Below are 233,965 nucleotides of genomic sequence, written 5' to 3' on the forward strand. Positions count from 1 at the left end.
TCAACTGCAAAACATACAGAATGCTGCACGGGTACTGACCAAGACCAGACGGAGAGAACACATTACACCGATTTTAAGGTCTCTGCACTGGCTACCTGCGAGTTTTATAATTAATTTTAAGATTCTTCTATTGGTTTTAAAATCAATCCACGATTGTGCACCCCAATACATGTCAGACATGCTTTTAAGTTATGTACCCAGTAAGGTCCTCTGGCACTTCCATTTGAACTATCCCAGAACCTGAGGAGGGATGAAACTGTGGACATATTTTAAAGAGATCTTAAAATACATATTTTTAGCTTTTCTTTTCCTTAGGTTCTGCTTAGTTGATCAGTTTATGTCGTTCTTGAGTTTTTTATCTTATGTTTGTTGTGTAGTATATATTTCAGATTATATCATTTCATTGTTTATTCTTTTTTACTGTAAAGCACATTGTGTTGCATTCCATGTCTGAAATGGACTGTATAAATCAAGCTTGATTTGATTTGAAGGAGGGAGGGGGAGGGATGAGAGGAGAAGTGATATATGCCCCTTCTGGCAATCCAATAATAACACTGAAGAATGGCCCAGCAGATGGAAGGAGGGAGAGAGGGATGGAAAGAGGGAGAGAGGGAGGGTAGGGTAGGATGGATAGAGACCAGACTGGGTGTAGAGAACTGTGGCCAGAAGGGGGCATCATTACAAAACATTGTCATAGTGAAGTGTATCTTTTCAATCTTTTCATTACCTTTATTCACAGTTTAAACAGGCTATTCCAGAAGGGGGGGGGATAATGTGTATGATATTAGGCAGTTATAAGATATATTTACTGTAATAATGCAGTCATTTTAGAGAACCTTTATTTTTGCTTTATTTGGAAGAGTGAGTGTAGTCGCACATGCACACACGCCCCCGAGCTTGCATGCACACACACCCCCGAGCTTGCATGCACACAATGGGGTTAATGAGTAGTTATGATTGTGATCCCAGCCAGAACTTTGCATCAGGTAACATCTAGCAGCCCAGCCAGGAGACACACAAACATAATAGATATATACCGTAACCAAGTCACTTCCAGGCCCCATATACTCATATACTAACTGTTCTCTCTCTCTCTCTTTCTCTCTCTCTCTCTAATTTAAAGGGCTTTATTGGCATGGGAAACATGTTTACATTGCCAAACAAAGAAAGAAAAACATTCAAAAATTAACAGTAAACATTACACTCACAAAAGTTTCAAAAGAAACTGTGGCGACAGGTCACAAAATCTTGCTACTGTGATGGCATCACTGTGGTACTTCACCCAATAGATTTCTCTCTCTCGCTCTCTCATAACATTATATGACACCAGTCAGACACAGACATCTCTCTCCTCTGTCTAACTCTTCTATTTCTCCATCAACAAAGAGAGAGGGATAGAGGTTGCCAGACATGAGGTGGCCAGACATGAGAGGTGGCCAGACATAGATAGAAAAAAAGAGGAAGAGAGGAGGGGCAGACCTTAGACAATCTCATTAAATTGAGTAAAGAAGGAATGATTCAAAAGGGAGAGAAGGAGAGAGGGAGAGTGAAAGTGGCAGAGAGCCCAGCCCAGCTTAGTTTGGTCTGATAAAGACAGATATAGGTGGCCAAATTAAGGAAGGATGAGTAGAGCGAGGGAAAAGAATGGATCAGGAAGAGGAGAGAGGAGGGGTTGGGCCCAGACAAGCTCATTAAGTAGAGGGCCGTATTGTGACACAAGATGCATGAGTCTGGCAGCATCCCTCCACTCTCTGTCTGGAGGAAGATGTATGGCCGCGTGTGTCAGTGTGTGCGTGGAGTCGTGTGAGTGTGAGTGGAGAAAAATAAACAATTAAATACAAGGGTCAACTCAGATAGTCAGTTAAATATATTCTGGCAAAAATTACAGACAGTAGCTTATTAGTCAAATATAACTTTATTGAGAGTGTGTGGGGAGAGGCCAGGACCCGGTTTCCTAATAGTGGTGGAACTTCGGCTGCTGAGTGTCTTAATGATGCAGCATTCCTACAATGGCCGAAGATGTAACAAGATTTTCCCAAAACACCACGCAGAGAGAAAGTTTCCTAAACGCGTAGTTAGACTATGTGTCGATACCATCGCTTCTCTTGGATCAGCTTTCTCCATTCAAGTCTTACCTTACCGTACAGTGCCTTCAGAAAGGATTCACACCCCTTGACTTCTTCCACATTTTGATGTGTTACAGCCTGAATTTAAAATGGATTAAATTGAGATGTTTTTGTCTCTGACATACACACAATACCCCATAATGTCAAAGTGGAATTCTGTTTTTCTAAATTTTTACAAATGAATTAAGACAACCCCTTTGTTATGGAAATCAGAGTCTACAGTCCATTACGGATTAAGAAGGAAGGCCTAACCGTGATCTGCCCAACGATGCCTCTCTACCAGACAAACTCAATGCCTTTTATGCATACTTTGACAATAACAACATCAAGCCGGATGTGAAGGCCGTCACCGACCAAGTGGACTTGGTGACTCGCTCTCCAAGGCTGACGTGAGAAGGGTCTTTAATTAGGTCAACACCTTCAAGGCCGCGGGCCCCGACGGTATTCCAGGGCGTGTTCTCAGAGCATGCGCAGAACAGCTGGCAGGCATGTTCACGGTAATGTTCAACCTCTCCTGGTCCCTGTCTATAATCCACATGTCTTAAGATGACCACAATCATTCCTGTTCCTAAGAACTCTAAGACTTCATGCCACAATGATTACTGCCCTGTAGCACTCACTTCTGTAATCATGAAGTGCTGTGAAAGGCTGGTTATGGCACACAATAACTCCATCATCCCAGCCAACCTAGACCCACTCCAATTTACATACCGTCCCAACAGATCCATAGACGATGCAATCACAATTACTCTCCACACTGCCCTCACCAACCTAGATCACAGGAATACCGATGTGAGAATGCTGTTCCTTGACTAAAGCTCAGCATTCAACACCATAGTGCCCTCCAAGTTCATCACCAAGGTTAGGACTGAACACCTCCCTCTGCAACTGGATCCTGGACTTCCTGACAAGCCAACCTCAGGTGGTGAGGGTAGCCAGCATTACCTCCACCATGCTGACCCTTAACACAGGGGCCGCACAGAGGTGTGTGAATAGTACCCTCCTGTACTCCTTTGTTCACCCAACACCATTATCAAGTTTGCTGATGATACGACGGTGGTAGGCCTGATCACCGGCGATGATGAGTCAGCCTACAGGGAGGTGATCAGTGACCTGGCAGTGTGTTGCTAGAGCAACAACCTCTTCCTCAACATCAGCAAGAAGAAGGAGCTGATTGTGGACAACAGGAAACAAGGGCGGGGCGTGCACACCCCCTTCCACATTGACGGAGCGGCATTGAAGTACGTAGACAGCTTCAATTTCCTCGGTGTACAAATCATTAAAGACTTCAAATGGTCCAAACACACATGCACAGTCGTGAAGAAGGCGTGACAGTGCCTCTTCCGCCTCAGGAGGATTGAAAAGGTGTGGCATGGGCCCTCAAATCCTTAAAAGGTTCTACAATGGTACAATTGAGAGCATATTGACTGGCTGCATCACTGCTCGGTATGGCATTAGCGCTGCCCAATCGCATGGTGCTACAGAGTGTTGTGCGACAGCCCAGTACATCACTGGGGCCAAGCTCCCTGCCATCTAGGACCTATATATCAGGCGGTGTGAAAAGAAGGCCTGGAAATTCATCAAACACCCCAACCCCTCAAGCCATAGACTATTTTCTCTGCTGCCGCAAGGCAAGGGTTACTGGTGCATCAAGTCTGACACCAACAGGCTATTAAACAACTTCTATTCCCTAGCATTACAACTGATAAATAGCTAAGAAAATACACAGACCGAGTTTCCCTTGCGTCTTTATTTACCTTTTATTTCAATATTTGCACTGTCTCTATGCACACTCACAGGGCCCTACACACTCACAAACACTGTCACTACCAACACACACACAAACACTCATGACATAATTTGCTCGCTCACACATAATATGATCATACATTTATACTGACTCTACACACCCGCACACTCAAATACTTGCAAGCTGCTGCTACTCTTTCTATCTTATATCCTGTTTCCTTGTCCCTTTACCCCTATACATACAGCACCAGTCAAAAGTTTGAACATACCTAGTCATTCCAGGGTTTCTTTATATTTACTATTTTCTACACTGTAGAATAATAGTGAAGACATCAAAACTATGAAATAACACATGTGGAATCATGTAGTAACCAAAAAAGTGTTAAACAAATCCAAATATATTTTATTTTTGAGATTCTTCAAAGTAGGCACCCTTTGCCTTGAGGACAGCTTTGCACACTCTTGGCATTTTGTAGGGTTACTGCATGATTCCATATGTGTTATTTCATAGTTTTGTTATCTTCACTATTATTCTACAATGTAAAAAATTGTAAAAATAAATAAAAAATATTGAATGGGTAGGTGTGTCCAAACTTTTGACTGGTACTGTATCTTCCTCCATCTCTCCTGTTTCCCTGCATATGTAAATATGGTATTGGAACTGACTTTTTAAATATTTCCTGTATATATAGTATGCTTAATTACTTACTGTAAGTAAAAAGCCTAAGTAAGTCCACTTAAGTTGCATGGACTCACTCTGTTTGCAATAATAGTGATTACCTTGTTTTTTTGATTGACTACCTCATTTCTGTACCCCACTCATACAATTAATTATCTGTGAGGTCCCTCAGTCGAGAAGTGAATTTCAAACACAGATTCAACCACAAAGACAAGGGAGGTTTTCCAATACCTTGCAAAGAAGGGCACCTATTGGTAGATGTATAAACAAATATATATTGAATATCCCATGGTGAAGTTATTAATTACACTTTGGATGGTGTATCAATACACCCAGTCACTACAGATACAGGTTTCCTTCCTAACTCAGTAGCCGGAGAGGAAAGAAACCGCTCAGGGATTTCACCATGAGGCCAATGGTGACTTTAAAACAGTTACAGAGTTTAATGGCTTTGAAAGAAAAAAACTGAGGATGGATCAACAACATTATAGTTACTCCCCAATATTATCCAAATTATCCAAAAAATATTCAAAATCATGTATCCTGTTTAAAACAAGGCATTAAAGTAACACTGCAAAAAAAATGTGACAAAGAAATTAACTTTTTGTCCTGAATACAAAGTGTTATGTTTGGGGCAAATCCAAAACAACACATCACTGAGTACCACTCTCCATATTTTAAAGCATGTTGTTGGCTTATCAAATCAAATCAAATGTATTTCTATAGCCCTTCGTACATTAGCTGATATCTCAAAGTGCTGTACAGAAACCCAGCCTAAAACCTCAAACGGCAAGCAATGCAGGTGTTGAAGCACGTTGGCTAGGAAAAACTCCCTAGAAAGGCCAAAACCTAGGAAGAAACCTAGAGAGGAACCAGGCTATGAGAGGTGGCCAGTCCTCTTCTGGCTGTGCCGGGTGGAGATTATAACAGAACATGGCCAAGATGTTAAAATGTTCATAAATGACCAGCATGGTCAAATAATAGGTCTGGGACAGGTAGCACGTCCGGTGAACAGGTCAGGATTCCATAGCCGCAGGCAGAACAGTTAAAACTGGAGCAGCAGCACGGCCAGGTGGACTGGGGACAGCAAGGAGTCATCATGCCAGGTAGTCCTGAGGCTCAGGTCCTCCGAGAGAGAGAAAAAAAGAGAGAAAGAGAGAGCATACTTAAATTCACACAGGACACCGGATAAGACAGGAGAAGTACTCCAGATATAACAAACTGACCCTAGCCCCCCAACACATAAACTACTGCAGCATAAATACTGGAGGCTGAGACAGAAGGGGTCAGGAGACACTGTGGCTCCATCCGATGATACCCCCAGAAAGGGCCAAACAGGAAGGATATAACCCCACCCACTTTGCCAAAACACAGCCCCCACACCACTAGAGGGATATCTTCAACCACCAACTTACCATCGTGAGACAAGGCCGAGTATAGCCCACAAAGATCTCCGCCTCGGCACAACCCAAGGGGGGGGCGCCAACCCAGACAGGGTATGCTTGTGGGTATGCTTGTCATCGTTAAGGACTGGGGAATTTTTCAAGATAAAAAAATAAACGGAATGGAGCTAAGCACAGGCAAAATCCTAGAGAAAAAACGGGTTCTGTTTGCTTTCCACCCGACACTGGGCGATTAATTCACCTTTCAGCAGGACAATAACCTAAAACATAAGGCAAAATATACACTTGAGTTGCTTACCAAGAAGACAGTGAATGTTCCTGAGTGGCCGAGTTACAGTTTGACTTAAATCTGCTTAAAAATCAATGGAAAGATCTGAAAATGTTTGTCTAGCATAAAGTAGACAAAAACACACAATAGATAAAAATAAGAAAAACATGAGAAAGTAAGTAAGCATACTATATACAGGATAGTGGTAGATATGTATAGGGGTAAGATGACTAAGCTTCAGGACATCAGATAAACAGAGTAGCAGCAGTGTATATGATAATAGTATGGGTGTGTTTCTTCAGTATAAATGGCAGCAACAAGCTCTCACAGTCTCATGTCAGAATTAGACATTCATCCATGTTTCTCGAATATCAAATTTAAGGTTAAGTTTAGGCATTAACTCCGAAATCTTAAGGTTAGGCATTAACTCCAAATGGTAAGGTAAGGGTTAAGGTTTTGAACATACAACCTTTGGCACAAGAGGCCATCCACACCATTCCTGTCCACAACCCCCTAGAAAAACCCAAACCTACTTGAAGAAAACAGCGCTCACTGTTGCCCCTAGTGGCCGGTTTCCACGTAATCTCCCAACGTCCTCAGACATGGATGGACGTTGAATTCTGACTTGTATCACGGTTGACCTGGCGGATAAATGTGTGTGCATGTTATGTGTGTGAGCAAAGTATTTGTTTGTGAGCAAATTAAGTGTGTGTGTGTGTGTGTGTGTGTGTGTGTGTGTGTGTGTGTGTGTGTGTGTGTGTGTGTGTGTGTGTGTGTGTGTGTGTGTGTGTGTGTGTGTGTGTGTGTGTGTGTGTGTGTTGGCGCGTCAGTGTGCGTGAGTGTTTAGAGTCCTGTGATTCTACATAGTGCAAAAATTAAAAATTAAATACAAGGGTCAACTCTGTCCGTGAAATATATTCAAGCAAAAATTACACACCAAAGCCTATCGGCAAAATAGAACTCAATTTATTGAACATGAAATTGATTTCAATATGATTGAGATATATAGGCCCATGTAGTTAACCTCGGTTTTCATTTGAAGCATATTTTCATCCTTCATTTGTTTGTAACAATTATAAAGACTTTAGCAACTTTATGTACTTGTATTCAACTTCGTTCTGAAGTTAGGTGGTCGCAGTCAGACAGATAAACATCTTGATTCCATGTTTAATAAAGTGAAACAGAAAAAATGCATCACTTAGCTGTTCTAAATAACAAGCAACTTTAGTAATTGTGTTTTTTGGAAACAGCTCAGAATGGCTTCGGGAAGATGTATACCACGAGGATTAAGCGGCTGACTGCCAGACACCTGATAGATTCTACTTTCATTCACTCCCATCACACAGTAGAAGTCTCATTCAAATTTCTATAGATGGTTGACATCTAGTGGAACCCCTAGGCAGTGCAACATCATTAATATCTCAAGGGGATTTCATTGTGAACTGTGGTGAATACATACAAAGCTCAGATTTCTCACTTCCTGTTTTGATTTCTCCTCAGGATTTTGCCTGCCAAATGAGTTCTGTTATACTCACAGACATCATTCAAACAGTTTTAGAAACTTTAGAGTGTTTTCTATCTAATACCAATAATATATGCATATATTAGCAACTTAGACTGAGAAGCAGGCCGTTTACTTTGGGCAACTTATTCATCCAAGCTACTCAATACTGCCCCCCAGCCATAAGAAGTTAAGAGGTGGGGATCATACAAGAGTAATAAAGGCTCAGTGCACAAATTTTGAGGGATTTTTTTTCTGATTTATCATGGGGTGCTGCAGCACCCTCAACACCCCAACTTCCCGTGGCACTGCAGCTCTGGGAATTAGCAATGTTCCTACTAAGGTTCTAAGGATGAACTTAACCTTAAGATGCATTTGGGAAACTGGGCCCAGGGCCGCCAGTTCACTGATGGATGGGAGGAGAGAGGGAAGAGAGGTGATTAGATAGCTGTGCTTATACCCCAAAACTTGTCCCTTCATCAGAGAGAGAGAGAGAGAGAGAGAGAGAGAGAGAGAGAGAGAGAGAGAGAGAGAGAGAGAGAGAGAGAGAGAGAGAGAGAGAAAAAAAAAATAAAGAAAGAAAGAAAGAAAGAGAAAGAAAGGAGAAAGCTTCAATAACGAGAAGCACAAAGAGAAAGAAGAATGAGGATGAGCAGAAGAGAATAATAAAACAGAGAGGGAGGGAGGGAGGGAGGGAGGGAGGGAGGGAGGGAGGGAGGGAGGGAGGGAGGGAGGGAGGGAGGGAGGGAGGGAGGGAGGGAGGGAGGGAGAAAAAGAAGTTTGTTGAGATTCTGGCAGCGACACTGGGACTATCATTTCAATACATCAGGACAATGAATGAGGCTTTCAGCGAGCTGTAATAAGAATTTGATAAATCATGAGACCAGAATTAACCAGACGTCACAACAATGAGACTCCTCTGATGGATGGAGGGAGGGCCACGGCACAGATTACTCATAGAGGGAGAGAGGAGAGTGGGAAGGAGAAGGGGAGGAGAGGAGGATGCATTGGGTCCAAGGTCAAAACAGGGTCTGAGAGAGAGGAAAGGAGATGTGCCAGGCAAAGAGAGGGGAGAAGAAAGGGAGATAGGGATGGGAAAAGAGAGAGAAAAGAGGTAACAGACTGCAACTGAGAAGATATAGGAGGACAGAGATAAGAAAGGTGGGGCAGTGAGAAATAAAGAGAGGAAGAGAGAGGGGGGTGAGGGAGTGGACACTATGGGAGGCAGACATTATATCTGCCATATCTCTGTAGTAGTACATCAGTTATAACAGAACAGTTTATCTCTCCCTCCCCTCTCCCTCCCTAACTCCCTCACACTCTGCCTCCCTCCACCTCTCTCCCGCTTTCCTTCCTTCCTTCCCTCCCTCTCTCCAGCCCTCCTCTCTCATAGTCTGGATCATATTTATTTATTTAACCTTTAATTAACTAGGCAAGCCAGTTAAGAACAAATTCTTATTTACAATGACGGCCTACCTGGCTGAGGGATGTTTATTTAATGAGCGCAGTCTGGAGGGGGTAATTTAATCTGCCCTAACACCATTAACCATGAGGCTTATCAGCTCTGCTCTGCATGGGGACACACGTCAGCACACTGCACCCCTTCGTTCTCTACACCACTCCAGTCCTCCAGTACCCCCAACAAAACACATTTTATTGTAGCCCTGGATAAGCACACCTGATTCAACTAATCATCAAGCTCTCGATCAGTTAAATCAGGTGTTTTTGTTCGGGGCTACAGCAAAAATGTGGCCGCTAACACAGGTCTGGGATCAGATTCCCCATGTAACTGCAGCCTAACCCTGAGTGTGAGGTTTTACAAAAAAGTGACTAGAGAACAGTCCTAAAGGGGTAACTGTTTATATGTTGTTGTTGCTAAGTTGACATGGAGGACAGTCTTGTGATAAAGGGTTAGGAGGACTAGAGTAAGTTATGGTTAGTATTAGTTCAAGTACAAGTTATAGTTTACTTGCCATATTCCAGTTCAAGTTTATTGGCCATACCCAAGTTACATTTTGCCATATATAGTAACTACATTGGAAATAGAGTTCTCCCATTAAAACAGCCTTACATTAGAGAGGTCTGATGATGGCTACACAGCCATGTAAATGAGCAGAGAGTTCTCATCAGTCATCCTGCCAGTCTCTCAGTCCCATTAGAATTATGACCATAATTGGCCCATGTATCCTCAGGCTACTGACTCCTCTCCTCTCTGATGGAACTACTTACAGCCCTACTCAGCCCAGCCACTCAACACTACACTACTTGTGTGTGTGTGTGTGTGTGTGTGTGTGTGTGTGTGTGTGTGTGTGTGTGTGTGTGTGTGTGTGTGTGAGAGAGAGCTGGGTTGGACTGGTGTGTGTGATGTTATATGATCTGATTTGTTGTGATCACCAAAGGACTGTGTACTGGAGATCAGAAGGATCCCACTCCCTTTGTGATCAAGTGAATCCCAGACATGCCACACTTTCATACTATTAGTAAATTAGCCAAGCTGAACAGAACGAGACAATGCATGGCTTCATGACCTTCTATAGTAATACTGTACCCTGGACACAACGTCTGAGTGGGAGAAACAAGCAAATAGAGAAGAGAAGAAATGTCTCTCATATGAAGCTCACTGGGATACTAATGGTCCTTATGAGAGTACAACATCACAACAATATAAATGGTTTTAATATTATAATTTTGAACATATATGTTGTGCCATTCTTCTTAGTACATGTACTCACCCTTCACCCCCTCCGTATCTCCTCTTCTCACCTCACCCCTTCACCTCACTATATCTCTTGCACTCTCTGTATCTCTGTAGGGGCCTACTTGTAACAGACAAAGGGTTGAGTTAACCTATTGAGAGCCACAGTCACATTTTGGACTTCTAACTCCTTTTAAACAGTGTTTTTGATCGGTTGTACCGTTGGATTAGTCTATTTCCTCTGCGTCTGCTGATACTAACCAATAGTCTGTGATTAATGAGGGCTGAGTTAGAGCACTGTTTGTGAGACAAGGGCAGGTCCCGAAGGGGTCCGGGGATGGTTCTTCTCACTAAAACGTCTGAAGAGTCCAAATGGGTTGAGCTAAAAACTACTATGACCCATCTATGAAAACCTGAGACTCTCACGAACACACACATGTACTGCTCCATGACTCTCAGAAGCCACACAAGAGTTGTTCGAAGGTAAGGGATTCCTCTACATAGAAGATCGTAGGAAATCCCAGGACATTGTGTCTATAATACTGTAATAAGCTCACATACTTTCACTGACGAGTAAGATATTAATTTCTCATAGGGCAAACCATTTCTGTAGTCTTATAAATACATTTTTATCAGGTTTTTGCTTAGAAGCCCTTAATGCAACTGTTTGTCAATTCGTTTTGTGTTCTACTTGTAACCCTGGTTGTCCTGAAAAATAAAATGGTCAAATACATCAATGTGATGCACAATATGAGGGCAGAACAAGCATATTAATAAAATGAGTGAATTTCAACTTGTTTTGCTGTGGGAAGCCTGGTTACAATGGAGGAAAACAGGTCGGATAAATGGTGCTGTAATGGGACAGAGAGAGGAACACAGGGTCAGAGAGGATAATACAAACTAGGGACGAGTGGGGTCACCACTGAACCCAGCATCCCGTCAGTAACCACCAACATTCCAGAGAGAGAGACACTGAGAGAGAGAAAAAAAGATAGGGGGGAGAAGGGTGGAGAGAGAGAGAAAGAGGGCAGTGAGGGAGGGAGGGAGGGAGGGAGGGAGGGAGGGAGGGAGGGAGGGAGGGAGGGAGGGAGGGAGGGAGGGAGGGAGGGAGGGAGGGAGAGTAGGTGGTATTGGCAGGTGAGTGATGTGTGATTGGGTTGGTTGGTTTAATGATTGACAGCCAGGCCTTAGAGGTCAGTAGTTAAGTGATCCTTTGAGTCTCAGAGGTACTGATTGACATCTGCTAATTACTTCATTGTCTCAGTGTTCTTTAATTAGACTGTGGGTGAATCTCAAGTCTCAATACTCCTCTCTCTGAAGTCTGCACTTGCTCGCTCCCCATCTTGGATTGGACTAAGCTGACGGACCTAGAGGGAGTGTCCAAAGGAAGTGTAAAAAATGTTGCACGTAGTACCTGAACATGTATTAAATAATATAAATATGTACAGTATCTCCATCTCGACCACCTGCAGGTTTTCCCTATATGGTTTGAGTGTGAGCACCCTTTGGATTCTATTGTGTTTTTTACCCTTAGCCGTGTACTATATAGCTTAGGCGCAGACTGACACTCATTTTCTCTGTAATTGAGAAGAACAAGGCTAAGAGAGAGCTGTCGTCTCAGTGTGTCTGTAGGCTGGCGTTGACAGACACAGAGACACACACGCACACACACAGTCACAGAGCGCTGGCTCCTCAACATTCCATCATTAAGGGACACATACACACTAGTGCGCACACAAACACACACTGCGCACCGGCTAAAATAATTTTGTGACCCTGAGATTTGAATCATATTCTACTTGACATGTGGCCTTCGCTCCAATTCTTTTACCAATGTAATTCTCTCCCTCCCTCCCTCCCTCTCCCTCTTTCCAGCCCGCTCCTTCATCCTCATCCAACTTTCAAGCTCGCTTTCATGCTGTCAAACAGGATGTTTCTCTTCTCTCGCTTAGTGTCACACACTTGTGGAGGTTGTCTCCCGGGGGTCTGAGAGGGAGGACAAATAGGGCCGGGAGCCATCGATGTTCTGACACCCACACACCTCTGATACACTAATGTCCTCCTCCTACTCCGTACATCACTAATTTGGCATGTGGTTCACTAAGGAGCATTAACTGAATCAATTAGTTCATGTAAAAGTGGATCTTATTCTGAGACTGTGTGGTTATGATAATATCCTGAGAAGGAGTGTGTAATTGAAGTGAGCTGTCTGTTCATCGGGGAATGGAGCCATGGCCAAACATTGGACAGTTACGTTTCTATAAAGCAAAACATAATTTCTCTCTTCTGTTGGCACTAGTCCAGTTTGTAGAACACTGGTGTGAAATTGTTAGCCAATGTCACCACCTGGTGGACAAAGACTAAGCTCAACACTTTGGCAGAAAAAAAAGCAACATCTAAGACACAAGTGTGCACACTCTTTAATCAGTAAAATAAGTCAGTAAAGGATGGGAGGGAGCGAAGCTAAGAAATAGAAAAAGTGGATTTTCAGAGAAGAAAGACTGTCGATTCTCAAAGTCAATAAATGTATTAATCTACACTACAAACAAACAAAAAGACAACAAACCATTATGTTATTCAGTAACTACGGGCACAAATGTACATTTTCTACTCGACAGTGAATTAGATCACTACACACCAGAAAGTTCTTATTCATTATACACCACTTATAAATGCACACACACATGCAAAGGGTATTCAATCAGATGTCATTCATTTACAATCCTTCAGACACACACATAAGCCTCACACACGTTTGTCATTTGATTAACTCAATGACTTGATATTACATTCAGATGCTACTTCTCTGCAGAGTAGCTAATGTTATCAAGCGCCTGCGATTTGATACATATAAGTCATGTAATAGTGTGAATTAACACAAATCCATGTTAGCTGCAATGGAAGGGACATAGGGTAACTTTGGGAGAAGAGTGTGCAAACAGAGTGTGCAAACAGTGATATAAAAAATACAATTCTTGGCCATCAGCAGCACTCTTTCACATCTCTTCTTTCCTTCTCTCAAAATGTCCCCCCCCCAATTCTCTCTCTAAAAACTGGTCCCCCTTCATCTCCCTCTATCTAAAAACAATGCTCTAGACTTTCATAATTCCCAGAACTATTAACTAACAGATCCTCCAGTGATTTCTCATGGGACAGTTGCCTGTGGAACTTTTTATTTGGGAAGGGAGGTCTCTGATGATGACTTGCAACCCCCCCTCTCTGTCCCCCCTCCCGCTCCGGTGCGTCTCTGCGTTCCATCACAGTATTCCGTCTGTCCTCCGTGCTGGTGACCATACTGGAAGCGGATGCGGAGCTCTCCGACGCGACAGCGAGGCAGGATGTCTGGGATCCACTCGATCACAAAGGGAGTGGGATCCTTCTGATCCGCTGTACACAGTCCTGTGGTGATCACAACAAATCAGATCATATGACATCACACATAGCAGTCCAGCCCAGCTCTCTCTCTCTCTCTCTCTCTCACACACACACACACTGACCGACTTGGAGAAAGGTGCGTAGCTCCAGGGGTCGTATGGCCTGGGATCTGTCCGTCCGGCTGTAGCCCTCAGTGGGGTGAGGATGAAGAGGCTCAGGGCAGCGGAACGGAGAGTAGGAACCATCACTGTTCTTCACAAAACTCTGGCTCAACTCCAGGGGCAGCTAGACAGACAGAGGAAGACAGAGAGTGGGAGAAGGATGCATGGTGAGATAGAAAGTCACAGAGTGACTAAGACCAAAACATACCAACACCCTGTGTTAAATACATGACACGAGCAGTCTGAAGACCGTGTGAGTGGATGAGATGAAGGAGGGAGATGGGGAGGAGTGAAGAAGACGGAGCTGACCTCTGGGGTGTCGAAGATGCGTTTCACCTGCATCAGGTTGGTGATGTGCCAGGTGTACTTGGGGAAGGAGCCATGGTGCAGATCATCATTCCTCACAAACGCTGACCAAAGAAAACAAAAAGATAAGACAACAAAACATGTTTCCCTCGTAACTCAGCCTAAAACTGGTGGTTACTTTAGTGTCATGTTTGGTGTTGGGTTAAGGTTTACCTGTAGTTGCATTAGGGTTAGTCTCGTGAGGCCATCTTTCCAAATCTCATCTTGATGACTCAAATATTGGTCTGGAGAACTTCAGTATTGGATTTTGCATTTGAATGGGAGTGCAGGCTGTTAAAGCTCGCATTTGATTGTCTCAGAGTAGAAATTCAAATTAGTTGTTTTTTCCTAGTTTTGATTGTGCCTCTTTTCCTACCGGTTAGACAACATTTTAGTAGCCTATTCTGCCTTCTTTTTTGTATCGTATGCTAGTTAGCCTGTTGCAAGTCAGAAAATGTTTTAGAAACATAACCTCTGTTTGGAGCTCCACCCAATCAAAATGTTTGATTGATTTGATAGGTGGCAATGTGTCACTAGCATTCATCTAGAATCCACCGTATTTTTGGCATCTTTCGGCTGACAAGTTCCTTCCCCAGGAGTTGGGAACAATGTAAACGCAGCCTGGGTGTCCGAGGCTGTTAGGGTTAGAGTAGGCTCATTTGAAGCGTTATACAGTGAGCTCCAGAAGTACTGGGACAGTGACAATTTGTTGTTGTTGTTTTGGTTCTGTACTCCAGCATTTTAAATGATACAATGACTATGAGGTTAAGCGCAGACTGTCAGCTTTAATTTGAAGGTATTTTCATCCATATGGTAGGAAACAGTTTAGAAATTATGACACTTTTGGTACATACTGCCCCCATTTCAGGGGACCAAAAGTATTGGTACCCTCAAATTAAAGCTGACAGTCTGAACATTAACCTCATGGTCATTGTGTCATTTAAAATCCAAAGTGCTGAAGTACAGAACCAAAACAACAACAAACAAGGATCACTGTCCCAGTACTTTTGTAGCTCACTATAGTTGAATTCGGGATGGCGTTGGGTTGTGGTTAGGGTTAAGGGTTACCTGAGGTAGCATTAGGCAGCCGTCTCTTCTTGGAGCCCAGGGACAGACGATACTGCAGGGCGTTGAAGAACACATGGGGGATGTGGAACACCAGAGGCTCCGGCTGACCTGGAGACAACAACATCTTTATCATCATCGTCAATTAGACAAACACAGAGGCACGGAGGGCTGTGTGTGTGTGTGTGTGTGTGTGTGTGTGTGTGTGTTACCATCAAACTGGTAGTGCATGGTCAGGTGGATCCTCTCTGTAACGCTGGCTAGCCACTGCTGGAAGCCCAGGGTCACCAGGCTCTCATCCACAGGCTGACTGCTCCCTGACACACACACAAGTCATAATTAATTAAAAGAGATAGAATAATATAATATGACCTTTTAATGCTCAAGAATCTGTGGTTTATTGGATACCGTTAAGGGGCAGAAAGGCAGTGAGAAAGGCCGTGAGAGACAGAAAGGGAGGACAGATGGACAGGACAGAGGCAGTGGTTGAGACACAGAGCGACAGAGAGAAAGGAGGCAGGCAGGCTGCACCTGCGTTCTTGAGCCCAATAGAAACAGGAGCACAATGACCAGGAGGTTTCCTCTGACAAGGCCTCCTCTACCCATCCTACCCCTACCCACCCTACAGGACATACAGCTGAATGGAGGGAGGAGAGAGAAGGAAGGAGGGACTTACAGGGGAAAATGAAGAAGAAAGGAGTGACAGAGGAAAAAGAGGATAGATGATCACAGAGCAGGACAGATCGAGAGAAAAAAATTGTGCTCAGGCAGATTTCAAAGAACATAAAAAAGATCCTATTTTCATGATGAGGCACTCGCACTTCTATAGGATGAACAGTGTGATTGACAGGGCAGCTCACCAATGAGGTGCTCTTCCAGGCGGAGTCTCTTGGTTTTGTGAGCGGTGATTGGTTCAGGCAGCTGAGGTGGGCTGGAGCCACAGAGGACTGTGCAGTCAGCATTCTGTTGTACACCTGTAGTACAGATGACAACAGAGTCTCCTACAGGTACTGCAGTGAACACATACATACACCATGAAATATTACACAAAGACCACACACATCAATCCCTCTCCTAGGGACCTACCATTGGAGCTGTAGTTGAGGAAACCTGTGAACTCTGAGGCCAGTTTCTCGTCGCTGCTGAAGGCGCAAACACAGGCATAGAAGTGGAGACAGAGGTATGGAGCTGCAAGGCCAGCATCAGCACCAGGCCGAGAGGTGGAGTCAGGTAAGACACCAGAGGAGACGCCACCTGAGGACCCTCTCACCTCCCCATCCCCATTCTGGGAGGTTTCCACGGCCACTCTTCCCCCTGCCGTACCTCCTCTGACACCCCCTTGACAGGAACACTGAAACACAGCCCCCTCTCTGACCTTCCCCTTCCCCTTCCCCCCAACAGCAGACCCCCCCGCGCCTACAGTTAGGTGCAGCAGCCCCAGAGGATGACTTGGTCCACTGTGACATTTCACCACCAGAGTATCTTTGTTCACCCGCTGAACCAGGGGTCCCGGGGACTCAGTAGCTAACCTCCAGAGCTCTTCCCTGGCCTCGGCTGAGGCCTGAAGCCCCTCCAGGATAGAGCTCTTCAGGGGGAGAGGGGTGGCCTGCGCCTGGCACTCCATGGCCTGCTTCACGTGGACACAGGGAGTGACGGAGTTAGACAAGCCATGCTTGGAGGGGGGGTTGGTCAGAACAGCTGCCTGCTGTGACTGGCTCTGGCCTGACCTTTGACCGTTGGCATGGCGGCAGGTGGGCAGGAAGCAGCGGCCCATGTTGACCCGGGTCAGCAGAGTCGCCCCTTCACTCGTGGCAATGGCCGTATCCGTGGGGACAAGCTCTATGAACCCCCGCTGTGTTGCAGCCGCTCCCACCCCTCTCACTCGCTGACAGACAGAGAACACCTGCACACCTCCACCTGAGGATTCACCACATCTTCCTTCATCTCCCTCTTCATCTTCCCCTCCTCCGTCAATCACCACCCGCACCACCTCCATCGCCCCTCTCTTGGCCCCTCTGCCTCCCCCCACAGCCCCCCCATCTCTGAAGACAATTCCACAAGCCTTGTTCTTGCAGCTGAGCCCACGGGTGCCGTTGAAAACGCCACACTGGGGACACTTCCTGATCCCTCGTAGGGTGGGCTTGCCCAGATTGGACAGAAAGGAGGGGTTGGTGCTGGTAGCAGTCTTCTTGCTACTCTCTCTCTGCTTTGAGCAAAGGTTGTGGGGTGTAGGGGCAACCACCGATGCAGGAGGTGAGGTTACTGCCACACCAGACTCCATTTGGGCAGCCGGTCTCCACTGGCAGTTGGCCTGAAGTCTGGAAGACAGAGTAGGTCTGAAAAGAGAACCGATACAGCCTGATCTAATTTCAGCAAGTAGATATTACTGTAATCAATGTGATCAAAAAATAACTTAGGCCATAATGCAATCTTTTGTTCCAGTCAAGCCTTTGTAGGTCTTTTTCGCGTTTCCTTATGTAATCAGAAATAAGTGGGGGTTTTTTAATACAAAATAACAAATAATTTATCATAAAAAAACGGTTACTTTTCAACACATGTAACTTTGATAAGAAAGGAATAGAAAAGCAAATTTATGTAGGATGACATTGTTCCTGAAGTGAACAATAACGGTGCGTAAAATGCGTCCATAATTATACCAGACGCATCGCAATCTACTGCTCCACGCCTGTGTTTGAACCATGATTGGTTACAGCTGAACGCATACCTGTGTTTTTTTCACTACCTATAATCCTGGTGCTGTATGGTCGTTCCAGTTTTCATACACAAACCTCCTCTTCTCCTCGACCGTCGCCATTCCTCCTTACATCCGTGTCTCCGCATTGCGCCTGTAACGAGCATCCTGATTGGGTAGGGTGTTGGACAATGACTTATACATAAAGTAGATGTTTAACTCACCGCACGTCCATCTTGGTACTCCCCCACGGTTGTAAAATAGTAATGGCGTATTTTTGATAGCACTAACTCCACAGATAGCAAAGATCTATTACTAGCTCATTGTTCTAACTCCACAAAGGTTCACTGGACAAAGCCTATGCGGATATGAATGGTGTTTTTGGATATATGCTGAAAATAAATGTGGTGGTAAAAACAGGTTTAAGCCATACTCTCATGGAACTAGTATTACTATAGAACGTCGGTTATGTAATAATAACCCCAACATGTCCGTTTTTTCAGTGGACGATTAGGAGGGGATTAGTTTTACCAAACTGCTCTGTAATTTTGGGGTGTTTTCTCATTCTCAATTGACCATTATGACGGAAACTCAGAGGCTCTTCTAGGCGTGAAGATATTTTAAATGTCTAGGGATAATCTAATATTGGTTTAATGGCCTTCAATTCGGAGAAAGTCAAAAATAAAAATGCGTATCAATAATAACCATAAACGGTAACCTATGCAGACCTGACGTATTTAGCAATGTATCAATTTATTGGCACAATATCGTCCACGTCATATTTTAAAAGAGAAGTATGGCACTAGAAAGGTTTAAATGTGACAAAACAGATCATTCATATGTAGGCTAGTGCATAGCGCTTTGTTTTAAGCATAAATATGCTCCCCATGTTCATACCCAAACTGGGTGCAGCACCAGTTAAACTCTGTAATAATCCCTAAAAACACAGGGATGACGATTCGCCGGGATAAATATTATCAGAAGAATTTGGAGTTTGCCGAAAAACAGTAGGTTTTTGCAGCTGGGGAAATAACCTTCCTGACAAATAAAAATGACTGACATGGCAGTTCGGACAAAACTAAATTAGGGATGTGGTGATTCGTGCTCGTGGACATAATTACATTACCTGAGCTCCCCAGTAAAATGTATTCTGTCCGAATATGGCTTTATAAAATCTTAAACATTTTGTTCTAGGATTATCTTCATCAGATAAATGAAGAGCATCCTTTTTGTTAATTTTGAAGCATTTATGTAATTTAAAAAGGCACATAAGGCTTCATAATACAAAAAGGTCGGGTTAATTTATTGACATCTCATAGAACAAAAGGTATATAATCTCAAACTAGTGATAACCTCAGACCTTATTTTCGACATTTATCCCCAAACCCCTATTCTTTCCCCATTCATTTTTCGCTGAAGGAACCAGAGGTAACTAATTTCCGGGTTTTAGGACTACAAACTGGCGAGCTCTATAGAAATGCATTTAATGACTACATTGTTTTTTGCCACGTTTATTCTATTACAGACACCTTCATTCAAATGCTTTTAAATTGTGAGCTATACATAAAAATATAAAAGTCCTTAAAGTATATATGTTTTTGGTCAATGTTAGTTTTGTTGTTGTTCAGGGGCAGAATGACAAGGCAGTTAACCCACTGTTCCCAGTCATTGTAAATACAAATTTGTTCTCAAATGACTTGCCTAGTTAAATAAAGGTCATATTACAAAATGCATTCCTATGGAGGACTGCTCCTACTGGGGAGTGAAAATATGGCTGACCAGTGGCTTCAAAGCCACTCAAATGGTCACTACATAGCATCAGCAATACAATGTTTGTTGCCACGTTCACGTGCTATTCAGATCTAGATAGCAAGTCGGAAATGTCCCAAGTTATCTGGTTGGCGTGTTCAACCAGTTAGTAAATCGGATATTTCCGACTAGCAAGTGAAGGCAGCGTATATACATTACTGGTGTTGGTCACATGGCCGAGATGAAAGGCCTTTTCAGAGAAGAGAATCAAGTGACATGTAGTTTCTATGTTGTTCATACCTGTAGATCAGAAATTCAAACACAGTGTATGTAATGTATGTAGGCCTGCCCTGCTCTTGTAATTCCAGTTTCTGTTACTTACAAAACGTGTTATCTGATGACAAAAATCAATGGATCTGAATACTACAAGTAGGAAAGCTCATTGTAAACAAAAAAAACATTTCGTTGTAAGACTGGACCACCTCTCACAATACTCTCAACTCAAGCCTGTAAAAACACAGTAACAAAAAGTGTGATGGAGATAGAAATATGATCCGTTTCCGCAAGCAATGTTTATAAGCATCAGCATTTTAATGGGACAAAGCAAGAACACGTTATAGCATCAGCAACATAACCCCACCCCCAAAACATAAGGTCTATCCTTAGGCACTGCCTACTCTATGATAAATTGGTTGGTTAAAATTAAATTAACTCAAAGTAAGGCAACACAATGGGTCTCATCCAACTGTATTATTTAAACAAGTCCATGGGGGGGGGGGGGGGGGGGGGGGCACAGTGCAAAATTATGATCCATTCAAGTTTCATTTTTTACGTTTGGTAACTATTTACTACTTTGTCATAAAAAAACACCAAAAAGTTCAATATTTAGGTTGTATACACAGAATAACTTTCATTCTACATTACTTTTCAGTATAGATCATTTTTGCACTGCCGTTCGCTCTCCTCAGGCCCCTGGAAGAATCAAATGTTGCACTGTCCCTACATTGTAATGGACCAGCAATTAGCAGTGATGCTAATATGCCCCAGTCTAGTTTAAATCCCCAGCCCTGGCCGTCAAAAAGCAAGCAAGCTTCCATAATTAACATGAGGTTTCTTCCTCTTTATACAGCGTCAGAACAGTTGAACAGACTTTGTTTGGTTATTTACATACAAAACATTATACGTACGTACGCCCTCCTAAAACAAAAGTTTCAACAGGAAAAAAGTGGAATGCAAAACAATTCAAAATACCTAGAATTTGTGTAACATCAAATTTTGTGAAAAGGTAACTAAGTAATAGTATTGTGCAATATTTGTCTGCCTTTAAAAGAAAGAAGAACAGTGGCAGTAATCCCTGCAATTGTTTCTTAGTTGAGATATTGAGATTTTTAAAAAAATACAACAGTTGACATCCATTTGATTCGTTTTTTATAAACATAAAAAACAAAAAGGTTCTTACATTTCACATGATTCCATGGAGTCATTGATTTAAACATTTCTTTAAAATGACAGTCCCCCCCAAAGAAAAAAAAAAAAGGCAAAGCTCGTTTCTTAACGATATCAGCAGTGGAAATCGTTCAAAACAAACCAACGAGAAAAAGCAAGTCCAAAATATGTCTTTATCATTTAATAGTACTTTAATTAAAAATGGCATAGTCCTTTGATTCATGAGTCAGTTGTAGGGTGTGTGTACGCATGTATACAGTACCAGTCAAAAGTTCAGACACCTACTCATTCCAGTTGTTTTTTTTGTTTTACTATTTTCTGCATTATAGACTAGTGAAGATATCAAAACTATGAAATAACACATATGGAATCATGTAGTAAGCAACAACAAAAAAAAGTGTTAAAGAAAACATATATTTTACATTCTTCAAATTAGCTACCCTTTGCTTTGATGACAGCTTTGCACCCTCTTGGCATTCTCTCAACCAGCTTCATGAGGTAGTCACGTGGAATTTCTTTCCTTCTAAATGCCTTTCAGCCAATCAGTTGTGATGTGACTAGGTAGGGGTGGTATACAGAAGATAACCCTATTTGGTAAAAGACAAAGTCCATATTATGGCTAGAAAAACTCAAATAAGCAAAGAGAAATGTCAGTCCATCATTACGTTAAGACATGGTCAGTCAATGCGGAAAATTTCAAGAAGTTTGAAAGTTTCTTCAAGTGCAGTCGCAAAAACCATCCAGCGCAATGATGAAACTGACTCTCTTGAGGACCGTCAGAGGAATGGTTGACCCAGAATTACCTCTGCTACTGAGGATAAGTTTATTAGTTACCAGCCCCAGAAATTGCATCCCAAATAAATGCTACACAGTGTTCAAGTAACAGACATCAACTGTTCAGAGGAAACTGTGTGAATCAGGCCTTCATGGTCCAATTGCTGCAAGGAAACCACTACTAAAGGACACCAATAAGAAGAGACTTGTTTGGGCCAAGAAACACGACCAATGGACATGAGATCGGTGGAAATCTTTCCTTTGGTCTGATGAGTCCAAATTAGATTTTTGGTTCCAACAGCAGTGTCTTTGTGAGATGCAGAGTAGGTTAACGGATGATCTCTGCATGTGTGGTTCCCCTGTGAAGTATGGAGGACGAGGTGTGATGGTGCTTTGCCGGTGACACTGTCTGATTTATTTAGAATTCAAGGCACACTTGACCAGCATGGCTATCACAGCATTCTGCAGCGATACGCCATCCCTTCTGGTTTGCGCTTATTGGGACTAAGTTGTTTTCAACAGGAAAACCTCAACACCTCCAGGCTGTGTAAGGGCTATTTGACCAGGAAGGAGAGTGATGAGTGCTGCATGAGATGACCTGGATTCTACAATCACCCGACCTCAACCCAATTGAGATAGTTTGGGATGAGTTGGACCGCAGAGTGAAGGAAAAGCAGCCAAGTGCTCAGCATGTTGGAACTCCTTCAAGAATGTTGGAAAAGCATTCCTCATGAAGCTGGTTGAGAGAATGCCAAGAATGTGCAAAGCTGTCAAGGTAAATGGTGTCTAATTTGAACAATCTCAAATATAAAAATGTATTTTGATTTGTTTAACACTTTTTTGGTTACTACATGATTCCATGTGTGTTTTTTCATAGTTTTGATGTCTTTACTATTATTCTACAATCTAGAAAATAGTACAAATAAAGAAAAACACTGGAATAAACTTTTTACTGGTACTGTATACACACACACACACACGTGTGTATCTTATATACCAGGACTGGGCAACTGGGCAACTCTATCGCCAATGACACACAAGCGTTTCCTCCTCTTCTCCACCATAAAACTTACATGTAAAAACCAGGTTGGGTGGGGGGGACGGACAGGGGAACCCCCCCCCCTCCCCGTCATAGAGTTCTTAATCATGTTGTAAAAGACAGGGCACATGTTGGCCCCCCACCCCCTGTATAGGATCCCTGTTGTGGAGGGTAGGAGGCCGACTCTGGGCCGCCAGGCCAACGCTGATCAGTGGGTGTGGTAGCCAGCGGTGCCCATGCCGGACTGGTTGGCCAGCACAGTCCCATTGACTCCCTGTCCAGGCTCCACCACACCACCATTACTGACGGCTCCCACGCCTGTCCACCCTGCACCCGCCTGTAAATGGCTACACAGAGACAACATGGAGGTTAGAGGATAGGTGAAGGATGGGGAGAGAAAGGTGTAAACCCAAAATCGGTGATGGTTAAAGGGCAGGAGGGTAAAGGTCATGAGAGGGATGAAGAGAGAGAGCAACGACATGAACAAGAAGTTCAGATTCATCTTCAAGGGCCACAAATGTTAAACAAGTCTCCTCCCAACATCTGGGCTGAAATGTTATACAAGTCTCCTGACATCTGGGCTGCATTTCCTTCAAACACCTTGTTCCCTTCCCTCTAGGAGTCCACAAGTACTCACTTGAATCCCTGCTGGTTCCAGGCCTGTCCATAGACTCCGTAGGTGGGCACCTGCCACCCGTTTGGGACGTATTGGCCAATCTGCTGGGCGTTACCGTACCATTGGGCATACTGGCCGTAGGGCTGCGCTGCAAAACCTATTTTGTTCTGCTGTGGAGACAACACTTAGGGTTCAAACTATGTAATTGATGAACTATTAGATCAAAATGGGTCTACTATGTTTTTCTGTTTACTTAGATAGCCCACTTTGCTCTGTGCTTATGGGCAACTGCTACATCAAGCCCCTAAAGCTGAGTATGTAGATATGTTATTACACGTGTATATCGTAGATATGTTATGACACGTGTACATCATATCCATGTGTATATCATATCCATGTTATTACACATGTATTATATCTAAGAGAGTGTAAAGGATGTTGTATGAGAAAGGAAGTGCTGTTACCTGTGGTCTTACCTGAGGCATCTGTACCTGCTGCATGGGGCTGACCATGTCTGTGGTTTCTTTCCCCCAGTAACACTTCACCACGTGACCATCTATGGACGTCCCGTTCACTGACACTATGGCGTGGGCCGCTCCCTCGTGGGAGTTGAACCTATACCAGGGAGAGACGCAGGTGAGAGTAAAAATCTCCCGAACAACTTCAAGGTCACCATCAGGGCTCTTCCCATCGAACTAGAGATGCAGACACCTGGTCAGCAGTGAAAAGTTCCACGTTTTCACCTAGAGATGACCAGGTTTTGCTGTGATTCTGGGTTACTCTGTGGGAATACGGGATTCTGTAACAGTGTATTCTGTAGACAATGTGCATGGACTTACCTCACAAATGAGTAGCCTTTGTCTGGGAAAACTCGGATCTCCATGATCTGACCGAAGGGGGTGAAGGTCTGCCTCATCAGTTGCTCTGGAAACAAGGTACATCAGTAAGGATGGGGTCACCAATGACATCACATATTCCATCTAAATAACCTGCAAGTTATGTTGTGACTTCCTTAGTACAGATTGTCTTAAGGTTCTGACCTGTGAGGCCTGTTGTGACACCTCCACAGTAGACGGTACAGTTGCTGGGACTGGACTGGTTCACAACCTCTTCAAACGACAGGTGTTTGGTGTTTGCTGCTCCACAGGGGAGAAGGTTGATTTAAAACATGAATGAAAAAATCTGCCATTTTTTTCATACATTTTTCCCCAAATCGGATGCCAGCAGGTGTGCGCGCGAGTCCTTCTTTAGACTGTTGTGTCTAACTCACTCTCGTAGGTGGCTTTGGGCGCAGGGGGCTTCCTGGTGGCCCAGTTAGTCCTGATCTGCCGTCCTCCCAACCACTGACCTCCCATCTGTTGGATGGCATTCTCTGCATCCTACACATAAAGGCATACCATTTATTATGCATAGTGATAGTAATAATGGTGTAACATAGAATCTAAATCTTGTCTTCACCCATGTAAACTCAATAGCTCAAAGTGGCTAAACATTGCTGGGTGACGTCTGAGGGGGGACACAAAAAAGGAATGGAGTCTCACACTGCTCCGATGCTAATGATTTCTTGCAAGCCACAAACCCCAGATGCAGCACAGTAAATGGAGGTTGGGAGGGGGCGGGCACTCACCCATTTGTTGAAGAAGGACACAAAGCCATAGCCTTTAGATTTGCCAGTAGCCATGTCTTTCACCACCCGAGCATCACTGTGGACAGAGACTACTGTTAGCAAGACAACAGGAAGTTATGGCCTCTGCCAACTGATCCATCTGTGTTTCTAGGAAGCTTTTCCCTGCCACCAACTAACTGGGTTTCTGTCCAGGGAGGTTTCGGCCCCACGTTGCTGTAAAGCACTGGATGATAAGTATGATACTATGAAGTGCTGTGATTAGTATTTCATTAGCTGCTTGTTGAGAGACATACTCCAAAAAGACCTGTAGAGAACATATTTTACAGATGAATGCTGCGAATACAGCTTGTTCTCGTGTTCAATCAATAACATTCACGATTGAAGGAACAGATCTTTGTCGTGTTTTTGAATAAGCATAACAGAGACAACTGGGGTAGGGAGAAACAGAGAACAACTGGGGTAGGGAGAAACAGAGAACAACTGGGGTAGGGAGAAACAGAGAACAACTGGGGTAGGGAGAAACAGAGAACAACTGGGGTAGGGAGAAACAGAGAACACTCACGATATCCTCCCAAAGGGGGCGAAAGCAGCCTTGATGTCATCCGTGGTGATTTCAGGACTGAGGTCTCCAACGAAAACATGGAAGTGATCTGAACGCAAACAGAACCATGTGTATAAAACATTTTTGAAGATGACAAAAAGTCAGCTCATTTTAGGCAGCCATGCTAACGATTCTTGGAATAATCTTGGATAACACAAGTGTGCTCTAAATGCCCCATACACAAAGTCTAGCCACATTTGAATAATTATTAAGTTTCCATGCTTTATATAGGCACTACTCCTTTAACACAGTTAGGTACAGTACATGTCAAAGTATAAATAGAGATAGTACTCACTGCTTGTGTCTTTCTTCTGGCTGCTAGGGGTTGTGGCCCAGTTCACCTTGACCTCCTAAAGAAGAGAAAGAGATGGAAAGAGAAAAAGATAGAGGGGGATGGAAAGAGGGGTGAAAAGCAAGCCTTACTTGTACAGCACGCGTCTGTCAGCCTATTAGAGGGCTTGTTGTAGTCACACCAGTGATAGAGGGAAAGCCTGGTCACACTCAGACTACGTCACAATTCAGTCTCACCGTCTAATCAATCAAATTTGGAACAAAACGTCTAGGAAGTTAAAAAAAGGTCCAAATAACAAGGGACTTACAAACAAGTGAATTTTACGAACTTGTATTACTCCTCAAATGGTCCTTCAATACCTGTTGAGGATAAAATATTTTCAACTGAATGTGTCTTTAAAGATATAAATAGTATTATTTGGATTCTTTATGCAAAGGATTTTTGCAAAAGAACACATTGTACAGAAAAATAAGGGTAGAAGTATAGGAGTGTTATTTGAAACCGGTCAATGGGGGACACTACTTAGAAAGATTACACAACCCAACCAGGTTTAAAGTCATTGGACATGCTGCCAATATTAATTGCCTATGCCAAGTTGTCTTCTGAGCATGAAACTGTACATGGGTGACGTCCAGAAGCTGTTTCTACCAGTAGGATTAAATAGTATGTAGAGTAGTAAGCCTATTAGCTACAACCAATCTGAGGTGGCCAGGGTGCCCAATCAGTAGCTAGCAAAAAATAAATAAATCCATAACATCTTATCAACAGGAGTTTCATAGAGTTTGAATTCAAGTGCAATCCGTCATCCACGCTCCTTCATTCAGTATCTCCCCCAGGTCAAATGAACCAGACGTTTCATTTACATTGCGAGATCTGCTGGCTTCAAACCCAAATGAATGGGAAAGAATGTAATATGACTGAATTCGATGGTGCCAATGTCAAACTTCCCCATTAATTAGAGATTGAGGCCTGCAGATTGATCCTAATTTATTTTAAAAATGGCATCTACACAACATTTGTGTGGAATATGTAGTCTTATCTGGGCTATCATTAGACATGTGAGGAATGGAGACAGATTTCGGGGTGAAGAACAAAGTAGCCTACCGTTGTAAGGAATGCTGCAAGACCATTCAAATGTAGCCTACCTATATTTAAAAAATTATAATAAATTCTGGTGTTGCAGTATTATTGCTCAATGAGGAAACATTCCATGCATGTCATACTCCCTGATGTTTAATGTCAACTGTTGAGATTGAACTGATAACATGATTCAGTGTGATACCCAGTCAATGAGACTCAGTCCCAAATCAACCCCACCCCTAACCATTCCTCATAGGGCCGCCATATTGCTTGCGCCAATCTGACCTTTCCAGACCTACATCAAGTAGGCCAACCCTCTCCTCCTTCCCCTCCCCAAGCCGACCCAACCAGACTCACCCTGTAGATACGATAGCTTACCTTACCCATTATTTTACGACCATTCATGGCTGCGAGTGACGAGGCAGCGTGCCTGTGTTCGTAGAACTCCACAAAGCAGTATGGGTCATTACCTGCCGTCTGGGGGGGAACAGGGGACAGGAACATGGACTTTACCTTTGACACCAGACCTGCCCACCGTTTCATCCTACCCTTGTGAAATGTCAGTCTAGTTGAGTCTCCCTCCTTAAATAAGAATTTGTTACTAACTGACTTGCCTAATTAAATAAAAACAATTCAAATGTAAAGCATTTTATACTCCAGTTAGCCTATACAAATCAAATCCATTATCATTCATCATCATTTACAGATTGGCCAAACAATCTTCCCTCTATTTAGCTTGACAGACTCAATGTAAATCAAACCCAGAAGAAAAACTCGCAACAGTACAATGTGTTCTTAAACTGGCAGCTGACTATTACTGGTCAAAGCTATTCTGTCTAATTTGGCTAGTGAGTCCTGGGTCACTTTCAGTGAGTGCCAGATAAAGCAGTAGTGTGTAGGACAGACATCCTCTGTCATGTAGAACAGTGAATTGTGTGGTCATATTTGTTTTTCTTTAGGCTTTATACATTAAATTCCTATCTGCAATGTGTTGCAGACCACTGAATAGGCCCCTAGTCATGGTCGGCGCTCAGTAGGGACAAAACTAGAGAAAATGTTTTTGAAGCAGTGGTACCCCTCTCAACGAGTGCAAATACAGATGGGACGTTAGACCGAAAATGATCGACAGACCATACCAATCACTTATCGCAGGCATTTTGCTGATATTGTTCATTAAGATAAGTAGCATTTACAAGATAAATGTGAAGTTTGAAATGAAATAAATGATCTAATATGGGTGATTGTTAATGGGACAATTGGTGCCTAGAACCATCAAACTAGTAGTAGTAGTTTAAATGATAATTTACAAAAACTGCAGTGCACATTAATATTATAAACTTATCCTATTCATTGCCATCACCACAATTCAGGCAATTTATTGCAATATGGATTTGGTCCATAACACCCAGCTCCAAGTCTAATCATAATGCTCTTTGTTTTTCCATTTCAAAACATTCTCTCCCATTTGTTCTGACTAAACATGGTGCAGTGGTAATTCTGAGTTGAAGCTGATTGGAGAAGGTTAATTCCTAGCCAATAGGAAGGACTCACGTCTACTATCATTTTACAGCTCTTGCAGGGGCCGATCTGTCCAAACAGCTGCATGATGAGGGCTTCAGTCACATCCCGGGACAGGTTCCCAACATACCTGCAGCACAGTGACAAAACATCAGCATGGACACCCTGGGTTCAACTCAGCAAACACAAGATACTCCGAATGCTCCACTTACCTGATAGACAAGGAAGTGTGGTTGTGAAGATCTGGATTTAAAATGGATAGTTCACCACCATCGACAAAGTACAGCGGTATAAACCGTCTGGAATTGTTTCTTATTTTGGGGTGAACTATCCCTTTAACTCAGTGTATTCTACCTCACAGCTAACAATTAAGATATTGGGATTTCAAATCTTAAAATGGATACCAGCCCATGCAAGGCACCATATAGCAACAATGGCCACATGAAGACAACTGAGGTGAAACTGAAACCATAACATAAGGCAGTGCCATACAAAACCAGTCAAGTAACGTTAGTCGGCTTTGTTTGGAAAGTAGACACCTGGCTTTTACAGCTACTGAACATAATATTTGCAACATTCTCAAGACAGATTATGTTAGTGTCGCAGTTTGTGTCTAACGCGAGAAAAACTAACACAAATGTATAGAGTAAGTAACATTCAGTTAGAATTTCCTAAATTAGGCGCCTAGGCCCCAGAATCTGGGCATCCGAGAGGACTAGGCCGCGCTTTCACATTGCATTCAACAATTTCTATATGTGCATTATCATGCATGGCCAGTGTCGTAGTTGCAACTAACACATTCAGGTTAGCTAGCTGGCATACCCAATCTGAATCTCAGATTTGTAGCGGTATGGTAGGTAGCCAACAGCAACACATTGATGTCCGACTATTATTGATCATTGATGTATGCCGAGCAGTGTAGGTATAGCTAGATAGCCAACGTTAGCAGTTAGGTTGTGCTTTCTTGAATACTGTATGGACACCGGTGTAGAAATGTAACGTTTATAAGGCTGACGACAACAGCATTGTTCAGCATGATACTGAAGCTAATTTAGAGGCCCGGCATGCTGTCGACAAGAGTTAGTAAGCAAGATAGCTAGTTATCCTGCTAATCATGCGAACGTTAGTCTTCCTCAAATGACATTACCAAAATATGCTAAATGTATATTTAACACCAATAGGCGAACAAGAACATCACAATATCTCTAAATGTTGAGATCTAAAAAGGCGGCTTTAGAGACAATTATGCAAGTTGCAACAATGTTCTCTCTTCTACAGCATAGGTGGCTACAGTGCCTTTGTCTTAAAAATGGACACGTCTGACATGTTAGTTAACTAGCCTATTAGCCAGTGCATTTCCATCATAAACCCAGTGGGCTGGCTCAGTCCTAGCTAGCTAATAAACAGGGGGGTAGAGAAATGACTGACATGATTATTATGAACCACATCATATGAAAATGCAATTGACACATAAGACCGATGCACTGATACTTGAAATAAATAGTCGTTCGGCTAGCTAATAGCGTGCCGCTATTCATACATACAGGGTCTTGGGTGTTTCGTCGTCCATCATATTTTCCGACCGAGGTTGAGATCGAACCCTGAGAGAAAAATCCACGTGTGTCGTATTCTATGATGACCTTGGATTCTTGCTCCTTTACCCTATTTTGCTGATGTCCACTGAGCAATATCCAAAAATGTTTTAATGCGCAGTAAATTGCTCCGCCGCCCCTGCTAACTTCAATTATGAACAATAGAAAAGCGACATAAAATGGCGGAGAAAGAGAGCGGATATACGGCATCGCTAAGGTATAGCATCGCATGCGCACTGTGGCTTTGGTGAAAGTACTGGCAGGATGGCGCGATGACCAAAATAAGACTTGTAATGCAACGATTGATTAACAGTAACATATGATTTGTGCTATGGATGGCATGTTGGATATTTATTTTGTATGAGAAAATTGTGATAGAATGTAACAAAATACGTGCGCCGCCCGGGAATCGAACCCGGGTCGCAAGAATGGGAATCTTGCATGATACCACTACACCAGCGGCGCGTTAAAATAGTTAGGATAATTTGGGTATTTTACCCTTACCGTGATAACATCATTTCGGCTGCAATTTTACATTTATTAAAATGTGTTCCTCTTGTCAATGATTTTGAACGAGGCTGTGTTAGAACAAAGACGGTTCAGGTGTCCTCACTGAAGTTATATGCACCAACAGTGGTGTAAACTACTTCAGTAATGTGACTTGCCTAGTTAAATAAAGGTTAAATAAATACATTACTTGTATTTTTTGAGGGTATCTGTACTTTACTATTTATAATGACAACTTTTACCCCTCTACAATCCTAAATAGAATAATGTACTTTTTACTCCATACATTTTCCCTGACACCCAAAAGTACTTGTTACACGTAGAATGCTTAGCAGGACAGGAACATTCACATATGTATGAAGAGAATATCCCTGGTCATCTCTTCTACAGCTGATCTGGCGGACTCACCTAACACAAACGTAAATGTCTGAGTGTTGGAGTGTGCCCCGACTATCCGTTAATAAAATAAAAACAAGAGAATCGTGCGGGCCGATTTGCTTAATATAAGGAATGTAAAAAATATTTAAAATTTTGATGCTTAGTATATTTTTGCAATTACATTTCAAACTAAATAATTTCAGACTTTTACTCTAGTGGTATTTCACATTAGTCGTTTTCTATTAAGGTATCTTTACTTTACTCAAGTATGACAACTGGGTACTTTTCCCCACCACTATGCACCATGTCATCAAGTCCTGCATAATCAAATTAGACAGCAGACAATTTACATATTTATTTCAACACATGTATAAAAACAAATAAGACCATTTCAAATAACCACACATTGGATTGGAAATATAGTGGGTAGCCACACTGACCCAGGGGTCTGAATTTCAGTGCTCTGTACACATCTGGGTAAGGTGGAAGAAATGTTGATTAATACAAATTGCACTCAGGTCAAAAGTAGTGTTCTATATGAGGATAGGCCAGAGTGTTCTTTTATTTCATAAACAATCTAGTAGTCCCTCATCTAGGGCAGATGTGCTTGTTAGTAATAAGATTCTCCATTCTCTTGATCTTGCGTTTGTTCGTGGGCATTTGTTTGTCGTAAATGCCGTGTCGTATCAGGTGTTCCTTGCTGTGGTGGACCAGGGCCCCATGCTGCAGCTGGAAAGAGCACAGTGCCTGCAGAGGCTTCAACAGAACCTGGAAGGGACATGAAGAGGAAATGTACAGTCACGTACAGGCAGATTGCTGCAAAGGGCCATCCGCCATCATGGTGTGGGTCTGTAGCAGCCTTATACTCAGGAGCAGTGTTTGGTTCTTTACTCACAAAAAGTAATATATTATTCATTACGCGTTACTTCTTTAAACAATAACTAATTACTTCACTTATTACTCCTTGGGAAAAGTAATTTGTTACACTACTTATTTTTTTACTTTTTGCGTTACACACCAAAATGTTGCACGTCCTCACTAAATGTAAACAACGTTGCGTTAAGTAGGCCGATACACCAAAACAAGTACTTTAATAATGACAGATTCTACCATGGATAAGGGCAGCATTTCGTCTTACTACATACCCAGATAAAAGCTTGTTCAGCTCTCCCTAATTCTACACCCTGTCCTGCTGAATGATTAAATTCAAGCCTTGGTTGTTTGAATGAGGTAGGCCTACAGACATCTTCAACAGCAGTCAGGTATCGGGGGTCTTTCGATACGAGTTTTGTGTTGCCTTTGCAGAGTACTTCCATGTTGAGAAAGTCTATGTTTAAGACACTTCTGTCATTTTTCATCTCTCTCATTAAAGCAGTTAGTAGTAGTGCGTGCATAAACAGGAACTTAGTGAGACTGAGAACAAAAACAAATTTGTTTAAAAAAAATATATATATATTGCACCATTAGAGAGGGAATAATAATCACAAATATTTACTTGGATCAATAACTAAATAGGAAGGGAATGATGACAAAATTAACAATCAATTTATTTGATCAGAAACTATAAAGTTATTACTCAAATTGGAGCAGTAACTCCATTACATTACTGGTTACTATAAAAAATTATATTATTACTGTAACACGTTGCTTTATAATACATTACCCACAACACTGCTCAAGAGGGTAAGGTAAGGAGGGTAGAAGTCGTGAGACGTTATAGAAAGTACAGATAGAAATGGATGTTGACTATTATGCCAACTGAAAACCATATATATTGAGGCCCATTTATTGTAGCTGGGGATGTTAACAAAGCACATTTGAGAACAAGGCTACCTAAATTCTATCAGCATATTGACTGTAGCACCCGCGCTGGTAAAACACTGGATCACTGCTACTCTAACTTCAGCAATGCATAAAAGCCCCTCCCCCGCCTTCCCTTTGGCAAATCCAACCACGACTCCATTTTGCGCCTCCCATCCTATAGGAAGAAACTCAAACAGGATGTACCCATGCTAAGGACTATTCAATGCTGGTCTGGCCAATCAGAATCCATGCTTCAAGATTGTTTTGATCACGCGGACTGGAACATGTTCCCGGGTAGCCTCAGAGAATAATATTGACGTATATGCCGATTCAATGAGTGAGTTTATAAGGAAGTGCATAGGAGATGTTGTACCTACAGTGACTTAAAACCTACCCTAAGCAACAACCGTGGATAGATGGTGGCATTCCTGCAAAACTGAAAACGCGAACCTCCGCATTTAACCATGGAAAGGTGACTGGGAATATGGCTGAATACAAACAGAGTAGTAATTCCTTCCACAAGGCAATTGAACAAGTGAAATGTCAGTATAGAGACAAAGTGGAGTCGCAATTCAACGGCTCAGACACGAGACGCACAGTTGAAGTCGGAAGTTTACATACACTTACGTTGGAATCATTAAAACTCGTTTTTCAACCACACCACAAATTTCTTGTTAACAAACTATAGTTCAGGCAAGTCGGTTAGGACATCTACTTTGTGCATGACACAAGTCATTTGTTCAACAATTGCTTACAGACAGATTATTTCACTGTATCACAAATCCAGTGGGTCAGAAGTTTACATACACTAAGTTGACTGCCTTTAAACAGCTTGGAAAATTCCATAAAATGATGTCATGGCTTTAGATGCTTCTAATAGGCTAATTGACATCATTTGAGTCAATTGGAGGTGTACCTGTGGATGGATTACCTTCAAACTCAGTACCTCTTTGCTTGACATCATGGGAAAATCAAAAGAAATCAGCTAAGATCTCAGAAAAAAAATTGTATACCTCCACAAGTCTGGTTAATTCTTGGGAGCAATTTCCAAACGCCTGAAGGTACCACGTTCATCTGTACAAACAATACTATGCAAGTATAAACACCATGGGACCACACAGCCGTCATACTGCTCAGGAAGGAGACGCGTTCTGTCTCCTAGAGATGAACATACTTTGGTGCGAAAATTGAAAATCAATCCCAGAACAACAGCAAAGGACCTTGTGAAAATGCTGGAGGAAACAGGTACAAGAGTATCTATATCCACAGTAAAACGAGTCCTATATCGACATAACCTGAAAGGCTGCTCAGCAAGGAAGAAGCCACTGCTCCAAAACCACCATAAAAAAAGCCAGACTATGGCTTGCAACCGCACATGGGGACAAAGATTATACTTTCTGGAGAAATGTCCTCTGGTCTGATGAAACAAAAATAGAACTGTTTGGCCATAATGACCATCATTATGTTTGGAGGAAAAAGGGGGAAGATTGCAAGCCAAGAACACCATCCCAACCATGAAGCACGGGGGTGGCAGCATCATGTTGTGTGGGTGCTTTGCTGCAGGAGGGACTGGTGCACTTCACAAAATAGATGGCTTCATGAGAATGGAAAATTATGTGGATATATTGAAGCAACATCTCAAGACATCAGTCAGGAAGTTAAAGCTTGGTCGCAAATGGGTCTTCCAAATGGACAATGACCCCAAGCATACTTCCAAAGTTGTGGCAAAATGGCTTAAGGACAACAAAGTCAAGGTATTAGAGTGGCCATCACAAAGCCCTGACCTCAATCCCATAGACAATTTGTCAGGCCTACCAACCTGACTCAGTTACACCAGCTCTGTCAGGAGGAATTCACCCAACTTATTGTGGGAAGCTTGTGGAAGGCTACCCAAAATGTTTGACCCAGTTAAACAATTTAAAGGCAATGCTACCAAATACTAATTTAGTGTATGTAAACTTCTGATCCACTGGGAATGTGATGAAAGAAATAATAGCGGAAATAAATCATTCTTTCTACTATTATTCTGACATTTAACATTATTAAAATAAAGTGGTGATCCTAACTGACCTATAGAGGGAATTTTTACTAGGATTAAATGTCAGGAATTGTGAAAAACTTCGATGTGTGTATTAGGTAGTTGTTGTGGAATTGTTAGATTACATGTTAGATATTGCTGCACTGTCGGAACTAGAACGCTACACTCGCAATAACATCTGCTAACCATGCATATTTGACCAATAAAATTAGATTTGTAGAACAAGTATGATTGTCTGTCTGTATATATATATATATATATATATATATATATATATATATATATATATATATATATATATATATATATATATATATATATATGATTGTCATGTCACGTACAGTATAGGTCTATATGCTACCCACCTCCTGTATTGCTTCGTTCCTCTCTAGGATGGACAGGGTGACAGCAGCACACTCCAGGGTGGACAGGCAGATGTTAGATGGCTGAGAACGGATCACATACTGGCTAGTCTGCTCACTCCTGCTCAGCTGTACCTGAAATACACAACGCAGCAGACTCCATTTCAACAATAAAAATAACCAGACCATACACTTGAAAGCCCTTGATTTGGCTTGTAGTTTGCACTTTTGGGACTATTGCATTGGCTTTATTGTACTTAATCAATACACCCCTGGTGTAAAGAAACCTGGTTCCCTTATACTCAATCTACAGTGACTTGCGAAAGTATTCACCCCATTTATTATAGCTGCGAGTATCTTGGGGTGTTCCTATAAGCGTGGCACATCTAGTCACTGGGATTTTTGCCCATTCTTCAAGACAAAACTGCTCCAGCTCCTTCAAGCTGGATGGGTTCCCCTGGTGTACAGCAATCTTTAAGTCATACCACAGATTCTCAATTGGATATAGGTCTGGGCTTTGACTAGGCCATTCCAAGACATTTATAGGTTTCCCCTTAAACCACTTGTGTGGTGTTTTAGCAGTATGCTTAGGGTCATTGTCCTGCTGGAAGGTGAACCTCCGTCCTAGTCTCAAATCTCTGGGAGACTGAAACAGGTTTCCCTCAAGAATTTCCCTGTATTTAGCGCCATCATTCCTTTCATTCTGACCAGTTTCCCAGTCCCTGCCGATGAAAAACATCCCCACAGCATGATGCTGCCACCACCATGCTTCACTGGGGATTTTGTTCTCGGGGTGATGAGAGGTGTTGGGTTTGCGCAAGACATAGTGTTTTTCTTGATGACCAAAAATCTCAATTTTAGACTCATCTGACCAGAGTACCGTCTTCCATATATTTGGGGAGTCTCCCAGATGCCTTTTGGCATACACCAAACGTGTTTGCTTATTTTTTTTATTTAAGCAATGGCTTTTTTCTGGCCACTTCCGTAAAGACCAGATCTGTGGAGTGTACGGCTTAAAGTGGTCCTATGGACAGATACTCCAATCTCCACTGTGGAGCTTTGCAGCTCCTTCAGTGTTATCTTTGGTCTCTTTGTTGCCTCTGAATAATACCCTCCTTGCCTGGTCCGTCAGTTTTGGTGTTAGGCCCTCTCTTGGCAGGTTTGTTGTGGTGCCATATTCTTTCCATTTTTTAATAATGGATTTAAATGGTGCTCCGCAGGATGTTAAAAGTTTCAGATATTTTTTTGATAATCCAACCCTGATCTGTACTTCTCCACAAGTTTATCCCTGACCTGTTTGGAGAGCTCCTTGGTCTTTATGGTGCCGCTTGCTTGGTGGTGCCCTTTGCTTAGTGGTGTTGCGGACTCTGGGGCCTTTCAGAACAGGTGTATATATACTGAGATCATGTAACAGATCATGTGACACTTAGATTGCACACAGGTGTACATTTAACTAATTATGTGACTGCTGTAGGTAATTGATTGCACCATATCTTATTTTGGGGCTTCATAGCAAAGGGGAAGAATACATACAGTGGGGCAAAAAAGTATTTAGTCAGCCACCAATTGTGCAAGTTCTCCAACTTAAAAAGATGAGTGAGGCCTGTAATTTTCATCATAGGTACACTTCAACTATGACAGACAAAATGGGGGGGGGGGAATCCTGAAAATCACATTGTAGGATTTTTAATTTATTTATTTGCAAATTATGGTGGAAAATAAGTATTTGGTCAATAACAAAAGTTTCTCAATACTTTGTTATATACCCTTTGTTGGCAATGACAGAGGTCAAACGTTTTCTGTAAGTCTTCACAAGGTTTTCACACACTGTTGCTGGTATTTTGGCCCATTCCTCCATGCAGATCTCCTCTAGAGCAGTGATGTTTTGGGGCTGATGCTAGGCAACACAGACTTTCAACTCCCTCCAAAGATTTTCTATGGGGTTGAGATCTGGAGACTGACTAGGCCACTCCAAGACCTTGAAATGCTTCTTACGAAGCCACTCCTTCGTTGCCCGGGCGGTGTGTTTGGGATCATTGTCATGCTGAAAGACTCAGCCACGTTTCATCTTCAATGCCCTTGCTGATGGAAGGAGGTTTTCACTCAAAATCTCACGATACATGGCCCCATTCATTCTTTCCTTTACCAGTCGTCCTTGTCCCTTTGCAGAAAAACAGCCCCAAAGCATGATGTTTCCACCCCCATGCTTCACAGTAGGTATGGTGTTCTTTGGACGCAACTCAGAATTCTTTGTCCTCCAAACACGACGAGTTGAGTTTTTACCAAAAAGTTATATTTTGGTTTCATCTGACCATATGACATTCTCCCAATCTTCTTCTGGATCATCCAAATGCTCTCTAGCAAACTTCAGACGGGCCTGGACATGTACTGACTTAAGCAGGGGGACACGTCTGGCACTGCAGGATTTGAGTCCCTGGCGGCGTAGTGTGTTACTGATGGTAGGCTTTGTTACTTTGGTCCCAGCTCTCTGCAGGTCATTCACTAGGTCCCCCCGTGTGGTTCTGGGATTTTTGCTCACCGTTCTTGTGATCATTTTGACCCCACGGGGTGAGATCTTGCGTGGAGCCCCAGATCGAGGGAGATTATCAGTGGTCTTGTATGTCTTCCATTTCCTAATAATTTCTCCCACAGTTGATTTCTTCAAACCAAGCTGCTTACCTATTGCAGATTCAGTCTTCCCAGCCTGGTGCAGGTCTACAATTTTGTTTCTGGTGTCCTTTGACAGCTCTTTGGTCTTGGCCATAGTGGAGTTTGGAGTGTGACTGTTTGAGGTTGTGGACAGGTGGCTTTTATACTGATAACAAGTTCAAACAGGTGCCATTAATACAGGTAACGAGTGGAGGACAGAGGAGCCTCTTAAAGAAGAAGTTACAGGTCTGTGAGAGCCAGAAATCTTGCTTGTTTGTAGGTGACCAAATACTTATTTTCCGCCATAATTTGCAAATAAACTCATTAAAAATCCTACAATGTGATTTTCTGGATTTTCTTTTCTCATTTTGTCTGTCATAGTTGAAGTGTACCTATGATGAAAATTACAGGCCTCATCTTTTTAAGCTGGAGAACTTGCACAATTGGTGGCTGACTAAATACTTTTTTGCCCCACTGTATGCACGCACCACTTTTCTGTTTTTAAATTTTTTAAACAAGTTCTTTTTTTCATTTCACTTCACCAATTTGGACTATTTTGTGTATGTCCATTACATGAAATCCAAATAAAATTCATTTAATTGACAGGTTGTAATTTAACAAAATAGAAAAAGTGCTCCAAGGGGGATGAATCCTTTTGCAAGGCACTGTATTGTGCCCTGTTGAAGTATAGCTGTTCCACCTGTTTGGGCTGGTGGAGCAGGGTGTTTCTGAGGAACATATCTTTTGCCTGGCTCCAGGTGCCATCGATGATGATGACATTGGGTCCCACTGCCTTCACAAATTGCTCTCCCATCCTGTCCTGGTCTTGTTTCTGGACTAGCTCCTCCAGGTTCTGAGCATCTGGTCCCGGGTACAGTATCAGGGTTCTGCTGTCTCGACACACTGCAGCCAGCTCTGGGTTCCTGTAAGGCAGAGAGAGATGCAACATGTTTAGAGACAATGATGTACGTGTCACGTTCGTCGTATGGAGGAGACCAAGGCACAGTGTGATATGAATACATCTTCTTTAAGACGAAGAACACTTAAACAAACAATACAAAATAACAAAACGAATGTGAAGCTATACTATAAATGTGCATATACAGGCAACTAGACATAGACATAGATAATAACCCACGAAATATCCAAAGAAGATGACTGCCTAAATATGGTTCCCAATCAGAGACAACGATAAACACCTGCCTCTAATTGAGAACCAATCTAGGCAACCATAGACATATATAAACACCTAGATGATAAACAACCCCATAAACCTACAAAACCCCTAGACAGTACAAAAACACATACATCACCCATATCACACCCTGACCTAACCAAAACAATAAAGAAAACAAAGAATACTCAGGTCAGGGCGTGACAGTACGTGTAATGTTCAGTATCGGACCAACATAAAGATAAATGTTTACCTCTCTTCATTGAATCTCCTTCCCACCAAGACCTTGCATTTTCCTGGGGGCAAACACGCAGCAAGGAGAGGGACGGTACGAAGCGCTCGACTCTCCTGAAAACACAGAGAAAATAATTTCCATTGTTATTTTTACTGACACAGTACCCAATCACACGCACTGGATCGGAGGAGCATAGGGTCAGCTGCAGAGCAGTAACCCTGAAGCAGTTTGGGGCATTACTCAAGGGCTAAACTCAGGGTTGTGAGTGAGTCGTTAGGATAGGATTTTAATCACTTTATTAATGGACCCCTTGTGATTTGAACAAAACCTTCCATACATTTTTACATCCCTGTTAGTGAGCATTTCTCCTTTGCTAAAACAATCCATCGACCAGACAGGTGTGACATATCAAGAAGCTGATTAAGCAGTATGATCATTACACATGTGCACCTTGTGCTGGGGACATCAAATGGCCACTCTTAAATTGTGCCGTTTTTGTCACAACACAATGCTACAAATGTCTCAAGTTGAAGGAGCATGCAATTGGCATGCTGACTGCAAGAATGTCCACCAGAGATGTTGCCAGAGAATTAAATACTTATTTATCTACCATAAGTCGCCTCTAACATCATTTTAGAGAATTTGGCAGTACGTCGAACCGGTCCCACAACCGCCGACCACATGCAAGTCAGTGAAGAGCCGACTCCGGGATGCTGGCCTTCTAGGCAGAGTTCCTCTGTCCAGTGTCTGTGTTATTTTGCCCATCTTAACCTTTCTTTTCATTGGCCAGTCTGAGATATGGCTTTTTCTTTGCTACTCTGCCTAGAAAGCCAGCATAGAAGGCCAGTCTCCTCTTTGCGGTTGACGTTGAGTCTGGTGTTTTGCGGATACTCTTTAATGAAGCCGCCAGCTGAGGACTGTCTGTTTCTCAAACTAGACACTCTAATGTACTTGTCCCCTTGCTCAGTTGTGCACCGGGGCCTCCCACTCCTCTTTCTACTCTGGTTAGAGCCAGTTTGCGTTGTTCTGTGAAGGGAGTAGTACACAGTGTTGAAAGCGATCTTCAGTTTCTTGGCAATTTCTCACATGGAATAGCCTTCATTTCTCAGAACAAGAATTGACTGATGAGTTTCAGAAGAAAGTGCTTTGTTTCTGGCCATTGAGCCTGTAATTGAATCCACAAATGCTGATGCTCCAGATACTCAACTAGTCTAAAGAAGGCCAGTTTTATTGCTTCTTTAATCAGAACAAAAGTTTTTAGCTGTGTTAACATAATTGCAAAAGGGTTTTCTAATGATCAATTAGCCTTTTAAAATTATAAACTTGGATTAGCTAACAACGTGCCATTGGAACACAGGAGTGATGGTTGCTGAGTATGGGCCTCTGTACGCCTATGCAGATATTCCATTTTTTTTTAAACTCTGCCGTTTCCAGCTACAATAGTCATTTACAACATTAACAATATCTACACTGTACTTCTGATCAGTTTTATGTTATTTTAATGGGCAATTTTTTGGGCTTTTCTTTAAAAAACAAGGAAATTTCTAAGTGACACCAAACTTTTGAACTGTTTTGTATGTTGTAGCTCAGACCCTATTTGACATAATCTGAGGTGTTTATGTTGTGTTTGTGTTGTGCCTGCCATCAGTTGAGACACAGCATACTCTTGAATACAGGGTGGTTTCGTTCAAATCAAAAGGGGCGCAGTCAGAAAGTGATTGAAATTATATGGATCGACCCCCCCACCCCCCCCCACACACACACACACACACACACACACACACACACACACACACACACACACACACACACACACACACACACACACACACACACACACACACACACACACACACACACACACACACACACACACACACACACACACCTCTGCAGGATGCTGTACGATGTACAGACACGTGGAGACCTCCAGTGGGTGGACTGGCAGGAACGGGCAGAGACACACCTTCTGGGGACGGCTGTTTGGAGAGAAGAGGAGAGGGTGAAGATGTCTCCCAAACAGTCTTATATAACTACCTTGCTCATCGCATACCTTTATATGTGACTGCCAGGGAAAGGTGAAAGGTATAATTATGGTGGATGACTACTGAGAATTTGCTTTAACATGGCCACAAATCAGTGTGCAGATAAAGGACTCAGTACTGGGGTGGTATTCATTACGCTGATTCTGTTCCAAAATGTTTCGTCCCAAGGAAAACGTTTTGCAACAAAAACTTGAGTTTTGTATTGGACAAGTTCAGGTAGGTCCCTCCCCGTTTGCTTCCTGTTGAGTCTGGCAAATGGTATCCGTTGCAATACATAATCAGGGTTGGGGAGTAACGGATTACATGTAAGGGATTACAAAAAATGGTAACTGTAATCCCTTACCAGAAGAAAATACTGTAATCAGATTACCAATACTTTTGAAAAACTAGATGATTACTTTGAGGATTAGTTTTAAATTCCGAAAGGATGTTTGCGCAAAAAAATCTGTTTTCTAAATGACATTCAAATCAGCATTGAAAAAAGGCGCAAGTTTAAATTTGTTCCATCTGAGCGAGTCTGACCACAAGTCAGACCACTATGACGACACACCAAATGTGTTTGATGGATTGCGGGGAAAGAGCATTAATAGGCTTTTGTAGGCTACAGTCCAAGCTATGTCTTCCAATGGTGTGACTGCAGTCGGCATCCAAAGATTATCCAACTTGAATAAACGCTTGGAGGTAAGGATGACAGTAGTGGTGTAGTCTACGGCCATACAGATATCACTTATTGATATCTACAGAGCGCGTTGATGTGATTCACACTGCTGCTCTCTCATTTAGCTATTTGCGCCTTACGGATGGATTGTGGTTGTTGTAGGTGGCTGTTCACAAACCTAAATATGTATTTGAACCCAATAATGGTTGAATTCAATAAGTTTAAACTGTCTATCAATCATTGTTTTTTAAACCAGTGGACAGCGAATTAAAAATGCGCTCTTGAAACAGCTGCATAATGCGGATCCAAGTCTATGGAATAAAAGTGGGGCTTTTATTGATCAATCTAATTTATGCTGATAAAATAAATCCATAGGCCTAATGGACACATGCTCAAACTTGAACGCTTTTGATAGACTTAAAAGGGACAAGCTGTAGTTGCTACATCCATTTTGGGATTCATAAATATTAAATATACAGTACCAGTCCAAAGTTTGGATACACCTACTCATTGAAAAAAATTAAGAAAAACCATTCAATGAGCCCAATCATTCCTCCATGTCAACAAAATCATAAACAACAGAGTAGGACTGGCTAATATGTCCTTAGTTTTGGGGTCATACTCAGGTAAAATAATTTGGCTAATCTATACTTCCATATTTCCAAGTCCTATTCTTGAAGATCAATGGGTATAACATTTATTGGAATGACTGGAATTCTGATAGACTTCGGTTTTTAATGTAAAGCTATAATTTAATCATATTATTATATGTAGTAGAAAGCAATAGGTTAGAAGAAGCCTTCATAACCAACCCATAAAGTAAAATGTTATGACCAGCTATGTAAACTTTGACATAGATTTATCCTGCAATAGATGTCGTTCAATTGATTAACATACATTTGTGTCTTCTTCTAATGCCTCTTAAGGGGAAAGTAATCTAAAAGTAAATGAATATTATCAGATTAAGTTACTGCGTTTGGGGTAATCTAAAAGTTACGTTACTGATTACAACTTTGGACAGGTAACTTGTAACTAACGGATTACATTTAGAAAGTAACCTACCCAACCCTGGGCATAATGATTGAAGCACTGTAGTATTTGAGAAGTAGTCTACCCCTAGCCTCGCGAGGGAATCCTTCCACATATCGTCTCGTTGGAAGCAGCAGAATAGTTCATGGAGAGAATGAATATCCTCATGTAGCTAGCTTGTCTCTTAGGCGGGTTGCCTCCAAGGCTCCAACAGGGTACCACAGGTCTAATCATTAATCCAAACTGTTGCGTTTGGCATGAATTCGTGTAATCAATACAGCCCAGCTGTAGCTACAGAATTGTAACTGGATATGTGATGGTCCATTACAGTAACTAGCTAATCTTAAATATTTGACTGATAAAGCTTTCATTCACATACTATCAATTAATGGTGGTGGCAAAGATACTGGTAACTTCTATATTTTGTGGCGGTGCTCCCACTGAACTTACCAACATCGTAAACATGTGGGTCGTCTCTCGCAGACATCTACAGGCAGAGATCGCAGATCCCCAAAGCCGTCCATGTCTTCGTCATCTTGCGAAGAAGAGCTGCCACAATTGGCATATTCAACTGGAGCAAGAGGGTGGTTTAGGGAAAGATTTGAGAGACTTTGGCATGTTGTGTCCATTACAAATGTATGGAACATGAAAAAAAATGAAGGGAAACTCGTATCAGCTTCTCGTCATAACACCAGAAGTACTTCCGGGTTACGGAATTTCGGACATTTTCTAAATAAAAGTCCACCACGTAATAGTAGGAATGTGTCATTAACCTGTATTTATTCATATGTATTTAAAAATAATTGTCTAAAAATTAACAATGATTCATATTTGTTCATAAATTCATATTCGTTCACATTTGCATTAAATGTGGGTTTTTAAACAGGTTCCAAGGTTAATTAAATGCCCCCAATGCAAATCACTGTATATCAGTGGAGGCTGGTGGGAGGAGCTATAGGAAGACGGGCTCATTGCAATGACTGTATTGGAACCAATGGAATGAAGTCAACGCGTTGTTTCCATCTGTTTGTTTGTTTGGTACCATTCCATTGATTCCATTCCAGCCATTACAATGACCCGGTCGTCCTAAAGCTCTTCCCACCAGCCTCTTCTGTTTTACATGTATTACATACTGGCTTATACAGATTTTTTTATTTATTTGACCCGATGTAAAAGTGGGGTGGGGAGTACTCAGTAGGGTCTGTAGAATCTATATATAGTTGGGCCCTCTTTAATAGGGGGGCACACGGGGAGTCAGGCAATAGACCTGAGCCATGTAGCAGCGTAGTACTGGTCAGGCACCGTGTTATGCGGCCAAGCTGTTGCCAGTACGCGCTCATAGCCCGGAGCGCTATAGGCCAGCCCCCCTCAAGTACCTTTAAATAAATTGAGAGAAAAAGTGCCAGGCGAGAGTGGGCATCCAGCCAGTATTGTGCCGGCTCAGGTACGCCGTTTCCGGGGCGCTGGGAGGCTGCGCCCTATGCCTGCGCTCCGCCCGTGCCGAGCGAATGTGGGTATTGAGCCTAAGGGAGAGGTGTGAGTGGTATGCACCAGATCTCCAGTGCTCACCCACAGCCCGGTTCAACCTGTGCCTGCACTCTGGAGGGTCCGGGCTGAAGTGGTCATCCATCCTGGAGGAGTGGTGCCAAGGCTGTGCACCAGAGCTCCAGTGCTCCCCCACAGCCCGGTCCATCCGGTGCCTCCTCCATGCACCAGGCCTCCTGTAGGTCTCCCCAGCCTGGTGGGTCCTGTGGCAGCCCTACGCACCAGGCTGTCTCTCCATCTCCTCCCTCAAGGTTCTCCCGTCTGTCTGGCGCTTCCAGAGTCTCCCTCCTGTCCGGAGCTACCCGTCAGTCAGGAGCTGCCAGAGCAGCCCGTCACTCCGGAGCTGCCAGAGTCCCCCATCAGTCAGCAGCTTCCAGTCGCCCGTCAGTCAGGAGCTGCCAGAGTCCCCCGTCAGTCAGCAGCTTCCAGTCGCCCGTCAGTCAGGAGCTGCCAGAGTCGCCCGTCAGTCAGCAGCTTCCAGTCGCCCGTCAGTCAGGAGCTGCCAGAGTCGCCCGTCAGTCAGCAGCTTCCAGTCGCCCGTCAGTCAGGAGCTGCCAGAGTCGCCCGTCAGTCAGGAGCTGCCAGAGTAGCCCGTCAGCTGAGTCGCCCGTCAGCTGACAGAGTCGCCCGTCAGTCAGGAGCTGCCAGAGTCGCCCTTCACTCCGGAGCTGCCAGAGTCGCCCTTCACTCCGGAGCTGCCAGAGTCGCCCTTCACTCCGGAGCTGCCAGAGTCGCCCTTCACTCCGGAGCTGCCAGAGTCTCCCTCCTGTCCGGCACAGCCAGAGTCTCCCGTCTATTCGGGGCCCGCTGCAAGGGTCCTCAGTCCGGGGTCGGCGGCGAGGGTCGCCGCTCTAAAGGCGCCACCTAAGTGGGTCAAGACTAAGGTGGAGTGGGGTCCAAGTCCCGCGCCAGAGCTGCCACCGTGGACAGATGCCCACCCAGACCCTCCCCTATGGGTTTAGGTTTTGCGGCCTGAGTCCGCACCTTTGGGAGGGTGTACTGTCACGTCCTGACCTTAGTTCCTTTTTTATGTCTCTATTTTAGTTTGGTCAGGGCGTGAGTTGGGGTGGGCATTCTATGTTTGTTCTGTGTGTTATAGTTCTATGTGTTTGGCCTGGTATGGTTCCCAATCAGAGGCAGCTGTCAATCGTTGTCTCTGACTGAGAGAACCATACTTAGGTCGCCTGTTCCCACCTGGTGTTTGTGGGTAGTTGTTTTCTGTGTCTGTGTTTTCACCATACAGAACTGTTTCGATTTTCGTTGTTTCACGTTTGTTATTTTGTGTTCAGTTGTAATAAATTTAACATGACATGTACCACGCTGCATTTTAGTCCAATCTTGACTACTCTTCCTCAGACGAAGAGGAGAATCGTTACAAATTAATTACCAACTAGCTAGTAAGCTATGTATTTTGAATCAAGCAACAATAGGCTATTCAATCTGATCATTTTCCTGTTCACCCAAATCAAAGTTACTGTGGTCCTGTGTGGCTTGCAAAACCAGGTTTGTGGGTTCGATTCCCAAGGGGGACCATTACAAATTCAAATGTGTCCACTCAGGACTGTAAGTCCAGGTGTAGCGTATCATCCATGGAAAAACAAAAAGTACCTCAGGCTACACTCTCGCATCTCAAAACCTATCATACATATAGTCTCACTACGCCTTGATAGTAGCTAGCTTAGCTTTCTACTGCATCGATGGATTCCCAGGAGAGAGTAATTGCGAGATTTTTAAATATTAATGATGTTGTGCTGGGAGCAGGTTCAGACGATCAGTGGCGTCAATTTATTGGCAACTACTTTTGACCTGAGCCGGAGAGTGTGGCCATCAGCGACTCCGCAAATGGAACAGACACCGACTCAGACAAGCTCACCGAAGTCGAGGCCAAGCCCCTTGAGGACGAAACTGAGGAAAACCACCCGTTAAAGGTTGGATCCGTCAATTACGGCGCTTCAGTCGGTCAAGGGGAAATATGTAAATTATGCTGGGCAAGAAATTAAAAAGGCTTGCTTGTTCAGGTGCTCTTGCAAGTCCAACGAACGGGAGCCCTGCTATTTGCTTTTTACCCCTGAGGGTCCTATTTGTTCTAAAGACAGGTTACATAAACGCATCAATAAAGTTATCATATAACTTGACCATCTATAAAGATATGTCAAACATGACCCATTTACTGTCCGAGTAAAAGTGTGTGTGTTTTCTGTGTGTGTGTGTTTACTGTTTGTGGTATGTGTGTGTGGGATTCATGCATACATTTCAATAAGCACAGGGAATGTGTAGTTTGTGTGTTTTATTGAAAGTGTGATGATATAACTTGAAAATGTACTGGCTAGAATATATTATGATGGTGACAATGTTAAAGAATTATGCACTATTATTTGTCTTATTTTTCAGATGGAAAACATATAGTGCTCATTGGCAAGATTGCTGGTTCCATTAACCTTTCCAAGAAAACTGTCAGCTCGAAAAGAAGCGAACAAACAGAAAGGAAACATCAGAGGAAATCATATTTCCTTGATAGCCAGCGAATCTGCAGAGGAACATTCAAGTTCCTACATGCTTAAGTTGTCTTTATTTCTAAGAGTACTACAACTTGATGTTTTCTGTTATTATTGGGGCTGCAACAGTATTAAACATTTCAGGAGGTATTTAAGAAAGAATGAGTAGTAAACTGTATTATGAATAGAAGTAAAAGAGCTGAGAATACATTGTGCCTTTCAGCACATATTAAAGGCATGTTTTAAATAATGTATTTTCTGATTTCAGAATTTCTACAAAAAGCTGACTGCAGTGATAAAAGTTCTGCAAGGAACATGGTGTGATTCCAACGAAGAATTGGTGTGGAGGTCGTCTCGCCAGCCAACGGGTGCTGTCCTACGAGAACATTCAGCGAATCATCCACGCAATGCCGCTCCCAGGACAGATCTGCTACGGTGCTACCGACATTTGAGACAAAGTCCTCTATGAAGCGTAAGTACAAAAAAGTTGATGCGTGATCACGGTGAGTGTTTTCCTAAATCTTGATACTTATATTTGTATCAAACGTTTGTCAGCTCAAGCCAGTGGACTAACGCGCCACACGAATCGGATCCATATAGACTGTCAGTCCTTAGTCTCTGGTGACGTGTGTGTGGTCAGATTTTCTTTAACGTTTCTCATTTTAGATGCTGCTATACCAGAGCTTACTCTGACCATTTTTTAGCTCTCACTCCCTCTATCCCCTTGCCTGTTTTAGCACTTTTCAGATGTCGTTAACTCTGTATGACTGTCATAAAAATGCAGGTGCTGGGTTTGTGAGAGGGTTGCTTGGGTACATCTATATACATTCTCTATTATGTATTTTTAAGAGATGTTATTTATTCATTCATTATCCTCCTAAGCCTTATCTCCAAATCTAACATGGAAAAACTATGAGCCAAAAACACGATATATTTGAGGACAACATGGGATGCACACGCGTTTGTGTGCACGTGTATGTGCAAGTACACGTGCGCACAAACGCACGCATGTTGTCCTTGCACATATCATGGAGTGAAAATGTGCACCTTGAGAGTACAGTACTAGTCAAATGTTTGGACACACCTTCTCATTCAAGTGTTTTCTTTATTTTTTACTATTTTCTACATTGTAGAATAATAGTGAAGACATCAAAACTATGAAATAACACATATGGAATCATGTAGTAACCCAAATATATTTTAGATTCTTCAAAGTAGCCACCCTTTGCCTTGATGACAGCTTTGCACACTCTTGGCATTCTCTCAACCAGCTTCATGAGGTATTTACCTGGAATGCTTTTCCAGCAGTCTTGAAGGAGTTCCCACATATGCAGAGCACTTTTTGGCTGTTTTTCCTTCACTCTGCGGTCCAACTCACCCCAAACCATCACAATTGGGTTGAGGTTGGGTGACTGTGGAGGCCAGGTCATCTGATGTAGCATTCCATCACTCTCCTTCTTGGTAAAATTGCCCTTACACAGTCTGGAGATCTGTTTTGGGTAATTGTCCTGTTGAAAAACAAATTATAATCCCACTAAGCGCAAACCAAATGGGATGGTGCATTGCTGTAGAATGCTGTGGTAGCCATTCTGGTTAAGTGTGCCTTGAATTCAACATTTTTTTTTGTGCAATCGCTAGGACCCATTTCTCAATACTTTTTCAAAACACTTCACACAGTTCTCCTAACCAACTTTCAGCCTGGCATAGCAGTTAATTTCACATCCAAAATGCACTAAAACTACCAAAATACTTCATACATGTCTCAAATCATCTCATTCTTCCACACTACCAAAGGTTGTCACCCAACAAGCACACTTTGTCACTTATAAAACAATGACCTAAAAAGCTCTAACACTAAAAACAATGTTTTTTTTTGTTAAATTTCTTTGCTGTTTAGAATTCCCTGCAGTATATATGTTACGTGTACGAATAAGATATGATTCAATATGTTTTGTCATTTTTTGTCATTTTCTTATGTCAGACTGTTGGTAACAATGATTCGGAAGACAGGTTCAGGAATGCGTAATAGTTAAAAAAATAAATGATACCCCAAATTACGGTGTGCCGTGTAAAGGCACGAAGACCAAACAAACACTTACACAAAACACAGCGTTGAAACCCAAACAAAAGAGTGAGGAGTATCTCAAATAAATACACATGCGCACAATAATTAACACACAGGACGAGACCCAGAGTCATCTGCGCAATCCACAAGGGCACGAAAGCCCAAAACATTCAGCACAGGTACTCATGGGCACCAAGGGACATTGTAACAATAATGGACAGCACCAAGGTAAACAAAGGGCACATATATACAAATACAAACAGTGGGAATAGGGGCCAGGTGTGCGTAATGAAAGTTCTGGAGCGATCCGTGACAGTTCTGTATATTATAGTCATCTTACCTGGACATATTGGTTCCTGAGTTGCTTGACTCGTGGGTTTGGAGGCTTTGCTCAATTTACTTCTGTAATGTGCAGTTCAGAAAGATGCCCTTGCAGAATGTACATATTACCTGTTGTTTTGCCGGAAATGTCTTACAATAGATGCCACTGTTGAGCGTTGCAGATTCGGCTGCACTCTCAGACCAGCCTCTCTCATTGATAGACCATGATTTATTACATGATCAATTATAGTATCCCTAATCTCATCTGAGACTACAGCTCTGGATCTTCCTCTCAGTCGTCTTCCACCACGCATACATACTCCTCTCCCTCTCCCAGCCACTCTTCTTCCTCTGTCAGCCACTTCTCTATCTCTGGCTGGGTTCATGTTTATATTACAGTACAGCATTACTCCTAAGAGGTCCCCTTTTGTAAAGATGGTAATGCAATTGAAAAACTAACACCTGGGTAGGTGTTAGGCTACACTTATTTTGATAGTAAGTTTCTAATTAGCTAAAGTTGTCCAACCTTTGGGTTGCTAGATTTTTGCGTTATAAGACCACCCATCCACCCCAACCAACTGCCATACTAAGTAACCATTTGTCTTATGTAACCATACCAAACATAACATATCATATCATTAGAGTATTGGATTTACATTTACTATGTCACATCTAGTCTGAGACCAGGCTGGCCTCGGTAACGGCACCTACTCTGAGGCTATGAGGTCAGTGAACTCATGTTGAGTCTAAATCATACTTCTGCACTTTTGTAGTCACTTTAACTCTCTGCTGACTCACAAATTCAGGACTAGATCTAAATGACAATACAGACTACACATTAAATCAGCCCAAAGTCAGCCTTGCCTGACAAAACATGCATCAGGTCAAGCGTTTTGGCTAGACATATATATATATATATATATATATATATATATTTTTTTTAATCAGTATCGTTACTGGCATATCTGTATGTAAATGTACTAAATTATCCGAATGATGATGAGCAGGCTGCAGACTTTAGACATTTAAATCAGCCCAAGGGCAGCCTTACCTGCTGTCATGACTGTCCTGTAAGGATCTGAGTGGGTCAGATCAGGTTTGCAATGAATAACTCAACCAGACCCCCTTTCACCCACAGAGAGGGGAAGGAGGGAACTGGGCCAGGTTGACAGCTCATGCCCAGTTGTAAAATTAAAGGAGAAGGAAACTCTCTCTCCATTAACATACTTTTTCCTGACAACTCTAACAGTTTTTAAACGAATACTGAAACAATTTTTCTAAAATAAGAAAAGGTTATAAAGGAAATAATGTAACTTGGAAAGTATATCCCCTGTATCTGTCAAATCTCCATCCTCTACATTGTATATGTGTAATGAAAAATGATGTTAAGATAGGAATGTGATTTTAGGAACCATAAGAGAATCTATCTCCTATAAACTGTGCATAGTAAGTAACCATGCCCCAAGTGTGGCCAGAGAGCATGTCAGACTGACGGAACCGTCCCCTTCGGCCAGAGTGCATAAAAGGACTGGTATGGAAATTAACATTAGACCAGAAAGGCGTTTGAAATGGTTGGCACCTTGAACCTCAACACGAGGTGAAGAAAATAAACCCACCTCCCAGACCAGAGAGGCGTGTAGAGTTCTAGCTCATGTCCAGAGGGGTTTGAACCTTGAATATCAACATGAGGAAGCAGCGAAAAGCTCACCTTCAGACAATCACTGGTATGGCTGATTATCTAGAAAAGCGAATTTAAGTGGGACCATCCTACTACTCTTCTCAAATCACCGTATTCTACTACTCTCGTCACCAATAGGAACCGTCGACACGGCTGGCTGGCTATCTTCCAAGGAGCATCTTCCTGAGTGAACAACAGTAGCAGGCGGGAAAGGGGAGACCCATTTCGGACAATCAGAGCCACACAAGCGTGCCGCTGAAAGGCCAACAACCTTCCTAAGTAGGGCTGGTTCCAACAGCGATAAATGGTAAACGAAGGAAGTCACACGTAAATACATTCATGATTTCTTACTTTGTGTGCAAAGTATATGATTACTGTGAGAATAGTTTCTAAAATGGATCAACAATAAGTCTCTTTCTTTTTCTCTCTCTCTCTCCCTCTCCATGTCATTGTGTAAAAAGCTACCATATTGTGTCAGTCTGCTAGGAACCTTTTTCTCATTTATTAAGTGTGTATGTTTATTCTGTGTTATTATTTAGTTAGCTAGAAAATAAATAATTAAACCAATTTGTGTAGCACTGAATCATAAGTACGGCTGGGGTTTTGCAGATCCAAGAAGGTTAGGACTGTTCAGAATGATGATACGATAAGAGGTCATGATTTAATACGTTGACTGTTGGATGTGATAGGTCAAGACCTTTAGAGTTTAATTCGGGAGATGGTAACGCTTTAAACAACCGCTCTCGAGGTGCCCCAAATTCCTAATGAGTCAATTGTTACATGATTAATTTAATCGGGTAACAATTAAACATAGTTATTTGATTCGATAAAGAACAGTCATCAGATTAATGAATGTAAAGCCACAACACTGCCAAAACATACATTAGGTCAAGCGTTTTTTTTAGACAAATAAAATATAATTTTTTGAAGCTGTGTCATAGTAAGATCATGCTGCTGGTTAGTATCACCACAATTATGCCTGTAGTCTATCAATGGTTATCACGGAGGTTAACAGCACTTTTCTTCAACCAACCCTAGTCGCAATTCATCAAAAGGTTTGTATCTTGGACTTGGGTTTTTGGATTGAAAGTAGCAGGGATGTGGGTTATGGTTTTTGTGATTGTGTGACATATTGTTGCCTCATAAAATAGCTAGGTGCTCACCAGGAAAAGGTAGATTCTAGTGAGTAGACTGGACCCGGGTTCTATGGACACACTATCGATAATTTTGCCTGTACAGTGCTATATTTGTACCGTATAGTGTCCAGGCGTTCCATTTTAAGATGTTTGACCACAGTAAAAGTCCTGTAACACATGCTATGTACTTGCTTTTTGTTCAAACTAGACCCTGGTTTTATGGACCCACAATCGATCCTTTTCCCTCTACAGTTCAGTTTGTTTGTGCAATAGAACTAAAATACAGAAATACTTTTTTTAAAACATTACATTTCAAAATATAATCCTTGAACGATAGCACCAATAAATTAACAAGAATCATACAATCAAAATAATTATATATATTTTTAAATTGTTTTTGAATATACTTTTTACCAGTAGGCCATTATTGTTATTTACTATACTTAAGCTCCAACCATTTTTCAATGTGCTTCACCTTATAATATTATTTATCTTATATATAGTAATTATCTTTAGTTTAGATTTTCTCCCATGTAATTATATATTTTGTACATAATTTTTACATTACGCGCTATGCAAAGCTGCAATTTTGGGGGGGATTTGTATCATCCACACAGCGTTTTACCATGGACTTTTATTTTGAAGGCAAAATACGAAAACCGGAAGTCTTAATGCTGCTGCTAGGACTATAATGTTGCTTTTCAAAAATATATATATATTATATTGTAACATTTCAAATTACAATACAACAAAAAAAACATAAGACATCACTGCACGTATATTTTCTCTGAAAAACATAAAATAATATTAAAAGTAGAAAAATGTAATAACAAGAACTGAGTTTCATAAATTAAAGTAAAATAAATACAATAAAGTACAGGGGTTACAGTAGTACAAACCTATGATAGAGTTGTAAGAATATATTAGTCAATAGAAGAAAAAAAAAAAGAAGAAGAAAATATATATATATTTTTAAAAATTATTGACTAATTCTAGATATTTTATTAAATATTGGATTTCAAGTAAAAATATATTTTAAATATGTGTTTTTGTGTATATAAAATTTACCAGAGAGAATAATGAAATTAACGACTAATTCAATAGTTTTGTTTTCATTTGATTTGAAAATGTTGCTGCCTTGACATTTGGAATTTCCTGGTGTTAAACTGCAGTTTAGTCTTTACTAGTAACTACAGTCATAAACCTCTCCTATTTCTACAATGTATTTTTAAACCTAACCTTAAACTTAACCACACTGCCAACCGTATGCCTAACCCTAACCTAAATTAAGATCAAAAATCTATTTTTTTCTCATAAAATTTGGGTAATTTTGACCTTGTGTTTGTGGTAACTAGCGCACACCGCACAGTTGGTGCATTACCGTTTACCGTTCTGGTGCAGGAAAGACCGTACGATTTTCCATTTGGCCTGAAGATGGCACTAAAAGCCTTTCAACAAAATGTTAACAAAATGTTACAATCTCACCTGAAACTAAAAATGAAATAAAACACGCTGATGGTGATGTGAATGTGTTATCAAAATCTCTGTTATAGCCCCATATAACACAATACAATGCAAAACCCTTTGAAAAACTGTGAAAAGCACATCAACTCTTCACAGGGGAAGATACACATGATGAATAGGAGAATGAAGAGGAATACTGCATGAATACAAGAAAGGGAGCAGGTATGCAGATCTACTTCAGTTCCTCAGATTGAGTTGGCAGCTGCTTCAGTCTTCAGTTAGAGCATCCACAACAACAAGCTGACACACAAGGAACACTTGGATAAACGTGTAAACTTATATTTAATTACCATCCATACTTCACGTGGAATAAGAAACCTGAACATACAGTACATATCACACTATGTGTTTATGCTGCAAGGTTCTTTGCAGTGGGAGCCAATCCAAGAAGATGGTTACTAGACCAATCTGAGAAGAGAACAGGGTTACAGAGACTCGGTGTCAAGATGGGGGTTGTCAGGCTCAGGCCAAGGATGGTTATTTATAACCCTTTACAGTGAGTGGAGGCAAGGGGTGCACTTAAGACAACACACACACACTCCCTTCCTATAAGGTCATCAATGTGTATAAGAGGCTACTCATTTGACAAACCCCACCTCTCCAATTCCCCCCTCCCCTTCCGTGATTCATACCTCCTATTTCTAACACACACACACAGGTTTTTTTCAACTGGCCACCATCCATCAACACAGAGGAGATTGGATGATCTGGAGCAGCGGCTATACGGTACACTCTTCTCTCTTAGATACAAAAGGAGAGGAAAATGGGTAGAACTTTATTTTACAGTTCAGAAATGATCAGATATTTATTTAGAAATTAAATGGTTAAATGGTAATAACCTAACAATTACCTATGAGTCTGACTGACTGCTTAATAGAGAATCTCAGTTGAAAGTGTTTAGGCTGGGCCCGGGAAACCAGACCAAAAAGTGCTACTGTGCTACGGTTTAAAAATGGTAAAATAAGCAAGTATGCATAAAAATAAATATCCAGAAAAAACAGCCTGATCTGATAGACGTAACATAGTAAATGTAAATCCAGGACACTAAAATCAGTATAATATTGTATGTTAGTATGTTTACGTAAGACAGATGGTTACTTAAGGCAAAAATTAAAGTAGGATGGTTAGTTGGGATGGTCGGTGGGCATATAGCGTGAACGTCTAGCAACCCAATGGTTGCAATTTCACATCACAGACAACTTTAGCATTTAATTAATTTGCAACTTTTCAATTACTTGGTACTTTAGCTACTTTGCAACTACTTAGCATGTTAGCTAACCCTTCCCCAACCTTAACCCTTTTAGCTAACCCTTCCCCTAACCCTAACATTAAGTCTTTAACCGAACTTCTAAACTTAACCCTAACCCCTAGCCTACCTAATGTTAGCCAGCTAGCTAACGTTAGCCACTAGCCACCTATCTAGAATTCATTACATATCATACAGTTTGAAAATTTGTAACATACTGTACATTCTGCAAATTCATAAAATATAATACAAATTGTAATTTGTAACATATCATCCACAAATTAATACATACCATGCGACCCATAACATATCATACTAAATGCAGTGTTTCGGATTTATGTACAGAATAGTACGAAATGCTCTGAGACCAGGTTGAGAAAAAAATATGAAGTTCTGTAATTTTGACTTCAATTCACCATTTGACCTCTCAATTTCAAATTGCTGCAGCATAAAGCCAATAAGTCTAAAAAGGACATAGTATTTTCCCCCTAATAAGGTTAAAGGATGATGCATCCGCCGCCAACTTTGGCTGGGTCATTCACTGGGGCAGGAACGGAAGGAGTGGTCTGGCTAGGTCCTGTTGTAGGTTCAACTTCTAGCTTGGCTGACTCAGCTGGTTCAGCCTCTCCTTTAGCTGGTTCTGTTTTACTGTCCTGTCCTGTCAATACCGGGTCAGCCTCTGGCTTGGGGCTGTCACTCTCCTCAGCCTGAGGTGGTTCTGTGTTTCCTTCAGCCAATTCAGTCTTTTTATCCTCTGCTTTTACTGGTTCAGTAGCTATACTTGAGAGCAGCGTAATCTGGGATTGGTAAAATGAGGATGAGCCGTCAACTGGTGTTGTCATATCTTTCTCCTCCTCCCTCTGTCCTGTCTCTCCATCCCCCTCTCCTTCATCAGCAGTCTCAGCTGGTGAAGCCTTCTCTTTCTCCTCCTCCCTCTCTTCCTTCCCTCTATCTCCTCCTCCCTCTAGGATCTCAACTGGGGTCTGGGCTCGAACCAGTGGCGCTAGTTTCAGAGAGCTCTTGTGAGGTGCAGCTGGCTTCCTTCTAGGGGGGGCTACTGGCTTTGGAGCTTCCTGATTTGTGCCACTGTCACTCAGAGGTGGGAGTTTTTGTAGTTCCACTGTGGGAGCATCATGTTTGTATGAGAGGTCTTTATCTGTGGGGGGCTCAGTGACACTCCTCCCACCAGCCCTCTCAGAGAAAGACTCTGGGTCAGAAAGTGGTGGATCATTTAAATCTGTGACAACGCCCTGACTCTTGTTCTCCTCCTCTGTGGTTTTCACTTCTTTAAACACTTGAAGCTGAGGTGCTTCCTGCACCGTCTTTAAAACATTGTCTGCCTTAACATGTTTGTCCTCCTTCACAGGTTCTGCATGGTTCTTTTCTTTATCCAGTGATGGGATGTACCGATCATCAGATGGAGAGGAACTGGCGTTCGTCCGGAAAAAATCTGTCATGTCATGCTCAGACTCCTGGATCTCCCCTTCTATCTCTCTATCATCAGGCTGGGAGAGAAAGCTGTCCAGCGTGTACAGTTCCTGTGCCCAAGTTCTGAAGCCTTCCTCTACTGCCGGTTCCCCTTCCAGCTCCACCATGGGAGTCTCGTCCTTCAGGACAAACTTCTCCAGGTACCCCCTGGCCTCCCGGTCTGAGTGTCTGCTGTGGAAGGACCTTTCAGAGGTCATACTCTCAGTGTCTTCCTCCTTCACTCCTTCCCTGCTGCCCACCGCCTCTTCATACAGGTCTGTGTAAAGGAAGGCCATGGCCGTAGGCTCTTCTAGCAGAGTGGGGTTGATGATTTTGGGGGGTCCCGAGGGGAGGAAGATGGGGGTGAGGACGGTTTCCTCGCTGCCGAAGAGGGCCGATCCACTCTCCTTGAGGGGGGACTTGGGTGACTTGTCTACTGCGCCCTCCTCTACTTCCAGATAGTTATTAGAAGGAATATTGTCCATACCGCCGTAGAACACCTCATCTAGATGGTCACTGGAGATTTCTTCTCCGCTAACGCCTGTGTTGGAACCTCCCAGGTCTTCGGTCACAGGTGCGGTATCTTGGAGCTGTTCCGGCTCCTCACTCACCTGCTGGTTTTCCTCTCCACAGTCTGCTTCCTCCTCCTTCTGTCCTTCTTCAATCATGGTGGGGCCTCCTGGAGCAGGCTCATCCATCTGAGTAAATGTCTCAAAGTAGTCCATGTCACTGGTGGCTCCTCGTCTGGGCTGCTTTGCCACCGGAGCCCCAGGAGGGTCAGTCTGATCAGGCCTGGTGAGATGGGAGGAGTCAGTGTGTTCCACCGTTTGATCTCCACCTCCCACTGATGGTGTGGTGTCCTCCTCAAACACCTGAATGAATGGATCAGTGAATGAATAAACAAACAAGTGAATGAGCAAATAAATGAATGAATGACTGAATGGATGGATGGATACACAGAGTAAGGTCTACAGATCTAATTAAATTGTGTTTGTCACCTCTTCTATGATTTCGTTACTGGGTTTGGTGAAGGTGGATTCCTCCAGGTAAGACAGGTTGTCCACCATGACTTGGCTCTCCTCCTCGTCTATGCTCACCAGCCTGGGAGGAACCATGATGTTCAGGATCTCTGAGCCTTCTGACACCAGGCGGAACAAACTCTGCTTCTTCTCCTCTTTGGGATCTGTCGTTTCCTCCTCCTCCCCATCTCCCTCTGCCCTCACATTGGGCAGGGAGACCTCCACTAGCTCTGGCTTCTCAACCAACTCACCTGAGGAAGGAAAAATATCCAAAAATGTGTCTCAATAGATTACAGTTTGAGCATATCAGAGTTTGAGGCATTACCTAATTTCTTTCAGTGACCTCACCTAAGTCATCACCTGTGGGCAGAGGAGTCTGTCCCCGTCTGTCAGCCCGGCTCCTGCGTCCTCCTCCACAACTTATTTTCATCCTTGGCCTCCTCACCATCATTGCCTCATCCATGACAAAGGTTATTTTACCTGCTGTTCCAGATCCTAATCCAGGTGAAACAGACCTTTCATTGGGAAAGCAGAATTCCGAGGCGATGGTAGGGGTGGGTTCGGCTTCGGAACCCCAAGGGGTGGAGCAGCGGCTGGAGCTGGTCTCCCATTGGATGCCGCTGTCCTCGCCCTGCACGGTAACCATGGAGAAGGAGGGGTCCATCATTAAGCACTGCATCTTGGGACGCACCGCCTCATCCTGAACCGCCAACCGCAAACTGGAAGAGATGGGATAATACAGATAACATGGTGAGGTACTGGGGCAAATTTACATTTTCCCATTTTGAGGCACATCAAGAAATTAGAATAAAGAATGACTTGAAATGAAAGCCTTATGTATGTGACGATCCCTCTACCCCTGCCCCTCTGTCTGTCTGTCTGTCTGTCTGTCTGTCTGTCTGTCTGTCTGTCTGTCTGTCTGTCTGTCTACTATGGATTGAACTCTGATTTATCTCGACAAAGTGGAATTCTCAGAGACAGCAATCATTTTCAATCATTTATCAAATGATTTAATTATCTCCTTAACTATTCATCCACACTAATGTGATCTCGACGAAGGAGGAGCTAAGGTTTTTTGCGAATGTACACTGCCGGTCAAAAGTTTTAGAACACCTACTCATTCAAGAGTGTGCAAAGCTGTCATCAAGGCAAAGGGTGACTATTTGAAGAATCTAAAATCTAAAATATTTTTAGATTTGTTTAACACTTCTTTGGTTACTACATGATTCCATATGTGTTATTTCATAGTTTTGATGTCTTCAGTATTATTCTACAATGTAGAAAATAGTAGAAATAAAGAAGAACCCTTGAATGAGTAGGTGTTCTAAAACTGACCGCCAGTGTACTTTGGAAAAAGACTCCAAGATTTCACTTCTAGTAGGCTGTACAGAATGTCAGAAATTATGTAGGATATAGGCTGCTACCTGTTGCGGAGATCCTCAACCTCGTCATTGATTTGGCAGACTCCCTCTGTGATGTCCACGTCATCCTCTAGCATTGTCAGAGTATCTGGATCTATCCTGATACATTCCACCGTTTCCATTGTATCCATTGTAGCAGGATCTTCTCATCTATTTTCAATGGCTTCTTATCGGCACTCCGCAGAGCAACGTTGATGACATTCCAAGTTGGAGAACTTGCTCAGAGATTTTGTGCTCAGCGTAATCTTGAAATAGAAAGAACGGCATCCAGGGTTTCAAAATGTGTCATCCCTTGACAGTTGACACTAATGTTGAAGTACAGGACCAATAACTATAGCTGTAAAACTATTTTTCGTGGGGGAAAAGTGTATCCTGACCCAGGGTGTGTAGGCTACCTATAGACGTCATATTCAGTTGCAGCAGTATCAGCAGAAAAGACGCCCACTTCTTTTTAAATATTTTTTTTGGCAGGTCTAAAAATAATACTTGTCACCAGCCTGTATCCATTGGCACGGTGCTGTCTGCCAGTCTGACACAACAAGGGTAGATAAGAAGGATTGAAATTGACACATGTAGAATGTCATTTAGCGGTGCATAATTAACAAGGGAGTATCATGCTTATTATCAATTTTCTCAAAGTCCGGCACCATGGACAGCACCAGTGGTCAGAGCCTCTCTCTCTTTCTCTTTCTCTTCTCAGTGTGCAAGAGTAGAGTGAGCCTGTAGTCATGCAAGCCAATCAAATTCAATACATTTATTTCACATTAAAATTAGGATCATATTTCTGCCTACAGGGTCTCTCTCAGGTCTTGGTGAGACTTGAATGTCAAAGTGTCATCTGCTAATGTCCTTCCATTCGCAATGTGAAACAGATACTGGACAGGGAATATAAGACTCAAGGAGAGGGGTGGGGGTTGCTGTTGGAGCACATGACAGGGGTTCTTTCTCAGATATAGTCTCCTACTACAACCGTTAACAATGTACAAACATATCTAGGAAAAGATTACTGTTCTAAAATCCAAACTGTGAAGGCAGGTAGCCTAGTGGTTAGAGTGTTGGGTCAGTAACTTAAAGGTTGCTGGATCAAATCCCAGAGCTGACAAGGTAAAAATCTGTGGTTCTGCTCCTGTGCAAGGCAGTTAACCCACTGTTCCCTGGGTGCTGTGGAGGTTGATTAAAGGCAGCCCCCTGCACCTCTATGATTCAGAGGGGTTGGGTTAAAAGCATAAGACACATTTCAGTTGAATGCATTCAGTTGTAAAAATGACTAGGTATCTCCCTTTCCCAATGCAGATGTTTTTATATCAAATCATTTGGATACCAATTAAGTACTTTATTGTAATATTTTTAATATTAGCTTTTAAAAGAATTGTACTATGACTGTCTGAGAGTGGTCTGAGTTGGGAGGAGAAAACTTAAATCTTGCTGTTATTGGCAGAGTTTTGGAACTCTCTTTGTTATTGGTCTATTAACCAATTTACCGCCTGGTGATATCATCAGGGAAGCCGAAACTCCCACTCATGCAAACAGGCTGATTAGAAGTTCCTGAATTTTAACTGCACTGGGCCTTTAACAATTAGGGAAGGAAACACAAAACTGAACTTAGATCAGTGTCTACGGGTAACTTCATCCTACCCTTTTAAGACCCCTGTGGGTTATGGTTGTAATATTCTCAGTCGCCTAGGAGCCTCCAGTTTAGGGAATGTGGAGAAAGGGAGTGTGAAGTATTATGTGAGGGTTTCACCAACTGGGGTGAGGGTTACGGAACACATCAGGCAGGCGTGGTGGTGTTGGAGGCTAAAAACAGACAGGCACTTTTGGCCTGTCCTACAGCGTTCTCAGTTTTGACTCTTCTGAGAGGAAACAGGAGAGGAGAGGAGGTATCTATCTAGTCAGAAGAACCCTATAATGCTATGTCAACATGTTTTGGAACAGTGGAATAATCAAGGGGGGAGGACGGATAGGAAAGAAAAGGAGGGGAGGAGAGGAGTAGGAGAAGATAAGGAGAGAAGGGTTGGGATTCTGTGACTCCACTGTGCTGACGGTAGTGATGTCCCTGCCATCCAAACCTTGGCTGTGTGCTAATTCTACACTTAATGAGTGTACAAAACACTACGAACAGCTGCCCTTTCCAGGACATAGACTGATCAGGTGAAAGCTATGATCCCTTATTGATGTAACTTGTAAAATCCTGTGGATCGCTTTCAACACCTTATATAGTCCATGTCCTGGTGGAGTGGGCAGGGCAACTCAATATTAGGAAGATCAGGGTATATCAATGTTCCCTGCTCCCTCTCTTGTCGGGTGGTCAATCAGATGTGAGGGACAGGGCATGAGGATCTTATGTTTCAGTGAAATACCACCCCCAATATCTGTGATTTATGTGAAGCCATGAACAGCCCAGGAAAATGTAATAACAGTATTTGATAATTAGCATTAACACTGAAAGATTCAACCATTTAAGATTTCAGTTATTGACCTGAGTTGTGTTTTTGACACTATGTTAGTCACGCCATGGCCATGCTATCCTCAATGCTCAAGTCAACATTCCACCTGTATTATATTGGATGTATTATATAATGTATTATATAAGATCCACAGAGCATTCAGAAAGTATTCAGACCCCTTCCCTTTTCCACATTTTGTTATGTTACAGCCTTATTCTAACATTGATTAAATTATTTTTTCCCTCATCAATCTACACACAAATACCCCATAATGACAAATCAAAAAGAGGTTTTTAGAAATGTTTGCTAATTTATAAAAAACAGAAATACCTTATTTGCATACCCTTTGCTATGAGACTCGAAATTTAGCTCAGGTGGATCCTGTTTCCATTGATCATCCTTGAGATGTTTCTACAACTTGATTGGAGTCCACCTGTGGTAAATGCAATTGATTGGACATGATTTGGAATGGCACACACCTGTCTATATAAAGTCCCACAGTTGACAGTGCATGTCAGAGCAAAAACCAAGCCATGAGGTCGAAGGAATTGTCCGTAGAGCTCCGAGACAGGATTTTGTCGAGGCACAGATCTAGGGAAGGGTACCAAAACATCTCTGCACCATTGAAGGTCCCCAATAACACTGTGGCCTCCATCATTCTTAAATGGAAGAAGTTTGGAACCTCGCCGTCTGGCCAAACTGAGCAATCTTTGGAGAATAGCCTTGGTCAGGGAGGTGACCAAGAACCCAATGGTCACTCTGACAAAGCTCCAGAGTTCCTCTGTGGAGATGGGAGAACCTTCCAGAAGGACAACCATCTCTGCAGCACTCCAAAAATCAGGCCTTTATGGTAGAGTAGCCAGACAGAAGCCACTCCTCAGTAAAGGGCACATGACAGCCCGCTTGGAGTTTGCACCTGAAGGACTCTCAAACCATGGCAGCATCATGCTGTGGGGATGTTTTTCAGCGGCAGGAACTGAGAGACTAGTCAGGATCAAGGGAAAGATGAACGGAGCAAAGTACAGAGAGATCCTTCCAACAGGACAACGACCCTAAGAGCACAGCCAAGACAACGCAGGGCTGGCTTCAGGACAAGTCTCTGAATGTCCTTGAGTAGCCCAGCCAGAGCCCAGACTTGAACCCGATCGAACATCTCTGGAGAGATCTGAAAATAGCTGTGCAGCGACGCTCCCCATCCATCCTGACAGAGCTTGAGAGCATTTGCAGAGAAGAATGGGAAAAACTCAGTTCCCTCCTGTACTCCCTATTCACCCACGACTGCGTGGCCAGGCCCGACTCCAAAACCATCATTAAGTTTGCAGATGACACAACAAATCATTAAAATCCAGACAGAAAATATTTACACAAGAAGCCATCTAATATCACACAGTCAAACTCTCAGTCGTTTAGTAAGTTCACCATTCTGCGATTCTCGCTGTTAATAACAGTCTGATCACCGACAACGACAAGACAACCTATAGGGAGGAGGTCAGAGACCTAGCCGGGTGGTGCCAGAATAACAACCTATCCCTCAACGTAATCAAAACAAAAGAGATGATTGTGGATGACAGGAAAAAGAGGACCGAGCATGCCCCCATTCTCATCGACGGGGCTGTAGTGGAGCAGGTGAGAGCTTCAAGTTCCTTGGTGTCCACATCACCAACAAACTAGAATGGTCCAAACACACCAAGACAGTCGTGAAGAGGGCACAACAAAGCCTATTCCCCATCAGGAAACTAAAAAGATTTGGCCTGGGTCCTCAGATCCTCAAAAGGTTCTACAGCTGCAACATCGAGAGCATCCTGACTGGTTGCATCACTGCCTGGTATGGCAACTGCTCGGTCTCCGACCGCAAGGCACTACAGAGGGTAGTGCGTACAGGGCAGTACATCACTGGGGATAAGCTGCGTGCCATCCAGGACCTCTACACCAGGCGGTGTCAGAGAAAGGCCCTAAAAATTGTCAAGACCCCAGCCACCCCAGTCATAGACTGTTCTCTCTACTACCGCATGGCAAGCGGTACCGTAACGCCAAGTCTAGGACCAAAAGGCTTCTCAACAGTTTTAACCCCAAGCCATAAGACTCCTGAACAGGTAATCAAATGGCTAACCGGACTATTTGTATTGTGTCCCGCCCCAACCCCTCTTTTACGCTGCTGCTACTCTCTGTTTATCATCTATGCATAGTCACTTTAACTATACCTGCATGTACTGTACATATTACCTCAATTAGACCAAATAACCGGTGCCCAAGCACATTGGCTACCCGGACTATCTGTATTGTGTCCCGCCACCCCCCACCTGCTACTCTCTGTTTATCATTTATGCATAGTCACTTTAACTATACCTACATGTACATATTGTGTCACGACTTCTGCTGAAGTCGGTTCCTCTCATTGTTCGGGCAGTGTTCAGCGGACGACGTCACCGTTCTTCTAGCCATCGCCGATCCATTTTTCATTTTCCATTTGTTTTGTCTTGTTTTCCCACACAGCTGGTTTTCATTCCCTCATTACGTGTTGTGTATTTAACCCTCTGTTCCCCCCATGTCTTTGTGTGGTATTGTTTGTTTGTAAGTGCTTGTGCACATGTTGACTGGTGCGCGTCGGGTTTTGTACCCAAGTTGTTATTTTCTTGATGCTGTTGGTTTTGGAATTAAACTGCTCCGGCTATTTCAGGCTGTAACGTAACAAAATGTGGGAAAAGTCAAGGAGTCTGAATACTTTCCGAATGCACTGTATGAATGCACAATCTCAACTCTGGTCCTGGAAGCCAGTTCCACTGCATTTTTTTCATTGTTCCCCTCTAATCAGGGACTGATTTGGGCTCTCGAGTGGCGCAGCAATGTAAGGCACTGCATCTCAGTGCTAGGGTCATCACTACAGACCCTGGATCGATTCCAGGCTGTATCACATTGGGAGTCCCATAGGGCGGCGCACAATTGGCCCAGCACTGTGTCCAGGTTAGGGTTTGGCCGGGGTAGGCCGTCATTGTAAATAAGAATTTGTTCTTAACTGACTTGCCTAGTTAAATAAAGGTTAAATAAAAATGTAACACCAGGTGGGTGCAATTACTGTAATTATCAGGTAGAACATAAAACCAGCAGGCTCCGGACTTTGTAGGATAGGAGTTGAATACCTTTGAAGTAGATAGTATCTGAAAACACTGATAACATATCTGATACTGCAGTGTGCATGTAAAAAGGATCTGCTTTGATGCCAAAGAGAGAATGGCAATCCCCTCCTTGCAAAATAGTATACATTGTATCCCCCTCATCATTGAGTTTATAACATGTCTATCTCAAGCATAGAACAAACCATTAACATATGGGCCCTGATCAAAACTAAATGCCAATATGTCTCTGTTGTCTTGTTTAAAAGAAAACTAGTTGGAGGGCCGGAAAATTATTTTGATAACAGTAGACACCATTAACCGCCACATTTGGCACTGTCATCCAATGTCCACAAGGTGGCCACCATCAGTTGCACAATTATGCAACTTGAACAAATCAATGTGTACACTACATCCATTATCATTCTGTGTATGCTTTTAATTTCTAGAAGGTAAATAAATGTTTCCCATTAGAAAAAAAACACAGTAGTAGAGTAGTAATAGTGTAGTAATATGGCAGCTATCCATAAAGTGGACCTCTAGGTGAATCATAAATATAAAGTTCTAATTATATGAAATACTATGCTGAACAAAAATATAAATGCAACATGCAACAATTTCAAGTATTTTACTGAGTTACAGTTCATATGAGGAAATCAATCAATAGAAATAAATGCATTAGGCCCTAATCTATGGATTTCACATGGTGGCCTGGGAGTTTACTTTTATTTTTAACTATGCAAGTCAGTTAAGAACAAATTCTTATTTACAATGAATGCCTACCCCAGCCACACCTGGACTACGCTGGGCCAATTGTGCGCCGCCCTATGGGACTCCTAATCACATCCGGATGTGATGCAGCCAGGATTCAAACCAGGAACTACAGTGACGCCTTGTGCACTGAGATGCAGTGCCTTACACCGCTGCGCCACACAGCATTTGCTCACCAACTGGGGATCCAGGCCCACCTACTGGGGAGCCAGGCCCAACCAATCAGAATGAGTTTTTCCTCACTAAAGGGCTTCATTATAGACAGAACAACTCCTCAGTTTCACCAGATGTCCGGGTGGCTGGTCTCAGACGATCCCGCAGGTGAAGAAGCCGGATGTGGATGTCCTGGGCTGGCGTGGTAACACGTGGTCTGCGCTTGTGAGGCTGGTTGGACGTACTGCCAAATTCTCAAAAACAATGTTGGAGGCAGCTTATAGTAGAGAAATTAACAAGTCATTCTCTGGCAACAGCTCTGGTGGACATCTCTGCATTCAGCATGCCAATTGCACGCTCCCTCAAAACAGGACACATCTGTGGCATTGTGTAGTGTGACAATCTGCACATTTTAGAGTGATCTTTAATTGTCCCCAGCACAAGGTGCACCTGTCTAATGATTATGCTGTTTAATCTTATCTTGGCAACGGAGAAATGCTCATTAACAGGCATGTGCATATAGGATCTCTGTATTTCAGCTGGTAGAACTGGCAGAGCATGTCTTTTGCAGTTCAAGGATAATGGGTTCAATTCCTGGGACCAGACAGATGTTTAAGTCGCTTTGGATAAAATAGTCTGCTAAATAGCATATAGCTAGCTATCTTTTATTTCAGCTCATGAAACATAGGACCAAGACTTTACATGTTGCATTTATATTTTTGTTCAGTATAATTCTAAGGAAATAAAGATCTGTGCAGTGGGCTGAATTAGTACTCTTTTGAAAATCTCATGTCAGCATTTTCATGCGATTCACTCTATCTTCACAAAACATACCACAGTAAAAAACTTGAATGGAATACTGCATTTCATGTTTATTACAGGTTTATTATGGGTTACATAATAAACTGCAGGTTGGTAGGTGTTGCTACACTATTTGACAGTTGCTAACCGGAAGTGACGGACATATTTATCGCGCATTACGTCAGATTTCGAAGGATACGGTGACTTCTGTGCGAGGAAGGCGTGATGACGTAGGCCAATTTAATGCTTGAGGATGGGTAGAGATGGTGCTTTCAGGGCAACTTGGAATTCGGAATAAACGGGTCAAATCATGACGTCAGTGGTCTTCAGGTCGAAAAGTCACAACTCGAGAAAGATACCCGAGTTCCCGACTTAAAATTCTAAGTTGGATGACCGTTGAAAACGATTTTTCCCATATGGAGCTCGATTTTTTCCGAGTTCCCAGATGTCTTGAACGCACTGAAGTCTGAGATTTCCGAGTTCCCAGATGTTTTGAACGCGACAAGAGATGTGATGAATGGGATGAGAGGAGAAATCAGAGACCGACTACACAAACAGACGGCTGAAGAAGGGAGGCGTTCGATGGAGCGAAAAGAGGTCGTGATTTGACATTTGAGATCTCTGTCTGATAAATAATATCAACGAACTGGCAATCGTTCATATTTAAACATAATTTACCATAGCATTTCATATTCGCCCGGCATCTTAGATGCTAGCTGCTTGTCTGATCTGGTACTAGAGATGGTGGAGCCATGAGAATGCACCAAGTCTTTCCGCGAAAACAGATGGGAGATGAAGCCTACTCGACAAAAAAACACATTCCCCTGTAGCTAAAAAATGAGTTTATTATTGTTGCAGATGTATTTATGATGTTAGTGCCATGCAATGATGCGTTTAATAAGCTGTAGTAGAATAGCTGCTGGAGGAATTTTGATGGCACTTACGACGCCAGGGAAAGAGGCAACGAGTAAATTGTGCTATTTTGAACAGTCGGGCCTTACAAAGTGACATGCAGGAATGAATGTTCAGCATTTTTCTCGCCCGAGGATAACTGTATGCGGTGCAGGCAGCTGGTCACATTGAAAGCGGCGGTGTCTTTGGAGAGTAGCGAAATACAAGGCAGCGGAGAGGAGCGCCGAGCTGTAATACCTAAGTCCGTCTAGAACCAAGTGGATATTTTGGCAGCCAAGACTATTTTAGCAGACAAGATAAGATTTTGTTCTGCCAATATTAATGCAAGCGGTCCCTATTTACCTGCCTTATAAGTGTAAAATGAGGTTCGCGCTACATGGGAATTAAAAACAGTCTCTGTCAATCATGTATGTGGTCCTTGGTAGCCAACATTAGCTTAGCTGCTATCGTCGTTGAGCATGATTGAAAAGTGCATATCATTTATCTAACGTCAACACCGATGTTTTCGATCCCCATGCATGCACCGACACGTTTGTTTGGGAGAGCTTTCAACCAACACCCACAGCGTAAAACAGACGAACAGGCTATGTCGGCGTGAAGGGAACCACACTGACTATCTCGAGTACCCCGTCAAGCCATAGCCGTCAACAGCGTTGTGAAGAACCGATTATTGGAGAGGAAAACACAGTAGCTTGTTCATTCCCGCGTTGGAGCCCTCGGCGACCACGGCCTGAATCCCTTCGATTAACCGACCAAGCAAAATGGGGTACGTAATCGCGCAATGTAGTGCCATTTTTATCCTGTACTAATCTTCCCTGACAAGAATGGTGTTCATGGGAGTTGTTATGATTCATATGAAGCCTGGTTTGTTTCACGATAAATACGTGTGGGTAGAAGGTTGAGAGCAATATGCTGGCAGGCTACATGGGTTTACATGAAGTTGGCTTGCATTACTATGCCAGGCTCACCATTAGTCCATGGCCTGAGCTATAGCTTCCAAATGCCTACTGAACAATTTATCAAACACTGGTGAATAGGCTATTCCTCCGTTATTCTAAGATAGGCCACCTAAAGCATGTTATCGGTTTTTATTTCAATACATTAGAGTATGTCAGGTGGGTTTAGTATGTGGTGTCATTGGAAAACTATAATCTCATCCAGTACTGGAGGGATGGCCTTGTGATGGGGTTGCACTGTCTACGTGAACATTTATCAATTATTTCACAAGTTTGTTTAAGATTTGTTCCAGTGCCTAAACAAAAGCTATAATATCTACCATAGAAGTAGATCATACTGTGGCATAATATGCCTGTCATACATTCTGAAGAAATACTGACACCAGAAAGGAACCCAGAAGTCATTAAGTGTATTTACAGTTCAGACTAAACACCTTAATATGGAACCCCCATCCCAGAGGATCCTGTTATCTTTTCAAGCCTTTGCCTGGCAATCCGACTGTGATACCGCTGGTTACAGTCTGAGAGTAGTGCCATACATTTGTTTGGGAAGCCAGAAAATGGAATATGATATATCTTAAACTTCCTCGACCTGTAGTCTCAGCAGTTTGTTGTTTTGTGGTTTGGAATTTGAGAAAACATATGTACAGGAAAGTATTATTACACAGATGTTTCCAAACGCTGGAACTGCAGTCACCTGGCACATACGCAAAACAATGTAAACCCCTGCAAGACTTGGGTTAGTATGCATGTCCTTCTGTCTTGTGCACATTCTTCAGGGGGTGAGCAAACAAATGGTGATAGCCACACACCGAGACCCGCGTTTTGAAGTCGGTTTAATTATACATCCCTGTGGATGTTTTGTCTAAAATTTCTGGCCACAAAAGTACTAAATCAGAGGACAACCGGTAAAGTTCAAATGGAATTTTATTCAACATTTGCGACAGACGGGGGACAAATAGGTTTTTGTCAATACCAACCCCAGCCGATGGGTCTCACCTGATGCTTAGGCATACACCTATACCTACACAACAAACTCACTTTGTTGTTGAATATGGACTAAACCTGACTTTAGGCCATCTGAGATTAAATGAGAAGAACGTTTATTTCGGGGGTGAACGGCGGCGTTAAGCCATACAGCACCTCACTAACCTTAAATTCCTAGTCTATGATCCAGTTAGGACTCCATATCTCGGACAAAAAAAATGAGAAGAATGCATCTTTCTTCAAAGTGTGCCCTTATCTTAAATGAAGCCTCTCAGTGTGTTGGCTGTTAAAGTGTTTTAGTGCAGGGATTCTGTTCTGCATAATGTATTAATGTAAACCAGGCTGAAACTTGGCACCTCAGCAGCCTACAGAACTCCCAGGACGTGTCATAAACAGTCTGATATATTGGGCTAATAATCATTGGTGTAGATGGATTGAAATGGGGAGGTTTCAAGAGTGTGTTAGAATAAATGTTATTTGGCATCATTTTAAAACTATTCTCAGGGTTAAATGTTGCACAAATGATTTCACAAATTATGATTAATCTCCCATCAACTGAACCAACTCATTGTCTGCCCTTATCTGGTTCAACAACTTTAACCACAACCTGGACTAGCCTATGTGGTGCATTTACGCTGAAACACATCTGTTTTTAAAGCGGCAATCTGCAGTTAAAACAACAAAGCCCCACCCGTTTCAGTAAAAAGCTGAGGGATGGGGCTGGAGAAATGTAACCACTCAAATTCATGAACAGCACTATGGATGAAAATACTGATCATCTATGATATAAAAATGATAGTTTTAACCACGTTTCGAGGCTATATAGTGTTTGGTTACAGTACATTTACTTTGTTTACAAATATTGGAGTAAAACAGGCTTATATTTTGGGTTCTGATGGAGTACGACAGCTGAACTAAGCTCATGAGGCATAAGTTATATTCTTCAAGAACCAATGGGTACATATCATTAATTCACAAGTCCAAAAATGGATGAAGCTACTGCAGATTGCAGTAGATTGCTCCTTTAAGGACTGCCTGTCCTGCGCCAACCTTTAAAACTTCCCTCCCTGTCCTCAGACTGAGTAGAAATGATCTTCACAATCATACGAGGTGCCAGTGTTGGACAAGGAAGTTACTGTGAGACTAAAGTGGATGGTCAAAGTCAGGAGCATTTTGTTTTGGAAGCATCATTGCTGTGTCCTTACTCAAAACCAGACTCTGACCTACCAGAGTCACAGTAGCCCTGCCCTGTTTCAATCTTACTCATGTCTAATGGCAGTGGGAAGCTGAGAATGCAGAATGGTAGCTTATGCACTGGGCATTTCCATCATAAAAGGACCCATGAGCAGTGAGCACCAACAGGTGAAGTTCCAAAATGTAGGGATACATAAAGGCTTTGATTTCTGTATGATTTTCTGTGGAATTTCCCCACTTTTAAAACAAAGTACAGTTTCATTGAGGAAACACGAAAAGATTGCAGTGTGAAGGTATTAAGAAGAACCTAGCAGATCCCTCCTGAGTTCTACCCATGGCAGTTTCCCCAGAGTGTCCCCCCTACTCTCTAATCTGAGTGGATGGACCCAGTAGAACCCCCAAACTGAGGGAAATGGAGCCAGAGAGTTAGCAAGACCGAGGGCGTGGGGAGAGATGGACAGTGAGGGAAAGAGAAATAAAGAAGGGCATATGGAGAGGTAGAGAGAGTGGGCGATGGCCAGCCCAGTGAGATCCAGAGAGCCAGGAAGAGAGAGGAAGAAGTGGGGGAGTGTGTGTGAAAGAGTGAGAGGTTGGGCTGCTGTGGCCAATGCAGTTAGTAGGGGAAAGCCAGACATCTTCACTGGGCTCCAGCTGTCAATACTTCCCTGGACCCTGAGTTAACAACAGGAGCAATGGAGAGAGAGACGAGGAGAGAGAGAGAAGTCTATGACAAGAGAGCGAGAGATTTCTCCTTTCTCTAATCACATTACTACTATTTCATTTTTACGGTTGTTGTCATTATCTCAATTTGCTTTAGCAAAAGTGGCCTTGTCATTAATGCTAATAAAGCGGATCTGAATCTGAGAGGGGTCAGAAGAGTCCACGCAAACCACAAACCACCCTCCATATGTGTGTCACCAGAACACAAACCAGGCCCTAGCATATGGGTATTTTAAGCCAGAGGTTGCACCAATACTCCTGTGTGTATCCACAGACCAGGCCTTAGCCTAGCATATGGGTATTTTAAACCTCAGGCAGCGCCAAGCAAAGACCACACACTCCCTCTGTGAGTAGGTTTAACCCGTATGGGACACGCTGCCTTGTGATTGGCTTAGAGAGCCTGTGGGAGGGAGAGAGGGGGTTAGAGGATGCTCACAGATCCTGACCGGCCCTGAGTCACATGGGTGTTGCCTTGGCAACCAGGCAGCAGCTAAGTTTGTAATGCAGGCAAGCAGGTTTTTTTTATTTTGTGAGTGGTGGCGTTCCAACCTGTCTTTTACACAGTCAATCTGCACTAGGCAGTGTATCACATCTCACAATGCCTGAAGAAGTGTTTTAACAACATCTCAGGAACCACACTCATATTACAGTGCCTTGCGAAAGTATTCGGCCCCCTTGAACTTTGCGACCTTTTGCCACATTTCAGGCTTCAAACATAAAGATATAAAACTGTATTTTTTTGTGAAGAATCAACAACAAGTGGGACACAATCATGAAGTGGAACGACATTTATTGGATATTTCAAACTTTTTTAACAAATCAAAAACTGAAAAATTGGGCGTGCAAAATTATTCAGCCCCCTTAAGTTAATACTTTGTAGCGCCACCTTTTGCTGCGATTACAGCTGTAAGTCGCTTGGGGTATGTCTATCAGTTTTGCACATCAGAGAGACTGAAATTTTTTCCCATTCCTCCTTGCAAAACAGCTCGAGCTCAGTGAGGTTGGATAGAGAGCATTTGTGAACAGCAGTTTTCAGTTCTTTCCACAGATTCTCGATTGGATTCAGGTCTGGACTTTGACTTGGCCATTCTAACACCTGGATATGTTTATTTTTGAACCATTCCATTGTAGATTTTGCTTTATGTTTTGGATCATTGTCTTGTTGGAAGACAAATCTCCGTCCCAGTCTCAGGTCTTTTGCAGACTCCATTAGGTTTTCTTCCAGAATGGTCCTGTATTTGGCTCCATCCATCTTCCCATCAATTTTAACCATCTTCCCTGTCCCTGCTGAAGAAAAGCAGGCCCAAACCATGATGCTGCCACCACCATGTTTGACAGTGGAGATGGTGTGTTCAGGGTGATGAGCTGTGTTGCTTTTACGCCAAACATAACGTTTTGCATTGTTGCCAAAAAGTTACATTTTGGTTTCATCTGACCAGAGCACCTTCTTCCACATGTTTGGTGTGTCTCCCAGGTGGCTTGTGGCAAACTTTAAACAACACTTTTTATGGATATCTTTAAGAAATGGCTTTCTTCTTGCCACTCTTCCATATAGGCCAGATTTGTGCAATATACGACTGATTGTTGTCCTATGGACAGAGTCTCCCACCTCAGCTGTAGATCTCTGCAGTTCATCCAGAGTGATCATGGGCCTCTTGGCTGCATCTCTGATCAGTCTTCTCCTTGTATGAGCTGAAAGTTTAGAGGGACGGCCAGGTCTTGGTAGATTTGCAGTGGTCTGATACTCCTTCCATTTCAATATTATCGCTTGCACAGTGCTCCTTGGGATGTTTAAAGCTTGGGAAATCTTTTTGTATCCAAATCCGGCTTTAAACTTCTTCACAACAGTATCTCGGACCTGCCTGGTGTGTTCCTTGTTCTTCATGATGCTCTCTGCGCTTTTAACGGACCTCTGAGACTATCACAGTGCAGGTGCATTTATACGGAGACTTGATTACACACAGGTGGATTGTATTTATCATCATTAGTCATTTAGGTCAACATTGGATCATTCAGAGATCCTCACTGAACTTCTGGAGAGAGTTTGCTGCACTGAAAGTAAAGGGGCTGAATAATTTTGCACGCCCAATTTTTCAGTTTTTGATTTGTTAAAAAAGTTTGAAATATCCAATAAATGTCGTTCCACTTCATGATTGTGTCCCACTTGTTGTGGATTCTTCACAAAAAAATACAGTTTTATATCTTTATGTTTGAAGCCTGAAATGTGGCAAAAGGTCGCAAAGTTCAAGGGGGCCGAATACTTTCGCAAGGCACTGTATATAGTAATCGTTTAAACATTATAGTAAAACCTTTGTGAAAACAACTTGGTTCTTAGCCTTCATCTCTATGAAGACTGACTGTGAAAGGGATCCCAGACAGACTGACAGACATGTCAGGTGAGGATGAAAAGGACCTAAGCACACGTTGGCTCCTCTTGAAGGCTTCTCAATATTCCCTCTAGTCTGGGAAGCAGAGGAATACGAGGAGGAGCACTGTCCTGGAGAGAGAGGTTACTTGGCCACAGACAGTACCTGCCTTTGATAACCTCTATGCAAACAGAAATCTCTGTGTATGTGTGGTGGTAAGTGGAGAACTGCTGATTTGATAACATCTGCGATCGGATTCCTCTGGCATAGCACTCGTCATTGAGCCCCGCATGCCACACAACTGTCCATTGTGGGAGGGATTAGAGCCTAACAAACACACACACACACACACACACACACACACACACACACACACACACACACACACACACACACCTGGCCACTGATGTACTGATAACAGAGAAACTTTGCTTTAATTAAGCAAATGTTGCTCCAGGAGGAAGTGGGTGTAATGGCATTTGATGCCAGTAAGATTAGTCTGAATGAAAATCAGATTGATAGATTGCAGAACTGTCATGTTATTGCAGATTTGTCATGTTACAGGGAGAGACTCCCTAAACGAACAAACCCTAATTTCAACACAACAAGCAGTGGACTTGGAGAGCGTTCAGTGAGGTGAAATTAGGAATAGTGAGAGACATGGTAATGGAAGACTACAAGGAAGGACATGGGTTAGTAAACTCAGCAAAAAAAAGAAACATCCCTTTTTCAGGACTCTGTCTTTCAAAGATAATTTGTAAAAATCCAAATAACTTCAGATCTTCATTGTAAATGGTTTAAACACTGTTTCTCATGCTTGTTCAATGAACCATAAACAATTAATGAACATGCACATGTGGAACGGTCATTAAGACACTAACAGCTTACAGACAGGTAGGCAATTAAGGTCACAGTTATGAAAACGCAGGACACTAAAGAGGCCTTTCTACTGACTCTGAAAAACACCAAAGAAAGATGCCCAGGGTCCCTGCTCATCTGCGTGAACGTGCCTTAGGCATGCTGCAAGGAGGCATGAGGACTGCAGATGTGGCCAGGGCAATAAATTGCAATGTCCGTACTGTGAGACGCCTAAGACAGAGCTACAGGGAGACAGGACGGACAGCTGATCGTCCTCGCAGTGGCAGACCACGTGTAACAACACCTGCACAGGATCGGTACATCCGAACATCACATTTGCGGGACAGGTACAGGATGGCAACAACAACTGCCTGAGTTACACCAGGAACACACAATCCCTCCATCAGTGCTCAGACTGTCCACAATAGACTGAGAGAGGCTGGACAGAGGGCTTGTAGACCTGTTGTAAGGCTTGTAGACCTGTTGCAACAACGTCACCTATGAGCCCAAACCCACCGTCGCTGGACCTGGTAAAAAGTGCTCTTCACTGATGAGTCACGGTTTTGTCTCACAAACAGGGGTGATGGTCGGATTTGCGTTTATCGTTGACGGAATGAGCGTTACACCGAGGTCTGGAGCAGGATCAATTTGGAGGTGGAGGGTCCGTCATGGTCTGGGGCGTTGTGTCATAGCATCATCAGACTGCGCTTGTTGTCATTGTAGGCAATCTCAACGCTGTGCGTTACAGGGAAGACATCCTCCTCCCTCATGTGGTACCCTTCCTGCAGGCTCATCCTGACATGACCCTCCAGCATGACAATGCCACCAGCCATACTGCCACGCCCAGCGACGAGCCCGGATCTCAGTCCCGTTGAGCACGTCTGGGACCTGTTGGATCAGAGGGCTAGGGCCATTCCCCCCAGAAATGCCCGGTAACTTGCAGGAACATCTCACCGCAAGAACTGGCAAATCTGGTGCCGTCCTTGAGGAGGAGATGCACTGCAGTACTTAATGCAGCTGGTGGCTACACCAGATACTGACTGACTTTTGATTTTGACCCCCCCTCCTTTGTTCAGGGACACATGTGACGAACAGAACTGGAATAATGTCTGTGGAACTTGTTCAGTTTATGTCCCAATTGTTGAATCTTGTTATGTTCATACAAATATTTACACACGTTAAGTTTGCTGAAAATAAACACAGTTGACAGTGAGAGGACATTTCTTTTTTTGCTGAGTTTAGTAGGGATGCACCGATATGACATTTTTGGCCGATACTGATATCCAATATTTTCCCTGCCAAAAAACAAGATACCTATAAACTATATTTAAAATTTTAGCTGCCTTTTTAAGAATTCTAGTACAGTTAAATAGTTAGAAACACACACACTGACCAAAAAGCTATAAATGTTGGCATTTACGTATGTCCCCATTACCAGTAAAACATAACCAAAACCTATTTCATTTACTTACTGTGTTGTTTCTTTGTTCATTCTCAACCAGGATTTCATCATACATGTCAAGCAGTGAAGTTTCAGCTCTGTCTGTCCGTGGCCTCTCTTCCTCGGAGCGCACGGTCACTGTGTCCATTTCTATCTTGTCCAGCTCTGTCTGTCCGTGGCCTCTCTTCCTCGGAGCGCACGGTCACTGTGTCCATTTCTATCTTGTCCAGCTGTCTGTCTGTCTGTGGCCTCTCTTCCTCGGAGCGCACGATCACTGTGTCCATTTCTATCTTGTCCAGCTCTGTCTGTCCGTGGCCACTCTTCCTCGGAGCGCACTGTCACTGTGTCTGTTTCCATCTTGTCCAGCTGTCTGTCTGTCCGTGACCTCTCTTCCTCGGAGCGCACTGTCACTGTGTCCATTTCTATCTTGTCCAGCTGTGTATGTAACATTTCACATAAACCCAGTTTCTTGTCTGCATCGAAGTAGCGGTCCTTGTACCTAGCATCGAGCATCGAGCATGGTGGCAACTCAGTAAAGAGGCTCCGAGAGAATGCCGCCGAATCGCTTGTTCACAGCCTCTTGTAGAGTACTTTTGTAAGTTTTAACCCCACTGTCTGTGTCGGCAGTTCTGTTGAGCAGGCGTTTCAGTGCCATGACAGACGGTATCACGTCTGCTGCAGACACAGTTGATGAGCTTATTTCTCCAGTCAGTTGTTCAAATGGAGCTAGGAGTGTTTCCAAGTTTCAAACAGGTTCTCAAATGCTATTGAAATGGCAGCATCAGTATGACAACCAGCACATTGTTGAGCAATACGGCTTTCCTCAGTACAAAACTTTTGTCCCCCCACAATGCTGTTAGACTCCGCATGCTCATGGGGCTGATATCGCTGGTCCAAATGTCAGTCGTGAAGCTAATAGCAGTGACGCCCATAGAAAGTAGCTCATAGATGTGCTTTTCAACAAACTGTCTCCAGTAGGGCAACATCTGAAAAATAGTGCCTACTTGGTAGTGTGTGCCGGGTGAAAGCCAACATCATCCACGACAGAGGACATTTGATTGTCAAGGGCAATGAATTCCATTATCTTGGCGTTGATTTCGCCTTTGAGTTGTCTCACTGAAATGTTCTTACTCAACTTGAACTTGTTTAGTTGTTGGAATGGGCACTTAGTTATTCTGCTGCTTTTGTTCTGTGTAGTGCTGTATTTGTCATGGCGTCATTACGTAATCTACCTATGTTTATTTATATATATATATATATATTGTGCATCCCTAGTTAGTAGTGTACTGTATAGCACATAACTATTTCCATTGGCTCTACATTACAGCTCACAACCCCTCATACAGTCTGATTCTACAGTAACTATTATCTGCTGTCAGACAGTCAATTCTGGTGTGAACCGTACAGTTACAGTCCACCTTCCCACCTCATCACCACCCTCATCACTCTGATGACACCAGTCTACACTGAGTATACTGAACCCCCCCAGGGGAGGGACTCTACAAGGTGTTGAGAGTTCCACAGGGATGTTTTACTCCAATGCTTCCCAGTTGTTAAGTTAGCTGGATGTCCTTTGGGTGTTGGACCATTCCTGATACAAACAGGAAACTTTTGAGCGTGAAAACCTCAGTGTTGCAGTTCTTGCCACAAACCAGTGCGCCTGTGTCACGAACCAGCTCAAAGTCCATAACAAAAAGGGAGATGACGTCGAGATAACGAATAACCGAAGTAACCTACAATGGTGTAAGTGAGTGGTTGCATGCATAGATGTGATAATGAGGGTTGTTGAAAGGTGCCCAAACAAAAATGCCAATACCAAAATCCAACATTGTCTGCATGGAGAGAGTCTCTTCAATGAATGGGGAAGATGTGTGTTTATCCCGGAACACACCCGGAACCAGGTGTGTCCCATTTGTCTGGCCCCTTCACCCTCTGAATGTCACTCCTACACAATCCATTTCTCAATTATCTCAAGCCTTAACAATCCTTCTTTAACCTGTCTCCTCCTCTTCATCTACACTGACTGAAGTGGATTTAATAAGTGACGTCAATAAAAGATAATTGCTTTCAACCGGATTCACCTGGTCAGTCTGTCATGGAAAGATCAGGTGTTAATGTTTTTTACCCTCAGTGTATGTGTTAAATAATACCTAGCAAGGCCCCAGACCCACCACTCCACTATGCTAACTTAATTAACTGGTTAAGACCGGGAGGGACTGAAGAAGAATCACAGTAGTAAGAATGAAATGAAACCAGCTCTGAGCCACCGCTGAGCAATTAACTGTGTTTTCCCTTGTGGATCCCTGTCAGAGCCCGGCAGATCGACATCTAGGGACTGAATCTCCATCAAATGAGATCCGTTTAAAGGCACAACACTTGGCTGCCATACTGCAGGCTGCTGTTGTGGGCTCTTTAATGCTGAGGGCAGAAGAATCAGCTATAATAGTGTTTATCTTTGAGGGACCACTGGCTGGATGGTGAGGCCGATCTGTGGGGGAGTTCTGGAGGGGAGCTCACTCTGGCCAGGCCAGAGCCGCACCCCAAGGGCCCGCTCACTCCTGGTTCAGTTAACCCAGTCCAACCAGGGTTTTGTAATGCCAAGTATGTTTTTAATGGCAGTTTCCATTACAGAGGTGTATAACGGAAAAGATAATGATGTTGAGATGGAAACCACAGCCCAACACTCTGAAACCCATCCTCTTGTGGTTTTCAACCTCTGGTTTGTGAACCTGCACTAGTCCCTCTAATTGTTGTCTGACACTATGTAGTTATGTCTAATGTCAGCGGGTCTCCAAGAAGAAGAATCATGGCTTTGACGTGACAGTCAAGGCTAATGTGTTGAGTAGCCTACAGTTAAGACTGGCAGATATGGTAAGCGGTTTGAGTTACGCTGAGGATGTAGGGATGTCAGTTACTCCACCAGGAAGAGGAAGTGTTTCTGCTTTGTGTTTTGGGATCATCATCAGCGGGTATCCAAGATGGTAACCAAAGCATGCTGGGACATAACATCATGCCATAAGGACACACAGACCCTGCCCTGGCGTTTCCTGTTATAGTAGGTTGGCAACCTATGAGCTGTTAGCCTGTCAGTAACTTAACATAGCAGGTGTAAATTATTATTATTTAAACCCTGAGCAGGATGCCCACATTCTGGTCCTGATCCCGGGAGGTTTTCTTCTGCACTGTTCAACCAATCCAGTACATGTGGAGGAGGAGTTAAGATGGAGTGTCGTCTTGTTAACGTCCAAAAGCAGAAGACAGAGGCTGTCTTCTATTACCCTGAAAACCAAATGTGCCCTCCCCAAGAAAGTTATGGGCCCACTTAGTTAATGCTAAACTGCTATGGTTCTTTACAGTTCACATCTGTCTTGTTTTTGGTTTAGTGATTTACTTAGTGTTTACTTGGAAAATTACCCACAAATACATCTGACCTAAATGCAATGTTAGCATATGGGCAATTTCACAGTATTGGATTTTTCATTTAAAAGGTATGCCAAACCAAAAACATTAATAATTTCAAAGTTTAACAAACCACACAACTCTAGGGACAAGGACTACTTGTAACAATTTACACTGAACATTTTTCAACAAACACATTTACTGGTAGAGCTGTTCAGATGCAAATTTTGGTAACAGAATTTCTGTAAAATCTTCCTCAGGTTTTTATTTGATCTTTTATGTGTCCACATTTTCCAAAACTCTTAAATATCTGTTCTGAATTAAGATTCAAAGATGTCTGCAGAAAGAATGGTGTCAGCTATGACATGACACATTGACTCTGAACCTCATTCTCTTCATGGGGATGTGTCCTGAATAGCTACACAAAGCTATACTTATGCAATATCCTTCTTTGCATATTTGGGTATTATTCTACACACTGGCCTCATATGAGGGAGCGAAATGTGAAAGTATCTTTAAGATGTATTGGTTTTTGGTAATGTAATTACAAGGCAATGTTTCTAAAACTTACAGAAGGCAAGTCATTTCTCCAAAACTAAGTAGCGTTAGTATTAGTTGGCAGCAGAGTTGGGGTCAATTCTATTTCAATTCCAGTTGGTTTAGAAAATAGAAAATAAGTTCTTCATAGAAAAGCATTACACGATCATTTGGGTTGAAATTTCATTGTATTTCCTGAATTGAAATGGGGTTGACCCCAACCCTGGAGGGGTCTTTTCTTCAACGTCATTGTGTTTTGATGTATTTATAATACCTTTTATTAAGACTTTCTGGGCAATGTTTTCTAAGACCCCTTTTTCATCTGTTTGACCAGAAATCAAAGCCTTGGTTTATTCCAAAGTTTTTAGATGGAACATGGTTGAAAAATGTATATATGCCTTAATTGAAAACAATGATACACTCTTAGCTTTTTATTTGGCACGCTCCTTTGAACTTTACATGTTGGTGCTTACGTCTCCTTTTACATATACATGTGTGTGTAGCTGTGGAAATGTGTCCAAATCCATGCTTTCTGAATGGGGCTCCTGCTCCTCCCTGCCATCTCCTATCAGGGAGAATATATTCAAATGGCTTGTGATTGAGGGGCAAATTGCTGTCATAATAACATGTGATTCATAAAAAGCAAAGTAAGCGCTCTACTTCTCCTAACAGAACCAGTTATGAGAACAATGTGCTCGTTCATGTCCAGAGCTTTTCCCCCTAGTTTTATACAAGGGTCTCAAAGAGTGTAGGCACATTATCTAAGGCACTGTTGCTCACGGGTAAATTATCACTCCTCTCCCTCTCTCTCTCTCTGTCTCCCTCTCTGTCTCCCTCTCTGTCTCCCTCTCTGTCTCCCTCTCTGTCTCCCTCTCTGTCTCCCTCTCTGTCTCCCTCTCTGTCTCCCTCTCTGTCTCCCTCTCCGTCTGTCTGTCTCTCTGTCTCTCTGTCTCTCTGTCTCTCTGTCTGTCTGTCTGTCTCTCTCTGTCTCTCTCTCTCTCTGTCTCTCTTTCTCTCTGTCTCTCGCTCTGTCTTTCTCTCTCTCTCTCTGTCTCTCGCTCTGTCTTTCTCTCTCTCTCTCTGTCTCTCTGTCTCTGTCTCGCTCTGTCTCTCTCTCTGTCTCTCTCTTTCTCTCTCTCTGTCTCTCTGTCTCTGTCTCGCTCTGTCTCTCTCTCTGTCTCTCTGTCTCCATCACACTCAATATATTAAGCCTACACTTATTTATGATATATGGATTTTGAGGAAGTATGAGACATTTAGCAAATTCCCGACAGGAAGACTTCTACCCACCGCTTGTTGTTGAAGATGTGAAGAGGCTTCTAGCCCAGTCAGTCCCAGCCATAGATATGCCGCTGGCTATGCTATTAGCTTGCAGTACTTTAATCCAAGACCTTACCTGAGCGCTGCTTTCCTCCATAGTTATGTTTGGAAGCTGGGCCAGGACAGTTGTCTGATCTGTGTATGTGGACCCAGCAAAGAGACTACCAGGTCACCTTTGGCTCATCTGATACAGCACTGCTACTGCAGCCTGACTCTCATGGACATCTGCCCCCTGCTGGACTGTTGGTATAACCACATTCACTCATTTTCTTGGGAAAGATTTAACAGAGTTGGTTTGGTAAACCATGCTTGTGTGATTAGTAACCTTGCTTGTCCTGAGGACTTGCATTAGCACCCAGGCCTAATGCCTAGGCTTTAGCTCACCTTGCTAACACTGTCATGCGAGATTCAAACCCAGTTGATCACATACAGTACATTAATGGACTGTATTCTGGATTGTGTACTTTCTCTGTGTAAAAGCTTAGCTCCACTTTCCTTTGAACTTTTGCAGAATCAGTGCGCAGCTTTCAAACCTTATTGTTCCTATTTCCCCCTGACTCCTGTGTGTGATATAATGGGTGGATAATGGATATAATGTGTGTGTGCGGGGTTGGGGCTCTCATTGTTCAGCTCTTTGGTGGAAAATTTGCATATCTGCCCTTCCTACTGCTGCTTTTAAAACTCACACTCACACAGGCAGGGCGGTTGAAGTTAGACCCACTTCTCTCCAGCTAATTCTCTCTCACTCTAACACACATGCTCTTTCTCTCTCCCATCCGCACCTCCAGCCCTTATTCCATCAGTTCCTTTCAGTCTTTTATCCCATTTTCTTTTTTTCAATCCTATATTGCCTGACTACCCAGACTCCTTGCTGCGGCCAAACGCTACGCCACGCTCACAGACGTTAGTTTCTTCTCCGCAATGAGTCTGGATCGGAGTACCTCCCTGACCCTTCACTGAATGTGAACACTTTCGGGGCCATCTGATTGGTCCAGCAAACGATAGGTTGGGCCAGAGCCAGTCACTGATGATTTTGTTTTGTACAACAGCCATCGTCACCAGAAACCACTTCAGTAATGGCAGTCTCAGACTAAAGTATGTAGCGAACGACAGAGCAACCGAAGAATTACAAGAATGTAGTGAGTCGTCAGGCAAATATCACTACTCTCCTATTATCTCCCAAGTAGCACAGTATAGGTTGGCTACTTTAATGCTACCAACCTATACATTGTCAAAGAAAATTATGTTGAAGAACCACTTCCTTTTATTGAACCTTTATATAACTAGGCAAGTCAGTTAAGAACAAATTCTTATTTACAATGACGGCCTACACCGGCCAAACCCGGACGCTGGGCCAATTGTGCGCCACCCTATGGGACTCCCAATCACTGCCGGTTGTGATACAGCCTGGAATCTAATCAAGGTGTCTGTAGTGACACTTCTAGCACTGAGATGCAGTGCCTTAGACCGCTGCGCCACTCGGGAGCCCCTACTTTAATATTATATTTATCAGGCAGCCCTAACAGTTTAAACGTGCCCTGTGCTGGGGATGCATCATCTTTAATGAACCTCCTCTCTATTGTCTTGACGAAGGCACGTTAACTGTAATTAATTAATGGACTAGTAGAAAATCGTTTATCCCTGTTGCTCCTGTTTTAGTACCTTAATGTACCCAGCCAGTCAATTTGATTAACTTCAACATTACATCCATTCATTTCTAGTAAGTGATTTCTGTCTGTGGCTAAGTAATGTTTGTCTTTCTAGTGCTGGTATTAAAACTCCTTGTTAATGTTAATGGGCTCCATCTGGATTGAAGATATCACACACAAATACTGGAACTGAAGTGTGTGTGTGTGTGTTTCCCCCTCCCAGTCATGGCCAGTGCAGTGTGCTGTAGGTGACAGTGAAGAATGGATGTGTGTAGCGATCTCTGGGAGGCTGTGTGTGTTACCTACCACACACACTCCACACTCTTACCTCAGCCCTCACACACTCCCAGTACTTTTTTTTCCCATGGCGCAGCTGTGCGAACCAACAACTGGGTGGTGAGTTTAATTCCTATATATATACTGACCCCCCCTCCCTGTCTCCCCTACAGAGAGCAGCCTATCTTCAGTACGAGGGCACATGTCTTCCAGATCGACCCCACCACCAAGAAGAACTGGGTTCCCACCAGTAAACACGCCGTCACAGTCTCCTACTTCTACGACAGCACGCGCAACGTCTACCGCATCATCAGTCTGGACGGCTCTAAGGTGTGTGTTTTGGTGTGCGTGTGTGCGCAGCGAAGTTGTGTAAAAGAGAGGGAAGATATACAGTGTCTTCAGAAAGTCTTCACACCCCTTGACTTTTCCCACATTTTGTTGTATTACAGCCTAAATAAAAAATTATGCTAAAGTGGAATTATGTTTTTCAAAATGTTTACCAATTTAATGAAAAGCTGACATTTTATTGAGTCAATAAGTATTCAAGCCTAAAGTTCAGGAGTAAAATTTGACTTAACAAGTCAAATAGAATGGACTTTGAGTGCAATAATAGTGTTTTACATCATTTTTGAATGACTACCTCGTCCTTGTACCCCAAACATACAATTATCTGTAAGGTCCCTCAGTTGAGAAGTAAATTTCAAACACAGACTCGACCACAAAGACCAGGGAGGTTTTCCAATGCCTCACAAAGAAGAGCACCAATTGGATAAAGGAGGGCAGACGTTGAAATCCCTTTGAGCTTGGTGAAGTTATTAACTACACTTTGGATGGTGTATCAATACACCCAGTCACTACAAAGATACAGGCCTCCTTCCTTTTTTATTTCATTTATTTCCTTTATTTAACCAGGTAGGCTAGTTGAGAACAAGTTCTCATTTACAACTGCGACCTGGCCAAGATAAAGCAAAGCAGTGCGACACAAACAACAACACAGAGTTACACATGGAATAAACAAAACATAGTCAATAATACAGTAGAACAAAAGAAAACTAAAAGTATATACAGTGAGTGCAAATGAGGTAAGTTAAGGAAATAAATAGGCCATGGTGGCGAAGTAATTACAATATAGCAATTAAACACTGGAATGGTAGATCGGCAGAAGAGGAATGTGCAGGTAGAGATACTGGGGTGCAAAGTAGCAAAATAAATAAATACCAGTATGGGGATGAGGTAGGTAGATAGCCCATCTGTAAACAGCCCATCTATGTACAGGTGCAGTGATCTGTAAGCTGCTCTGACAGCTGGTGCTTAAAGCTAGTGAGGGAGATGTGAGTCTCCAGCTTCAGAGATTTTTGCAATTTGTTCCAGTCATGGGCAGCAGAGAACTGGAAGGAAAGACGAGCAAAGGAGGAGTTGGCTTTGGGGGTGACCAGTGAGATATATCTGCTGGAGCGCGTGCTACGAGTGGGTGCTGCTATGGTGACCAGTGAGCTGAGATAAGGCGGGGCTTTACCTAGCAGAGAGTTGCCAGAGAGGAAGGAAACCACTCAAGGATTTCACCAAAACATTCTAATAATTTAGCAGACGTTCTTATCCAGGACTTATAGGAGCAATTATGGTTAAGTGCCTTGCTCAAGGGCACATCAACAGATTTTTTTTCTCTTAGTTGGCTCAAGGATTTGTTCCAACAACCTTTCAGTTACTGACCCAATGCTCTTAACCGCTAGGCTACCTGTTGCCCTACATCTACACTGGAGTTGCTTACCAAGAAGACAGGTAATGTTCCTGAGAGGCTGAGTTACAGTTTTGAATGAAATCTACTTGAAAATCTGGCAAGACCTGAAAATGGTTGTCTAGCAATGATCACCAACCAATGTGACAGAGCTTGAAGAATTTAGAAAATAATAATGGGCAAATGTTGAACAATCCAGGTGTGGGAAGCTCTTAGAGACTTACCCAGAAAGACTCACAGCAGTAATCGCTGCCAAAGGTGCTTCTACAAAGTATTGACTCAGGGGTGTGAATACTTATGCAAATTCGATTTCTGTATTTCATTTTCAAGAAATATTAGCACATTTTTCTGAAAAAATGTTTTTACTTGGTTATTATAGGGTATTGTGTGTAGAATTTGAATTCAGGCTGTAACACACCAAAATGTGCAAGAAGTCAAGGGGTATGAATACTTTCTGAAGGCACTGTATACAGTGCCTGGTTCCCCCTCAGCAAGGGGAATAGGAGTGGCAACAGGAAGGCTCCCTCAGGCTCAGGGCACGCCATGCTATACATCCCTTAGAATCAATCATGGATTGATGTACACAGACTACATACAGCACATGAAACACACATCTGTACTTGTGTACAGTATTCCCTCTCTTTCCCACAGGCAGACTTGACACATTTGACCGTCCCTACAGACACGGACAGACAGAACCAAAGATTGAAGGAAGTTGTAGTTTCACTCAACACACACACACTACATTTCCCACGTGTGTGTGTTTCCATGGCCAATGGTAGTAGCAGAGCCCATGGTTGGTAGTGGCATGGGGGCGTTGTGGCCTGTTCTGTCGTAACAAAAATGATTTTAGTCTTCAGAGGGGTGCAGAGGAGGAGCTATTTTAGTACTGCAACGATATGTAAAGCGCTCCACACACACACACTCTCTACACTGCTTTGCATGTGACCCTTGGTAAAGCTAGCGAATAGGTGAACTCAACTGTGGTTACTGCTACTGTGCTGAGCTGGAAATAGCAGGGAGAGGGTGGGCTGTGGTGAGGTGCTGCCTGCCTGCCACTCTAGGATACACTCGTCATCAACATCCACACAGCCCGAAGTGACTAAACTCAGCAAAAAGAAACCTTTTTCAGGACTCTGTCTTTCAAAGATAATTAGTTAAAATCCCAATAATTTCACAGATCTTCATTGTAAAGGGTTTAAACACTGTTTCCCATGCTTGTTCAATGAACCATGAACAATTAATGAACATGCACCTGTGGAACGGTCATTAAGAGACTAACAGCTTGCAGACCGGTAGGCAATTAAGGTCACAGTTATGAAAACGCAGGACACTAAAAGAGGCCTTTCTACTGACTCTGAAAAACACCAAAGAAAGATGCCCAGGGTCCCTGCTCATCTGCGTGAACGTGCCTTAGGCATGCTGCAAGGAGGCATGAGGACTGCAGATGTGGCCAGGGCAATAAATTGCAATGTCCATACTGTGAGATGCCTATGACAGCGCTACAGGGAGACAGGATGGACAGCTGATCGTCCTCGCAGTGGCAGACCACGTGTAACAACACCTGCACAGGATCGGTACATCCAAACATCACATCTGCGGGACAGGTACAGGATGGCAACAACAACTGCCCGAGTTACACCAGGAATGCACAATCCCTCCATCAGTGCTCAGACTGTCCACAATAGGCTGAGAGAGGCTGGACTGTTGTAAGGCAGGTCCTCACCAGACATTACTGGCAACAACGTCACCTATGGGCACAAACCCACCGTCACTGGACCAGACACGACTGGCAAAAAGTGCTCTTCACTGACGAGTCGCGATTTAGTCTCACCAGGGGTGATGGTCGGATTCGCAATTATTGTCGAAGGAATGACCGTTACACCGAGGCCTGTACTCTGGAGCGGGATCGATTTGGAGGGTCCGTCATGGTCTGGGGCGGTGTTTAACAGCATCATCGGACTGAGCTTGTTGTCATTGCAGGCAATCTCAATGCTGTGCGTTACAGGGAAGACGTCCTCCTCCCTCATGTGGTACCCTTCCTGCAGGCTCATCTTGACATGACCCTCCAGCATTACAATGCCACCACGCACAAAACGAGCAGTATGGCTGATTTCCTGCAAGACAGGAATGTCAGTGTTCTGCCATGGACAGCGAAGAGCCCAGATCTCAATCCCGTTGAGCACGTCTGGGAGCTGTTGGATTGAAGGGTGAGCGCTAGGGCCATTTCTCCCAGGAATGTCCGAGTACTTGTAGGTGCTTTGGTGGAAGAGTAGGGTAACATCTCACCGCAAGAACTGGCAAATCTGGTGCAGTCCATTAGGAGGAGATGCACTGCAGTACTTAATGCAGCTGGTGGCCACACCAGATACTGACTGTTACTTTTTTTTAAATTTTTTATTTTGACCCCCCCTTTGTTTAGGGACACATTATTCCAGTTCTGTTAGTCACATGTCTGTGGAACTTGTTCAGTTTATGTCTCAGTTGTTGAATCTTATGTTCATACAAATATTTACACATGTTAAGTTTGCTGAAAATAAACGTAGTTGACAGTGAGAAGACATTTTTTTTTTTTGCTGAGTTTATATAGACACACAGAACTTTACATAGAACTAACAGGCCAACAGTGTGCCTCGCCCACCATCCTCTCTCCCTCACCCACTGTGGTCGATGCCAGTAGAGTCAATCAGCCTCACTGGGGCCTCTCCTCTCATTGACGGCTTCCTGTTTAATAATCAATAGGGGTGTATCGTGCACACACACAAACACACACATGCATGCACACACACACACACACTTTTCGTCTGACACAAACACAGATAGATAACACAGTTATTGTTGCTGAAGGAAACCGTTCAGAAAACAACAAGCCCACTCATCTTTTAGGCAAATGGGTCAGCATTGCTTTTGTGATTCATACAACTCCTCTCTCCTTCCCCAGGCAATCATCAACAGCACCATCACCCCCAACATGACCTTCACCAAGACCTCCCAGAAGTTTGGCCAGTGGGCCGACAGCCGAGCCAACACCGTCTATGGCCTGGGCTTCTCCTCAGAGAACCACCTGCTCAAGGTACACACACACATCGCCAAAGTTGAGCTCACAAACACACCACATACACACACACAAACTAGTTTAGTCAGTGTTGTCTGTGTCATTGTGGTTCTTTCTCAGTTTGCAGAGAAGTTTGCAGAGTTTAAAGAGGCGGCCCGATTAGCCAAGGAGAAATCCCAGGAGAAGATGGAACTCACCAGCACCCCCTCTCAGGTAGTCCCAACAACACACACCCCTACCTCAGATGGGATAGTTCACCAACACCTACTTACTCACCTTAATTAAAAATAAACCTGTTTCCTCACATTAAATGTAGCTTTTGGACCGGTATAGACTGCAAAGCACCTGGTGTTTTTGTACACAACCCACTACTAACATGAACATTCTGTTACCAGAAAACAATGGGAGTGAATGGACCCCAAGTGATTTAGGTATCACAGGAAGTGATTGGAAACACTACCTGCAAAGCACTACTCATGGATGAGACGTTAAACTAATTCCTAATGGCAGTGTCTGAAGCCAGTACTCTCATGGCAAGACTATAGTGTGTTAACTCCAGTGTCCTGGCTAAACTCCCAACCTGGCCTAACCATCCCCAGGTTTCAATTGGCTCATTCAACCCATCTCTTCTCCCCTGCAACTCTTCCCCAGGTCACTGCACTAAAAAAGAATATGCTCTCAGTACCTCACAAAGTACCTCCCAGAGTACCTCTCAGAGTACCTGTAAAAAAGAAGGTAAAATGGAATCCAAATCATTGTCATCTGACCCCAGTCTCCGATAACCCTCCTGCTTTGCCCTCTTACTCCAGTCCAGTGTTGAAATCCCCAACTACCCCAGGCTAACACTCCAGCCCTTCAGGTGGTCTCCCCACAATGTTGTCACTGCTGTAGAAAAATGGACCAAACAATGTCCATTATACAGTATAGTGTATATTTACCCTAGAATTGAGGTGTTGAATGGCACTGTTCCACTCTTTGGGGAGAACCCTGCCCTCCATGGATTAACCAATTTCTCCCTCTCTCCCCCATCCTAATATCAGATTAACACACAGATTAATGAATCCCTTCTCAGTCTCAGATGAACTCTGATCTCCCAGTGTCAGCTATGCTCCCATAAAGCGATGTTTCTTTTTTCAAGTGAGAAAACAACAAGCTCACTTGAAAACACATAGGCCTACTCACTTGAGAGAAACAAAAACTCACTTGAAAACACATAGGCCTACTCACTTGAGAGAAACAAAAACTCACTTGAGAACACATAGGCCTACTCACTTGAGAGAAACAAAAACTCACTTGAAACATCACTTTCTGTGGAGTGTAACTCATTGTGCAGGTATTCTCTCCACATTACATCAATATTTTATTTACTCAGCAGTTGAGAACATACAGTTCAACTGTATTTCTGTTCCTTTAACCTTATTGTTTACATCATGCCAGGAGTCGGCCACCGGTGACCTGCAGTCACCTTTGACCCCGGAGAGCATCAACGGCACTGATGACGAGAGGGGCACCACCCCTGAAATGCCGCAGCACCCACCCGAGCCCCGTCCCGAGCCGTCTCAGAATCAGCTGCCCTTCTCCCACAGGTAAGAACAAGGCTCTGAAGCCAGGGGCTGGAGTAGGGTGTCAAGCACAAAGATAGTTCACCTCAGTGGGCAAGGCATGGTTGGTCAGTGGGCAAGGCATGGTCGGTCAGTGGGCAAGGCATGGTCGGTCAGTGGGCAAGGCATGGTCGGTCAGTGGGCAAGGCATGGTCGGTCAGTGGGCAAGGCATGGTCGGTCAGTGGGCAAGGCATGGTCGGTCAGTGGGCAAGGCATGGTCGGTCAGTGGGCAAGGCATGGTCGGTCAGTGGGCAAGGCATGGTCGGTCAGTGGGCAGCAGCACCGCGTGTGCGTGGTCTGCTCGCACCTGGATGTGTTGAGTCATCCATCTCTTATTCATGTGGTCCCAGAACCCTGGACAGCAGTTAAGCATTATATCAAAACACTGTAGTGCTGATTTTAATTATTAATTACTAAATAAATGGAGAATGTATTTCACTCCCCCACCCCTTCGTATTCCCCATACACGGTTCCCACATGAGTTCCACTCTAGCCTCTGAGGTCAGTAATAGCCTCTGAGGTCAGTAATGCTGATGAACATGAAGTCGAACATGTATTTTTACATTGGTGCTGGAATGGTTCATAGTCTTTAGTCAAATGACAGCATTGTTATTTGTTGCAATAAACTCAGGAAAACAATGATTGAGTTTATATCAGAGATGGAGTCTTGATCTTGCAGTCTTAAGACCAGTCGTGACCACAAAAAAGCAGTCTTGGTCAGTTGGTCTTGTCATGTGTCTCAAATACACTGGGTCTGGGTCTTGGCACCTATGTTTGGGTCATGGTCACTGAAACTCTGCTGAAGTGTCTGTCTGTCTCCAGTTCGTCCAGTATTAACAAGCACTGGGAGGCCGAGCTGGCAGCCCTGAAGGGCAACAATGCCAAGCTGACAGCAGCTCTGCTGGAGTCCACAGCCAACGTCAAACAGTGGAAACAACAACTGGCTGCTTACCAGGAGGAGGCTGAGAGACTACACAAACGGGTAAGGCTGACTTTATAAAGGGATACTAGAGAGAGACTACACAAACGGGTAAGACTGACTGACTTTATAAAGGGATACTAGAGAGAGACTACACAAACGGGTAAGACTGACTGACTTTATAAAGGGATACTAGAGAGAGACTACACAAACGAGTAAGACTGACTGACTTCATAAAGGGATACTAGAGAGAGACTACACAAACGGGTAAGACTGACTGACTGACTTTATAAAGGGATACTAGAGAGAGACTACACAAACGGGTAAGACTGACTTTATAAAGGGATACTAGAGACTACACAAACGGGTAAGACTGACTTTATAAAGGGATACTAGAGAGAGACTACACAAACGGGTAAGACTGACTTTATAAAGGGATACTAGAGACTACACAAACGGGTAAGACTGACTTTATAAAGGGATACTAGAGAGACTACACAAACGGGTAAGGCTGACTTTATAAAGGGATACTAGAGAGAGACTACACAAACGGGTAAGACTGACTGACTTTATAAAGGGATACTAGAGAGAGACTACACAAACGGGTAAGACTGACTGACTTTATAAAGGGATACTAGAGAGAGACTACACAAACGGGTAAGACTGACTGACTTTATAAAGGGATACTAGAGAGAGGCTACACAAACAGATCAGAATTGTTACACAAAGAACATAAAAACGATATGATTACCAACACTGTGTATGTCCTCAGGTGACAGAGCTGGAGTGTGTTAGTGGTCAGACGCCAGTCATCAAATCCCAGAAGACTGAGCTCAACCAGACGATAGAAGAACTGGAGTCAGCATTAAAAGCCAAGGAGGAGGTGTGTGTGTGTGTGTGTGTGGGGGGGGGAGAACATTTAATGTGAGCCCTGTGATTGTATATTTTCCCTCCCTGCAGGAACTAGAGAGGTTGAAAGAGGAAGTGGAGAGTGGTAATGAGTTCCAGACTCAGAAGGAGTCGCTAACACATAAACTACAGGTGAGACTAATGAACAACACTACTGTATTGCACTGCACACGACACTGGGCCTCAGATATCTGTTTTCACTGCAGTGTGTACGTTTGTGTTTGTTGGTTTGTGCGTGTGTGTGTTTATAAGTGTGGGTGTGTGTTTTATAAGTGTGGGTGTGTGTTTTATAAGTGTGGGTGTGTGTTTATAAGTGTGGGTGTGTGTTTATAAGTGTGGGTGTGTGTTTGTCTTTACAGTGCCTTGCAAAAGTATTCAGACCCTTTGGAGTCCTTCATTTTATTGTGTTACAAAGTGGGATTAAAATGATTTTAATTGTCTTTTTTTGTCAGCAATCTACTCAAAATATTATAATGACAAAGTGGAAGAAAAACTATATGTTTTAAGATTTATACACATTTGATTACATAAGTATAGTCATTGCATAAGTATTAAGCCATTTTGATCAGGCAAGTCTAATTTAGTAAAGGAGTAAAAAATCAAATAAGTTACATGGACTCACTCTGTGTGAAATAATAGGGCTTGACATGATTTTTGAATTACTACCTCTTCCTCTGTACCCCATACAACATATGTAAGGTCCCTCAGTCAAGTGTTGAATTGAGGGACCTTACAGTATTGAATTGAGGGACCTGTGCTTGAAAGTCAAACCATCTCAATTGGGTTGAGGTCAGGTGCTTGTGGAGGCCAGGTCATCTGATGCAGCACTCATCACTGTCCTTCTTGGTCACATAGGCCTTACACAGCCTGAAGGTGTGGTGGGTCACTGTCCTGTTGAAAAACAAATGATAGTCCCACTAAGTGCAAACCAGATGGGATGGTGTATCTCTGCAGAATGCTGTGGTAGACATGCTGGTTAAGTGAGCCTTGAATTTGAAATAAATCACAGACAGTGGCACCAGCAAAAACACCCCCACACCATCGCGCCAACTCCTCCATGCTTCACGGTGGGAACCTCACATGCAGAGATCTTTTGTTCACCTACTCTGCGTCTCACAAAGACACTGCGGTTGGAACCAAAAATCTCAGGTGCAGTTAACTCTAATGAAGTTATCCTCTGCAGCAGAGCTACCTCTGGGTCTTCCTTTCCTGTGGCGGTCCTCATGAGAGACAGTTTCATCATAGCACTGGATGGTTTTTGCGACTGCACTTGAAGAAACATTCAAAGTTCTTGAAATGTCCCGCTTTGACTGACCTTCATGTCTTAGAGTAGTGATGGACTGTCATTTCTCTTTGCTTAGTTGAGCTGTTCTTGCCATAATATGGACTTGGTCTTTTACCAAATAGGGCTATCTAAAGTATACCACCCCTACCTTGTTACAACACAACTAATTGGCTCAAATGCATGAAGAAAGAAATTCCACTATTTAACTTTTAACAAGGCACACCTGTTAAGGGAAATGCATTCCAGGTCAAGAGTGTGGTCAAGAGTGTGCAAAGCTGTCATCAAGGCAAAGGGTGGCTGCTTTGAAGAATCTCAATTATATAATATATTTTGATTTATTTAACTACATGATTCCATATGTGTTATTTCATAGTTTTGATGTCGTCACTATTTTTATACAATGTAGAAAATAGTCAAAATAAAGAAAAATGAGTGAGTAGTACTTGAATGAGTAGGTGTGTTCAAACTTTTGACTGGTACTGGATATCTCTGAATAAAAATAAAGATTGTGCACTGGGCCTTTAATAGTCCTGTATTAGTGGACTGATATAGCCCTTTAGTGCAGGCAAAACATCTGCAGCCCCAAAAATACTTCTGGCAGCTTGATTTTAAAAAATTAAGAATAATAATGTTAGGACAGACACTTTAACCTTGTTTCTTAGGATTTCATTTTTGGTTGTACTTTTTGCCATTTATGAATGTTAGTCAATGCGTTTCTATGGGCTTTAGAAAATCTATATTTTACCAAGTAACTGATACTTAAAGGGGTCCTACAATTCGAAATCAAATAGCTAAATTATCCATAGTACGACCATTTGAAAACAATTCCATATGTCAGTTTAGGACCCCCCCCAACCCACAACCGTGACTTTGCAAGCACCATGCTCTCTACCATCTGAGCCACACAGGACCTTTTTAATCACACTTTTTAACACAATAAAATGTGAAGATTCCAAGGGGTATGAATATTTTTTCGAGCCACTGTATGAGTATGTTTGCTGTGTGCACACGTTAACACAACATCCCCCCCTCCTCTACCCCAACCCCAGGAGACTGAGGAGAGGAACCAGACCTTGGAGGCCCAGCTGGGGCAGTTGGAGCTGCATCTGGAGGGCAGTCAGCTAGAGAGCGAGGCCTTCAGGAAGAGTCTGCGGTCCCTGCTGGAGCTGCTGGACGGGAAGATCTTTGAGCTGACAGAGCTCCGAGACAGCCTAGCCAGACTCATCGAGGACAGCAGCAGCTAGAAGAGACGAGAAGTGCTACGACAGAGCCCCCAAGTGGAGCACCATCGCCACCATAATAACATAGTGACTGGAAAATGAATTGTAGTCAGTGCACGAGGGCACTGTATGAAAATATTCACACACTGTTATTAGTACATACACAGTCATTATTCTTCACTAACATGCACATAATCAAGCATGTGTTGATTATGCCACATGCTTGAACATAATTGTAAATAGATAGACTTGCTCGCTTGGATTCTCTAGTTTTGGCTAATGTTCACTACATATTGCTGGTACACCTGTATACTATATGAACATACTCACACACTATACACACACACACACACACTTCAGAGGTCCTGTCGAGGCTTTGCTTGGGCCCTGCCTTCCATCTCTTTGCTCTCCCTGTGGGATGTTCTTTACACATTACAGACTACAAGCTGCTCAAATATCTATTTTCTCTGCTTTTTTTGCCAAGTCTGGCTAGCATTCCATAGGAGAGGATGTTGAATAGGGTGGGTTATTTTGCTTTGGGTTTTTCTTCCATTACAGACACTATTAACAGAAATAGGAAGCCCTCATTTTCTATATTTATTTGGTGCAAAGTTCAGATTAGTTGCTGGTGGATGTTTTTGTTTAATCTTTGCTGTTGTCCGTCATGGGTTCAGGTCTGTTTTCTAACTATTCTGCATATACCACTTTATTATTCAGTTATTACTACAGTACTATTATTGCTCTGGTTACTATGGAGATATCATTGTCAGCCAAATGGACAGTCCGATTAGATGAGGTCATGGAGATATAGACAGTTGTACTCACTGATCCTTACAGCGTTTCACTGGACTCTACGGCCGTTTGCTCTGAGGCCCCATCTAACACTGGGCTAGGACTAAGGGTCAGAGGTCAGACAGATGACCTCCCAGTGACCTTGTTTTTAAATGCTCCTAATGTCCTCCTATCACAACATTTCCATGGAGATTAAAGAAGAATGTGGCATCTTGTCCAAGATTGAGGACCGATCTGGGACAACCTTCTATACTAAATGAGCAATATAAAGAGAGAGCGTCAAGAGTAAAAATACACATTTCAGTCTCGCTTTCAGGTATTTTCCTCCTCTGCTGGGAAATGTAAGGAGAGACAAGGTGGAAACAACGCCAACCCAAGGCCAGAAGCTGGGGTTTGGGTCAGCAGTTACTACAAGTCTTTCCTTTCTATAAACTTTTTTATTACAAATACTAATATAACAAATTTATAGTGCACTTGTGAAAATGGAATTGAATGTTTGGGTGAATCCAAAACTATTTTTCTTTATTTTCATTCTCCTTGTTTCTGTTACAACTTGAAGTGCAGTGATTGATTGGTTCCTATGTTTTCCCTTAATTTATTATTCCAGATATATTATAACCACAGATTGAGAATTTTATGAAACAAATTTTTGTTTGAACTTAATGATTTTCATGTCTGGTATGTGGGTGTCAAGGTAGTTATTTTTTTTTTTGGTGTAAAAAAAAAGAAAAACGGGCAATATTTTTGAACTACTTAAAAAGGAAATGGATTTACAGAGACCCTTGTGCATAGCATGTGTGGTTTGCAGAGACATTATTTCCTTTTGCCAAATGTTTTCCTGTACAGAATATGAATTTTGCTGACATTGCCTTTGGTACAAAGATGCATCAATGGTAGCTAACTACGGAACTTTTGTCGGGTTTACTATTGCCAAAAATCTGTGATAATGTATAAAAAATAAAACTATATGTATACCTGAAGAACACTATTTAAGGGCTTGTTGGTTCTGGTATCTTTGAGAGATTTGATTGTGGTTTCTGGGCTGGTTGGCGTTTTCAATTATGATCTGTACTACAATTTGAAAGGGAATAATGTTTGAGTAATAATTTTAAATGATTATACCACATGCTTAAACAATTGTAATTGAGTTTATAGTAAAATGTAAAAAAAAAAAAAAAAAAAAAAAAGTGTTGTCATTTTTCACTATCTGAATGTTCCTCGTTTTCTCTAATCTGCACTCACTTCAGTTCCTGTCCTGATGCTTCTTGTATAACATCACATCCACTCACTGCCTTAAAGGAGATTGTTTGGCTGTTTTTTTTATGAAATACTATTTGTGGTTGACCTCATGTGGATGTGCATGATGTACTAGACCCAACAAAAGGCTGTCTGGTTTGGCCAAAGGCTGAGTTGAGTTCTAATGGCTCTGATGCCAAGTCAAAGAACAGGACAGGAAGACATTTCGGGACTTGGTTTTATTTTGAAGGGAAAAAATATAACTGGGATATATAAAGCAGTTAGGAATGCAATAACAGTAAGACGAGAGTAAAAGGCAAAAGAAAACATTTAAGCACATATACATTTTGTATGGTATTGCTTTATAAATTCTTACTCCATTTCTTAAATCATGAAGTGTTTTACTCAATAAATACTTAGGATGTTTTTAAGCATGCCAATGTATTTTCAGGATGTACATTACATTATATATTACATTTCAGTTTAATATAATAATATTGCACTTATCTTGTGACGGACTCATCTTCAAATCAGACCAGGCCAGCCACATGCATAAGGTCATACAAGTCAAAGGTTATAGGTCAAACTGTAGTGTTAGCTAAAGACAGAAGAGATGGAAATGAATAATACAAAAGATTTTACAAATCACGTATAAAATAAACAAAATACATAAAGATCCCAAATACAATGAAGAAAAGTGACAAAATGAAAGTGATATTCCAACAGACAGGTTTGTACTGTATATGGACAGGACTAGGAAGGGGGCATCTCAATATAACTCAAATGGCTGCCTCTACACTCCTAAACTTCTCTCCATCTGCACTAAAAAATTATCTGTACAGTGAAAAAGCTAATTCCTCTGAGTCAATATACTGTGTTGCTGTCACCTACACACCGTTTATAGATTCAGTGCAGATAAAGGAGAAGAAGTCACTTCAGACTAGAGACCCAGTCAGAGATATGCGGACGCTGCAGAAAGTCACATGATTGGGTTTTAACCACTTGCCATGAAGACACAGCATGAAGAATGAGCCCCATATGCTCAGCCTACTGACTCACTGTGGTTAGTTACCAGTACCATACCACTGGTGGATTCAGTGAGGTAAACACAGATAGAAATATAATGAATAGAGCTGACAAGGTCCCTGTTCTACATGACCGACAATCATATCAGTTCTGCACCATACATTTCTATCTGAGCGTTTTTCAAGACCGGAAAAATACAGTACTACCACCTTTGACCTGGCCAAATGTCAACTTGGACAGCAGTTGTACACACAGTCCTTCAGTTCCAAACAGTACATCATTTTCTCTTCAACATGTCCTTCATACTCAGTGCATGATTCATTACAGTAAACAGTGATTGTTCCTATAGAAATAGTTTCAGTTTTGACAGCTCTTAGATAAAACAGATCAAATAATCAGGCGTACATAACGTGAAGCGACTCCACGGTAATAGTGGACTCATTAAAAATAATAACAGTGAAAATAAAGCAGTGAAAAAAGAAAAAGAAACACTCCTTAAAAAGAAGGTAAAAGCCCACTTTAAAAACCATCAACAGAAACACGTGTCATGATGGAATATGAATATAGAGTATGGAATGAACGACACCTGTCACGCTCACCCGCAGAGGACTGGACGGTGTGAGTGCAGGCATTTTGTTCCAGCCAAACAATAACACATTTTATTCTATGGGGGGTTGAATTAACATTAAAGAAAACACTCAATCCTGTCAAACGGAAAACCAACTCACCCCAGCAACCTAACCTCTCCAACCTCATAGTTAATTCTATATAAAGGGATCCCAGAACCCTAGCTCTCCAGTCGGTGCACTGACAAGGAGCCTTATTCCCCCGCTTGGTCCAGGACAAAGAAGGAATCGAGTGAAGGAATTACTTTTACATAGTGACTTTCATTACTAGGTTCTCAAAGTGCTTGACTATATAGAGCGTGAGGAGTCAGCACAACACAGAAAACCAGGAGCAGAGGCTAGTGGTCCATTACAAAGACCAGAAGAAATAGTAAGAAATAGTTAACATCTCTACTCAGGAAACATCTCTACTCAGCTTTCAGTCTGTCAATGTGGAGCCAGAAATAGTAGATGGTAGTGGCTGAGGTCAAAGGTCAGAGTCCCAGTCGGTGCCGTTGTGTGTGTGTGTGTATCTAGTTCTCCCAGTCGGTGCAGGGCAGGCCTTCGTCCTCAGACTCAGACTCAGGCGAAGCCTCCTTGATGCGTCTCAGGGCTTCATGGATGGAGCGGGTCAGAGCGTCGGCAGAGTGGGGGAACAAGCCCTTGGTGTGTCGCTGCTGTTCTGGCCGCGTCCGCACCTTCTTCAACCGGACACCCTGCCGGATCTGGGCCAGGATGTTGTTGCTCTCGTCATCGTCTGGGTCGGGGGCTAGGACTCTCAGCTCAGCCTTACGCAGGTGGAAGCTGCCTCTCTTCAGGGAGTTCAGGACCTCGTCCATGGGAGAACTCGCTGGAGAGATGGGAGAATGGAACAATGTTAAAAATCTAGTCAAGTTATGATTTTGATATATTCCTTTAAAATCCAGGTAACAGTATGTTGTCATGTCTGACCTCTCCTCCATTGTGAAGAGTCCAGCATGGCTGTCTTCTTCAGTTTCTTTCTGGCTGTCTGCAGCTGACTGCTGTCAAAGAAACGTGGGGAGAAGGGAGCCAGGGGGAGAGGCTCTGAATCTGACCCAGCCTTGGATTGCCGGACTGGGCTAGTGGGATGAGCCCACTCAACTCCCTCACTGGAGAGGTCATCTAAGGAGGGGGGGGGTGGGGGAGGAGGAGGGGGAGGAGGTGGAGGGGCAGAGGAGGGAATCGCTGAGAGGGGAGGAAGAGAGGGGGCAGAGAGAGGCCCAGTGGTGCCCCCTAGCGGGGGTAGAGAGACACTCTGATGACCACAGGCATCAGAGGGAGGAGCAAAGAGCTCAGGGAGGTCAACAGTGTCTGTTTGGACACTGACAGCCAGGGTCTCAGGCCTCCCCGCGGGGGAGAGGGGAGTGGAGGTTTTCCTCCGGGAGTGGCTGTGGGACATACGCAGTCTGCTGGACTTCAGAGTCACCTGACCAGGGAAACGCTGCAACAGACAAAGAACCAACAGTTACATCTAAACACAGCGTCAACCTAAGATGTACTCAACATGAGATGTTTAGACTGTGTTATTCAGAGGTAACTGTGTCCTCTCACCTGTTTGAAGCTGCGTAGTCTGTCCAGAGTTCTCGACCTATCCAGACTCATTCTGGCGTTACTCCTCTCCTCCTCTTCCTCCTGCTCCTCCCCTCGCTATGGAGAAACAGACAGGATGAGGAACTATTCACCATCATTCCCATAACACTGAATCAACTAGAGGCATGGCCGATTAATTAGGGCCGATTTCAAGTTTTCATAACAATCGGTAATCTGCCTTTTTGGACACTGATTATGGACGACTACATTGCATTCCACGAGGAGACTGTGTGGCAGGCTGACCACCTGTTACGGCAGGCTGACCACCTGTTACGGCAGGCTGACCACCTGTTACGGCAGGCTGACCACCTGTTACGGCAGGCTGACCACCTGTTACGGCAGGCTGACCACCTGTTACGGCAGGCTGACCACCTGTTACGCGAGTGCAGCATCAAAATGACATGTGGCTGCAAGGAGTCAAGGTAAGTTGTTAGCTAGCATTAAACTAGCTAACTATAAAAAAAGCTATCAAATCTTCACATAATCACTAGTTAACTACACATGGTTGATGATATTACTGGGTTAACTAGCTTGTCCTGTGTTGCATATAATCAATGCGGTGCCTGTTAATTTATCATCGAATCACAGATTACTTCAACTTCGCCAAACGGGTGATGATTTAACAAAAGCGCATTCGCGAAAAAAGCACAATCGTTGCACAAATGTACCTAACCATAAACATCAATGCCTTTCTTAAAATCAATACACAGAAGTATATATATATTTTTAAAACTGCATATTTAGTTAAAATAAATTAATGTTAGCAGGCAATATTAACTAGGGAAATTGTGTCACTTCTCTTGCGTTCAGTGTAAGCAGAGTCAGGGTATTTGCAACAGTTTGGCCGCCTGGCTCGTTGCGAACTGTGTGAAGACCATTTCTTCCTAGCAAAGGCCATAATTAATTTTCCATAATTTTACATCATTATGACATAACATTGAAGGTTGCGCAACATAACAGCAATATTTAGACTAATGGATGTCACCCGTTCGACAAAATATGGAACGGTTCCATATTTCACTGAAAGAATAAACGTTTTGTTTTCGAAATAATAGTTTATGGATTTGACCATATTAATAATGACCTAAGGATCGTATTTCTGTGTGTTTATTATAATTAAGTCTATGATTTGATATTTGATGGCGCAGTCTGACTGAGCGGTGGTAGGCAGCAGCAGGCTCGTAAGCATTTATTCAAACATTATTTTACTGCATTTGCCAGCAGCTCTTAGCAATGCATGAAGCACAGCTCTGTTTATGACTTATCAATTTATCAAGCCTATCAACTCCCGAGATTAGGCTGGCAATACTAAAGTGCCTATTAGAACATCCAATAGTCAAAGGTATATGAAATACAAATGGCATAGAGATAAACAGTCGACGCGTCATAATTCCTTTAATAACTAAAACCTAAAACTTCTTATCTGGGACTATTGAAAGCTCATGTTAAAAGGAACCACCAGCCTTCATATGTTCTCATGTTCTGAGCAAGGAACTTAAATGTTAGCTTTTTTACATGACATATATTGCACTTTTACTTTCTTCTCCAATACTGTGTTTTTGCGTTATTAAAACCAAATTGAACATGTTTCATTATTTATTTGAGACTAAATTGATTTTATTTATGTATTATATTAAGTTAATATAAAAGTGTTAATTTAGTATAGTTGTAATTGTCATTATTACAAATATCTATATATAAAAATCGTCCGATTAATCGTTATTGGCTTTTTTGGTCCTCCAATAAATCGGTATTGGCGTTGAAAAATCATAATCGGTCGACCTCTAGAATCAACACAAACACTAATGAAACATGTCACTGTACCTGTTGCAGTGCTTGATGGGTCTGGTCATCCTTCATACCTTGGCGTTGCTGTATCTTCTGGTTGTGGTTGATGATACAGATCTCCTGGTTACAGATAAACAAGACACATTACAGGAGGATTGAAAGTATTGGTTTTATTTTTCTACATATTGTTGTTTTGGAGGTAGGCTTTCATGGCTTTGATTTGTTAGTAAGTCCAGAGCTAAGCGTGTGATTGCTGGATTATTACCTTTTTGGTTTTAAGGTAGGCCTTCTTGGCGGTGATGCGTCCCCTGCGTGCCTCTAGCTGTCTGGTCCTCTGCTGCAGCTGGCTGAGCTTGTCTCTGAGGGGGGGAAGAGAGGCAGAGGGGTCCTCTACCCTCCGCATGGCATCAGGACTCTCATACGCATCATAGTACACTACCTCGTCCTGCCGCTCTGGGGAGGGAAGGGCACAGAGAGGTACACTGTTAGATAACCTCACTAGTAGTGTTTCTACAGAGGCTCTGGAGCTGAGCAGTTAGAACAGGTCTAGTGGTTCATTAACAGTAACAGGTATAGATGTATAGTAGTCTGGGGAGGCTGGTGAGTTGGGCGTTGAGCAGCAGTTCCTAGTCTGAATTTTACTTAGAAGTAACAGGTATAAAGTGCATAGTATTACCAGTGATCTGTCTGCGGAGGCTGGTAAGCTGGGCGTTGAGCAGCAGTTCCTCACAGCGCAGCACCTCAGCCTGGATGTCATAGAGCTGCAGCTGGAGCTCATAGTACAGCGCCTCCATCTGGTCCAACCGCTGCATGGCATCCTCTCCCTCCTGCAGGCTCTGCATCTGAGACAAACAGACATAGATGGTCAGAAACACAGACAGAGAGAGAGTCAGAGTATTGTGTACATCAGGGATGGACAACTTTGATGGGAGTGGGGGCCACAAGAAATCTGAACTCATCATGAAGGGCCGCAGTTTCTGGCGGGTCTGCGTACACACATGTGCATTTCGAAATTGCACCTTGGTTATTCTACTATTCTAACTGCAACAGTCATTTGAGATCCGACTGAGTTTTTTTTGTTTTATTGATCTGAGGGCCTTCAGAAGGGGGGCTGCCGACACTTACCCATCCCTGGTGTACCTGATGTGTGGTGAGATATCTGTTGTAAAATGGCTGCCGTGGCATCAGGTGATATACATTGGTGGTGGATGAGTCATGATTCCCCAAAACAATGTGCTTTGAGCATCTTGAAAAATGTATAGATTTATCAGTACTTCCCTTCTCAGGCCGTGTTTCCTCTGCTTCAGGCAGATCTCCTTGGCCCTCATCAATTGACTATTTATTACTATAATAACAGTAGTAGTATAGTAATAGTATTAGTTGTAGTACTGTAATATAGGAGTAATACCTCCTCTTTCAGGCCGTGTTTTCTCTGCTCCAGGCAGATCTCCTTGGCCCTCATCAACTGCAGCGTTTCCTTGGAGACGGCGTACTGCAGACGCTCCATGCGGTCCACAGCTGCAGCCCAAGTCGACTTGCCAAACTTCCTCTGGTCCACACGCATCCGCTCATACACCGCTGCAACACACACACACCAACATAACAATTACTGTAAAACTTCAATTAATAGCTTGGGCGTTTATTTGCTTAAACAGAACAGGCACGTGTGTGTTATCATTTGCACACCATGTCACATTTATTTTGTCTTAGGATGCCTCTATATATATTTTTTTTTACAAGATATGTCCTTGACAGAATACTTATTCTCCTCTGTGCATTTTAGTCAGTTCTTACTTTCACCACTAGAGGGCTATCTGCTGATTTCTAGGGGTCTGTACTGCCTAAATTGGAGACAAAAACAAATGATTTACATGTTTGGGAATAGTTATAGACTTTGTAGTCAGTGTGGAGCCAGTGGATAGTTGGGTTATGGTTAGTTTGGGGATTCTGGGAGAGCAGTTTAAAGCCTGGAGATTATGGTCTGACTGAGGGGCTGATCTGCCATCTGGATAATACATGGCTCTGGAGTTTGTCTGTTCAGAGTTTGTGTGTGTTTATGTGTTTCTCTGTGTGTTTCTCTATAGGAGTGTTCACACTGCACCTTAGCCCGGGGCTAAGGGAGATTTTAGCCTGGGGCTAAGGGAGATTTTAGCCCAGAGATAAGGGAGTGTTCACACTTGCACATTCTAAAGTGGGCTAGCACCAACCTTAGCCCAGAACTAGCTGGTCCTGCTCCGGAGCAGAGTTAGTACCAACTTTTCGGGGGGATTAGTCCCAGAAACACAGTGCCAAAATAGCAAGTGTGAAACTGTTTCAAGAATAACACCTAGAATGATCACTGTCCAATCACAAAAGCGACACTCAATATGCTTGTGAGGCCTGTAATGCGTTCTGAAGGTTATTTTGATAAGTAAATTCGTACTATTTATTCCTGAGGACAAAAACCAAAATGCTTTAAATCAGTGCAAAAACAATGGTTGCTATGCCTAACAAAAATGGTTGCTATGCAGGCTGGCTAAGGTCTTCTCACTTAGCCAACTAAAGCTGCAAACTCTACAGCTGGGAGGGCAGCAAACAATCAATTTCCCTCTGTTTTCATAACTTTTCTATTGACATTTAATTGCATATATCCATGATAATAATATTGTTGCATGATTTCGCCTGGATCAGAAAAGTTGACATCTCGTTCATTCACTGCATTCTCTGTACAGGAGCAAGATATAATTTCAAAAGTGAAACATTGCTGTCTGCCTGACTGACATCGGAAACAATGTTTATACAAAGCATCACTGTTGGAAATCAAATGCTAGAAGCAACAGGAAATATTGTGTTAATAAATTGCTTATAATTTTGGTTGTGCATCAGAGATGTTGGTCGCATGTTTTGTTTGTCAGTTAGCTCAAGGCTTGGGTATACAAGTGTGAATCCTTAGCCAGGGCTAAAGCTTAGCCCAGGGTTAACAAATATGTATGTGAACACAGGCTAAGCTATCCCAGGCCAGTCTAGCCTGGAGCTAAGATATCCTGGAGCTAAGAACAACGCCAGTGTGAAAAGGCCTTATGTGTGTATGTGTGTATGTGTGTGTGTGTGTATGTGTGTATGTGTGTGTGTGTGTATGTGTGTACCTTTCTGAGCCCTGGCGGTGGTCTCAAAGAACTTAACGGTAAGGTCCTGTATGGAGAGGACGGCAGCGTGAGCCTTCCTCGTCCACTCCTCATCCTCCCTCCTCAGCCACTCCACACGACGAGGCCCCAGACGCTCTGTCTCCAAGGAGATCTGACCGAGGGGACACAGATCAATAGGGGTCATGCAAAGGTCAAATCAACATAAAACAATGACATATTTATAAGTATATTATCCCAGAGGGAAATATGGTGTGCCGGTCCAGCAGGATAAAATAAAGGGATTGGATTAATACATTTAAGTCAAACTCTCGCACATGGATACATTGAGAAATTCAGACCTTACAAATAGTGATTAATTGAGGATTTAAAGTACATGAATTCACCTGGCCTCATGTCATACCAGTCTTAAACAGCAGGTTGTGCTGTGGTGTAGCAGTCAGGGACATAGAGCTTCAAGACTGGACATGTGTTTACTGTACTACTAAACCCAGTGTCCTCCTTTGTTGTAACTTTTGATAACGGTAGGACGTTCTCTAAGGTTAAGACAACCTCATTTAATCAAACATACTGAGGCAACGACAATCGAGTGCTTAAGTGTTACTGACTTCTCAGGCTTAGTTCATTACTTGGAAGTGAGGTCTTTTACACTGTCTTTGTAGCTAGCTAACCAGCCCTGGATACGCCCTGGGTGAGTTAGTAAAACAGTTGATTATTGTTCTCTTCATTGTGTGTTTTAGAGAGGAGCTGGAACATATTGTAGTTAGAGTAGCTGATTTCCTAAGAACAGCCCCCACACAGCCCACTGTTTTGCTCCTGTCTGGACCAGCTTTGATTTCAACGTCCACGGATGTAGATTTTTGGTCCGGTCCAGAACAAATCTGAATCCATCATAGACGGATGTTTGGTTCAGATTTGGTCCGATCCGGACTGGCCTTGATTTGGCCCAAACATAGACATTTCATTAGTTTGGACAGCACAATACAGTAAAGAAAGTTGAGTATAGCACAGTACCTTAGAGTATAGTACAGTATAATGTACTGTATTGTACCCTATTTTACTCTAATGTACTCTACTGAATTAAACTGTACTCTACTGAATTAAACTGTCCTGCTGCTCATTGACTACAGCTCAGCGTTCAACACCATAGTGCCCACAAAGCTCATCACTAAGCTAAGGATCCTGGGACTAAACACCTCCCTCTGCAACTTGATCCTAGACTTCCTGACGGGCCACCCCCAGGTGGTGAGGGTAGGAATCAAAAAGTCTGCCATGCTGATCCTCAACACCAGTTCCCCTCAGGGGTGTGTGCTTAGTCCCTCCTGTACTCCCTGTTCACCCACGACTGTGTGGCCAAGCACGACTCCAACACCATCATTTAGTTTGCTGACGACACAACAGTGGTAGGCCTGATCACCGACAACGATGAGACAGCCTACAGGGAGGAGGACAGAGACCTGGCTATGTGGTGCCAGGACAACAACCTCTCCCTCAATGCGAGCAAGACAAAGGAGCTCATTGTGGACTACAGGAAAAGGCGGGCCGAACAGCCCCCATTAACATCGACAGGGCTGTAGTGGAGCAGGATGAGAGTTTCAAATTCCTTGGTGTCCAGATCACCAACGAGCTAACATGGTCCAAACATACCAAGACAGTTGTGAAGAGGGCACGACAACACCTTTTTCCCCTTAGGAGACTGAAAAGATTTGGCATGGGTCCTCAGATCCTCTAAAAGTTATACAGCTGCACCATCGAGAGCATCCTGACCAGTTGCATTACCACTTGGTATAGCAATTGCTCGGTATCTGACGGTAAGGCGCTACATAGGGTAGTGCATACGGCCCAATACATCCGAGGCCAAGCTTCCTGACACCCAGGACCTATATACCAGGCGGTGTCAGAGGAAGGCCCAAAAAACTGTCAAAGACTCCAGGCACCAAAGTCATAGACTGCTCTCTCTGCTACCGCATGGCAAACGGTACCGGAGTGCCAAGTCTAGGTCCAAAAGGCTCCTTAACAGTATCTACCTCCAAGCCATAAGACTGCTGAACAATTAATCAAATGGCCACCCGGACTATTAACATGAACCACTTTTACACTGGTGCTACTCTCTGATCTTCACCTAAGTCACAACAATAGACAAACAGTGTGTTTAAACTAATAACACACAAATTGTTGTATGTTTCTTGTCTATATTGAATACATCATTTAAACTAGGGGTCGACCGATTAATCGGAATGGCCGATTAATTAGGGCCGATTTCAAGTTTTCATAACAATCGGAAATTGGTATTTTTGGGCGCCGATTTAAATTGTTTTAATTTTTTTATACCTTTATGTAACTAGGCAAGTCAGTTAAGAACACATTCTTATTTTCAATGACGGCCTAGGAACGGTGGGTTAACTGCCTTGTTCAGGGGCAGAACGACAGATTTTCACCTTGTCAGCTCAGGGGATCCAATCTTGCAACCGTACAGTTAACTAGACCAACGCAATAACGACCTGCCTCTCTCTCGTTGCACTCCACAAGGAGACTGCCTGTTATGCGAATGCAGTAAGACAAGGTAAGTTGCTAGCTAGCATTAAACTTATCTTATAAAAAACAATCAATCATAATCACTAGTTAACTACACATGGTTGATGAAATTGCTAGATATTATCTAGCGTGTCCTATAATCTGACTGAGCATACAAGTATCTAAGTATCTGACTGAGCGGTGGTAGGCAGAAGCAGGCGCATAAACATTCATTCAAACAGCACTTTAGTGTGTGTTTTGCCTCTTCATTGTGCGTCAAGCATTGCGCTGTTTATGACTTCAAGCCTATCAACTCCCGAGATGAGGCTCGTGCAACCGAAGTGAAATGGCTAGCTAGTTAGTGTGCGCTAATTGTCGTTGTGTTGCTGGTTCGAGCCCAGGGAGGAGCGAGGAGAGGGACGGAAGCTACACTTTTCTGCAATACTAAAGTGCCTATAAGAACATCCATTAGTCAAAGGTTAATGAAATACAAATGGTATAGAGGGAAATAGTCCTATAATTCCTATAATAACTACAACCTAAAACTTCTTACCTGGGAATATTGAAGACTCATGTTAAAAGGAACCACCAGCTTTCATATGTTCTCATGTTCTGAGCAAGGAACTCAAAAGTTAGCTTTCTTACATAGCACACATTGCACTTTTACTTTCTTCTCCAACACTTTGTTTTTGCATTATTTAAACCAAATTGAACATGTTTCATTATTTACTTTAGGCTAAATTGATTTTATTTATGTATTATATTAAGTTAAAATAAGTGTTCATTCAGTATTGTTGTAATTGTCATTATTACAAATAAATAAATCAAATCGGCCGATTAATCGGTATCGGCTTTTTTGGTCCTCCAATAATCGGTATCGGCGTTGAAAAATCATAATCGGTCGACCTCTAATTTAAACATTCACAGTGTAGATTGGGAAAAGTATGTGAACCCCTAGGCTAATGACTTCTCCAAAAGCTAATTGGAGTCAGGAGTCAGCTAACATGGAGTCCAATCAATGAGACGAGATTAGAGATGTTGGTTACAGCTGCGTAGCCCTATAAAAAACACTCACAAAAGGTGAGTTTGCTATTCACGAGAAGCATTGCCTGATGTGAACCATGCCTCAAACAAAAGAGATCCCAGAAGACCCAGGATTAAGAATTGTTGACTTGCATAAAGCTGGAAAGGGTTACAAAAGTATTTCTAAAAGCCTTGTTCATCAGTCCCCGGTAAGACAAAATGTCTATAAATGGAGAAAGTTCAGCACTGCTGCTACTCTCCCTAGGAGTGGCCGTCCTGCAAAGATGACTGCAAGAGCACAGTGCAGAATGCTCAATGAGGTTAACTTCTTGCGACGAGCAAACCCGTATCCGGGAGCGTAATCATAGCCTCAAGTGCATTAGCATAACGCAACGGACATAAATACCCCTAGAAACGTTTCCTATTCATGAAAATCGCATATGAAATGAAATAAATATATTCAAACACAAGCTTAGCCTTTTGTTAACAACACTGTCATCTCAGATTTTCTAAATATGCGTACAGCCAACGCTAGACAAGCATTTGTGTAAGTTTATCATGGCATAATGCTATGCTAGGCTCTGCTGGCAGCAGGCAACATTTTCACAAAAATAAGAAAAGCAACCAAATTAAATCATTTACCTTTGAAGAACTTCGGATGCTTTCACTCAGGAGACTCCCAGTTAGATAGCAAATGTTCCTTTTTTCCAAAAATATTATTTTTGTAGGCGAAAAAGCTCCCGTTTCTTCACCATGCTTGGCTGAGAAATCGACCGAAAAATGCTACAACTATAACGCCAAACTTTTTTCAAAATTAGCTACATAATATCGACAGAAACACGGCAAACGTTGTTTAGGATCCATCCAGGCAGTTGGTTTCTCATAAGAAGCGATTGGAAAAATGGCTACCTCAGTATTTTAAAATCAATCCTCCGGTTGTTTTTGTCATAAATGATCAATAGTATTTCAACCGGACAAAAGCTTCGTCAATAGGAAAGGAGAAACAAGAAAGGCACGTTCTCGATCAGGCGCATGGCTGATGAATGGAAATGTCCACTGGCCACTGATTGAAAGTGCTGTATCTCCCTCATTTTTCAGAGTAAAATAATGAAACCATACCTAAAGACATGCCACATGTAGAGGAAGCCATAGAGACCGTGAACTGGGTCCTAAGTCTTTGTATGGTTGATAGGCTTTCAATGGAAAAACAGCCTTTCAAAATAATAGTACTTCCTGGTTGGATTTTCCTCGGGTTTTTGCCTGCCATATCAGTTCTGTTATATTCACAGACATCATTTTAACAGTTTTGGAAACTTTAGAGTGTTTTCTATCCAAATCTAATAATTATGTGCATATCCTATCTTCTGGGCCAGAGTAGCAGGCAGTTTAATTTGGGCATGCTTTTCATCCAAAATTCCAAATGCTGCCCTAGTGAAGTTAGCACTTTTTTTAGCTACTACATGATTCCATATATTATTTTATAGTTTTGATGTCTTCACTATTATTCTACAATGTAGAACATTTTAAAAAATAAAGAAAAACCCTTGAATGAGAAGGTGTGTCCAAACTTTTGACTGGTACTGTATGTGCAGTTGAAATTCAGCCATAAAATCAATGACCAAAAAATACGTATTTTCAATTTCAAAATCAAATCCAATTTTATTTGTCACATACACATGGTTAGCAGATGTTAATGCGAGTGTAGCGAAATGCTTGTGCTTCTAGTTCCGACAATGCAGTAATAACCAACGAGTAATCTAGCTAACAATTCCAAAACTACTACCTTATACACACAAGTGTAAAGGGATAAAGAATATGTACATAAAGATATATGAATGAGTGATGGTACAGAGCGGCATAGGCAAGATGCAGTAGATGGTATCGAGTACAGTATATACATATGAGATGAGTATGTAAACAAAGTGGCATAGTTTAAAGTGGCTAGTGATACATGTATTACATAAAGATGCAGTAGATGATATAGAGTACAGTATATACATATACATATGAGATAAATAATGTAGGGTATGTAAACATTATATTAAGTAGCATTGTTTAAAGTGGCTAGTGATATATTTTACATCAATTCCCATCCATTCCCATTATTAAAGTGGCTGGAGTTGAGTCAGTGTGTTGGCAGCAGCCACTCAATGTTAGTGGTGGCTGTTTAACAGTCTGATGGCCTTGTCAACATTATTAGTGGCATTATTTAAAGTGACTAGTGATACCTTTATTACATCCATTTTTTAAAGTGACCAGAGATTTGAGTTTGTATGTTGGCAGCAGCCTCTCGGTGTTAACAATGGCTGTTTAACAGTCTGATGGCCTTGAGATAGAAGCTGTTTTTCAGTCTCTCGGTCCCAGCTTTGATGCACCTGTACTGACCTCGCCTTCTGGATGATAGCGGGGTGAACAGGCAGTGGCTCGGGTGGTTGTTGTCCTTGATGATCTTTATGGCCTTCCTGTGACATCGGGTGGTGTAGGTGTCCTGGAGGGCAGGTAGTTTGCCCCCGGTTATGCGTTGTGCAGACCTCACTACCCTCTGAAGAGCCTTACGGTTGTGGGCGGAGCAGTTGCCGTACCAGGCGGTCATACAGCCCGACAGGATGCTCTCGATTGTGCATCTGTAGAAGTTTGTGTGCTTTTGGTGACAAGCCGAATTTCTTCAGCCTCCTGAGGTTGAAGAGAAGCTGCTGTGCCTTCTTCACGATGCTGTCTGTGTGGGTGGACCAATTCAGTTTGTCTGTGATGTGTACGCCGAGGAACTTAAAACTTGCTACCCTCTCCACTACTGTTCCATCGATGTGGATAGGGGGGTGTTCCCTCTGCTGTTTCCTGAAGTCCACAATCAACTCCTTAGTTTTGTTGACGTTGAGTGTGAGGTTATTTTCCTGACACCACACTCTGAGGGCCCTCACCTCCTCCCTGTAGGCCGTCTCGTCGTTGTTGGTAATCAAGCCTACCACTGTTGTGTCGTCCGCAAACTTGATGATTGAGTTGGAGGCGTGCGTGGCCACGCAGTCGTGGGTGAACAGGGAGTACAGGAGAGGGCTCAGAACGCACCCTTGTGGGGCCCCAGTGTTGAGGATCAGCGGGGTGGAGATGTTGTTACCTACCCTCACCACCTGGGGGCGGCCCGTCAGGAAGTCCAGTACCCAGTTGCACAGGGCAGGGTCGAGACCCAGGGTCTCGAGCTTGATGACGAGTTTGGAGGGTACTATGGTGTTAAATGCTGAGCTGTAGTCGATGAACAGCATTCTCACATAGGTATTCCTCTTGTCCAGATGGGTTAGGGCAGTGTGCAGTGTGGTTGAGATTGCATCGTCTGTGGACCTATTTGGGCGGTAAGCAAATTGGAGTGGGTCTAGGGTGTCAGGTAGGGTGGAGGTGATATGGTCCTTGACTAGTCTCTCAAAGCACTTCATGATGACGGAAGTGAGTGCTACGGGGCGGTAGTCGTTTAGCTCAGTTACCTTAGCTTTCTTGGGAACAGGAACAATGGTGGCCCTCTTGAAGCATGTGGGAACAGCAGACTGGGATAGGGATCGATTGAATATGTCCGTAAACACACCAGCCAGCTGGTCTGCGCATGCTCTGAGGGCGTGGCTGGGGATGTCGTCTGGGCCTGCAGCCTTGCGAGGGTTAACACGTTTAAATGTTTTACTCACCTCGGCTGCAGTGAAGGAGAGTCCGCATGTTTTAGTTGCGGGCCGTGTCAGTGGCACTGTATTGTCCTCAAAGCGGGCAAAAAAGTTATTTAGTCTGCCTGGGAGCAAGGCATCCTGGTCCGTGACTGGGCTGGTTTTCTTTTTGTAATCCGTGATTGACTGTAGACCCTGCCACATACCTCTTGTGTCTGAGCCCTTGAATTGCGATTCAACTTTGTCTCTATACTGACGCTTAGCTTGTTTGATTGCCTTGCGGAGGGAATAGCTACACTGTTTGTATTCGGTCATGTTTCCGGTCACCTTGCCGGTCACCTTGCCCTGATTAAAAGCAGTGGTTCGCGCTTTCAGTTTCACGCGAATGCTGCCATCAATCCACGGTTTCTGGTTTGGGAATGTTTTAATCGTTGCTATGGGAACGACATCTTCAACGCACGTTCTAATGAACTCGCTCTGTAAATTATGTCTTCTTAACTTTCCTTTTCAACGTCCATAAAATATATATTTTAAACTTTCATTCAGAACTGAAAATGGAAAGACGTCTTTTCGACATAATTTTGCTTACTGCAATACTACATACACTCAATCATATGTTAATATCTCAATGTAAAACAGATGTGTCTGTATTGGCGCTCTCGCTCTCTCACACACACACACAGGCCACATGCATGCATGCACGTAGGCAAGCACACACACAGTAATCAACAGCACGCCACACCTGACCTGAGTGGTTCCTGACCTGAGTGGTTCCACACCTGACCTGAGTGGTTCACATCAGCCAACAAACATGCTGAGTGTTTGTGACAGAGGGAGAGAAAGACTTAGATAGAGGGGGGAGAGTAGAGAGAGAGAGAGAGAGAGTGTTTTATAGGGAGAAAAGGCAAGATAAGGGGAGAGTACTCAGTCAGTCCCACAAAATTAGACATGACCTTAGTGCTGGGGTATCCATTCTCCAATAGAGAGGGAATATTAGCCCTCTACAAAAGCTATAACATTTAGACTTTGACTAACATCTGGGCCACATCCTGCTGTGGAACTATGGAAACACCCTAACAATGGGGATGTCCATCTTAAAAGAAATAGGCCTAATGTAAACACTGGCTAGTCACTTCACTGCAGACTTTCCTTCCAAGGGCTATTGACCCCATGTAAAATACACAATTTCTACTATGCCATTGTTCTCCGTTTCCCTGATTTTGTTGTTGACTGTTGTCTGTGTGTGTATGCCTAGGTGGGTTAGGCATGGTTCTGGTTAAATAAGGTGTTCTTGGAGTGAAAGAGCTAAAGACATGAACAGATTAAGTTATCGGGAAATCTAGAATAGAAGTATGAGGATGGAATAATGAGATGCGAATAGAATAGTGGATATGATGACAAAGAGTCTTTATGTTGTTTTCTGTCCAGTCTGCCACCTGGTCCAGTAAGCCCCTCCCTCTCTCAGACGTCACTTCCTCGTTGCTGTGTCACTGTGGTGTGGACCATATGGTGTGGGTCTCATCTCAGACACGACACCCTATTTATCCATGACCTAATCCCACACCACTAAATTATACACACACACTGACACTACCTCCAGTAATAGAACTACACTACAATATACCTTCATTCTTCTGCCCATCTTTCCACACGTCATCTACAGCCCACTATGCAATCTGCAGCTTCAGACAGCTGGTGTCAAAGTGAATGAGGCAGAAATAGCAGTCAGGTCTGTTTCCAGGGCCATAGGCTGAGATAACTACAGATAGACCACAAAGATAAACAACAGATAGACCAGTGTCACGGTGTCATGGTCCTTATCACAGATGCTTAAAACTGCCTTCTATCACTTTGGGAGTGGGGAACGTTAGCACACACACAGAGCACAGACACACAGACTTTTATCATCCAGAATGTTAATGTTCTTCCTCCTACCTATGCTACATAGCCACCGGTCAATAGGTTACAGAAGCTACATGACTTATTAATGCATGCCTTCTGACCTTGGCTGTAACAGAATACCCACGCTGCATCACTCCAACACGCGATATGGCCTTCCCACAATGCACCATTCATCCTATACCTGCTTTCCTTTGTCCTCGACACTCATTCACTTCATGCCTTCATTCATCAGATCCCTCATTCACTTGTTCCACTTGGCATGTTGGCAGGGGCTAGGGTTCAGGGATGGGCAATTCTAGTGCTGATAGACTGCAGTGTGTGCAGGCTTTTGTTCCAACCCAGTTCTAACACAGTAATCAAAATTGGCGATTTGAAAACCACGAAAGGTTGATTACTTGAATTGTAGTTATTGCTGGGCTTGAACAAAAGCCTGCCTAACGATACCCATTATCAGTTCAGACCCGAGCCTAAAATTAACTTTTTGGTCCACCAGCCACTGTGGCAGGTAGATAAAACATTTTTTTTAAATCTACCAGACACTCAGATCTTCTACCAGACCAAATATTTTTGGGAACTACAATTACACCAACACAACAAAACAAAAAATTAGATGAGTATGCTTTGTAATGTTTCTAGTAAGTAAATGTTTCTAGTAAGACGTAATAATCAGGGTTCATTATATTTGGCTTGGCACCTAAAACCCTCACAAACTTTTACAGATGCACAATTGAGAGCATCCTGTCGGGCTGTATCACTGCCTGGTACGGCAACTACACTGCCCGCAACTGCAGGGCTCTCCAGAGGGTGGTGCAGTCTGCCCAACGCATCACCAGGGGCAAACTACCTGCCCCCCAGGACACCTACAGGACCCGATGTCACAAGTAGTCCAAAAAGATCATAAAGGACAACAACCATCCAAGCCACTGCCTTTACACCCCGCTATCATCCAGGAGGCAAGGCTAATACAAGTGCATCAAAGCTGGGACCGAGAGACTGAAAAACAGCTTCTATCTCAAGGCCATCAGACTGTTAAATAGCTATCACAAGCTGTGCTAATGATAGACTTGAAATCACTGGCCACTTTAATAATGGAACACTAGTCATTTTAATGTTTACATATTTTGCATAACTCACCTCATATGTACAGTTGAAGTCAGAAGTTTACATACACCTTAGCCAAACAATTCCTGACATTTAATCCTAGTAAAAAGTACCTGTCTTAGGTCATTTAGGATCACCGCTTTATTTTAAGAATGTGACATGTCAGAATAATGGTAGAGAGAATGATTTATTTCAGCTTTTATTTCTTTCATCACATGCCCAGTGGGTCAGAAGTTTACATACACTCAATTAGTATTTGGTAGCACTGCCTTTAAAATGTTTAACTTGGGTCAAACGTTTCGGATAGCCTTCCACAAGCTTCCCACAATAAATTGGGTGAGTTTTGGCCCATTCCTCCTGACAGAGCTTGAGTAACTGAGTCAGGTTTGTCGGCCTCCTTGCTCGCACACGCCTTTTCAGTTCTGCCCACAAATGTTCTATAGGATTGAGGTCAGGGCTTTGTGATGGCCACTCCAATACCTTGACTTTGTTGTCCTTAAGCCATTTTGTCACAACTTTGGAAGTATGCTTGGGGTCAATGTCCATTTGGAAGACCCATTTGCGACCAAGCTTTAACTGATGTCTTGATATGTTGCTTCAATATATTCACAGAATTTCTCTTCCTCATGATGCCATCTATTTTGTGAAGTGCACCAGTCCCTCGGGAAGCAAAGCACCCACACAATATTATGTGGCGATCCCGTGCTTCACGGTTGGGATGGTGTTCTTTGGCTTGTAAACCTCCCCCTTTTTCCTCCAAACATAACGGTGGTCATTTTGGCCAAACAGTTCTATTTTTGTTTCATCAGAGCAGAGCACAATTCTCAAAAAAGTACGATCTTTGTCCCCATGTGCAGTTACAAACCGTAGTCAGGCTTTTTTTATGGCGGTTTTGGAGCAGTGGCTTCTTCCTTGCTGAGCGTACTTTCAGGTTATATCGATATAGGACTCGTTTTACTGTGGATGTAGATATTTTTGTACCTGTTTCCTCCAGCATCTTCACAACAGCTTTTGCTTTTGCACTTTTCGCACCAAGGTACGTTCACCTCTAGGAGACAGAACGGGTCTCCTTCCTGAGCGGTTTGACGGCTCCGTGGTCCCATGGTGTTTATACTTGTCTACTGTTGTTTGTACATATGAACGAGGTACCTTCAGGCATTTGGAAATTGCTCCCAAGGATGAACCAGACTTGTGGAGGTCTACAATTGTTTTTCTGAGGTCTTGGTTGATTTGTTTTGATTTTTTCATGATGTCAAGCAAATAGGCACTGAGTTTAAATGTAGGCCTTGAAATACATCCACAGGTACACCTCCAATTGACTCAAATTATGTCAATTAGCCTATCAGAAGCATCTAAAGCCATGACATCATTTTTTGGAATTTCCCAAGCTTTTTAAAGGCACAGTGAACTTACTGTATGTAAACGTCTGACCCACTGGAATTGTGATACTGTGAATTATAAGTGAAATAATCTGTTTGTAAACAATTGTTGGACTTCAACTGTATGTTCAACTGTATGTACTGTATTCTACCCTATTCTACTGTGTTTTAGTCTATGCCACTGACATTTCTCGCCAAATATTTATATATTCTTAATTCCATTCCTTTACTTTAGACTTGTGTGTATTGTTGTGAAATTGTTAGATATTACTGCACTGTTGGAGCTAGAAACATTGGAGCACTGTTGGAGCTAGCAAAAACGTGTATGTGACAACTAAAATTTCATTTGTTTAATTACATTTTTTGTGACCTGAGTTTTTTTAACCAAATTATCACAGATGAGACCAATGTTCATCTGCCTCTTTAAGGGCTGGAGATTACTGTGGTAATGTGACTTGGGTCATGTTTGTGCCTGTGAGATTGAGAGTGACTAGTATCTGTGTTGTCTTCTTTTCCCTAGCAGTTGAAACTCAAACATTGTAAAACAACCTAGCTTGTGAACAAAACAATGTGAATAGCCAAGAAACACAAGAACAAAGTCTCACTTCAGTAGACTTTTGTTTCAAGTAAATTAGACCAACTTTTATGCCTGTGCGCAGGGCTTCTAAAAATGAATCTTCCACAACTCTTCACGCCAGGCAGTGTCGCAGCGCGATGTGGGATAGGCTATATAGGGTTCATAGGTCTTTGTTGTGTGATTAAGTTACCGGCTATGAAACAAAACATCAGAAATACTTTGAAAGCTGCTACTAGGGCATTTATTTTACTATAAATGTGGTCATACTTGACTATTTTTCTCACAAATGCGAGTGAAATGTTCGCACTGTGGAGGCCTGACCACCCACCAATGTGGCTGGGGAAATAGACATCTTAACCGCCTGTTACGGATACAGGTATCCTGTGTCTGTGTGTATCCTGTGTCTGTGTGTATCCTGTGTGTGTTTCTTTTCTCTCCTTCTCCCCTCACAGGTGAAAATCATCACTCCCCAATCAGTCAACAATCAACCCATCAATCAGAAGACACACCTCTTCCTGTTTCCTACCCTATCACAGTTCCTTCCCCATGGTTTAAAAACCCCATCATTTGTTTGTTCAGGAGCTCAATCTTTGTAATGCCATGTTGGTAGATAGCTGTTCTTGATAGATTTCAGTAGCACAATCTCTTTGTAAATGCCATGTATGTAGATCTCTCTCTTTGTGTATTAATTAACCTCTTCTTTTGTTTGAGCACCTCCAAATCACTTTGTCATCTCCTGTGAGTATTGTTTTTGCTTATGGTGTTTGCTGGTGGGAAAAGGGGGAAACCAAGACAAGTCGCCCATGGGCATACACTACCCGTCGGTGAACTTTTGTTAAATACACTAGTTAGAACTGGGCGGACCACCCACTGTATTTTGGTTAGTTAGTTAGCTGTTGTTGAAATAGGCTAGTCTAGCTTAGGGGTGTTTTTGCATATTTGTTTCTTTCCTTGGGTCCAGCTCAGCCCTTTTTCCTGCTCCCCCCCCCATTACCGTGTGTTTATAAATAAACCCTGAGTTTGACGGTATTATTTCGGTTGTCGTGGTTATTTCGTTCACACGTACTTTGTCACAATTATAATTTACATGAGTTATGTTACGGGTCTCACTACCATCCCCCCCCTAGACTGTCGGGCCAAAAGAGATTCGTAACACCGCCAATGCCAAAATCTACCCTCATTTGGAGGGTGGCGGCTATTCATTTTAGGCCTTTGTTCAGACCATTGCAACTCCTCATCATAAGATAATGTGTCTGGTCAATTGTATTCATTCCCATCTGCAAAGCTTCAAACAGCTAAATATAACTCTTGGCCTTGTCATCCTCTTCCTTTCTAGAGGTGACAGGCTTTATTTACACCTTCGACTAGGACAATAGGCGTCAGCACAGACACTGTGTGTATGTTCACCCTCCCAGAGAAGGTAAGAGGAGGCTGTGACCTTAGCAGGTAGGCTATATCTCTCCCTTGGGACATTGATAGCAGTCTATTGAGACTACCTAACCTACCCTCATCTCTACACATTACATTTCTCACCTCACATTACTTGCAACATTTACCAATTTGAACATCAAGCACAATGCAAAACACATGCAAATACCCTATCCTCCCCTCTTTGTCCTCTCCCATCTGTCTCTCCTCTCCCTCCCCCTGTTCTCTCTCTCTCTTCCTTCCTCTCAGTGATACACAGACTCCTCCTTTAATGAAACAGCCAGCTGTATACAGCAGGGCCGCTCTACTGACTCATCAGTCTGGGAGAAAACACAACATCCAACATCCTCCCAACCAAGAACTGACTGGCCCGTCTGGTATTGGGGTTCATTTGCATACAGCTTTGTTTCCAGCCGTTGGCTCGTTGGTTTCACCTGAGGGCAACAGGTGATTGGACTGAAGCTGAGTCAGCATTAAAGCATCAAATAGTCCTTCTGACTAACTATCCCAGACGGATCTACTTAGCTCATGATATAGCAGAGTTAAGGGATTTACTAATATTTTGTAATTGTCATCACAAATAAGGACTAGTGTGTGGAAACCTTAGACATTAACTAAGATGAACCAACAGTTCTGGGTTTCTATGGTGGATAGAATAGACAGTACTGCAGCTCCTCCTATAAATCTAACATTTAACAATGGACTACCAGCAAGCCCACTAAGCACTTTCTCCTTTATTAGAGCCCAGTAGGCTGCAGGGTTTCCGGTAGGAAAATGTGGCGCTGGACATTTGACCGGCAACATTTTAAATTTACCGGACATTTTAGAAATGTACCGGACCCATATGCATTGAGTGCGTAACCTGATTAGGGCGTACACCCACAGCGCTCAGAATGACAGAAATCTATGGTCATTTATCTTAACAGAACAGGCATGTCAAGGATGCTTACCCAATTCCCAATGCTTACCCAATTCTGATGTGCATTTTGAACATGTTAAAATAACTGTCCACATTTACTTTTCCTCGGCCAACAAGACAAGTAAGGAACAGCAAAATCACTTGCCTTTGTCAATCTACTATATTAGAAAAGTTTAGGCTACCTAGTCTATTGGTCAGCTCTTTGAGAAAGACATGTCATATTCCAAACAGACAGTTGTGGGACAATAGATCCCAAATTCAAACAAGCAGTAGGTCTAGGATACAAAAACAAACATGTTAAAAAGCAACAGATCAGAATGTTTAGCTTAAAATGTTGATAAACTATTATTTCTTCACATTATAAGTGTAGCAATGCGCACAAGGCAGTAGACTATGCGGGAAATGTGATTTCCATAATACAATTAGCAGGAAAACACAGTTTCATGTGACAGAGATGAAAATATCCATTTAGAAAGTGAGAAAATCCTCTAGGCTACTTTGAAGCAAGGAAAGACATGCCTCATAATATGTATTATGAGCTCTGACTACAAATGCCTCATATGTATGAGCTCTGACTACAAACATTTATTTGAACAGTCACCCAACTAGGAATTCCAACTCGGGAACTCTTTCTAGAGCTCTGACTTTCCAACCTGAAGATCTCTGACGTCATGATTTCACATCGGATTTTTCAGAGTTCCAAGATGTCTTGAAAGCACCACAAGATGCTGCAGCAGCAGCTCTAGCAGCGTCGACAGATTTTCCACTTAAAGGCTCTGTATCTGTATGCTGTACGAGTGTGATAAAAAAAGATGCATAACAAATATACTGTAAACGCGCCAATTTAATTACACTAAATTATGCAAATGAACCAATAGACCGATAAGCATGACCAGTCAAATGTATTTCCATCAATTAATTGATTGAGATTCACAATGAGATTTTTGCCAATTTAATTTATCAGCTGTTTCATTTTTTTACCGGACAAAGGCCGGCTAACGGAAACCCTGGTAGGCAGGCAGGATTACTGAGACATATCATTGCTCCAGGTTCTGGACATCTGGCAGGTGTACTAGAGGAGAGCAGATCAGTGGAGCTGCTTTGACCACGGTGGTAGGATTATCCAACGAGCCCAGATCCTTCCTGCATATCTCACAGGGTTACCCTACCCTAGACGCTGATTCAAGGTCAGTTCAGCGTTTCTCCTCCAAATGGTTGGTGTTAGGATTTGGGGAGGGTAATCCTTCCCAAATGATCCTAGATCTGTACCTACCGGGAAGCAGGTTCTACCCGGATCTCATAATGCTGCATTGTATTCTGAAGGAACTCCCCTTACACATGGCCATGTATGTATGCGACCAGTGCAGCGCCACAGACAGCCATGCTGGGTGAAGAATGTGATGTGGCCAAAGACAAACAGGGGAAATCACCCCAACCTCCATGACTATAGGCTGAACCCTCACAAGAGATTAGTAAAATAACACACAATCCTCACTAACACAACACCCTCAGAGAGAGAGGGGAGAGGGAAAGGAAGGAGAGAGACAGAAAGACGGGGAGAGAGGCAGAGAGTAAGGTGAGAGGGGAGTGGGAGAAAGAGACTGAACAGAATGATAAGCAGCTGAAGAGAAGAGAGGAGAGGTGTATGTGAGTGCTGAGCAGTATTCCAGCCTGGTTTGGTTTAGAGCCTGAGTACTGACCACAGCACTAATACTTCTACTGTTGGTTAAGCTGCTCTGGGCAGGAAGGCAGGCGGGCTCAGCTGATTTGATCCCCCCATCACACACACACACACACACCATCATATTGCGGGTAGAGGTTAGTGTTAACCACATACCTAGGATCAGCTTAGCCTTAACCATTAGTGGAGTAGGACAACAACAAAACTAGGAGCAATTTCATCCCACCATCTCGTCAGTCCAGTTAGCCACAGAAGCTAACCCTAATGTCAGTAGATAGGACTTAAGAAATAATGTGTATTAGAGTGTATGCTGCTGTCTGTCAAAGAGCTTTTGGCCCACCCTTTAATGGTTCAAACAGCCGACCAATCATCCTGTTACAAATGTTTAGCAAACTTTTAGAAATTATGTGTTTAATCAAATACAAAGTTATTTTACAGAAAACAAATTAACATTTAGCATGCTTATAGGGAAAGGCACTCAACGTGCTCGGCACTGACACAAACAAATGACTGATGATTGGCTGAAATAAATTGATAGTAAGAAGATTGTGGGAGCTGTTTTGTTAGACTTTTGTCATTGATCATAACCTATTGCTGAAAAAATGTAGGTGTTTTGGATTTGCATCCTCTGCCTTATTGTGGATTGAGAGTTACCTATCTAATAGAACACAGAGGATTTTCTTTCACGGAAGCCTCTCTCATGCAAATTCAGTTGAGTGTGGTGTACCGCAGGGCAGGGCATAACCTATTGCTGTAAAAAAGCCCTTATTGTTTTGTTTTTACAAATGACCTTTCACTGACCTTGAAAAAAGCCTGTATGTCTATGTATGCTGACAACTCAACAATATACACATTGGCTGCAAAGGTTTTAAAAAATGACAGAGACAGTTAACATAGAGCTCCAGTCAGTTTTAGAATGGATAACTATCAATAGACTGGTGCTAAATATAATATAAAATAAAAGCATCATTTTTGGACAAATTATTAGCTCAATGCTATACCTTGTTTAGCTCTAGTATTGAATAATGTGGCTATTGAACAAGTTGAGGAGACTAAACGGCTGGGTGTAACCATAGATAGGAAGCTGTCATGGTCAAAACATATAGTGGGGAGAGGTCTGTCCATGATAGGGCGTTGCTCTACCTTCTTGACATCTCAGTCGACAAGACAGGTCCTACAGGCCCGAGTTGTGTCGCACCTGGACTACTGCCCAACTGTGTGGTCATGTGCGGCAAAGAAGGAAATAAGTAAATTCCAGTTGGTCCAGAACAAAGCAGCACGTATCGCACTTATATGTACACAGAGTACAGATACAGTGTCAGTAACACGCATGTCAGTCTCTCCTAGCTCAGAGTTGACTGCGTCACTATTGGTCTTTGATGTGTAGAAGGTCCCAAACTCTCTGTTCAAGCAGTTGGCACACAGTTCGGACACTCATCGGTACAACTTGAGACATGTAACCAGAGGCATCTTCACAGTCCCCAGAACAGAGGCTAGGAAAAGCACAGTATTAAATCGAGCCATGACTACATGGAACTCTCTGCCACCCCAGGTAACTCAAACTAGCAATAAAAACAGTACAAAAAAAACAGACAAAAGAACACTTTACTGCACAAAGGGGACTGTGAAGAGACACAGCCATTGTATACATCTTGTATTGTAATTTGCACTGTACTACAGTACCAGTCAAAAGTTTGGACATCTACTTTTCTTTATTTTTACTCATTTCTACATTGTAGAATAATAGTGAAGACATCAAAACTATGAAATAACACATATAGAATCATGTAGTAATCAAACAAGTGTTAAACAAATCAAAATATATTTTAGATTTTAGATTCTTCAAAGTAGCCACCCTTTGCCTTGAATCTAAAATCCAAACTTTTGACTGTTACTGTATATATATACAGTGGGGAGAACAAGTATTTGATACACTGCAGATTTTGCAGGTTTTCCTACTTACAAAGCATGCAGAGGTCTGTAATTTTTATCATACGTACACTTCAACTGTGAGAGACGGAATCTAAAATAAAAATCCAGAAAATCACATTGTATGATTTTTAAGTAATTAATTTGCATTTTATTGCATGACATAAGTATTTGATCACCTACCAACCAGTAAGAATTCCGGCTCTCACAGACCTGTTAGTTTTTCTTTAAGAAGCCCTCCTGTTCTCCACTCGTTACCTGTATAAAAGACACCTGTCCATACACTCAATCAAACAGATTCCAACCTCTCCACAATGGCCAAGACCAGAGCTGTGTAAGGACATCAGGGATAAAATTGTAGACCTGCACAAGGCTGGGATGGGCTACAGGACAATAGGCAAGCAGCTTGGTGAGAAGGCAACAACTGTTGGCGCAATTATTAGAAAATGGAAGAAGTTCAAGATGACGGTCCATCACCCTCGGTCTGGGGCTCCATGCAAGATCTCACCTCGTGGGACATCAATGATCATGAGGAAGGTGAGGGATCAGCCCAGAACTACACGGCAGGACCTGGTCAATGACCTGAAGAGAGCTGGGACCACAGTCTCAAAGAAAACCATTAGTAACACACTACGCAGTCATGGATTAAAATCCTGCAGCGCACACAAGGTCCCCCTGCTCAAGCCAGCGCATGTCCAGGCCCGTCTGAAGTTTGCCAATGACCATCTGGATGATCCAGAGGAGGAATGGGAGAAGGTCATGTGGTCTGATGAGACAAAAATAGATATTTTGCGTCTAAACTCCACTCGCCGTGTTTGGAGGAAGAAGAAGGATGAGTACAACCCCAAGAACACCATCCCAACCATGAAGCATGGAGGTGGAAACATCATTCTTTGGGGATGCTTTTCTGCAAAGGGGACAGGACGACTGCACCATATTGAGGGGAGGATGCATGGGGCCATGTATCGCGAGATCTTGGCCAACAACCTCCTTCCCTCAGTAAGAGCATTGAAGATGGGTCGTGGCTGGGTCTTCCAGCATGACCACGACCCGAAACACACAGCCAGGGCAACTAAGGAGTGGCTCCGTAAGAAGCATCTCAAGGTCCTGGAGTGGCCTAGCCAGTCTCCAGACCTGAACCCAATAGAAAATCTTTAGAGGGAGCTGAAAGTCCGTACTGCCCAGCAACAGCCCCGAAACCTGAAGGATCTGGAGAAGGTCTGTATGGAGGAGTGGGCCAAAATCCCTGATGCAGTGTGTGTAAACCTGGTCAAGAACTACAGGAAACATATGATCTCTGTAATTGCAAACAAAGGTTTCTGTACCAAATATTAAGTTCTGCTTTTCTGATGTATCAAATACTTATGTCATGCAATAAAATGCAAATTAATTACTTAAAAATCATACAATGTGATTTTCTGGATTTTTATCTAAATAGTTTAACCTACTTTTTTGCAATAATCACTGCCCTTTTTGTTAAAATGTTTACCAGAACCATGCTCAATGCACATCCACTAATAATGACTAACTTCTAGTAGCAGGCAGTATATAACATTAACACAGGTCTCATAAACAATCTCTCAAGCACAAGCACACCTGCTAGTGAGTAGCCAACTAATCTTTATATTTAAAGTCTAGACAACTTGGATCTATTTGCTTGCTAACAAGGTAGAACACTTGAACTGTTATGAATACATTCTCCTGTCTGACTCAAACTGTTTGAAAAACAGCCTGTTCACTATGTTTAGATGTTGAAATCAAGGATAATAATATGCTTATTTCTCAGAATGAGAACGAGTTGCCAATTCCTTATATAACTGCGTCTTTTTATGCTCATTGCACATTTCTAAAACACAGACTAGACAGCTAGTATAACAGTTTGTGGCTAAAATGCTGCTAGAGGTACATGGTGCCACTCACAACAGAAACTGACCATTAATTATCCCCAATCATGTTCATTGATACTTCCGTTTTAGTAGAGTCTTCTCTGTTTTACATTTCTGCAGATGAGACATAAAAGGGTTATCATTAGGTTATCCTCTATTACAATAAAATATTGTCTCAATCTGTTTCGGTGTCCATATGACTGATTACATTGGCCCAAACCTCAAATGCAAATAGCAAGTAGAGGGAGGGGCTTGGTGTCTGTGTGTGAAGGTGCACAGTGCACACAGCACAGAAGGAGCGAAAGAGACAAGCCAAAAAGACAAACTCATAAAATCGGGGAAAAAATAAAAACCTTGATTATTGTAATAGTCATTTGGAACATAAACATAAAATCTTTTATTTATTTTTTGCCTTTTTCAATCTTGTCTCATCACTGCAACTCCCCAACATGCTCGGAACATGTTTCGGAGGACTCATGACTCCACCTTCTCCTCTCCCGAGCATGTTGGGGAGTTGCAGTGATGAGACAAGATTGAAAAAGGCAAAAAATAAATAAAAGATTTTATGTTTATGTTTATGTTCCAAATGACTATTACAAGAATCAAGGTTTTTATTTTTTCCCTGAGGACGCCTAACCGCGCTCCTTAACATCCGCCAGCTATACCCGGAAGCCAGCCACACCAATGTGTCGGCGAAAACACCATTCAACTGGCGACCGAGGTCAGCCCGCAAGCACCCGGACCCGCCACAAGGAGTCACTAGAGCGAGATGAGCCAAGTAAAGCATTCACCGGCCAAACCCTCCCCTAACCTTGACAACGTTGGGCCAATTGTGCGCAGTCCTATGGGACTCCCGGCCACAGCCAGTTGTGGCACAACCCGGGAATGAACCCAGGTCTGTAGTAATGCCTCTAGCACTGCAATGCAGTACCTTAGACCGCTGCGCCACTCGGGAGGCCCCATAAATTCAAATTAATTTGATGTATCGCCCAGCCCTAGTGTGTGTCTGTTACCTTGATCTGCTGTCTGCGCAGCATGGCCAGCTCTCTCATGTCTCTGAAGGGCTGTAGCAGGTAGTGGTAGAGTTGTGTTGTAGCCTCCAGTAACTCTCCATAGGCCTCATCCTCCTCTGGATACACCTGCAGCAGCTCCACCATACTCTCCATGGCCCGGTGCCTCTCCAGCAGCTACACACCCACAAAGAAGATCATTAAACAATTCAGCAAAACATCAAAAATAAAAAGGAACCAAATGAAACATTTTAGCAGCCAGACTGGTTTAGGAGGATTAGAAGAAGAAACAGGAAAAGATGGGGCAAAGTTTGAAGAAGTTTATTCTGTGCCTCTGAATAAGGTGTTATAGGAAAGGCGCTAACAATGGTCAGGAATAGCTCATATCAGACTCTGTTGAAACTAGTTCCATTGCTGATTCACAGGAGTAACTGGCACAGTGTGTGGTTGTCTCAGCCCCAGCACCAGCACAGACCATTTCATAATGGCTGTCTAAACAAAGAGCTCTTTCACCAGCTGCACAGAGAGAAAAAAAGTATTTACCAAAAGTTACAGTACTGGTAAAATGAGAAGGATTGAGCGTGTGTGCAGTGCACAAGCATACATGTGTGTGAGCATGTGTAAATGTTTATGTGTCTGTGGCCATTAAGGTTGAGAAATACTTGGGGAGACCTCTTCTACAATATGGTACTTAAATCGGTTTGCTCCGTTAATGACTAGATCATTCCAGACTGTGACATTTTTTTCCTTTATTTATGATATTATCGTAACATTCTCATTCAATAATCTTAGTACAGCAGAAAAAAATAAGGTTTAGTTCATTCATTTAGACTTAATTTTGAACAAACTGATACAGCCTAACTAATAAAACTGCACAGTTGTGATCTGTAAAGTTCCAATAGTGTATAGTCTTGCATTACACTATATATCGTCAATGTCATTTCACGATAGTCAATTTAATCACATATTGGAACAACTAGGGTTGAATTTTTTCCCGGTATTTGACAAAATGTTCCATTCCGAGAATAAATCACTTTTCTCCCAAGTAAACAGGTATTTCCTGACAAAACCGTAAGTGTCATTCAAAAGCATAAAAAAGCATTGATTAAAGCTTTGACCGAAAATTCAAGAGTGATGCTACTTCAGCCTGATGAGCCATACATTCCTTTCCTTCCAGTTCTCTGCTGCCAATGACTGGAACGAACTGCAAAAATCACTGAAGCTGGAGACTCATATCTCCCTCACTAGCTTTAAGCACCAGCTGTCAGAGCAGCTCATAGATCACTGCACCTGTACATAGCTCATCTGTAAATATCCCATCCAACTACCTCATCCCCATACTGTATTTATTTATTTATCTTGCTCCTTTGCACCCCAGTATCTCTACTTGCACATTCATCTTTGCTAATGTAATTACTTCGCTACCCTGGCCTATTTGTTGCCTTACCTCCCTTATCCTACCTCATTTGCACACACTGTATATATACTTTTTCTACTGTATTATTGACTGTAAGTTTGTTTATTCCATGTGTAACTCTGTATTGTTGTATGTGTTGAACTGCTTTGCTTTATCTTGGCCAGGTCGCCATGAGAACTGTAAATGAGAACTTGTTCTCAACTAGCCTACCTGGTTAAATAAAGGTGAAATAAATAAATAAAATAAAATAAAATAAATGTATGAGCCCCACATTAAAGACATTTAATGAGGCCAAGCCCCAAAAAGCCAAAATAATTGTGCAGTTATCCAATACATACAGTACAAGTCAAAAGTTTGGACACACCTACTCATTCCATTCATTTACTATGTTCTACACTGTAAAATAAATACTGAAGACATAAAAACTATGAAATAACACATATGGAATCATGTAGTAACCAAAAACTGTAAACAAATCTAAATATATTTAGATTTTAGATTTTTGAAAGAAGCCTTACATTGCCTTGACGACAGCTTTGCACACTCTTGGCATTCTCTCAACCAGCTTCACCTGGAATGCTTTTCCGACAGTCTTGAAGGAGTTCCCATATATGCTGAGCACTTGTTGGCTGCTTTTCCTTCACTCTGCGGTCCAACTCATCCCAAACCATCTCAATTGGGTTGAGGTCGGGTCATTGTGGAGGCCAGGTCATCTGACGCAGCACTCCATCACTCTCCTTCTTGGTCAAATAGCCCTCACACAGCCTGTAGGTGTTGAAAAACAAATTATAGTCCCACTAAGCGCAAACCAGATGGGATGGTGTATCGCTGCTGAATGCTGTGGTAGCCATGCTGGTTAAGTGTGCCTTGAATTCTGAATAAATCACAGTGTAAGCAGCAAAGCACCCCCACACCTCCTCCTCCATGCTTCACGGTGGGAACCACACATGTGGAGATCATCCATTCACCTAATCTGCATCTCACAAAGACAAGGCAGTTGGAACAAAAACATCTCAAATTTGGACTTATCAGACCAAAAGGACAGATTTCTACCGTTCTAATGTCCATTGCTCATGTTTCTTGGCCCAAGCAAGTCTCTTCTTCTAATTGGTGTCCTTTAGTAGTAGTTTCTTTGCAGCAATTCGACCATGAAGGCCTGATTCACGCAGTCTCCTCTGAACAGTTGATGTTGTGATGTGTCTGTTACTTGAACTCTGTTAAGCATTTATTTGGGCTGCACTTTCTGTGGCTGGTAACTCTAAATGACACCAATAGGAAGAAGATACTTTTTTTTAAACTTTATTTTACTAGGCAAGTCAGTTAAGAACAAATTCTTATTTTCAATGACGGCCTAGGAACAGTGGGTTAACTGCCAGGGGCAGAACGACAGATTTGTACCTTGTCAGCTCGGGGATTTGAACTTGCAACCTTTCGGTTACTAGTCCAACGCTCTAACCACTAGGCTACGCTGCCGACTTGCCTGGGCCAAGAAACACAAGCAATGGACATTAGACCGGTGAGTCCAAATGTGAGATTTTTGGTTCCAACCGCCGTGTCTTTGTGAGACGCAGAGTAGGCGAACAGATGATCTCTGCACGTGTGGTTCCCCCATGAAGTATGGAGGAGGTGTGATGGTGCTTTGCTGGTGACACAGTTGGTGATTTACTTAGAATTCAAGGCACACTTAACCAGCATGGCTACCACAGCATGCTGAAGCGATATGCCATCCCATCTGGTTTGCGCTTAGGACTATCATTTGTTTTTCAACAGGACAATGACCCAACACACCTCGAGGCTGTGTAAGGGCTATTTAACAAAGGAGAGTGATGAAGTGCTGCGTCAGATTACCTGCCCTCCACAATCACCCGACCTCAACCCAATTGGGATATTTTGGGATGAGTTGGACCGCAGAGTGAAGGAAAATTTAGCCTACCTCTCAGGAGGCTGATTTGCAGCCAAAGACAAATAAATGGGTAATCAATACTTATTCAAAATGAAAAGACGCAATGCTCGCTCACCATAGTAGCCTAACGTATGCTGCCTTTTCCATGATGATTACATTTTTTGATTGGACCTCGACTCACATTGGTTGAGCGCCCTCCACTTCTTTCCATTATCAATATTTATTCACCAGACACTGTTGTAAACTACAGTCTAATCATGTTAAAGTTCATTTCAGAATTTAAGTTAACTACCACGTGATTCTCCGCCCATGTAGACAGCCTACTCTATTTCAATGAGACCACACATACTAGGCACACTTGAACCCAGACACCCAACTAAGAGAGGTAGGCTACTGAAGTTGAAGCAGCAAATTCTGTGTTTGAATAATGCAAAAAGTATACTTCTAATACAATAGGTAGGCTAATGCATACAAAGCAGAAAGATGATTGTTTCCAAATAATCTGCGGGACAACAAAAATATTTTCATCACAAAATTGTCTGACCGACCCGCAGCATGAAAAATGCTGACCACACCTCAATGATCTCTTTTGGGAACCTCAAGAATGCAGCCCTCTACTAGGAACCACTCGTTTCAATTCATACAGTACAACCCTCCCTCAGTTCTCCCAGGTGTAATATTGAAAGGCTGCTGCTACATCACCAATCTAAGCAGTGAATAGCCTAACAGTACCCTTCTGCTCTGTCTGTCTGGTGTGGCTTGAAAAGAGAGGAGTAGCTGTGGATAGGATGAATAGTGGCTCTTAAGTTGTTAACCCTAGCCAGGTTTTCCATAGCCAGCCACACACACAGGTCCACTCTAGGGATCAGGGGCTAGAGACAGACACTGGTCAATTCAACTCCAACACTGCTCCTACTGTTTACCTTGGCCAGGCATCTCCAAGGTAACCATAGACAGGCCAGCCCTGCACTTAGCTAAGAGAGAGCTGGCTGAGAGGGAGGGAGGGAGGGAGCTACTGTAGCACTATCACAGTTGCATTAGGAAAGGGAAATGGGGATACCTAGCCACTTGTACAACTGAATGATTTCAACTGAAATGTGTCTTCTGCATTTAACCCAACCCCTCTGAGTCAGAGAAGGTACAAGCTGCCCATAGGCATAAATGTAAACAATCCAGTAGGGGGGGTCAATGCAGCCTTCCAGGCAAGGACGGAATATGTTGTCTGGTGAGTGACATTTTCTGTGACCTCTGACCCAACTGTGGTTAAGGCAGCCCTGGGAGCACAAATTGACGAATGACCGAGTGTGTATGTGTTTGTGTTGTAGTTGATTTCTGGCCAGAGCTCACATATAACTACAGGGATTGGCTGGCTCTCTTTATAACAAACATCCCTGATTGGCTGGGAAAGAGAAGCAAAAAACTTCTGATTGGTGGAGAATCCACAAAGTACAGACGACCATCGCAAGGTAAACTTAAAAGCGCAGTGGGAACATGAGTGAGCAATTATGATCACACACACAAAGGGTAATTTATCAAGCCTAACTCCACCAGTCTATCAGTGTGAAATCTGCCTGGTCCTCATAGTGTAATGCCAGTAGGCCTGGTTGGCAGGAAACAGCCTTCCTATGATGTGAACAGCAGTCCTTCATTTGAAAAATCACATCACTTCCGAGTTCACATTAGTCAGTTGTTAGCTATTTATGCGCTACGGAAAATTACAAAATGAATCATGTGGCAAAAGTCTGCAATTCCTCACACTGGGCGTGTGTGTGTGTGCGCGCGCGTGTGTGTATTTAGCTCGAACAACATACATTGTATTCCATCTGGACAAGAGGCATACCTATGTAAGAATGCTGTTCATCGACGACAGCTTAGCATTTAACACCCCCTAAACTCGTCAATAAGCTCTAGACCCTGGGTCTCGACCCCACCCTGTGCAACTGGGTCCTGGACTTTGACGGGCCGCCCCCAGGTGGTGAGAGTAGGAAACAACATTTCCACCCAACTGATCCTCAACACTGGGGCCCCACAAGGGTGGTTCTCAACCCCCTACTGTACTCCCTGTTCACCCATGACTGCGTGTCCATGCACGCCTCCAACTCAATCATCAAGTTTGCAGACGACATTACAGTGGTAGGCTTGATTACCAACAACAACGAGACGGCCTACAGGGAGAAGGTGAGGGCCCTCGGAGCGTGGTGTCAGGAAAACAACCTCTCACTCAACATCAAACAAAACAAAGGGAGATGATCGTGGACTTCAGGAAACAGCAGTGGGAGCATCCCCCCATCCACATCGAGAGGACAGTAGTGGAGAAGGTAGAAAGTCTTAAGTTCCTCAGAGTACACATCACGGACAGACTGAAATGGTCCACCCAAACAGACAGCGTGGTGAAGAAGGTGCAACAGCACCTCTTCAACCTCAGGAGGCTGAAGAAATTTGGCTTGTCACCTAAAACACTCAAAAACTCTTACAGATAAACAATCGAGAGCATCCTGTCGGGCTGTATCACCGCCTGGTACGGAAACTGCTCCACCCACAACCGTAAGACTCTCCAGAGGGTAGTGTGGTCTGCACAACGCATCACTGGGGGCAAACTACCTGCCCTCCAGGAGACCTACCGCACCCGATGTCACAGGAAGGCCAAAAAGATCATCAAGGACAACAACCACCCGAGCCACTGCCTGTTCACCTCGCTATCATCCAGAAGGCGAGGTCAGTACAGGTGCATCAAAGCTGGAACCGAGAGACTGAAAAACAGCTTCTATCTCAATGTTGACATATCATACATTACTCATCTCATATGTACAGTTGAAGTCAGAACTTTACATACACCTTAGCCAACTACATTTAAACTCTGTTTTTCACAATTCCTGACATTTAATCCTAGTAAAAATTCTCTGTCTTAGGTCAGTTAGGATCACCACTTTATTTTAAGAATGCGAAATGTCAGAACAATAGTAGAGAGAATGATTTACTTCAGGTTTTATTTCTTTCATCACATTCCCAGTGGGAATGTACACTCAATTAGTATTTGGTAGCATTGACTTTAAATTGTTTAATTTGGGTCAAACGTTTCAGGTACCCTTCCCCTTCCACAAGCTTCCCACAATAAGTTGGGTGAGTTTTGGCCCATTCCTCCTGACAGAGCTTGTGTAGCTGAGTCAGGTTTGTAGGCCTCCTTGATCACACACGCTTTTTCAGTTCTGACAACAATTTTTCTATGGGATTGAGGTCAGGGCTTTGTGATGGCCACTCCAATACCTTGACTTTGTTGTCCTTAAGCCATTTTGTCACAACTTTGGAAGTATGCTTTAGGTCATTGTCCATTTGGAAGGCCCATTTGCGACCAAGCTTTAACTTTGTGACTGATGTCTTAAGATGTTGCTTCAACATATCCACATAATTTTCCTTTCTCATGAAGCCATCTATTTTGTGAGGTGCACCAGTCCCTCCTGCAGCAAAGCACACCCACAACATGATGCTGCCAACCCGTGCTTCACGGTTGGGATGTGTGTTCTTCGGCTTGCAAGCCTCCCCCTTTTTCCTCCAAACATAACAATGGTCATTATGGCCAAACAGTTCTATTTTTGTTTCATCAGACCAGAGGACATTTCTCCAAAAAGTACCATCTTTGTCCCCATGTGCAGTTGCAAACCGTAGTCTGGATTTTGTAATTGCGGTTTTGGAGCAGTGGCTTCTTCCTTGCTGAGCGGACTTTCAGGTTATGTCGATATAGGACTCGTTTTACTGTGGATATAGATACTTTTGTACCTGTTTCCTCCAGCATCTTCACAAGGTCCTTTGCTGTTCTGGAAATTATTTGCACTTTTTGCACCAAAGTACGTTCATCTCTAGGAGGCAGAACGCTTCTCCTTCCTGAGCGGTATGACGGCTGCGTGGTCCCATGGTGTTTATACTTGCATACTATTGTTTGTACAGATGAACGTGGTACCTTCAGGTATTTGGAAATTGCACCCAAGGATGAACCAGACTTGTGGAGGTCTACAAAAACAATTCTGAGGTCGGTTAAATTTGTTTTGATTTTCCCATGATGTCAAGCAGAGGCACTGAGTTTGAAGGTAGGCATTGAATTACATCCACAGGTATAAATAATCTGTCTGTAAACAATTGTTGGAAAAATTACTTGTGTCCGTAGGTGTCCTAACCAACTTGCCAAAACTAGAGTTTGTTAGCAAGAAATTTGTGGAGTGGTTGAAAAACGAGTTTTAATGACTCCAACCTAAGTGTAGGTAAACTTCCGACTTCAACTGTATATACTGTATTCTATTCCATGTACTGCATCTTGCCTATTCCGCACGGCCATCTCGCATCCATATATTTATATGTACATATTCTTATTCATCCCTTTACATTTGTGTGTATAAGGTAGTCGTTGTGAATTTGTTAGAGTACTTGTTAGATTTACTGCACTGTTGGGAACTAGGAGCACAAGCATTTCACTACACTCGCATTAACATCTGCTAACCATGTGTATGTGACCAATAAAATTTGATTTGTAAATGTGTGCACATTTGAGCGCATGGAACTTTGCATACAATCATCCACACATCAACTGAAACCAGGCAGGTACTGTTCCTGCTATTATAATAGCAAGCCTACCAAGTGAGTTTGCTTATTTTGCTTTGGGTACAAGTTGGCCATAGACACAGACCTAGGATCAGTTTCCCTCCCCCAACCCTTATGTAACCATTAAGGGGGAGTGAGGAACGCAAAACTCACCTTAGATCAGTGTCTTGGAGGAAGCAACATCAAAGCCGCTTAACTTAGCTACAGGTCGTAAAATGTGCAGTTCCGCAGGCCCTCTCACACACTACCTTCAATTACCTTTGACCCAAAGCCTGGGTCCCTGCCCTGAATGGTGGGGGAGATGTGTATGGGCTAATTTGATCTAATCCTCAGTGCTGCAGTTGGAGTCTAACGCCCAGTGTCTGACATGCTAACTCCCCATGACTAACACACACACACACACACACACACACACACACACACACACACACACATTATTTAATCCCTTCGGGAATATAGGGCATACTTGCTTTGACCCTGGCAGGGGGCTAATACCCAAGGCAATCAACCAGAGCTGTCCCTTTACAGTCATGCCACTCAACTCAGCAACACTCAACAGACAAGCTCTCATATAGCTTACTATTTTACATACAGAGAATGAATTCCTGTGCAGGGAAGAAAAGATGAAAAGCTATAGATAGCTATTGAAGCTGTATCTTTGGCTGTACAGATATAAAGACTTCTCAGGCGTAATGGGGTGTGGAGGTCTGAGGGAAGGGAGGTCTGAGGAAAACTCACTTAATTACAGGAGCATAGTAGACTTTTACAGAATGGGAGTTTCCATCTTACTGTTAAAGGCCATGTTGCAAGTTACATTTTCCAATATAAATAGAACATACACCCAGTCTCATGGCAAAAAAAATTATGAATATACATACTATTGTTTTTCCGGCCTGCTAAAGAAAAAGATGTGTGAAGCACGTGCGCTAGTAAGCAACGTTCCCTCAAGTGCATGACACAGCCTGTGATTTTGCCTGTGACGGTCGTTCAGGTGAAGATTCTGAAGCTGACTGGGGAAGAATTACAACATTCTAAGTAATACCACTTTGAAGTAACGGAACAACAGAACTTGCGTTATAGATGTGACGGAAATGGACATGCATTTTTGGAAGGACGGACACATCAGCAAATGTCTGTGAATCTCAAAGTCTTAGGGTAAAATATTAATACCCACTTTGAAAGTAATGCTTGGCTAGACACAAAAACAATGATGTAAAAAATGACAAATCATATATACTTCAGAGAGGAAAATGTACTGCTATGGATGTGACACTGTGCAAAATGAGTGGTTATATACTAAAGATTTATTCACCAAACATCATCATAATACTGTTGTTGTCATCTGAAAATCCAGTGTACCTCAAAAGAGCCAGGAAATCACCAGTATCTTGAATAGTTATTGCATAGGCTATCAAAGTGGTCCCGTCTTAACCAACCATAAATGTCTATTTTCATTGCGAATTAGAGTGCTGCATACCTCACTGCACTTCATTTTAAATGTATAATGTTTTAATAATTTCATTCTAGATCATTAAATTAAATGTTTTATTTAAAATATTAAATGTTATTATCAATCACCTACGGAGTAACAGAATAAACATACAAAAACTCAATTCAACTTTTTTTTTTTTTACAAACTCATGCTTTGTATTAATTTCACACCATTCAATCTGCCAGCACATGCTCTATGAAATGGTACCTCCTCTCCGTTGTCCAAAAAGGACACAGGGACTGGACAACTTGACCTGCAGCCACCAAGGACACAGGGACTGGACAACTTGACCTGCAGCCACCCAAACCTTGTTGTCCTTGGCTGGCAAGATGTACACAAATCCTGTGTGGTCATTTCTCCTAAAGAACTGCATTTCAACAGCATCAGTCAGTCTTTATCTGTTACCAGTCCCACAAACTGCCTGTATATACACTGAGTTTACCAAACATTAAGAACACCTTCCTAATATTGACTTGCACTACATATGCACTGAGCTTGTCTGATGCTTTAAGCATACTGTTTGATTAAATAATTAAGACACCCAAATGACTCAAGAAAGAACCCGATGGTTACACTGTGTTAAAAAATGACAGCGAGTGCCTGTGTGACTGGCGCACGTTGTCCCACTTTCCTCCCGACTGCAGTGAAAAGGCACCACAGCACGGCAAATGTTTATTGCGCTGTCCGTGATAAAGCTGCAACATAATTTTAGCCATTTAGTTTCTTACTTGTTCCTGACTGAAAAGTTCTGTTACCGAAATCCCTAATTTGTTTATGAAAAATATTCCCTATTCCCTCAACTCTTGCTCTCTTTACGTGAAACAGGTAAGCATCGCATGCATGTGACCAATAGGGCCTAACCTATCGTAATCAAATCGCTAAATTGGTTATAACAAATTCCGAACACAGTAATGTCGACAGGAAAATGAATGCAGAGGACGTGAAAAACGTGGTGAATGTTTACTTTATGCTCAGGACAGGAGGGAAAGGGTAAGTCAGATCTGTGGAAAACATTTCACTTAGTTGTGGAAACTACTGGATATCAAGAAAAAGGGAGAGTATAGGAGCAAGTCTAGCGTGAGTATTATGTGTGCCAAACAGCTGTCAGATTACAATATTATTATTATTATTATTATTATTATTTCTGACCATTTGGAAGTGTAAACACTCAATCAATAAGTGTAAGAGAGATTCTGTATAAAAAAAGATAAAGCCTTTACTACAGCAGACTTAAAAACAGTTGCATGCATTTGTGAATGTATTTATTGTTTAGGCTAATTATTCAAAGCTCCCTTTGTTATTTAATTTTAAAACTAAAATGCTTGATTGCATTTCAAAGCATGAATGTCTCATATGCTGTGTGGTGGCATGAATGAATGAATGATTGATACAGTAGCCTATAAATTGAAATACAGGCCTCAGTAAATTACGGTATTAAGACCAAACAGGCCTACAGCTCGATGGTGGTTATACAAGGCTGCTATACTAAGCCTACTAATGATAACGACATTACTTATTATAATGATGATCATAATAATAATTGTAATAACAATAAAGCAATAAAGAGATCAAGAAAAAGGAGAGTATAGGAGCGATTACAATATTATTTTCCTGCCTGTTTGGAACAGTGTAAACACTAAATAAATGACTAGTAATAGCAGTCTGTTCTAACAAAAACAATGGTCCAGTCTTTAATACAGCATAGTGAAGATTAACAACACCCGAATCGGTGAAATTGCTTTACCCAACATTTTCCCGTTGCATGAGGCATGGTGCTCACGAAGGCTGTTAAACTAACACTCAAACAGGTGGAGATGGGAGAACCTTCCAGAAGGACAACCATCTCTGCAGCACTCCACCAATCAGGCCATTATGCTAGAGTGGACAGACGGAAGCCACTCCTCAGTAAAAGGCAGTCCGCATGGAGTTTGCCAAAAGGCACCTAAAGGACCCTCAGACCATGAAAAACAAGATTGAACTCTTTAGCCTGAATGCCAAGGTCTGGAGGAAACCAGGCACCATCTCTACAGTAAAGCATGGTGGTGGCAGCATCATGCTGTGGGGGTGTTTTTCAGCGGGAGGGACTAGTCAGGATTGAGGCAAAGATAAACAGCGCAAAGTACAGAGATCCTTGATGAAAACCTGCTCCAGAGCTCTCAGGACCTTCCAACAGGACAACTTTTTATTTAACTAAGCAAGCCAATTAAGAACAAATTCTTATTTAAAATGACGTCCTACACCGGCCAAAACCGGACTACGCTGGGACAATTGTGCGCCGCCCTAGACTCCCAATCTCGTCCGGTTGTGATACAACCTGGATTCGAACCGGGGTGTCTGTAGTGACGCCTCAAGCACTGAAATGCAGTGTCACTTGGGCGCCCCGACAACGACCCTAAGCACACAGCCAAGACAGCGTAGGAGCAGCGTCGGGACAAGTCTCTGAATACCCTTGAGTGGCCCAGCCAGAGCCTGAACATCTCTGGAGAGACCTGAAAATAGCTGTGAAGAAACGCCCCCCATCCAACCTGACAGGGCATGAGAGGTTCTGCAGAGAGGAATGGGAGAAACTCCCCAAATACAGGTGTGCCAAGCTTGTAGTGTCATACCCAAGAAGACTCGAGGCTGTAATTGCTGCCAAAAGTGCTTCAACAAAGTACTGAGTAAAGGGTATGAATACTTATGTAAATGTGATGTTTGTTTAAATCTTAAATAAATTGGCAAAAAAACTTTTTTTAAAACTGTTTTTGCTTTGTCATTATGGGGTATTGTATGTATATTGAGAAAAAAATAACAATTTAATCAATTTTAGAATAAGGCTGTAACCTAACAAAATGTGAAAAAGTGAAGGGGTCTGAATACTTTCCGGAGCCACCGGATAATTGATTCTCTCCGATTTACAATGTCGGATAAAAAAAAAAGTGACATCAGATTCAAACGTATGTACATTTGAAGTCAGAAGTTTACATACTCCTTAGCCAAATACATTTAAACTCCGTTTTTCACAATTCCTGACATTTAATCCTAGTAAAAATTCCCTGTTTTAGGTCCATTAGGATCACTACTTTATTTTTTTATTTTACCCCCTTTTTCTCCCCATTTTTGTGGTATCCAATTGTTAGTAGCTACTAACTTGTCTCATCGCTACAACTCCTGTACGGGCTCGGGAGAGACGAAGGTTGAAAGTCCTGCGTCCTCCAATACACAACCCAACCAAGCCAAAACACCGTGCACCTGGCAACCTTGGTTGGCGTGCACTGCACCCAGCCCCCTTTTTCCGCGATGAGACAAGGATATCCCTAAAGCCCTCCCTTACCCGGATGACACTACGCCAATTGTACGTCGCCCCACGGACCTTCCAGTCGCGGCTGGTTACGGCAGAGCCTGGGCGCGAACCCAGAGTCTCTGGGGGCACAGCTTGTACAGCGCCCTTAACCACTGCGCCACCACTCAGCATTTCTTTCTTTCTTTCATCACATTCCCAGTGAGTCAGAAGTTTACATACAAACAATTTAAAGGCAATGCTACCAAATACTAATTGTTTAACATGGGTCAAACGTGTCAGGTAGCCTTCCACAAGCTTCCCACAATAAGTTGGGTGAATTTTGGCCCATTCCTCTTGACAGAACTGGTGTAACTGAGTCAGGTTTGTAGGCCTCCTTGCTCGCACATGCTTTTTCAATTCTGCCCACAAATTTTCTATAGGATTGAGGTCAGGGCTTTGTGATGGCCCACTCCAAAACCTTGACTTTGTTGTCCTTAAGCCATTTTGACACAACTTTGCAAGTATGCTTGGGTCATTGTCCATTTGGAAGACCCATTTGCGACCAAACTTTAAACTTCCTGACTGATGTCTTGAAATTTTGCTTCAATATATCCACAGAATTTTCTTTCCTCACAAAGCTATCTATTTTGTGAAGTGCACCAGTCCCTCCTGCAAAGCACCCCCACAACATGATGCTGCCACCTAGTGCTTCACGGTTGGGATGGTGTTCTTCGGCTTGCAAGCCTCCCCCTTTTTCATCCAAACATAACGATGGACATCATGGCCAACAGTTCTATTTTTGTTTCATCAGACCAGAGGACATTTCTCCAAAAAGTACCATCTTTGTCCCCTTGTGCTGTTGCAAACCGTAGTCTGGATTTTTTGTTGCGGTTTTGGAGCAGTGGCTTCTTCCATGCTGAGCGGCCTTTCAGGTTATGTCGATATAGGACTTGTTTTACTGTGGATATAGATACTTTGTACCTGTTTCCTCCAGCATCTTCACAAGGTCCTTTGCTGTTGTTCTGGGATTGATTTGCACTTTTCGCACCAAAGTACGTTCATCTCTAGGAGACAGAACGCGTCTCCTTCCTGAGCAGTATGACGGCTACGTGGTCCCCATGGTGTTTATACTTACATACAGTTGTTTGTACAGATGAACGTGGTACCTTCAGGTGTTTGGAAATTGCACCCAAGGATGAACCAGACTTTGAAGGTAGGCATTGAATTACATCCACAGGTACACCTCCAATTGACTCAAATGATGTCAATTAGCCTATCAGAAGCTTCTAAAGCCATGACATCATTTTTTTTTTTAATTTTCCAAGCTTTTTAAAGGCACAGTCAACTTAGTGTATGTAAACGTCTGACCCACTGAAATTGTGATACTGTGAATTATAAGTGAAATAATCTGTCTGTAAACAATTGTTGGAAAAATTACTTGTGTCATGCACAAAGTTGATGTCCTAACCGACATGCCAAAACTAGTTTAACAAGAAATTTGTGGAGTGGTTGAAAAACTAGTTAATGACTCCAACCTGGGGATCCCTGAGAAAGTAGCCTATTTTTTTCTTCCCGGTACAGATGACCTCCAGTAATAACCTTCATGGTAATAAAACAATACACTATAAATGCATTGTGTTATTGACTCATTCTTTTCCATGTTGTAGCCTACTTTGGATGTTCTTGTTGACAAATGATATTGATGTTGTGATGGTTCTGTTTAGGCTATTTAGACTAGATTATTGCTCTATTCCAATCAATTCTACAAATGTTTGGGACAGTGCTGCTATCTCTTCTCAAACAGTGCAGCCCTCAACTGAATCATTTTGAATATTTGCCATTGTTATCAGAGTGCAGGGAGGCAGACACAGACAAACAGGCAGGGCAGATGTTGTGATAAGGACAGAGTGCGTTAACCCAGTAATTCTCTGACTAATGTCCCTGCTGTTCCCATGATCTTCTCACTATCAGCATGGAGGCCTGTAAAACGTGTCCCTCTGTCTCCCCCCATTGACATGATCACCTACAGAATGACTGACAGAGGTCTGCTTCTGAATGTGAACATTCCACTCAATCCGCTGTGACATTCTCATCATCGCCCACAACCTCAGGCTACTGTACTGAACAGTCAGAGGGAGCCATTGTGTGTCCATTGAGTTGCTGCTCTCCCTCTCTGTCCCTGGCCTTCACCAACCCACACTACATAATGGCCTCCTCTTCTCCCTTCAAGTCTCCTCCTCCTTCCCTTTCACTGCACTGTATTCAGAGAGGAGTTCTCTCTGTCCTACTCTGTGAGATGTCTGGCTTGCCTGTTGTGAATTAGTATTAGGTAGGGGTGTAACGGTTCACGTGGGTTTGGTACGTATTGTGGTTTTTGGGTCACTGTTCAGTTTTGGTACAGCGGGAAAATGAAATTCCAACAATTACTGTAGCTCATATTAGTTTATTTTACAAAAGACACATAACTAAAAAGCACCCCATTTGTGGCCCAAGTCCAGCTTCTGTGACAAAATTCACAATGTTCCTGGCATTGTCTGTTTTGACAAAAAGTAGGAGCTCTTCACGTGTCCAAAAAGTAGGACCCGTTCCAAAATTGACCTGGGGCTTTCCCACCAGTACCGATATGCATAAATATTTTTTTTTATATAGAGACCTGCTCCGAATGGACCAGAGGACAACTAGAACAGTTCCGTACAGACCTTGTCGGATCCAGACCCGGTTCGATTCAGATTAAAAGTCCATTTGTAAGTGACTTGATTAACCAGAACTGATAAAGCATGAGGGAGAGCAAGGTGTCAGAGGAGAGGCCTTTTGGTGTGTGTACTGCAGGAGTTCCTAAACCTTTTGGCCGGCAACCCCATTTTGATACCAACATTTGTTTGTGGCCCGACCATGTAAAAGTTATGTAATCAAAGGCTATTGTTTCATTTTTTTACTGAACAGCCTTTCATTAAATTACTATAGCGGAAGCGAACAGCCTTTCATTAAATTACTATAGCGGCAGCGAACAGCCTTTCATTAAATTACTATAGCGGCAGCGAACAGCCTTTCATTAAATTACTATAGCGGCAGCGAACAGCCTTTCATTAAATTACTATAGCGGCAGCGAACAGCCTTTCATTAAATTACTATAGCGGTAGCGAACAGCCTTTCATTAAATTACTATAGCGGCAGCGAACAGCCTTTCATTAAATTACTATAGCGGCAGCGAACAGCCTTTCATTGAATTACTATAGCGGCAGCGAACAGCCTTTCATTGAATTACTATAGCGGCAGCGAACAGCCTTTCATTAAATTACTATAGCGGCAGCGAACAGCCTTTCATTAAATTACTATAGCGGCAGCGAACAGCCTTTCATTAAATTACTATAGCGGCAGCGAACAGCCTTTAATTAAATTACTATAGCGGCAGCGAACAGCCTTTCATTAAATTACTATAGCGGCAGCGAACAGCCTTTCATTAAATTACTATAGCGGCAGCGAACAGCCTTTCATTAAATTACTATAACGGCAGCGAACAGCCTTTCATTAAATTACTATAGCGGCAGCGAACAGCCTTTCATTGAATTACTATAGCGGCAGCGAACAGCCTTTCATTGAATTACTATAGCGGCAGCGAACAGCCTTTCATTAAATTACTATAGCGGCAGCGAACTACCTTTCATTAAATTACTACAGTGGCAGCGAACAGCCTTTCATTAAATTACTATAGCGGCAGCGAACTGCCTTGTTTTTCTAACAATAATATCAGTGTTAATAATCACAAAATTGACTTGCAAACAACCGGTTGTCATATTCGTGTGGCTGTTGTTGTCAACCAGAAAAAGATCATGCTGTCATTTGTCTTTTTTTTCAACTTCATTACCCAAAATGACGGTGCTGAAGTAGGCACGACTTTTCACTGTGAAAGAGGCTGCATTTATGTTGGTTGGTGATAAGGATTCGAACACATACTTGCACAATGAAAAGCGGTGATGTCAAGGTGAGTGAAATATGTAAACAGTAGATATATGCTTGGTGTTGTCGATGTTTGCTGTGAAACTTTGGGTCAGATTAGCACGTCCTGTCATGATTACTTAGTTGGTACAGGCAAGCACATCAGCGGTGGAGCTCAAATGATTGCTCTCGGTCTCATGGAAATAGTTGCAGTGTTTAGCTGTATTTTGTCTTGTTTCTACTGATGCAATTAAAAGATGGAAACAGCCCAAGATGCTTGCTATAGCTTGCTAGCTAGTTAGTCTGTTAGGCAAGTTGTGTGTAGCGGTAAATTTGGGCTGCGCTCATGAATCGTCAACCTCAGCTGTCACTTTCACTAGCTATCCATACAGACATCCAGCGAACTAGCCACCAAAATGAGTAGAGTAATTTGTGTTTGTCTGCTTAGGTTATGGTTTGTCAGGTTTGCTAGGTGCAGATATTCATAGGCTATACATTGCCTTGTTTTCCTATTATTTGACAGCTTAGCTGTTGTGTTAAGGTAGATGCCTATGCAGTGGAGCTCATATGATATTGAGTTGAATATTTAATTACATAGCCAGCTAACAAGGTGCTTGTTTTGTCCTGTTTCTACCGATGCAATTAAATTTGGAAACTGTCCCATCTTCGTAACTAATCAGCTAACATTGGCGAAATCTCTAGTTGAGAGTTGATTGAGGCAAAAGAGAGAGCGGGAAAGTGTGGAATGGGAGGCGTGTAACTGTATCGCACAATTTATTATGGGAAACCCTAAGAGGTGATTCATAGGAAGAGAGTCTAAGGTTGAGAGAAAGAAAGAGACCGTGTGAGAGGGAGGGAGAGATAGATTATGTTCCTGACTACAATGGTATCCTATTTGTTGCTCCTCTCCTCTCCCTCTGTTACTCTGTTTCTCTAGGTCAGGGAAAGTGAGGGAAGTGATGTGGAGAATCAGGGCTTAGCAGCAAAAGGCAGGGAGGAAGAGGAGTTAGAGATGACTGGAGTGATAGAGATGTGGAGCGAGGCAGGGGGAATGGAGCAAGAGGAGAGTAGAGGGAGAGAGGAAGAGGAGAGTGAAAAGGATCAGGAAGGGGAACAGGGAGAGGAGGAGGGAGACAGAGAGGAGGGGGGAGTGGAGGAAGCAGAGGGAGGAGAAGAGGGATAGCACACCCGAGAGGGAAACCTATGTTTCCATGGAGTATGTCTGCCCAAAGTCTCACCATTCACCCTTGTGCCAGACAGCCTGGGACAAAGGTGACAGTAGCAGGGGTTTTGGAGTTGTCTTTAACATCTCTGGGTAGGGGGCAGTATTTAGAATTTTGGATGAATGAGGTGCCCAATGTAAACTGCCTGTTACTTAGGCCCAGAAGCTAGGATATGCATATGCATGGTAGTATTGAATAGAAAACACTCTAAAGTTTCCAAAAGTGTTCAAATAAATGTCTGAGTATAACAGAACTGATTTGGCAGGTGAAAATCTGAGGAAAATCCATCCAGGAAGTGGGATATTTTTGATGTGGGAAATTTTCAATTGAATGCCTATACAGTATGTATTGGGATAGGACCAAGATTTCAATTCCTATGGCTTCCACTAGATGTCAACAGTCTTTAGACATTGTTTCATGCTTGTATTCTGAAAAATGAGAACGAACGAGACCATTTTCTAAGTGGACTGTAGAATGAACCAGAGCTGTTTTGCGTGACCGATTGCGTGCCGTTCGTTGTTTTTCCTTTTCTATTGAAGACGCTATTGTCCGGTTAAAATATTAGCAATTATTTAGACAATAGACAACCTGAGGATTAATTATAAAGATAATTTGACATGTTTCGACAAACTTTACAGGTACAATTAGGGTGTATTCGTCTGCATGTCATGACCACCTTTGAGCCAGTGGATTACTGAACAAAACGCGCCAACAAAACTGAGTTTTTGGGACATAAAGAGGGACTTTATCGAACAAAACAAATATTTATTGTTTACCTGGGACTCTTGTGACTGCAACCATATGAAGATCTTCAAAGGTAAGTGATTAATTTTATCGCTATTTCTGACTTTTGTAATTCCTTTACTTGGTTGTAAAATGTTTGCATGCTTTTATAAGCGGGGCGCTGTCTTCAGATAATCACATGGTATGCTTTCGCCGTAAAGCCCTTTCGAAATCTGACACAGTGGCTGGATTAACAAGAAGTTCATCTTTAAACCAATGTATAACAATTGTATTTTTATAAATGTTTAATTTGACTATTTCTGTATTTTGAATTTGGCTCTCTGCAATTTTACCAGATGTTGGCTAGCTAGCGTCCCACCTACCCATAAGAAGTTATAAGTTCCAACCACTTTTATCTGTTCCAGAGCTTGTAATGGATTAAAACAAGAAAATGGGCGGGGTTGACCATCTTGACCAACTGAGGAGCTATTACAATGTTGGACGCATAGGCAGAACATTTTGGAAATATGTGTTTTGGGGGTGCTCAACATTGCCATCATAAATGTGTACATTGTGTGGGGGACCCTGCAAAGGCCCCTTCCCAGAAACCGTAGGTGCTGGTCCATAAAGGCATTCAGAAACCACTGTTAATTACAACCACATCTACCGGATATTGGAGGTTACTGATGTAACCCCGGTTCAATTAGCCAAGTAAAATGTTTATGTTTTCTGAGTTTCTCTCGCGACCGCATTTTCAAATCAGGCAACCCCATTTTAAAATCAGGCAACCCCACATTGGGTCTTAGGGCTGACCCCATTTAGTCGACTGGTCGACCAATATTTTTTTAGTCGAGCAGTCACAAATATATTTTCATTTTTTTATAGCACGAGACACCTGTCGGATTCACACCTGTCTGGTCTGAGTAGACAAATCCATTGTGGAGGCCGCGGGATGGCACAACAGTATCACATTTACCGTTAAATCCCATAATTGTTTATCTACATTGTTTGTTTAGTTACGGTAATTTCTGTTAATGCATTCAATATATGATTATTATTACAGTCTTTTATCGTTCTCATTGTCGGAGTGGACACGTTGTTTGCGGACCACACAACCTAGGCTACATTTCTGAGGAACACGTTTTGGTGTATTTCATTCCATTTACAAGTTGCCAATTTATGAATTGTCTTTTGTTTGAAGCGCTCCTGTCAATGTTGATTAAGGGTGCGCCCCCGATTACGCATAGAAGTAGGCCTAGGCAACCGGCACAAAAATATAGGCCTATAAATGTTCCCATATGGGGATCTGATAGTATTTCTGATTGTCTTAACTCACCACCACTGTGGAGCTTCTCAAAGTAATTTCTTATTCACCTCAAACAGCAAGTAAGCAAAGTCTGTTTTTACATCCATTGAGAATGACAATAGTTCCTCAACGTAGCCTATTTGAAAAATATTTCCAGTTCTCTTTCGATAACCACTTGTGTGAAAGGAGGGAAAAAATGTAATGCTCTGATCCGGTGGAAACGTCATAAAATCGGCCTACCTGATTACTTCTTATCCCTTGCGCAAATAGCCTACAGCTGTGTCTGTCAGGAGCTCACTGGCACAGGAAACTCTGAAGGCCAAGAATATTTTCTACAATTTTGCAAGTTTGCTAGTGCCAGCTTCAGGCCAGACCAAGTTGATAGTTGATACAATGCTTCAAGTTTCTTGCAGACAGGCCATGAGTAGACAATGTGATTTATAGGATATTTATTTTTTTAATCAGAATATTTTCAACCTGCAGGCTGCAATGTTTTTATTTGTTGGCTTTATGTAGATTATTTTTTACATAGTTGGCCATTAGAATTTTGATTAAACAAATGATAATTATTGAGGTACAAAGACTTTATTATAAATTGAATAAAACGATTCCACGAAAATGTGCATATGAAAATCATAACTGGATCTCTGGCTCCCTTCAGTAATTTGGCTCCCTTCAGTAATTTGCGTGTCTAATTATTTACATCACAGTGTGCTTAAGGCATCAGACAAGCTCAGTAGCCTAGATATAGTTGATTTTATTAAAACACTTAGGGTTTGTCTATATATGGAAAAATACATCTTTTAACATTTAAAATGGTCACTCTTGGTCGACCAAGATAAAAAAAAATGTTGGGCCAGTCCTTCATTGATTGAATAATCTCCTAACTTTCTTTGCCACACAGAGGCTCTATGACTGTAGGGCCTCTTTGATGACTTGTGATTGGGCGACAACAACAAGCTAAGCGCCACTCTCATGAAAAGCATACTGTACTGTCTTTGTCCGCAGCATACCATTTCTTCTCTCTATTACAATCAGCTGTGAAGGGCTGCTTGAATACAGAGGGGAGACGATGTTGTGCTGTTGTTTCTTTGCATTTCCGCCTTGCTCCGGTGCTAGGAATACTGTCAGCGTAAATGTGTCAACATGTTTGAGGTGTTGGGAGCTGCATAGGCCATTATTGTTGAGCAGTGGCAACATACTGTCAACATTTTATCCACAACTCTCTGTCCATCGCCATTGTGATCTACTCTGAAGCCAAAATGTTCACAAACTGGAGATTTAAACTATGGAGGATCCTCCAATTCTGGCTTAAAATTCTCACCATCGTACCCCACTGGGCACAGACGTCAATTCAACGTCTATTCCACGTTGGAAATGACGTCAAAACAACATTGATTCAACCAATGTGTGCCCAGTGGGACAGTTCCCGGCTGCGACTCAAAAGGATAGTTTGAAATGCAGCAGTTAAGATCCACATTTTTATTACAAAGTGCACATATGCTCTAGTTGTTTTAACAGAATAGCCTAATAGCTCAGATTTAATCAAGAGTCAATGGCATAGCGTTTACATTTTTGAAATATGTATTCATTTGGGTTCACAGTGTAGACCGAAAGGAGGTCCCTGTACCAAACGGTTTGGTACCAATATGTGTAATGTTACAGAACATCAAACAAATCTACATTTTAAACCATTCACCTGAGTTATATATTGAAAGTCAACCGTGTTTTTTTGCTTCAATAGTGTGATCAGGGGCTTGGAATTAAAGTTTTCCTTCACAGAAAATACATTAGGCAGAAAATACTGTAGCTTAAGTGCAACGCTATTTGGCTAGCAGCCACACAAGCAAATCAGCTTACAATGAAAAAGCAAGGTATTTTGGCCAGAAACTATGCAAGGCCATCAAATTTGCAATGTTTATCATAGAAGGAAAGTGGGCAGAAACTACGCAAGGCCATCATATTTGTAACGTTGATCATAGAAAGAAAGTGGACAGGATATTTCCTAATGTTTTGTTTGAAGTTAATCTTGCATTTTACCAGACAAAAGTAGGCTACACTGAGAAAAGCACCACAGAAAAGTAGCTACACATCAGTCAGAGCACTGTGTGCTGATAGAATGCCCCGTATGTGAATTCTCATCTCGAGTGAAGAAGTGCAAATAAAGCACAAAATTAGCAGAAAGTACAATAAAAAAGCATTTTAGATCTGCAGTCACAAGATATGTCTAATGCATATTATCTTTTCTGTTAATATGACCCCTGGTGGTGCATTCTTTTAGGTCACGAACCACTTTCTTGAGTTCTCTTTGATTACTTTTGACTATTTTGAGGAAGTGTATACTGGCTACAGCATCTCAAGATCTCAAGACATTCAGTACTATTGCAGCTTTTTTCTTGCTTTAAAAGGGAGTACGCAAGCACACTCGTTCCGTTCCCTACCCAAGTTTGGATAGGCGCCACAGGCAGCCCAATTCTGATATTTTGCCCAATTACTGGCAAAAGAGCTGATCTGAATGGTCAAAAGACCAATTAGTCCCAGAAGATAGGATATGCATATAATTAGTAGATTTTGATAGAAAACACTCTAAAAGTTTCCAAAACTGTTAAAATAATGTCTGTGAGTATAACAGAACTGATATGGCAGGCAAAAACCCGAGGAAAATCCAACCAGAAAGCCTGTTTTTCCATTGAAAGCCTATCCACCATACAAAGACTTAGGACCCAGTTCACGAGCTCTGTGGCTTCCTCTACATGTGGCCAGTCTTTAGGCATTGTTTCAGGCTTTTACTCTGAAAAATGAGGGAGATACAGCACTTTCAATCGGTGACCAATGGAAATTTCCATTCATCAGCCATGCGCCCTGATCGTGAACTCGCCTTTCTTGTTTCTCCTTTCCTATTGATGAAGCTTTTGTCCGGTTGAAATATGATTTATTATTAATGACAAAAACATCCGGAGGAATGATTTTAAACATCATTTGGCATGTTTCTACTAACTTTTATTGTACTTTTTAAAAACGTTTCGGCCTGGAATTAGTGCCTTCTGCATTCTTCTGATTACTGGACAAAACGCGCAAACAAAAAGGAGGTTTTTGCTCATATAGAGGGACATTGTCGAACAAAACAAACATTTATTGTCTAACATGGAGACCTGGGAGTGCCAGGTGAAGATCATCAAATGTATGTGATTAATTTGAATGCTATTTCTGACTTTTGTGACACTCCTTGGTTGGAAAATGGCTGTATGCGTTTCTATGGCTAGCTAACATAATCACAAAGTGTGCTTTCGCCGTAAAGCGTTTTTGAAATCTGACACAGCGGTTGCAATAAGGAGAAGTTTATCTATATTTCCATGAAAACACTTGTATAGTTTATCAATGTTTATGATGAGTATTTCTGTCATTTTACGTGGCTCTCTGCACTTTCACCGGATGTTTGTTTGAGACAATGCATATCTGACCACAATGCGCCAATGTAAACTCAGATTTTTGAATATAAATATGAACTTCACCGAACAAAACATACATGTATTGTGTAACATGAAGTCCTATGAGTGTCATTTGATGAAGATCATCAAAGATTAGTGATTAATTTTATCTATATTTCTGCATTTTGTAAATCCTCTCTTTGGCTGGAAAAATGGCTGTGTTATTCTGTGAATAGGCACTCACAAAACATAATAGTTGGTGTGCTTTCGTCGTAAAGCCTTTTTGAAATCGGACACTGTGGCTGGATTTACAGCAAGTGTATCTTTAAAATGGTGTAAAATACATGTATGTTTGAGGAATTTTAATTATGGGATTTCTGTTGTTTTGAATATGGTGCCCTGCAGTTTCACTGGCTGTTGACGAGGTGGGACGCTACCCACGTACCCTAGAGAGGTTAACTAGCATGTCCTGCGTCGCATATAATCAATGCGGTGCCTGTACATTTTTTATCGAATCGCAGCCTACTTCGCCAAATGGGGGAGGATTTAACAAAAGCGCATTCGCGGAAAAAAAGCACAATTGTTGCACGAATGTACCTAACCATTAACATCAATGCCTTTCTTAAAATCAATACACAGAAGTATATTTTTTTAAACCTGCATATTTAGTTAAAATAAATTCATGTTAGCAGGCAATATTAACTAGGAAATTGTGTCACTTCTTTTGCGTTCATTGCACGCAGAGTCAGGATATATGCAACAGTTTGGGCCACCTGGCTCGTTGCAAACTAATTTGCCAGAATTTTACATAATTATGACATAACATTGAAGGTTGTGCAATGTAACAGTAATATTTAGACTTAGGGTTGCCGCCCGTTCGATAAAATACGAAACGGTTCCGTATTTCACTGAAAGAATAAACGTTTCGTTTTTGAAATGATAGTTTCTGAATTTGACCATATTAATGGCTGGAATTTCTGTGTTAATTATTTTATAATTAAGTCTACGATTTGATAGAGCAGTCTGACTGAGCGGCAGCAGGCTCGTAAGCATTCATGCAAACTTTACTGCGTTTTCCAGCAGCTCTTAGCAATGCTTGCTCACAGCACTGTTTATGACTTCAAGCCTATCAACTCCTGAGATTAGGCTGGCAATACTAAAGTGCCTATTAGAACATCCAATAGTCAAAGGTATATGAAATACAAATGATATAGAGAGAAATAGTTGACGCGTCATAATTGCTATAATAACTACAACCTAAAACTTCTTAACTGGGAATATTGAACCACCAGCTTTCATATGTTCTCATGTTCTGAGCAAGGAACTTAAAAGTGAGCTTTTTTACATGGCACATATTGCACTTTTACTTTCTTTTCCAACACTGTGTTTTTTTGCATTATTTAAACCAAATTGAGCATGTTTCATTATTTATTTGAGATTAAATGGATTTTATTTATGTATTATATTAAGTTAATATAAAAGTGTTCATTGTTCATTCAGTATTGTTGTAATTGTCATTATGTCACGCCCTGACCGTTGAGAGCGTTTTATGTGTCTATTTTGGTTTGGTCAGGGTGTGATTTGGGTGGGTAGTCTATGTTCTATGAATTTCTATTTCTATGTGTTTGGCCGGGTATGGTTCTCAATCAGAGGCAGCTGTCTATCGTTGTCTCTGATTGAGAACCATACTTAGGAATCCTTTTCCCCCACCTGTTTTGTAGGAAGTTAATTTTGTCTTTGTTCAGGGCACATAGCCCAAAGCTTCACGGTTTGGTTTTTGTTCTTCGTTTTGTCGCCGTAATTTTTTAATAAAGAGAACATGTACGCTTACCATGCTGCACCTTGGTCCAGTCCTTCAGCCAGCCGTAACACATTATTACAAATATATACATTTAAAAAAATACAAAATAAAAAATAAAAATGTGATTTAAAAAATAAAAATAAAAATTGGTCGATTAAATCGATATCAGCTTTTTTTAGTCCTCCAATAATTGATATCGGTATTGAAAAATCAAAACACACACACTATGACAGAGAGATTGTGAAGACAGACATATGGGGATGGAGAGATAAGAGAGAGAAGCAGGAGCGGATAGTTTTTATATAAAGCGTGCCCTAGCACTTACAATAACAATGACGATTATAACAGGGTGATAGTAGGAGCTGCCCTAAAGGAGGAGCTTTACCATCCACCCCCATATAGGCACTGGTCTTTGTTACTAAAATGTTGATTGTCCTTTCTTGTCATCATAGTAGCCATTCAAATGATAACATTCAAACTAAGTTTGCTGAACTGCATGACTCAAGTGTGGTGGACCCATACCCCATTATCCAACTATAACCATGGACTCCACTCCACCTAGCAAGCCAACTGGATTGTCAGGGCAGGATCATATTACAGGCCTGGGACTGTGGAGTTTAGAGCAACAGATGTTTATTTCACTTTTGATCATTATCCATTTCACTTGCTTTGGCAATGCATGTTCCCCATGCCAATAAAACCCTTTGAATTGAATTGAGAGAGAGGGGGAGAGACGACCATGTGGTTGGGTGACCCTGACATGCATTTTGGATCTCATCGGCCCATGGACACAGTGTGTGTGTGTGTATACAGTAATGTACAGTAATGCCAGCTTAACACAATTGTAAACACAGTAAAGAGTGTCAGGAATTTCTCCAGGCATTCTCCTTTCATGTGAAACACTAACAACTCTTCATTGTGAGACCAGAATGATGATGATAATATGATGGCATGAAATCAATTCTCTTGTGTTATTCAAAATTTATGGCAGCAATTTTCTAGTGTTAGTCATGCAGAACAGTTGAGGATTAATGTAGCTACACTTGTTATTTTTGTCTGGAGACTGGTTGTTCACAACGTTTAGCTATTCCCCAATAAAACATGGGTGCTGAGAGACAGGAGTGAAGTTTAATTTACCTCTTGGAGACGTTTCTTGGCCCTCTGGAGAGCATCCTCATAACCCTTCTGTCTCAGCTCACTCAAACTCTCATAGTACTCTTCTGAGTCATCACTCTCCGTAAAAAGAACCTGGGCAAGGATCTTCCAGCCACAGGTGTCTAGAGCATGGCCCAGGTACACCTGGAGTTGGTAACACAGGGCATCCGTTTCCCGTTGGGACACCTCCGGGGCCCCGAAAAGCACCGTCCACATGCCCACCGGCTCCTCAGGGAAGGGGGGCAGACAGGGCTCCAGGTCCGAGTTGACCGCGCAGAGTTGAACGTGGGCTGCCCGGACGTCCTGGAAGGAGAATAGCCCGGCCCAGCTGTAGCCCTCTCGGCTGCTGTCCGACTCCTCTCCGTCGCCATCATCCGGGGAGCGAGGCAAACTAGGGACATCCGCTGGTTCCAGGACCTCAATGTCGGTCGCCTTGCAGGACACGATGTCCCACGACCCCAGTGTTTTGATAACACTCTCGGCTGGCCTTGACGAGGAACCCACCGCCGCAGTTCTCTCTCGAATGGGGCTCTTTGTCGTTTTTATTTCTTTCGGGCTGACGTTACATCTAACTTTAACCAATGTGGAGATGTCATCTTTCTTTTTGGTAGGACTTTTTATTGGAGTTTTGTGTTTGTCTGCCTCGGGGGCTAGTTTGACGGTGACGGGGGGGGATACGAGGTCGCATTCGACAGTTTCCAATAGCGAATCCCGAAACGCTGTCCGTTTCTGTACTGTTCTATTGTGGCAGGTTATGGCGAACTTTCCCTCGATCTCGTTCCAAGCGACGATGAAAATGAATTTGTGTCTTTCCTTTTCGTCGAAAACATTTGGTCGAACGGCCACCCAGTCCGACTCTACAGAATCCTCCATCATGAATGACATCTCATCCAGCCAGTAAAAACGGAGCTAGTGAGCTCACACACAAATACCCCTTTTTTACAGTTCGCCGTTGAAGCTAAAAAGGCTAGCTAGCTAGCTACGTTAACCAAAAATATTACAGAAAACCAGCCGCGGCTAGCTTTGTGTACAAGCTTTGAGTTGATTACCCTCTGAACGTTGCGCAGATTTTCCTAAAATCAGACATCAAGTAAAGGAAATATTTCCGTAAAAAGCTTGCCTACATCCATAAGAACAAAACAGACACGAAAAGCGTAAGAGTCGACTTATTATCGTAAATTGGCAGGCTAGTCATCTCTCCACCTGCCTCGCTCACCAGCCTGCTACATGCGCTGGATGGCTCCCTTTGTGCGACTACAGACAATGCACAACCGCGGTTCCCATCGTCACGTGTGAGGATCTGTTTACAAGCCGTGAAATGGTTGAGAGCTGCTGTGCTGTCAAACCCGGGGGGGATTTTCTGAACAAACCACCTTTCTGAAATGTTCGGAAATACTGTCTTTACTGTTTCTAGATTGTTAATAGTCCAAAGACAACCGGTGGATATTATCCACGAGATGTCCCTCTGTTCCACTCGACAAATTGTTGTTTTGATGTCGCATCTTTACCTCTTTCAAACGTTTTTCTTCCAACTGCGAAGTGTTGTGACGTAGTTCTGCACGAGGACCTAAACATCTGCACGTGGGACACGCAGTGGACGTGGTGACGCAGAAATTAACAACAAAAAATGTCAAATGTAGCCTACAAATCCCTATTTATTTTAATCAAATCACTTTTAATATAAACCTTTATTCATGTGTTATAAATCATGCATAACACAACTAGTACTTGCCCTGGCAAGTAATAATTTGTGCTCATACAATTTTCACTCTGTCAATGTAGCATATAGGCCTGCATTGAACTAATACATAAAATAATAATAAAGGCACCATGACATAATAGCGTCATAGCAACAAGCATGGTGGTGACAATTTGTTAAATACTCAAATCAAAAGATACATATTTCATTGACTTCAGACCATTTGTTGCCAGTGACAGAATCAACTGAATGGTTAGGTTACTCTCATTTGATGTTTTGAGGACTCACCATTGAACATCTGTTTTGTTTATTTGGGAGGTGTTTAATTAAATGACAGACGTTTCCACTTTTCTTTTTTCTTTATTTTGTTCTTTATTTAACTAGGAAAGTCAGTTAAGAGCACATTCTTATTTACAATGACGGCCTGTCAAAAGGCGAAAGGCCTCCTGCAGGGACAGGGGCTGGGATTAAAAATAAAAATATAGGACAAAACACACATCACGACAAGACAACACTACATAAAGACTTAAGACAACATAGCATGGAAGCAACACATGACAACACAGCATGGTAGCAACACCACATGACAACAAATGGTAGCAGCACAACATGGCAGCAGCACAGCATGGTAGCAAAACAAAACATGGTACAAACAAACTTTTGGTCATTAAGCTACAATATATTTTGTAAATCATGAATTAATTCGTTTTTACTTGCTGCTTTTGCCTTTGATACAGTCATTGTTTGTTATGATGATACTGAAGCCTACTGGGGATGATAGTGGGCCAGATGGTCCAACACTGCCACCTACAGATGATAGTTTATTTCACAGTAGTATACTACAAGGTGATTTCCATTTTGTCCACTTGATGGCATACTTTGTCTCTAAAATGTATGCAGTTAAACTGCTCTAGTCTACTCTAAACCAAGCAGTCACATATGGCAGTTAGGTAGAGATAGCCTACCATGTAACAAATTGCATAACAAAAATATATAAATCATTCTGAAAACTAAACGATACATTTCCTGGAGGAATTTTTGCTTTTGTGAACGGGTGGCAGGTAGCCTAGCAGTTAGAAGCTTTGGGCCAGTAACCAAAAGGTTGCTGATTCGAATCACTGACAATACTAGGTAAAACAAATCTGCCGATGAGCCCTTGAGCAGGGCACTTATCCAGAGCGACTTACAGGCGCAATTAGGGTTAAGAGCGTCTGCTAAATCATGTTTTCCCAAACTCAGTCCTGGATTTTTGATATTCCTGCAGGATATGGTAATTACTGCAGGAATCAAAATTACCTTAATTCGTCAAGTATATTTACACATACTCAGAATTTTACTTGTTAATATGGTGCTGCTAGTGACAGACAACATTTAGAGACAAGAACTCTAAGGCAGGGTTTCCCAATCTCGGTCCACGTTTTGGTTTTTACCCTAGCACTACACCTCTGATTCAACTAATCATCAAGCTTTTATAATTTGAATCAGCTGTGTAGTGTTAGGGCAAAAAAACTAAACTCGCACCCCTTGGGGTCCCGAGGACCGAGTTTGGGAAATGCTGATCTAAGGACTCTAAGTCTTCATACCACAATGACTACCACCCCATAGCACTCACACCTGTAATCATCAAGTGCTATGAGAGGCTTGTTATGGCACACATCAACTCCATCATCCCAGACCCACTCCAATTTGCATACCACCGCAACAGATCCATCAACGAGGCAATCTCAATTGCACTCCATACCGGCCTCACCCACCTAAATAAGAGGAATACTGTTCGACACCAGTGTCCCCTCCAAGCTCGACATAAAGCTTAGGACCCTGGGACTGAACACCTTCCTCTGCAACTGGATCCTGGACTTTCTGATGGTCTGCCCCAAGTGCTGGTAGGCAACATCAACTCTGCCACGCTGACCCTCAACACGTGGGCCCCACAGGGGTGCGTACTTAGTGCCCTCCTGTACTCCCTGTTCACTGCTTAAGTATGGCAATAGTACTGCCCTCGATCGCATGGCGCTGCAGAGAGTGGGGTGGACAGCACATCACTGGGGCCAAGATGCCTGCCATCCAGGACCTCCAACAGGCGGTGTGAAAGGAAGGCCCGGAAAATCGTTAGACTCCAACCACCTAAGCCATAGACAGTTCTCTGCTTCCACACGGCAAGCGGTACCTGTGCGTCAAGTCTCTGCACACTCACAGGGCCCTACACACTAAGTACACTGATACTCCACACATTCACTCCATCCATCATTTGCTCACACACATGCATTTATACTGACTCTACGCACAATCATAAACACTGCTGCTACTTTTTATCATATATCCTGATGCCTTGTCACCTTACATATCTATCAATCCCTGCACACTGTAAATATGGTACGGGAACTGACCCTGTATATAGTGTACTTTGATATTTCTAGATCGTGTGTTGGTTCTACCTTATTTATATTGTTAATTACTTAGTTATTACTGCATTGTTGGGGTTAGCACTAGCAAGAAAGGCATGTCACTGTACTTGACATTAACTAAAATACAGACAGGAATTTACATACAAAATATGTAGGAACAGAGCCGCAAGGGAATGAGCAGTTGATATACTAATATTTACAGAGGATGTACAAATTTACAGTATCACAACGCATAGAGATGAACGGAGTGCAAATGTAGTTGTTTTATGTGCAGTTCAGAGATTGTTTAATGACATATTACATAAGTCTCTATGAACGAGATGGCCGGTTGGTGAGGGCCCCAGCCAGTGAAAGAAACTGTTCAGATGATTGAATATTTCTGCAGGACATTTTTTGTAAGGGTAGAATGACTGCTTGTATGTAATCATTTCTATTTTGATGTCACAATTTACTGTAATTGTTAACACTTGGTTATTTTTTATTTCAGAAAACATTTGCATGTCTAATGTTTTGATAAGAAATACAATAAAAAGTCAAACATTAAGGTCACGTGGAAGTTTATTAAATAAAACCGTATTGAAGTCAATACTTCCATTTGGTAAGACAATATTTGGCACTAGATTGTGTTCAGAACTAGGCTACATTCTTCAGAGCTAACATTGTGTTCACAGTAGTTTTGTTAACACTTTATAGGCTTAGGTTTCGATTGCACCAGGGATGTAGTCATTATCTCTTGCAACGGAAACTGTTTAAAAAAAAAACAAATGATGAAGCAAGCAGAACAAAACCTAACTGAATTTGTCCAGTAGAAACTTGTTTTGATGCCAAATGTTGTTTGGCGTAAACAGTTGTTGCTAAATGTTTTGCAACAGACTCTGCGTAATGACTACTCCCCAGATCAACAGCACACTCTGGAGACATGTAGACACAACAGCAACTTTTTAGTTTGTTTCACTAACACCACGCATCACTGGCTTGATGACTACTGTAACATTCTGTCCAAGTAAAGCACATATCAAGTTTGAAATGAGAAATCTATAACATGTTACTATAATTATTACAGAAGATGGTGCTACACTATGTACAGGTGGTGCAAATCTAAATGACAAGAAAAATTACTTTTGGTTGACAAAAAGATGGTCCTGGAAATCAGGAGAATAAGACTTTATCTGATAAGTTTTGGTATGTAAACTTAGAATATGTGGGAGCTCTTCCCTCTGCCTTTCTCACACAATACCACAACACACCACCCACGAGTAGAGAACAGCATCCTCCTGGCTGGTTGGAGGAATGCTCAGTGGTTGGCCTTTGCCTTCTCAAACAGGGGCTTGAGCTCGTCCAGGCTGGTGGCCTCCTTGTGCTGCATCAGGTCAGCATGGCCTTTGGTGACACCCCAGCTGTCAGGGGTGGACATGGCGGGACACTTGGGACGGCCGGATGCTGGCTTCAGCTTCTCCCAGTAGTCACGACGGGCCCTGGGGGAAGAGAAGGATGGTCATATGTATACGCCAAACGTAGTTATAAGCTGGTACTAAAATGTTACAGTAGTAAGTAACCTCATATGTTTTATAGTACCAATTAGAGTTAAATAATTTAACTCTTGTAATTTTGGACTGGACCCCTTTGTGGTTCCTGGTATCTTATTAATTTGTATCCTTGTGGTGTATACGGTCTCGTTACCTGGCGCGGACCCAGGGCTTGGTGTGCATCTCCAAGCCAGCACCCCAGTTGCCGTGCTTGACGGAGGCAGCGGGCAGGTAGCCTCTCTCTGTGGCCAGCTCCTCAGCCACAGCCCTGATGTGGTAGGGCTCGAAGCCGCAGCAGCCACCGATGAAACGGATGCCAACGTTGAAGGCCTCTCTGGCGTACTTGTGCATGTCCCACCTGGTCAGAATCCTGGGCTCCAGACCTGGGGGAGAGAAATGTAGTCAGAAAGAGGGAGTTGGGGGGGGGAGGCAAGAAAGGAAGAAAGAGAAAAATAACACAACTACGGGGCAGGAGAGAGATTGCGATGGAGATGTTATCGTGTGTGTACCGAAGGGGAATTCTGGAAGATCGATGAACCCCTGGCAGTTGCAGTCAGGCGTGTGGTAGGCCAGAGGCTGCACCATGTAGTGGGCCTTCAGCCCTGCCCTCTCCACTCCCTCTTTCATCATCTTCACAGTCTTCACACAGGTCATGGGGTCAAAGTGGCAGTTGATGCCAACAATATTGGCTCCTATAAGCAGATAGAGTGAGATGACAGTTTGACAATATCACTATTGACACGGTTTTTGTTTTTACTATCCTTGTGGGGGACCAGAAGTCCTCACAAGGATAATAAAACAAGGGACATGCCGCCGGTCCCCAATAGGAAAAGGCTATTTTAGGCTTACAATTAGGGTTAAGGAAATAGAGTTCAAGCTCCAATTTTTTGGTCCCCACAAGGATAGTAAAACAAACGTGTGTGTGCACATCTAATGGTTAAATTAAGTCCCATACCAGCTTTGACCAGCCTGACAGCACAATCCCCAGGGCTGACACCGTTGAGGTCTCCATCAGGGCCGATGCACAGGGAGGCACATACTGGCTTCCCGGAGGTTTTCAGCACCTGCACGGCCCACTCTGCCTCCTCCACATGCTCAAAGTACTGCACAAACACACAGATGGGGTGAATAAGTGAAGACCCAAAACACAGAAACCAGCATTGTCCAAGTGAGGATCCATTGAACATAGAAACGGTCAGGTCAAAATGAGATGTTGTGTATAAGAAAATGTGCTATACGCATGTACAACATCACATTCCTACCTCTGCAATCATGAAATCCACATTCTTCTTGACAAAGACATTGAGCTGCCTCTTGAAGATACCCTTGACCTCAGCCTCGCTCTTGCAGCTCAGGTATGAGGGGGTCTGGGAGACCCCACCTGCCACCATCGCGTCACCCTCATTGGCCACCTCTCTTGCCAGGTCACAGGCAGCCTCGTTGATTTGCGCACCCTGGTGCAGCCATTGATTAGTGTACAACCTTATTGATGTAGTTTGAGGTACAGTACAATGTATTTTATATCACTATTGTGAAACCTGCCAAGTAGGCTAAACACCACATTGGGAAATAGTAGAGCTGAACAGAACAGGCGTTGAGAAACGTATAGTAAACTGATTTACAGGTAGATTAATTTATATAAGCTCTTTCAGTCATTGGTCAATTTGGCTAAAAGGTCATTTCAGTAGCATGGGTCTGGCATGCTTATTCATTCCCCCCTGAGCTTTCCCAACAGAGCAGACAGATACTCACTGTGAAGCGCTGAGCATTACCCCTGTTCTCCAGCTTATCGTCGCTGGCGTAGAAGGTGAAGGTCTGCATGACATTTGACCCCGCCCGCAGGAACTCACGGTGCAGCTGTCGCACTGGAAGTAAGAGCAATCGGCTTTTGGCTAAGTATTTACAACTTCGACTTAATGCCCTCAGCCTCGTCTGGTTGAAACGTGCACTGTAAAAAGTAACTAGTAGTGTCTACTCCAACAGTCAGTAGAACTCTAAGCATAAAAGTCGTACCAACTCATGTCAATAAGAGTTATCACTTAATGTTTGAGTACTGTTAACAAATTAGGTAATAGAGTAATTAACAATTTACTTGTGTTCTGCTAATCTAAAGTAGAGTTCACAAGTTATGATTATTCAATATTTTACAGTCAGGCCAACATTCATAAAATAAGTTGTTCTTACTTGACTGTATTATGTTTGTCTTTACTTAAAATAAAGTAGTCAGATTGATATTTGATACTATTTATACTTTTTTGCAAGTTAAGAATATTTAGTGCCACATGGCTCTGTTTTGGGGGGATTTGGGGTAATTCAACATTTCAATAAGCATACGTTGTTTAAGAGTGTTAATAAAGAAACACATTTCTAAAATAGTATTAAGCAGTTTGTTGTGCTATGATGTGTAATTGATAATGAACAATATCAAAACCGTTGGGAAAACTGACATTAAATAATGAGACAACCCATTCTCACCATCAACAAGGTAATGTGCCCCACTCGTCATAACAGAAGCTAATGCAGCATCTTGTAATGCGTACAGCTCTACCACCAGTTACCGTTAGAGAAATGAGCACGGTGCCCAAGAAGGACTGGCAAGGGGGGTTCAAGTGGCAAGTCTTCAAATGCATAAAACAATGTGAGGCTAAACATTAAGACACCACTGAAAATGAGTAATCAGAACTACTTACACTAGAAAAACATCTACTTAAAGTACTAACCTTTTTTAGGGGCACTATGTTCACTGCAACAAATATTAATGTTCAAGTAACTTCAATCGTTATAGCTCAGAATACATGAAGTTCATAAGACAAAAAACTATTTACAACTTAAAAATATAACAGTATTTCCACAAAAATGTTGTTAGCGGAACTAACTACTTTACAGTGTGCGTCTGGTGGACAAGTTGTAGGCGAGAGGCTGCGCGAACCGCTATGTATCATGACGGATGCATGGTCCAGGCTAGGTAGCCAAGCAATTAGATAAACGCGCTCATTTTACCAGCCTCAGGATGCTCTGCGGCGGCCTCAGGAGTCCAGGGACCCGCCTTCACGTATCCCCTCTTCTCCAGAGCGAATACGAAGCCCCCATCCCCGATGACAATTTCGCCTGCATCCAGGCGCTCCAGAATGTTCTGCACAAACATTGCGTAATTAGTTGGTCATTCTCCAAATATGAAATATGCACGCTTAATTAACACGCATAACAGCTCCCTGGATGAAATAAGCTAGCCGTAAACTAGGGTCGGTGCCATCAGGAATCCTTGGGACGTCCTTACCGTAAACCTCAACCCTTATCCATTTTAACATTTCAACTTCAGTGGGTGAGGGACACTTGAAATTTAGCAGTGTTACCCAAATTAGTACAACACAGTTGATTCAGACTATTAACTCATCCACCAAAACTCCTATGGCCGTGGTTGGGAAACGCTTCTCTAAAACAAAGTTACAGAATATAGTTAAAGTAGAAGTCACAATTGTTCCATCAAACACGTTTTGTGAGAATGTTTTATAGTTATAAAAACTTACGCATTATCACAAATAACTTCTCAATAGTTGAAGCAATACAAAGCACATCTGCAAAGGTTCTGCAAAAGACTGCATGCAATTGTATACAGCCATAATGACGTTAATTCATATTAAGTCGCCACTTACCCTCTTAGCTCCAGCGGGTGCCATGATTATTGGTGATTGCAGTTGTATTTTAGATTCACCTTCTCAACCAACCGCTTCGGCTAGATTTGGTGTTTGAAGCAGTGAAACGTCTGCCTTTATACGCCAAAAGAGGGGTGTGGTGCGCAGTGATGTCACACACAGATCCGCCTGCTCCTGCTTCTTACACATGGTGGTTTCATGACAATTGGGAATTCAGGGAAAACGATGTCAAATCATGACGTCAATGATCCCCAGGTCGGAAAGTCGGAGCTCTAGAAAGAGGCCCCAGTTCATGAATTGGAATTCCGAGTTGGATGACAGTCCAAAACTATTTTTCAAGTCGCTCGTTTTTTTCCGAGTTTCCAGTTGTTTTGAACGTACTGAAGTCGGAAGTCGGAGACATCAGCAGATGTCACAACTTACTATACATAAACCCAGCCTAAAACCCAAATAGCAAGCAATGCAGATGTATAAGTTCCCAGTTGTTATGAACACAGCATAGATCTCTTTTTTCTCTGCATCTATAAATGCAAATGTAGCACAAAGAACACGTGTTATTTTACCCTGTGCATGTTTACTTAAAAGAAAGACGTCGACAGGGCAATGTGCAATAGCTTATCATGGTTGTTTGTAACTTCAGTGAAGGCCCACAGCACAGATATTTAGCATGGGTCAATCAATATGTGCAATAGCTCTTTCCCTTATGACTTGGAATTACAGTTTTCTAGGTCATGTGTGACCACCAAAAAATAAGATCACTTGTTTATACATTTTATTCCAGAGCCTTCAGATATAAAGTGGGGCTGCCTCTTTTTCCAAGATTAACACGTGTTCAGTGTTTGTACAGAAATGTGTTTCTTTCTCTGTTTTTGTTAGATTGATTAATATAATTCTTAAACTCATCCAATCTGGTTAGACCTGTCAGAATTCCATGAGTTTAAGAAGAAAAAACACAAATAACTGCAAAATCAGATGGCAGGTAAAGTTCGGGGGCTACAAAGAGTTTGATTTTTATATATATATATATATTAGTATATAAGTATTTAAAGTGGCAATCAGCACTTAAAACAATAACAAAATGTTTTCTCGTCTCTGTTTCGGTCAAAGTATGAGGGATGGGCTGGAGAAATTTAACCAATCTCAAATTCATAGACCGAGCTATGGATGCAACTCTGGCATCTTTCTAGAGCTCTGACTTCTGACCTGTAGGTCGCTGACATCATGATTTGACCTCGTTTTTTTGTCAGAGTTCCCAGTTGTCTTGAAATCACCATTAGCCAAGGGGTCTGTGGCAGGAGTGATGAATGAGAGACTAGGTCATCATGCAGCTGCATGTGTGTGTTTGTCCATGGGAAGCAGAGGGGATGGGGAAGGAACATTTTGGGCCTAATAAAATAACTCAGCACAACAGTAGGCCTACACCATAACTGATCTACAGCAATATAGAGCCCCTTAGCGAATCACTGGAGCCCATCACAGTTATATAAGATGCAAAAAACCTACAGGCAAAGCTGTTCTTTATAGAGGCACTTTACATATAGTTATAGTTTTGAAGCATATATGTACTTTACGATTATAGTTTACAAGCACAGATAGTTAGTTTACAAGCACTTATAGTTTAGGGTTTGGGGGTTTGTGGTACGTTGGGCAAATCATTATAACCCAAGGTGGTGGCCTGGCAGGTTTCATAGTGGGGGTGCTGTATGTTGTCACTTACAGTTGTATGCTTACACAAGCACACACACGCAAGCACATGCTTGCATGCACACAAGCACGTATGCACACACTCCCCTTGTATTGCATTTGGTTGTGTGTTTTATGCTTTATGCTACAGGCTTCTTTAAGGAAATACACTGAGTGTACAAAACATGCTCCTTCCATGACATACTAGACTAACCAGGTGGATCCAGGTGAAAGCTATGATCCCTTATTGATGTTACTTGTTAAATCAACTTCAATCAAATCAAATCAAAAGCGCAAAATACAACTGGTGTAGACGTTATCGTGAATTGCTTGCTTACGAGCTCTTCCCAACAATGCAGAGTTTAAAGATGAAAATGAAATAGTAACACAAGAGGAATAAAATAAAATACACAGGAATGGAGATACAGTACAGTGAGGACCAGTACCAGATCAATGTGCAGGGGTACAAGGTATTTCAGGTAGATACTCTATGTACTGTATAGTCTAGTGAGTGTGCGTAGGGTCAGTGCAAGATAGAGTCAGTGCAGGTAGTTTGGGTACCATTAATTGACTAGCAGTCTGGCTATTTAGCAATCTTATGGCCTGGGCGTAAACTCTGTCTTGGAACCTGTTGGTCCAACCGTTTGCAGAGGGTAGCAGAATGAACAGTCCATGGCTTGGGTGGCCAGGATCTTTGGACATTTTTTGGGCCTTCCTCTGACATCGCCTAATATAGAGGTCTTGGATGGCAGGGGGCTCGGCCCCAGTGATGTACTGGGCTGAGAAGGATTTTTAAGCCTTGAGACTATTGAGACATGGATTGTGTAGGAGTGACATTCAGAGGGTGAATGGGAAAGACAAATGATTTTAGTTCCTTTGAATGGGGTGTGGTGGTAGGTGCCAGGAGCATCGGTTCGTGTAAAGAACTGCAACGGTGCTGTTTTTTTTTAAGCTCATATATTTCCTGTGTGTATCAAGAATGGTCCACCACCCAAAGCACTAATATTACTAATATTACTAATACTCAGTGTATATACATGTGTGAATAACTACCTTACTATCATTTACAAAATGTGGGAGTAATGATTAATAAATGGTGAGCATACTGTTTGTAAATGCCTTAGAAATAGTTTATAAATACCTCTAAAAAGTGTTACCTGTTTTTGCTAAGTATCAAATGTTTCAGGTATCATAAAAGGTATTGTAGCTTTTAACCTTTTCAGTGGCATGCTGAAAAAGTCATACAGTAGTTGAGCATCACAATATATTTATACTTATCTGTCCAAAATATAATAGATTTTTGTTTGACGTGATTATATACACCTGAGACAATGGACATTCAGGAGAATGGACATTTAAAGAATGATCGAATAGACTTGTATTGTGTAAATAAAATATGACTGTCAGTAACAGTAGATTGGAATAGAATATGACATTGTGTTCTACAATCTTAGAAAAAAAGCTGCTATCTAAAACCTAAAATGGATCTCCAGCTGTCCCCATATGAGAACTCTGAGTAGAACCCTTTTAAATACTAGGTAGAGCCCTTTGGGTTTCAGGTAGAACCAATTTGGGTTCCATGTAGGGAACCAAAAAGGGTTCTACCAGGAACCAAAAAGGGTTATTCTATGGGGACAGCCAAAATACCCTTTTGGAACCCTTTTTTCTAAGAGTGTATTGGTTCTATTTATATCTTCAACATGCAGTTGCAGATACAACCCTGACATTAGTTAAAGGCAGTCAATACAATAGATTCTAAAAAAGTTGTCAATTCCTGAGATATGTATTCACACTATTTTTTAAAGTAGTTACTTTCTCAGATCTGTGTTAAAATAGTTTTGATAAGTAGTCACTTTGTGCGATCTGTATTCAAATAGATTTGATAAGTAGTTATTTTGTGAGATCTGGACTCAAATAGTTTTTAAAAGTAGTACTTTTTTGGGATGTGTATTCAAATAGTTAAGCACCTCCAAAGTAACAGTCAGTTCCCACCCCCCCCCCCCAATTTGTGTTTTACTTTCCACAAAGCATAGGTAATAGGTTATAGTTATCCCAGGTCTGCTGCGCAGTATTGACAGAAGTCCACTCATTTATTTTCTTGACCAAATCTCCAATCCCCTGTTCCCCTGTCTGTCAACAATGGTTATAACACACACATGTGCAGTCGCACAAACAAATGCATGTGTGGATACACACATACACACGCACGTGCACACACACGCTTTTAGAAACATATGGTTAAGTTATGGTTAAACTCCCTGTTTTTTAACAATAGATCCAATAACATTCATCAACAGATACAACCTGAATGCAGGCCAGCTGTTCCAGGGGGTTTCTAGGGGTTGTACTTATATAATATTAGATGATACTGTAAGTCTGTGTGTGTCCCAAATGGCTCCCTGTTGAGCTCTCGTCAAATTTGGGATGCAACTCTATGTCCCTCCGTGGCCTGTTCAGACTGGATCCAATACATCAGACCAGCAGGGACTGATAAAAACAGCACATAACCTCCTGTGTCAATCCAGGAGCCCTTGTGAAATGTGCTACACCAATTGAGTGGGAGTATTAACTCCCGAGTGGCGCAGTGGCGCATGGCACTGCATCTCAGTGCTACAGACCCTGGTTCGATTCCAGGCTCTATTGGGAGTCCCATAAGGCGGCACACAATTGGCCCAGCGCTGTCTGGGTTAGGCTGTCATTGTAACTAAGAAGTTGTTCTTAACTGACTTGCCTGGTTAAATATATAGAGATTGTGTTTAAATGTCCATAGCCTACTGTGAATGTCACCCACAAAGGAATTCAATATTCTAGTCTTGTCCTAATAGTTTTCTTATCCAGTGTGTTGCTCAGAGTAGCTTTACCCATATCGTGTCATTACACATCACTGGCCCTGGTTAATGTGTATTGTGTAGGCTAGTGTAACAGTATAGATTCCGTCCCTCTCCTTGCCCCTACTTGGGCTTGAACCAGGGACCCTCTGCACACATAGACAACTGACACCCACGAAGCATCGTTGCCCATCGCACCACAAAAGAATGTGGCCCTTGCAGATCAAGGGGAACAACTACTTCAAGGTCTCAGATCAAGAGAAGTCACCAATTGAAACGCTATTAGCGCGCACCACCGCTAACTAGCTAGCCATTTCACATAGGTTACACTAGGTGAGATTGTGCCTGGCCAATGCTCTATGGGCAGTTGATGTCGACTCAAGTTATGCAAGCATTGTCTGTCTACACTGCCATTAGATGACAATGACATAGATAGATCTTGTCACAAAAACAAGATTTTGTAAAGGGTCTATTGGGCTAAATATCATCAATATCAACAGTGCTTATCCATTTTGTGTGTATTATTAATTTATTTGTATATTATATTTTGTGTTATACGCTGAGGCCCTTCTATTCCCTAGATTCCGTGAGGCACAGCCTGACCTATGATATCTAAAGAGTTAACCTTTCAGCGATTTTTAGACTGGGAGGGTCTGGACACAGTTGGTGCGTTCAAAACAACTCGGAACTCGAAAAGAAACTCCGACTAGGAAAAATTGTTTTAAACGGGCATCCAAATCGGAATTACAAGTTGGAAACTCGAGCATCATGCTATCAATAAGTCAATCAATCAATCAATATATTTTATAAAGCCATTTTTACCCAACCTAAAACCCCAAAGAACAAGCGCATCGCGTATTGGGGTTTTAGGTTGGGTAAAAATGGCTTTATAAAATATATGTAGAAGCAGTGGCTAGGAAAAACTCCCAAGAAAGGCAGGAACTTGAGAAGAGGCAGGAACTTGGGAAGAGGCAGGAACCAGGCTCTGAGGAGTGGCCAGTCCCGTGGAGTGCCGGTGGAGATTATACGAGTACATGGCGATTAAGGCCAGATCGATCTTCAACCAAGATAGTCATAACGCCAGATCCTATAGCTCCAATTTCTCCGACCTGAAGATCACTGATGTCACAATTTTTCCCACTCTGAGCTCGTTTTTACCTGAGTTCCCAGTTGTTTTGAACGCACCAAGTTTCACTGTGCCTAAATTGACTGGCGCTCTGCGCGAACGAGGGCGTGTTCAGCCAACAAAATAGTGCTTTGGTATAGAAGGCCTGCAGTAAATTGCGGTGGGGAATTAGGCAGAGGTGGTTCTGGTGTGCTTTGTGTTTTAATATATATTTTAATTAGTTAAACCATGTCTAGGTTTTTTAACGCAATTAATACTCACCTCCGGAGAGATTTTGCCGCATATCGCGCTATTGTCTGTATTCCACTGCGTACAATAAGCTACACTTCGCAGAAACATGTGGGAAATGGGTAAGCCCCCTCGTGCACTTTTTGCCTTGTAGTAAACAACTCATGTTACCCTTTCAGCTTTCTTGTATCCGACAGTAAGTTTACAGATTTCACGTTTGGGACAGTTGGAGGAGACCACAGAGGTGTCCGGTAGGCTTTAAGGGGCTTTTTGATAGCGTAATGTTATTATGGGTCTGCCCACAACCCAACCGTTTTAATTCAATTTGCATAATGCACATGACTTCCCTGCTGAACAGACCATGATATTATTCTGACGCGCTAATATCTACAATTGACGTTAATAATGTGCCAGGCTGTTTGAGTGATCTCATGGCAGCATGTGTTGCATTTCCTTCCAGGGGTGTATGTCAGGTCAGAACTGGTCAGGGTTGATTTTCTTCACAATAATCTCTTCTGCTTCATAGAAGTCACATGACTACTCTACACATCTTTACCTGTATTAAAATGGATTCAAATGCATTCAAATCAATGAATACATTTTTTTCACATTTCAATCTCACTGTCTCCTTCTTTCATCTCACTCCTCTTTACCCCCTCTTCCCCCTCTTAGGGACAGCACTATGGTCCTGGGGAAGAGGTGGAAGGACGCGGCTGAGACGGTGATCATCGGAGGGGGCTGTGTTGGAGTCAGTCTGGCCTATCACCTGGCCAAGGCTGGACAGAAGGATGTGGTCCTGCTGGAGAAGTCTGAACTGACTGCTGGATCCACCTGGCACGCTGTAGGTCAACAAAAACTAAAACAGATCTAGGATCAGCTTACCTGTCCCAAAACCTTATCTTAACCGTATGAGGGAAGACAGAACTGTCTGGGCGCAACAGTTGGCTCAAGGGGCTCATGGATAGAGTCTTGTTTTGTTTGTCAGTCAGGGGGGCACACAAACGTATTGGGCGAGTTCGTTTTGCAAGACCCTGTGCCCCTTAAGTGAAATCTCCACCCACCCGGGGCATGCAAATGAACTCGCCCATTTATTGATGGTCTGACACCTGTTTCGACCTGAGACGGTCTTCTACTAATACATAAGTTAGCAAGGCATGGGAGTTTATGTTCCCCAACATTTGAATAAGTTAAGGAGTTATTACACACACCCACTATTAGAAGGAACTGTCAGGGGAAAAGATAAAGGTCAGAGATATTCAACACGGAAATAATACATTGAGACCACACTGAAGATATTTACATTTTGTCATTGAGTCATCTTATCCAGAGCGACTTACAGTTAACAGGAAAAACCCGACCGAAGATACTACGGTACTACAAGATATCAGATAGTCCACTCAGCAGAGGGAGATTCCCAAGAAGTAGATGGAGGCATGTAAGAAGATCTAAGTTATGGTAGCTGTCAGACAGCTGCTGTCAAAGAACCAGGCCTATGTGGGTCTGCCAAGGATCTGATGACCTAATACTGCTTCTCTATGACCCCCTTCCAACCAACCCTATCCCATATAGGTTACTCTACATAGTAAATATGCTGCCCTTAATGTCAAGGGGCCAACTTTCCTAGTAGACTTATCAAACTTCTCATTCTATGTATCTATGTTAGGAACTTGTGAACTGCATGCCCTGGTTGTGTAGTGTAGTTAGTCAATGGAGATAACATGATGTTGTTGAAATATGTATTACTATTATTTTATAAGATGCACTTTCAAATCATTGCTTTGCAAACCTGCAGGGTCAATACAGTAGATCAAGTGTTGTCAGTGTTTCCATTTACATGACCAAGCCTCCTCTTCTAAGTGTCCATGTTTATTGTCTGTTCCAGGCTGGTTTGACCACGTACTACCACCCTGGTATCAACCTGAAGAAGGTCCATTACCACAGCATCAAGCTGTATGAGAGTCTGGAGGCAGAGACAGGACAGGTATACTATATGTCAACCACAGCACAACAGATTATATAATGTCTGTCTGTATGAGTGAATTTATGTACAGTGGGTATCAAAGTATTCACCCCCCTTGGATTTAAAAAATTGTTACAAAGTGGGATTGTAATGAATATAATTGTGATTTTTTTTGTTGTTGTCATTGATGACAAAGAATAGTCTGTATTGTGAAATTGGAAGAATATAAACGTTACTATGCCTTGATTAGACACGAATTCACTCCCCTGAGCCAATACATGTTAACTCCTTTTGTAGCAGTTACAGCTGTGATTCTTCTTGGGTAAGTCTCTAAGAGCTTTGCACACCTGGATTGTGCAATATTTGCCCATTTAGTCTTTTTAAAATGATTCTAGATGTTGGCTAGATGGTAATTTTCAAGTCTTGGCATAGATTTTGTTGCAGATTTAAGTCATCTGTAGCTTGGCCACGCAGGAACATTCACTGTCTTGTTGGGAAGCAACTCCAGTGTCAATTTGACCTTGTGTTGTAGGTTATTGTCCTGCTGAAAGGAGAATTCCTCTCCCAGTGTCTGGTGTAAAGCAGACTGAAGCAGATTTTCCTCTAGGATTTTGTCTGTGCTTAGCTCTGTCCCATTTATTTTTATTGTTAAACATTCTGTTTGCCAATGTCAACCATACCCATACCATGATGCAGCTGCCACCATCCTTGAAAACGAGGCAGTAACTCAGTGTGTGTTGGACTTGCCCCAAACATAAGGCTTTGCATACAGAATGCATGTTTTGCAATATTTGTATTCTGTATATTTTTTTATTCTACTTTTTAGGTCGTTATTGTGGCGTAAATACAATGTTGATCCATCCTCAGTTTTCTTTCCTTCACAGCCATTGAGCTGTTTTAAAATTAGCAATGGCCTCATGGTGACATCCATGAACAGTTTCATTCCCCTCCTGCAGCTCAGTTCAGAAGGATGACTGCATCTTTGATGTGTCTGGGGGGGTTTAATACATAATCCACAGCATAATTATTAACTTGAACCTGCTTAAAGATGAATTAAATGTCTATTTTGTTATTGTTACCAATCTACCAATCACTGCCCTTTTACTATGAGTCTTTCGAAAATCTCACAGGTCTTTGTAGTTGAATCTGTACTTGAAATTCAATACTTGCCTGAGGGACCTTACATATGTTGTCGTATGTATGGGGGACAGAGGAATTATGCCAACCCCTGTTATTAATGTGAAATAACAGGGGTTGACATGCTACTTATTATGAGAATTGTTTAGCCAAATTTGACTCTAGAACAATTTTAGGCTTGTCTAAACAAACGGGGGGAATACTTTTGCAATAACTATTTTAGTTATTACATTTGTATTAATTGAATTAGTTCTTTGTGTAGCTCAATGACAACAAATCACAATAAAATGAATTTGTATATCACTTTGTCACACAACAAAATGTGGGGGAAAAGGGGGGTGAATACTTATGATACCCACTATGTATGCATGTTTCACACATTTTATCCATGCGTCTATAGGCGGTGGGTTTCCACCAGCCAGGCAGTATCCGTATTGCCTCCACCCCAGTCAGAGTGGATGAGCTGAAGTACCAGATGGCAAGAACCCACTGGCACCCCACGCCTCAGTGGCTCATCACCCCTGAGAAGATCAAGGAGCTCTTCCCCCTGCTCAACATGGACAAGGTCTGGACCTGAACCAAAAATATATATATATATATCTGTCAGAGGAGGCTAATGAGGGGAGGACAGCTGATAATAATGGATGGAATGGAGTTAATGGAATGGTACCAAACACATGGAAAACCAGGTGTTTGATACCATTCCATTTATTCCATTCCAGCCATTACTATGAACCTGTCCTCTCCATTTAAAGTGCCACCAGCCACCACTGATCTATAACCATGGCTCTATATCTATTGTTCTGGTCTGGACCGGGGGAACGCATTCTCATGCGCCATAGACATGTAGCCTGGGTCCCAGATATGTTTGCACTGTCTTGCCAACTCCATTGGTCATTGGTATGACAATGCCCATAGGAGTTGGCAAGACGGCACAAACAGATCTGGGACCAGGCTAATAGACATCATTGTGATCTCAGTTTCATGTCATGACCTAAGAGCCTAGTGGATATACTCTAATGATTTAAAGAGGCTTTACACAACTTTTCCCTCTGCGGGGGCTCTTGAGGGAAACAAAACTTCCATAATGTATCTTTAAAGTTGTAATTGACCAAGAACGTTTGTTTGAACCAGTAGACAACGACATGACAGTAACACTTTATATCCACCTCCCCCAGGTGCTAGCGGGTCTATATAACCCAGGAGACGGCCATATTGACCCCTACTCCCTAACCATGGCTCTGGCTGCAGGGGCCCGTATGTATGGAGCCCAGATCTACAACCCAGCCCTGGTCTCTGGCCTCACACCCACCAGTGATGGGAAGTGGGATGTCCAGACCCCACACGGGACCATCAGAGCTAACCGCATAGTCAACGCCACAGGTCAGTGGTCGAATATTTGTCAGTGGCAAAATATCTGTCTCTATGTAAACCCCAATGGAGGCTAGAGGAGAGCAGAATATGTCGACAGGCTCATTGTAATGGCTGGAATGGAATGGGTCATCACTGGTACATACAATTGCATGCAGGAATACATGCACAACATGTACTTCTTGCTGCATACATGGAGAATAGAAACAAGAACCTCTGGCAAACTGGGAGGCTTAGCTTCCTGCTAGAACTTGGTCTGCCAGAGAGCCAGATGAGCGTTGATGTAGTTGGGTCCAGGCTCTATGTTATTGTGTGTTTGTGCTGCAAATCATGATTGATTGGCCCTTGCACAAGTTTGTATGTCCAAACTAACATTAGTGACCATACTACAGAAAATGCATTGACTGTTGACTTCTAGATAAATTGTATCAATACATTGCATCATGCACTGTAGTATCTTGTAGATATATCAGCATGTAGAGGTCATTTAGGGCTATAGATGAGTTTCTAATGTTTAAAACTGACTCAAGCATTTTGTCCATTCGGCAACACAGTCCTGTTATTCACAGCTTTTGGGTCAGATTGAAATCTCACTGGCAAACATTGAGAAACTATGATTAGAGCCGGCCAAAAGGCTTGAACAACAACTTCTAAACGAGTTGGGGTGAGTCAGATTGTCTGTATAACACAGACCAGTCTGGGTGGGTGAGCTGGGGAAGTTAACACCTCTAGCTCCTCTCTAGGTAGTCAGAAACTAAACCCACAGACCTGGTTTACCAGTTTGGGTTGGTTAAAATGCAGGACCCCATGTCTCTCAAGTCAATCAAACCAGTCTCTCCTCTCTCCTTCTGCCCCTGAACAAAGCAGTTAACCCACTTCCCGTCATTGAAAATAAGAATTAGTTCTTAACTGACTTGCCTAGTTAAATAAAGGTACAATTAAAATAAAATTAACTCATTTTCAGTTCAGCCACTGGCTTATTTGTATTTTTTTACTGCTTGTAGACAGACAAAAGAGATGGCTGTAGTAAAAGTAGAATTGGGTATAGTCTACAGTAAAGAGCACACTCGGCACAGACAAATTAGATCTTAGGACCCCAGTTGAGGAAACGAAATACTTTAGGGGTGAGTTCAGTTGTAGTTCTTGTTTGATTTGGCCCAGTGCTGAGCCTCTTTCAGTCTTTCTGACTCTTGTCTGAACTGCTCTTATTCCAAGGCTGCTATCTTAGGGACATTTGACCCTATACACGACATTCTGAGTTCAGGAGAAACTGGGTCACATGGTTTGAACTGGGTCATACCAGTTCTGGGAGGATTTAGTTGGAATGGTTTAGTCACCACTATCATACCTCCTTGCATAACTGATTAATTTTGCAGCTGCCTGAAGTTTGCTCTCTTCCTCCTTTATGGGTCGCTGGAGGAGGAGGAGAGGGGCACGTTGTAGGTATACTTTGCTTTGTTCTAGCTTTGCTAAACCCATTAATATTATGGCCCCTGGCCCTCCGTTCCCTCATCAGTTTATCCAAACAGGCCAACAGGTTTTTAGCCAATCACAGAGCAGCAGCTGAAGGACGCCTCTTCAGCAGACGTTTTAACACTTTGCTGACAGATTTTTTAAATCTTGAAGAACAAACATTTTCTGATTCCTTAGTGATGCTTGGGTTTGCATGTGCTTTTTCTCTGCAAACTCTTGTTTTCTTTAAGTTCATGAATTTGCAGTTTGGGTCCACTCATGTGACAACCTTGTGTTAACATCACCTATGTACAACAGTCAAACCGTTGCTGACTGGGCTTTCCGAGTGGCACAGCGGCCTAAGGCACTGCAGATCCGGGTTCGATCCCGGACTGTGTCGCGGGTGGTTTCCGGGTTAAGCGAGCAGTGTGTCAAGAAGCAGTGCGGCTTGGCAGGGTCGTGTTTCGGAGGATGCATGGCTCTCGACCTTCGCCTCTCCCGAGTCCGTATGGGAATTGCAGCGATGAGACAAGACTGTAACTACCAATTGGGGAGAAAAAGGGGTAGAAATGGTTTTATTACAATAAAAATAAAAAATCATCATCTTTGAATAACAGTCAGCTATCTTAGAATTTGACTCATGTTTTGTCAACTCAACTTGATTTCCTCAGTTGGTGTAATGTAACAAGCTGTAACTACATTTAAGTAATTTATTAGACACTCTTATCCAGAGCTATTAGGGTAAAGTGCCTCACCTAGTCTGCTTGGGGATTCAACCCAGCAACGTTTCAGTTACTGGCCCAACTCTCTTAACCCCTAGGCTACCTGCTGCCTGTAACTACCAAAATGTTGTCTAGTGCTTGACACGTAGTTGATTCACAGCAGTTACAACATTGTCCAGTCAGGCAAAAAAACGGATATGTATTGTTTTGGTACACAGGATGAATTATGCTATAATATTAATATAATGTATAATATATGCCATTTAGCAGATGCTTTTAACCAAATGCCATTTACAGTCATGCGTGCATACATTTTGCGTACGGGTAGTCCCAGGAATCGAACATACTATCCTGGTGCTGCAAACACCATGCTCTACCAACTGAGCTACAGAGGATAACGAGTGCTTGGTAGATATAACACTTCCTATAGGGGATCTGCAGATATACTGCCCATCGATGTGTGTTATTGCATAAGTCACGGCTGGTGAGAGACTTACAGCCTTGTCCTATACATTACACTTTGCATACAATCAACATGGAGAGAGAAATGTATAGCTGCACATAAAGCTGCTGGGGCCAAATGAAAGCCACTTTGTCAGGGGTACAATGGAAACGTCCCATAGCGCAGCTGAGGGATTTAATCTAAAACCTTGTCATTGAAGCTACTGTTGTTTGAAACCCCACTGGACACTGTAGATTTATAGTGTTTGACCAATGCAGTAATGACTATTGTCTCCATATGGTCCAGTAAAAATAGAACAGTGCACGTACAGCACACACAGGCCGGGTAGGGGGAGTTTGTGGTGATTGTGTCAGTTGCTGTGTTTGCACTTTGCAGACACGAACACATACACAACCTGCAGTTTGAGAGTCTTATGTGTCCAGTTTTGGTTTTGTGGGCTTCTTTTTTTATCAGAACATCCTTGGTTGTACTCATAAACAGTAGCTACTACACCCATTAAACTCACTCCTTTACTTTGGAGCTAAATCTCTCAACTTCATTATTCTACTTTGGAATAGGCCCCCTGATTTGTGGTTGAGTTTTGGACATTTTGTGAGCTTTGTTCATATTTGTGGGAATAACCCTGGGAGGAGGAGGAGGAGGAGGATCTTTTGTGAAGAGAAAACAAATTCCAATAAAGAGCACTCCTGGAAGCCTTCCACTCGATACATATCATTGGGAAGTTGATACATTTCATTACAATACAACTCTCTAACCCTCAGGTCAAACTACTCTCTCTCCTTTAGTGGGTGGGTGAGTTGTGTGTGTGTGTGGTGGGATTTGGGGGTTCACCCCTCGACATGCAGGGTAGGATACGTGATTTATGCTTGCTGGCGCTATGGTGTGCAGAAATAACTCCATGTGAAAGCAGATCCTGAAGTACCGCTGTAGCATTCCTCACAAACACCAGTCTCTCATTTGCTCCCTCCCTCTACTCCCACACTAATTCCATTCCATCCCCCCCACCTTCTAAAATAAAACAAAAAATCTAATCAGTTTATTGGTTGCGTACACATATTTGCAGGCGTTATAGCAGGTGCAGTGAAATGCTTATGTTTCTGCAGTAGCTCCAACAGTGCAGTAGAATGTCTCACAAATACAATACACAATTAACACACAAATTATAGTCCCACACTCACCCTATTCCTTCTCTCCTTCCACTTTCTCAAACTCGCCCCTTTCCTCCCTCCTTGTTTCACTCCTACATTCACCCATTCCATCTCTACCTCCCCTTCTCCAACCCTACCTTCATAATGCTACACCCCATCACTGTTTGGCACCTTGACCAATGAGAACCCCCAGAGTAAGGTAAAGGGTTGTGGTTCTTGGAATGTGACTCCCCCTGAAGGATCGGTTTCAAAAGTTGGCCCTGTGACCTACTAAAGGTGCACAGGACACTGAGACCCCCAGTGAAAGGACAGTGTCTCAACGAGAAAGAGAGAAACCTTGTTTATCAGAGTCTCTGGCCTTCAGAAACTATTTAGGTTATCACTGGTGCTCATAAATATAAGCGAGGGAGGGAAATTAACTAGTTAGTTAGAGGTGTGGAGGTGGTTGTACTCTGGACATGGCTGAGCCTGTGTCAGACAAAGCCCCACTTCCAATGAGTCCATTCATTAGAGGTAATTCCTTAGAGGTTATTCCTGGGAGGGTCTGTGAATGGCCCTGTGTGTGTCCTCCTACAGGGAGCTTGTAAACATGTGTGCTGTCTACTCTGACTCCTTCAGAAGCTCTGCCCTGGCCCAACTAGCTGTATTCTACAGAATTGGTGCAAGGCAACATTTAAAAGTAGAGTACGTACGTCCCTCTGAGCTGGAAAATGTAAACAACGCTGATGTTCAAATCAGCCAAACTGCCCAATTTGAGAGCGAGAAAGCAGAATCTAAAATGAGCGATTATATCAGACCCTACATGTAGTTTAAGTATTTATGTACAGTGCATTCCAAAAGTATTCAAACCCCTTGACTTTTTCCACATTTTGTTACGTTACAGCCTTATTCTAAATGGGTAAAAAAAAAAATATATGAAATCCTCATCAACCTACACACAATACCCCATAATGACAAAGCAAAAACAGCTTTTTAGAAATGTTTGCAAATGTATAAAAACAAATACCTTATTTGCATAATTATTCAGACCCTTTGCTATGAGACTCAAAATCGAGCTCCGGTGCATCCTGTTTGATCACCCTTGAGATGTTTCTACAACGTGGACTCCACCTGTGGTAAATTCAATTGATTGTATATGATTTGGAAAGGCACACACCTGTCTATATACCCACAGTTGGCAGTGCATGTCAGAGCAAAAACCAAGCCATGAGGTCGACGGAATTGTCTGTAGGGCTCAGAGACAGGATTGTGTTGAGACACAGATCTAGGGAAGGGTACCAAAAAAATGTATGCAGCATTGAAGGTCCACAAGAACACAGTGGCCTCCATCATTCTTAAATGGAAGAAGTTTGTAACCACCAAGACTCTTGCTAGATCTGGCCACCTGGTCAAACTGAGCAATCGTGGGAGAAGATCCATGGACAGGGAGGTGACCAAGAACCCGATGGTCACTCTGACTGGCCGGATGGAAGCCACTCCTCAGTAAAAGGCACATGACCGCCCGCTTGGAGTTTGCCAAAAGGCACCTAAAGACTCTCAGACCATGAGAAACAAGATTCTCTGGTCTGATGAAACCAACATTGAACTCTTTGGCCTGAATGCCAAGCATCACTTTTGGAGGAAACCAGGCACCACTTATCACCTGGCCAATACCATCCCTACGATGAATCATGATGGTGGCAGCATCATGCTGTGGGGATGTTTTTAAGCGGCAGGGATTGGAAGACTAATCAGGATCAAGGGAAAGATGGACGGAGAGAAGTCCTTGATAAAAAATCTGCTCCAGATCTCTCAGGACCTCAGATTGGGTTGAATGTTCACCTTCCAACAGGACAACAACCCTAAGGACACAGCCAAGACAATGCAGGAGTGGCTTCGGGACAAGTCTCAATGTCCTTGAGTGGCCCAGACAGAATCTGGACTTGAACCCGAGCTAACATCTCTGGAGAGACCTGAAAATGGCTGTGCAGTGACGCTCCCCATCCAACCTGATAGCGTTTGAGAGGATCTGCAGAGAAGAATGGGAGAAACTCCCCAAATACAGGTGTGCCAGGCTTGTAGTGTCATACCCAAGAAGACTCAAGGCTGTAATCGCTGCCAAAGTACTGAGTAAAGGTTCTGAATAATTATTATTTCAGTTAGATTTTTTTTATACATTTGCAAATATTTCTAAAAAAACAGTTTTTGCTTTGTCATTATTATTATGGGGTATTGTGTGTAGATTGAGGGGGGGGATTGAATCCATTTTAGAATAAGGCTGTAACATAACAAAATGTGGTAAGTCAAAGGGTCTGAATTCTTTCTGAATGCACTGTATTTGAGCCAGTGTCTGGTGTGGAACAGTTGCAACTCAGCAGATAACCCCAGTTGTTGACTTCTGCCGTTCCCCATCACAACTAGTTCCTGCAGGCCATTACCAGTCTGATCTGTGGGGACAAACAGCTGTGGTGGCTGCAGGGGCCATGGTGTGTGTCTGTGTGTATAGAGAGAGCGCAGTTGACACACGTTGGACTTTCGCCCCACAAATCATTGTTTGTCTGGCTAGGGACCAGTAGCAATAGGTTGCACCTCCGTCACTCAGTCGCAGTATGACATTATTATGAAAGTTCTCTAGCCGCCCTTTATCGGCAGCAACATAGTGGTTGGTGCCCTTGGTAAAGTTGTGATAAGCACAGTCATTCTGGACCAATGCTAACTACTGTTTAGTCTAAATTAAACTATAGTGCCTGGAAATACAATGACTTAGCTGAAGTATTAAAATATTTAGTAGGGAACAACTTTTCCAGCATTATCATATCATCAAATTGACTTTAGACAGATTGTAATGTTATTAGCTAGCAAAGTTTGTCAAATAGCTAGCAATGCTAATGTTAGCTAGCTAAAATCCGATGACCTCCCCTCAGTTTTAGCTAGCTAAAGTCAATCCTGTGACATCAAAATTACATGCTTTTCCTTTCTTCCTTTTTTGATTTGTCATTGTAATGCACTTTTGATAAACTCTTTATCAACACTCATTGACAATGCATTTGAGTAGAATGCTGTTGGGAATCAGTCCAAAACTAACGTTCAAAACAAGATTGTGACTAAACATGCAACTCATGAATACTGGTTAGTGATTGGCAGGTTGATTGGCATGTCGGACCCCGCAAACACTGGGTACTGGTAAGTACAACACAACCACCTACTAGCCTACCACACAGCGGTCTGTGCGGGTCGCTACACAGCCCCCCCACCAAAGTCCCTTGTCCCCGAGGGAACAAACAAAGTCTCTGAAGCGACTCGGCGGTCTCCTTTGCCTGCGTGGGCGTGATGGTCGCAGAGTTCCCCTCTGGGAACCAGGGGATGAAGGCAGGGATATGGGGGACAAGGAAGTGGGAACGGGTAATACAGTCCGTGGCTCTGGGGAACCACGCGGTGACACAGGGGGAGTGGGCTGTCTGCAGCACCTGGGGGTGGGTGCCTGGAGAATGTCATTGCCAGAGAGGGGAATTGTGGGGGTCCCTGGGGTTTGGGGAGAAGAGGCCCCTCTGTATGGGGCTAACCTGTCCCGGTGCAGTGTCACCTTTCTCCCCCTGGGAGGAAGCTGCACCCGGTAAACAACCTCCCCTACCCTCTCCAGGACGCTGCAGGGTCCCACCCAGTGACTTTCCAACTTAGGGAATCTGCCTTTTTTCCTTAGGGGGCTGTAGACCCAGACCAGCTCCCCAGCCACAAAGTGCCTTCCCCGGGTGTGCACGTCATAGTTCCTCTTCTGCCTCACACCTGCATTCACCAGCTGCTCTCTGGCGAAGGTGTGGGCTGTCTGGAGTCTCCGGGCATACTCCGGCACCAGGAGAACATGAGGGCTATCCAGGGGCCGACCAAACGCCATCTCCGCAGGGGTGAGGATCTCTCTCCCCAGCATGAGGAGGGCCGGCGTGCAGGAGGTGGAGTCTTGGACAGTGGAGCGGCATGCCATGAGGACCATAGGCAGGTGCTTGTCCCAGTCACGCTGGTGTTTGGAAGAGACGATGGCCAGCTGCTGCCCAAGCGTTTTGTTGAAGCGCTCCACAAGGCTATCACTTGGATGGAGAAGAGTAGTGCGGGTCTTGTGCATACCCAGCCTCTCACACATGGTGGCAAACACACGGGACTCAAAGTTTCTGCCTTGGTCGCTGTGGATGGACTCTGCAGCTCCAAACCTGCTGAACATCCCCGCTGTCAGGGCGTCGATGATGGTCTCTGCCTCCTGGTCAGGCAGAGCATAGGCCTCGGGCCATTTTGTGAAATAGTCCATGGCCGTGAGCACCCAGTGGTTTCCACTGTCTGTGGTGGGGAACGGCCCAACTACATCCACTCCCACCCTCTCCATAGGAGCCCCCACTGGGAACTGTTGGAGCTGAGCATGAGAGCGGCCTGGGGGGCCCTTTCTCGCTGTGCAGTTGTCACAGCGGCGACAAAAGTCCTCCACATCCCTCTTGTGCTGCCCCCAGTAAAAGCCCTGACTGAGGCAGCGCAGTGATCTTGTGACCCCAAAGTGTCCTGTCCCCACCCCCTCATGAGTAGAGGGAGCACAGCCTCCCGCAATGCTTTTGGGATCACCACCTGCCACCTCTCCTCTCCCGTAGCCGACTCCTTCCATGCGCGCTGTAGCACGCCATCAGCCAGCCGCAGTCTCTCAAACTTTGACCACAACCCTTTGGTCGCGAGTGAGAGCGCTGTCACCTCTTCCCATGGTGGCCTCACCTGCGCCTCTACCCACTGTAACACTGGCTGTAGGTCTGTGTCCCGTCCCTGCTGCTGCCCCCATTCAGCCACGTCAACAGTCTGCAACTCACAGCAGACAGGCCCGCTCGCCCGACACACTGTGGCACAGACCCCCTCCTCTGCACACAGCTCTCTCTCTCCCGTTCCTCTCTCCGCTCAGTGGCGGCAGCCATCTGCAGTACAGGGACATGGCATTGGCGTGGCGTGCCCCTGCCCTGTGCACCACTGTGAAGTCATACGGATGAAGCTCCTCCAACCAGCGAGCCACCTGCCCCTCTGGCTCTCTGAAAGACATGAGCCACTGGAGAGCAGAGTGGTCAGTCCTTATCGTAAAGGGCAGGCCACCCAGGTAGTACTTGAAGTGTTTGACGGAAGCCACAATAGCCAAGAGATCCCGCCGGGTGACACAGTAGCGGCGCTCATGTTTGTCAAATGTTTTGCTGACGCACGCCACCACTCTCTCCCCCTCTGGCCTCACCTGGGCCAGCACCCCACCCATGCCCACATTGCTCGCGTCTGTGTCCAGGATAAAAGGCATGATGAGCATGGGGGCCTTGATCAGTGCACGTTTGAGGGTGTTGAACGCTTCCTCACACTCCACTGTCTAAGTGAAGGCCTTGTCCTTCGGCAGCATGCGGTTCAGGGGAGCAGCGACGCTTGAGATTTCCCGTACAAACCTCCTGTAGTACGAGCCAAGGCTCAGGAAGCTCTTCAGCTGACGCGGGTCGGTGGGGGTGGGCCAGTCTCGGACAGCCCCCAACTTGTCCTCCATGGTGCTGATCCCCCTCCTTCCCCACTCAGTGGCCCAAGAAGGACACCTCTCTCCTCCATGAAGTGGCACTTCTCGGGGTGGAGCTTCAGGCCTGTGGCAGCCACCCTCTCCAGCACACACCGTAGAGCCCCCAGGGCTGACTGGAAGGAGCTGCCATGGGCCAGGATGTCATCGAGGTATACCAGACACTGCTGTCGGGGGATGCCATCCAGCACCTTGTCCATCAAACGCTCAAAAGTAGCTGGAGCGTTGCACAGGACCTTGAACTGCCAGTGTCCTCTGTTAGTGGAGAACACAGTTTTGGCTCTGGCCTCTGGGGAGAGGGGCAACTGCCAGTAGCCACTGCGGAGGTCTAGTGAGAAGAACCAGGAGGACCCCCTAACCAGGCCCAGTGACTCATCGATATTGGGTATGAGTCCTTCCTGGTTACCTCATTCAGCCACCTGTACAGCACAGAACCTCAGCTTGCCCCCCTTCTTCGGAACCATGACGACTGGTGCCGCCCAGGGGCTGTCTGAGGGCTCGATGAAGTCTCCAAAACAGCTGTGTCTGCCGCTGGCATGCCAGCGGTATATGGCGGGGACGCATCTTGATGGGTCGAGCATCACCTGTGTCGATCTCATGCTGCACCAAATGAGTCTGACCCACCTCTTCCTCACTCAGCGCAAAGCTGTCTCTGAATTCAAACAGAAACTGCCACAACCGTTCCTGCTGCTCGGGGTCAAGACCAACACAGTTCCTCCCCCATATCTCCCTCACTGCAGACAGTGTCCTCTCCTCTCCCATCTGGGGTAGCTGGGCTGGGGGGGCGCGGCCCGGGCTCACAGAGGGCTGTGTCGTGGAGGTAGCTGGGGGAATGTAACACACAGCCGTAGGTGACAGGGGGGCTGGGGAAAAGTCACACACAGATGTGGGGGAGGGGGAGGGGGGGGGGGGGGCAGCCACGAGTCTCTGCTGCTTTAACTCTTGGAGTAAAGGGTTTGTTGGGTTGAGTGAATGTGACATTAGGGGGGACCATGGTGACTGCCGGCCCTCCCTGGAAGCTCAGTGTGCCCCCATTTAGGTCCAACTGGCAGCCTGTGCTCCTAAGAAAGTCCAACCCCAGGATACAAGGGTCCTGCACAGCCGCCACCCACACAGGATGATGCACAGACCTGCCCCCTACTGTCAGTCATTATTCCCTTCCCTTTCATGGGTGCCAGCTCACCTTTGACTGTGCGGAGCTGCACAGTTGTGGGCTCACACTGAGTAGAACCTGGCACAATGTCTGGCCTCACCAGGGTTACTGTGGACCCAGTGTCCATCAGGGCGGAGCAGGGCACCCCCTCCACAGTGACAGGGACATGACAAAAGTCCCCAACACAGTTCCGGCCCACCACAACAACAGGGTCCAGCTGCTTGCCCTCGTCTGCTTCTGGGGCAAGTGGAGCCTTGCTTCCCCGTCTGTGCCGGTGGGCTCCTCCTGAAGAAGATGGTGGTTGGGATAGAAAACCAGGGGTCCGCACCACCCGGTCTATGCGGACCCCGAGACGTTTCCCTGAGCTCTGGGGGACATGGGGCAATCACGGCGCAGATGGCCTGGCTGGCTACAACCCCAGCAGACCCTGGGACCAGGGCGTGTGTTTCGTGCCGCCTGTAGCGACACAGCACGAATGAGTTCTGTCATTTCATCCACCCATGCAGGCTTTTCCGGCTCCGGGCTGCTCTGCCCCCCAGCTCGCACAGAGGGTCTGTCTCTCTACACGCCCACCAAAGCCCCAGCTGAAGCCCCAGCCCACACCAGCTCCCTCTCCAAAGCCATCTCCAAGGCTATCTGCAATAACTCAGGATGAGCCAGCTGGGTTTGTAATACGCAGCTCCGTAGGAGAGAGCGCCTGTATGAACTGGTCCCGTGCTAGCTCGCTCTGCACGGAGGGGGGCATGTGAACATATGCCCGCCGAGAGAGGCTCTCAATGTCTTTAACTAGCACCCGTAGAGGCTCTCCAGGCTGCCTGCGTCTATTACTCAGTTCGGAGCGCAGCAGCCCGGGCTGTACACACTGTCCATAGCGCCTCCTCGGTGCTCCCACTAAAGCACCATAATCACACGTCTGTCCTCGGGGCTAATCAATATCAAACAGGGCAGAGCATCATCTGTGAGGCATAAAGCCAACTGCAGTGCCCTATCTCCATTCTACCACCCTCCAAAATGAGCTAACAGTTCAAACTGAGCATGAAAAGCTTCCCAATCCGCTTTACCGGAATACTTCGGTGTCGTAACAGATACGGACGCAGCCGGGAACTGAGCGCCGCCATGTTTGTTTACATCCTGAGCTCCCTCAAGCGGCCTCTGGGCTCCGACGCCCTGGCGATCTCCTCAGCCAGATCCTCCGACGTCCGTGCACACGCACCTCCTTGGCCATAATCGTCCCCTACCTCCACCTTCTCTTTCGGATTCCCTCGAAGCATTTTCAACCCCGTTCTCACCTACGGTAGCTAGCCACAGAAGTCAGCTAGCTAGCTGGCTAACTTTTATCAATGTTTTTACTTCTGACACCAATGTAATGACCTGACTAGATCATAAAGGAACAATTGTCCAGACAGAGGGTTGAGTTTACGAATTGACGGTTTATTTATTAACCCAACTTTACACAGGCTACTGTTTGGCCGTAGCCCACGCCAACAGTGACCTTCACTTGTGAAGGCCAGACATAAGAGAGAACAAAGGCTAAACCTGCTTTTCACTTCCAATGCTCCAACCCCCCTTCACGCCAACCGCCAGGATGCCCGGCATCAGAACATTCCAGGCATTCTCGTGATTGGCAGATAGCGGGTTATTTGGCATGTCTGACCCCGCGAACCCTGGGTACTGGTAAGTACAACACAACCACCTACTAGCCTAACGCATAACACACAGCTGTCTGTGCGGGTCGCTACAATACTATGAATTGACTGTTTTGCGCTTGTCGTGGTCAAGCAATGGTTCTGTGACATACACAGGTACTGTAGTGAGTGAGTGTTTTTATTGAAGGGGCGTATCCATTACCTTGTGAATCTGGTGGCTATGACTGATCAGTTTTTTTTTCACCTTCAGAATGTTATGGGGTAGGAACATTCATATTTGTGCCAGTATTTCTGTGGGGAAGCTAATTAGCAGGGCGGCAGTAACACGCTCCCAAGAAAGGCTTTAGGAACGTCGGTAATGCTTCTAAAAAGCTGGTTTGCACATGGTCATTAAACCTCAAAAGAAGGTGACGGCTTTGGGAAAGAGCTGTCTTGTTTTACAACCACAGTAATATCACCAACAGCCAGGTGTTGCAATCTCAGCTGACCTCTTCAAAATAAACTGGAATAATTGTTCAACTGAAAAAGCTCCAAGAAAATGTTGTTCTTTGAAAATGAAGCCTTTGATGAAGTTTAAAACAGAAATTAGCTTCTATGGAGAGAGTCGGAGTGTAACTTGACATTCCCTCTAAAGTGAATCACCTGGTAGAACAGGGAGTCTTGGAGCTCAGTGGTTCCCAAACTGTGGGGTGGGGGTGTGAGGGGTTTGCTTTAAACTTTAAACTTACTCTTGAAAGTTATAATAGTAGAATGCATAAGGTGCAATTTCGAAATTGGGTAGTGCCTCATCAGTTCCTCTTGTCATGTTAGAAATATCTCTAAGGTATGCAGTGACTAACTTGTCAGAACTGTCCAGATCAACTAGACAATGTCAGCTAATGTTTTTCTAAATAAAAAAATTCGCCCGAAGATATTGTTGTAATTTTTTTCACTCAAATATCACATGAATACACATTAGACATTGCAAAACGTATAGAATGTTTGCTTTAAAACTGCAACATTTTCTTTGCACCCAATGACAATGTTTACAATTGCAGGAAATAATCAAAGTTAAGAAGTTAAGAAGTTTGGGAACCCCTGTCCTAAGATGTGGAGCCCTTAAAATTCAGAATTAGAATAAAGATAAAACATTTGGAGTAATTTAATAGGATCTCTATGTTGGAGCCATAGTGTTGGAGCCATATTCAGACGGCTAACTCTGTTAGTGTAATATAGCAGGTCTCAATCTGAAATGGCATCCTAATCTCTATATAGTGCATTACTTTTGGCCAGTGACCCATGGTTCTTGCCTAAACTAATGGACTATACAGGGTACAATTTTGAATACAGCCCATATGAGTGGCATAGAGTACACCATAGTACTGTAGTAAGTCATGCTCTCACTCTTCTTAGCTGCCAGCTTATACACTCTGTATATGGGATTCTAATATTCTACAATTTTATGGCGATTTTCTGCTCAAGACATCCCTTCGACACACGCACCCCTCCATTTATGTCAATATCTTTTTACAATCCTCTGTGGGACCCAGTTGGCTTTACAGTGTTTTGGTCTCAAGAAGTGAAGGCTGGTTGGTAGAGGGCAGAGAGTGTAAGTGTGTGTGAGACTCTATCCCTAACCTTGTTTTTCTTTCCTTATGGTGGAGACTGGAGCGGTTCAGGAATGGCTGTTTACACGTTGGTGGTGTCTTTCTCCCTACTGTCTGTGTTAACTGCTTCCTGGTCTCATCGAAACTCATCAATTTCCTGTGCAGACCATGAACTCATTACTAATCTTTGATTGTTTAACAGGTTTCTGGGCCCGGGAAGTTGGCCAGCAGATTGGCTTTGACCACCCCACTATCCCTGTCCATCACCAGTATGTTGTCACGGCAACGGTGCCTGAGGTACTAATTGAATTACATCTTAACGTCTTACTGTCTTAACTATCCTTCATTGTGCATTTTTTTACAGTAAATGTGTTGTGATGTTTAACAGCGTTTGATTTGATGTTTAATAAAGTTTGTGTTTTGTTGTGTCTAGGTAAAGGCACTAAAGGCAGAGCTGCCAGTGATCAGGGACCTGGAGGGTTCCTACTACCTCAGACAGGAGAGAGATGGACTGCTGTTTGGACCCTATGAGAAAGAGGAGAAGATGGTGCTGCAGGACTCCTGGGTTAGAGATGGAGTACCACCAGGTCTGTCTGCTGATCACTCTATCGCTCTCTCACCCTCTCTCGCCCTCGCTCTCTATGCCTTTACCTCAGTTGTACTCTCTGTGTGTGTGTGTTGAACAGGTTTTGGTAAGGAGTTGTTTGAGTCAGACCTGGATCGTATCATGCACCACGTAGAGATGGCCATGGAGATGGTGCCTGTGCTGAAGAATGCTGACATCATCAACATTGTATCTGGACCAATCACCTACACCCCTGACCTCCTTCCTATGGTCGGACCGCACCAGGGAGCACGTAACTACTGGACCGCTATCGGCTTCGGGTAAACGGGAGTGTTTGTGTGTGTGATGGGGTCGGGTGGATGCTGAAATCAATATGACTGGATGGTGTAGTGTGAAGGTTCTAAGCATCTTCCCTATTGTGGGAACTATAAAAGCCTTGTTATGTTTGATTGACAGGGAGTAGGAGGTTGTAGCTTAAAGGCTTACCTCAGGGTCTGTTTGTGTCCCAGGTATGGAGTGATCCATGCCGGTGGCATTGGGAAGTTCCTCAGTGATTGGATCGTGACAGGGGAACCCCCCTATGACCTCATTGAGTGTGACCCCAACCGGTATGGAAAATGGACCACTGTACCCTACTTGTGTGCCAAAGCCAGAGAGTCCTATGGATTCAACAACGTGGGTGAGTAGTCACTACCAATGTTCCCTCAAATGTTTTTCATCACTGAGCATATTTTCAGGTCTGCTATGCACAAACTTGAAAGTTGTGAAAATCCTGTGCAACTTTGTGTGTTTATTGTAAACACTGAGGCTGTACCCGCTTTAAGTTGTATCAATAGCCACTTTAAACAATGCCACTTAATATAATGTTTACATACCCTACATTACTCATCTCATATGTATATACTGTACTCGATACCATCTACTGCATCTTGCCTATGCCGTTCTGTACCATCACTCATTCATATCTTTATGTACATATTCTTTATCCCTTTACACTTGTGTCTATAAGGTAGCAGTTGTGGAATTGTTAGGTTAGATTACTTGTTGGTTACTACAGCATTGTCGGAACTAGAAGCACAAGCATTTCGCTACACTCGCATTAACATCTGCTAACCATGTGTATGTGACAAATAACATTTGATTTGATTTGATTTGAAGTTAAGTGGTCAAGTAGGCTACTATGGCTATTTAATCATAATGTAGGCCTACGAGAGTGGCAAAAGCAATGGAGAAAATGCATCCCATAATATTTTAACATGGACATAGCTGTTCTATCATTCAGTCTACAGTAGCAGTTAATGTAGGCCTAGATTCCATGAGACTTTTGAAAAAAACATGCAGATCTTGACATGAACCTGTTAATCCACTTGTCCTTCAGACAAGGTGACTCAACATGTTATAGTGGTGTTTGATGCAAGAAACCACTTTACAAAATAAAATGCATAATTATTCCCACACCATTATTACAGAGAATCAGACAAATTATGCTACATTCTACCTACTTAGCTTATGCAAACCCGTCTCAAAATACAACACAGCCCCTTTAAGACAAAAAAAGCTCTTTACCTGACGCACTGTTCAAAGATTTTGAGCTCTTGTAGGAAGCAATCACTTTCCCATTGCTGACTGCAAATGATCCATAACTGAGCTAGTAAAGGATATGAACAGATGTACACCTGTAGCTCTCGCTTTGATCACAAAACAAGCGCATCTACTCACGACCGCTCATGCTGTCAAAACTCTTCTCTCTCTCTTTATCCCCCCCCCCTTCTGCTCTCCCTCTCCCCCCCCCCTCTCTCAGTGGGCTACCCTAAAGAGGAGCGTTTTGCTGGCCGTCCGACCAACAGGACGAGTGGTGTGTATGAGCTGCTAAAGGGAAAAGCTTCCATGGGGTTCCACGCCGGCTGGGAACAGCCTCACTGGTTCTATAAGCCTGGAGACAATGCCGGTTACAAGTAAGATACCAAACCAGTCAATCAATCAGTACAAATATGACAATACACTGAGCGTTAACCCAATGAGTCCCACCATAACGCCGGCATGAATTAGGACTTCAAACCCCTTTGAGCTACAGAGTCATACTATTGGATTTGTCTATTTTGTCTGCATCTGCAGATACCAACCATTAGTCTGTGTGATTAACTGGGGTTGAGTTGTTTGTGAGACAAGGGTGGATGCCGAATGGACCAGGACCGGGTCTTATTACAAAAACATCTGTGGAGTCGGAATAGTTTAAGATACAAACTATTAAAAGTTATCTATGAGACTCTCACGAACACACGTGTAACATGTTTTGCTCTGACGCTCACAAGAGTCGTTAGAAGGTAAGGAGTTCCATTACATAGAAGATCATAGTATTATAGACACTGTGTCCTGGGATTTCCTATCTCACATAGTTGCTGTCACAAACTCAACTCCACGTAATTGTCACTGACTAGTAGGACATTCATTTCCCACAGAGCAAACAATTTCTGTACCTACATTCATATAAATTCATTTTGTATATGGTATATGCTTTGATGGACTTAAAAGAAGAAACAAAAATTGGGCACATGACAGCAGTGTGGTTTCGTCCTGGTGCAGCCGAGAGTGTGTTAGAATGTTCAAGGACTTGGTGTTCTTTTTTGGGGGGGGTGGAAGGGGGGAGGTTAGGATAGGCTGGACAGCTCCCAGTGGAGGAGTGGAGACCACCCCCTGTAAAAATATCAGTCAGCCCCAATGGGTCTTAGAGGTGAGCTCACGGACTGTAACATGGCATTATGTAACAGTTACTCTAGCCAGCACAATAGAACCATTTAGAGAACATCAAAACACATTTATTTACAGGTAATGCCGTGGGAAATAAATCCTGTGTAGCTACTGTTCAATACCCTTATAGACTGATAATATTAGTCTGACTTCATCCGCATCAGGTGTTGGTCTGAAACCACTTTTGTTTTAAGAGCTGGAGGTGTTTTGGAGATCAAACTTAGGGTTAGGTTCCAGTTGGCCCGTTTAAACGCCGGTTTAAGATTGTTGGCCAACTCAAACCCAGGGTTAGCTTCCACTTGGCCACCCACCAGTGATTGACTAGGCTATTTATTGACTCAGAGAATTTAGCACCACCTGTGGGATTTCTTTATGAAATTATGCCCATGGTATATGAAAATAGTTTTCCATATGTAAAACTATAAAACCTACTGTATAAGGACTCAGTGATGCAGCGTTATGTAAGTACTGGCAGTGAATAGTCTCCTTCCTAACACCATGTCTTTGTTTGACTTATTTTATAACAAAGTGTTAAGTCTGGCAACTAACTCTACCCAATAAATACACTAAATATACAAACGTATGGGGACACCTCTTCAACTTAGTGGATTCGGCTATTTCAGCCACACCTGTTGCTGACAGGTGTATAAAATCAAGCACACAGCCATGCAATCTCCATAGTCAAATGGCCTTACTGAAAAGCTCAGTGACTTTCAATTTGGCACCGTCATAGGATGCCACCTTTGCAACAAATCAGTTTGTATAATTTCTGCCCTTCTAGATCTGCTCCGGTCAACTGTAAGTGCTTTTGTTGTGAACTGGAAACGTCTAAGAGTGAAAACGTTGTAGGCCACACAAGCTCACAGAACGGGACCTCTGCGTGCAGAAGCGCATAGCGTGGTAAAATTCTGTCCTCATTTGTTAGAGCGTTGAGCCAGTAACCAAAAGGTTGCTAGATCGAATCCCTAAGCTGACAAGGTAAAAATCTGTTGTTCTGCCCCTGAACAAGGCAGTTAACCCACTGTTCCTAGGTCGTCATTGTAAATAAGAATTTGTCCTTAACTGACTTGCCTAGTTAAATAAAGGTTAATAAAAAATGACAGCTTCGCACAGTCTATGTGTGCACAGTCTATGTGCTTGGGTGGCTGGAGACTTTCTCCATTTTTGGGCCTTCCTCTGAGACTGCCTGATATAGCCCCGAATGGCAGGGAGCTCGGCCCCAGTGATGTACTGGGTTGTCCGCACCATCCTCTGTAGCGCTTTGCAGTCGAGGGCGGGGCATTTGCTGTACCATGCGGTGATGCAGCCAGTCAAGATGCTCTCGGTGGTGCAGCTCTAACTTTTTGAGGATTCAAATCTTTTCAACCTCCTTAATGGAAAGAGGCACTGCCATGCCCTCTTCACAACTGTGCAGGTCTGTCTCAGCCAATACTTTGCCATTACATTTTAAATTAACCAAGTAACTAACCCACAAGTGTCTGTCTTTACTCCTCAGGCCCAGTTTCAGGCGTACCAACTGGTTCGGTCCGGTGGGGAGGGAGTGTAAGCTGGTGATGGAGAAGGTTGGGGTCGTTGACCTGACACCCTTCGGCAAGTTCATTGTTAAAGGGAAAGATTCTCATAAACTGCTGGACAGACTGTTCGCCAACACTATGCCCAAGGTAAGGATAACACTACACACAACTACTCACTGTATTATAACTCACTGTATTACAACTATTCTGTACACAACTCACTGTATTACAACTATTCTATACACAACTCACTGTATTACAACTATTCTATACACAACTCACTGTATTACAACTATTCTGTACACAACTCACTGTATTACAACTATTCTGTACACAACTCACTGTATTACAACTATTCTATACACAACTCACTGTATTACAACTATTCTATACACAACTCACTGTATTACAACTATTCTATACACAACTCACTGTATTACAACTATTCTGTACACAACTCACTGTATTACAACTATTCTATACACAATTGACTGTATTACAAATATTCTGTACACAACTCACTGTATTACAAATATTCTGTACACAACTCACTGTATTACAACTATTCTGTACACAACTCACTGTATTACAAATATTCTGTACACAACTCACTGTATTACAAATATTCTGTACACAACTCACTGTGCTTTTATATTACATCTTACTGTATCTCACCAACGCTAGGCCCAAAACGAGAGGGACTAAATGTATCATTGCATCACACCAGGCAAAACTCACTGACTCTCATAGACAGCTCATTGCACCACTGTATAAGTCCCTATATAACTCACTATTGCCAACAGGTGGCAGTGATCTGTTTGCTGCTCAGGCAGAGGTTTAGGTTATATTTATGTTTCACTCTCTCCCCTGTCAGGTGGGCCTGACTAACATCAGCCACATGTTGACCCCCACTGGGAGAGTCTACGCTGAGGTCACCATTACCCAGCTCACACCTGGAGAGTTCCTCCTCATCACAGGATCTGGATCAGAGCTGCATGACCTCAGGTAACACAGGCAGAAAGACTCTAAGCATCCCAGGCCAGCTAACAAGGTGTAGAGTCTAGCCGTCCCATATAAAAGGATTCAGTAATCCATTATATAACATTATTCTATCCCACTTAGAAACACTGGTAGTTACAGCAGCTGCTACTTTAACGGCCCCTCTCTTTGCTCCAATAGGCAAACAGCACATTAAAAACAAATGAATCTCTATTCTAACTATTCATTCAGCTCTCTGTCTCTCATACACCCTGAGACAAATCAAATGTATTTATATAGCCCTTCGTACATCAGCTGATATCTCAAAGTGCTGTACAGAAACCCAGCCTAAAACCCCAAACAGCAAGCAATGCAGGTGTAGAAGCACGGTGGCTAGGAAAAACTCCCTAGAAAGGCCTAAACCTAGGAAGAAACCTAGAGAGGAACCAGGCTATGTGGGGTGGCCCATCCTCTTCTGGCTGTGCCGGGTGGAGATTATAACAGAACATGGCCAAGATGGTAAAATGTTCATAAATGACCAGCATGGTCAAATAATAATAATAATCACAGGCAGAACAGTTGAAACTGGAGCAGCAGCACGGCCAGGTGGACTGGGGACAGCAAGGAGTCATCATGTCAGGTAGTCCTGAGGCATGATCCTAGGGCTCTTGGCCAGGTCGCAGTTGTAAATTAGAACTTGTTCTCAACTAGCCTACCTGGTTAAATAAAGGTGAAATAAAAAATAAAAAAGGTCCTCAGAGAGTGAGAGAAAGAGAGAATTAGAGAGAGCATACTTAAATTCACACAGGACACCGGATAGGACAGGATAATTACTCCAGATATAACAAACTTACCCTAGCCCCCCAACACATAAACTACTGCAGCATAAATACTGGAGGCTGAGACAGGAGGGGTCAGGAGACACTGTGGCCCCATCTGATGACACCCCCGGACAGGGCCAAACAGGAAGGATATAACCCCACCCACTTTGCCAAAGCACAGCCTCCACACCACTAGAGGGATATCTTCAACCACCAACTTACCATCCTGAGACAAGGCCGAGTATAGCCCACAAAGAGCTCCGCCACGGCACAACCCAAGGGGGGGCGCCAACCCAGACAGGAAGATCACATCAGTGACTCAACCCACTCAAGTGACGCACCCTCTCCTAGGGACAGTATGAAAGAGCTCTAGTAAGCCAGTGACTCAGCCCCTGTAATAGGGTTAGAGGCAGAGAATCCCAGTGGAAAGAGGGGAACCGGCCAGGCAGAGACAGCAAGGGCGGTTCGTTGCTCCAGAGCCTTTCCGTTCACCTTCACACTCCTGGGCCAGACTACACTCAATCATATGACCCACTGAAGAGATGAGTCTTCAGTAAAGACTTAAAGGTTGAGACCGAGTCTGCGTCTCTCACATGGGTAGGCAGACCATTCCATAAAAATGGAGCTCTATAGGAGAAAGCCCTGCCTCCAGCTGTTTGCTTAGAAATTCTAGGGACAATTAGGAGGCCTGCGTCTTGTGACCGTAGCGTACGTGTAGGTATGTACGGCAGGACCAAATCAGAGAGATGGGTAGGAGCAAGCCCATGTAATGCTTTGTAGGTTAGCAGTAAAACCTTGAAATCAGCCCTTGCCTTATACAACACAGTCTGCTGGTGTTGTATATCACCCCCTAGTGGTGACCTCCAAGGGCCATGTGTGTGCAGGGTTTTGCTCCAGCCCTGCACTAATATACATGATTCAACTAATCAAAGTTCATATTGAAGACTTTTATTAGTTGAATCAACATTGTGCCAGTGTTTCCTTTCCTTTTGAGTTCCTTGAAGTTGTAAATCTAACCCCATGGATCCCTCCCTAACCCCAGGTGGATGGAGAAGGAGGTAGCAGAGGGGGCGTATGATGTAGATATTTCCAACGTGACAGAGGAAATTGGGGTGTTGGGTGTGGCTGGACCAAAGGCTAGAGATGTTCTACAGAAACTCACTCAGGAGGACATGAGCGATGCAAGCTTTAAGTTCCTCCACTGCAAACCCATTCAACTGGGTGGCATCAACCTCAGAGCTATCAGGATCTCCTACACAGGTGTGTTTGTGGGCTTAAACATTTTTAAGAGTATGTGTGGCATGTGAGTGCATGTACAGCTCAACTAACGGACTGTGGTTCAGGTGAGTTGGGCTGGGAGCTGTACATTCCTCACAAGGACATGGCAGCTGTGTACCAGGCTATCATGGCAGCAGGAGAGGACGAGGGCATCGACAACTTTGGTACCTACGCCATGTCATCACTACGACTGGAGAAAGGCTTCAGAGGCTGGGGTGCAGAGGTACGTACACACACCTTTTTAAGTTGTTTGTGGCTGTTGGACTGATGTTTTTGTCTCATCAGATGAACTGTGACACCAACCCCCTGGAAGCTGGTCTGGACTACTTCATCAAACTCAACAAGGTAGACATTGTTACTAGCTACTGCTGTTTCACCAGTCAACCACTGTGTTCAAATATTGGTGTCATATTCAAACGTGTAGCTTATTTTTAGATGTTATGAAATTGTGGCCTACTACGTCTACTTAACATTTTCTCCTACAGTCCTGTATTCCTTTTGGGGTTATTTATTCTACTTATAAATAAAGGACACATACCAACACTCTCAAATCTCTCCCTGTCTGTCTCCAGCATGCTGACTTCATCGGTAAGGCAGCGCTGCAGGAGATAAAAGCTAAAGGTCTGAAGAGGAAGCTGTCATACATCACCATGGAAACGGATGATGTTGACCCCGAGGGCAACGAGACTATCTGGCTCAATGGCAAGGTGAGCTGTGTGTGTGTGTGTGTGTGTGTGTGTGTGTACATTGTTTTCCTACCTTATCAAGACCACAGTGTCCTGACAAGTCACCAGAATGTTCTGACAAGGTAAGAAACAATTTCACTGTTAGTCTACACTTGTTGTTTACAAAGCATTTGACAAATAAAATTGATTTGATTTTGTAGTAGTAACAGAGCTGTGTTTTTGTTAAATGAATTTGTTAAAATGCTATTTTAGGCTTAAGGGTTAGGGTTTGGGGTTAAGGTTTGGGGTTAACGTGTGTGTGTGGGGGGGGGAGTATAGAGGCAACACAACATTAGAGGCTTACACTTCCACCCACCTTTTGCATTCCTGCAACCTTCTCTATCTCTCCTAGGTGGTTGGTAACACTACATCTGGGGCCTACAGCTACACCACGCAGCAGAGCCTGGCGTTTGCCTACTTGCCAGTGGAGCTGTGTTCTGTAGGGCAGAAGGTGGAAGTGGAGATGTTGGGGAGGAAGTACCCTGCCATGGTGGTCCAGGAGCCACTGGTCCTCACAGAACCAACCAGGACCCGGCTGCAGAAGAAGAGCAAGGCATAGACACTGGGGACAGGCAGAGAACCAGCTTAGAACTAGGGTACCAGACCTGGGTCGAAAATAGGATGTTTTCTTTCAAATATTTACAGTATGCTCCTGGTGCTAATTTCAACCCAGGTTCGACCAAGGTCCGCAAACGGTAGAGCTGACACCAACCAAGCAACTACACTGTGAAGTGAACTATGCTGGCTGACAAAGTTACTTATGAAAAAGACTGAAATGTGATGAATGGTACTCAAATGACACCCTATTTCCTATTTTGTGCACTGTTTGTAGTGTACTATATAGGGTATCATTTGAGACAGACTGACTGTGAAGTAAAATAAAAAATACTTTCCTGTTTGGTCATCTGGTGAGGAAGAATCAGCTAGAGCAACCTAGAATGTGCATATAAGAGCTTAACTCTAGGTTCCAATGTGGACCTATGGACATATTGGAACGTAGACCTATACTTGTATTCGTCTCAGTATTCATAGTATTACAGGTCCAATGCAGCCATTTTTATCTTGATATCAAATCATTTCTTGGTAACAATTAAGTACCCAACTGTGATTGTTTAAAAAAATCACCCCTAAGAAAAACGGGAAAAATGTGCAATTTCTCAAGCAAGAATTTTGTTAGGACTGTATGGGAGTGGTCTTATACTAACTGTTATTGGCAGAGAGGTTTGGAACTCTTTCTTATTGGTCTATTAACTAATTTACTGCCTGGTGATTTCAACAGGCAGGCCAAAACTCCATCCCACCAAAAGAGGCTGAAATTTCAGGTGGTCTTTTCAAACAGCTAAAAGGGCATTATCATTTTCACAGTTTTGTTCTAACCTCGTAGTGTGGAAATGTATATAAAATACTGAGCCTTAAGTCATGATACCTTTGGCTTAAGTCTTGAATCCATCCAACCCTTAGAAAATACCTTAACTGCTTAGCAACAGAGCCAATCATTACTCTTAGGTGGCATTTTAATGTCTCAGTTTTGCAGTGTTATCTGTTTGAATGGCTTTTTAAATTCCAGGTATTAAGGGTTATTATGGGGTTGAAAAGCAGAGTCTTGGTAGAAGTGTTATTGTAGCTACACTATCACAAGAAGAATGGGCCAAATAGATGCTGCTTTACTTCCTACTGTAGTCTCTACATTATGTGGAAGAGACAATTAACTATGATAATGCTTTGCACAAACTTTAGTCTTGAAAGCAGGGCGGGCATAATTGCAGATAATAATCAATTATGCACAAGGCAGGACAAGCTAAGAGAACTGTTTTTTTTTAGCACAATGTCTATCTTTTCAATTATTTTGTCATTGTCTGTACATTTTAAACATTGGTTAATGAAATCCAATGCCAAGCTTGGTCCTGTGTTGTGTGTTTTTGTAATGATTCTAGGTATTTCAAACACTAGAATTAATCCTTCTCGTTGAATGGCGCAACATCAATCATATTGGCTATTTGAACTTTGAGTATGACAAGTGTCACTCCACTGTACCACTACACAACAACACAATATCCAGGAGCAACCAACAATAGAAGATTCACAAGAATGGAATGAATGTATTGCATCATACAATTATTTTTTATAAAAAGCAAAAATAAGGTAATTTATAATGAACAAGTTTTTCTTGATCAGAACCCTGGTATGGGTAACACAACACATAAATCTGTTACTACTACATAAATCAATTTTTGTAAACGCTTTGTAAACGACAGGTGTAGACTAACAGTGAAATGCTTACTTTTCCAACAATTCTGTTAGATAAAAAAACAATGTAAATAGTGACAAGGAATAAATTCACAGTGAATAACAATAACAAGTAAAAATAGCATGGCTACAGGGAGTACCAGTACTGAGTCAATGTGCAGGGGTATGAGGTAGCTACACGACTGTCTTGGTGTGCTTGGGCTATGTTAGTTTGTTGGTGACAAAGGAACTTGAAGCTCTCAACCTGCTCCACTACAGCCCCGTCGATGAGAATGGGGGCGTGCTCGGTCCTCCTTTTCCTGTAGTCCACAACCATCTCATTTGTCTTGATCACGTTGAGGGAGAGGTTTTTGTCCTGGCACCAAACGGCCAGGTCTCTGAACTCCTCCCTATAGGTTGTCTCGTCGTTGTCGGTGATCAGACTGTTATTAACAGCGAGAATCGCAGAATGGTGAACTTACTAAACGACTGAGTTTGACTGTGTGATATTAGATTGCTTCTTGTGTAAATATTTTCTGTCTGGATTTTAATGATTTGTTGTGTCATCTGCAAACTTAATGATGGTTTTGGAGTCGGGCCTGGCCACGCAGTCGTGGGTGAATAGGGAGTACAGGAGGGAACTGAGTTTTTCCCATTCTTCTCTGCAAATGCTCTCAAGCTCTGTCAGGGTGGATGGGGAGCGTCGCTGCACAGCTATTTTCAGATCTCTCCAGAGATGTTCGATCGGGTTCAAGTCTGGTGGTGATCGGGCCTACCACTATTGTGTCATTTGGCAAACTCGATGATGGTGTTGGAGTCGTGCCTGGAGTACAGGAGGGGACTGAGCATGGGCCCCTGTGTTAGGTGTTCCTTTTGTCCAGCTTCTGATAGGCTAAATTACATAATTTGAGTCAATTGGAGGTGTACCTGTGGATGTATTTCAAGGCCTACCTTCAAACTCAATGCCTCTTTGCTTGACATCATGGGAAAATATAAAGAAGTCAGCCAAGACCTCAGAATAAAATTGTAGACCTCCACAAGTCTGGTTCATCCTTTGGAGCAATTTCCAAACGCCTGAAGGTATCACATTCATCTGTACAAACAACAGTACGCAAGTATCAACACCTTGGGACCACGCAGCCGTCATACCGCTCAGGAATGAGACTCATTCTATCTCCTAGAGATGAACGTACTTTGGTGCGAAAAGTGCAAATCAATCCCAGACCAACAGCAAAGGACCTTGTGAAGATGCTGGATGAAACAGGTACAAAAGTATCTATATCCACAGTAAAATGAGTCCTATATTGACATAACCTGAAGGCTGCTCAGCAAGGAAGAAGCCACTGCTCCAAAACCGCCATAAAAAAGCCTGACTACGGTTTGCAACTGCACAAGGGGACAAAGATGGTACTTTTTTGAGAAATCCTCTGTTCTGATGAAACAAAAATTGAACTGTTTTACCATAATGACCATTGTTATGTTTGGAGGAAAAAGGGGGAGGCTTGCAAGCCAAAGAACACCATCCCAACCGTGAAGCCGGGGGGTGGCAGCATCATGTTGTTGGGGTGCTTTGCTGCAGGAGGGACGGGTGCACTTCACAAAATGGTGCACTTCACAAATTTGGTCTTCCAAATGGACATTGACCCCAAGCATACTTCCAAAGTTGAGGCAAAATGACTTAAGGACAACAAAGTCAAGGTTTTGGAGTGGCCATCACAAAGCCGTGACTTCAATCCCATAGAAAATCTGTGGTCAGAACTGAAAAAGCTTGTGCGAGCAAGGAGGCCTGCAAACCTGACTCAGTTACACCAGCTCTGTCAGGAGGAATGGGCCAAAATTCACCCAACTTATTGTGGGAAGCTTGTGGAAGGCTACCCGAAACGTTGGACCCAAGTTAAACAAGTTAAAGGCAATGCTACCAAATACTAATTGAGTGTATGTAAACTTCTGACCCACTGGGAATGTGATGAAATAAATAAAATCTGAAATAAATCATTCTCTCTACTATTATTCTGATATTTCACATTCTTAAAATAAAGTGGTGATCCTAACTGACCTAAGACAGAGAATTTTTACTAGGATTAAATGTCAGGAATTGTGAAAAACTGAGTTTAAATGTATTTGGCTAAGATGTATGTAAACTTCCGACTTCAACTGTACATACATACACACACACTGCATATATACACGTACATACATACATACATACATACATACATATACACACACACACACACACAAACACACAAACACACACACACATACATACACATACAGTGGGGCAAAAAAGTATTTAGTCAGCCACCAATTGTGCAAGTTCTCCCACTTAAAAAGATGAGAGAGGCCTGTAATTTTCATCATAGGTACACTTCAACTATGACAGACAAAATGCAAAAAGAAAAACAGAAAATCACATTGTAGGATTTTTTATGAATTTATTTGCAAATTATGGTGAAAAATAAGAATTTGGTCACCTACAAACAAGCAAGATTTCTGGCTCTCACAGACCTGTAACTTCTTCTTTAAGAGGCTCCTCTGTCCTCCACTTGTTACCTGTATTAATGGCACCTGTTTGAACTTGTTATCAGTATAAAAGACACCTGTCCACAACCTCAAACAGTCACACTCCAAACTCCACTATGGCCAAGACCAAAGAGCTGTCAAAGGACACCAGAAACAAAATTGTAGACCTGCACCAGGCTGGGAAGACTGAATCTGCAATAGGTAAGCAGCTTGGTTTGAAGAAATCAATTGTGGGAGCAATTATTAGGAAATGGAAGACATACAAGACCTCTGATAATCTCCCTCGATCTGGGGCTCCACGCAAGATCTCACCCCGTGGGGTCAAAATTATCACAAGAACGGTGAGCAAAATTCCCAGAACCACACGGGGGGACCTAGTGAATGACCTGCAGAGAGCTGAGACCAAAGTAACAAAGCCTACCATCAGTAACACACTACGCCGCCAGGGACTCAAATCCTGCAGTGCCAGACGTGTCCCCCTGCTTAAGCCAGTACATGTCCAGGCCCGTCTGAAGTTTGCTAGAGAGCATTTGGATGATCCAGAAGAAGATTGGGAGAATGTCATATGGTCAGATGAAACCAAAATATAACTTTTTGGTAAAAACTCAACTCGTAGTGTTTGGAGGACAACGAATGCTGAGTTGCATCCAAAGAACACCATACCTACTGTGAAGCATAGGGGTGGAAACATCATGCTTTGGGGCTGTTTTTCTGCAAAGGGACCAGGACGACTGATCCGTGTAAAGGAAAGAATGAATGGGGCCATGTATCGTGAGATTTTGAGTGAAAACCTCCTTCCATCAGCAAGGGCATTGAAGATGAAACATGGTTGGGTCTTTCAGCATGACAATGATCCCAAACACACCGCCCCGGGCAATGAAGGAGTGGCTTCGTAAGAAGCATTTCAAGGTCCTGGAGTGGCCTAGCCAGTTTCCAGATCTCAACCCCATAGAAAATCTTTGGAGGCACATGCCCATTCATCAGATGGACACACTTCCTCTCCCAGACCCCCACATGCATGTGTGTTTGAGCGTGCACATGTAACCGATGTGAAATGGTTAGCTAGTTAGAGGTGGTGCGCGCTAATAGCGTTTCAATCGGGTCACTTACTCTGAGACCTGAAGTAGTTGTTCCCCTTGCTCTGCAAGGGCCATGGCTTTTGTGGTGCGATGGGTAACGATGTTTCGTGGGTGACTGTTGTCAGTGGGTGCAGAGGGTCCCTGGTTCGAGCCCAGGTCAGGGCGAGGGGACGGGAAGTTAAACTGTTACATTGATGCTGTTGACCCGGATCACTGGTTGCTGCAGAAAAGGATGAGGTCAAAAGGGGGGTGAGTGTAACCGATGTGAAATGGCTAGCGGTGGTGCGCGCTAATAGCGTTTCAATCGGGTGACATCACTCACTCTGAGACCTGAAGTAGTTGTTCCCCTTGCTCTGCAAGAGCTGTGGCTTTTGTGGCACGATGAGTAAAGATGCTTCGTGGGTGACTGTTCTCACAAACATACGCAACATTGTTTCAATAATGCCTAGAACTTTTCTCGCAGCTCTGGTATATAAAGCTTTTTTGAGGCCTTGCTCACAATTCATTCTGTGGCAGCACAATGTCCAAATGAAATACTGTATGAGAGGCTCTTGATCATATCTTTGATCATGACACTGGTGAGGAGGAGAGAGGCCAGGAAACTGACAGTGAAGATGCATTAGAGGAGGAAGTGTCAGAAGTTGAAGACAACACAGAATATGATCCAGACCAAGAGACAACCGATGTGGAACAATCCAGTGATGAGGAAGAGGGCCATGCTGAGGTTGTTGTTACAATCCAGTGATGAGGAAGAGGGCCCTGTTGAGGTTGTTGTTACAATCCAGTGATGAGGAAGAGGGCCATGTTGAGGTTGTTGTTACAATCCAGTGATGAGGAAGAGTGCCATGCTGAGGTTTGTTACATTCCGGTCAAGGAATGAAATTTGTCCTGGTCTTCATCCCCACCTGAGAGGAGAGGTCGACTGTCGGCTTAAAATGTTATCAGGATGACCCCGGGACCAACAAAATACACCATATCCCGGGTTGATTACATAAAATCCTGCCACAATTAAAACATTTTAATATAACAGCCTTTTAATTACTTAAAATATCAAAGGGATTCCAAATATACTAATTCCGTGGAATGACCCTCCTACAGTAAGGATTGAAGAGTAGTGTATTTGTTTATTGTACACCCGTTTGTAATAAGTGATGTGAATGAATCTGTTGTCTTGTCATACAAATGATAGGTCCATAGCCATTCCCAGTCCCAGCCAACACGATGTGCAAGTGACGTCGTCCTACGTCATGCTTCCGGGTCCTGTCCCATAATCTTTTGAAAATGCAGACATTTAAGATATGTCAAATGTCTGTGGATTAATTTACTTCTGCCAGATGCCTTTTATAAAGTGTTTTTGCTGAAGACTATTGCACTACATTTTTGCCCATTGAATACCATCCAAAAACCCTACAAATTTTCAAAAATGACAAGGCTACTTCCTGGATATCAAAGATTTACCTTGGGGATATTTATCAAGACAGCCAGAAGATGGCAGTGTTTATACATTTGAACAAACTCAATGTTAAGGTTACAAGCTAAAAACATAACGGTGGCTGAACACTGTAGCTGGTTGAGATAAGAGAGCGTAACATAAACACTATGGGTAACAATGCTAAGTTGGTGTAACAGTCAGGTGTGTTAACACTTTATTTAATAAACCAGTGGTGTAGTCCTTGTTTAGGTGTGCTTCCGCTCCACTACATCCCTGCTGCAGCCATTTTAATCTGGATCAAAGGTGACTGTGTCATTCTGGTGAGCTTGTTGTCGTCCGGTTGTTGTGGGCAGGTGTCCGCATAGAAATATAACTTTATTTCTATGGGTGTCACTCCCTTCTAATTAATTTTTACAAAAACGTCAAAGTGCTTAACAGTAACCAGGTCTAGACCCTGAAAGAACAAGTGTCACGGACGTCCTCCTCTTCATCTGAAGAGGAGAGTCGAGAAGGATCGGAAGACCACAATGCAGCGTGGTATGTGTTCATGATGAATATTTAATAAAAGAAAGCACTGAACCCTGAATACAAACTATACAAAAACAATAAACAAATAATGACCGTGAAGCTATAATGAGAACTGTGCTGACACAAGCAACTAACATAGACAATCACCCACAAACAAACAGTGCAACCCAGGCTACCTAAGTATGATTCTCAGAGACAACTAATGACACCTGCCTCTGATTGAGAAGCATACTAGGCCGAAACATACACATCCCAAAATTATAGAAAAAAAACAAACAGACTGCCCACCCCAACTCACGCCCTGACCATACTAAATAATGACAAAACGGAAATAAAGGTCAGAACGTGACCCCCCCCCCCCCCCCCCCAAAGGTGCGGACTCCGGCCGCAAAACCTTAACCTATAGGGGAGGGTCTGGGTGGGCGTCTGTCCGTGGTGGCGGCTCTGGCGCGGGACGTGGACCCCACTTCACCACAGTCTTTCTCTGCCTCAATGTCTGCCTCCGTGGCCTCCTGAACACGGCAACCCTTCTAAATGGCCCCACTGGACTGGGGAGCAGCTCGGGACAGAGGGGCGGAAGCTCTGGCGCCTCTGGAGCGAGGGGCTCCGGACAGGCGGGAACACCTGTAGGGAGGAGGCAGAGACAGCCTGGTGCGTGGGGCTGCCACAGGACCCACCAGGCTGGGGAGACCGCCAGGAGGCTTGGTGTTAGGAGGAGGCACCTGAAGGACAGGGCTGTGGGGGAGCACTGGAGCTCTGGTGCGCAGCCTTGGCACCACTCCCCCAGGCTGGATCACTACTCTAGCCCGGACCCTCCAGAGTGCAGGCACAGGTTGAACCGGGCTGTGGGTAAGCACGGGAGATCTAGTGCCTACTACGCGCACCTCTCCCTTAGGCTCCACTCCCACATACGCCCGGCACGAGCGGAGCGCAGGCATAGGACGCACTGCACCCTCCCAGCGCCCCGGAGACACAGTACACAGAGCCGGCGCAGGATACCCTGGACCGAAACTGCGTACCGGCGACCAGACACGCTGAGCAGGCACCATACGCCCTGGCTCGATGCCTACACTCGCATGACACTTTCGGGGGGCTGCCCTATAGCGCACCGGGCTATGGGCACGTACTGGCGACACCGTGCGCTTAACGACCAAAATGCGGCGTGGTATGTGTTCATGATGAATATTTAATAAAATAAAGCACGGAACACTGAATACAAAATATACAAAAACAATAAACAAATAACGACCGTGACGCTATAAATGAGACCTGTGCTGACACAAGCAACTAACATAGACAATCACCCACAAACAAACAGTGAAACCCAGGCTACCTAAGTTTGACTCTCAATCAGAGACAACTAATAACACCTGCCTCTGATTGAGAACCACACTAGGCCGGAACATACAAATCCCAAAATCATAGAAAAACAAACATAGACTGCCCACCCCAACTCACGCCCTGACCATACTAAATAATGACAAAACAACGGAAATAAAGGTCAGAACGTGACAACAAGCATGGTATTGATTGGCCAGAGAATCCACTGACAGGGTCTGAATCAGTCCATGATTAAAGGGGAAAGATAAAAACCAGACAAACCATTTCAAATCCAATTTTATTTGTCACGTTTCGCAAACAACAGGTGTAGACTAACAGTAAACGCTTACTTACAGGCCCTTCCCAACAAAGCAGAGAGAAAAAAAGAGAAATAATAGAAAAATAACAATAACTTAGCTATATACACAGGGTACTAGTACCAAGTCGATGTGTAGGGATACAAGGTATGTACATATACAGTACCAGTCAAAAGTTTGGACACACCTACCCATTCATTGGTTTTTCTTTATTTTCACTATTTTCTACATTGTAGAATAATAAAGACATACAAATTATGAAATAACACATATGGAATCATGTAGTTACAGAAAATGTGTTAAACAAATAAAAATCTTTTATATTCTTCAAAGTAGCCACCCTTTGCCTTGATGACAGCTTTGCACATGCTTGGCATTCTCTCAACCTGCTTCACCTGGAATGCTTTTCCAACAGTCTTGAAGGAGTTCCCACATACGCTGAGCCCTTGTTGGATGCTTTTCCTTCACTCTGCGGTCCAACTCATCCCAATCCATCACCATTTGGTTTAGGTCAGGTGATTGTGTACGCCAGGTCATCTGATGCAGCACTCCATCACTCTCCTTCTTGGTCAAATAGCCCTTACACAGCCTGGAGGTGTGTTGGGTCATTGTCATGTTGTAAAACAAATGATAGTCCCACTAAGCGCAAAACAGATGGGATGGCGTATCGCTGTAGAATGCTGTGGTAGCCATGCTGGTTAAGTGTGCCTTGAAGTCTAAATTAATCCCTGACAGTGTCACCAGCAAAGCACCATCACACCTCCTCCATGCTTCATGGTGGAAACCACACATGCGGAGATCATCTGTTCACCTACTCTGTTTCTCACAAAGACATGGAGGTTGGAACCAAAAATCTCAAATTTGGACTCATCAGACCAAAGGACAGATTTCTATACTTCTCATGTTCATTGCTCGTGTTACTTGGCCCAAGCAAGTCTCTTCTTATTATTGGTGTCCTATAGTAGTAGTTTCTTTACAGCAATTCAACCATGAATGCCTGATTCACGTAGTCTCCTCTGAACAGTTGATGATGAGATGTGTCTGTTACTTGAAGTCTGTGAAGCATTTATATGGGCTGCAATTTCTGAGGCTTATAACTCTAATGAACTTATCCTCTGCAGCAGAGGTAACTCTCGGTCTTCCTTTCCTTTGGCGGTCCTCATGAGAGCCAGTTTAATCATAGCGCTTGATGGTTTTTGCAACTGCCTTTCAAGACATTTTCAAAGTTCTTGAAATGTTCTGCATTGACTGACCTTCATGTCTTAAAGTAAGGATGGACTGTCATTTCTCTTTGCTTATTTGAGCTGTTCTTGCCAAAGTATGGACTTGGTCTTTTACCAAATAGGGCTATCTTCGGTATACCACCCGTACCTTGTCACAACACAACTGATTGGCTCCGAACGCATTAAGAAGGAAAGATATTCCACCAATTAACTTTTAACAAGGCACACCTGTTTATTGAAATGCATTCCAGGTGACTACCTCATGAAGCTGGTTGAAATAATGACAAGAATGTGCAAAGCTGTCTTCAAGGCAAAGGGTGGCAACTTTGAAGAATGTCGAAGATAAAATATTTGGTTACTACATTATTCTATATGTGTTATTTCATAGTTTTGATGTGTTGCTATTATTCCACAATGTAGAAAATATTAAAAATAAAGAAAAACCCTGGAATGAGTAGATGTGTCCAAACTTTTGACTGGTACTGTAGGTAGGGATAAAGTTACTAGGCATCAGGATAGATAATAAACAGTAGCAGAAGCGTATGTCAATGAACAGCATTCTGAGTGGGGAAACATCTCATCGCAAGAACTGGCAAATCTGGTGCAGTCCATGAGGAGGAGATGCACTGCAGTACTTAATGCAGCTGGTGGCCACACCAGATACTGACTGTTACTTTTGATTTTGACCCCCTCCCTTTGTTCAGGGACATATTATTCAATTTCTGTTGTTCACATGTCTGTGGAACTTGTTCAGTTTATGTCTCAGTTGTTGAATCATGTTATGTTCATACAAATATTTACACGTTAAGTTTGCTGAAAATAAACGCAGTTGACAATGAGAAGACGTTTATTTTTTTTGCTGAGTTTATTAATATCAAACAAATCAGGTAAATACCTACATGTTCTCTCACACTTCACACCAGTATGAGGATCTGAGTGCTCTGGAGAAGGTTTTCATCAAGGATCTCTCTGTACTTTGCTCCGATCATCTCTCCCTCGATACTGACTAGTCTCCCAAAATCTGCAACTGAAAAACATCCCCACAGCATTTAACTGCCACTACCATGCTTCACATTAGGGATGATATTTGCCAGGTGATGAGCGGTGTCTGGTTTTCTCCGGACGTGACACTTGGCATTCAGGCCAAATAATTCAATCTTGGTTTCATCAGACCAGGGAATCTTGTTTCTCATGGTCTGAGAGTCCATTAGGTGTCTTTTGGCAAACTCCCAGTGGGCTGTCATGTGCCTTTTACTGGGGAAGGGCCTCTGTTTGGTCACTCTACCATAAAGGGCTGCAGAGATGGTTGTCCTTCTGGAATGTTCTCCCATCTCCACAGAGGAAATCTGGAGCTCATCGGGTTCTTGGTCATCTCCCTGACCAAGGCCCTTTTCCTCGATTGTTCAGTTTGGCTGGGCGGCCAGCACTAGGAAGAGTCTTTGTGTTTCCAAACTTCTTCTATTTTAGAATGATGGAGGCCACTGTGTTCTTCGGGACCTTCAATGCTCCAGACAATTTTTGGTACCCTTCCCCAGATCAGTGCCTCGACGCAATCCTGTCTCTGAGCTCTACGGACAATTCCTTCGATCTCATGGCTTTGTTTTTGCTCTGACATGCACTGTCAACTGTGGGACCTTATATAGACAGGTGTGTGCCTTTCCAAAATGATGTCCAATCAATTGAATTTACCACAGGTGGACTCTAATAAAGTTGTAAAAACATCTCAAGGATGATCAATGGAAACAGGATTCACCTGAGCTCAATTTCAAGTCTCATAGCAAAGAGTCTAAATACTTATGTAAATAATGTATTTCTGTTTTTTATTTTTTATTCTTTCAAAAAAAATGGTTTCTCTTTGTCATTATGGGGAATTGTGTGTAGATTGATGAGGAAAATGTTTAATTTGTTTTAGAATAAGGCTGTAACGTAACAAAATGTGGAAAAAGTGAAGGGGTCTGAATAGTTTCTGAATACACTGTAGGTGTTCCTCTTCTCCAGGTGGGAGAGGGCAGTGTGGAGTGCAATAGAGATTGTGTCATCTGTGGATCTGTTGGGGCGGTATGTGAATTGGAGTGGGTCCAGTGTGTCTGGGATGATGATGTTGATGTGAGGCATGACCAGCCTTTTAAGCATTTCATGGATACAGATGTGAGTGCTATGGGGCGATAGTCATTTAGACAGGTTACCTCAGCGTTCTTGGGCACATGGACTATGCTGGTCTGCTTGAAACATGTAGGTATTACAGACTGGGTCAGGATGAGGTTGAAAACGTCAGTAAAGACATTTGCTCGCCGGTCAGTGCTTTCTCTGAGTATGTGTCCTGGTAATCCGTCTGGCCACGCGGCCTTGTGAATGTCAACCTGTTTAAAAGGTCTTACTCACATCGGCCACGGAGAGCGAGATCACACAGTCGTTCAGAACAGCTTATGCTCTCATGCATGGTTCAGTGTTGCTTGCCTTGAAGCAGTGTTGTATTTAGTAGACATTGAGGTCCAGGTTTGATTAGCCTTACTATAGACAATACACTGACGTGTGTTAAACCAATAAATATCCATTCTTGATCTGATTTAGGCATATCCATTTCAAATTATAATTTTATAAAACGTGTACCCATGCCACTGAAAAGAAAAACTGTAAGAAAAACATCAAGTTTAAGTGATAATAAATTCAGTATAAAAGGAAAAGGAAACAAAAAAAGAAGTGGGCCTCCACCCCCAACCTTTCATCCCATACCCCCTACCCCACCCAGTCAACATGTCTCCATCCATCATTGGATGGTTTGGTACTTGGGTTTCCCAAGGGCCTCCATAGGCTAGCATAGCTGACCTAAATTGTAAATATAGAAAAAAACGATTTGCCTGGTAATGTGGGGGTTGTGGTAGGCTTACCATTAAAGGAACACAAGGCGTTATTATTAAATATATATAATATATCGATATATAAAACAGGGAAAATATTAATACTTTCTTTATGAAACACCATTTTCCACCCACACGCTAGAGTGGTTAACGCCGAAGAAACTAGTCTTGGACATTGTGTCTCACGTTCAACAGTCGGATGTTTAGAGTCTACCCCCGGCTGAACGAAGGGCGCAACATTAGGAAGCAGTATTAGCAACTCTAGCATGGTGGTGGAAAATGGTCTTCCATAAAGAAAGTATGCATATTTTCCCAATTTTCTCTGCCTTCTCACCATTAAATCAATTTAAGGAGAAAATCGTCGCCTTTGCAGCCTGAATGGAGAATGTTTTAAGTACGAACCGGTCCACAGGGGATACAAATGTATTGCTGGCCGAATACAATGCGTTTGGACGGTAAGATGAAACAACTCAATATCGCCATCTGCTGGCCTTTGGGCTAGGTTTTGCCATAATTATGACTGTGGCTGGGAATAAGAAACATCACTTGATCATCAATGATGAAAATTATTCTTGCAGAAATGTTTACATCATTACCATCTCATCTGTTATGTATTCATCAGGATGTGGCTATGCCTGGCTACAAGTCTGAGTAACATCAGATTCTCATCAGAAACACAGTTTCATTAAGATATACAAACCAAGTTGATATACATACCAAGTTGAAGGAATAGAGTTGTAAACAGTTTCAGTAACACACAGAGTATCCACTAGAGGTCAGCAGGTCCTTGTATCTGACCCTAGTTAGTCCTCTGTCAGCCCCACACCTCTCCTCTCTGTATAGAGTAGTGGTGTCAAATTAATTTCATAGAGGGCCTAATGTCTGCAGGTTTTAGTTTTTTCCTTTCAATTAAGCCAGTGACAACCAGGTGTGGGGAGTTCCTTACTAGTTAGTAACCTTAATTCATCAATCAAGGACAATGGAGGAGCCAAAACCTGCAAACACTTGGCCCTCTGTGGAATGAGTTTTACACCTGTGGTATAGAGATCATTATCACACAGATGGGAGCTATTAGGAAACGGAAAAAGCCCTGAGTTGAAAGGTTCTCAGCAGCCACAGACAATTGTGGGCATGGGAAGTCAAGACGTGCTGTGAGGCTGACTGTAGTTGTGTGCGCTTACTGTTAAAGGAACGGTCTGTAAGATGTGCTGTGGTAGGCTTACTGTTAAAGGAACGCTCTGTAAGATGTGCTGTGGTAGGCTTACCGTTAAAGGAACAGTCTGTAAGATGTGCTGTGGTAGGCTTACCGTTAAAGGAACAGTCTGTAAGATGTGCTGTGGTAGGCTTACCGTTAAAGGAACAGTCTGTAAGATGTGCTGTGGTAGGCTTACCGTTAAAGGAACAGTCTGTAAGATGTGCTGTGGTAGGCTTACCGTTAAAGGAACAGTCTGTAAGATGTGCTGTGGTAGGCTTACCGTTAAAGGAACAGTCTGTAAGATGTGCTCTAGTAGGCTTACCGATAAAAGGAATAGTCCGTAAGACTATACTTTAAGCCAGTACTTCTGAATGTAGCGCTCACAAGCCAAAAGTGGTCCCCGAACATGACATACTATGTCACATACTGTATGTGCACCACCTCATTGCTCTCTCTCGCTCTGCTGTGTGTGCATCTTGCTAGCTGTCACTCAAATGGCAAGGGTCTGAAGCTCATTGGCTGGTACTCAAATTGCTAAGGGACTGGACCACTTGGGGGAAAATATAGGGGAAATGGTGCTGCACAGCTTCCAGTAAACAGTCGCTTTCAAACTAGGGATTTCGTGGCTAATTGAGGTAAAATAGTAATTCTGCTCATAGATGTGGCATGTATGAACTACACATTGACACATCCAGCCCAAAGCGAGGCAAATTCGTAGCCCCTAAAGTTCCTGAACATGTATTTAAAGAAAAAGTCTGTAAGGTGTGTAGGCCTACTGTTAAAGGCAGATCATTATAAATTCAAAATGGTTCTAATTTACCAGTGTGGAGGTCTCCTTTAACATAATAATCAAATTAAATCAAATTGTACTGGTCACATGCTTCGTAAACAACATTATGCTTACTTACAGGCCCTTCCCAACAATGCAGAAAGGAAAAATTGAGAAATAATAGAAAAGTAAAACATGTAATAGTAAAATAAACAATAAATACACCACGAGTAGCTATATACAGTCTATATACAGTCGATGTGCAGGGGTACAAGGTAATTGAGGTAGATATGTAAATATAACTAAGAATAAAGCGACAGATAAACCGTAGCACCAGCGTAAGGATGTTATGAGTCAAGAAAGGTTCAGTGCAGCTAGTCCGTGTCTTGTAGCTATTTGGTTAAAGGAAAGGTTCACCCATTTTTAAAGTTATATTGTTCTTGTGCATCTCTGAGTGATGTTCTATCGATTCCCCGGGTAATTTCAGTTTTCATGTGTATCTGAGTTATTGCCGTTCACGCAGGCAGAAATCTGGCCAATATGACGTAGCACCGTGATAAAGTCGCTCTCACTACACTGGAAGTTAATAGGAATACATTTAAATTGTGAAAACATCTGTCATACATGTCAGATTTCAATACTGGCTGATGTCATAACTTGGAAGGATGTCTTCTCTCGAATGAGCCATTGATCATAATTTTGCGATATTCCTACCTCGAGAAATGTCTAACTTAACGGATGGTCTAGCACATTTTTCCTGTTTGTCTTCCACTTTAGTCCAGGGTGCATTGCATGGTGCAGTTGCCAAAGATATTATAGAAAGGAGATTGGAATCCAGTGAAATAAGGAACGTCGACTGTCGACCAATCGCGTTCACGTTGTCATGCTGCATTACGCTGTTGCTAAGCTGATCATCAAGCAATCCCTTCTCAAAGTCAGTGTATATGTCGAGAAACGTATCTATTTTCCTCTAAAGTAAGTAATGGCACGATTCCAAAACTATACGATACTACAGATAACAAGTTAAGTATCTCACATCTTGGAAAATATTTGTAATGTTGCACTTCTTCTTGATGTAATTTGTGCTAATGTTGGGTTTTTGAGCTAGCTCCAATAGACTCCCATACTCCCACACTCCTTCAAGGAGAGCGGTCCTTGTCCAAGAATCACCAAGAATGCACCGCCTGTTTCCATGGCAGGGTTTTGTCCCCTGGCATAATCTCCTCCCATGTCCAAGATGTCTCCATTCTCTCTTCTCCTGGGCCCAGGATCCCTGCTCCTCCTGGCCATGCTGTTTGGTCCTTTGGTGGTGGGTAGTTCTGTCACGGCAGTCGTTGGAAAGAGACCAAGGTGCAGCGTGGTGAGCGTGCATTTTCTTTTAATTATATAAAATGTCGCCAACAAAACAATAAATAACAAAACAACCTTGAAGCTTAACAGGGCTATAGTGCCACTAACAAAGATAACTACCCACACTGAAAGGAGGGCTACCTAAGTATGATTCCCAATCAGAGACAACGATAGACAGCTGTCCCTGATTGAGAACCATACCCGGCCAAAACATAGAAATAAAGAAACATACTATTTGACAGATTTTTTTAAACTTTAGTTTATTTAGTAAATATTTTATTAACTATATTTCTTGAACTGCATTGTTGGTTAACCTTCAAGCTGCATACTGGACCCTATTCCAACTAAACTACTGAAATAGCTGCTTCCTGTGCTTGGCCCTCCTATGTTGAACATAATAAACGGCTCTCTATCCACCGGATGTGTACCAAACTCACTAAAAGTGGCAGTAATAAAGCCTCTCTTGAAAAAGCCAAACCTTGACCCAGAAAATATAAAAAACTATCGGCCTATATCGAATCTTCCATTCCTCTCAAAATTTTTAGAAAAGGCTGTTGCGCAACAACTCACTGCCTTCCTGAAGACAAACAATGTATACGAAATGCTTCAGTCTGGTTTTAGACCCCATCATAGCACTGAGACGGCACTTGTGAAGGTGGTAAATTACATTTTAATGGCATCGGACCGAGGATCTGCATCTGTCCTCGTGCTCCTAGACCTTAGTGCTGCTTTTGATACCATCGATCACCACATTCTTTTGGAGAGATTGGAAACCCAAATTGGTCTACACGGACAAGTTCTGGCCTGGTGTAGATCTTATCTGTCGGAAAGATATCAGTTTGTCTCTGTGAATGGTTTGTCCTCTGACAAATCAACTGTAAATTTCGGTGTTCCTCAAGGTTCCGTTTTAGGACCACTATTGTTTTCACTATATATTTTACCTCTTGGGGGTTATTCGAAAACATAATGTTAACTTTCACTGCTATGCGGATGACACACAGCTGTACATTTCAATGAAACATGGTGAAGCCCCAAAATTGCCCTTGCTAGAAGCATGTGTTTCAGACATAAGGAAGTGGATGGCTGCAAACTTTCTACTTTTAAACTCAGACAAAACAGAGATGCTTGTTCTAGGTCCCAAGAAACAAAGAGATCTTCTGTTGAATCTGACAATTAATCTTAATGGTTGTACAGTCGTCTCAAATAAAACTGTGAAGGACCTCGGCGTTACTCTGGACCCTGATCTCTCTTTTGAAGAACATATCAAGACCATTTCAAGGACAGCTTTTTTCCATCTACGTAACATTGCAAAAATCAGAAACTTTCTGTCCAAAAATGATGCAGAAAAATTAATCCATGCTTTTGTCACTTCTAGGTTAGACTACTGTAATGCTCTACTTTCCGGCTACCCGGATAAAGCACTAAATTAACTTCAGTTAGTGCTAAATACGGCTGCTAGAATCCTGACTAGAACCAAAAAATTTGATCATATTACTCCAGTGCTAGCCTCTCTACACTGGCTTCCTGTCAAAGCAAGGGCTGATTTCAAGGTTTTACTGCTAACCTACAAAGCATTACATGGGCTTGCTCCTACCTATCTCTCTGATTTGGTCCTGCCGTACATACCTACACGTACGCTACGGTCACAAGACGCAGGCCTCCTAATTGTCCCTAGAATTTCTAAGCAAACAGCTGGAGGCAGGGCTTTCTCCTATAGAGCTCAATTTTTATGGAACGGTCTGCCTACCCATGTCAGAGACGCAAACTCGGTCTCAACCTTCAAGTCTCTACTGAAGACTCATCTCTTCAGTGGGTCATATGATTGAGTGTAGTCTGGCCCAGGAGTGGGAAGGTGAACGGAAAGGCTCTGGAGCAACGAACCGCCCTTGCTGTCTCTGCCTGGTCGGTTCCCCTCTTTCCACTGGGATTCTCTGCCTCTAACCCTATTACAGGGGCTGAGTCACTGGCTTACTGGGGCTCTCTCATGCCGTCCCTGGAGGGGGTGCGTCACCTGAGTGGGTTGATTCACTGGTGTGGTCATCCTGTCTGGGTTGGCACCCCCCCCCCCCCCTTGCGTTGTGCCGTGGCGGAGGTCTTTGTGGGCTATACTCAGCCTTGTCTCAGGATGGTAAGTCGGTGGTTGAAGATATCCCTCTAGTGGTGTGGGGGCTGTGCTTTGGCAAAGTGGGTGGGGTTATATCCTTCCTGTTTGGCCCTGTCCGGGGTGTCCTCGGATGGGGCCACAGTGTCTCCTGACCCATCCTGTCTCAGCCTCCAGTATTTATGCTGCAGTAGTTTATGTGTCGGGGGGCTAGGGTCAGTTTGTTATATCTGGAGTACTTCTCCTGTCCTATTCGGTGTCCTGTGTGAATCTAAGTGTGCGTTCTCTAATTCTCTCCTTCTCTCTTTCTTTCTCTCTCTCGGAGGACCTGAGCCCTAGGACCATGCCCCAGGACTACCTGACATGATGACTCCTTGCTGTCCCCAGTCCACCTGGCCGTGCTGCTGCTCCAGTTTCAACTGTTCTGCCTTATTATTATTCGACCATGCTGGTCATTTATGAACATTTGAACATCTTGGCCATGTTCTGTTATAATCTCCACCCGGCACAGCCAGAAGAGGACTGGCCATCCCACATATTCTCTCTCTAATTCTCTCTTTCTTTCTCTCTCTCGGAGGACCTGAGCCCTAGGACCATGCCCCAGGAATACCTGACATGACTCCTTGCTGTCCCCAGTCCACCTGACTGTGCTGCTGCTCCAGTTTCAACTGTTCTGCCTTATTATTATTCGACCATGCTGGTCATTTATGAACATTTGAACATCTTGGCCATGTTCTGTTATAATCTCCACCCGGCACAGCCAGAAGAGGACTGGCCACCCCACATAGCCTGGTTCCTCTCTAGGTTTCTTCCTAGGTTTTGGCCTTTCTAGGGAGTTTTTCCTAGCCACCGTGCTTCTACACCTGCATTGCTTGCTGTTTGGGGTTTTAGGCTGGGTTTCTGTTCAGCACTTTGAGATATCAGCTGATGTACGAAGGGCTATATAAATACATTTGATTTGATTTGATTTGATTTAAGGGCTTGTAAGTAAGCATTTCATGGTAAGGTCTACACTTGTTGTATTTGGCACATGTGATAAATAAAATTTGATTTGATTTAAGGTATTTTCTGCCGTTCTTCTATAGTATCTACAGTATCTATAGTCTCACATTTCTATATTCCCTCAATGTCAATAGTCTCAGTAGTAGTCATAGAAGCTATAGTCTCTATAGACTCTATAGTCTTGCCACATACACATAGAATAACATAACTTAAGACTAGTGGTACTTTTTTATGTTTCATTCATATTTTTATACAAATTAATTTAAATTAATTTAAATACACTTGCTGAAATCCATTTGCTGTGTCCCTCAATAGTTTGCGGATGATGTGTATCCAGGGCAGTAAGGGTCTGGTCTCGTCATCTTTTGGTCAGAAAGGAATTTCCCTCACGCTTCATAAAATGTGTCACCGGGGCAATCCCGTTAGTTCTCTTATATACTGCTTACACAGACAAGTTATATTTGCATGATTTACATTATTCATTATTCATCATTAATTCATCATGAATTCATCATTAACGTTTGGTTCATGCATGTGACTGACCAATACCTAACAAGGCTTTCCCTTCCTAAGCTGAGACCTTGAAACTGAGATACCCCTTTTCGGTTCTCAAAGCAATATTCTGGGCGTACTGCCAAATTGCTTATTCCTGCTTGGCACAATCAATCAGTCACTTGAATGAACTCAAACAAATTGGTTATTAGAAAATCACAAACATAAAACGGTCCTTCACAACAGAAATACTGGACAATTTGAACTCTTATGGTGGTGATTTGACAAAATTACAATCATGGTCTTGAATTGGACTCACATTTTTCTGGTCTCGATCCCCCCCCCCCCCCCCCCCCCCCCCACACCCCTCCGTTCTTGGTCTTGAATCGGTCTCACTTTAGGTTGTCTCGAACACAACACTGCTAGCCAGCCTGCCCATGGAGTTAGCATTGTGTATTTTGTAGTCAGCTTGAGCTGCAACAGATTTCCACAACAATTTTCCATGTAGCTGCCAACCTTATTATATCACCAAAATGAAACATTTGTTCACAAATAATGTGGTTCTCACATATTAGTCTTATTTAACACTGTAAATTACAGGAATTAGTGATTTTGGGTTGATTTCTCCTTTAACTATTTCATTAACTATTTAGCAGTCTTATGGCTTGGGGGTAGAAGCTGTTCAGAGTCCTGCTGCTTCCAGGCTTGGGGCATCGGTAACACTTGCCGTGTTATAGCAGAGATAACAGTCTATGATTTGGGTGGCTGGATTCTTGACAATTCTTAGGGTCTTCCTCTGACACCGTCTGTTTTAGAGGTCCTGGATGGCAGGGAGCTCAGCGCCAGTGATGTACTGGGCCATACACACTACCTTCTGTAGCGCCTTGCAGTCGGATGCCAACAGTTGCCATACCAGGCGGTGATGCAGCCAGTCAAGATGCTCTCAATGGTGCAGGAGGAACAGTTGTCAATACATACCACTGTTCCCAGCCCTAGGTTTTGGTTGATATATAACAATCAATGGATGCTTATGTCACCCATTGATTACATGTTGCCATTTGAATGTGCAGTACACTAGAGATGGTGGTTGGTTCCCTCTAAACCTTGACATCTGGGCCTGTTAATGGTTTGCATCCGAAGCTTCTAGGTAAAAGCAGCTTTGAAGGTTGAGGAGGATAACGTTATTTTTAGGACTAGCAGGGTTTTACAGGCTAATTACAAGTCAGGAACAATTATGTGAGAGTAAAGTGGAGAGGTTTATGCTTGTGGTGGGCTGAGGTAGGTGGCCTGCTTCACTGGTTCTCATCTTAACCCTTACCATTAAACTCATTACCATTAAACGTAACCCTTACCATTAAACAGAATGTGAGTGACTATGTCTTTGTCTGTTCCCTCAAAGCTTTCAAATACAATGACAAAGTCAACGTGATAAAGCCTTACATTTATGTTTTTTCTCTCTAGTCTGGAATACACACCAGCCATGAATGAATCTTAAGGATTTCGTTTTTTAACGAAATCTTAAGGATCTTCCTTAAGGATCTTCCTTTTTCTCTCATTGTAAGTTTCAGCTTCACACAGTATGTCTTAGTCCAGCCCTGTTCAAACAAACACAGTTTAGAAGATTTGGAGGAGCACTCTGAGATTCCTTAGCGATGAAACCCTCTGTTAGCTACTGAAGCCTTACTGTAAGCGAGAGAGACCAAATGGGGGAGAGAGCTGGGGAGAGAGAGAGAGAGAGAGAAAGGATAGGAGAGAGTGTCTGAGTGAGAGCTGGGGAGAGAGAGAGAAAAAGAGAGAGAGCTGGCATAGAGAAGGAGCAAAAGCAGGTTGAAAATGAATTAGTGAGCAGAGGAGCTTACAGGAGCGCCTTTTCAGGAACAGCCTGGAAGCTGCATAGACTACTTCCTGAACTCCCATGGCACTTTTCTTCTTCTTCTTCTTCTTCTCCTCCTTCCTCCCCCTCTCCTTCTCCATGTCTCCCTAGCTGAGAAGGAGCCCAGGACGACTGGTCTGTTTATACTGGACTAGTCTCTGGGTAGGGTCTCTGTCTGTCACTGTCTGACTCCCTCTGTCTGTTTGAGAAGCATAGACAAATGAAAAGACAAAGAAGGCGAAAAAAATGTACACTTTGTCCTGTTTCTGCAAAGCTAGAAATTATGGCCTAAACTCATCAAAGGCGAGCGTGCGAGATGTGTGTGATTTATTTCAGAATGCATTGTTTTGAATTATAATGACCCAGCCGGGAGGGCAGGTTGTCTGCTTTGACGCCTCGGTCAATTAGAACGTTTCTCTATTTTTGCATTTTATCACTGGTGCTGTAGTCACACAAAGCAATATAAATGTTGTTGTTACTCGCTTTTTTCAAGCTCATTTGAATTGGATGTGGTAACTAAGGGTTGAGGCTTTACCATACATGCCAAATTAGACCAATTCATCCACTTATGGAAACACAATATTGCTATAAGCGTAGATGATCAGAGACATGGACTATCCTTCTACCATATGGTCACTGCTCTGCTTGTCCTGTCCTTTCCACCCGCCTCACTCTGCTTCTTCCACCCACCCACTTCAGGTGAGTTTTAACCAACCTTTTGTGAATGGACCAACTCCATTAACCCCAAGAGCCATTGGTCAAACAACCCACCATAACTAAAAGCTTACGGCCAGCCTTCCTCTTTTTGAGAGACAGTAGGCATGTTGTTTCATCTCCACCTCTCTACTGTTTCCCTTCTTCTGAGAGAGTTCTTCTATTTCTGTGCTTCAGAGGTCTAACCGTTGTATTGTTAATGGGATCAATTCACTTGGAGTCACTGTTACACCTCGATGAATGAATCACCTCAGACCTCATAGATCCAGTCATGTTGGTTAGTAGTGCTTGCCAATCATGCTCTACTCTCATGGTGAATTTGATATATTATTAGAAATTCTGTATAATTTGAATTGCTGTATTATTTGAATTGATGTATCATTTGAATGTATTTATCATTTGTGTGCCAGTCAGTGGAAAGGGAAAGAACAGACAGTGCTTTTTTGTAGAGGAGTTGGAAGGTATCTTTGGTTGGGCTCTCCAGTTCTTTAGAAATGACATATCCATAATCTGTTCCCCTCACCTGTCTTCAGTGTCAAAATGGCTTCCTGGCTCTCATCAGGGGAGAGGGATTCTTTCTTACCCTCTGATCAGTGATATGGAATCAGAATCAAATCCAACTTCATTTTAAATGCATTTAGGTTAACACCTCAATACACTTTACAGTACCTTTCTCTCGTGCGCTCTTTCTCTCTAGATAACGATGGTTAGACTCTGTCGGGGGGTTCTAACTGGCCTCTGAGAGGCAGGAAGTGGTCACTGTGGGAGGGAGGGGTTAGGGGCATCAGCTTTGTGACCAGCCTGCTGTTAAAACAACCTGCCAGGTCATACACATCTCTGACACGGTTGGGCCTGGCAGAGGGGTCGACCAATCGTACAAAGCCGCTGGATGGCTTGTAACGTGTGGAACACTATCAGATATGTATGTCATCATTCCTGAGTTGTTTATGTGTCTGTCCTACTCTGCTCTGGACAGACACCCCAGGAGTTTCTCACGTCTCAGATGAGGGAAAATATTTCCTTGTGTTTGACAGCCTCCCCCTCCTTTCTCCTTTCCCCCTCCTCCTCTCCTCTTCCTCATCCTCTCCTTCCTCTCCTCCTTTCCCCCTTCCTCCCTCCCCCCTGAGCGATCTGTCTCCTGTCTTTCAATAAGCTCTTTGTTACCAGGACGATAAGACCTCAAAGAGAAGGAAATTCGGGGGGCGATTCCAGGAAATGGGTCTTGTGACTACCAGAGGCCCCCCCCCCCCCGACCCCCCCTGCTGTGAGACACAGTGGAGCCCTCTCATTCTCGTCTAAACCACTTAATATTTGGTGGAGCAAACCACTTCCCATTCAGAGGGGTGTGGGGGCCCCTGGTCAGAGGTCAGCGTGTCTGACCGTGTGTTGAACAAAGGGCTGTTCGGTGGAGTGAGAGATCATACTCTCTTCTTCTCCACTAAGTTACTCAACAAGGGGGATGCCTTGGCTTAATGCCACATGTACATCATCTTTTTGATCTGATGGGCCAACTTTATCAATTGGTCAACTAAGGAAATTTGCCTTCGCAAGAGAGTGTGAGTTAACCAGAAACATCCTAATATGACTGTGACGTATGTGTATGTATGACATCATTGGAGTTGAACCCTTTTCTGGTGTTTCCATGGAGATGTATTGGCTCAGATCATTGGTTCTTTGTGGTTCTACAGGAAACCAGCCAACTTTCAAACCCCTGATTGTTATTAATAGGCTTTTATTGTTTTCAGAACAGAGATCTGTTGAAAGGCAACCGGTTAAAAGCCAGTACTGCTTACCTTGGCCCAGGGAGTCCTAGCCAGCCAGCCAGGCAAGGCCTCATGTAATTGGTACATGATTGGTTTATACCAATCTTGAGTCTAAAAATTACAGCACTGATGTGCCTGGGAGGGAGCAGCCATACTGACATAACATAAGCTAGTTGACTTTGTGGAGTTTGGGCTTCCTCACTGACTGACCCTAAAATAAATGATGGAGTTTATGATAGAGAAGAAAGCCTTTACGCTGCAACACTTCAGACTGTGACTTGTTCAGAGAAGTCAAGTCAGCAGACAGGTAGTAGATGTGAAGTAACTAGTGAGAGTTAGTAGCCATCATGATACAGTTGATCAAAACTTATGTGGCAAAATAAACATGAGATCTGGTTGGTCCTTCATCAGAGATTCAAACCTATCCATGTTGTTACTCACTGACAAAGGCCATGCTGGAGAAACTTGTCAATTTTTAAATATTTGTTCCATTGAACATGCCATTAAAAAATAAAGGCATTTTATTTATACCAAGAGTGCCTTGGTCCTCTTCGTTTCTCTCCATGTTGTTGAATCTTTCCTTCTCATTCTCTAGGAGCTTTCGAGTGAGCGGAGCGAGCCAGCTTCATGTGGGCCTCAACACTGGAAAACTTCTTGAAGGAGTGAACTTCTCATACCATAAGAACTCCTGTGTCCCATACATTCATGTCTTTATGTATTCATTCATCAAGTTGGAACCCTTGTAACTGTAACCATAGTGACCAGCACCATTCTTCCGGGGTTGTCTCTAGCAGGAGACCCCACTCTGCTTTCTTCATCACATTCTAGGGATTTATTTATTATCTTTCATTCCACTTCTCTTTCAATCCCCCTCTCCCCTTTTCTTTCTCTATCTGACAAGGGATTTTGTCTTCCTTTTTCAGTCTCTCATACCTCTGTCAATCTCCCACCCCCCTTCTCTCTCTCCTCACTTCTTCTACTCTACCTTTCCTCTCTATTTCTCTGTCTGATAGAGAGTTTCTTCCTCTTTCTCCCACTTTTTCCTCTGTCCAAACTTCTTTTCCCAGTCTTTCTTTATCTGGCAAGATTCAGTCCTGTGTCTTTCTTTCAATCCTTCTCTCTCCCTTACATCTTTCAATCCCTCTCTCCCCTTTGTCTCTCTATCTGACAGAGATATTCCGTCTTTAAGTTGGGCAGAGAGAGTGAGGGGGTTCTCTAAACATCTAGGCAGAGAGAGAGAGATAGACTTTGCAGTTCAATCCCCTTGATTCCCCCGCCTCCTTCTCGAACACTCTCCCCCACTTGCCTTACGCCCTCTTTCTCCCACTGCTCTCCTCTTTCCCCTCTCATCTCTCATTCTCACCCTCCTCTCTCCCCCTACCTCCTTCTCTCTCTCCCCTGCCTCCTTCTATCTCACCCCTACCTCGCTTTTCTCTTCCCCTCTTACTCTCACCATCTCTCTCCCTCACCCCCTCTCCTCCTCCCACTCTCTTCCCTCCTTCTCTCTCTTCTCCCTCTCCCCCTGCTCTCCTTATCTCTTTACCTATTCCTCCTCCCTCCTCTCCACTCCCCCTTTCCTCCCTCTTTCCCCCTGTCCCAGTTGGTACTGGTCCCGCTGTGCAGTTGGATCCAGATGTAGAGGCCCTGGCCGTCAGCTGCAGTTGTCGTCTGTCGTTCCTGCAGAGAAAGGGAAAATAAGAATGAAGCAGAGTGTGAGGGGAGAACAGAGTGTGAGGGGAGAACAGAGTGTGAGGGGAGAACAGAGTGTGAGGGGAGAACAGAGTGTGAGGGGAGAACAGAGTGTGAGGGGAGAACAGAGTGTGAAGGGAGAACAGAGTGTGAGGGGAGAACAGAGTGTGAGGGGAGAACAGAGTGTGAGGGGAGAACAGAGTGTGAGGGGAGAACAGAGTGTGAAGGGAGAACAGAGTGTGAGGGGAGAACAGAGTGTGAGGGGAGAACAGAGTGTGAGGGGAGAACAGAGTGTGAAGGGAGAACAGAGTGTGAGGGGAGAACAGAGTGTGAGGGGAGCACAGAGTGTGAGGGGAGAACAGAGTGTGAGGGGAGAACAGAGTGTGAGGGGAGAACAGAGTGTGAAGGGAGCACAGAGTGTGAGGGGAGAACAGAGTGTGAGGGGAGAACAGAGTGTGAGGGGAGAACAGAGTGTGAGGGGAGCACAGAGTGTGAGGGGAGAACAGAGTGTGAAGGGAGAACAGAGTGTGAGGGGAGAACAGAGTGTGAGGGGAGAACAGAGTGTGAGGGGAGCACAGAGTGTGAGGGGAGAACAGAGTGTGAGGGGAGAACAGAGTGTGAGGGGAGAACAGAGTGTGAGGGGAGCACAGAGTGTGAGGGGAGCACAGAGTGTGAGGGGAGAACAGAGTGTGAGGGGAGAACAGAGTGTGAGGGGAGCACAGAGTGTGAGGGGAGAACAGAGTGTGAGGGGAGAACAGAGTGTGAGGGGAGAACAGAGTGTGAAGGGAGAACAGAGAGTGGTGGGAAGACGGCTGAGGCACCTAGCTTTGAGGAGAGGAGGAGGAGGGAACAGAACAGTCTAGAACAAGCTTCTCTGTTCTCAGTGTTTTAGATGTTCTCTTATACATGATTCAGGCCAATCATGCATATTCATCTCTTCTTTTATACAACCCCAAGCCCATTACCTATGACCCTTTCTCACCAACCTTCACTTCTAACATGGTGATAGACTAGGATAGGCTAGATGCAGTTTCCACGATATTGCTTAAACCCATCCGATCCTTTTAGGGTATAGAATAGGGGTTGATTTGGGGCATTACGGGCCTCTGTCTGCCTGTGAAGCACTGGCAGTCTGGCACAAAAGCATAAAACTCTCCCCAAACCCTTTCACATTCACTTAACGTCCTCATGGCTGGATCCAATCAAATCTGCAATATAGCACACTTAAGAATCTGGGTGGGGGATTCAGCAGTTGTATAACCAAATGCATGTGATAACAATTAGCTTATGAGGAAAACCCACACATCATTCATAAGCGGATCAATAGAGTCTAATGTTGCAACGCTAGTCATGTGGTCTGGAATGGGAAGTGTTTTAATGTCTCTGTCATGCTACAGCAGAGAGAGAGTCACGAAACAAGACATTAGTCTATGTGCTCCATGTATGTCAAAGAGAGGAGAACAAGGGCCTGTGTTAGTTACACAATGAATGTGAGAAGGGTTGTATTCGGCAGCTTAAAACCGACCTGTAATTACTTTCAATCTAAGTCTAATTAGTAGCACATTGCTGGGGTCAACCTCTGCCTGAACCCTGGGATGCCCTCAAGGCTACTACACCATCCCAGAAGCAGCTAAAGATCTGACTACCAGCCTAATGGGTATTTTTCCTTAGGCAGACATCTTCCTATAGAGGTAAAGAAGTACTGGCCTGAGCTACTTTGACCCTCCCTGAAGTGAAACGTCTGCCTCTGGTTAAAGCAGCAACAGAGCTAGCTACTGGCCTAATGTGGATTTGCCTCAGTGGGTGAAGTAGGCCTACCGCTGATGTTGTGAATCTGATAAGTCAGAGGGCTGTAAAAACCTTTAGACATTAACTTGAGTAGCAGTAAATCCGTTATCTGTGTCATAAAAATACTCTCTGGTCTGAATCCTCTTAACAGGCAAACATTACAACATGTCTTTTGTCATTTGAATTAAAACAAGTTGTCCTTTTGGTTTAAGTGAGCAAAGCTGGCAGTCAGACTTCGTGTCGCTCCACTCTGCTCTAACCAGTAGCTGACCTTGGCATCGAAGGGTGAATTCTTCCGAGTCCGACCCCAGAAATTGTGCAAGTCCAGAGAAATCCTACACCTTGAATTCCACATTTTAACCAACGTTCAAATACAAAACCCTTCTCCATTCCTGCTGCTTCATCATTTGGCCTGCGGGAAGAAAGAGCTCTTTCTCATTGCTCTGTTTATTTTCACACCTCTCTCTGTATTGGCTGCCTAGCCCTCGTCTGTGATTCTCAGGTATGCTGCAGGGCTCAGTGTCTGGCACTCTTTACTTCACTTTAGTCTCTCTACAGAGAACGTTTTGTGTCCAGCAGTCGACCAATACTACATTTATCAGCAATTTCCACTTTCTCTATTTTATTTGGTACATTTTGATTGGTCTCCATTATAATTTATCTCCTATTTCGCTTCTAATGTTGTTTATTTCTCCCTCCTCCCTCCTCTCCCCTTCCTCCTCTCTCCTCCCAGTTCAAGGCAGGTGTTTCCAGGGGTGGTTTGTGTCTGATGCTCCAGCCCCTGTTCCTGGTCTAACTCAAGCTTGACAATGTCTATCCACGCTGCCTTCTGCACCATGCAGTGAAAGCTGCTGGCTCGCTACCCAGGTAACTTAAGTTTCTCTGTCTCTGTCAGTTGTTACACATCCTAACTGCTGTGTCTGTTAAGTCTGTAGAGAAAGTGAAGTGTGACTCCTGACTTGGTTTTTATTACTTTGGATCTGCAGCATGAAGCGCTATAGCATGAGGGCAGTATATTTACAAATTGTATGCTCACAGCCATGTGCACACAAAAACACACATGTCCCTGCTACATTTCATATTTCTCTGCCCTCCAGGCTGTGACCGATGGTTCCCCCATCCTGGCTTGGAGAACAGTTCTGGAACCAACAGTTTTAAGGCTGGTTCTGATAATCCTCTGAAGCTAGTGATGCTTTTTGATGTGGAGGCAGACCCAGAGGAGAGGGGTGAGGTGTCTGACCAACACGTAGTAGACAACCTCCTCAGCAGACTGGGCCACTACCTGCAGCCTTTTTTCCAGGTACTTCATGGGCAGCCCAAACAGATCATTATTTAATATTGTAGATTCTATGTGATATTGTTCTATGCCAGTTGAAATAAAGCTTCTACTATGCCATTATGCATGCAATAAAACACATGAAAAGGGTGAATAAATGGTTTGTAACACATCGTTAGTTTACATAATGACTGTGACATCATTGTTTATTATCCCTCAACCACTGTGTTAGGTAAGTTGAGTTAGAGCAGTTGTGTAAACAGAGCTGGCTATACCTGTTGCTGATTTCCTCCTTCTGCATCAGGTTAAACTTAATTTATTCTGCATTCTGAAGCTCTAGTCCCCTCCTGAGTGTGTGTCAAACAGGGATGTTAACAGAAAGAGCAGCCCATAGGATCAGCTTCATGACTCACATGGATTGTAGCAGAAACAGCAGGGTTGTGGGTTTGGTTTCCACTTATCTCTAAATGTTTGACTTCGGCTACTTCTTGAATATGTGTTACCTGTAAGTAGGTTTGAATACAGTAAATATACTGTATAGTAGAGTTAGTTTCATAACTTTACTTACCATGTTATAACACCTATGTGATTAAGGTCACTTACTCCTGCTGCGGTTGTTTTAAGAGTTTCTGAATAGGTGTTAAATGGGTTAGGAGTATTTTAGTGGTCAGAGGTTAGAAACATGAGGAATGTCCCAGGCCCTGCTGCTCTCCCTGTTATCATGGCCAGAGACATAATACCCACACCCCAATCGCACACACTGTCTATCTCATTATCAGAGAGAGGCCGTATATAGTATGTGTCTGCATGCATGTGTGCATGTGATTTTTGGATTCACTTAAAGTTCTAACTCTGTATGCTTTTAGGTGTATTAAGAGATCGGTCTCATGACCTTTTGGTTCAGCGAGCCAGTGATATGTGAACATTTGAATCCCTAAACATAATATCATACTAATGTAGTACACTTGTTAGTGCAGAATAACAAACAGAAGTAAAAACATTCCCCCAGTGACCATTTCCATCTCTAAGAAACACATTTCCTCTTTATAATGCTTAAAATGACTTCTGCTTTCTGACCCCCCCTCCGGCAAGCAGCATGCTGGGTAATTACAGGAAATGCCCCCTGCAGAGGGCTGATGACCTGGTCACTAATGTGGGTCACATGAACTTTAACCCTTGGCCAGTCATTTGAGATGGCTGACAGCAGGAGAAAAACAAACCGCAACGTTAGTTACTTTTAGAAATAACAAAATACTAGTTACACGGTAACGATTTGAATCATGTCAATACATCCTTTGTCAAAGAGTTATTAGAAGAAAGACATTCTCAAATGTATATTATGTGTGTCAGAGGGGAGAGAGGTACTTTTGTGTGGCCCAAAAATGATTTAAGCCTAGATCAGATCAAGCGTTAACCAACGATAGCTGACAACCGCATAGGTTGGTGGTGTGAACGGCTCTCTATCCACCGAATGTGTACCAAACTCACTAAAAGTGGCAGTAATAAAGCCTCTGTTGAAAAAGCCAAACCTTGACCCAGAAAATATAAAAAACTATCAGCCTATATCAAATCTCCCATTCCTCTCAAAAATGTTTGTTGCGCTGGAACTCACTGCCTTCCTGAAGACAAACAATGTATACGAAACGCTTCAGTCTGGTTTTAGACCCATCATAGCACTGAGACTGCACTTGTGAAGGTGGTAGATTACCTTTTAATGGCGTCAGACCGAGGCTCTGCATCTGTCTAAGTGCTCCTAGACCTTAGTTCTGCTTTTGATACCATTGATCACCACATTCTTTTGGAGAGATTGGAAACCCAAGTTGGTCTACATGGACAAGTTCTGTCCTGGTTTAGGTTTTATCTGTCGGAAAGATATCAGTTTGTCTCTGTGTATGGTTCGTCCTCTGACAAATCAACTGTAAATTTCGGTGTTCCTCAAGGTTCCATTTTAGGACTATATTTTACCTCTTGGTGATGTCATTCGGAAACATAATGTTAACTTTCACTGCTATGTGGAGGACACACAGCTGTATATTTTGATGAAACATTGTGAAGCCCCAAAATTGCCCTCCCTGGAAGCCTGTGTTTCAGACATAAGGAAGGGGATGACTGCAAATGTTCTACTTTTAAACTCGGACAAAACAGAGATGCTTGTTCTAGGTCCCAAGAAACAAAGAGATCTTCTGTTGAATCTGACAATTAATCTTAATGGTTGTACAGTCATCTCAAATAAAACTGTGAAGGACCTCGGCGTTACTCTGGACCCTGATCTCTCTTTTGACGAACATATCAAGACTGTTTCAAGGACAGCTTTTTTTCCATCTACATAACATTGCAAAAATCTGAAACTTTCTGTCCAAAAATTATGCAGAAAAATTAATCTATGCTTTTGTCACTACTAGGTTAGACTACTGCAATGCTCTACTTTCCGGCTACCCGGATAAAGCACTAAATAAACTTCAGTTGGTGCTAAACACAGCTGCTAGAATCCTGACTAGAAAATAATTTGATTATATTACTCCAGTGCTAGCCTCCCTACACTGGCTTCCTGTTAAGGCAAGGGCTGATTTCAAGGTTTTACTGCTAACCTACCTATCTTTCCGATTTGGTTCTGCCGTACATACCTACACGTACGCTACGGTCACAAGACACAGGCCTCCTTACTGTCCCTAGAATTTCTAAGCAAACAACTGGAGGCAGGGCTTTCTCCTATAGAGCTCCATTTTTATGGAATGGTCTGCCTACCTATGTGAGAGAAACAGACTCGTCTCAACCTTTAAGTATTTATTGAAGACTCATCTCTTCAGTAGGTCCTATGATTGAGTGTAGTCTGGCCCAGGTGTGTGAAGGTGAACGGAAAGGCACTGGAGCAACAAACCACCCTTGCTGTCTCTGCCTGGCCGGTTCCCCTCTCTCCACTGGGATTCTCTGCCTCTAACCCTATTACAGGGGCTGAGTCACTGGCTTACTGGTGCTCTTCCATGCCGTCCCTAGGAGGGGTGCGTCACTTGAGTGGGTTGAGTCACTGAAGTGATCTTCCTGTCTGGGAAGGCACCCCCCCTTGGGTTCTGCCGTGGCGGAGATCTTTGTGGGCTATACTTGGCCTTGTCTCAGGATGGTAAGTTGGTGGTTGAAGATATCCCTCTAGTGGTGTGGGGGCTGTGCTTTAGCAAAGTGGGTGGGGTTATATCCTGCCTGTTTGGCCCTGTCTGGGGGTATCGTCGGATGGGGCCATAGTGTCTCCTGACCCCTCCTGTCTCAGCCTCCAGTATTTATGCTGCAGTAGTTTATGTATCGGGGGTCTAGGGTCAGTCTGTTATATCTGGAGTATTTCTCCTCTTATCCGGTGTCCTTTGTGAATTTAAGTATGCTCTCTCTAATTCTCTCTCTCTTTTTCTCTCTTTTTCTCTCTTTCTCTCTTTCCTAGGACCATGCCTCAGGACTTCCTGGCCTGATGACACCTTGCTGTCCCCAGTCCACTTGGCTGTGCTGCTACTCCAATTTCAACTGTTCTGCCTGCGGCTATGGAACCCTGACCTGTTCACCGGACGTGCTACCTGTCCCAGACCTGCTGTTATAAACTCTCTAGAGACAGCAGGAGCGGTAGAGATACTCTGAATGATCGGCTTTGAAAAGCCAACTGACATTTACTCCTGAGGTGCTGACCTGTTGCACCCTCGACAACCACTGTGATTATTATAATTTGACCCTGCTGGTCATTTATGAACATTTGAATATCTTGGCCATGTTCTGTTATAACCTCCACCTGGGGACTGGCCACCCCTCATAGCTTGGTTCCTCTCTAGGTTTCTTCCTAGGTTCTGGCCTTTCTAGGGAGTTTCTCCTAGCTACCGTGCTTCTAAACAGGCATTGCTTGCTGTTTGGGGTTTTAGGCTGGGTTTCTGTACAGCACTTTGTGACATCAGCCGATGTAAGAAGAGCTATATAAATACATTTGATTCATTGATTGAGTGTACTTGTCACGTTCCTCATAACTATGAGACCAAGGCGCAGCGTGGTAAGAATACATTCTTCTTTATTTACACGAAGAACACTAAACAAACTAACGTGACGCTATAAACACGAGTGCTGACATGCAACTACACATAGACAATAACCCACAAAACCAAAATTGAAAATGGCAACCTAAATAGGATCCCCAATCAGAGACAACGATAAACAGCTGCCTCTGATTGGGAACCAATTCAGGCCACCATAGACCTACATATACCTAGACATACTAAAACCCCATAGATACAAAAACCCTAGACAGGACAAAAACCCCTAGACAATACAAAAACTAAACCAACCACCCTTGTCACACCCTGACCTAAACAAAGTATTAAAGAAAACAAAGATAACTAAGGTCAGGGCATGACAATACTGTAATTGTGTTAGAGCTGACAAATCGGTGAGCAGCTGCTGTTGATCATTGTCATGAAGCCACACCTGTCACACTCACGTTAGAAGTTCAGAACGAGAAAATGTAGATTGCATCTCACATTCCAGTGTTCGAACTTGTAAATAAGGCTGCATGGGTTTCTCTGAGTGATACTCTGTGCAGCCACTGGCAATGTTCGCTTTAGGTATAATGCCAGGATCCGCTTGTGGATCTGACAGCTCTAATGCAGTTCCACCACCTACAACACTGAAACAGACGTTATGTGGATGTCGGTTAAAGGGGAACTGATTGAATATAGCCCTTAGTTTAGAATATAGTCCTCCCGCTTCCCTCCTCCACATTCCCATTCCTCCAATATGGTCTCTCTCTCTCTCTCTCTCTCTCTCTCTCTCTCTCTCTCTCTCTCTCTCTCTCTCTCTCTCTCTCTCTCTCTCTCTCTCTCTCTCTCTCTCTCTCTCTCTCTCTCTCTCTCTCTCTCTCTCTCTCTCTCTCTCTCTCTCTCTCTCTCTCTCTCTCTCTCTCTCTCTCTCTCTCTCTGGTGTCACCTTTGACACATCAGCAGCAGGCCTGTGATCTCACTAACCACAACACTAACAACCCCCTTCTCTCACACAGTCAGTAATATACATCTATCTCTCACTCACAACTGTGCTGTTTACTCATGGCTTATTCCCTCCCCTCCTTCATTCCCCCTCTCTCCCATTCATCTCTTTCTCACTTCATTTATTAAGAGCCTTTTAACTGTAGCTCTCTCCTGCCATTTCCTGTGGGGAATTATGGTTTGGTGGTGTGCCTGTGTGTGTGTGTGTGTGTGTGTGTGTGTGTGTGTGTGTGTGTGTGTGTGTGTGTGTGTGTGTGTGTGTGTGTGTGTGTGTGTGTGTGTGTGTGTGTGTGTGTGTGTGTGTGTGTGTGTGTGTGAAGGGGTAGAGTGTCAAAGTGTGTGCCTGCTTTTCATGACCGACACTAATTACTGAGAACGACTGGCAGAATGAGGGTGAAAAATGTACTGCATGTGGAGCGGTCTGCTGCTCTCACAGAGGTCACAGGTCATATTCACGGTTCCTCTAAATACAAACCACCGTACTGTAGCTAATAGCTAGGTAGTGCAGAGTGGACATACTGTAGCTAATAGCTAGGGAGTGCAGAGTTGACATACTGTAGCTAATAGCTAGGGACTGCAGAGTTGACATACTGTAGCTAATAGCTAGGGACTGCAGAGTTGACATGCTGTAGCTAATAGCTAGGGACTGCAGAGTTGACATACTGTAGCTAATAACTAGGGACTGCAGAGTTGACATACTGTAGCTAATAACTAGGGACTGCAGAGTTGACATACTGTAGCTAATAACTAGGGACTGCAGAGTTGACATACTGTAGCTAATAGCTAGGTAGTGCAGAGTGGACATACTGTAGCTAATAGCTAGGGAGTGCAGAGTTGACATACTGTAGCTAATAGCTAGGGACTGCAGAGTTGACATACTGTAGCTAATAGCTAGGGACTGCAGAGTTGACATACTGTAGCTAATAGCTAGGGACTGCAGAGTTGACATACTGTAGCTAATAACTAGGGACTGCAGAGTTGACATACTGTAGCTAATAACTAGGGACTGCAGAGTTGACATACTGTAGCTAATAGCTAGGGACTGCAGAGTTGACATGCTGTAGCTAATAGCTAGAGACTGCACAGTTGACATACTGTAGCTAGCTCGGGACTGCAGAGTTGACGTGTGACATAACATTTTAAAGTAGACCCTGATCGTACCAGACTCACTAAGTGAATATAGTTACAAAGAGTTCCTTAGTTTGGTCTGATTTCACCTCGTGAGATACAGTGTAGTTTGTTACTGTATGCTAGGTTTGTTCCTGGGAAATCACTAATAACTTTACTGGAGCTAATAACCTTACTGAAGCTAATAACCCTAGTCTTCCTAAATCGTCTGCAGCATTATCTATACATTTGACTCAATGTTTGCTCTATTTTCTGATGTGAACAGAATAGTCCATCTAGTAGATGATGTCAAACTTTAGTTCAAGTCAACTTCAAACCACTGAGGTACGAAAACATTTGACAGCAGACTTTAATACAGGAACTAGATATCCCCTAACCTTTTACTGCAGTGGGCTAAATCAGGGTCACACAGTGTTTCGTGTTAGTCTTAAACAAATCTACTTTGAAACAAAATTATACACTTCACACACGTAGTTAGGGGCCTAAAAAAATAAGATACCTACACCATATCAGATATACAGTGTATATTTATTCAATTTTGAGTTTGCATCCCAATATGACACTTAAATACATCACAGAATAATTAAATATAACAAAACGGCTAGTGTGTTTATTGAGCTGTACACTGAGGTGGCTATTCGGTATATACAGTAGCCCACCCAATTTACCTACCTCATCCCCATACTGTTTTTATTTTATTTACTTTTCTGCTCTTTTGCACACCAGTATCTCTACCTGCACATGTTCATCTGATCATTTATCACTCCAGTGTTAATCTGCTAAATTGTAATTATTCACTCCTATGGCCTATTTATTGCCTACTTCCTCATGCCTTTTGCACACAATGTATATAGATAAAAAAAATTATACTATGTTATTGACTTGTTTATTGTTTACTCCATGTGTAACTCTGTGTTGTTGTCTGTTCACACTGCTATGCTTTATCTTGGCCAGGTCGCAGTTGCAAATGAGAACTTGTTCTCAACTAGATTACCTGGTTAAATAAAGGTGAAATAAAAAATAAATACAATAAAATAAATATTCTAGTGATTCCCCAACATCTTGTCAACATGTGCCACAAAAATGAAGCAGATATCTTATACCAATCTGTCTTTATAGACATTTATCCATAACAAGGCCTAGGCGTCCCTTAGTGTCCAAAAATCTCTCCAAAATGTCACATTTTGAAACATTGTTATTTTCATTCATATAACTTATCAAATAGATAGATATGACAGTGGCCCTCCTCAGCCCAATGCCCCTGATAGATAAATATGACAGTGGCCCTCCTCAGCCACTATGCCCCTAATACATAAATATGACAGTGGCCCTCCTCAGCCACTATGCCCCTAATACATAAATATGACAGTGGCCCTCCTCAGCCCTGATGCCCCTGATAGATACGACAGTGGCCCTCCTCAGCCCTGATGTCCTGATAGACAGATATGACAGTGGCCCTCAGCCCGATGCCCCAAATAGATAAATATGACAGTGGCCTTCCTCAGCCCTGATGCCCCTGATAGATATGACAGTGGCCCTCCTCAGCCCTGATGTCCTGATAGATAGATATGACAGTGGCCCTCCTCAGCCTCGAAGGCCCAAATAGATGAATATGACAGTGGCCCTCCTCAGCCCAGATAGATAGATAGATAGATAGATAGACAGACAGACAGACAGATGGATATGACAGTGGCCCTCTTCAGCCCTGATAGATAGATAGATAGATAGACAGACAGACAGATGGATATGACAGTGGCCCTCTTCAGCCCTGATGCCCCTTGTCGTCCTCGCCAGTGTCAGACCTCTCCCGCAACCCCTTGATTCCATTCTGGAATGTCCACACGGATGGAATCCACTGGCCTGGGGAAGTTCTCTGTCTCTCTCACATAGTGAAGTCTGTCTGGTAGAGGAACTCCAAACAAGATTGTGTCTTTATGTGTGTGTGTGTCTGTGCAGCCTGCCTGCCTATGAAAACATATCAGAGATCCTTTACTGACCAATGCAGTCAGGAATGTGTTGGACCTTGAGCCTCGCTCGCTCGCAGGCCAGTGGAAATACAAGTGCTCATCACACCCAACCCTCAGAAAACATTATCCTACAGATCCATCAACTAGTTTAAACGCATGCACGCACGCACACACGCGTGCGCACACACACACACACACACACACACACACACACACACACACACACACACACACACACACACACACACACACACACACAGTCAGCCTTTAGGAGGAGGTACGTGCTTAGTGTTAGGTCGCCCATGCCCTCCTGGTGTGTGTGTGTGTGTGTGTGTGTGTGCACATGCGCGCGCTTGTGTGTGTGTGTGTGTGTGTGTGTGTGTGTGTGTGTGTGTGTGTGTGTGTGTGTGTGTGTGTGTATGTGTGTGTGTAGTCATAATAAAGACACAAAGCTCTGCTCTACGATAAACAAACAGAGCTAGAGACAGCCCACTTCCCTTATCTCTCTGCTGTCACGGGAACTGTGTCAAGAATGCCCTTGATGTATGTGTGTTCTGCATTAAAAGTCAAAGTTTTTTCGAAAGAAACTACTCCAAGCTATAAAAAAATATATAAAAACCTGTCAAACATTGCACTCTGTTAATGATAGTTTTCTGCAAACCTCCTTGGTTGAATGCACTTAGGAAGTACCAATAACTGTTTCTCATTTTCATTCAAATCTCATTCAATTTACCAAGAAGCACAATTATAAGTCAGAGAGTTCCTGGCACCAGCTGTCCCCTTCCTCAGTCACAGCAGTCCATTCAGCCTGATCCCCTGCAGTGTAACCTAAACACAATGTCAAGGCATACACAAAAGCTGTTGTTTCTCCCTATTCCTGTTTTCCAATGGGACACATGCACAACTCTATACTGAGATATCTGCTATGAATGGGCACCAGCTCTCTCCATTCAAACTGAAACACACCAGACAATAAGTACTAGAATGGGACAATACAAACATTCACATAAGTAAATTATGTTTAACTAAGATTTCAGTATGACCTCTAAATTGTAGGTCTTCACTCAAAATGTTGGACCCGTTCCAAAATTGACCTGGGACTTTCCCAACCAGACCCGATATGCATAACTATTTTATTTTAATATAGAGCCCCATTCCGATTGGACCCAGAAGCTGATAAAGTGCGAGAGGAGGGAGAGAGGTGCCGCTCTAGCAGGCAGGGAGGGGACGGACTGTGAGCTAGTGACATGGTGATTACGAGTAGGGAGGGGGGAGGGAAAGAGAAGAGACAGCAATCAAGTTGACTTCCGCTATAGTAGACTAATAGCTGCCATAGCTAGGTTATTTATCATCAAATATGATGACGTAGTTCCTGTCTTGACTGCATCAAACTGGGAGAAGCTAGCTAAGCTAGCTAACTGAGCCTACAGTGCATGTGCTTTCTCCTCCTACAGTTACAAATAACAACAACTCCATTCAGAATATTAAGTAGCAGCCTACCTGTTGGCTCTTGGTCATTTTCCTTTAACTTTTCCTTTTATCATTTTCCTTTAACTTTTAATTCTGTAATGTTCATTTCATCTTCCATTGATTACATATTGCCTAACTTTTGCCACACATAGAGCGAAGCTCTATGACTGTAGCCTATCGCGTCTTTGATGACTTATAATTGGCCAACAACTAACTACACCCGCCACGCTTCACTCTTGTGAAAAGCAAGAACAAACGCAGTAATAATAAAATGTCTCTCTTTCTACTGCGCAGTGGCGTTCGGATCTGTATGGGCCATTCCGGACAGTTAGAATTACACAGGGATGCAAACTTTGGGTTTTAGGAGTGGGTGGGACATAATTATTATAATTTTTTCAGTTTTTATCCAATCGGATAAACACTCCAAACAGCCTACTCGGCCTCTCGGAGGCGCCCGCATGGTCCTTAAGCACACCGTTGCCTCGTTTTGAATCAGATTCCAATGATAAAACTGTGGGGGACAAAAATACAATTTCAGAATGTGGGGGGACATGGGGGGCATCCCCAGTGAAAGTTGCGCCCCTGAAATTACACATAACTGAGACCCGTGACAATCATATTAGTCCCGACCAAGATCCCTGACATTATTTTGAATTTGGGATCCGGATCTGCTCCGGTCCTTGACCGGGTCTTGGGTATTTTGCTACCTCTAATCTAAATCCTCTGTCTTGTCTAAACAATGTAAATTGTTCAGCCTAAATGACATTATAACTTGTGTCCATTATTCAACCTTGTTTAGCTGTTGATAATCGTAGGCTGGGGTAGATATAAGTGTGCATGGCAGATACAAGATATAAGGGAAGTAGTGCAGACATAGGGCATGTAGGACAGATATAGAGCATGTAGGGCAGATATGGGGCATGTAGGACATATATAGGATAAATAGGACAAATAAAGGGCATGTAGGGCAGATATAGGGCATTTGATGGCAATATATAGGGCATGTATGGCAGATATAGGGCAAATATGACATATATAGGACATATAGGACAGATATAGGGCAGAAATAGGGCATGGAGGACAGATTAGGGCATGTAGAACAGATATAGGGCATGTAGGACAGATATGGGGCATGTAGGACATATATAGGGGATGTAGGACAGATAAAGGGCATGTAGTGCAGATATAGGGCATTTGATGGGCAGATATAGGGCATGTAGGACAGATATAGGGCATTTGGTGGGCAGATATAGAGCATGTGGGACAGATATAGAGCATGTGGGGCAGATATAGGGTATATAGAACATATATAGGCCATGTAGGTCAGATATAGGGCATGTAGGGCAGATATAGGTACTGTAGGTCAGATATAGCAGATGTAGGGCAGATATAGGGGATGTAGGGAGGATATAGGGCATGTAGGGCAGATATAGGGTATGTAGGACAGATATAGGGCATGTAGGACAGATATAGGGCATGTAGGGTAGATATAGGGCATATAGAACATATACAGGCCACGTAGGACAGATAAAGAGCATGTAGGGCAGATATAGGTAATGTAGGTCAGATATAGCAGATGTAGGACAGATATAGGGGATGTAGGGCAGATTTAGGGCATTTAGGAAATATATAGGGCATGTAGGGCAGATATAGGGCATATAGGGCAGATACAGGGTATGTAGGACAGATAAAGCTCATGTAGGACA

General features: G+C 43.1%; 8 protein-coding genes and 1 non-coding gene across 18 annotated transcripts; 2 read left to right on the top strand and 7 right to left on the bottom strand.

The window, feature by feature from the left end:
* Window positions 1–12,818: 12,818 nt before the first annotated feature.
* LOC139409898 (uncharacterized protein C2orf42-like) lies at window positions 12,819–18,217 on the bottom strand. Of its 3 annotated transcripts, none has more exons than XM_071155303.1 (8): window positions 18,093–18,217; window positions 16,454–17,703; window positions 16,228–16,341; window positions 15,580–15,684; window positions 15,371–15,478; window positions 14,267–14,367; window positions 13,919–14,081; window positions 12,819–13,820 (listed from the first exon to the last, which is right to left on the bottom strand). In XM_071155303.1, the coding sequence occupies exons 2-8, from the start codon at window positions 17,646–17,648 to the stop codon at window positions 13,594–13,596; spliced, it is 2,013 nt and encodes a 670-aa protein (XP_071011404.1). In that variant the 5' UTR covers window positions 17,649–17,703; window positions 18,093–18,217; the 3' UTR covers window positions 12,819–13,593. The 3 variants fall into 3 exon arrangements, with proteins under 3 accessions (XP_071011404.1, XP_071011402.1, XP_071011401.1); XM_071155301.1 differs by having other exon boundaries at window positions 16,454–17,685; window positions 18,093–18,209; XM_071155300.1 differs by having other exon boundaries at window positions 16,454–17,685; window positions 18,111–18,150.
* A 2,158-nt stretch (window positions 18,218–20,375) lies between these two features.
* LOC139408522 (cytotoxic granule associated RNA binding protein TIA1-like) lies at window positions 20,376–30,631 on the bottom strand. 4 transcript variants are annotated; one of them, XM_071152508.1, is made up of 12 exons: window positions 30,346–30,631; window positions 28,835–28,931; window positions 27,662–27,760; window positions 26,207–26,261; window positions 25,873–25,960; window positions 25,311–25,386; window positions 24,954–25,062; window positions 24,724–24,819; window positions 24,523–24,607; window positions 24,160–24,298; window positions 23,705–23,850; window positions 20,376–23,414 (listed from the first exon to the last, which is right to left on the bottom strand). In XM_071152508.1, exons 1-12 carry the CDS (start codon window positions 30,372–30,374, stop codon window positions 23,276–23,278), a joined length of 1,158 nt encoding a protein of 385 aa, XP_071008609.1. In that variant the 5' UTR covers window positions 30,375–30,631; the 3' UTR covers window positions 20,376–23,275. The 4 variants fall into 4 exon arrangements, with proteins under 4 accessions (XP_071008609.1, XP_071008607.1, XP_071008605.1 ...); XM_071152506.1 differs by having other exon boundaries at window positions 23,705–23,853; window positions 30,346–30,614; XM_071152504.1 differs by having other exon boundaries at window positions 23,705–23,853; window positions 24,148–24,298; window positions 30,346–30,612.
* Window positions 30,632–30,787: 156 nt separating this feature from the next.
* trnag-ccc (transfer RNA glycine (anticodon CCC)) lies at window positions 30,788–30,858 on the bottom strand. Its single transcript has one exon. It is a non-coding gene; the product is annotated as a tRNA-Gly (tRNA).
* Window positions 30,859–31,618: 760 nt separating this feature from the next.
* Window positions 31,619–43,964, bottom strand: LOC139408542 (DTW domain containing 2). The gene is made up of 6 exons (XM_071152551.1): window positions 43,722–43,964; window positions 41,428–41,518; window positions 39,558–39,652; window positions 38,831–39,053; window positions 35,485–35,616; window positions 31,619–32,046 (listed from the first exon to the last, which is right to left on the bottom strand). Exons 1-6 carry the CDS (start codon window positions 43,916–43,918, stop codon window positions 31,867–31,869), a joined length of 918 nt encoding a protein of 305 aa, XP_071008652.1. The 5' UTR covers window positions 43,919–43,964; the 3' UTR covers window positions 31,619–31,866.
* Window positions 43,965–54,300: 10,336 nt separating this feature from the next.
* LOC139408523 (cardiomyopathy-associated protein 5) lies at window positions 54,301–59,918 on the bottom strand. Of its 2 annotated transcripts, none has more exons than XM_071152510.1 (4): window positions 59,192–59,918; window positions 58,116–58,486; window positions 57,747–58,018; window positions 54,301–57,620 (listed from the first exon to the last, which is right to left on the bottom strand). In XM_071152510.1, exons 1-4 carry the CDS (start codon window positions 59,317–59,319, stop codon window positions 55,779–55,781), a joined length of 2,613 nt encoding a protein of 870 aa, XP_071008611.1. In that variant the 5' UTR covers window positions 59,320–59,918; the 3' UTR covers window positions 54,301–55,778. The 2 variants fall into 2 exon arrangements, with proteins under 2 accessions (XP_071008611.1, XP_071008610.1); XM_071152509.1 differs by having other exon boundaries at window positions 57,747–58,013; window positions 58,111–58,486; window positions 59,192–59,904.
* Window positions 54,680–95,789, top strand: LOC139408524 (homer protein homolog 1-like). Of its 3 annotated transcripts, none has more exons than XM_071152513.1 (10): window positions 54,680–54,761; window positions 83,259–83,415; window positions 87,762–87,893; window positions 87,996–88,088; window positions 88,527–88,610; window positions 89,313–89,461; window positions 90,300–90,459; window positions 91,169–91,279; window positions 91,357–91,437; window positions 93,640–95,789. In XM_071152513.1, exons 3-10 carry the CDS (start codon window positions 87,792–87,794, stop codon window positions 93,832–93,834), a joined length of 975 nt encoding a protein of 324 aa, XP_071008614.1. In that variant the 5' UTR covers window positions 54,680–54,761; window positions 83,259–83,415; window positions 87,762–87,791; the 3' UTR covers window positions 93,835–95,789. The 3 variants fall into 3 exon arrangements, with proteins under 3 accessions (XP_071008614.1, XP_071008613.1, XP_071008612.1); XM_071152511.1 differs by lacking the exon at window positions 54,680–54,761 and adding an exon at window positions 67,018–68,148; XM_071152512.1 differs by lacking the exons at window positions 54,680–54,761; window positions 88,527–88,610 and adding an exon at window positions 67,008–68,148.
* A 269-nt stretch (window positions 95,790–96,058) lies between these two features.
* Window positions 96,059–152,772, bottom strand: LOC139408543 (junction mediating and regulatory protein, p53 cofactor). The gene is made up of 10 exons (XM_071152553.1): window positions 151,199–152,772; window positions 124,984–125,157; window positions 103,994–104,144; window positions 102,277–102,446; window positions 101,545–101,710; window positions 101,134–101,321; window positions 100,905–100,988; window positions 99,042–99,137; window positions 98,421–98,931; window positions 96,059–98,319 (listed from the first exon to the last, which is right to left on the bottom strand). The coding sequence occupies exons 1-10, from the start codon at window positions 152,099–152,101 to the stop codon at window positions 98,003–98,005; spliced, it is 2,760 nt and encodes a 919-aa protein (XP_071008654.1). The 5' UTR covers window positions 152,102–152,772; the 3' UTR covers window positions 96,059–98,002.
* A 483-nt stretch (window positions 152,773–153,255) lies between these two features.
* LOC139408525 (betaine-homocysteine methyltransferase) lies at window positions 153,256–161,061 on the bottom strand. 2 transcript variants are annotated; one of them, XR_011634298.1, is made up of 9 exons: window positions 160,500–161,061; window positions 159,847–159,979; window positions 158,599–158,711; window positions 158,109–158,300; window positions 157,802–157,949; window positions 157,356–157,538; window positions 157,001–157,229; window positions 156,161–156,795; window positions 153,256–155,677 (listed from the first exon to the last, which is right to left on the bottom strand). XR_011634298.1 is itself a non-coding variant. In XM_071152514.1 (8 exons), exons 1-8 carry the CDS (start codon window positions 160,521–160,523, stop codon window positions 156,615–156,617), a joined length of 1,203 nt encoding a protein of 400 aa, XP_071008615.1. In that variant the 5' UTR covers window positions 160,524–160,655; the 3' UTR covers window positions 155,865–156,614. The 2 variants fall into 2 exon arrangements, 1 of the variants encoding a protein (XP_071008615.1); XM_071152514.1 differs by lacking the exon at window positions 153,256–155,677 and having other exon boundaries at window positions 155,865–156,795; window positions 160,500–160,655.
* A 4,591-nt stretch (window positions 161,062–165,652) lies between these two features.
* On the top strand, window positions 165,653–195,074 carry LOC139408544 (dimethylglycine dehydrogenase). The gene is made up of 17 exons (XM_071152554.1): window positions 165,653–166,486; window positions 167,037–167,205; window positions 168,247–168,345; window positions 169,862–170,026; window positions 170,640–170,844; window positions 184,747–184,841; window positions 184,978–185,131; window positions 185,231–185,429; window positions 185,619–185,788; window positions 186,911–187,064; window positions 189,353–189,518; window positions 190,246–190,376; window positions 192,213–192,430; window positions 192,514–192,671; window positions 192,734–192,793; window positions 193,021–193,155; window positions 193,526–195,074. The coding sequence occupies exons 1-17, from the start codon at window positions 166,365–166,367 to the stop codon at window positions 193,730–193,732; spliced, it is 2,607 nt and encodes an 868-aa protein (XP_071008655.1). The 5' UTR covers window positions 165,653–166,364; the 3' UTR covers window positions 193,733–195,074.
* Window positions 195,075–233,965: the final 38,891 nt, after the last annotated feature.

Source organism: Oncorhynchus clarkii, chromosome 5 (assembly GCF_045791955.1).
Source record: "Oncorhynchus clarkii lewisi isolate Uvic-CL-2024 chromosome 5, UVic_Ocla_1.0, whole genome shotgun sequence".
In the NCBI taxonomy this organism is placed as follows: domain Eukaryota; kingdom Metazoa; phylum Chordata; class Actinopteri; order Salmoniformes; family Salmonidae; genus Oncorhynchus; species Oncorhynchus clarkii.

What these genes read in the sequence shown, in the direction of transcription:
- LOC139409898 (XM_071155300.1), bottom strand. Translation starts at nt 18,148, where the DNA reads ATGAAAACTGGAACGACCATACAGCACCAGGATTATAG. An exon ending in ATACAGCACCAGGATTATAG is followed by an intron (nt 17,686 to 18,110) that starts GTAGTGAAAAAA and finishes TCTGTCTTCCAG; the next exon opens with ACTTCAGGCCAACTGCCAGT. An exon ending in GCATCTTCGACACCCCAGAG is followed by an intron (nt 14,082 to 14,266) that starts GTCAGCTCCGTC and finishes CTGTCTGTCTAG; the next exon opens with CTGCCCCTGGAGTTGAGCCA.
- LOC139408522 (XM_071152504.1), bottom strand. Translation starts at nt 30,374, where the DNA reads ATGATGGACGACGAAACACCCAAGACCCT. An exon ending in GCCCCCTTTGGGAGGATATC is followed by an intron (nt 25,387 to 25,872) that starts GTGAGTGTTCTC and finishes CTCTGTCCACAG; the next exon opens with TGATGCTCGGGTGGTGAAAG. An exon ending in TGGAACCAGCAGGGATTCAA is followed by an intron (nt 23,415 to 23,704) that starts GTGAGTACTTGT and finishes GTCTCTGTGTAG; the next exon opens with CCATTTACAGGCGGGTGCAG.
- LOC139408542 (XM_071152551.1), bottom strand. Translation starts at nt 43,918, where the DNA reads ATGTTCCATACATTTGTAATGGACACAACATGCCAAAGTCTCTCAAAT. An exon ending in AGGAGATTCAATGAAGAGAG is followed by an intron (nt 39,054 to 39,557) that starts GTAAACATTTAT and finishes TCTGCCTTACAG; the next exon opens with GAACCCAGAGCTGGCTGCAG. An exon ending in TGCTCCACCAGCCCAAACAG is followed by an intron (nt 35,617 to 38,830) that starts GTGGAACAGCTA and finishes TGTGTATTTCAG; the next exon opens with GTACAGCTGAGCAGGAGTGA.
- LOC139408523 (XM_071152510.1), bottom strand. Translation starts at nt 59,319, where the DNA reads ATGGATACAATGGAAACGGTGGAATGTATCAGGATAGATCCAGATACT. An exon ending in GTTGAGGATCTCCGCAACAG is followed by an intron (nt 58,487 to 59,191) that starts GTAGCAGCCTAT and finishes CATCTCTTCCAG; the next exon opens with TTTGCGGTTGGCGGTTCAGG. An exon ending in GTAACGAAATCATAGAAGAG is followed by an intron (nt 57,621 to 57,746) that starts GTGACAAACACA and finishes CCATTCATTCAG; the next exon opens with GTGTTTGAGGAGGACACCAC.
- LOC139408524 (XM_071152511.1), top strand. An exon ending in CAGAGAACCACCTGCTCAAG is followed by an intron (nt 87,894 to 87,995) that starts GTACACACACAC and finishes GTTCTTTCTCAG; the next exon opens with TTTGCAGAGAAGTTTGCAGA. An exon ending in CTGAGAGACTACACAAACGG is followed by an intron (nt 90,460 to 91,168) that starts GTAAGGCTGACT and finishes GTATGTCCTCAG; the next exon opens with GTGACAGAGCTGGAGTGTGT.
- LOC139408543 (XM_071152553.1), bottom strand. Translation starts at nt 152,101, where the DNA reads ATGTCATTCATGATGGAGGATTCTGTAGAGTCGGACTGGGTGGCCGTT. An exon ending in CCAAGAAACGTCTCCAAGAG is followed by an intron (nt 125,158 to 151,198) that starts GTAAATTAAACT and finishes GTGGGTGTGTAG; the next exon opens with CTGCTGGAGAGGCACCGGGC. An exon ending in AACACGGCCTGAAAGAGGAG is followed by an intron (nt 101,711 to 102,276) that starts GTATTACTCCTA and finishes TGTTTGTCTCAG; the next exon opens with ATGCAGAGCCTGCAGGAGGG.
- LOC139408525 (XM_071152514.1), bottom strand. Translation starts at nt 160,523, where the DNA reads ATGGCACCCGCTGGAGCTAAGAGG. An exon ending in TGGATTTCATGATTGCAGAG is followed by an intron (nt 157,950 to 158,108) that starts GTAGGAATGTGA and finishes GTGTTTGTGCAG; the next exon opens with TACTTTGAGCATGTGGAGGA. An exon ending in TCTTCCAGAATTCCCCTTCG is followed by an intron (nt 157,230 to 157,355) that starts GTACACACACGA and finishes TCTCTCCCCCAG; the next exon opens with GTCTGGAGCCCAGGATTCTG.
- LOC139408544 (XM_071152554.1), top strand. Translation starts at nt 166,365, where the DNA reads ATGTCTAGGTTTTTTAACGCAATTAATACTCACCTCCGGAGAGATTTT. An exon ending in TCGCCAACACTATGCCCAAG is followed by an intron (nt 189,519 to 190,245) that starts GTAAGGATAACA and finishes CTCCCCTGTCAG; the next exon opens with GTGGGCCTGACTAACATCAG. An exon ending in ACTTCATCAAACTCAACAAG is followed by an intron (nt 192,794 to 193,020) that starts GTAGACATTGTT and finishes GTCTGTCTCCAG; the next exon opens with CATGCTGACTTCATCGGTAA.